This window comes from Castanea sativa, chromosome 4 (assembly GCF_040712315.1).
Source record: "Castanea sativa cultivar Marrone di Chiusa Pesio chromosome 4, ASM4071231v1".
Taxonomy (NCBI): domain Eukaryota; kingdom Viridiplantae; phylum Streptophyta; class Magnoliopsida; order Fagales; family Fagaceae; genus Castanea; species Castanea sativa.
This window is the reverse complement of record NC_134016.1, coordinates 48,277,038-48,541,356: the sequence shown is the minus strand read 5'-3', so window position 1 is coordinate 48,541,356 and position 264,319 is coordinate 48,277,038. Positions and strand designations below refer to the sequence as shown.

The 264,319-nt window shown below is 34.9% G+C and overlaps 13 protein-coding genes and 2 pseudogenes across 16 annotated transcripts; 9 read left to right on the top strand and 6 right to left on the bottom strand.

Annotated features, from left to right (window-relative positions):
- Nucleotides 1-4,478: 4,478 nt before the first annotated feature.
- LOC142631802 (exocyst complex component EXO70C1-like) lies at nucleotides 4,479-6,816 on the top strand (annotated as a pseudogene).
- Nucleotides 6,817-13,749: 6,933 nt separating this feature from the next.
- LOC142630970 (mediator of RNA polymerase II transcription subunit 15a-like) lies at nucleotides 13,750-16,248 on the bottom strand. Its single transcript, XM_075805027.1, has 2 exons — nucleotides 16,015-16,248; nucleotides 13,750-14,570 (listed from the first exon to the last, which is right to left on the bottom strand). The coding sequence occupies exons 1-2, from the start codon at nucleotides 16,129-16,131 to the stop codon at nucleotides 14,310-14,312; spliced, it is 378 nt and encodes a 125-aa protein (XP_075661142.1). The 5' UTR covers nucleotides 16,132-16,248; the 3' UTR covers nucleotides 13,750-14,309.
- Nucleotides 16,249-46,063: 29,815 nt separating this feature from the next.
- On the bottom strand, nucleotides 46,064-47,242 carry LOC142633058 (uncharacterized). Its single transcript, XM_075807337.1, has 2 exons — nucleotides 46,979-47,242; nucleotides 46,064-46,591 (listed from the first exon to the last, which is right to left on the bottom strand). Exons 1-2 carry the CDS (start codon nucleotides 47,240-47,242, stop codon nucleotides 46,064-46,066), a joined length of 792 nt encoding a protein of 263 aa, XP_075663452.1.
- Nucleotides 47,243-51,539: 4,297 nt separating this feature from the next.
- Nucleotides 51,540-53,257, top strand: LOC142633057 (exocyst complex component EXO70B1-like). The gene has a single exon (XM_075807336.1). The coding sequence runs from the start codon at nucleotides 51,540-51,542 to the stop codon at nucleotides 53,214-53,216; it is 1,677 nt and encodes a 558-aa protein (XP_075663451.1). The 3' UTR covers nucleotides 53,217-53,257.
- A 17,150-nt stretch (nucleotides 53,258-70,407) lies between these two features.
- On the bottom strand, nucleotides 70,408-74,514 carry LOC142631205 (SNF1-related protein kinase regulatory subunit gamma-1). Its single transcript, XM_075805314.1, has 6 exons — nucleotides 74,038-74,514; nucleotides 72,872-73,044; nucleotides 72,543-72,707; nucleotides 72,160-72,435; nucleotides 71,398-71,561; nucleotides 70,408-70,906 (listed from the first exon to the last, which is right to left on the bottom strand). The coding sequence occupies exons 1-6, from the start codon at nucleotides 74,216-74,218 to the stop codon at nucleotides 70,609-70,611; spliced, it is 1,257 nt and encodes a 418-aa protein (XP_075661429.1). The 5' UTR covers nucleotides 74,219-74,514; the 3' UTR covers nucleotides 70,408-70,608.
- A 10,604-nt stretch (nucleotides 74,515-85,118) lies between these two features.
- LOC142631845 (protein LOWER TEMPERATURE 1) lies at nucleotides 85,119-90,739 on the top strand. Its single transcript, XM_075806168.1, has 6 exons — nucleotides 85,119-85,340; nucleotides 88,845-88,890; nucleotides 89,472-89,598; nucleotides 89,858-89,928; nucleotides 90,110-90,213; nucleotides 90,397-90,739. Exons 1-6 carry the CDS (start codon nucleotides 85,221-85,223, stop codon nucleotides 90,430-90,432), a joined length of 504 nt encoding a protein of 167 aa, XP_075662283.1. The 5' UTR covers nucleotides 85,119-85,220; the 3' UTR covers nucleotides 90,433-90,739.
- A 34,033-nt stretch (nucleotides 90,740-124,772) lies between these two features.
- LOC142631248 (cytochrome P450 94B3-like) lies at nucleotides 124,773-126,428 on the top strand. The gene has a single exon (XM_075805368.1). It carries the CDS (start codon nucleotides 124,773-124,775, stop codon nucleotides 126,303-126,305), a length of 1,533 nt encoding a protein of 510 aa, XP_075661483.1. The 3' UTR covers nucleotides 126,306-126,428.
- Nucleotides 124,844-177,440, bottom strand: LOC142631249 (UPF0235 protein At5g63440). Of its 3 annotated transcripts, none has more exons than XM_075805371.1 (7): nucleotides 177,276-177,440; nucleotides 177,002-177,116; nucleotides 176,216-176,369; nucleotides 175,912-176,008; nucleotides 175,032-175,120; nucleotides 174,868-174,933; nucleotides 124,844-124,879 (listed from the first exon to the last, which is right to left on the bottom strand). In XM_075805371.1, exons 1-7 carry the CDS (start codon nucleotides 177,388-177,390, stop codon nucleotides 124,859-124,861), a joined length of 657 nt encoding a protein of 218 aa, XP_075661486.1. In that variant the 5' UTR covers nucleotides 177,391-177,440; the 3' UTR covers nucleotides 124,844-124,858. The 3 variants fall into 3 exon arrangements, with proteins under 3 accessions (XP_075661486.1, XP_075661487.1, XP_075661485.1); XM_075805372.1 differs by lacking the exon at nucleotides 124,844-124,879 and adding an exon at nucleotides 173,701-173,935 and having other exon boundaries at nucleotides 174,865-174,933; nucleotides 177,002-177,108; XM_075805370.1 differs by lacking the exon at nucleotides 124,844-124,879 and adding an exon at nucleotides 173,701-173,935 and having other exon boundaries at nucleotides 174,865-174,933; nucleotides 177,276-177,439.
- Nucleotides 136,048-139,626, bottom strand: LOC142631883 (SWI/SNF complex component SNF12 homolog). Its single transcript, XM_075806221.1, has 3 exons — nucleotides 139,487-139,626; nucleotides 137,472-139,251; nucleotides 136,048-136,404 (listed from the first exon to the last, which is right to left on the bottom strand). Exons 2-3 carry the CDS (start codon nucleotides 139,043-139,045, stop codon nucleotides 136,335-136,337), a joined length of 1,644 nt encoding a protein of 547 aa, XP_075662336.1. The 5' UTR covers nucleotides 139,046-139,251; nucleotides 139,487-139,626; the 3' UTR covers nucleotides 136,048-136,334.
- On the top strand, nucleotides 169,789-172,935 carry LOC142630687 (large ribosomal subunit protein uL22y-like). The gene is made up of 7 exons (XM_075804712.1): nucleotides 169,789-169,894; nucleotides 170,120-170,156; nucleotides 170,432-170,472; nucleotides 171,913-172,143; nucleotides 172,236-172,338; nucleotides 172,427-172,494; nucleotides 172,667-172,935. The coding sequence occupies exons 1-7, from the start codon at nucleotides 169,805-169,807 to the stop codon at nucleotides 172,730-172,732; spliced, it is 636 nt and encodes a 211-aa protein (XP_075660827.1). The 5' UTR covers nucleotides 169,789-169,804; the 3' UTR covers nucleotides 172,733-172,935.
- Nucleotides 177,441-179,661: 2,221 nt separating the features above from the next.
- LOC142631247 (elongation factor 1-delta-like) lies at nucleotides 179,662-182,926 on the top strand. 2 transcript variants are annotated; one of them, XM_075805367.1, is made up of 8 exons: nucleotides 179,662-179,796; nucleotides 180,689-180,793; nucleotides 180,961-181,077; nucleotides 181,274-181,367; nucleotides 181,586-181,709; nucleotides 181,837-181,950; nucleotides 182,355-182,516; nucleotides 182,701-182,926. In XM_075805367.1, coding segments are annotated over exons 2-8 (699 nt in total). In that variant the 5' UTR covers nucleotides 179,662-179,796; nucleotides 180,689-180,707; the 3' UTR covers nucleotides 182,703-182,926. The 2 variants fall into 2 exon arrangements, with proteins under 2 accessions (XP_075661482.1, XP_075661481.1); XM_075805366.1 differs by having other exon boundaries at nucleotides 179,670-179,779.
- Nucleotides 182,927-202,179: 19,253 nt separating this feature from the next.
- Nucleotides 202,180-203,391, bottom strand: LOC142633056 (zinc finger BED domain-containing protein RICESLEEPER 3-like). The gene is made up of 2 exons (XM_075807335.1): nucleotides 202,658-203,391; nucleotides 202,180-202,429 (listed from the first exon to the last, which is right to left on the bottom strand). The coding sequence occupies exons 1-2, from the start codon at nucleotides 203,389-203,391 to the stop codon at nucleotides 202,180-202,182; spliced, it is 984 nt and encodes a 327-aa protein (XP_075663450.1).
- Nucleotides 203,392-210,685: 7,294 nt separating this feature from the next.
- LOC142630472 (wax ester synthase/diacylglycerol acyltransferase 4-like) lies at nucleotides 210,686-226,955 on the top strand. The gene is made up of 5 exons (XM_075804472.1): nucleotides 210,686-210,928; nucleotides 211,119-211,691; nucleotides 212,979-213,332; nucleotides 225,836-225,973; nucleotides 226,690-226,955. The coding sequence occupies exons 1-5, from the start codon at nucleotides 210,743-210,745 to the stop codon at nucleotides 226,840-226,842; spliced, it is 1,404 nt and encodes a 467-aa protein (XP_075660587.1). The 5' UTR covers nucleotides 210,686-210,742; the 3' UTR covers nucleotides 226,843-226,955.
- Nucleotides 226,956-239,583: 12,628 nt separating this feature from the next.
- Nucleotides 239,584-248,201, top strand: LOC142630471 (wax ester synthase/diacylglycerol acyltransferase 11-like; annotated as a pseudogene).
- Nucleotides 248,202-250,345: 2,144 nt separating this feature from the next.
- Nucleotides 250,346-251,581, top strand: LOC142630374 (wax ester synthase/diacylglycerol acyltransferase 4-like). Its single transcript, XM_075804362.1, has 2 exons — nucleotides 250,346-250,635; nucleotides 250,955-251,581. The coding sequence occupies exons 1-2, from the start codon at nucleotides 250,579-250,581 to the stop codon at nucleotides 251,573-251,575; spliced, it is 678 nt and encodes a 225-aa protein (XP_075660477.1). The 5' UTR covers nucleotides 250,346-250,578; the 3' UTR covers nucleotides 251,576-251,581.
- Nucleotides 251,582-264,319: the final 12,738 nt, after the last annotated feature.

The following is a 264,319-nucleotide window of genomic DNA, read 5'->3' as shown; positions in this document are numbered from 1 at the left end:
CAGTTGTAGGTTGTAGTTGCATGGCACCGACTAACTAAATTTACATCTCAAAGAAAAAAACCAAATAAATATGTGTAGTGTATTAATTAAACAATAAGAAAGTTGCTACTTTTTTTTCCCAATACACTACACTAAAAAAATAAGAATTAGAGGGATTGGATGAAGAATTTGGATTATAATAAACTACACATAAAAAAATAAGGATTAGATGGATTAAATGAAGAATTTGGATTGTAATCAAATTAAGATTTTTATCAACTTAGAAATAATAGGAGAAGAAAAATATTAAAATCTAAAAAAAAAAATTTGCAATTTGGTAAACCCACTTGGCATAACCACGACTTCTAAGCCCATTTTTTATTATATAGTATATGATATTGATTAACAATTTATTGAATATGATATTAAATCAGTGCTGAAGCAAGAATGCTAGAATAAGAGTTGGATGATTTGTGAATTGTGTAAGGTAGCACTGACAAGATGTGAGGGAGTAGATTAGGAGGGTTTTGTCACGTGCAACAAAAGTGAATGATTGCATCGATATGGAAGTTATCTAACACAAGTTAAGGGCTCTCCTTGAATGAAAGAGAAATGTCAGGGACACACACATTTGAACAATTTTGGCCACAACTTGCCACATGGCGAGTTGTGATTGGTTTGAGTGTGTTAATGGGTCATGTGGGGACACACTCTAACTAATCATAACTCGTCATGTGGCGAGTTTTGGTACAAAATTGTGCAAAAGTGTGTGTCCCTAACATTTCTCTCAATGAAAGAAAGGCCATTAGGTTAAGTTTGAGGGTAAATGTATCCATCTTATTCAAGTATTATAAATTTCCAACAGAAACAGATACAAAGGTTTGTCCATCTGTCTAAAATTTTCAAAGTTGCTGCACAACACCAAGTGCTTATGTTAAAACTTTTTACTAGTCACCTCAGATGCAGAATCAGTCTTGGATTTTGTGGAAGGATAATTTATCTTAAATTTTTGCACTTCTTAAGGCATACTTAGTAAGCTTATTTAAGGCTCAAAAGTACTAATAAGAGGAGCATGAAGCCCTTTTGCATGTTGAGAAGATTTCTCAAGGGGTGTTGATGAATAAGGAAGCTCACAGGACTAACTACATAATTTTATGTGGGTGTGCAGTGTGCCACTACGATTACGTCAATAGGAGATGATTTTTTAGGGATATGGTAATAGAAATTTTAATCTTGTCAGAATTGGACTTCATCTGCAACAAGAAGTTTTTGGAAGGGTTTATGTTTGGGGCTGCATGTGTCGGTCCCAAACGTGGATGGCATTCTCGTTAGAGTGGTGATCACAGGCATTAAGTCCCGTTTGGTTGGGGTGAAAATAGGGAGGATGGAAAAGAATAAGAGGAAAATAAGATGGAAAATTGAATTTTCTCTTATTTGATTCAGGAGAGAAAACAAGAGAGAATGAAAATGGTGTGGAAAATAATCTCTCTAGGCCCACATAATTTTGTCCTTCCAATTTGAGAGGAAAACTAAGAAGAAAAGATTATGTGGGTAATAAATTACACAAATATCCTCACCTTTATTGCACTTATCTACCCTTCACTTTCTCATCTCTTTATACAATAGTCAATTCATATAAAGTACATTTTTATTCTCCCACTTTTCTCTCTAACCAAACAAAAGAGTTTTCCACCCTCTCACTTTTCTATCCCTCCAACCAAACACACATGTGGGAAAACAAAAAAATTTTCTATCCTTCCAAACTTGTGTCCAAACTTGTATTTATAGGCAATTATGCATCCCTTGGGAATGGCTTATCTTTTAGTGAACAAATATGTCTTAGAATTATGACCTTACCCAAAAGCTACATCTCTTTACCGGAACAATACCACACCTATGAAGCAACTCAATCTACCTAGTGGGTGTCATTACATGCATGAGGATGCACCGTATTATGTTTTGATCACCCATCATGTCCGTACATCGACATGTACCATTGGGTTGCCTTTGAATTTGTTGATCGAGATCAAACTGGCTTTTGAAGTTGCTTTCTGTGGCATTTGGATGACACTGGTGATTATGAAAAGGTGGTATTAATTGGTTGCTTCTATCTTGAAGAAGTGATTCTATGTTCTGATCCAGAATATTTGAGATGATTCATGATAGATTTGATGTCGGGCAGTATTTTCAGAAAACTCAACAAAATAAGTATTAGGAGATAACTTCATTCTAATGGAATCCACTTGTTAAATATTCTCATCTGTCCATAAGAGAAATCATTAGAAGTAACAAACATACATAGTTTCATAAACTAGTTTGTAGATGGGAAATTTAGTCAAAGGGGGAAAATGAAGGTAGTCAATACTAGTTGCATGGAGAACACAGCAGTTAGTGAGGAGAACAAGTAATCAATATTTCCCACCTCAACTTGATCTAATTTCCTATTTTTTTCGACCTATAATTACAGAAGAAAAAAATAACTAAATGTGCAGACCTGCTCCTCTTTGTAGTGTGAGTAGTGAGGTGTATTTTTCTTGAGTTTGTGTGTGGGGTGTGTGGGTGTGTGTGTTTCACCTCTACTTACATAAGAAACAAAAAATCTAAATATGCAAAACTGCTCCTGCTTAGTGGTGCAAGTAGTGAGCTATGTGTGTGTGTGTGTGTGTGTGTGTGTGTTCTCCAATCTCCTCTAGCTCAAAAAGAATCTTGTCTTGTAAGATCATTGTGAAGAGTGTGGTTGTTTGTTTATGGGAATGGCTTGAGTCACTGTGAGATATTCAACTGTGCTAACAAAGTGGTTTGGGTTCTGAATGAATTGTACTTGCTCTGCTATTTAAATTATGAAACCTCTCAGGTGTAACAGCAGAAGCTGCTCCAAACACATTTTAGCAGTGGATTGTATATATCAACCTTTTGATCTGATCTACTAGCTATGACCTTTTTGCTAGTTTGTGCGGGAAATTTTCAAAAAATATGTGGGATTGTTGTCGTTTACTAGTTATTCATGGATTCTTATTGTTATGTTTTAGTATGCAGTATCAGTTGAAGGATGTTACTGTAGGACTCAGCCACATTTCCACCTTTGGTTGCGGTTTAAATGCCTATTATGTTTCAGTTATTTAGAGGTAGCTTTGCGAATGTAGTTCCACAACTTGCAAGTAATGCCTTTGTTTTTTGGGTAGATCTTAATTTGGTAATCACCTAGTGGGAGATGGAAGAGTTTTTTCCTGTAACCACTTCCCACCTGACATTGTTCCCGGGTGATTGGAGCAAATAACCCCACATGCTTTTAGACGAGTGTTACACAAAAAGTGCCATATCTGGTCCTGAAACTCAAGGATCTTATCTGAGGGATTGGACTTCAATGCCAGTAATTGTAACTTCGGTATCTTATCTATTCATTCAGCATCGGTCAATACAAGTTACATGGAGAGCAGAGCATTTGGTGAGGAGAACAAGTGATCAATATTTCCCACCTCAACTTGATCTAGTTTCCTATTCTTTTCCACCTCTAATTACAGAAGATATAAAAACTACTAAATGTGAAGACCTGCTCCTACTTTGTAGCATGAGAAGTGAGGTGTAATATTCTTCTTGAGTTTGTGTATGCGTTTCACCTCTACTTACCTAAGAACTGCTCCTGCTTGGTGGTGCAAGTAGTGAGCTATATGTGTGTGTTTTTTCTCCAATCTCCTCTAGCTCAAAAAGAATCTCATCTTGTAAGATCATTGTGTATCTCATGGATCTTATATGAGGGATTGGACTTAAATGACAATAATTGTAACTTATTTCGGTATCTTATGATCTTATCTATACATTTTTCTTTATTAGCCATTAGCTATATGGTAGCCTCCTTATTGCATTTAGTTTTCCATCTATCAATTCTACTTGACACAAAACTTATGATGTGCTTTTAGTATAATAAACAAAAAAAGTTACAAAATAATGGATACAACAAAAACAATACAATGATGCATATTATATTTGAAAAGTTACACGACTTACTTTTACCACCAAAAAAAAGAAAAGAAAGAAGAGGTTAAATGACTTACATCATGTGCAAATGCATCCATACTAGCAGGGCTTCCCTTACAAATAATGGCCAAAAATTTAAATGAAGCGCATACACCATAAAAAACACTAAGAAAGACCACAGAAATTTCTATCTCAATTTTTTACTAAGTGTGCGTTTGGGAAGCGCGTTTTGCGCCCGTGAACAGTGCACATCGTGCACTATTCATGGACCCACAGATTTCATTTTTTAACAATTTTTTCATTAAAAATTGGTCCCACGATACTATTCACATATTAAAAAAGTATTTTGTTACAGTATTTTTCAGTTTTCAGTTTCAATTACATCCAAACAGACCCTAATATGTGCCCAACCCAATCCCATTAAAAAAAATATAATAATAATAAATAAAAAATCATTTTAATACACACTGTATAAGAAAGTTGTTGGGCGTTACTTCCTTATTTCCTTCCTAGAAGGTCACACTTCCCTTCTACTAAGCTTCCTCAAAACCCAAATCACCAATTTTCTCTCTATTCGGAGTTCTAACTATTTCCAAATAAGACTAAAACTATTACTATATTATATAAAATTATCACTATGACCGCGAGGACTAGCACCAACAGTGGTGGCGTCGGTCCTCCCCACGGCTCATTCCTCTTTCTATTTCTTTCTTCCAAACCTTCCTTTCTCTTTCAATTTCTCTCTTTGACTCAAACCCCAAAATCATGTCTATGACCACCATGACTGGCATCAACACTGCTCAGCACATCGTGCAGAGTTTGAACTCATCAGTGAGGGCCGATGAAGACAACGAGGACAATTTGATCGATCCAGAGGCTGTGGATGAGCTCAGAGAAATCGCGACTAGAATGGTTCGCCAAGTGTATAGAGAAAGAAGTGTGTCACTTGTAGCAGGGTCATTTTTTCCATCAGCCAAGTCGGAAGCTGGCTGTGGCAGTTGGGATTGGAATGAAACAAATCCGGACTCCCCTCTTAACATTTCATCAATCTTCCCATCCACCATGTCTGAGACTGACAGTAGTCCAGAATTCTCTCGTTCCAATTCCGATTCCATAATGTCAATCTTCTTACCAGCCATGTCTCCAAAAGACAGTCCTGAAAACTATGAAATAATTGTTCGAAGTCGTTCCATACCCTCATATTCCATAATGTCAATCTTCCCACCCGCCATGTCTGAACTAGACAGCCCCGATAATTATGAAATAATATTTCGAAATCCTTCCATGCCCTCATATTGTCACTTCTTCCCACCAGACATGTCGGACACTGACAGTTATGGATCATCAACTCCTAATCATCAGCTTTCCATACCCTCATATTATCACTGCTTTCCACCCGACAGGTCGGACACTGACAGTTATGGATCATCAACTCCTATGCAGTTTTCCATACCATCGTTACATTTCCCACCCAACAAGTCAGAGACTATATATAGTAGTTTAGTAAGTAATGGAATTTCTTTGGCTGAGCGGATCTTAGGAGGGATCGAGAAGATGGATAAATGTATTCAAGCTGTCGATATTCTCCAAAGCAATCGCGTCGTTGATCTGATGTTCAGATGCACTGATGAAGATGAAGAGATTCGCTTCAACAGAACCTTGTTGAATTTCAGTCGAGCCGTTGCGCTTGGAGGAAGATCGCCTGAGAATCTCTTTATGATACTAGACGCGTATGATGAGATGGCCGAGGCGATGGAGCAACTGGGCAACAACGGTATTGAGTTCAATCAGGCAATATCAATGCGCACCTGGAACAAGACACTTGTCGATCTTTCGAACAAGAAGCAGAATGCGACCTTGAAGAAACCGATGCAGAGTGGTGACATTCACCCACTGACGCAGACCATGATGAATTGTGTGAAATTGATTGTGGATTATAGTGATACTCAGAACTTGTTGGAAATTGGTGAAGATGATGCTCAATTAGATGCTTTACGAAATCATGATAGCAATAGCTTGAAAATGAATCCGCTAGCTAGGCAATTGTTGGTGTTAATAAACTTTTTGGAGTCCAATCTCATGAAGGAATCGAAGCTCTATGGGGATGGTGCATTGCAGTATATTTTTCTGATGAATAATAGTCTTTATATGAAGCAGAAGGTGAAAGATTTGGATCTTGGTGAACTACTAGGTGATAATTGGGTTCGTAAGCAACATGGGCAGATAACGCAATATGCTATGAGTTATCTTAGGGCTTCATGGACCAAGCCGTTGGAATGTTTGAAAGATATCCCTTGGAGCCCGGGTAATATAGCCTTGAGGGTGGTTTTGAAGGAGAGATTTAAGAAATTCAATGTATGTTTTGAGGAAATCGGGTTCAAACTGCTTGGAAAGTCCCCGATGCTCAACTCCGGGAAGAGTTTAGGATATTTATATCAGAAAAGGTGATCCCAGCTTACCGCTCATTTATGGGAAGGTTTGGGAATCAAGTAGAGAGTGGAAGGCATGCTGGGAAATACATAAAGTACACAGCAGATGATTTAGAGAATTATTTGTTGGATTTGTTTGAGGGATCACCGCGAGTACTGAGCCCTGCTGGCTAGTTGGAAAAGAGTGACCCTGTTTAAGAGAGCTTAATTATATGATGTTGATTTTTGTTGCTTTTAATGTTATAAACTTGGGTTTTTATGAATGTTATTTAATTTTCATGCTGTATATTGGAATAATTTATGTACGTGTCAACACTTTATTGGGCGCCCATGGGCTACTTGAATGTATACTTGCTGTTCTGGCATGTTTGTGTTTTTGTATAAAATTTGTTATTGCAGTTCTATTACTGAGTGTGTGCTGGTTAAAAAACCATTCATTATTGTGTAAAGTGGGATTTCATAAATATTTAGTACTGTAGATTAGCTTTTCTTCTTCATTGAATAGGATATCTGGTGTATGTTTGGAGCTAGCCAGGTTATAATAATCAAAATGCTCATTAATTCCATATATTTCTGAGATATTTGAACATTGATAGTAAATAACAATTTATCAAATATGATATTAAATGGATGAATTGATGAGTGCTGAAGCAAGAAGGATACAATAAGAGCTGGATCATTTGTGAATTGTGTAAAGTAGCACTGACAAGATGTGAGGGAGTAGATTAGAAGGCTTTTGTCACTTCCAACAAAAGTCAATGATTGCATCCACATGAAAGTTATCTGACACAAGTTAAGGGCTCTCCCTGAATGAAAGGAAGGCCGTTAGGTTAAGTTCGTGAATTATGCTAAGGACATAATTTTTGGCACAATTTTGTATTACAACTCTTCATATAGCGAGTTGTGATTGGTAAGGATATGTCAATGGGCCATGTGTGGACACACCCTTACCAAGCACAACTCGTCATGTGGTGAGTTGTGACACAAAGTTGTGCTCCTAACATAATTCTAAGTTCGTAGGTAAAGACAAGGACTACTGGTAAAATGTTGTACACTACAATATGTGGGTCATTTTTTTCAATAATAATAAACATCATGTTGATTCTACAATTTTCATTCACATAATAAACGTCATGTTGATACACCTTGTTGTTAGCAGACGGCTTTTCATACATGCTAGACAAAGCCTTCATCAAATCGACTATGGTCTTTTCTTTCACAACATTGTGAATAATTGATCTTGTCAGAGTTAATCGAATAACTCCCAACACCTGTCTATCAAGAGGGTTCCAATCTTCATCCTTCATAGTTTCAGGTTTCGCTCCAAAAGAGGCAGATGCAATTTCTTCTTATAGAGATAATCTTCAATCTGCATCCTCCAATACGTGAAGTTTGTTTCATCAAATTTCTAAATTCCTGAACCCTTGCCATCTTCTCCGGCCATCGCTTCCACTCTAACCTTAGCTCTGATACTACTCGTTGGCTCCCAAATAATATTATAAAAATATATATATCAATTCAAAATAGCAATCACACACAAGAATACAAATATTTACGTGGAAAACCTTTTTTTTTAAGGAAAAAATCACGGGACAAACTCCGAATAATTTCACTATTATCAAATCAATTACAATAATTCTTGTGTATGCCTCACGGCTAAAAAAAAAAAACTCTTGTTTTTCTTTGCTCTCACACACACAAATTATCTTTCTTAAAGGCGGCAATCCTTTTTCTTTTGTTTTTTCACTATGCGACACCCACCTTTTTTCCACTATGTGGCACCTCCTTTTTCTTCTTGTTTTTGTGTTATGCTCTTTAGCACACCACACACATGCCTTTTATATATTCAATTTTGCTGCCTCACACTTCTAGGAACATATGGAGTGTTGACTTTCCAAGTGTCTCCTATTTCAAGTTGAAATAAAAGTCCTCATCAGTTGGGCTTAGCTTATTAAGGAGATTCACGTGGGCTGGACTTTGGTGCCAACTTGCACCCAACAATCTCCCCCTCCAGCCCACTAATAGGAGGATATTTTCAATCTATCTCTTCAATTCAATTCCATGTCGGTCAAGTTGACTCCAAACTTGACCTTCTTCATTATCTTCATTAACACTGAGAACACTTCATCAACGTCAATCCCTTTCATTCTCAAATAATTAATCTCATATTGGATATCCTTAATCCAATCTCTTGGCTCTCCCTCATCAAAAGCCCAATTATTCTTGTAGCTAACAGTTTGATGTTTTCTAGCAATCCTCTTCTCATGAGGTTCAACAATATCTAGTGGAGGATATTGCTCCCCCTGCTCAAGGCCTCTAGGATCTTTCACTTCATCATCATCCCATGTAGCCTTAGCATCTTCATATTCTTCATCACCTACCACTTCCTTTTCTGAAGCACTATTAGGCAATGAGAATTTCACCCTCTTGGTTTCAACACCATTAATTCAAACACTCATCTTTGGAGTCTTTTCAAAATTTTTAATCTCATTGAACTTCTTACAAGTCTTCATATGAGTCTTGTACAAACCATAACATGCATGTCCTCTTGCAACAACTAGTGGCCCTTTATTAAGTTTCCATCTTCCATTACCAAGGTAGTTACAATAACCCGCTCGATCCATAGCCAATGTGGAAAACACTACTTAAATCTGGAACATGTCGCACATCCTTCAACATCATAGTGCTACCAACATTGGTTTCAATGCACACATCACCATTCCCACAATTTTTGAGTAACTAAAATTACCCATTTTCACTGTACCAAAGTCTCCTGCTTTGTACGTGGTAAACAAACCCTTCGTATGGATAATATGGTAGGAGGTTACCGAATCAACAACTCACTCAACATCATTATTAGCAACATGCTCACACTTTTGTTCTTCAATAGAGAACACCACAACATCTTCATCAATCATAACAGCTGTAGTATTTTTCTCACTATCATTCTTTTCATATTTTCCTTTATTTTGTTCGTTATTCCAATGCCAACAATCTCTTCTTAAGTGACCATTTTTCCCACAATGGAAGCATTCTCTAATTTGCTTGAACTGAGATCTATCTCTTGATTGTGACCTATCATTGAATTTCTGATCATTAGGTCCTCTACTTCTACCTCTACTCTTGTTCTCTGTGACAAAAGCTTGATCTTGTGCATTGTCTATATTTGCATCTCTCCTGCGAACCTCTTCACTTAAAATCAAATTTCGAATATCATCATATTTAAGTTTGTTGTAAAATTTTTGTGTAAGTGTTGTGTCAACAACACTACTCTTAAAATATTTAATTTTATAATAAAGAAAAAAATGTTTCAAATTTTTGCTCATTCATTAAAAATAAATAAATAAATAAACCTTCTATCTGGGACTTTGGTTTACTTTTCTATTGAATAGCAAAACAAAGTTGTTTTTCCCTACACTTTTCTTCTTCATTAGCAATAAATTATACTATCATTCCAACCAACATATCTATATTTATATCTGTGATTATTTCCTCATTCTCTCTATCTCTCTTTCTCCCTTCTATATATGTTTTCTTAGCTTTTATCTTTGTTTAATCAAGTAGTTTTCTTAGCTTTTATATCTGTTTGCTCCAATTCCAAGATGGTGACCACGTGTATGGTTAAAAAGTCATATACTTCAAAAGCAAAAATTTATATCAGTTTCTTTTTTCTTAGTTTCACATTTACTCCTAGTCCTACTCCTAGGTTTGTTATGATTCTTATTTGAGAAATGATATGTCCACAACATTTTTACAACATTTTTACAACAAATCCTAAGTGGCAGGATGTTACTGGTTGTTATTGTTGGGGCAAAAAAGTAATCTTAGTGTTAGGTTCAAATTTGAACCAATAACAACTAACCACCTATAATTTGTTGTAAAAATGTTGTAAAAATGTTGTGGACGTAGCACCTCTCTTCTTATTTATCATATATTTTTATTTAATTAATATTACATATAAATGTAATAAGTTATTATGCATTCAATGATTGTTGTCTTACTAATCTTTTAACTATTAATAAATTTTTTAGACTATTATACAATATAGTTGTATTGTATAATAAATTGTATTAATTTTAGATTATTGTATATAATATGGAAATTGTACATATATATTATATATAATTAATCATTTTATTTTTTAATCACCCCCATGACAAATTTCTACCTCCACCACTGCTAACCCCCTAGAAAAAAAATTATAGAACCGCCACTAACCGGGGCTAAGATTGAGGGTTAGTCACTGATCGATTGATAGTGAGGGAAAGAAAGAAGGGAGTGATAATAACTTAATTTTGCATATATATATATATATATATATATATATATATATATATATATATATATCATTATTAGAAAGCATTATTACATTTGTTTTGAGTTAATTCATACATTTTATATTTGGTTTTGGAATAATGTTGAATAATTGATTTAATGCTTAATTGAATTTTAATACATGAATATGTCTTTTATAGGAAAATATTAAATGAACGGATTTGTGCAAAGAAGAAGAAGACTAAAGGACTTTATTTTTACAAGGGCCATGACGAAGTCAAAGAAGGCCAACCCTATTAAATGTGAGTCCAATTGGAGCAAGGAATTAAAGGGAATTTGTGTCAAATACAAGTCCAATTCGAATTAGGATTCCAGCCTGCGCACCTGTTAGTATTTTGGGCATAACTCTTGGCTTAGATGTCCAATTAAGATGATTTGGGTTAAGTTGAAAAGCTAACTTAAAGAGTTACAACTTTGTGTTTAACTAAAAGTCTGAATTCTGAATTTAAATAGGCCAAAAACGTTGGTTAAATAAAGCCTAAAAACCTAAGATTATCTCCAAATGAGAATTCAACTTATAATAGGATTACTTGACCTATTTAAAGGCTCTTTAGGGAAAAATTTAGAAGAATTGTTGTAGAACAAAATTTAGAGCTTTATTAAAATTTCTTTACAGTTTTTAGAGTTTTATTTGATGTTCTGGCTTACTAGAAGCCTTGTTAAGACAATTATTTTTTTTGGTTTTAATGCTTATGATCTTGTGTTATTGATTGATTTACTCATCTAGAAAAGCGTTTAGTTTTGTGTAATTCTTCAATTTATTGTAGACTTTAGGCACGTTAAATGCTTAATATTCCTTGCAAATTAATTCACTAGTTTTGCTTTGCTTAAAATTAATGAATTTCATGAAACTACCTTAAACAATTATTTCTTGAGTTTTTATTGTAAAATCATCCAACTAAGATCCAACTGCCAATAGACGTGTTGTGTGTGGATCCATAAACCTTAATACCTTAATATATTGTTATTTTCTCTCAATCTAAATTACATTTACTAAACCATCAAAATCTCTTCAATTAAACTTTATTGTATTAATTTTATTCTCTTGTGGTTTGCTAAACAATTCCCGAGCAAAAGATGATGGTTCTAGAGAGAGAAAGAGAGATCTCCATAATGAATATTTTTTTCCCCAGTTCCGTGTTGCCACCATGTCCGGGTAGTATTATTGATAGGGGTATTTTCGACAAAAGTAAATTGACTTATAAGCAAAAGGCTAGGAGAGCAGACGACCTCTACAAGACTGATGACTTCACAGAAAGGTGACGAAGGCTCCAGAAAGACTATGATAGAGGTAACATACCCTTAATAAACTGACAACACTTTCAATAGATGACGCCATCAAAACCAACGGATACATCTCCCTAACATACCAATGGGAAAACTTGAAGCGACAAATGACCATAAGACCGACGAGGTGGAGAAGCTGACAGGTCCTACGTGGCTGTGTGTGGTCCTCACGAATACTCATGTATGGAAATATCTTGCACATCACGTACAAAGACCTTATCACACTCACATGGAAAGACACCCTAGAATCACGAAAACCCTAATACCAAATCCCCTTTACAAGGAAAGATCCCTACTTCTAAGGGATCTTGGTTCACTACTCACCACTATATAAGCATCAGACCTCCTCTTTCCTACGTGAAGGCATGTGACAAGTGTCAATACTTCAGCAACATCACACGACAACCAATTGAAGAACTTACTCCAATGAGCGCCCTCTGACCTTTCGCCCAGTGGGGATTGGACATAGTGGGTCCCTTCCCCATCGCCATACGGCAGCTTAAGTTCCTAGTTGTAGGAATTAACTACTTCACCAAATGAGTCGAGGCAGAACCATTGGCCACTATCACAGAGAAAAATGTCTGAAGCTTCAACTGGAAAAGTATCATTTGTCGCTTTGGGATCCCTAAGGTTATCGTCTCTGACAACGGAAAGCAATTCAACAATGACGCATTTAGAGATTTATGCCAAAAATTGGAGATCAAAAACCATTACTCGTCTCCTGCGCAACCCCAAGCCAACAGACAAGTTGAAGTCACAAACCGATCCCTGCTCAAAATGATCAAGACTCGGCTTGAGGGGGCAAATGACATATGGCTAGAAGAGTTACCCGGTGTCTTATGGGCATATAGGACGACGATTCACACACCTACAAGAGAGACACCTTTCCGCCTAGCATACGGGCACGATGCTGTCATCTCGGGGGAAGTAGGACTAACCATCTACCGAGTATCCCACCATGATGAAGGAAGAAACGAAGAAGGGAAGCCCCTACAATTAGATCTTCGTGACGAAGTTAGAGCAATGATAGAACAAAGGATGGCTTGTTATCATGACCTTATGGCAAAGCACTACAACACCAAGATCAGGTCTCGTCATTTTCAAGCCGGGGACCTGGTCCTAAGAAGGTAACAACAGCCACTAGAGATCCCTCACAAGATAAGTTAGGCCCCAATTGGGAGGGACCTTACAAGATTGCCGACTGCCATAGGAAGGGAACTTACTACTTGGAAATCCTCGACGGGTAGAAACTCCATCACCCACAGAACACCGAGCATTTGAGGAAAAACTACCAGTAGTAGTCGAATGCACCTAATTTTATTGCTTTCTTTTCATTCTTTTCGTTTTTCCATTTTCTAAACAATGTTAAGGATGTTGAGTTTCTTTTTAAGCTCTTTTCATTATTAATAAGATTTGGATGCATTATCAGAAACGTTGCTCTACTCTCTGCCCTTGGTGGACTGTCTAAACCACGCTAAGTCCTACAGACGACCACGGACTTGGTCTTAAAAATTATCCTAAGTACTACCTACGAAGTGGACAGACGACCATGGATACCCACAGGTACCTGGTCTTAAAAATTATCCTAAATCCTACCTACGAGATGGACAGACGACCATAAATACCAACGAGTACTAGGTTTGAAACTCTTTTTATTAAGCTCTACCTACAGATAGACTAGGGGATCAAACGATACCAATACAACGAGGACATACACACGAATATAGTAAAAAATATAAGTATAGGCAACGAAGAAAAACAATAGATATAGCCCAAAAAAGGATCAATGTTTCTACAATAAAAGCCTAAAAGAAGGGGGCATTAATTCCTATATTACAAGTGATCTTACATAAAATTCAAATAAATAGAAGAGGGGGGAAATTAGGACAAAGGAGCGTCAGGAGTAGCTAGATCCACGGTAGACGAACCATCACCGGCCGACGGATCCACAACAGACGAGGCTGCCACGACACCATCTCCTCCAGGTGTCGGCAGGATTGTGTAGTTTATAGCAATCTGGGACAAGTCGAGATCAGGATAAGCAGCTCCCACCTGCTCTAAGCAATCGTTGAACCCGTCACCATAATAGACGCCACACGCGTCAAAGAAGGGTTGAGAGACCTAGAACTCCGCCACGGCATCAGCCCTGGCCTTATCCATTTGCTCCCTCAGGGCCTCCAGCTCTGTTGTCATATTAGTCTTTGCTTTTTCCGCCTCCTCCCTTAGACGGGACTCCTCCTTCAGCTTGGCTTGCGTATCCGTCAGCTCTTTGTTAAGTGTACAAACGACCTCCTTGTATTGGTCTCACTCTTTATTCTCATGAGACAGCACAGATTGCATATGAGGCACAGGAAGCTGTCCTTGTTGCAGTGCAGGCATCTTAGGCCGATTAACGTTTATAAAATTTAATATCTGCTTCTCATATGACCCAAACTTCTCCTTGTAACCAAGTGATATATTATTTTTGGAAACCTGTAAGAATGTTATAATACGCTCCAACATAGTCTTAAATACTTTCAACTTCTCAAGTTGATCTGAATTTGATTGTTGTGGAAGAGAATCATGCTGGAGAACAAAAAAAAAAAAAAGCATAAATTTCATTAACTACCCCTGAGGTTTGACAAAATACCAAGGAGATCCAAAAGATTTCAAAACTGGCAATTTGAGTCCTTTAATCCAAACGGATTGTAACACCGTTATTTATTTTAGTTTCTCTCTCTCACCCTCAAACACATCTGTCTCCATCCCATTCCTCTTCCTAACATACTCATGATTCACGAATCTATTTCCCTTGCAAAACCGCCCCAATTTGAGCACAAGCAGTTTACACAAAATTCATCAAGCTCAACTCCACTCACCAATATATCCCTCAAAGCTTAAGAAACCATATTACACTTAACATAACCATTCATAAGAACCCACAAAACCTTTGCTCAAACCAACTCAAAATCTGTGCTAAAAAAAAAAAAAAAAAAAACCACCACCACCGATCCAAACCAAAATCCACAAACCTCCACCGCCGATCCTCAACCGATCTAAACCAAAATCCACAAGCCTCCACCGCACTACTAACCCGCAATCAATCCAAACCAAAATCCACAAACATTTACCACCAACCCACAAATAACCCAAACCCTCCAATGCCGATCCACACCCACGAACCACTCCTAACCCATAGCACAACGCCACCACAAAGACCACGAGAGCCTGCATAGATCCACACCGAAAAAAATTACAATACTACAACAAATTAACTAATCAGATCTCAAAAAAAAAAAAGTAAAATTTAATCGAACCTTGGAGGGGATGCAACCGACATTGAGGCAGGTGCCACCAAGAGCACCATGCTTCTCAATACAAGTGGTCTCGAGACCCAACTGAGCGGCTTTGATGGCGGCGATGTAGACACCAGGGCCACCTCCAATGATGGCGACGTCGTTTTCCTCAGATCTTGAAGCGAATCCTCTGGAGAAGGAAGTCACCGTAGCCATTTCCCCCTTCTTCTTTTTTGGTTCTCTCTTTCTAAGAGAGAGTGAGAAGAAAGAGTGGTCTAAGAGTGGAAAAAGGGATGAGGGAGCTAGAGAAAGAGTGAGGAGAGAGAAGAAAGGTTTGAGGGTGAGAGAGAGAAACTAAAATAAATAACGGCGTTTGGACTAAAGGACTCAAATTGCCAAATTTGAAATCTTTTGGACCTCATTGATATTTTGCCAAACCTCAGGGGTAGTAAGTGAAATTTACCCAAAAAATAATTATAAGAACAAGAATTCTAGTAAAGGACAAAGATCAAGTTACAAAACATAATCAAGTTATTTTTAATTTGCTCCTATATGGTAAAGAGCAGAGTGTTTCTAAGCATTAACAGCCCCATGAGGATAGCTGCCACTACTTTCAACCACATATCCATCTCTCCAAAAGGATGCCATTAATACCAAAACTATGATGTGATATGCTGAATAATGAGTTAACTTAGGCAATGAATTGCACAGGGAATTTTTGAAGCACAACATACCTGCTGCAATTTAGCAGCAATTTTCTGGTACATTTCACTTATTTCAGGCAAGTACAAGTCCTTCATGGTTTTGATCTGCAAAAAGCAATTAGCAAGACAGATTATCAAACTCTTCATTTCTTCAGAAGCCTTTATTTATTTCCTTATTATCAGTGCACTAATGCAGGTTTCCCCTTGGGGCAAGGTTATACATATCCACTAAAGCATGAGTTCGTATATGGTTTTCAACAAGCTTCAGTTAACGTTTCAACCAGTGGAGTTTATAACAATACAAACATGAAGCTGTCATTGTAATGTACAGATATTTTCCAGATGAAATTTAATAAAGAAAAGAAAAGAAAAAAAAGAGGGGGAGAACAAAAGGACCTTAAATTGATAACATCCATCCACCATCCACAAGTACTATTCACTCTTAATTTCAGGAGATAAACATGCCTACTTTTATATTATTTTTGGCTCAGGATAATGGCTGTAGATATTTTTCCTATAATCTATTAAACAACTCATGTGAAACATTTTTTTTTTTTAATTTATAAATCTTAGCACCCAAAAGCAACTTTTATACCATTGCCTAACCCCCACTCTGACCATATTCTCTTCAATGCACAAAAATCACTATTTGTCAAATCAAGTAAGTAGTAAAATAACTCAATCTGCTACAAAACTAAAAAAATTATGAATTAAAAATATCATCTCACGATTAAAATACAGACTCTCCCCCCTATATATATATATAGGCTGTGCAACCCGTGTACAAAATGTTCAGCCAGCAGCTTAAGGGCATCCAAAAAGGTGAAATTCAGAATATGAATAATCAATCTAGGAGATGAAGATAGCCATGAAATGAACTCAAAAGAAACCCATCCCTTTTGTAAAGAGGAAATTTTAATCTCTCAAGCACTGTAGCATATCTTTTCTGCAAAACACCAAATTGAACAAGATGATTTAGATTTTTTTTCCTGCCTAAAACTACTAAGACTAGGTTTCAAATACACAATAAACAACTATTAAAAACACTTCCTTAGCAAGTCTTCATAGGTTCAGTCACCAGTGAAAGTTATACTTACAAAAATATATATGACCAACAATGCTCTACAGTACCAATGTTGGGCTATAAAGAGTCAACATATCTATTAAATGACTGAAGCTGAAACAAGAATGTTAGGATGGATAAGTGAAAATACAAGGAAAGATAGGGTTTGAAATGAGGAAATTCACTTAAAGATAGGGGTGACCTCTATTGATTAAAAGATTAAGGAAAGTCGCTTGAGATGGTTTAGTCATATTCAGAGGAGAGTGATTAATGCACTAGTGAGAAAGAGTGAGTTGATCCAAGTTGAGGGAACAAAAGAAGGTAGAGGAAGACAATTGGTAGTAGAAGTAATAAAAAATAACATGTAAATTAGAGAAATAGTAGAGAGAATGAATTCAAATAGAAAAGAAAAAAAAATGCATGTGGTCGACCCTAACTAATTTGTCAAGGATCTATAGTCCCCCCAAAAGTTTGGGACTAAGGCTTTGTTATTGTTGTATCGAGTTAGGCACACACCAGACAACTAGTAGTAGTACCCGATGCAGATATCCCCATCTAGGTATCATCATGAAGAATAAAACCATAGAAGTGGGCTAACAAGTACTAAGTTTTTGTTTTCCCACTTTGTAAAATATAGAAGTGGTTCTTAATTGGTCATTTTTATTTCCAATATTAGTGTTAATGGTTTCTATAAAAGGATTAAAATGTGATCATGAATCATTTAAACAAACTAATAAAAACAAAAACTTCATTTTTGAAGTAGTTTTTATTTTAGATTTAAGTCAAAACTAAATTGAACTAGTTCTATGTTTGCCAAGCACCACCAAATGTGGAACATAAAATTCATGATACGAAGAACAAACAAGCATAGCATATTAGCATAAGAGAATCTATTGAAGAAAATAGATATCAGTCACTGAAGTTCCAAATCCGAGAAAAATATGGAAGAATAGTCATACACTGATTTATTATGTGGCCCTCATAACACTGGTTTAGCTGATTGTGACTATATATATATAATATGGTATTCTATTTTATCATCTAAGTTCCTATCTTAATGTAAGTTGCATATGGCAACACTATTATCATCAATAACGCATCATAATAATGTCAGTTTTATGAGTATCTAGGCTCTTTTATCTTCACTTTCTTTGTCTTTTTTGAGAAAGTATCATTACGAGACCCTTTCTAGGATTGTAATATTCATGTAAGTTTCAATGATGTATTTGTTTGAAAATAATTTATTCTTTCTTTTAAAAAGAACAAGAAGTTCAAATTCTCTACTGCTAAGATAATTCTTCACATCCTATTGAGTTGGGAAGCTTTGCCCTTTATTCCATATCTACATCGTTCAATTTTTTTTTTTGATAGTTAACATTGTTCAAAATTGTTATTTCTTGTTGGTCAGCAACTATTATTGCAATTAAGACCAAATTTCAAGTCCACCAAAATTCAACAACCCCCATCCCCCCACCCCTCCAACTATTCCTTTGATGTCATACCTGAACTTCATCCAATTAAAAGACTACAAGTTAAGGCACATTACCTTTTGATAGATCTCCTCTTGCCAATCAGCCCTGTTTGCATGCCCTGTCTGAGCTGTGGAATCTAGAGATGCTAAAGATATATAAATATTTGTAAATAAGTTCACATTCTAAGGAAAATAATTTAAAGCATTACTCATTGAACACTATACTAGTAAAAAGGACACTGACCTGTGCAAATGACATACAGCTTACATCAAAGAATCTTCATTCAAAACAATATACCATGACTCTATACACAGCCCTAATATAAGCTCATGCAATGAAATGAAAAAAGGGCCCAAAATTAAAAGCTAATTATTTTACACACCCTCTGCACATTAAATTACTTAAAGACTCATACTATAGTTTCATATCAATCAATATATAGTTTCACATTGATCCACTGTGGATGACTGTCATCCACCATAAAACCCCTTAGAGGCCTCCGCTGCCAGTTTTAGCCATATCATTAAATATAATAACATGTATATATCGTACTAAAGTGACAAAATTAGGTTGGAGGATGGGCATTCGTAATTGGCATGTCCCAATCAACCTAGTTGACTGCATCCTTACTAACCATGTGCACAATTAATTTTTTTCAAATTACTAGATTGATCTGCGTAGTTTAAATCTACGCAATTAGCTTGTCTGGGCATATTTTGAGAATGTAAAATATGCCCAGTTGAAAACATGGATAAGGAATAAAAAGGGAAGGAGGGAAGGGAGGAGAGAGAGAAGAAAGAAAGAATGATGTATGGAAAACTTTTCCTGTTTGATTCAAGGACAAGAAATAAAATTGCATGGATTCAATGACGTATACTTGATGATGTCTCTGCAAGAGCTCTTTGTGATAGATATAACTGTTTTTATTAATCAATTACATCCTGCAATTGAAGTAAGGAACCAGATGCTTGAAAAAGAAAAATTAATGGAAATATACGTGTGTGTGTGTGTGTGTCTGTCAATTGCACTCCTTATATTTGAATCCATGACCTCACCCTGGACCCTACATCTTGCTCTTACAAGGAAAGGGATTGCATTTGAGCTAGAGCTCATTAGCTTTACTCATCACATACTGAGAAACTCAATTCTTTTTGATAACATGCTTAGAGGGTAAAAGCAGTCCAACAGATGCTAAGCAATAACAAATAAATTACAAAGGAAATATTGTAAATATGACATTTTCCTTTCTCCCTTTCAAACTGAAGAAAGTAATAAAACAAATAAAAACTTTTCACTATTTTCCAGGAAAAATAAGTTGATTCCAGAAAAAAGTTTAACTCTTTCACAAACAAGTTTTTTTGCTCTTTCGTTCTTCAAGCCACCGGAATGGAAAACATCTCTAAGAAGAAAGCTAACATGTTCCATAAGTATATTTAATTTTTTTTATAATCTCACGTTTCATTTCCTCAAAGAAAGTGAATATATATATATATATATATATATATATATTTATCATTTTTAAATTGATAAAATTGATATCAAATTTGAAAACCCAATATGCCCAAAAAAAAATTGTTTATATCAATACAAGCTTTCATGATTCTAATTACTGAAGGTGAAATAGAACTAAATGTACAGAATCAAACAAATAAATCACTAAAAAAAAAGGAACAGAAAGAGTCAGAGATAGAGGATGATTACATCTTATTGGCGACTCTGGTGTAATTGGGCTCCATCTAATTCTGTTACCAAATTTATAAATTATCAAATCGCTCAAAATTTTCAGAGAGAGAGAGAGAGAGAGAGAGAGAGAGAAGTAGCCTTGATCCCTTTTTTTGTAGCCGAGTGAGTGATTACTCTGTTCCTTTCGACCCTTTGGTCTCTAGGAAGGGTTGACGAGAAATGAGAGATTATTTTAATATTCCCCGTCTATCCACCTTCCCACAAAAAAAATAATAATAATAATAATTAGTCGCTAACCCGTGCAATGCACGAAAAAGTTCTTAGAAATACTAAAATTTTTCAATTAAGAAGATGTCAATTCAGTAAAGTTCTTAGAAATACTAAAATTTTCAAATTAAGGAGTGGTTAATTCAGTGAGAAAATGAATGTCACAATTAATGTTTTTGGAGGGTTGAGAGAAATTTAGTTAAGATAAATAAACATTTTTGCTACGGATTTTAAGGAATAAGTCACACAAATGGTTAATTGCGACACTAATATTCAAAGGAATACACATAATTCATTAGAGTATAAAGGATTTGAGTTGGTGAGCCAAGGCGCGCGCGTGTGTATAGTGATCTCGTCTCATATTTCTTAGTCTACCGACAAAATTCTGAAAAATAATATGATGTTTTAACATTGGTTATTGCCTGCACAACAAAAAGGGGTAAAAATTCAAATCAAAATGTTACATATCACATCTAAAAAAAACACTAATAAAAAGTAAAAATATACGACATGCACTAATCACAAAAATTTATAATATTTGAAGAGTTTTGCAAATCAACTCAACCAAATCTTATTAAATTGGTCAGGGGCGGCTTCACTAACTACATTTTGTCAATATAAATAACCATCTTCATAAGACTTTTGCTTAAATTATCATACTAAATATGAGAAAACAGATGCAAGCATATTGTTATTGACTCCACACTGTATCCCAAAGAGTTTCTCTTAGATTGCTTCGTTCCTCTCTCTGGCTTTACCGCTAAAACTCCCCCATCATAACATTCCTACCTTGTAAAACTTTGCAGACAAAAGCAGAATCACTCCCACCTTTGTTTATCTCTGAATAATTAAGATAGATAGCTACAGAATTTTCATTTTCTACTTTTGCAGCCCCAAAAAAAAGTTGTCCTGATTTTATTAAAAGCTTGTCTGCCATTAGTATTAAAATTCTTAGTATATACACCATTAGCATAGATACAAATTAATTCAAGAGTAGCCTTGTTTTAAAAAGCCCATAAAGCTCAAATATCACCAGCAACCAAATAAATGAAATCATTGCTTAGTATTAAAGGTAAAATTCTCATTAATCCGGTGCAATATAGAACAAATGTAGATTTTATAAAAATATCCTATAATACATATACATTATATCTTGCTCCCATATTCATGTGCTAAATGGTTTTGCTTTAATATATAACATTATAAGGATTTGTGTCAATACTAATATGCTACAAACTTAATGTAGATTTTGCTCTCAAATATTTTGTGCCTTAGTGACAAAATTCACAAAAGTCCCATCCAGTAGTTTAGGCTATTGTTTCCATGTTTTGAAAAAAAAAACTTGATATTTATTGAAAAAGGAATGAAATAAAAATAATAATTAAAAATCACAAAATGAAGAACCAAAAATCAAGAACATAGAGGGAGGTTGTTGGAAGTAGAATTAACAAACCTAACACGAATTGTGAAGAGTCAATTGGTAAGATTTTAGACTCAATTAGAAATGAAGCAACTCTAAAAGTTGAAGCTCGCCAAGCTCTCTTGCATTGTTTTTGTACCTCTTGAGGTAGGGATACCAAGGGTTTTACTGGATGAGCAACTAATAGACCAAACAAATTGGCCCGAATTTCAACCATCAATTATACACCCAAAATGACAAAAATCTAAATAGATTAAAATGGAAGATGGCAAAAGAACTTAACAATTTATTTATAACTGCTGAAAATGTTATAGGATTTCCAAAATTGCTAAAGTTTGTCAAAGTCAACAAATTTTATGTACCTAATGGAAACGCTTACTTGGTTCTCCATCTCAAACACTAATAAAATTAATCTATTCAACTTACGTAAAGAAATGTTAATGAACAACCCACATTGAATTATGTATTTGTATGATTCTAATTCATATAGTCTATAACTTATCTATAATTTTCAATCCAGTCAAAGAATTAAAAAAAGATGTAAAAAACCAAGGAGAGATAATAGGCACTGGTTGGGCACATCCTCAAAAGCATATACAGTTGAGAGAGAAATCATCACTTCTGAATCAAGCACAATCCTTAATAATGAAAATATCATGAGACCTAAGATGTAAACCGCTTTATTTTTTCCCTTAAGTCCCAAAGTCAACAAATTTATATTAAATATTAAAAAACAAACAAAAAGAAAAGAAAGATATAATACTCGTTTCCAAACTTTTCAAGGGCTTTAGGTAATTGCCTATACTTATACTCCTTCATCTCCACCTCTACCCCTACTTTCTCCACCACTCCTGCACCCTCTAAAATACCAAAATAACCAAAGTCAAATTTTTACTCACCAGGGGCAAAGATAGTAGTAGCAAGAGACACAATCAAATTGTTATGTTTCAGTTCAATGTGTAATGCCATCACTGAGCACTAACTTTGTGAAAAATAATAATAATGAATATGAGTTTGAGGATAATCCAATAAAAGCCTAAACGAAAAGTTTTGTGTACCTAAAAACAATAAGCAAAAATATTCAACCATTATTAGAAAAATTAAAAACCAAAAAAGACAAATTTCTTTCAAACTAAATAATCAGCCTTTTGGAATTGCAATAGCCAAAGAAGTAACAAGAAAAGCCTTCTAGAAACTAATTATAAATCAAAAACTTAATTAAAACCAAATGTATCCCATAAGAAAACAGTAATTAACTGCCACTAACACCCAAAAATCTATAAAATATTTAGAACCTTATTGTTAAGCTTTGACTAAATGAATACAATTTGAAAACCAATGTGCCAAATTGGATCCAAAAACCACAAATTCAAGTTGTAACTTATTTGACCTGAAATTGCAAAGACATTTTGTGTAATCTAGGCATGTAATTGTTCATTAATAATAGCTACATCTTGTGCAGCCCAGGCATCTTAAAAGTACACAACTCACATCTTGTGTTGTTTGCAAAGACATGAGAAATACAAAAGAAGTTGATCAAGAACGCTTAACCCCCAAAAATCAAAAGAATGAAAATTAGACAATCTTAAGCTAAACTATGGTCTTTCAATGAAATGAATGCAATAGTAATAATTATAAAGAAACAGAGGTATACATTGGGTTGTTGTCAGAACAGAAGCTTGTCTTGTAAGTAAACCTATCAAATGTATGTGATGGCAATATACACTTTAACTATTCACCTGATATTCCTAATAAATGAAATATAAATTCTAAACTTAAACTAGCCCTATGACAATTCTTAATTCATGCAATCAAAAAATTTTGTTGGCACCTTAAGTAATCAATAAATTTCTTTTATTCTATTAACATAAACAAATTTTGAGCTCCTTTAAAGCTACATCTTTTGTTCTAAATGAAAATCCAAATCAAAAAGTTTTTATTCCCCTAGAACATGAAATTTATTCCTCCATTGAGTCATTTAATATTCCTCAAAATGGAAAGTCATATTTCTCATATATATTCATAGAAGGAGTTGATAAAAACTCTTTAAACCCAGCATATTATATAGTCTATTGTCAACTGGACAGAGATATATTCTCCTAGAGATCAAGGATATGATGAAAAGGGCAAACTATTATCAAATTTAAGGGAAAAGAAAATGAATTTCATAACCACCCTATGCAAAACTAAAATAAACATTTTTTTTCTTAATGGAAATATAGTGGCATGAACCTAAAAAGGGATAATCATGCATAATTTGCATGATAAGCTACATCTTGAAAATATAGAAAATAACCCTCTTACTAATTAGCCAAAAAGGTCATATCACCAAGTTTTAAGGTACAAAGGTGGTACTACATATGCATAAAGATGAAAATCGTTGTTAGTAAAATCATTTGGAGTACAAATATAATAGCAATACTATTAACCACTATTCAATTGGCAAAACTAAAATTTGTTTTGGGATTTTAATTAGACAATCTGGACTTAAGGAGAATCTACCAATTAGGAACAGCTACCACATCAAATTCAGATCCAAATCCCATTGATGTAAAGTTGTTTTGTTTCATCAAGCTAATTTCTTCTTCATCAACTGCTTTCGTTATATATTTTTTGTAACAGACTTTTATCTATGATGAAAACATACAAACTTTTAAAATACAAAGACAAAGGAAAAGGTGCAATGGAATAAAAAAGTGAAGTTACAGACTTTAGATAAAATACGATAGACATTAGTTATCTTATAATTGGCACACCCTAGAGGATCAATGTTATTAAAAAAGAAATAAATGTTTTTGTTTAAGATGTTTGCCTTAGAACTCAATGCTAGACCATTTCTTTGGTGGATATTGGTGATATCATGGTGCAATTTGTACTATGCTTATATTGAGCCTGCTATGGATAGTAATTAATTTGTTATCCAAAATATCTATTCATTTCTTCATTGTTACTATTATTATTCCTAAAAGTATGCTTCAAACATGGATGGAACTCTTTCCCACAAGAATTCGATATATTTTGAAGAAAAATAGCCTTTTACCTTCCACAGGCTTAGGGTGTTATCTTTAGAAGCAGCAGCCGCAATGATACCTTCAACACCTGTATATAGAGAAAAACTTTAACATTGATAGTGTAAAGAAGTAGAGTCACTGAAACATTTACCATTTAAAAGAAATAGATATTGGTGAACAAAGAATAGATGAAAAAAATATCTTCAGAAACTAAGTAGGATTAAAAAATGAAAATTATTACTTAATTGCTTCAAACATACAAAGTTCTTAAACAAATCAAGCCATATAGGTCCCAAGTTCAAGTGAAATAGTTATTTTTGGAATTTTTGGGAAGCAACAATGGGGCAAAAAAACCCTTTCTTTATCTCAAATTTAGGCTTCTTATAAACTTCCTTTTCCTCTTTTTCTAACAAAGACAGCACCACCTTAACAAAAAACAGTTCCCATGAATCAAAATTCCTAAGCAAATATAAATATCCCCATAAGCAGAGCACTCAACAATAGAAGAATAGGACTGCTATATTAATAGAAAATATTTTTTTCAAAGTGAAAGCTTATCTATAAAAATTCAGTGAACCCTTCACATTGAAGTTAAGATTCAAAATAACTTTCAGTAAGGATGGAAAGTTTTCTATTAGATTTTTTACCTTGTACTTCCTAAGTGATGGAAAGTTTGGTTTAGGCATTTTTACAAACACTTTGGGGAGCAAATAACAGTCACCACTTGTAGTACAACTTTAAAAATTTTTTTTTTTTTTGATAAATAACGTAAGAATATTATTAAAAATAATAAAGAAAAAGCCAAGACGAGTACATTGGGGATGTACTATGGGTACAAAAATCAAGAAACAAAAGAACAACGGTCAAGAAAAATAGAAAAGGAAGAACAAGAAAAATGAAAAAAAACCACACTCCATTCAAAAAGTGTGTGTAAGAAAAATGACTTAATCTCCAGCAAAGATCGTTCACAACCCTCAAAACTTCTAGCATTCCTTTCTCGCCAAATGCACCAAATCAAGCAGTGAGGTACTAATCTCCAAACATCAATGTGACGATGTCGCGCAAACTTTCCTTGCCAAGCCTCAAACACCTCAATAACAGTACGAGGCATAACCCACTGAATGCCAAACAAACAGAAAACCAAAGACCACAACTCCCAAGCTATGGTGCAATGAAGTAGGAGATGATCCACCGACTCCCCACACCTCTTACACATAAAGCACCAGTCAAGAACTATCACTCGTCTTTTACGAAGGTTGTCTGTTGTTAAGATCTTACCTACGGAAGCAGACCAAGAAAAGAAGGCTACCCTTGGAGGCGCCTTCGATTGCCATATCATTTTCCATGGAAAGGAAACAAGATTATTAGGGTAGAGGGGACTGTAATAACTTCTAACCTCAAAACTTGTATTCCTTGTAGACTTCCAACAAACCTTATCTGGACCAAACCCTCTCGGTGACGAGGAATATACTAGCCCCATGAACCAGTCAAAAGCTTCCTCTTCCCAATCTTGTGGTGGACGACGAAATTGCACGTTCCAATGAAACCCCCGTGCCAACCCATAACTTCAGCCACTGAGGAGTCCTTGGACCTACTAAGACAATATAGCTCCGGAAAGGCCTCTTGGAGAGTACAATCTCCACACCATACATGCTTCCAAAATTTTACTCTAGTACCATCCCCCACATCATAAACAAGAAGTTTAGAGAAGTTCAACCAACCACTTCTAATATATCTCCACAAGCTGACCCCATAAGGACTTGTCACCTTTCTTCGTACACCAACCACCCCACATGTTCCCATATTTTGCCTCTATAACCCTCCTCCATAAAGCATCGGTCTCGGTACCATACCTCCACAACCATTTACCTAATAAGGCGTTAATTAAAATTACTCAACCTGTCTTATCCCCAACCCCCCATCCTGCAAAGGCCTACAAACCTTGGCCCAATGAACTAAATGAAATTTAGGTTCACCACCAATCCCATCCCACAAAAAATCTCTCTGTAAATTCTCCATACGCTTAGCCACCTTACCCGGTAAAGGAAGAAGGGAAAGGAAATATGTAGGTAAGGACGAGAGTAAGCTTTTAATGAGTGTCACCTTACCTCCTTTAGATAAATACATTCTCTTCCAACCTGCTAATCTCCTCTCCATTCTCTCAAGAATAGGGTTCCAAACAGATAAGTCCTTGAATTTTGCACCTAAAGGAAGGCCCAAATATTTCAAGGGCAGAGAAGACTATCCACACCCCAACAAACCCACCAAAGCCTTCAAATTGGGTACCCCTCCAACAGGTACCAACTCAGATTTCCCTAAATTAATACGAAGCCCTGACACCTCCTCAAATCTAGCAAGAATCTCCCTCAAATTAGCAATCTGAGAAGGTTCAGCATCACAAAAAATCAATGTGTCATCCGCAAATAAAAGGTGAGATACCATTACTGAAGAACCAGTCATACTGCCCACAGAAAAGCCTGAGAATTGCCCAGTGGATACAGCCACATCCAACATACGACTCAACGCCTCCATCACAATATCAAACAACAATGGAGATAAGGGATCCCCTTGCCGAAGTCCTCTAGAACTTCCAAAGAAATCAGATGGGCTACCATTGATCAAAATGGAAAACTTCACAGTTGAAATGCAATACCTTATCCATTTTCTCCATTTTTCTGAGAAACCACAACGCCGCAACATATACATTAAAAAATCCCAACTCACATGATCATACGCCTTCTCCACATCCAACTTACATAGCACCCCCGGAACTCCCGACTTCAATCTACTATCAATACATTCAGAAGCAATCAAGACGGAATCCAAAATTTGTCTGCCCTTCACAAAAGCATTTTGTGAATCCGAAATAAGTCCATGCGCCACCCTACGAAGCCGATTAGCCAGCACCTTAGAAATAATTTTATACATCCCACCAACTAAGCTAATAGGCCGATAATCCTTGACCTCCACAGCATCCACTTTCTTAGGAATAAGGGCTAGGAATGAAGCATTAAGACTCTTCTCAAACACCGCCTGAGTATGGAAGTTGTGGAATACAGCCATAATTTCATTTTTCAAAACACCCCAACAAGACTGGAAAAATGCCATGGAAAAGCCATCCGGGCCAGGTGCCTTATCACCATTAAAGTCATGGATCACCTGAAACACCTCTTCTTCCTCGAAAGGCCTATCTAACCAACTCGCATCTTCCACCGAGATGCTAGAAAAATCTACATCATCTAAGACAGGTCTGTGAGCCACCTCCTCAAAATAAAGCTGCCTATAAAATTGAGAGATACAAGGTTGCTATCGCAATGTCCGATGACAACACCCCATCCACCATAAGCCTATCAATAGAATTAACCCTCCCGTGAGAATTAGCTATACGATGGAAAAACTTAGTATTCCCCGTCTCCTTCCCTAACACAAAGAACTCTGGATTTCTCTCCAACAAATCTCTTCCAACAGGATAGCTTTCTCTAACTCATCACGACTCGCCATTTCCACCCTATCGCCGATAATCCCCGACTCTCCTCCCTTTTCTCTTAGAACACTAAGATCCTTCCACAATTTTCTAATCCGGACATCAACATGACCAAACACCTCCACATTCCATCTTTTCGCATCATTTTTAAGGAGCTTTAATTTAGTGGCCGAATATAACTCGGTGCACCATGAACCTGGTAGGAATCCCACCATGGACCGAACCCTATCCACAAAACCTTCATCCTTCAACCCACATATTCTCAAATCTAAATGGCATACTCCCTCTCCGAAAAAATCCACCCTCAAGGACAATTGGAAAATGATCTGAACACAATTTAGACAGCCGTTTTTGAGAAATTGTTGGGAATTTATCCTCCCAATCTGCAGAAAACAAAAATCTGTCCAACCTAGCCTTCGAAACAACTTCTCTAGAATTAGACCAAGTGAAAGTACCTCCTTGCAATGGCAGATCAATGAGACCCCGTTTCCGAGATAAAATTGGAGAACTCCCTCATAGCAAACAGTGAAAGAAGTAGACCCCAATCGTTCGGAAAGGGAACCTAACCACATTAAAGTCACCCCCCACACACTATGGGACACTCCACCCTATTCAAGCCACAAAGTTCCTCCCATAATAATCTCCTATCTCGGTATAAATTAGGACCATAAACACCCGTAAATGCCCATACAAACTGATCTGACACACTCGTAAACTTACAGGAAACCGAAAATCTCCCCACTGCCTCCTCTAATTTATTCACTACCCGAGTGTCCCACATCACTAATACCCCACCAGCACCACAAGAGCCTAAGTATGACCAACATGTTGGCCACCCCACAAGCTACGAATCATCGCTCTATTAATCAGCCCCATTTTGGTTTCTTGAAGACAAACCACATCCGGCCCCCATTTCCTAATCAAGTTTCTAACCACAACCTTTTTATCCCGTTCATTCATTCAACCCTCTAACGTTCCAAGAAATAATCTTCAAATTCATTGATAAGACACAACCGCCCGCTCAAAACTTGCACTCCTTGCTTTATTTATATCATACTCGACATTCAGAAGACAAGAAATTTTTCAGCTCCTACGCCCTCTCGTCCGGACTTAACTAACTTCGTCCGATCACCCACCACAAGTTTCGTCTATCTTTCTTCTGGCCTCTATGGCTAATAACAAATTCCTGTGTAATCGCTCCTCAAAACCTTCTAGTGAAGTACCCACAGATTTCTTGAAAGCCCTAATCCTATTTGTTACCCATTGTGAAAGTTGACAACTATCTGCATTCTCCTTACACCCAATCTCCTTCATAGGACTAGACTCCAACTCCAACGGACCTTCAGTGGCCAAAGGTACCACAACTAACGGCTCATCACCTCCCTCAGAAGACCTCAACCTTCCATCAGACTCCCAAGGCTCACTTACTAATCCGGGAACCACAGCCAAGGAGTTAACTAGCCCCTCACTCTCATCTGCCCAAGTAACCCTCTGCCCTCCATTAGTACAAGGAACGCTGCCTGGTACACACTCACCCTCTATACTAGAGCAGACTGACAAACAATCTGGAGAATGATACAGGGACAATGGGAGTACTAATTGCCGGCCATCACGCATTTGTAAAATCCAGTCTTTGGAGTTACCCCAAGTCTTATCCAAATCTCCAACCAATTCCCTATATTTGGGCCAGGGAGATGAACTCCCTCAGAGTCAGAATAATCCAATCCTTCCAAACCCACAAAGTCCTCAACCCCATCCTCCGATGCCACTGAAGACGACAAAGGTACCACCTCCGACACCATCGGGTCATCAAGAGTCATAACTTGTTCCGTTATTGAGTCCGATGACACCACCGGCCCCAACCTCGACCCAAACGGAGCATCTAACAGCGGAACCTGTTCTTAGGAGACTTGGGCCACCACCACGGCTCGTCGGCTCAGGGTGGCTGGACTAGACGAACCGAGCCTGAGCCGACCACCCTCAAGTTCAGCCTCCGTCACAGCCGAAGTCCATCGAGCCGGCTTCGGCGATGTCGAAGTTTGCACCGAGGTGATGGGTGTGACCATCGAGCTGTCGCCGATGTCACCAGGTGCTCCGATGTCGGAAGAGATCGCCGATGCCGACGGCATCGCCGGATGCTCCGATGTGTTGGGTCCGACCATTGAGCGCCGATACACCTTCGTGGCGCAAGTTTGTTTCCACTGGACTTGGCAAAGTGACTCCTTCTGGAAAGAAGACTCCGAACTCATAGATCCACTAAGTGAGCTCTCACGGCCTCAAAATTAGATTGGCTTAAAAATCCCAGGCCCAACGTGGGTTCTTCATTACCCATCGAGGCTTGGGCCTTCAGCTTGGATGGACCCATACCCACTGCCTTAGTAGAAACAGTATTACGTGGAACCCATTTGCCAGCCTGTTGTTCTCCCTTAACAGCATCCCATAATACCCGCCTCTTTCCAAATTCATTCACACTCACAAATGTACCTCTCCCCGGCCAACGTCCCTTCCTATTATCACGCAACTTTCCAAACTCAACCATTTTTTAATTCAAATTAAGTTTCAAAGGAATATTACAATTATTTCCTTCCAAGATTTTCTCATCAAGTTTATTCTTGCCATTAATATCACCTGCTCCACCCTCCCCACCACCCACGGCTGCCTGATGAGAGCTACCATCCTGCGTTTCAAAAGCTACAACCTGTGTATGAGACTTTTCACTAGGAAACTCCACAATATTCTTCACAAAATCAGCCTTAGGCTTATCTTTGTTGAAGGGCTGCTGAACATGCTTCAACCTCGCCTGCACTGGAGCTTTGACAGCTTCCACATAAGACCTGGGAGGATGATGTTTGGGGATCTGCTTAGACCTATACGGTACAACCGCACTCCACCCAACATATTGGGCTGGTTCCAACATCCTTCGTAATTCAACCCCAAAAATTCTCCATCCATGTTGTAATTTACCTGCAGGAATAATGATAGTTCGCCGCCGCCCACCAACCTTAAGCTCTGTCACTGATGCGTACTGCCCAAAAGAATTGGACCCCCGTTGCAAGGTGTACGCCGTAGCACCTTCCCTAAGCGTGAAAAATTGCTTAGGACTAACCCCAATCACAAAGTGTTCCAGATTCCGTACTAACCAAAGGGCTGCTCTCTTGCCCAAAAACACCGATTGCATGTAGAATTTTCCCCGTTCAAAGATCTTAAGAGAAAAAAAATTCCCTCCTTCCTCCACCACCAACTGAAAAAACTTAGATTCAATAAAGAAACTTCGGAATCCCCCCATATTGATCCTAGTACATAATAACTAAGACAGGATTTCTGGCTAATTCGAGGTAGCCGGGCCTCCACTCTCCTAACTCTCCCAGAAAAGAGGACTTAGATATCAACAATGCAATTTTAAAAAAAAATACAAACGTATAAATAGTTACTAAGTATTTAACATCTAACCACTATAATTTATCACACACACAATGAAGTATACAAAAATTTCCAATACCAAGAGGAATATAAACAAAGAGAAAGTAAGAAAAACACAGAAAAGACACTCACAATGTGGTTCATGTGGGCGTGAGAGATGCATTCTGAAGTCTTGCTGTACCGCCTGCTAGGGACAATGACCAATATTGAAAGCCAAATTGAGAGTATGCAAACTTATGCAGGTTTTGTGGCCTGCGATTGACATATCCTTCACCAATAACTTTGTTTTATATTCATAACACTCTTAGCTTCGCGACTCAATCGAGGAGAACAAACCACCATCTAAAAAATACATATAATTTAGTAAATTGACACAAATTAAAATAGAAAGGAAGGAAAAATCCACATTAAACAGAGGCTCAAGAAGGACAGTAAATAAATAAAATTTACTAAAATTAACAACAATTTATAGCTTAATAACATATTACCAGTAAATTTCATTTATTTCAATCAACCTAAACAAATAAAGAGCAATAAAATTATGGTATATAACACCAATAGCCTAGAGATCAGAGGTCAGTTTGTGTTTTGTGTTTTTCTGGAAAAAGATGGAGAGGTTGAGAGAGAGTTGAAGAAGAAGCAGATTTCTTCGGATTTTGCACAGGTTCAAGCTTAATCAAAACTAGTTATCCAAAATCAAACCAAATCCAAACCTAAATCTAAGATAACAAAAATTAAATCATATACAACACAAATACCTGCACTGGTAGCGGCTTTGGCGGTATATGACAGTGGTGGGAGGTTGACACTTTTTTCCACTAAAGGAGTGAGAGAGTGCCCATGGGCTATGGTTTAGGGATTTCGAGAATTGAGAGAGGCAGAGAGAACGGCAAAGAAGAAGAAAGGGTATTTTGTCTCTTTGGAGTGGGTATAAAACCTAAAATAAAAAGAAAAATGGTAGAACGCAGAGCATCAGGTTGGGTTTTAAAAAAGTTTTCTTATGTTTTTAATATTGAGCTGATGTGGAATTGGGTTTTAAAAAAGTTTTATTATATTTTTTTTTAATATTATGCTGACATGGAAAATTGTGGAGCAAGCAGAGTTTCGGTTATATATATATATATATATATATATATATATATATATATATAAAATAATCTTTATTCTTAAAAAATAAGAAAGGGGTTACCGCGCAACATTAGTGCGATAGTCACTCTATAAATATAAATACTTGTGGGAGGTAAGAGCCGGGTTCAAGTTTTCAAGAAAGAGTTTCACACATATATATACACTTAGATTAGGTTAGAGTAAAAATTCTATCTCATATAAAATAAAAAAAATAAAAAAAAAAGGTTCAAATTGTAATTCAACAAAATTCAAAAAAAAAATTATACGAGAAACTTTTTTCCACACTCAAATCCTAGCTGTTTATTTGTACTGTTTCAATCCTGACCGTTTACTTGTGTTTAGAAGTAAACCTATTACTGTTAGAATGGATAGGGTATACAAGCAAAACAAAGCCAAAAAGAAAAAAAAAATAGAGACCGAATGATTGGTAAAAAAAAACTAGCCTTTAAGCACGCGCGTGATAAAAAATTATTTCACCTACTAACGCATAATATTCATCACACTTCTAGGTTTTTTTTTTATGATTGAAAAATGTAATACTCCTAAATTATAATAAATACTCTAAATTAACCCTTACCCAAAAAATAGAAGAGCCTCTGAACATGCGTGTGAGCGTGTGCTCAGAGGCTAGTATTCCGTAATTATTATCCATTTTTGCCAATTTTGTGTATGTAGTAATCACTGTGTTATTAATTGGAAGATGATGCTATAATTTAGTATTAACCTATAGGGGGAGGAAAAAAAGATCCATTGAATAAATCTTATAAATAGTGTATATAATGAAATCGTAACAATAAAACTAGTTACAAAATACATGTGGTGACCTTTACAAAAGCTATTATGAAAAGTTGATGGATCAATGTAAAAAAGTGAAATATTTACATCAGGTACAACTGTGATATAAAATGTGTGTTTGTGTTATTAATAGAGACTTTAAAACGTACACAATAATGATAAACACAATAAACATGAAGCATAAACTTGTGAAATGAAATATTTGAACTGACCTTGTGATGATATTGCATAACTCCATGTATGTGAAATGGTCTACATTTAGAAAAAAATGGGAACAGGGCTCACTCACTCAATCAATTTTTAAATCTCAACTGCATGGTGCAATGCACAAGATCCAAATCCTTCTCCTACCTATGCCCTAAGAAAATAAATAAAAAAATAAATTTCCCATAGCCTTCCAATAACGTGAACCTTGTAAACAAATAAAATAGTTAAGTGCCACGTGAACTTTGGGAAAAAAAGTATATAAGGAGAATGACATGAGTGCATTTAGATACCGCTTATTTTGTTGAAAACTGAAAATTTAAAACTGAAAGTAATAAAAAAATAATTTTTAAATTACTGTTTACACTAATAACATTGTTCATTTACCTATTTGTCCTATTTATGTCCCATAAACAGTGCAATAGGCGTTATTAAAAAAAAAAAAAAAAGAGGCTGAAAGATCCAAACGCAAAACACGAACGTGATCCAAACGTAGTCTTAGATCACACTAATAACTAGGGGTGGCAAAATTTGACACGACCCGCGAACCCGACACGACACGATACAAAATTAGCAGGTTATGGGTTGAGGCTTAACGGGTTCGTGTCATATTCGGGTTGACACGACTAACCCGTTTAATAAATGGGTTGGGTTAGTGTTGAACACATAGAACCTGTTTGACCCGTCTGACCCGTTTAATTAAATGATATTTTACCAATATACCCTTCAAACTCTAGGTATATAAACTTATTAGTTGTTGTGATTTATTTTCTTTGACATATTGTGATTGATTATTTGTGATATTGGGATATGCTTTAATTTTGAATGATTATTTGTGATGCAGTTACTCGTTAGTTCTGAATTTTATATTAAAAATATTTATTTGTTTGTTTTTTCATTAATTTTTATTTTTCATTTTGATAAAATCTGATAAACAGGTCGACACGACTGACCCGTTTAATAAATGGGTCGTGTTAGGGTTGAGAAATCTTGACCCGTTTAATAAACAGGTCGGGTTAGTGTTGACCTATGTAGTCGAATACTCATGACTTGACACGACACGAACCCGACACGCGAACACGAATTGCCACCCCTACCAATAACAAACCAAACCGATGAGTCAAGATTACGCCAATAAACGTCACCGAGGGCCAGGGGCAGCATTATGTGCTAGCCAGGGGTTCAAATGAGCCCCCGACCTGGCAATTTTTGTTTATATATATATATATATATATTTTTATATATATATATATATATATATATAATTTAAAAAAATTGTTTCAACTCCCTTAAAATAAATATTTGAACACCCTTACCCTAATTTTTGTTTAAATCCAGCTAAAATAAACATGAATATAGTCATTTAAATACTACTTTCACAATATTTTCACAAAAATTTCAAAATAGAGGTTAAGTGACAAATTTTAATTAGTTTTTATTTTAACCCACAACTGATATCACTTTTTTACCTTTCTTTTTTTTGCTGATGTATCATTTTTTTTTTACTTACCTTTAACAACTTGTCATCTATATTTTGTTGTGAAATTTTTGTGTAAGTGTTATGTCAACAATGCTACTCTTAAAATATTTAATTTTATAATAAAGAAAAAAATGTTTCAAATTTTTGCTCATTCGTTAAAAAATAAATAAAATAAACCTTCTATCTAAGACTTTGGCTTACTTTTCCGTTGATTAGCAAAACAAACTGTTTTTTCCTACATTTTTCTTCTTTATTAACAATAAATTACACTATCGTTCCAACCAAAATATCTATATTTATATTTGTGATTATTCCCTCATTCTCTCTATCTCTCATTCTCCCTTCTATATATGTTTTTTTAGCTTTTATATCTGTTTGCTTTAATTCCAAGAGGGTGACCACGTGTCTCGTTAAAAAGTCAAACACTTCAAAAGCAAAAATTTATATAAGTTTTTATTTTTTCTTAGTTTCACAATTACTCCCAGTCCTACTCCTAGGCTTGTTATTATTCTTCTTTATCATATATTTTTATTTAATTAATATTACATATAAATATAATAAGTTATTATGCATTCAATGATTGTTGTCTTACTAATCTTTTAACTATTAATAAAATTTTTAGACTATTATACAACATAGTTGTATTGTATACTAAATTGTATTCATTTTAGATTATTGTATATAATATGGAAATTATATATATATATAAAATTATTCATTTTATTTTTAATCGCCCCCATGACAAATTTCAAACTCTACCACTTCTAACTCCCCTAAAGCCACTGACCTAGTCTAAGATTAAGGGTTAGTGACTAATCAATGACAGTGAGGGAAAGAAAGAGGGGAGTGATAATAGCTTAATTTTGCGCGCGCGCGCGCACATACACACACACACACACACACACACACACACACACACACATATATATATTATTAGAAAGCATTATCACACTTGTTTTGAGTTAATTCACACATTTTATATTTAGTTTTGGAATAATGTTGAATAATTAATTTCATGCTTAATTGAATTTTAATGCATGAATATGTCTTTTGTATGAGAATATTAAATGAACAGATTTGTGCAAAGAAGAAGACTAATAGACTTTACTTTTGCAAGGGCTATAATGAAGTTAAATAAGGAAAATCCTATTAAATGTGAGTCCAATTTGAGCAAGAAATCAAAGGAAATTTGCATCAAATCCAAGTTAAATTCGAATTAGGATTCCATCCTAGTATTTTGGGCATAACTCTTGGCTAAGATGTCCAATTGAGATGATTTAAGTTGAACTGAAAAGCCAACTTAAAGAGTTACAACTTTGTGTTTAACTAAAAGTCCGAATTCTGAATTTAAATAGGCCAAAAATGTTGGTTAAATGAAGCCTAAAAACCTAAGATTTCTCCGAATGAGAATTCAACTTAGAATAGAATTACTTGACCTATTTAAAGGCTCTTTAGGAAAAAATTCAGGAGAATTGTTGTAGAACAAAATTTAGAGTTTTATTAACATTTCTTTACAATTTTTAGAGTTTTATTTGATGTTATGGCTTGCTAGAAACCTTGTTAAGACAATTATTTTTTTGGTTTTAATGCTTATGACCTTGTGTTATTGATTGATTTACTCATCTAGAAAAGTGTTTAATTTTGTATAATTTTTTGATGTATTGTAGACTTCAGGCACGTTAAATACTTAAGATTCCTTGCGAACTAATTCACTAGTTTTGTTTTGCTTAAAATTAATGAATTTCATGAAACTACCTTAAACAATTATTTCTTGAGTTTTTATTGTTAAATCATCCGACTAAGATCCGATTGCCAATATATATGTTATATGCATCCCCTATACCTTAATCCTTAATATATTATTATTTTCTATCAATCTAAATTACATTTACTAAATCATCAAAATCTCTTCAATTAAACTTTATTGTTTTAGTTTTATTCTCTTGTGGTTTGCTAATCAATTTCCGAGCAAAAGATGATGGTTCCAGAGAGAGAAAGAGAGATCTCCATAATGAATATTTTTTCCCCAGTTCCATGTTGCCACCATGTCCGGGCATTATTATTATTATTATTATTATTATTATTATTATTATTATTATAAAACTGAAGCCTCTAAAACTCTCACAATTTTCCACGTCAGGATAATATTTAAATAAAATTATTATTTTTTGTCCAAACTTAACAAGGAGTGAAACTCTATCTCTCTAACAAGTCCAACTTAAACTCTAACTCATCATTATCATTTTTTTAAAACAAAATTATTTTTGTTTAATCAAAACTTAACAAGGAGTGAAATTCTATCTCTCTAATAAGTCCAACTTAAATTCAAACACAAACATTGATAATCTATATAAAAACAAAAATTCTGATAGGACTCAAAAAAAAAAAAAAACTTACCTTAGATGAAGAAAAAGAGAGAAAGAGAGAGAGAGAGACTACTATTAGGACTCTCTCTCCCCTTCTCAAAGTCCTAAAAATTACCACCTCAAAACCCTAAATTCAACTTCACTTTAAGATTTTCAAAAAAAAAAAAGAAAAGAAAAGAAAGAAGAGAGACTCACGTAACCAAAAAAAAAAGTTAGGATTAAGGGGGAAAAAAGAGAGAGAGAGAGAAGGACTCCTGTTAGGAGTCTTTTTTTTCTCTTCAAAACCTTAGCAATTACCACCTTAAAACCCTAAACTTAACTTCACTTTAAGATTAAAAACACAAAAAAAAAAAAAACAAAGACTAACGTAAAAATAAATAAATAATAACGCAAGCAATTTGATTCAACTTTCTTCTTTGATTAAAGCATTTTATGTCGAATTTGTTTGTATTGTTATTATTAATAATGTAAGTGCATAGTTGTACCTGGACCCAAAAACACACGTGGGCTCAGGTCCAATGAGCCTTAAACAATTAAATTTGTAGAGTGTGGGTTCGCAATTTAGTTTAGTGGTGTTCGAAGCTTGATGAACAAGCTAGAATGTTACAGTATTTACAAACAATGGACGAATATGGCAAATGAACCTCCTCGGACGTAAGCCGAGGACGATTTATGTATATATTTTTTTTTCTTTCAAGATTATAGTTCTTAGTTCTTCTCTAATTTTTTTTCTCTCCTCTTCTTTAATCTCTTTCCTCTTTAAATACCTGTTCTCCTTCCCTCTTTATCCACGTGTCACACAAATCTCACCCTCAGAGCCTCTCTCCCCCTTTCCACCACCTTCCTGAAGTCCTTAAACAATGGCCAGAAGGTCCCTCTTACTGTTCAGGGGTTACTTCCCCATTAATGCAACCAGGGAGGTAGGTGCAGGGTCTTTAATGTGGAGGTAACAGCCTTTTTCTAAGATATTTCTCTCACTCCATAGCGTCTAAAAGGTATTTAGATCCCCCTCTTAACCAACAGTTCGTCCAGAACACTGCCTATAATCTTCATGACGAATCTCAGGGTCATCGTGGGTCTTTTCGAGGGGAGATTATTCCTCGGACGAATCCTCGGACCTTCGCCCTGTGGGCCGACCTATAATATTAAAAGGCCTTTAGTAAAAAACGGTTTGGAACCCGTCAATGAAGCCCAAGGCCCAAATACTTGCTCAGGTCCCTTTACTCCCCACAAATAAAATTTCAATTCAACATATGCGGATATTTGTTTATATTGTTATTAATGAATTTTATCTTTTATGTCGACTTTTTTAATTGCTTTCATGTGCCTGAGATTTTCTTTCTATCTTATTCTTTTGCTATGTTTAGAATTGATTTTCTTTTAAGTATTGGGTTAATTTTCATATTTATACTGACATTGTTTTCGTGGATTTGGTTTTTGGGTTGAAATTTCTACTATTTTTTTTTATTGTACATGGCAGATAAAGTATTTTTATTTTTTTAGAGAAAAATTAAAATTGCAACTTATGTATTCCAACCGAAGGAACAATAGATTTTTATTTGGTATATTATATATAAATTTGTTGAATTTAGTTTGGTTTTGAAGTAGAATTTGGGAATTCTATAAATTTTGAAGTTTTAAGTCTTAGAGCTTTTAGTATTTGTGTCTCAGTAAGTTGATCTTAATTCTTCACCTTAAATGCTTTTTATTTAAGTTCATATGATTTTTTGTTTTCTTATTAAAAGCTATAATTTTTGGTTGATTGATTATTTGTTTGGATTAATTTCAATTAATCATTTGTTTGGATTCAACATAAAAGATAATGGAATTAGGTATTATAATTTTGATATTGTTTCATGTTTTGAATTGTCTATATTGTTATTACTACGAGAAAGTCATATTGCTACTCAAATTTAAAACTTGGTGTGTCTTCCTCATATCATAGTCTTTGTTTATATATTTGCAGTTTATATTAGTTTTGAGTGTGTGTATGTATGTGTGTGTATATATATATATATATATATATATATAACTATTGGGAGTTTTGCTTTATTAAGTTAAGAATTGTAAATTACTTTATAGATTTTGGCAACTATGCACTTGCAACTCAATAATATTCAATGTTAGACAACACTTCTAAACTATGAAAAAATATAAAAATTAAATATTTCACTATTTTTTTTCAAAGGCAATAATTTTTCCGTACATTGCACAAATTAGCAACTAGTTATTATTATTCCTCAGGTGAGATACGAGACACAGGAGCAGGTGCGTCGGTGCAATATACTTGTTCAAGACAAGTACGTTGCCCAATTTGCTGCCTTTGTGCTTCAACATCCACCACAAGTGCACTTAAGAATTTTGTGTTGGGCCAGTATTTGAAGAACTTCAGCTAGACCAACATTTGATTTTACCTCAATGATTGGACATAAGAATTATGATATACTTAGCGCAAGAAACTAAAAATGCATAAAATAATGATTACAAATAAAACAATAGAAATTTGGACCTAAATAATTCCCTTTCTAAGGACAACACAACGGGATGCTAATAAATTGAGCTACAAGATTTTGATTCCAAAGCAAACAATGCATTAATGCATATTGTTACACTCCAAACCCGAAAGGGTTCAAAGCATGAGAAATATAACTCAAAGGTACCTTTATATTTTTTTTTTCTTTTTGACAAATCAATCCAAATAATTCATATTAAGTACTAACATTAAGAATTTTCATAATAATTTCACTAAAGTTACTCCCAAATTAAGTCAGAACTTTATGCAATAATTTCAAAAATCATAGGCCACAAAAGAATGGAGGTCTAAATAAATATAATTACATATCATTAACTTGTCTCATCAGTGGAAATAAAAGTCATCATCACTATTAAATACAAAAGAATGAGTCAAGCTTATTCTAAGATGTACATCATTTAAAGATCACCATCACAAAAGTCCAGCCTCCATCAGTAGTTAGTCTAACTATTGCTAGCCACCAAAACCTGTCTCACAATGATCATTGTCTACTCTAAAAAAGTTTGTAAAAGAATGAAATGAGACAAAATCCAATAAGTAGCACAATTAATGAGGGTAGGAGAAATGCAAGTTTCGTGATTATGTGCATATTACAAACATAAAACAATTTGAGAATTTCTAGCTAAAAAATGCAAAATCATTTTCAATAATAATATGATAAGAATGATTAAATAATGCCACCCAAAGCTTCTCAAAAAGTGATCATCATAAAACTACATTATATATATATATATATATATATATATATATATATATATATATATATATATATATATATATATTGTGAGCACAACAACATTGTTCCAAAGACCTAAAAAGCCAACCCAAGCCACATGACAAGCCACCACAAAGACGAAAATGTCATGAAGATATTATACCGCCATAGAGACAAGTCAGAACCCACAAACCACTAGCATTTTATGTACCTCTTTTGGTATGTGGTCTATTGGCCCTGCTTAGCATCACCTACACCCTCAAGGATTTACCTATCCCCCCATGAGCAGTAGGAGATAACGCGTCATGTAGTACCTCTTTTGCATGTGGTCTCTTGACCATGCCTAACCTCACCCACACACTCAAGGATTTACCTCTTCCCCCTAGAGGTAGTAGGGAATGACGTGTCACATAGTACTCATTTTGCATGTGGTCTTTTGGCCATATAAGCAACAGCATCACCCACACACTCAAGGATTTACCTGTGTTGTGCAAAGTGGGAGCCTCCAACTTGACCAGTCGTCACAAAGACAAGGTAATCACCAACATCATAGCACAAGGGTAAACCTACATCAAAAGCTCACAAGTTAAATGTATTCAAAATATATAGTTTACTTCTAAGTAGTTTCATAAGATATTTCAATAACTATATATCCACAATATTCTCAAAGTCCTCAAAACCATTTCTTGTAAAAAAATGTTTTGCATCGACTTTCCCAATTATCAAAGCATCTTTAAATTTTGCAAATAATGTAATAAATCCATAAAATTCATCCTTAATAATTTAATCAAAGATGCTCATATCTTCCATGTCAACAATTCATGCATTTTCTCATGTGCAATATTAAATATGAAGCACTTTTCATTTATAATCATATATAATGGGGTCACAACACAACACTTTTTAAGAAAACGTAATCTCATAAATAGTTTTCAAAATGTGTTTGACCCAAAAACATCGTTTATGCAACATGGTTATTTTCCAAAAAGTTACTTATCTTGCAATCCACAAAAAGCTTAACTTCCAAAACTCCAAAAGGAGATTAGCTAAAAGCAGAACCTAAACAATATCAAGAAAACCTATCACGATAAGCATAAAGCTTGACATTGCATCTAGCTACGAAATTAGAGATAGCTAAATAAGCAATTAATTATGCAAGCCTAAGTATTTAACCTCACAAGTAATGTATCCCATTTCCAAAGTTACCCAACAATTTAATTCATAAGACATAGACTCCAATTCATAAAATTAACCCATTCAAGATCATCTCCCTAAGATTAAAATCTTAACAATTTATAAGTAGTTCCCACAAGATTTACACAACATCATCAAGAGACCCATAAAACCAAAATCACAATATCCTCCAATACCAACAATTTAAATCTTTAACTAGCTCCAAATGAATCTAATAGCAATGGAAAAATTAGATTTACCCACTATCACATGATATAACTCAAAACCCCTAAATTTCCACCATAACAAACGTTAGATAGCCACCATTGTAAAAACCACAAACTCACTCATCAAATAAGTCCACCAAATCAAAAACCCATATACTACAACCGTAGAAGAGTTAATGCCATCAATGCTAATACGCTTCCGTGCTCTCAAATTTGGAAATCAGTAAAAAAGGGTAGGGAGACATTTAATAAAGGTAGCATGTGGATGATTGGTAGAGATAGTAATCTAAGCTTATGGTTGGGTAATTGGACAAGTAAAGGGCCTCTTTGTCATTTAATTCATGGACCACTAACCCAAGCAGCAACTTAGTGGGAGGTTAAGGACATGCTGGGATTGGGACCGGATTCCTTTTGATCTCCCCTTAGAAATTAAGTCGATGATTCAAGCTACACCAATATCTCTAACAGAAACAGGCAGTGATAGGATAGCCTGGATAGGCAATCCGAGAGGCATTTTTGATCTTAAGAGTACTTACTCAATTGCTATGGGTACTGATTTTATGCTTCCCGCTAATGCTAGCTGGATTTGGAAATCTGAGAGCTTGCCTAGAATAAAAACACTCTTATGGTGGTGTACCCATAATAGCATAGGTGTTAAGACTTGTCTTGTAAAAAGGGGAATTGTAGATGAGGATTGGTGCTCCATCTACCAAAGGGATTCAGAAACTATTTTGCATGCCCTTAGAGGCTGTCCTATGGTCAAGGAAGTGTGGATTCAACCGAGAGTGAAGGTGTTGAATCGAGTTTTTTGGATGAGCAATCTTCAAGAGTGGCTTAATATTAATGGGAAAGTTAATAGCAGCTACATTCAAGGAAAACCACCTTGGAGAATTATTTTTAGCTTTGTTGCGTGGAGTATTTGGAAGAGCAAGAACTTGTATGTTTTCAACAAGAAAATCAAAATTCATATCTTTCAACAGAGATTGAAAACCAAGCCTTGGAGTTTATGTATTGTGTGACCTCACCAAGAAACCCAATCCATAAAACTAATAGAAGAATCTGGTGGGAGAGGCCTCTAGTGGGATGGAAGAGATTGAATACCAATGGATCTTCCATGGACAGCTTGGAGCGGGCTGGTTGTGGGGGTATCGTTAGAGATGAACATGGTGGGTGGGTAGTAGGCTTCACCAGGCATATTGGATCAACAAACAACTTTGTTTCATAGTTGTCAGGACTTAGGGATAGGCTTGTGCTTTGTTGTAATATGAATATATCTTGCCTTATTGTTGAGCTAGATGCAAAAGTGGTTGTGGATGTCTTTGAAATTCCAGATTATGTAAACCATGTAGGGCTCGTTTGGTTTAGGGCTCACTCAGTTTTCATAACTCGGTGCTCAGTTTTCATAACTCAGACTCAAAACTCAAAACTCATAACCCAAACCCCACTATCACTCAAAAAATCCAACACTTTTGTTTGGTCACAAAACTCAGTCATGTATCTCAGTTTTTAACTCCACTTTTTGCCAAAATGATGGACCCACCTATTGACACTACACAAAAGATTATGGTTGCTACTGTCCCTTTTCTTTTCTGCTCTCCAAACCCAGCTACACCGAAACCTAGCTCCACCACCACCAATGGCAAACCCAGAATCCACCACCATCAACCAAGCTCCACCACCACCAACGACAAACCCAAAAATCCACAACCACACCTCCACCACCAACAGCCCTCAACACAACCACAACCTCCACCAAAAAATCTGAATGAATCAAAAATCCAAACCCACCAACAGCCCTCAACCAAAACTACAACGTCCACCAAAAAATCCAAGCGAACAAGCTCTACCACAACCCAAGCCTCAAACCACCACAACCACAACAAGAAACCCAAACCCAAATCCTTAGATCAGAGACCCAAACTCAGCCATCTCTGCCATCACTACATGAAGAAAAAAAAAAAAAGCAGCTAAGAGAAGAAACCAGAGTGAAGAAGAAAGAAAGAAAAGAAAAAAGAAAAGAGAGAAGAAACTAAGAGCAAAAACCCAACTTGAAGAGGAAAACAAACAAAAGATAAAAAAGGAAAGAAAAATAAAGAAGTAAAAGAAAAAGAAGAAGAAAACATCAAACATCACGTTGGGAGATAAAAAGTGAACTAGATAAAGTGTGGTGGAGCACATGTGTGATCTGACCATGGGTCCCACTAATTGTATTTTATTACCAAACTGTCATTAAATTCATAGCTCTAACATCTAAAAACACCAAAATTGTGTTTTTAGTTTCCATCATCCAAACTCAAAATTTTGAGTTTTTGAGTGATGGAAACAATCATCCAAAACCAAGCCAAACAATCATCTATCTGTGGGACCCACTTGTTTTGGATGATGGATTATAAAAACTGAGTGATATCACTCAATTTTCATGCTATCCAAATAAGCTCGTAATCTCTCCTATCTTGGGTGATTGCAGGTAGCTGGCTTCCCAAATCTAGTGAATTTAGTTTAATCATTGCTATCGTCAAGCTAACTGATGTGTTGATATGCTGGCTAGAATGAGTGCTGGCCAGGAGTTCGATTTTATTATGTTTAATAGTTCGCCTATAGATGTCTTTAATGCTTTTGAGGATGACTTTGTTGGAATGTATTTTAACCGTCTGTGTCCTAAACTTTATATAGCTATTTAGTTTTTAATGTATCGTCCTTTAACCCAAAAAAAATAAACATCATTATCAAAGCTTAGATTAAAATGATTTCAAGCAAAAGTATTAAACCCATAAAAAAGATTAGGAATTTTTACCTCAAATAAATGGGATGAGTGAGCCTCAGCTTTTTCCTATGAAGTTTTTCCAATAAATCTTGCTGGAAAAATGGTGGAGGTGGCTGTGAAATGGGCACCGACGAGAGAGTGAAAGAGAGATGTAGAGAGTAGTGTATGTGGGTGTGTTTGTGCTTGGGTGTGAAATTAAGGCTGCGTTTGGTTGGATGGTAAATCAATTCCAGACGGAAAATCATTTCAAGGGAAAATATTTTCCCGTAAAGAAAATGTACTCAAGCTGTTTGGTTGCACCATGGAAAATAAGGCAGAAAACAAATTCCACTGTTTGGTTGCCTTGAAATTCGTTTTACTGTATTCTTTTTCCCATGTTTGATTTGTTCACACATTTTACGGAAAATACGAAATGCATTTACAAATAAAAACCTGCATTGCCTAGATGAACCTGTAATAGCACAAAAATAATCATCCACTTCAACATTTGCAAAAAGTATCACAAAAATAATCATCAACTTCAACATCAACAAAGAGCATCCGAATATACCCATAATATTTATATCAAAACGCACAAAATGTACTTTCACCATTACCATTACAAGTAAATGGTGTGCAAAATTGATACCTACACGTGGTATCTGAACAGTACACATGTGCCCTACATGCTTAAAGTCACCATACATAACTTGGGCAATTGTATCATCTCAATAATACAAAAGAGTTCACATCCTATAGGTTACAAATACATACATAGGCTGCTTACTGATAATACAATTGTCACATATATAATACAATGTTAGGATCATACTAGTACTACATCACACACAATCCCTAAAGCTACTACCATCACAATCAGCACTAAACAAACAAGTCAAAGTCGAGTGAACAAATAACTATCCATCCAAAGCTTCCTCAGCTTAACATTCTTGGCCAAAAATCCCCTAGCTGCCTTCTTATTTTCACACAGATGGTCAAAGGCAGTTGCGAGCATACCTTCACTATACCCATTCGCCGCCATAGTCATCACCTCAGAGTAAAGACTATTAAAATCAACAAGCCCCCGGTTGATTTCTTTCAAGGCCACAGCAATTTCCTTAAGCTGATTAGACAAATCAGTCAGAGCACTATCATCAGAGAGAGATGCACGGCCTCTTTTGCTGGACTTCGAAAGTGTGGACCCAGTGGTGGATGATTCTACCACATTCTTCCCCTTATCCACCACACCCTCCTCCCCATTATCAGCCACCATCTCAGTGCTCTCTGCATTGTCATGCTCTGTGCCAATATCAACATATGACTTAGCAAAGCTTCCTGTGGCCAAATCCTTACCCACTACAATGGCCAACTCATTATACATCTCTATCTTCTTGTTCAAAAAATTAGCATGCTTACGATGCGCCTGTAAGGGAGAAAGGAACATACAATAACAATGCAATGATCACTTCACTCATAAATTCAATATTCAATTTAATATAAATGTCATTAGATGATTTATGTGAATGATAAACAAAAAAAAAAGCTGTTATTACCACAAGAGACATAATCCATGATTTATGGGATAAGAACAATAGAGAATACAATGCACAAATGCTAACAGTAGATTTTACAACAGATCCTCACATGAAAGTTACATTTGAAAAGCAATGGAATCCTAAAAAGAATGACACTACAATTTTTATATAAAGAGGGTACTAAGTCAGCCTTGTCTTGTTCTCAATTCATAGATTATAAAAGCCAAAAAAATATATTATCATCTATATTAAGAAAATATAGTTGAAAACCATACCATAACTTCCTCTTGATACGTCTTCGCATCGCACGTGATCATTTTTAAGCTATCATCCCAACCGAACCCACTTTTCTTTTGAAGACTTTGAATGGTAGTCCACATTGTCCTCAAAGTACGCATCTGATTCTCAACATACGAGGGGTGGCATTCGACCCCAAACTGTTCAGATATCGCCTTGGCGATAGTAGCGAAGGAACCGGGCTTAAAAGTGTTCGAGGGCTTGTTGCCCTTCGTGGCCTCTTCGGCAAGTACAGTTAGCATCGTTGTGTGCATTGGTGGCAACCATTGGAATTGCTTACTACCCACCTTTTCTTTCCCTTTCGATATTACTACATATGATAATTGTATAGTGAGACTAGCATTTAAACAATCCAAGTAGCATTCACGAATTACTGTGCATATGAACAACAAATCAAACACACATACAACCACGATTATAGATGTGCACAACAGAACGAAACAAATACTGGAAATAACAATGTATTGTTGAAAATAATGATCCTTACACCACCAGAAGTCTACAGTAAATAGATTGAGCATATAGAAAACAAGAATACAGTACATATGACAATCATATAAATCTAAATAAAGTTCTACTCTCCACTCCTGGTATAATCAGACCACATAGCTTGGCATATCTCATCTCTCTTAGCATTCCACACTCCACTGTCTTCAACGGACTCCCGATGTGACTGTGTTTCTTGTTGGGAGCCACTACCCTTTACTTGGTTCATTGCAGCTTCCATAATATAGTCAGCAGGATCAACCCCCATAATGTGATTATGAATCACACAACATGCTAACACTACTTTCACTTGGGTTTCAAAAGACCAAAATGGTTCTGCATCCAACACTCGAAAACATTTCTTCAACACTCCAAACCCTCGCTCAATGGTAGTTCTCAAGGAAGAGTGTCGGAGGTTGAACAATTCTTGTTCATTCTCAGGAGGACGATCACTAAACTCTTTCAAGTAATATCGCACACTCCGATAGGGTGAAAAAATTCCATTTTTATTACCATACCCAGCATCACCAAGATAATTCTTACCTACATATGTTCAAAAATAAAACCAAATCACTACTATGCTTAGAAAAATACACAAAATTTATTAAACTTATAAACTCAAAAGGTGAAGTAATCCTATAATACCTGAGGGAATTGAAAATCCCCTTGGCCTAGCAAATGCATCATTTAACACACGTGAATCATGTGCACTGCCTTTCCATCCAGCCAATACATAAGTGAACTTCAAGTCAAAACGAATGGCAGCTAACACAGTTTGCGTGGTTCCACCTTTGCGACCACGAAACCTTCCTTGTATCTCAGGTGGCACAGATGCACGAACATGTGTACCATCTATCGCTCCAACACAATCCTAATTTTTGACAAACATAATGATTTAGAATTACACAAATCTTCATAATTTACACATACACACAAGTCGCAATATTTACCTTAAAATAGGGGTAGAACCTTCTACTATCCCTTATCTCTAGGGGTGTATCTTCGCTAGGCAATCTTATTAGAGCTCTATATAATTTCAGGACCCCCCTAAGGACGACGTTGAAATATCTATGGACAATTTCAGTCGATCTATGGAACCGACTACCAATTACACGAAATCTCATATTATGACCAATAATGTGTAAAAAAAATTAGCACTTGCTCCATAACGGATATGTGCGTAGTAGGGCATATGTGCTCCCCCTCAGTGAGGATGTGACATAAGTGGTGGAAAACTATAGGCTTCATCCTAATTTGACTAACACAAAGTCTCTCACTTCCATGCAGAATACTATTTATGTAATGCTCTCTTTCGGCTACATGATTAACATAAGGTGCCCTAGGCAGTCATCTACGTCGCAATTTCCTTACCAATGCAACCCCCACAAGGAGGACAGATGCAATTGAGGCAAAAACTGCTGCTTTGGTTTTTTTCTTCATCTAAAACATCACAAACATTGTGGTCTAAGAGGTATGCAAACAAGCATGATATTGAGTACACAGTATATAAAAACAGTCACAACAGTAAAACAGCAGGGCACACCTTGTCAACCAACACAACACCCATGATCTCTAACACAATCAGTATATCCAGGCATGCTCAAAGTTTGTTAAACAATCCAAATTCAGATAAATGTTATAACAAGCCCAGTTCAAGATCAAGGAAAAAAACACAACTATTGTGGTAGGCTGTCCATAGTATTCACAAGGTGCCATATGCATTGATCAGCCAGCTCACAAATCACAGTCATAACAAGTACCAAAATTTATGCACATATATTTCTGTATCACCAAAGCCATCAACAAGGTACACAATATAATACCATCACAATCAATATTTTATTGTATACAAACCAGCCAACTCCCAAACATTCAAGCAATTTGTAGTATTTTTATTTATTTTTTTTTTTTTTGGACAAGTGAGATCAAAACCATTATGAGAAGCCATAAAATGTTTAATTCCCCTTTAAATAATAATCTATTATATTAATCATACCCTTATTTTAAGTGTCTAAACATTTTCTGGCTAAACAGTAGAATATTCATCAACAAAAACATCAAGAGCTTTAACACCAACAAATCACATTGCATTTCTATTTCTGTATAATTGTAAGAGCAGCAAAATTTAATTTCTGAAATCAATAATCAAATAAATAACTAGATAATTAAAACAAGTAAATAAATAATTAAATATGTATTTAATTAAATAATTATATATATATATATATATATAGATCGATTCAACCCTGAGAGTAGCATTTGTAGAGGGTGGGACGGAGGTTTGGATCGGGTTTTGTAGAGGGTGGGTCGGAGGTGGGTGGATTGGGTTTTGTAGAATGGGTTGGAGGTGTGTGGGTCGGAGGTGGGTGGATCGTAGGTGTGGGGATCGGAGGTGTGTGGGTCATTTGGTGTGTGGATCGGCTGTTGTAGAGGCTCGGTCGGACTGTGAAAGGAAGAGAAACAGTGGAGGAAACTCACCGTGGGAGAGTGGCAGCGCTCGTCGGACTGTGGGTGGAGCTCGGACTGGTGTGAGGGAGACGGTTGAGCTCAGACTGGCGTGAGGTAGAGAGTGGAGCTCGACTGGAGTGAGAGAGAATGCGAGAAGCCGAGAGTGCGTGAGAGGCGAAAATGAGAGACGGAAACGAATTGAAGGTAAAATAGAAATGAAAAATGTTTTGCGGGTGAGAAGGGAGTATTTTACGGTCAATGCAAGTGATTTTCAGTTTGACCAAGATTTCAGTTGTTGCCAAACACACGCAAACACGTAAAATATTTTTTGAAACTTATTTACTGTCTAACCAAACGCAACTTAAAGAAAATGAAGGGATCCCCTTCACTAGCCAAGGGAGAGAGTGAGATATTTTGTGAGAATGAGTGGTTGCGGGCCTCACGTGGGTCTCAAAATCAGACCACATCCATTTTTCTTTTTTTTTTAAAGCAGGGACGTTACACATGGGCATCATGTACCCTTTTCTTTTTTTCTTTTCTTTTTTTTGAGAAATTGGGCATCATGTACCTAAAGTATCCCTGTTTATAACATGGACATCTAATATTTTATTTCAAATATTAGTAAACTAGCTTTGTCTTTTACGTCATGATCTTTTAATTAACTGGGTCAAAAGAAGTCGTAACTCTGCTGCTCTACGAGCAGCAAAGTTCTTATTAGATCCTATGACCTATGTTATCTTGTTTTTTCTATTCAAGTAATCTTCCACCTGGCATAGCTGCTGTTTGTTTGGAAGATGCCAACAATTGTACGTATTCCATCGTTTTGATTTTATGCATGGCAGATTATAAAAAAAAACAAACAAACAAAGAGTCTTGGCTGCTGTCGTATTCCCTCGTTTTGATTTTATGCATGGCAGATTATAAAGAAAAGGAGTGAGGAGTGGCTTGTGTCTAATGTCTATTGACAGTTGCCGCTAAAAACGTCAGGGTACACTAGCTGCACCCATTAAAAAAAAAATGGTTTTAGAAGCAGCCTTAATAAATACTAAGAAAGGACACAGAAGTTTACGAAACCTGTTACACTTTGATCTTTGGAAACACCGCTGAGATTCGCAGTGTTAGGCTGTTAGCCAAAGCTCAGTCAAAGTTTTCAGCAAAAAAGAAAAGAAAAAGTCGATGTGTTTGGAGTCTTTGTACGGGGAGTAATTTCTGTATTGGTTCGGAACACAGTCCAGAAATTTCATGCCCAAAAACCTTTTATAAAGTTCCCGCACTTGACGCTCTCATCCACACACCACTTTCCATTCCCTTCAAAAATTTTCTTCTTTTTTGAAAATCACCGCACCACATCTTCCTTCTCTACTCAGCTTCCTCGAAACAAAACCATTAAAAATTGCCTGGCTCTTTCGTTTTCTCTCTCTTTATTTCTCTCTTTGATCCAAATCCTAAAATCGGAAACTTTATGGCTACCACCACGATGACCAGCTTCCTCGACAATAATCGTAGCTTGCAGCTTAACGAGCGTGGCTTAGTTCAGACGACTACACTTCGGCTGATTTGATCGACCCAAAAGTTGAGGATGAGGTCAGAGAAATCGCAACAAGAATGATTCATTCAAGCTACGATGTCAGAGAAAGAAGCGTGTCACTAGTAGGGTCATGTTTTCCATCAGCCAAGTCGGAAGCTGGCAGTGACAGTCGCGTATGGAACAGAACAAATCCAAACTCCCCTCTTAACATTTCATCACTCTTCACAGCCACAATGTCTGAGACTGATGCTAGTTCAGTATTTTATGGAACACCTTCAGTATTTTCTCGTTCCAATTCCATAATGGGAATCTTCCCACCAGCCATGGACAGTCCCGAATATTATGAAATACTTGTTCGAAGTCGTTCCATACCTTCCTCATATTCCATAATGTCAATCTTCCCACCAGCCAGTTCTCAAGTAGACAGTCCCGATTACTATGAAATTATGGATCAAAATCGTTACATACCCTCATATGATCCCTTCTTTCCACAGCCCAACATGTCGGACACAGACAGTTCAGTGTCTAATGGATCAACTCCTAAGCACATTTCCTTTCCATCATTATTATTATCGCCCAACAAGTCAGAGACCGATGATGGAACATCTTTGGGTGAGCACCTCTTGCTCTTAGATATCAAGAAGTTGAGAATCAAAGAGGTTCAGAAAATCAAGTGGAACTCACTAAGGGTGGAGATGGAGAAGTGGATTCAATTGGTGAAGATCGTCGTTAGGTTGATTCTCAACAGCAAGAAGAGTGAAAGCGAAGAGATTCGCTCCAATGAAACCATGAAAAGTTGCGTGATGCAGTTATTAAGCTTCGGTAAAGCCGTTGCAATTGGGAGAAAATCGCCTCAGAAGCTCTTTGGGATACTCGACATGTATGACGCGATGGCTGAGGCATTGGCGCAATTGGAAGGGTTGATTACTGACAATGTAGTGATCAATAAGGTGAAAGATATGCTCAACAGGCTTGGCGAGGCAGACAGGGGGACATTTCCCGAGCTTGAGAATGCGGTTTACAATGGGACCTCTGTGAAATTTACGCAGAGCGGTGAGATTGACCCGCTGTCGCGGTACGTGATGGGTTATGTGCAGTCGCTTCTGGATTATAGTGATACTCTGAACTTGTTGTTGGGAAATATTGATGAGAAAGATGATCAATTAGAAGCATTGACTCCGTTAAGTAGGCAGTTGTTAGTGTTGATAACATGTTTAAAGTTCAATCTTCAAAAGAAATCGAAGCTCTATGAGGATGATGATGGATTGCAGTATATTTTTCTGATGAATAATACTCAGTATATAGTGCAGAAGGTGAAAGATTTGGATCTTGGTGGGTTCTTAGGTGATAATTGGGTTCATAAACATCATGAGCAGGTAAGGCAATACGCAACGAGTTATCATAAGGCTTCTTGGACCAAAGTGTTGCTTTGTTTAAAGGATGAAGGGGTTGGTCAGAGCTTTTCTAATGCCTCGAACAGATTTAAGAATTTCAATGCTAGTTTTGAGGAACTATATAGGGTTCAAACTGCTTGGAAGGTCCCCGATGCTCAGCTCCGGCAAGATCTTAGGATATCTATAATGGAAAACGTGATCTCCGCTTACCGCTCATTTATGGGAATGCTTGGGAATCAAGTAGAAAGTGGAAGGTATGCTGGGAAATACATAAAGTACACAGCAGATGATTTAGAGAGTTATTTGTTGGATTTGTTCGAGGGATCACCGCGAGTATTGCAGAAAAAGTACATACGATGAAGGACTAACTTGTATCAAGTTCTAATAAAGGATTAGTTGGAAAAGAGTGTGTTAAATGTAGCTTGATTATATGATGTTTATTTTTATTGTTGTTAATGTTTTAAACATAGGGTTTTATGAAGATTAATTGTCTCCCTTGCTATATATACTGTAATAATTTATGTACATGCAGGTTCTAGGGAAAAATTCATAGGACAAAGTTTTTTTTTTTGGGTTAATAAACAGTAATACTTATTAGAATACATATAAAAATAGTAATATTAGCGTTTTAAATTAGGTTTATAATATATTATATAATCAAAGTACAACTACAAAAGTTAGACCCTTTTGTAGTTGTAGACTATAACAAACACTAGATACACACAACTAATGTGGGATAAACATCTCTATTTCTTTTTAGTGAACACTAATACTTATTAGAACACATACGAAAATAGTATTATTGTTGTTTTAAACCGAGATTATAATACATTACATAACCAGAGTACAACTTCAAAATGACCTAACCTTTATAGACTGGGATTATAAATAGCGGATATTAAACACACATAACTAATGTGGGATAAAATTTATTAGGAGTGAATTTTGACAAATTCACCATTGAATTATATCTTATTCTTATATTTTCTATGTTTACAAAATTTCTAAAAAATTAAAGATCAATAGTTATATCATCAATAAATTGTTTAAATTGCAAATTTTTGCAGTTTAAAATTATGTATAAAATATAAGCTTATAGATCATGTAGTAAATAATATTCAATTGACAAAAAAATTGTCATGTGTATTAAGGGTGTAAAGAGCATATAATTCAACAGTTAAATTTTCAAAATATGTAGCAATATTTATTTTATTAAATAGAGTTGTAACCTTAATTTACAATCAATTTTGTATTTAACTTTATCCAAATCCATATAATCTTAGTTATCCCAAATCAGCTTATAATCATATTCATGAATTTCAATTAGATCAACAAATAAAATCTCTTATGGTTGATTTGAAACCCACTTACATTATATAAATATATATATATATATATATATATATATATATATATATATATATATATATATATATATATATATATATTGTGCGTACCTAACTTCTACTTAATGGACCAAGCTTAGAATTAGGGTCACAAGTTATTTGTATGGTGGGTTTAGAATTTCTTACTAAGGATAGTTCTTTACCAACTATCCTAATTACACCTCTCAACTCTCACGAACTTCCCTTCTCTTCTTTTTAAGTTCCTCTCTTTAGATAGTATGCTCTTTCTTTTTCTCACTCTCTATTTCTTACCCCGCATCAACAACCCCTTCTCTTTACTCCCTTCTCCTATTTATAGCTTGAAGTTGGTGTGGTGCCCATGATTAACTATTAGTCTCACTCATGTAGGTAGGATCCAATTTGATTATTCCTGATAAGGAAAATGTTCCATTGGAAACAGTGGTAATGACATTGGAACTTATTCCTGCCTTCGAAAGATTGCTCAGCAGCAATACTACCCAAGGCAATACAGAGTTGCCGAGGGCATGGGTTGTTCCGAGCAAACACATCCTCGATCAAGGCATAATTGACCGGTATGGGTTTGCCTATCATGCGCTTGAAACGAAATGGGCTTTACTATGAGGCTTGGACCCAGTTTTGATCCTAGTGAATGTTCGGGCCAAGGCCCGATGGTCCTGGGATCATACCCCGTACATATATGTGTGTGTGTGTGTGTATATATATATATATATATATTCACCTCTAAGACCATAAGCATATAAGTATTCGTTTGGCAAAGATTATTTTTGCCAACTTATTACTATTTAGCTTATTTTTACTAGTATTCATAGATTCTACTGTACTATTTCAACTAACTTTTACATTTATCTACATTACTTTAAGCAATAAATTTTCAGTTTCAACAAAATAATCAGATCCTAAAGAATTCTAAATCTTTGACTATTAAAGGCTACTTATGTTCCTAGAGACTTCCCATACAAATTGAGATTATCCTGCAATTATCATCCCAATAACATATAAAGTTGATAAGATAAAAAAAAGTTAAAAAAAAAATACCCAATCATAAATCTCGCATGGCACTGTACAATAACTCGGGTTATTGCACCGGATCCAACTCTTTCTTGTGCCTATGCCTAATTAGGAAAAAAGAAAACAAGTTCCTAAAGCTTTCCAGTAAAGCAAACCATGTAAACAAATAAAAATACTGAAGTGCTGTGTGGCCAACTCTTTCTTGTCCCTCTGCCTAATTAAGAAAAAGAAAAAAAAGTAAAGTGTTGTGTGCACTCAGAAAAAAAGAGTACATAAGGAGAATGACTCAAATCTCGCTGACAGCAGGTCAGTGATCCATAAGAGATGCAGGAAATCATGTCGGAAACACGTGATCAACATGAATACGTCACCCAATTTGCCGTGTTTGTGCTTCAACATCCATTACTGGGCCAACGAGTTTTTTACGCGCACAACCAAAATAAATTTATTTTATTATTTATACTATACTATTTTACCATATACTTAATATTTTAATTTTAATTTTACCATACTATATATGAAATAATATTAAATAATATAAAAATATTTCTCACTTCTCTCTCTAATCTCTAATACACATTTAAAAAGTATTATTTAGTTTTACAATTGTGCTACAGTACCATCACAAATTTGTAAGGAATTTTTGGAGCTTTGATACTTAAACATGCTAATATATGACATTTGCAAGACCCAATGTGAAGAATTTTGTGTTGGGCCAATGTTTGAACAACTTCAACTAAATTGACATTTGATATTATCTCAATAACTAGACACAAGATTAGTGCAAGAAACAAAAAATGTACAAAATAATGGATACAAATAGGGCTGTAAACAAGCCCACCTTAGTCGAGTAAGAAAAAATCAAGCTTGTTCATTTAAAATTTTTTTTTTTAGACACAAGCTGAGTTTGAGCTCATCATCACCAAACAAAATTTAATATTCAAACTTGACTCATTCTTTTGTCGAACGAGTTTGAATTTATTCACAAGTTACTTGATTAACTTATTATTTTTCTATATATTGTAAAACCATGATTAAACAATGATATGGAGTGATCTGACCCAAGTTAAGGGCTCTCCAAGAACACCCCCTAGGGGTGTGGTGCGTTGGTAGGAGTCCCAGACTAGGTCACACCTGCGGGTCCAAGAATTGCCTATTTGAATCGTGCATTTCACAAAAATGTTGTGTCACGACGTAAATATCCCTAACGCACCCAGGGTGTCTCACGCCATGACTTCTACGAGTTCAAATAGACCGGGTCAATGATTACACATGTGAAGCCCTTTTTTCGTTCATAAAAATAAATAAATAAATAAAAGGGCCCTCCAAGAACAAAATGATTGAGGTTAGAGTTAGAGACAAGGTTCACCTATTTAAGGCAAAATGTTGTACACTATGATATTTAGGTCAATTTTTTTTTAACCGTGGTAGTCACTCATCGTGTTTCCTAAACATGCACAATGAACCGGCCACTATTAATGACAAATGTATCCATCTTCTAGAGTATTAGATTTCCAACAGAAACATCTACAAAGCTTTATCCATGCATCTAAAATTTTCAAAATTGATGTTCAACACCAATTGCTCGTCAAAACTTTATACTCGTTATTGTGTTGAGTAATATTGATTGAAATTATGTGATAAGTTTTGATTATTATGATAATCTCCTTAAAAGAATGAAAATTTTGAATAATAAATTTAAAACTTAAAAATTTTATTTCTATCAAAAGAAATTAGAAAAAATTATAATGAATAATAACCATAGTTAGAAAAATATAGATTACTTCAAAAAAGAATAATATCAATCAAAAAGACTAAAAATTATAAAATTATATATTTGTAAAAATATATAGATAGATAGAAATTACTTTTATAAATTTTTTAATTTTTAGAGAGAGAACAAATTATTTATAATAAAATTTAGAGAATATATAATACATCATACTCCATCTCAAAATAATTATATATTTCTCATGCAGTCGCTTGGGTCTGCTATTAATTAGTAAGTGCTAATAAGTGGAGCATGAAGCCCTTTCGCACGTTGAGAGATTTCTCAAAGGGTGTTGATGAAAAACGAAGCTCATAGGACTAAATGCATAATTTTAAGCGGGTGGAATGGTGTACTGGAATAGTTGGTAGACACTTGAAGAATCAGTAGACGCTAGAAGGATCACTTGATGGTGTGGGGCGTGCCACTATGGTTATGTCTATAGGAAATGATATCAAAAAATTATAACTTGTCAGGACAGGACTTCATCTGCAACATTAAGTTTTTAAAAAGGGTTTGTGTTTGGGGCTGCATGTGTTGATCCCAAACGTGCACTGGCGGTTCTACTCTTGCACGTGAGGGTAGTCCTAGGACCACCTCACTTGTCAAAAAAAAAACTTATATATGCAAAAAAAAAAAATTATATAAAAAATTATTTTAAACTAATATGTTCTGTGATCACCCTGACTTGCAAAAATTGTATGTATGTACTTTATAAAAATATATTATTTACTAAATTAACCTATTTTGACCACCCTAATAAAAATTTTAGACACTTTTACTTAAGACTTATAAAAATTTGAATTCAATAAATATAAGAATAATGTTATTGTGAGGAGTAAACTGGTCCAAATGGGCATATGGGCCTTTGGACTGTAGCATGGAGGGCCGACCTGCTCCAGAATTGAACTCTACGAATTGGCCCATACGCCGAGGGTCCAAGGGTGCAGCCGAGGACGAGCTTCTCCTCGGACAAGCCCAAGAGAATTCAAAGCTTCATTATGAAGGTCAAAACACAACTCTAGAAAGACTAATGGTTAAAGGGGGAAACCCTGAACCTTCTCGATGCACCAGTATTAAAGAAAATATCAAGAGCAAAGGCTGCCACCTCCGCATTAAAGACTTTGCATCTACCTTCTTGGCCGCATTAATGGGGAGGTAACCCCTGAACAGTAGGGCTGAAACTTCTAGTCACTAGCCAAAAGGCATCAAGAAAAAAAGTATTTAAGGGGGGTGAAGGCCAAAAAAGAGAGGGGAGAACAAAAAAGAGAAAAAGAAGAATTGTAACCTTTAAGAAAGAAAGAGAAATAATACAGAAGTAGTCCTCGGCTCACGTCCGAGGAGGTCTATTTGCCGTTATTGTTTATTATCTACAAGTGTTAGTCTGTTATCAAGTTCCCAGTACTTCTAATCTAGATTTTAAGCCCACACTTTACAAATTTCATTGTTTAAGGCTCATTGGGCCTGAGCCCGTGATTGTCTTTGGGTCCAGGTGCAATTGTGTACTTACAATTGGCGCCGTCTGTGGGAAATCTAGTCTAGAAGGAGTTGGGATACTATGGCAGGTCTGGGTTCTCACCATGCAGAGTCACAGGGATCACAACCGGAGGATCTTTTCGAGCGTCTTGAGCGTCGAAGGGATCGTGAGGGAGGTGTCCATACAGAGTACCCCGGGGCTAGCCATGCTCATGGTAGGGGTAGCACCACCCATGAGGATGGTGCTAAAGGCATGCAGAAGGAGATTAATCGTTTGAAGAGAAAGTTACGCCGCGCCAGACGCAGGTCTTCACCATCCTCATCTAATCCTTCCTCAGAGGAGGTACGGGGAGGTAGCTACAGCTCAAGGTCATGCTCACCCCCCAGTGCAATGTCCTCTGGCGAGGAGGATGACCAACCAGCTCGCAGACGCAAGAAGCTTCCTTCTGTGGGCTTAGTGGAACGATGCTATGAGCTCCGGCGTTGCACCAACTCTCCAAATCTCCTTTTCACGGAGGATAGAGAAGGGGGAGGCTTCCCAGGAGTTTTACTCAACCCACCTTTAACATATACAATGGCAGGACTGATCTAGTGGAGCACGTGAGTCACTTTAACCAGAGGATGGCGGTGCACTTTCACAACGAGACCCTGATGTGTAAAGTTTTCCCCTCTAGCTTGGGACCTGTTGCTATGAGGTGGTTCAACGGCCTTAAATCGGGGTCTATAGGTTCGTTTGGGGAGCTTACTAGAGCATTCGCTTCGTGGTTCATTACGTGTAGCAGAGTACCTCGGCCATTGGACTCGCTGTTATCCATGACCATGAGGGAAGGGGAGACGCTGAAAGCATACTCCGACCGTTACTGGGAGATGTTTAATGAAATAGATGGCGACTTTGATGAGGTGGCGCTTAATACCTTTAAGGTAGGTCTTCCTACTGATCACGATCTGAGAAAGTCTTTGACTAAAAAGCCCGTCCGTAGCGTACGTCGCCTCATGGACCGTATTGACGAGTACAAGAGAGTGGAGGAAGACCAATAGCAAGGAAAGGGCAAGGAGAAGGTTATCCCGCAGGAGCGAAGGGATATCAAGTCGGACAGGTACCACAATAACAAGCCGAGGAGAGATTACGTTGGGCAGTCCGGCTCGGCAGCACCTCAGGCCGTGAACACTGTGTTCCGAGAACCAGTACATCAGTTGCTGGAAAAAGTGCGTAAGGAGCCCTTCTTTAGATGACCTGATAAGATGGCAAGAGACCCTTCGAAGAGGAATCAGAACCTCTTTTTCCAGTACCACCAGGATGTGGGCCACACTACCGAGAACCGCCTGACCCTTTGGAACCACTTGAAGCGCCTTGTCGCTGAAGGAAAACTCGAAGCAAAGCACTTATACCAACCTAGCGGGCAGGGTCAACTGGGTTCAAACAATCGAGGAATAATTCATCTCTCGGCCGGCGTTAGGAACAATTAATGTTATTTTTGCTGCACCTGGCAGGACCGGCTCGGCTCCCACCAGGGTGATAACAGTTTCACGTCTTCAGGCCGAAGAGGTTGAAGCTAAATTTGCCTGTCTTGGGATTTTTCGAGGAGGATAAAGTAGGGACTATCCAACCCCATGACGATGCTCTTGTAGTTACGCTTAGGATAGGGAACTATGATGTGAGGAGGGTGATGATAGATCAAGGCAGCGGTGCAGATATCATGTACCCTGATCTATTTAAGGGGTTAAGATTGAAGCTGGAAGATCTTACTCCTTATGACTCGCCACTTATAAGCTTCGAAGGGAGGGCCGTTGTGCCGAAGGGACAGATTCGTTTGCCCGTTCAATCCGGCTCAGAAACGGTTGAAGTGGATTTCATTGTGGTTGACGCGTACTCTCCATACACAGCCATCCTCGCCAGCCTTGGCCGCACGCTCGGGAGCCGTCTCCTCTACTTTGCATGTTAAAGTTAAATTCCCCTGGGGAATATGTTGAGGAAGTTCTCGGCGGCCAATCGGTGGCCAGCAATGCATATCGGCCGCAAGTTGCCGTGCATGGGGCCGAGTTTTCGGCTTTGATCACCAAAGACTTATAGCAAGCGATCAGCTTCGATGCATCTGGAATGATGACAGGAGAGGAGGCTCATTGTGAGGAGTTAGAGAAGTTTTTGGTAGCTGATGATCCAGAGAGGTTCTTCCAAGTCGGCATACGTTTGCCACACTAGGAGAAAGTGGAGTTGTTAGAATTTCTGAAGGACAATATTGATGTTTTTACGTGGGACCCGTATGAGGCTCCAGGTGTAGATCCAAGCTTCATTTGCCATCGTTTGAATGTCAACCCTGCCATTGTTCCGAGAAGGCAGCCACCTCGGCGTTCTTCCAAAGAACATTCTGAGGCTGTAAAGGAAGATGTGCTCAAACTCAAGAGGGCTGGGGCTATTAAAGAAGTTTTCTACCCTGAATGGTTGGCACATACGGTTGTGGTTAAAAAGAAGAATGGAACGTGGAGAGTATGTGTGGACTACACAGATTTGAACAAAGCCTGCCCCAAGGACTCGTTCCCAATGCCGCGTATTGATCAACTGGTGGATGCCTCTGTCGGACATCCTCGAATGAGTTTTTTGGATGCTTTCCAGGGTTACCATCAGATTCCATTAGCATTGGAGGATCAAGAGAAGACTGCTTTCATTACTCCAACGGGGAACTACCACTATAAGGTCATGCCATTTGGGTTGAAAAATGCTGGGGCTACTTACCAAAGAATGATGACCAGGATGTTCGAACAGCAATTGGGAAAGACTATTGAGGTGTATGTTGACGATATGGTGGTAAAGAGCAAAACGATACCTTCACACGTCAAAGATCTAGCCGACACCTTCTAGGTGCTAAGAAAGTACAAGCTGCGCCTTAACACCTCAAAGTGCTCTTTTGGCATAGGGTCCGGAAAGTTTTTGGGATACATGATTACTCACAGAGGCATAGAGGTGAACCCAGCACAGGTCAAGGCTATTCAGGATTTGCAGCCGCCTCGAAACCCAAAAGAGATCCAGAAATTGACCGGAATGATTGCTGCATTGAATAGATTTATCTCTCGGTCAGCTGACCGATGCCGTCCTTTCTTCCAATTGTTGAATAAGTGGAAAGGGTTTCAATGGATCGAGGACTATGTATTAGCTTTCTAGCAGCTTAAGCAATATCTTTCTCGGCCACCCATCTTGTCTCGCCCCGAGGCGGACGAGGTCTTGTTTGCTTATCTGGCAGTGGCCGTCCACGCGATCAACCTGGTCCTTATAAGGAATGACAGCGAGGTGCAAAGACCGGTCTACTATGTTAGTAAGTCTTTGAATGAGGCCGAGGTGCGCTACCTGCTCTTGGAGAAAGCGCTTCTGGCCATAGTTCATGCTACGCGGAAGCTTCCTCATTATTTTTAGTCTCATACTGTAGTGGTTCTGACCCAATTGCCTCTTAAGGCAGTGTTATGCAGCGCCGACTACTCTGGTAGAGTGGCAAAGTGGGGAACCATTTTAGGAGCTTTTGACGTTAAATACAAACCTCGCACCTCGGTGAAGGGCCAGGTCCTCGCTGACTTGGTGGCAGAGTTTACTGAACCATTGCCAGAAGAGACTCTAAAAGAAGCACACATGGATGGAAAATCAGTTGGTGTGATCACGGCCGCAGGGCCTTCGACTTGGAAAATGTATGTGGATGGGGCAGCTAATCAGAAAGGGTCTGGTGTGGGACTTGTTCTAATATCCCCAGAGGGAATTATCTTCGAAAAATCTCTAAGGCTGTCATTCTCGGCTACTAATAATGAAGCCGAGTACGAAGCCGTTCTGGTAGGCATAAACATGTTACGTAAGATGGGTGGAAAGGAAGTCCATGCATTCTCGGACTCTCAGTTGGTGGTCGGCCAGGTCATGGGGACCATGGAGGCCCAAGAATGCAGGAATATTTGGCCCAGGTCAAGCGTCAGCAAGCAGAATTTGACTCCTTTGTCTTAGCTCACATCTCTAGGAGTGGAAACACCCATGCTGATTCTTTGGCTACGTTAGCAACGTCCTCAGCTCAGGATTTGCCCAGGATTATCCTTGTGGAGGATTTGCTAGAGCCAACTCTTACCCCCGCCAAGGCGGCTCGCATCCATCTAATAAGGCTTGGACCTAGTTGGATGGACCCGGTCATATCTTTTTTTAAGAACGACATCCTTCCTGAGGACAAGTCTGAAGCAAAGAAGGTGCGTCGAAAGGCGCCACGTTTTTGGTTATCCGAGGACCAGAAACTGTACAAACAATCCTTCTCAGGACCGTACTTGTTGTGTGTGCACATTGAATCAACGGAAGCACTTCTCGAGGAACTGCATGAAGGGATTTGTGGAAGCCACACTGGGGGAAGGTCCTTAGCCCATAAGGCTCTGACTCAGGGTTATTGGTGGCCCAACATGCAAAGGGAGGCTCAGGACTATGCTAGAAAATGTGATCAATGCCAGAGGTTCGCCCCTAATATTCATCAACCTGGAGGGGTTCTCAACCCTCTCTCCAGTCCTTGGCCTTTTGCGCAGTGGGGATTGGACATAGTGGGGCCATTTCCGAGAGTAGTAGGAAATAAAAGATGGCTTCTTATGGGAACAGACTATTTCACCAAATGGGTTGAGGCCGAGCCCTTAGCAAATATCAAAGATGTTGATTCCAAGAAGTTTGTCTGGAAAAATATTGTCACTAGATTCGGTATACCACACACACTTATCTCCGACAATGGCGTTCAATTTGATAGCAAGGCCTTTAGGCAATATTGTGGTGACATGGGTATCATAAACAGATACTCCACCCCAGCTTATCCTCAGGGAAATGGGCAAGCCGAGGCCGTTAACAAGGTCATAGTCAGTGGGCTTAAGAAAAGGTTGGACGATGCAAAAGACAGATGGGTAGAAGAGCTCCCTCATGTTCTGTGGACGTATCAAACCACACCGCGCAGGTCCACGGGAGAAACGCCATTCTCTATGACTTATGAAGCCGAGGCGGTGATACCTCTGGAATCTGGTTTTCCCACCCTAAAGATGAGCTCTTTTAGCCCCGAGAATAACAATGGACTCCTGGAGAAAGGTCTTGATTTACTTGAGGAACGACGCGAGGCAACGATGGTCCAAATGGCTTACTATCAACAGAAGCTAAAACGGGGATATGATGCTCATGTGAAGCTAAGGCCACTTGCACCTGGTGATCTTGTACTAAGAAAAGTTGTAGGCACTTCTAAGAACCCAGCTTGGGGTAAGCTAGGACCCAACTGGGAAGGCCCCTATCGCATTGTTTTTCGCAGTGCATAGGGTCGTATAGACTAGCAGACCTAGATGAAAGAATTGTACCACGTCCGTGGAATGTAAATAACCTTAGAAGGTATTATTATTAATAAAACGTGCTTTTGTTGGTTAACATTTCAAAGTTATAAGTACCTTTGGCATTTGAAGTTACTGTTCTTAAGAATCAAACAGAAACTTGGTTAAGTGTAGTCCTCGGACCACAAACCTTGTGGAAATTGATGTCTTGTCATTTGTTAAACAGAACCTTAGTTATGCCGGGTCCTCGGATCTCCTACTTTGGAGAAATTAACATTTGAAGTTACTGTTCTTAAGAATCAAACAGAAACTTGGTTAAGTGTAGTCCTCGGACCACAAACCTTGTGAAAATTGATGCCTTGTCATTTGTTAAACAGAACCTTAGTTATGCCGGGTCCTCGGACCTCCTATTTTGGGAAAATTAACATTTGAAGTTACTGTTCTTAAGAATCAAACAGGAACTTGGTTAAGTGTAGTCCTCGGACCACAAACCTTGTGGAAATTGATGCCTTGTCATTTGTTAAACAGAACCTTAGTTATGCCGGGTCCTCGGACCTCCTACTTTAGGGAAATTAACATTTGAAATTACTGTTCTTAAGAATCAAACAGAAACTTGGTTAAATGTAGTCCTCGGACCACAAACCTTGTGGAAATTGATGCCTTGTCATTTGTTAAACAGAACCTTAGTTATGCCGGGTCCTCGGACCTCCTATTTTGGGAAAATTAACATTTGAAGTTACTGTTCTTAAGAATCAAACAGAAACTTGGTTAAGTGTAGTCCTCGGACCACAAAACTTGTGAAAATTGATGTTTGTCATTTGTTAAACGTAACCTTAGTTATGCCGGGTCCTCGGACCTCCTACTTTGGGGAAATTAACATTTGAAGTTACCGTTCCTAAGAATCAAACAGAAACTTGGTTAAGTGTAGTCCTCAGACCACAAACCTTGTGGAAATTGATGTCTTGTTATTTGTTAAACAGAACCTTAGTTATGCCGGGTCCTCGGACCTCCTAATTTGGGGAAATTAACATTTGGAGTTATCGTTCTTAAGAATCAAACAGAAACTTGGTTATGTGTAGTCTTCGGACCACAAACCTTGTGGAAATTGATGTCTTGTCATTTGTTAAACAGAACCTTAGTTATGCCGGGTCTACGGACCTCCTACTTTGGGGAAATTAACATTTGAAGTTACTATTCTTAAGAATCAAACAGAAACTTGGTTAAGTGTAGTCCTCGGACCACAAACCTTGTGGAAATTGATATCTTAGCATCTGTCAACCAGAACTTTAGTTATACTGGGTCCTCGGACCTCCTACTTTGAGAAATTTAACAGTTAAAGTTGTTATTCTTAATATCTTGTCACAATTCTTGTTTCTATTACATGTTTTGTGGATATCAGCATCTTACCATTCATTAATTCGGTTTTTAAATTCTGTGTCCTTAATTGTTAAGTAAATTTATGTAAGGAGAGGTCCTCGGACCTTACATCCTACTAAAGGCAGTGCCACAGATTATAAGACATTGATTAACTAAGGCATTGTTTAACTAAGGCATTGCTTGACATCCAAACTAAGTTACTCTCTATCAGGTTCTTTAGTATTTTACTGTGCCAGGCAAACGTGCGCGTGGATGTATGGGGGTTATAATTGTGCAATCCCTGGTGCTAGATCTGTTTGTTCTGACCTGCCTTTAACTATGTCTTCATAAGAATTCTTACGATAAGCCCAAAAAAAAATAATAATAAAAAATAAATAAAAAATAAAAAATAGAAAATAAAAAATAAAAGAAAGTTGCACAAAAATTGTCTTTCATTAATAATTTTGGCATATACACATTACATGCTAAAGTTATGGCTACAAAGAAAGAGAAGTTCTAGGCTGGTCCCTAAACTCTTGGAGGGGGATTTTGCTGAGAAGTGCTGGTTGCCTCGGTGTTTCTTAGCTCCAACTCAAAGGGAGACAAAACTTGTTTCCCTCTGTCTGCTACATTTGTTGGAGAGACATTGGGCTCCACAGTTTGGCTTAAGCCTTTCTCGGCATCCTCACTCCTTTTCATCTCTTTGTCGGCACCTGAAGGCTCTGTAGGATCTGGAACAAGCTTTGGGGCCGTAGGAGGAAGAACAGGAAGAGTTGCCTCAGGGGCAGGAGCAACAGCAGGAGTCTCTTCTATCTCCTGTATTTCCAGGGGAAGCCAAATGTTCTCGGACTTCCTCAGCTCCGAGGCTGGAGGAACACCTGCTACATTTAGAGCTTCCCCCTAGACTTGCTGACAGTACCGCACAAGGCCGCAAAATCCTCCTGTCACCGTTCCTCCGCGTGCCTACCCCTTCTTCATAACTCGCCTGCTTGGCGGCCTCCAGAGAGCGTCTGAATGCGCCGGCTTCCTCCTTCAGGCGCGCAAGCTCCTTCTCCAATTCTGAGCGCTCCTTCTCGGCTTGGGCTAATTTGTCGTCTTTTTCATGGAGAAGCTTGCGCTGCCCTTCTATTTGAGTCTTTATCGTCTTCAGGCTGGCCTCGGCACCATCTCTTTCTCTTTTGAGATCAGCCACCTGAGAGACAAGTTTCTCATTTTCTGCAAGGGCTTGGCCTAGGGACTTCTCAGTCTCCATTCGAATGTCAAGCTCCAGTCTAGCCTTTTTTCGAGAGTCTTCTACGAACTTCTCGGCTACAAAGACTTCTTGAACGGCCTACACAAAGTGTTAAGAAATTCGATGTAGCAAGACACTTCTCATTAATCCAGTATTATGAAGGAGGAAATGTTCATGAAAAATTAAAACTTACCAGGGCTAACTCCCTTTTTAAGGACAGGAATAGTTGGGGTTGGCTCATTCTCTCCAAGGTCTCCATGTCCTTGGGCAGCAGAAGTGGGCGCTCCAACGCATCGGCCAGATGGTGGGCGTGGCCTTGTTGGATTGCCCTGATACTAGACTGGCAGGAAATTGGTGCACCGTCTAGTTTTAGGTCAGGAGACCATGTGGCCGGTGCTCGGCGCACTTTGGCCACATCCCGGATCTCCCCACTCTCAACTGAACGAGCCCTGCCTTTGCCTTTATCTAGCTTTTGCTGCTGAGTTGGCTGCGGCTGTTATTTCGGTCTTTTTTGTTTTTCGCCAGCAGTCTCCTCGGCCTCCCCCTTTCTTTTCTTTTTTGGCTCTTCAGCTTGAAGTTTAGGTTCGGCTGGAGGAGGGGGAGGTGGCAAGGATGGAAGAGCTTGGGACCCTCCTGTCTTCTTCTGGGCGACTTTTTCGCCTCTCTTGGTCAGAAGGCCGTGAAGTCTGTCCATGTCCTCCTCGGATTTGACTGGGGGGTGGGCAACAACGAACCCTTCAACTCCAGAGGCCTCGGTGGGCTCTTCGTCCTCGTCAGAAAGTATGACGAATAGGTTCCCTTGAGGTCTTTCGATGTCCTCAAGATGGAAGTTATCTATTTCGTTGTCGAGTGTATGTGAAGAGGACACCTGCTCCTCCGGGATAGCAGTTGCTTGGGAGTGTGTTGAGAGGGGGGTTGCCGCGATAGGACGGTTGTACAGAATGGTGTTGGGGTTGTCGAGAAGGTCTTGGTCAGCTAAGAAGTGCGGCCTACTCCAGTGAGTATGTGGCATTCGTACATAAAAACGACATCATGCCAGGTGAGGTTCAGACCCATCTGCTCGTTTGGAGTATCGACGCTTCTTAAAACTCTAAAAACGTTTGGGGCGCACTGATCTGGACACAACCGGTGGTTGCGGAGGTACTCCCTGGTTACGAGTTTCATTGGGAGGGTCATCCCACCTTCTACGAAGGCGACCATGAGAATGATGACCTCTCCGGTTTTCCTAGCACCGGCCACGGCTTCCGCCGGGCAGTATTCTAGACCTACGTCGCTGGGAATATGATACTTGGCTTTAAAACCTTCCATCCCAGCGGCGGTATCAACTAGACATTTAAACTTTCCCATAAGAAAGAAACGAAAAACTAAGTTCTAAGAGTGAGAACTGTTATAAGGGTAGCCGAGGACAGGGTCCGAGAAGAAAGGGTTCAGAGAAAAGAAATGAGGACTTACAAATTTCAAGTTGTACAAACTTCCACGGATTTCTGCAGACAAAAGGTGATTGCTGATGTTTTGATGGGATTAGCCTCTGGAGAAATAAATGAAGGCGCAGGTTTCTGAAGCGTCACGACGTGCAGGAAGCGGCCTCGAAATTACATTTGTCCCGCCCAAATTTTCATGGAGTAACAAGGGCCGTTGGATGCTCATCTCACCGTTGAACGTGGGGGACAAGGTGTAACTTACGGTAATAAATGCGCGCGTTTTTGAAAATCAAACCGCCAAGTGGCATCCTCTGGAACGCGAAACGGTTTCCACACGTGCAACTGTTTACAAAACGTGTGGGATAGGTTCTCGTTGAATCAAAACCCTATTTTTTCCCCTCGGATGATGAAAAATAGAGTTTTGAGGGGCTATTGTGAGGAGTAAACTGGCCCAAATGGGCATATGGGCCTTTGGACTGTAGCATGGAGAGCCGACCTGCTCCAGAATTGAACTCTACGAATTGGCCCATACGCCGAGGGTCCGAGGGTGCAGCTGAGGACGAGTTTCTCCTCGAACAAGCCCAAGAGAATTTAAAACTTCATTATGAAGGTCAAAGCACAACTCTAGAAAGACTAATGGTTAAAGGGGGAAACCCTGAACCTTCTCGATGTACCAGTATTAAAGAAAATATCAAGAGCAAAGGCTGCCACCTCCGCATTAAAGACTCTGCATCTACCTTCCTAGCCGCATTAATGGGGAGGTGACCTCTGAACAGTAGGGCTGAAACTTCTAGTCACTAGCCAAAAGGCATCAAGAAAAAAAGTATTTAAGGGGGTGAAGGCCAAAAAAGAGAGGGGAGAACAAAAAAGAGAAAAAGAAGAATTGTAACCTTTAAGAAAGAAAGAGAAATAATATAGAAGTAGTCATCGGCTCACGTCCGAGGAGGTCTATTTGCCGTTATTGTTTATTATCTACAAGTGTTAGTAACTTTTTAGTCTGTTATCAAGTTCCCAGTACTTCTAATCTAGATTTCAAGCCCACACTCTACAAATTTCATTGTTTAAGGCTCATTGAGCTTGAGCCCGTGATTGTCTTTGGGTCTAGGTGCAATTGTGTACTTACAGTTATATCCATAACATTTTCACAATAAATCTTATGTGGTAAGCTGCTACTAATTCTAATTCAGGTTTAATATTGACATGTTTTACCCACCAATAACAAGCTAACAATTTGTTGCATAAGATTTGTTATAAAATTGTTGTAATCATTTTATTATTCTTATATCAGTATTTTCAATTTGCACTTTATATATTATTAGTTTTTTTTTCTCATTCTCTTTGTTAGTACAAATAAATTATAATATTTCATGTATTTGCGTTTTTTTTTTTTGTGACATTGATATTTTCAAATTGTATATTTATTAAATTTTGTATAATTTAAGTTTCTTATTGACCACCCTAAAAAATATTCCTAGAGCCGCCATTGCAAACATGACCACCCTAAAAAACATTCCTAGAGCCGCCACTGCAAACGTGGATGGGATCTTATGCCTGCAGAGAGATTTAATTGTGTTCAATCTTGTATTTATAGATAATTATGCATCCCTTGGGAATGGGCATATCTGTTAGTGAACAAATTTATCGTATCAAAGAACTAAAACATTACCCAAAAGCCGCATTTCTCTACAGAAACAATACTTTGCATGTGAAGTAACACCATCACTACCAAGTGAGTGTCATAGCATGCATAAGGGTGTACCATATTATGGTATGATCACCCATCATGACCATACATGCATGTACCATTGGGTTGCTTTTGAATCTGTTGATTGATATCTAACTGGCTTTTGAAGTTGGCACAGGTGATTATGAAATGGTAGTATTTATTTGGTTGCTTCCATCTTGAAGACGTTTTTCTATGTTCTGTTTCAGAAATTTTGAGATGATTGATGATAGTATTATCATAAAACTCAACAATAAGTATTAGACAAAAACTTAATTCTAATGGAAACCACTTGTCAAATATTATCATTTGTCTATGTGAGAAATCATTAGAAGAGTTTAATAGACTAGTATGTAGATGGGTAACTAGGAGGGGGAGGAAATGGAAGGCAGTCAATACAAGTTATATAGAGAACAGATCATTTAGAAAAGAAAACAAGTTATAAGTATTCCTCACCTCAACTTGGTCTAGTTTCCTATTCATTTCCTCTTCAAGGAAAAAATTATTAAATAATTGAGCATATACCCATTGAGCTTAGGCCTTTTGGGTTAAATGTCTCTATATGTTATATTAATTGCTTAAGAAAGCTCCCAAGGTGTTTATCCCCCCAACATTTTGATCTTATGATTTTTCTATTAAAATTTTGGATTGGAAAAAAATTATTTCATGGCACAGGGAATTTTGCTTTAACTATGGGGGCAGAGCACAATTAACCCATAATCTTAAATACATAAATATATCAACCAAGTGAGTGAATGCTTGGTTTATCATTGGGATCAGGCTATTGATGATAACCATCAAAGCACAGTGGAATAATCTTTTTAATATAAAACATATCCACTGTCTAACAGAGTATTGAGATTAAATGAACAAATGTAGATGAAGAAGGGATCTCTTTATTAGATTGTAACACTGGGGAAAAATATACAGAAAAGTTAACTCAGTCACACTGGGGTAAAATTAATTACAAGTGCTTGCCTAATCAACCCATCTCCAAGAAACCAAAGGACAAGGAGAGATCATTACTAGAAAACAAAACTAGCGAAAAAAAAGAGTCAATCGATGTTATTCCTGATGTTAAACCCTGCTGTTTTGGGGCAGTGGCAGTACACCATCAAAGAAATCGCCAAAGTAGCCACGGGGCTCATGTACTAGCTTTGAGATAATGTCTCTCAGTGTGATAACTCCCTCCAGATTCCCATCATTATCGACAACATATATCCGGTGAACCTTCTCAGAATCAAGCAGCTGAATCAATTCTTTCATTGTGTGGTCCCTTTTGCACGTGATCATGCCAGTCACTAATGGGCAGTTCTCATGATTTTTCTCTAAGTAGCTTCTAACGGCTGTCAGGAAGTTCTTTGCCGTGATAGATCTGTTATAAATGAGTGCCACAAGAGTCATATTGATTGAACACTGTATGGAACATAGAACTAAGAGCCTAAATTTTTTTTTATGAAATTGCATACTTTCCTAGCCAATTTTTTTTTTTATCAACAACTTCGTATTAATGTTGATTTAAACATGGACTGACAATGAGAATAAGATTTATGATGCACAAAATAGACAATTAGTCAAATTTATAAGCCAATCATGCATGCAAACAAATGAACTAAATCATGCCGCATGTATCAAAGGATCATGGAGGTTGGCTGGTTTTGAGGGTTCCACAATGACCATGAACATGACTAAGTTTTATTGTTGTAATGTCATTAATTCTAGGGATTGCAAGAGGGCAGGTAGAGTTATCCAAGTAACCCATCTTACTGCCATCACCAATTATTTCCTTTAGAACTTCAAGGATCAAACATAAGACATAACAGTAACAAAAGATGCACAATTTTGGAAATTAGCTCGGCAACAAACCTATAATCATGGTAGATTTCTGGAGCAGTTAGCAAGAACTGAACATCTCTTAAGCTTATATTACCCACTGCCCTGCTACTACCCTTTTCAATAACAGGAATCCCTCCAATCCTCTTTTTCCTCATCAGCTTAAATGCCTGGAGCACCGGTTCATCCTCATGGACCTACATTAAAAATTAATCTTATAAGAGAATTTATTAAGATGCAAACATGCGTCTAGGCTAATATTCATCCCAATAATTATCAAGTTTCCTGACCATGAATATTTCTAATAGCTCAAATATCATTAATAAAACATAAAAAGACATTTTCTTAGCAAATGAAGGCAAGCAATCAAACCCTTTTCCACCGTGGAGTGTTTTTGTAGACCAAGTCAGGAAAAAAAAAATTGAAAATCCTCGCAATTTATTTGTTTTATGACAAGTGCAGGTTATGGAACAAGAATGCATATTGAGCTAATACACCATCCCATGAATGCATATTGAGCTAACACACAGCAATTTCTATCTCATCTAGTTACATTGATCTGTTTTTAAAATCCTCACAATTTATATAACTTAAAAGTTTAAATGTATCAACAAATACCTCAAGATAAATGTAACTTCCATATTCCAAATATAGATGTAATGTTTTAAGATTGATCTCTTAATGCATTAAAAAATTGTATAATTATGGCTTTACAAGCACAGGTTAAGCATTATGCAGTGAGAATGAACATAACAAACCTAGTATTACAAACATAAACTGAGAAGAGAAATACACCTTGATAAGACGATTTGGTGTCATCACTGGAAGTCCGAGCTCAGATAATCTCTTGGTTCCCCAACTTTCAAACCACTGAAGTCCAGCACATTCCGCTAGCATATGAATGACAGCAGATTGTGTGATGATGTTTTCAATTTTACCATCACCCAAATCAACCACAGGAACGCTTTTCATTTTGTACTTTGAAAGCAGCAAGAGCATAGTCAGAAATGAGTTGGATGTTTGCAAAGCAAGAAATGGGGCCCAGCGGAATGACCCAGAGATGTCTCGAACCTGTATGCTAAGTAGTTAATAAGCGTTCTGGGATTTTATGCGCAACATGCAAAAAAGGAAAAACAAGTTGGGATGGCCAAAGCTAGTTTCAGTCATAAGAATTAAACCTTTGTGTTCTTATAAAAGTCAGAAGAAGTCAGAGCTTCAAAAAAATTTCCATTAGTTGATGCAGCAGATTCAGGGCCTAGGAACTCAAATTCAGCATTCACTCCATTAGTTGCTGCTGCAAGAGCAGTTGCACTGGATGGACTCCTAGGAGATGGTGGTTCAGACTGTCAAGAACAGAAATTGTCATATTTTTATTTTTGAAACTGTGAAGATAGCCAACTCAGAATTATACATTAATGTTAAAGTCAGTCCAATTAGTTGTTGTAAAAGCCAAGCAATTTTGGCCACAAAAAAAAAAAAAATCATGTAGGTTGGTTGGCATGCTAACCTGACACAGAAGCCAAAAAACAATTCCCGCAAACTCAACAATGCCAATGTATCTATCAATCCAGCTAGCATCCTCAGGGGCATCAACATCCACCACTGGTGCACTAAGAATTTTGTGTTGGGCCAGTATTTGAACAGCTTCACCTAAACTGGCGTCTGATTTTATCTCAATAGCTAGACACAAAAATTATCATATACTTAGCACAAGAAACAAAAAAAGGTACAAAATAATGATACAAAGAGAACACTATATTAAATTAATGCATGTTATATGCATCATATGCAAAGATATTCATAATTTAACATCGACTTGCAATGCAAATATAAACATGGAAACTGTTGATACGAGCCAATTGGAGACCAATTGTCCCAAAGAACTTTGGAAGCGCAACAGCCCTCACAAGTTATGGGCCAAGAATGCATATCAAGCCAACACACCATGATAAATAATAAGAAAGCACACTATAACTTCTACTTCATCTAGTTACATTGATCTGTTTGACTATCCAGAAAAGCTCAATAAATGTAAAAACTTTTTCCATAAGACCCAAAAACACATCCCATCAAATTCAAACAAAAATATTTTCTTTAGTCCTGTTTTTTTTTTTTTTTTCATTTTTCTTTCCTTTTTTCCAATTATTTTTTCCTCCCTAAATAAGAATAAAACATTAAAGTTCAGAAATTTCTTCACTTTACTTCCCCAAAAACTTTAAAATTCTAATCACAGAATTATCAAAGTTACAGTTACCCTTCTTTACTAGCTTTATCAATCTCTCTCTTTCAATTCTTTTGTATTTCCCCATTAACAGAAACCTTGAGAAATTAAAATCCCACCCAAAAAAAGACCCAATTTTTATCAACTGGGGTATTAAAATTTTCTAAGCTGATCATCAAACTCTGCCTAAAATCATTATATCAAACATTAATCGCATGTGAGATTCTCATACATGATTTTCAACATAAACAACTAGCATGATTTTCAATGTTAACAACCACACAACACCACCACTACCAACAACAACAACAACAACAACAACAAACAAGCCATAGTCCCAAAATTTTAAACAAACTAATCAGGGTCGGTCATATGAATTATTTTCCTTCATTTTATTCAATCCAAAATCATACTCTATTTTACATCCATATACCAAGAAACATATAGAATACCTTGATTAGAAGGAGCTGGAGGGAAAGCAGAAACAGGGATGCTCTCAAAGCAAGCATTAAGTTTCTCAGTAGGACTTAGCTGTGGCTCCATTATGTCCCACAAATCCTCCACTCTCATCCCCAACTTAGCTTCTGGACTCGACAACCCACTCCTTGGACTCCCTTCCATCGTTCCCATCATACAAATCTCTCTCTTTCTTTCTCTCACTCTCAAACCCTCTCTTCTGTAATACTCAAAGTCTCAATTATTGTCTCTCTCTCTCTCTCTCTGTCTCTCACTACTCAGACCCGACAAGCGTAGGATCTTTATAACATAAATAAACTACAAAATATAGGAACAAACTGACGTGATCAAACACAGCTATTAATCTGGGCCTTTGAAGCTGTTTACTTTGAAGTTTGAATGAAGTTTTTTTGCTTGATGTGAGTTTCTGTGTACACGTTGGGAGTTGTGAGATTTGGATAGGTACATTGCTTGGCATGGTCAACTGTGTCACGATTTGTTCGCTATGCTTATCCGATTTGTCTTCGTTCGCATTTTTTAATGATTTTATAAAACAAACAAAGAAAGACAAGTCTTATCCGGTTTTTACTGTTGGCCACTGGTGTGCTACTCTAACGTGCACCGCAACGTGTTTTGCGCACTCTTCTCTTCTACTCTCTTCTATTATTTGTGACTCGCGTCTGCCCTTCCCTATGTTATAGGCCTTTGTTTTATTGAGGTGATGATTTTTTTTCCCGAATTGGGATAGCGGTTATATAACTTTTACTTGAATTTACTACTAATATCATTTTTATCATATTCAAAGTCAAATATATTGATTCAACTTTTGCGAGATTTTCTCTTACAAGAAATTATTTCTAAACTGACATATTAATCAAATGTGATTGCTGTTACTTTAACCATCTAATATATAAATGGCAAGATTACTTTTTTGTGATTTGTTTTACATAAGTTTGACTGACTTAGTAAAATCCATATATTCTTAGTATCATTCTTATTATAGAGTTTTGACATTATTGTTAACACTTTCAAGTCTAGATACTCTAAAATTCTTAAAAGGAAATAAGAAGAAAATGTAATCTAACAATAAAAAATATAATCGGTATATATTGTTATAATCAAATAATTACAAGTTTCCAAAAAATAGTAGATTACTTACTTGTTAAAATCAGGACGGCTCATGCTTGTCGTTTGCTCTAGCTTTCACTATCTTAACTAATCTAGTTGCAATTTTTGTTTTTGTTTTTTCAAATGTAGCTGTAGCCTTAAAAGTAAGAAACCACTCTTTTCAATATCCATTCAATTTGTCGTTTGCTCATGCTTGTAATTTATTTAATAAATTAAATTTGTCATTTGATCATGCTTGTAATTTATTTATTAAATTAAATTTGTCGTTAGTTCATGCTTGTAATTTATTTATTAAATTATGTTCTTAGGAACAACACAACATAATGTGTTGGTTAATATATAAGTTATTTTTCAAAAAATCCCGAAATATGATACTTTTTTTTAGGGGGAAGACACGGAAACTGCTTTTATTTAGATGAGCCTAATAAATTGGCTTGAAGTACATCGTGAAACTGTGGAGGAATATCCTCCATCCAAACTAAAAAATCTAGAATGTCAGTGGCATATCTAGCCAGATTATAAGCTAAAGTGTTACATTTCCTCTTTACATGAGAGTAAAGTAATTCATCAAAGCGTTGAGCCAATTGTTTGGCATCCTCAATGAGCAGACCCAGAGGTACCAGCGACCTTTCTTCCTCCATTAGCACTTTAATGACAGTCAATGAGTCACCCTCCAATACAGTCTGTTTCACTCCCACTTCCAGTGCAAAGGAAAGAGCCCAACTTGCAACCATCGCATCAATGTCAGCACATCATAATTCTTGGTGAACCAGCCTTGAGCAGGATGCAATGACTAAGCCTCTGTGATCTCTAATAACAACGCCTATGCCTGATTTGTTATCACGTGGGAAGACAGCTCCATCAGCACATCATAATTCTTGGTGAACCAGCCTTGAGCAGGATGCAATGACTAAGCCTCTGTGATCTCTAATAACAACGCCTATGCCTGATTTGTTATCACGTGGGAAGACAGCTCCATCAAATTTTCTTTTGAAGAGCTCTGATGGTGGTGGCCTCCAATGCTTTTTGGGGTGGCGAGGTTGCTATATTGGTGTAGCTGGATTCACTTGCCTAGCTTGGTAATCAGCTAGCCAAGTCTTTGAGTGGTGAGGAAGCTGATGAAGTGAATCTGCGGATTGATTGAGGCATACTCGATTTCACTGGTTCCAGATAGTCCAAGCTGTGACTGCGAAGAGCTCGAGCTGGTGGTTGTTCTTGATTAACCACGATAATAGCTCTTTAAGTCATGAATTGAACTGAACCACACACACTTCACAGCTCCATATCTAACCACACCAAGTCCAATTCAAGACATGACCATAAGGTGTGCAAGGAGTCTTTTGAGGAGGCATGGCATCTGACACAAAAAGGATCCGCTGAGATGGTAGGACGAAACAGCGCACTCTTCGTAGGCATAGCCTCACGGCAAGCACGCCACATCAGTGTTTTCACCTTGGGACGAACACGCATGGACCACACTCCTCTCCACAGCTCTTTCTCATCGTTAATGGTTATCTATGATTCACTATTCAGATCCTCTTCCATTTTTAAGAACTTGTACCCAATCTTGCAAGTATATTGTCTATTGCTTGAGTGAGGCTAGAATAGTACGTCCTCTGATGCTTCACGGCTTAATGGAATTGACTTGATCAGCTCTGCTTCCTTTGTGTTGAACATCCTTTCTATCATTTCTACATTCCATTGCCTCTTACTTGGGTCGATAAGGATATCAACCATAGCATTTTCAAAATCTGCCATTAGATAGGATGACACATGTGAAGGGTGCTTCTTTGGCAGCCAATGGTCTTGCCAAATTCTAATTTTTTTTCCATCACCAACTCTCCAACGAGCCCCCCTTTGAATAACATCTCTCCCTATAAGTATACTCCTCCAAGCATAAGATCCCATTCTTGAATCCTTGGCCTCCATAATAGTTGTATTTGGAAAAAACCGAGCCTTGAAAACTTTGTAGAATAGGGAGTTTTGATTATGCAACAAGCGCCACGCTTGCTTTGCTAGTAATGATTCATTGAACTTTGCTAAATCTCTAAAGCTCATGTCACCCACTCCTTTGGCCTTGGTCACTTCATTCCATTTAACCCAATGGATCTTCCTTCAATCACCTCGTTGTCCCCACCAAAACTTTTTAATCATGGCTTCAATCTCATTACATAGACCCATTAGAATTTTGAAACATCTCATAGTATATGTAGGGATAGCTTGGATGACTAACTTTATCAACACATCTCTTCCTGCTTGTGAGAGTAATTTTCCTTCCCATCCTTGAATTTTCTGCCACACCTGTTCCGTAATGTAGTTGAAACTAGCTTTTTTTCCTTTCCCCACAAAGGATGGTAGACCCAAGTATTTCTCATATTGCATAATTTCTGGTACACCCCAGGCTTCTTTGATTTGGTCCTTTATTGCACCATTAGTTGCTTTGCTGAAGAATAGTGCAGTTTTGCTCCTGTTTAGTTTTTGGACGGAAGCATCTTCATAGCCATTCAAGATATCTAACACCTTGCCACACTCCTCCATTGTTGCCCTGCAAAAAAGAAGATTATCATCTGCAAAAAACAAATGTGTTAGTTTTAAGCCTCTTCTACATAGGGAGAAGCCATGGATATCCCCATTCCTTTCTACTTTTTTGATCAACCCACTCAACCCTTCAATACAAAGCAAAAACAGGAAAGGGGAAATAGGGTCGCCTTGCCTAATACCCCTTGTTGGGTGAATCATGCCACAGGATTCTCCATTCACCAACATTGAATAAGTAATAGTTTTTACACACAATATAATTAGATGTATCCATCCTTTAGAGAACCCCATTCTCCTCATAATGCCTTCCAAAAAAGGTCATTCCACCCTATCATATGTCTTACTCATATCAAGTTTTACTGCCATATAACCATGGGAACCAAATTTATATCATTGCAAACAATGTAAAGTCTTAAATGCCACCATTATATTATCATAAATAAGTCTATCTTTGGTAAAGGCAGATTGGTGTTCTGTAATGATGGAAGGTAAAACTTTTTTTAAATGGTTGGCTAAAACTTTTGAGAAAATTTTATACAACGCATTACACAAGCTAATAGGGCGAAATTGGTGGGCATGTTCAGGGGAGCTAATTTTAGGGATCAGTGCGATAAAAGTATGATTAAGGGATTGGGGCAATGTACCTGAGTTTAGCCACATGAGGATGGAGGAAGTAGCATTATGATTAACTGTACCACAAAAGTATTGGTAGAATAATGGTGGCATTCCATCCGGACCAAGGGCTTTAAGGGGAGCCATATGTTGCAAGGCCACTTCCACTTCATGTGCTTCAAATTTTTAGCTTAATAAGGCATTCATCTCATCACTAATCACTCTTGGCACACACTCCCACACCCTTGAAGAATTCATTTGACCTGTAGAGGTGAATAGTGATTGATAGTAGCTCACAAGAATTTCTAAAATGTCTTCCAAGTTGGTTTTTCAAAAGCCCTATTCATCTCTTAGGCCCTCTATCAAATTTTTTCGATATCTTTTCGTAGCACAGCTATGAAAGTACTTTGAATTTTTATCCCCTTGCCTTGCCCATAATAGTCTTGATCTCTGTGCCCACATTGTAGCCTCCTTATCACACCACTCTTCAATTTCTTTTTTTAATTGTCAAACTCTAGTATTGTCACCCCTTAGGATCACTTCTTCTTCGGCCTTAGGGAGTAGTTTTCTCAATTTTTCCAACTCCCTTCGCACATTCCCAAACACATTCATATTCCACCAACTCAAATCCCTACCACACTTTTCAACTCTACCCAAAATCCCTTCCACAAGTTCGGTTTCACACCTATTCCACACGGCTTGGGAAATTTCAAAACAACCAGGATTTGACAACTACATTTCTTCAAACCGAAATAATTTTTTCCTTTTAGGAGGGTCCAAACCCGAAAACACAATGAGGATTGGAGAGTGATATGAAGAGTCACACTGTAAATGGAGAACCCTCATGCCAGGAAATTTTAAGAACCAATTATTTGTGGCCAAACCTTGGTCTAATCTCTCCCATATTGAGTTTCCATTATGGAAATGTCTAGCCCATGTGAATTTAGGTCCTAAATAACCCAAATCCATAAATTCGCACTTATCTAAAACTTCTCTGAACATTTGCACTTGATTATGGGGCCTTAGTACTCCTCCCACCTTTTCATCTTATCTAATTATCTCATTAAAATCCCCAACAAATAACCATGGAATTTCATATTGGGAATTGAGATACCTGAGCTTCTCCCACGCTTCTGACCTTCTTGTTGTTTTTGGCTCACCATAAAATCTGGTTAAACGCCATTTGTTTTTTGAACCCTTATCTATGATTGCATCAATGTAATACTTGCACGATCCTACTACCGCCAGTTTTATCGAAGACTTCCAAAACATAGCCAAACCACCACCTCTACCTTCCCTTGGAACCACCCATCGATGATCGTGTTCAATGCTTCTTTGTATAATCTCCAGCCTTGCATCATTTGTAAGTGTCTCAGCCACAAACACTGCAGGAGGATCTTTTGCTCGTGTGATCAACATAAGCTCTCTCCCTATACGTGGGTTCCCAAGCCCACAACAATTCCAAACTACACAACTCATTGCTCCTGGCGGGGCTGATGATTAGCCTCCGCCAATATAATAGATGCTGCCTTACCATTTAGTGAAATCTAAATGCTCTTTGAAAGCAACTCCACACCATCACTTGAATCCACGTGCTCTCTTTTCTTCCCTTTGATTTTTGTTATTGGTTTTTTTTTTTTTTTGACTGGCCAGTCTACACTTGCGTGTCCAAGAAGGAAGGACATGTCTTGCATGCGTTGAAGCCCTAGTAGGCACGTAGGGAATTTTTAAGTTATTCTCCTGAATTGAACTCCCCCAATTAATTCCCTCACGTGACCCAGACTCCTCATCATGTTGTGTTTCCTTTCTTGACACCTCAGATGTGTAAGCTTCCTCAGGTAGCATCGTTTTAGCATTATTGGACTCCTCTACATTATTGGACTCTTCTGGAAAGTCATTAACCACAAAATTATATGCTTGCGTAATATTCGGGATTGCAAATTTAATGGGATTTACTTCGTTGTGACCGTTGCGCATTGATTGTAAAATAACTCTCGTCTTGTAACGGGTATAAACCTGTGATTCCTTCTCTGACACGGTGGCTGGCACTGAGTGTTAGGGCTGAACTGGTCTGTCTTCCTCCATCGGGTTGCCATCTTTGCCGAGGTGAGTTTTCTTCATGGACGAGTAAAAACCTGGCACAGAAACCGTATGTTTTTTTGAAGCCACAAATGGCTGTGCATGCAGGCTAGGCCCGAACTCCCTTTGATCGCTCTTAAGGGTCCCTTCACTTTCAATCCAAAGCTCACAGTCACGATCGTCATGTGTGAGGCAGCCACACCAATAACAAAGATTAGGTAGTCTTTCATACTTAAAAGAAATCCATACTTGCTTTTCATCGTTCAAGGAAAAAAGACGACCCCGACATACTAGTAGCGTTATGTCCACTGCTACTTTCACCCCGAATAAAATTGCCCCTATCATGTAGCTTCGGCTCCGATTGATTGATAACCTCTCCCACAACTCCACATATTTTTTCCACTGCTACAATGGTCATAAACTTAATTGGGAGACTATGGACTTGCACCCATAAGGTGGTCCTTCCAAACTTGATATCTTGAAACGGTAAATCATGATCATAGTGTTGCATGACCACCAAATGCTTGTCGAAGCTCCATGGTTCACTACTTAGGATTTTGTCAACCTCCTCCTTTGTGTCAAAGGAAAAGAGCATCTCATGATCTCCAATCTTTTGAATCTTGAACCCCTTCTTTGCTTGCCACAAGGGAGTGAAGGTCCTTGCTATTAAGTCAACATTGATCGCTCTCTTCGTTGTGAATCTTGCACCTATGGAGAATTGATTGACACTTTCTTCTGTCGTGAGAGAGCAACCCAGCCCTTCCTTTTCTGATAGAGAGCAGGGACGGAGGCATTCATTGACCAAGGGGGCATTGGCCCCCCTAATTTAAAAAAAAAATTATATATATATATGCATTAATTTTAGCAATTTTATTCTATAAAATTACATTTTATCCTATTAACAATATTATTGAATCTTTTTAGAGTAACGTTAAAGATACAAACTTATTTACAATATTTTTATAAACTGTTGAGGTACAAATTCTTATTGGTTCGCATCTGGGTTTATTACTTGCATAACTTTTTTACTTATCAATAATCATTCACTATATCATCAATATACTTCTAGCACTTTTCTCATTTTAAAGGCCATTAAAATTTTATAGATCTAAAATCTAAAACAACATATACTAGCCCAAAAACATTTGTGCAACAACAAAAATCACCAATAGCAAAGCTAAAAAAAATTAAGTCTAATTAACCAATTTTACTCAAATAAATAATTGCCCTTTAAAAAGTTTTAAATAGAATAATTTTGTCTTTACCTAGCAAATGCACACATTAAAAATTTAAAAAAAAAAAACCTCCACAACTAAGAAGCTACCAAACTAGAGGTCAAAGTCGCCCCCCTTAACTTAAAATCCTGGCTCCGTCCCTGATAGAGAGGGACGCTTCCAAGATTGTGTTAGATCCTCCATAGACTTTGTTTGAGCTTCCAACCTCACCACTCGAACAATTGTTTCCCAAACTCCTTAAAATAAACCCCACAAGCCTAGGAGTACACGTGGAACTCCAAGGAACCTAACAGCACCTTCACAAGAAGGGACAAACTATTCTACAATGCAAGAAAGTTAGAGCTCCGAGCCTACACTCTCAAGCAGCAGAGAAACTTTCTGTAAGACAGGACTTAAGAATGGTAAGCATCCACCCATACAAGCAACACTTCGACCATTGCAATGACACATAACATGGGTTGTGATTAGATATTAATGTCAAACCATTAAATTTTTTTTTTAATTATGCCGAATTAAAGATTGTTGGGTTGGGTACATTCTCAAAAAAAAAAGAAAAAAATTGTTGGGTAAATTTCACTTTAAACTCTATAGTTTATAGCCTTAGAGGTAATCTAAATTAAACTCTACAATTTTGAAAGAATTAAATTAAAAGTTGAAATTTTGAAAGGTAACAAATAACATGTTAAAACTTGAAATAACCTAATAGAAATCTGCGCAATCTTATGGACGAAAGTCCAAGTGGTGAGTGACAACCTTCCAATGCAAAGGAAGTAAGGGCTCTATCCTTTTGAGTGGGTGCTATACTTGGTCAACTCCCATAAAATTGAAGCTATGAGTAGGGAAGCAAGGAGATATCCTTGTCCTGATTGCTATTTTTTTTTTGGTATGTTTTAAGCAAGTTTTAATTTGTTGCCGTTCAAAAGTTCAGGTTTTAATTTGATATTTTTAAAACTATAACGTTTAATTTGATTTTAGACTACCCATGTGAGGTTTAGAGTAAAATTTGGTTATAACTCTACCTATGATAGCACTACACATGACATGGAAGGAGTAAAGAAGAAGTCCTCAACTTAAGGCCCAAGCCCATCACACCACATAAAGCCCATTGGGCCAGCGCACTTGGCCTAAAATCCAAATCTTTTTTTTTTTTTTGGGGGTGTTAATCCCACCTTATCCCATCAATTAAACATACATTAGGCATTGACCATGCTCCAAAGTCCAATCAAAATGCCCTAGCGAAAGTGTTTGCATCCATTACAAATGGTGGCATTAAAATTTTAAATATTTATTTGATCATAATTTTGTTGTTGTGAATTTGTGATATACTACGTTCAGCATGTTTGAATCCTTTTAGGGAGGCGTTGATTTTTATTTTTTATTATTTTTTTATTTTATAAGTTTTAGGGGGTGTTTAGTTTACTGTGATGTTACGCTATAATATTACGTTATTCTAATTTTATATTAATGTAATCTTAATACAAAAATACAACATTATATTGTTTAAAAAGGTGATGAGCTTAAGATGATGTGATATATTTTGTAATTTTAAATTATGACAATGTTAGAAAAAAAATAAAATAAACAAAAAACCTTAACGTCACACCAATGTAATGTGCATCATATCAAGACACATCATAGCGAACCAAATGCATCCTTTTATATATATATATATATATATATATATATATATATATATATATATATATATATATATATATATATATATATATATATATATATAAATATGTCATTGTAAACACCCCATTTTCTAACTATCGTTTAACCTAAAATTAAGGATAAATGGGTAACTTACAATGTAAGGGTAAAGTTGTCATTTTTAACATTAGATGGACAAAAGATTAATTAAAACAAAATCATAATGTGTAACAATCAAGAAGATATCTTGAGTGCGAAAATCTAAAAGCTAAAAATAACATAGAAAAATGAAGAAGAAGCTAATAGCTTATCTATCAAGCCACATCAATTTTAACGGATGAAATGAATTCTAGAAATTAAGGTTAACTATATTTGATTTTTTTTTTTTAATTTTAGAGTTTTAACATATAGCGTTCGCTCCTGATAATAAGATTAAATTTTTTTAAAAAAATTGTTAGACATGCAAAATTACTAATTTAAAAACTCTTAAATTTTAGCTAATTAAAAAAAATGTTTAAACCACATTTCTCTCTCATTTCTTTGTCAAATTCAAATTTAAAAATAAAAAACTTTTTTTAAAGAAAATATAGCAACGTTTTTTAAGATAGTTGCAAACAGTTTTTTTTTTGTTTTTTTGTTCTCCCTCTCTCTCTTTCACATTAGTCAAGTATAATACAACTTCTATTTTTTTTAATAAAAATAAAACAAAACTACTTTTTTCCACTCTCTCTTTCTCTCATGTTAGGGTTATAAGGAGGAGGGGAAATTTTTTACTTTTTAGTTATCACCTCTATATAAACGGTTATAATAAATTTTGATGACACATCTTTTTAGCAAAACATTAGCATACATTATCTTTATTTAAAAACTTTTACACATGTTTAACACATTTTTCCTAAAAATCAGTACACGCCATATCTATTTAAATATATCACACACATCTCTTTCCTAAGAATTGGTTTGAAATTGTAAATTTCTCTTCTACATTGACAATTCTAAAGTCAAATGTTGAAGAGAAATCATTACCACCAATGGTATTGTGTTTAAATTTAAGTACATGTGAATTTGGTTTGGAGTATTCGTTTCTTTCATTTTCAAGAACTCAGTATATAAACCTTTATGATTTGAGTGGAACCGTGGAAGACTATTATTTTTTGCAATAAATGGTCAACATGTGAGTGAAAAATCCCCAAAATATTAAATACCTATCAACGTCCAATTGGTCTAAACTTAAAAAACAAGAATGTACACGAGAAACACTATAAAAATTCTATACATAATTAGTTTTTTAAGATAATAAATCAATTATCTTATAGAATAGGATGATTAATTAAAACTAAAATTCATAACTTTAACATGTTTTCAATTTAGACTTGCCCAAAATAAGATTTATACTAAAATTATAATTGCACTCCATAACTTTGACATTCTTTTCAATTTAGTTCTTTATGTTTTTTTTTTAAAAATTTTTATTCATTCAATTTCAATGTAGTCATTTTGACCACCTCAATTCAATCTCCATGATTAAGTTATATACTAAAATGACATTGAATGGAATTATAGATAAAATATATAAATTAAAAATAGATTGAAATTAAACGATTGAAATGGTAAAGAAAAAGATTGAGAATTGGTAATAAATTAAAGTTAGAAGATATAATAAATATATTATAATTTAACCTAATAACTAAAATATCACCATAAAATTTAAAAATTATTATGAAAATATTGTTACGTGAAATTTTTTTTTAAGAAGGAGAGAAAAAAAAAGAAAAAAAAAAGTCCACTCCCGTATAAATAGCGAAGTGGAGAAGGTGTGTGCTCAAATATTTTGTCCCATAATAAGCACTTTGGACACTCCATCTCTCTCTTTGCTATTAGATTTTCTTTTCTTTTTCTTTTTTGGCTTAAATTTCATTTTTCAGGCGCCTATGGAGGGCTCGACCTCACAGCCGTCCGATTCGAATCCAACGGCTCCTGGCGCTTCCAAATTCCTCGCCGGCCTTCCCTCCCGTGGCCTCTTCTCCTCCACCGTCATCTCCTCCAATCCGGTGAACACTCTCTTTAAACCTTCTAAACCCTTAAAAAATTTGTTTTTTTTTGGTCTAAATTTCTGTTTGGCTGCCGAGAAAGTATAACCGAGAAAATTTTATATTTTTTGTAATGTTTGTACTATGGGGCCACCAGAAATTAAAAAAAAAAGGAGACATTTACTACTTAGAGGGTTTTAGGGTTTAGTTTTGATTTAAATTTGTTGGGTTAGTTTTATTTATTTTGTTGCTTGTTAAGAATAAAATCTGTTTGGGAACTTTGTTGGTTAGGTTGTGTGTGAAATTAGTTACTTGGATAGTTATGGGATAATGGGTTTTTTTTTTTTTTTAGTTTGGTTTTGTTTAGCATTTGATTTGGTGAAGTGATTATCTTTTGGGACACTTTAAGGTTGAAAACAATGCAAGTTATTTCAATGTGTGTTGTGCATATTGTGAGAACTGGGTAGTTATGGGTTTGCGAGAATGAGCGAGCATGCGGGCTATGTTTGTGAATTGATGGGGATTGGTTTAAGTAAGATCTGGTTGTGAATTGAATTGGGCTTTGACTTTATAGAATAAGCATTGAACTCTGCTGCCATTGTTGTTGGTATAACTTCACTCAAGATTTTAAAAAGTGTTTTATCTATGGGATATGGTTTTTGAGTAATGGAGATGTTAGAGATTGAATATAGACTTCTTGGTGAATTAGAGAATAGAGAGGGTTATTTTCTCCACTTGTTCTTTTTATGGTTTCTTGAGGCCTTAAGGCCAATTAGTTGATTTTGTTTCTTTTATTGGGCTTGTTATTGAAGAATGCAATTCTTGCACGATTGAACCTCCATCAAGAAAGGTGTAAATATGCTTTTTTTTTTTCCCCCTAAGCATGTTTTGCTGAGATGCGTCTTGCGCAGTCAATCACGGTTCTTTTGCTGCATAGTTGCTTTCCCAGTGTGGCTATATGAGCAGGCTTTCAAGAAGTTGGGGAATTGGTCAGGTCCTAAGACTTCTATGCATTCTTTATCTGGATTTTTTTGGATTTGGTACTTGTAAGAATTTTATTTATTTTTGGTTGTTCTAAGCTTCCAGCTTTATTAGTTGTTCTGCTTAAAAAAGATGGGGCCTGCAGCACCCAGATGTGAAAACATAATTATAGTTTCAATTAAATTTTGCAACCAATATCATAAGAGGTTGGGAAGTAATTTTATAGAATCTTTTATATCACAAAATCTAGAACTTCAGTGTTAGAAGGAAGAGGGGAAATAGAATAAGGGAAGAAGTGGCAGCACCGTGCATTCATGAAAATAAGTAAACTATGCTAATAGAGTCTTGTCCCTTGATAATTCCAACGGTGAAGCTCACAAGTTATATGACTTAAGGACCAGCTTCTCACATCTAAAAGTGGACACTGTATAATCAATACATGTCAATTGAGCTATTTCCAATAGCACTAAAGGGGAGTTGCTTCAGGAATCTGCAAACTTTTGCCCAGCTCTCAATGCACTCCCTACCTTGGTTGTGAAGACTGATTAAGGTAACCTTCAACTAAGTTCATTTTGAGACTGGGCGAGAGAGAGAGAGGCTGCATTTTCTTTTTGCAGGGCCTTGGAGGGGTTGCCACTTGCCTAAAGAGTTTGCTGATCTTTAATGGCCTGTTTGGAAGTTAAAAAAAGGAGGGGGAATAGAGTAAAGGGAGGGAGAGTAATTCAATTACCCTGTTTGGAAGTTTTTTAAGGAAGGAGGGAGAGAGGTTTGGAGGGGATTGGAGGGGTTTCAACTCCCTCTAACCCATCATTTTTAATTCCTCCAAATTGGAGAGATTTGGAGGGAGAGTAGAATACATACATTATTGACCAAATGAAATCTCTAATTTACCCTTTCTAAATTAACAAAATTACAAATAGATTATATAAATAATCTTTGTTTGTTTCCCGAGAAAATTTAAGTTGAATGAAAAAAAAAATCTCACTATTTCAACACTGAAGCTAAACAACCCTTTTTCTATTTCTCTCTCTAGAAAAAGAAGAAGAAAGAAACACATCTCTCTCTCTCTCTCTCTCTCTCTCTCATGGAAGATGACGGCGAGTTCGGAGATCTGTACACGGACATGCTCAGACCTTTTGCTTCTTCGTCGTCGTTATCCTCTGCTTCGCAGCCTCACCAACCGTCGCCTGCGCCACCGTCTCTCCACAGTTCGATCGATCTCAATCTAAAGAGTAGAAACGATGACGATGGGATCGTTTTCGGAGCTCCTCACTCTAATTCCACTGCGCCCTAAGGAGCCTGTTTGCGAAGCCGTCAAGCTCGATTTGGCGCCGAATTCGATTGCTCGCGAGGATTCAGCTGGTGGTGCTAGGGTTTTGGAAGCCGGAGATGTTGAATTACCGAGAAGGATTGGTCCGGAGGTCTCAATCTCTCTCTCTTGGTCTTTGTTTGGTTGCTCAGAAAATTTTGAATTCAACTTTACTTTTTGGATGTCATATGATAGACTGAGGTGGAGCTAGCTTTTTGTTTGATTGATGAGAAGTGTGAGGAAAGTGTAGAAATTTATGAAGGTTTTTCTATTTTTATTATAATTTTTTTTAAGGTAATAAAAATTATTTTATAATAATTAATAGTAGTTTTATTATTTTATTAGTTAGTGGTATTTGATGGAATGAGAATGTTGATTAAATAATTATTTAATTTAACAAATTAATACCAATGTTTTCACAAAAAAAAACAAATCATAGACAAATGTTGTAAGTCCATTTTTAAATAGGGGTAAATTTGTCTATTTAAATCATTTCATCTCATTTGTATCTTATTTTTTAAAATATCCAAACAAAAGGAAGGGTTAATTACTCCCTTTCTCCTTACTAATTTTAAAAACATCCAAACAAGGTGGAGGATAACAATTCCCCTCTACTCTCCTCCCCACTACTCTCCTCCCCTCTACTCTCTTCTACTCCCCTCCCTCTCTAAACTTCCAAACAGGCCATAAGGGATTCTGGGGTGTAGTTATGCATGGACCTGATGTTGCTTATTGGGTATTCTTTTTTATGGAATTAAATATTAGGAGTATATTTTAAATAACGTTATGGTTGAAGTGCTGGGAGAAGAATCTGGCCTTGGTTTTGCCCAATCGTCAAATGTGTGAATTAGTAGAAAGCCTTTTAATGAAGAGTCTTTAAAGTCTACTTTTTGCCACTAGAACTGATCATCTTATAATTATTTTCTCTATCTAGGTCCTGTTTCTGAGTTGATGGTTAGTTCAGAAGCAGAACTTGAACTAGCTTGTTTGTCAAGTAAAATCATGTGTTTTTTAGTACTTCCTGGGCTTAATTATAAAATAAATAAATTTGAATGTTAATGCATTATGATGGTACTTCCAGTTTCTGCAGTTATTCATGTCTTTTTATTTATAACTTCTTGTTGTTCTGGTATGGTTCTTATGTGCGCACATTTTGGTCATTGTTACAATTTTCCTCTTAAATCCATTAGATTCTCACTTCAGGAGCATTGAACTTGTCTTTACATTTTGTGCAGGGAGGGATGAGAGTATATATTTGTGACCATGACACATCACCCCCAGGTCTCTTCTTCCTCCATGTTTCTATTGGTGTGATGAAATTTTAGAAGTTTGAAATAAGAAATCATTAATGGTATTTTGAGGAGATTTCGTTCTACCAAATATTAGAGATAAGAGAAATAAGAAATGGATGCTCTAACTAGAGTTGCTTATATCTATAGCTCCTTGCCAATAAACTCTAGATCAATCAGCAACTCCTCCCATTATAAGAGCAAGGTGGAGGGTGAGGTTGTGAGATCAAAACCCAATGGGTGCTTTAGTAACTTACCATAAAAAATAAAGAAATCGTAATTACAGAAAATTGTAGACAACGCATTACCAAGATGACGTTTGATCTCATATATTATATCTATATCCTTCATGCCTTTTTATTTATTTATTTATTTAAACAAATTAAAAGAAGTGGAAAATAATTTATGCTGAAAATTTATTAGTCCTCTGGATTGTTGTCTCTTGTCTTCATCCACATTTGACGCATCAACATCTAGATTCTCTGAAAGAGAGGCTGCCAATATAATTTTACTTCATTTTGAGATAGATTTTATCATGATGTGAAAGTTCTGACTCTCTTTCTTGACATACAGAGGGTCAACAGATAAAAACAAACCAACAAAACATATTGATTAGATCACTCATGCTTAGGAAACAGAAGGGCGAAGCTAGTTCAAAGGATGTGAAGGGTGTAGCTTCAAGTGAGGCTTCTAGAAAGAGGTATTACTACCACCTCTCTTAGATGAATAATATCTGTTCTGTCTTGATAAAAGTTACTCATGTTGTGTGTGTGTCTCCTATTAAAATTTTCAGATATGTCTGTGCCATTTTTTTGAGGATATTTATTATACTTTACTAATCACTTTTGCCATTAAATGATATTAGTGATTATCACAATGCATCACTTACTCATGCCTGGTTACTGGTGTGCAAATTCGATCGTCTTTAGTGTGATCACCTCTTCATTTTATCATTTCAGGGTTGCTGAAAGACCTTCAGACAGCAGAACTTCAGCTAAGAGAGCCAATAGTCAAGTTGGTTCTCGACAAGGTAAGCTTTGGTGCCTCTTTTATTGGGTCATCTATGTATGATGGATTTGCATATGTGTACCTCTATAACCATAAAAAACACAGTGTGGCTTTAGATATTGGCAAGTTATATGAATTCCATATTAATTTAATGGTCTCATTATTCATTCTTATCATAAATTTTATGTCTATTGGACTTGCAGAAGGATCGAACAGTCAAGCATCTAATAGGGACTTCCAGAACTTCACAGTGGAGAGGCTCCGTGCCCTTCTGAAGTCAAAAGGTCTTTCCACTAAAGGAAAGAAGGTAAGTTTTAATACAATTTAGTCTGAATCCAGCTTAGAATTCTCCCTTGAAATTCCATCTTGATGCAAGAATGGGTTGTTTATAGTTTTTGTTCCATTGGCAGTTGTGAACCCATCATTTGGCATGCCCTGATTGATGGTTATACTACCATGCCTTTATTGATGCATGAAATTACATGTGCAGGATGAGCTGATTGCGCGCCTGAAAGGGGCAAGTTGATAAGCGCATAGTAGGAAGGAGAGAGAAGGGATGAGATTGGGGAGACAAATCTACCCTCTCCATATTTTCACACCCAGAGCAAGTAGCTTGTTTGTTCTATTCAATGTAACATAGGATTAGCGTATGATGGAACTAGTTCTGATCTAAAGGTAAATCAGCAGACATTGCATTTTGAATGGTGGTGTATTTTTGCTTTTATTCCAAATGTTTTTGTATAAACTACCATGTGTGTACTTTTTGTTAAGTTTTTACTAGAAATTTGATACATAGAGATCTTATCTAGACAATTAAACATATTGATAGAAAAGGTGTGCGACTCTTAGCGTTCTAATAATGATTTTCGAGTACTTGGATCATAGCATTTTCAAGTTTATTTATTTTTATGTCAAGTAAGCGCCAAGTCTGATGCCTTTGACCGCTCAACTAGTACCTCTTCCCATTTAAAACGGGATGTTTTTGTTTCAACTCATGGAAGTTAAAATTACATTGAAAATATAAGACCCCAATATGAAGGAATTAAGAAAAGAGGGGCGAATTTGCATATCCAAAGACACAACCAGAAGTCCACAATATCTATAATCGAACAAGGGGAACCATGGTAAAACCCAAGGCCCACATTCATATCTCGAAAACTCACGGCCCGCCCGAAGAAACTTTTTTTAGAGAAAGTATATGTTGTTTGATAATGATTGGTTGCAAGACTGATTTTTTTGAAGGATAAGCAAAGAAGAGACGCTAGATGGATATATATAAAAATTTCATGTTTTAAAGGTGATGAAATACCTTTTTTAGGTGAGATAAAGGGGAAAATTTGTAAAAATGTCTCTTCAACTTAGCTGCGCTTTGAAACTTTCCAAAAAGACAAAAAAGATCAAGTTAGTGGTATAATTTATTTCAAATGTTTAGATCAATATAATAATGTAATATGAGATCAAAATTATGGGACCCTCATCTATATAGAGACTTAGATAATTGCCTCAATTGCCAAAAGGTAGAAGCGACATTGCGTAAATTCAAGGGGCTCCTCTCTTTCTCATTGTGTGTTATGAGTCTTCTCGTCAGATAGTGAGAGATGAGAGATGCATCCATGAGAGAGAGAGAGAGAGAGAGAGAGAGAGAATTGAAATTATAAAATGAGATAATTGATAAGAAAATCTGATAAATAAAGATATGATAATTTGATACATCAAATGGGTAAGGTACACATTTGGATAAGTTGGTCGGTTTGATTAAGCCTTTGCTCACTCTTGACCCAAGTTTGATACTTGATTTTATTTTCATTATATACAAAACTCGTTTATTGCAAGAAAAATAATGCAAATATGAGATGTAACTTTTAAGAGATACATTCTTTGAATTTGTTCACAAACTATATGCATTATGTTTTGTAAGTTGCAATGTTACTTGAATTGCCTTTAGTTCCCGTTCTAATTTCATCTTAAACCACCACCTTCAATACATAGCTGCTTGAGTTTTCAAACTCTTATATTCAAATTTATCCTCTCTCCCTATGTGGATTTGTGGTGGTGTTTTGGGCGATGTCTTCGTTAGGTAGGCTTGAAACCACATTTACATTTATGTCGGTCGCTAGAATACAAAATGATCATGCTCCTTTTCCCCCTTGAAATGGTAACTTACTAACTTGTTTTCCTCTCTAGAAAATGGTTGAGATAGTGAAAATCTTGGAACAGAGCAACTGAAAATGAAGACTTTGGGTGACAAAACAAAATAATACTAGCCGAAAGTCACCATCTAACCCATCATTTACATATGATTAAGTAATAGACAAACATTGGCATGTTCCAATATGAAAAATGACATAATGTTATGTTATATACTTATAGTCATGTGATAGCTAATTAGTAATCGATGAGATTTTTTTTTTCGTCAACAGTACAATTTTGACATTATGTACAATTAAGTACATGTCCTTTAAAAAGAAAAAAAAGGTAATAGATATGTGATAGTTACGAGTATTTTTTATTTGTCTAAATTTTTTCTTTGTAACTCGTAAAATTCTTAAACTGCTTGTGAATAAGTATGCATTTTTAGGTTCTGTTTGGTAGGAGAATTTTTATTTTTGTTTTCAAAATAATATGAAAACAATATTTAAAAAATTGAAATTGAAACTAATTTTCAAATAAAATTTTTTACATTATACATGTTTGGCTCCCACTTTTAAAAACAATTTTAAAAATACTAAAAAATGATATTTGGAAGACCATTTTTATTTTTGATATTTAAAAAAAAAGAAAGTTTACAAAAAGTAACAGGTAGATTAATTTTTTTATTTTTTAATGATGATAAGAGGATAGAACTCATTCATATATATATATATATATATATATTTTTTTTTTTTTTTTTTTTTGGGGATAATGATAAGTTTCAAATTTAGAGCATGAGATTTTTTTTTTTTCTGTGATAAAAATAAACTCCTTAATTTTAGAGATAGAAGAATTTGGACTAATCTGTGGGGTCTTGAAAACACCTTCTCAGTTGTTTACAAAATCCTAGTCTGAATAAGGAAAATAAGATACAATTTTCTGAAAATTGTAATTAGAGAAAATCATCTAAATAATATATTCAAGTCTGAGACCTATGATTTTATAGTTTGCAAAACAAAAAAAACTATACTTAAATCATCTTACCAAAACAGACCTTTAGACTTTCTTTTTCTTCTTCTTTCTCTTTTTTTTTTTAATTTAATTTTTTTAATTTTTTTAAAAAAAATATCCCAATAGATAAGATTTTTTTTGAGAAGAAGGTAAGAAAGAATTAAAATTGAAGAATAACGTGCATTAAACTATTTATACGTTGTTTGAGAAGTGAAGACAAGGTTTGAGATATGCAATCTAGGTTATGGGCCCCAAGCGCAGGACTCCAACTGGCGGACAAGTTGCTAATTCTACGGTAGTAGATAGCAAAATAGACTAAATAGTACAAACATGGTGATGGTGGTACTCGTGTCAGCATTACGAGGCTGTTTCCTTTTCGCCTGTTTATCACATTGTGGAAATGTGATACCACCCAATATATCAAAATTTTCCCTTTAACTCCTTGTTTCTTTTTTAAATCACTTATCATGATTTTTTTTTTCTTTTTTTGGCTCATAATAAGTGGGGCAAGGAATTTGAATTCAAGGTTATCTTGGATTCAAATTCCTTTTCCCACATGCTGTAAGTAACACAAAAATCATGAGAAAAGTGATTGAGAAACGAAATTTATGGAATGAAAGAAATTTTGATATGATGGGTGTCATGATATAGAATGTTTTTGGGTCATAAAACTCAACAATCCTTTTGTCATTATAATGATTCAACAACGATTTAAATTTTTTTTTTTTTTTAATTTTAAATTTGGTGGGTCTGCTCAACCTCATCATTAGAATTTTGTAAGAATGAATTGGAAGCAATAATTATGAAACCAAAAACTCCTTTGTTAATTGTTACAATTAAAAGATTAAGTCTAAAACATTCTCAAAATATAAATTTTTTTAATAAATTAGAAGTAATGTATTCACAGCATTTTCACAATATTTTTATAACAAATCTTAAGTGGTTAGTTATTAACTTATTATTAGTTCTAATTTGAATTTACCACTTAAATTACTTTTTTTCCCACCCGAAACAACCATTAACTACTTGCTACTTATTGTAAAAATGTTATAGATATAATATTTCTTAAGATAAATACATATCTTCTTAACTACAAAGGTAGATATATTTTTTTCTCTCCTTCGGTGTTTTTGCATTTTGTTCACAGGAATACCAAAAAGAAATTTATTGTTATTATTATTATTATTATTGAAACCACAACACTTACTATGAGGATTTAATATATGTCCGTTAGGAGTATGGTGCATTAGAAGAAGTTCCGAACTAGCATCATGTGATGTTGCAGGGGCGTGCTGGTTCAAGTCACACGCTTCAACGAAAAAAAATATTGTGTTATGACATGGATAACTCTAATATACCCAAAGATATTTCACGCCATGTTAATTTCAAGTTTAAGTGAGCAAGGTTAGTGTATATATATATACATATGAGCTAGGAAATGCAATTGATATTAATTTATTAATTCCACCAATAATAGAAGTATAAAATTTTCACAACTGTTTTTTTATTTTTTATATATAGATTCTAGTTAATGCATAATAAAAGAAGTGTTAATACTAAATTAAATGAAAGCAATCAAATTAAAATTTACAACCTTAATAAATTGTAAATTAATATTAACAAAAATAGTTTGTATCAAGATAAAGTAAAGAAAGAAAGGAAAAAAAAAAGACTTTTTTATTTCAATTAATTTATTTGTTTGTTTTTGTGTGGTTGGAAAGATTGATATGATAGATAATTGCAATTAGAGTTATGGCCCAACAACCGCCCAAGTCACCTCAAGGTTTTGGGACTTTTGGGTTGGGATCATCTTGAGGTACCTAGTAGTTATCTTGCTTGAGTTGGTTATGGCTAGAACCTTCTTTTGTCTCTGACTCTGAATAATTTGAAGTTGTCCACAAGTCCTCTCCTTTCTCTACCATAATACGCCATAACTTCGTAAGTAGGCGCCGAAGTGAGACAGAGGAGTCAATGATTGGTAAGGAGGTGTTGGACTTTGATTGGTGGAACTGAATACTCACAGTGGTTTTTTTTTTTTTTTTTTTTTTTTCTCTCTCTTTAAAATAGTCCCACGTGACTGTTAGCTTACACACGGCACATAATTCCGGCTGTAGATCATTTGGACCATGGGACCGAAATTGCATGGCTAGTTTAGCTTCCATCCCCGATACGATACCGGATACAGACATAAACATGGTTTAGATACGGATTCATATTGTATCGTATTGTAAAATTAAACGTGTTTGGCATGACTTTTCATCTTCTGAAAATTGTGAGTTCATAAATTTAGAAAGTTCCGATTTACTTATGTATTGCTTAAAATTTTAGAATAAGAAATAATTTCTATCACTTAAATTGTTGGTTCCATCCTGCTCTTCTAAATATGTATTTTTAGCTCCTTAAAACTGCTATATTTAAAAGAGCAAGATGAAAATTTAAATGTATTTGGCATAATTTTTTGGCTTTTGAAAAACGTATCTTTGATCTTAGAATTTGGGATAAGTTTGTAAATTTAAAAAATTCAAATTTACATATGTATTGCTTAAGATTTTAGAAGAAGAAATAATTTTTATCGCTGAAACTTGCGAAAATTTTTATTTTGATTTCCATAAATATGGGATTGGTTCCATCTTGCTCCATTAAATATAGCATTTTTAGCTCCTTAAAAATGCTAACGTAAAGGAGCAAGATGGAAATTTAAATGTGTTTGACATAAATTTTTTTTTTTCTTTTGAAAAATCATATCTTTGATCATAGAATTTTGAGATAAGTTTGTAAATTTAAAAAGTTTAGATTTACCTATATATTGCTTAAAATTTTAGAAGAAGAAATAATTCCTACCATTGAAACTTACGATAAAATTTTATTTTGATTTCCTAAATATGGGATTGGTTCCATCCTGCTCCTTCAAATATAACATTTTTATCTCCTTAAAAATGCTAATGTAAAGGAGCAAGATGGAAATTTAAATGTGTTTGGCATAATTTTTTTCTTTCAAAAAATCATATATTTGGTCTTAGAATTTGGGATAGATTTGTAAATTTAAAAAGTTCAGATTTATCTATGTATTGCTTAAAATTTTAGAAGAAGAAATCATTTTTGTCACTGAAACTTACAAAAATTTTTATTTTGATTTCCTAAAGATGGGATTGTTTCCATCTTGCTCCTTTAAATATGCATTTTTAGCTCCTTAAAAAAAGTGCTCTATTTAAAGGAGCAAGATGGAAATTTAAATGTGTTTGGCATAATTATTTTTCTTTTGAAAATCATATCTTTGATTTTAGAATTTGGGGTAAATTTAAAAAGTTCAGATTTACCTATGTATTGCTTAAGATTTTAGAAGAAGAAATCATTAATTTCTATCACTGAAACTTACGAAAAAAATTTATTATGATTTCCTAAATATGGGATTGGTTCCATTCTTGCTCCTTTAAATATTGCATTTTTAGTTCCTTAAATTTGTGCTTGATTATTTTTTTAAAATTTTAGGAATTAAAACCTAAAAGGGACCGAAAATGAACTTACACTAAATTTTAAGGACCACAAGAACAATTTACCCTAATATTTTTGTCACCTTCATTTATACGAGAAGAAGGAGATTCAAACTCAGGTTTTCTATATGGAAAGTGACTCTACATCACTAAATTATGAATACTATTTTTTTTTTTTTTCATTTTTAAACGAAAAGATGTTATGGTCCCATATAAGCACATATGGGAATGGTCTCCCATTTGTTTAAGAAAGAAAAAGGTGCTCCATTTTTTGGTAAAAAAAAAAGTTTCTAGTAGCTCTCCTTTCTCAACCATTTATTTAACAAAAATTTAATCCACCGTTTCTTCACACTCATACTGTTTAACCCTTTTGAGGTCATTTTGTCAAACAAAAATTAAGAAAACTCTTCTTTTTTATATATAGTATAATTAAGAAAACCAATATACACTTATTTTTTAATATAAAAAAATGTTATTTGACAAACCACCCATAAATATAATACCTCGCCTCTCCCCACTGTTAGCCAGTGTCCATTGATTTGATTGCCACTTGTGAAGAGCTCGATCTGTCTGAACCGCCATTCCTTATTAGCTGACAACAAGTTGAATTTTCCTCCACCCAATCTAATCGGGATGGGTACGGGTTGAGTACAAACCCAGCTTGACTCAACCCCCTAATGGTGAGATATAAGAAAAATTATTCAACATTTTAGAGGCTATGTTAAATGTTTACTCCCCTCGCATGAATAATGAGTGCCTCACCATAAATTTGAATTAGTGGAATTTATTATTATATGAGATAAGAAAACGCTACTTATGAACAGTAAGAATAATTACTTAATTACCGCGCATCCTTAGTGCAGTGGTCACTTTACAAGTATAAGTGTTTGTGGGGTGTGGGGGGTAAGGGCCAGGGTTCAGGTCTCTAGGAGGGAGCTTCATACATATAACACTGAAGGGTATATGAGTAAATTTATTCAAACCCATTTTTTCCATCCCTCCACTTTTTCACCCCCAACCAAACAAATAGGAGAGAAAATAAAATCTTTTCTATCCTCCCACTTTTCCACTCTCCCACCATTTTCTATCCTCCCACTTTTTCACTCCTCCAACCAAACGGACCCTAGATTAGGTTAGAGTAGAAATTTTATCTTGTATATATATATATATAAATGAATAATTACTTAATTTTGAGATTTTTTTATTGATAAGTTCGTATAAAAGTTGCATAAAAAACTAAAACGGCTGCTGATAAGTGGGAACTGTAATTGGTATTGCTTTGCTGTTAGCATTTAGAATTGTAATAAAGGACTTTGGATCATAGCTCGTATTCAACTTTTTTTTTTTTTCTATTTTGGCTGGGTATCTTCATTGTTGAAATTTAAATTAGTTTATGTGTTACAAGGTAATATTTAATTGCTTTGTGCCATCCACCTTTTAAAATCGGATACCAGATTTACATATATAATTGTTTCCATAGGCAAAAACATCCCAAATAAAGCAAGATGTCAGCGTGGAAAGTGGACCATACATAAGAGCTGGTCATCTAAACCAGCCTGCGTAATTGGACAAACAAACTATATCAAGAGGATGAGGTAGGTCCAGTTGAATGGAATCCATTTTTTTTTTAATGAATGGTGTCCAATTATTCCATATGAGGTAGCTCTATTTTATGATGAGAAAAACGTGTGCTATAAAAACCTTCACATGACGATTGGGATTTACGGACAAGTCATGCGTAGTTGGTCGAATTGTGATGTAAGTGATGTTCTCAGCTTCTAGCTTGGTCCATTATTATGGACATGGCTTGTGTCCAATCCACGTCTAACTTGTTCAGTAAGCATCAATGCACTGATACACGGAACACAATTCCTACTCATAGCTTATAGAAAGCTTAAATTCATATCAAATACTTGACATTTGGAAAACTAATACTTGAATTTTTGGTTGTATTTATTTATTTTTAACTTAAAATTAACACCTATAATGTGGAGTTCAAAATCCACCAACCAATTGGTATTGTCGAACAATCATTAGGAAGACACACCAAAAAAAAACAAAGACCTATCTTTGCTTGAACACATTAATTGTGCGCCTATACCAACTTACAAGCATCTTCAAATTGCTTGTTTCATGTATGATATACTTTTTTTATTCTCTTAAATTGTATGCTACTTTTGAAGCTTTTGAAAAAAAATAAACCAGCACGCTAAAATTAAGCCAATTTCTGAGAGAAATCAAAATGCGTGCAATGATTATGGCAGAAATCAAATAGTAGTACTAGGTTTGATTGATAGCAGAAATCTAGCCCAACGCTAGTAACACCAAGTACTCAAAAACCATATTTGCTTTTTACATTTTTCAGACCCCACAAACTCCATGCTTAAAAGACAATCGTAACGTGACGACTGATCACTATGTATTGCACAAAACATTTTCGTCATTGTTCTTGTGTCAAAACTTTCATTGATCTTTAGTTGGTAAATCATAAATGTGTCAATTGTTGCTGTCAAATACCTACAATAGCTTCTTGAGGTACAATTATGAAGTGACTTGATTTTTACCCCCCTTTCTAGATAGAAAATGGTTCAATTATATGTTGAACTAATCAGTAAATCATGCAATGTAGAAGCAAGTTTAACAAAATATAAAATTTTCATTCTTTTATTTTTTGTATTAAATATTAAAGGTGTTTATGATTGGTTTATATATAAAACTATTGATTCTAGCATTTAAAGAAAATATTGTAATCTTATATATATATATATATATATATATATATATATATATATATATATATATATATATATATATATATATATTATGGAAATATTCTAATGGAATTTAAATAAAGAATAAATTTAAATTCAATTAAAAAATATAAATTGGAATAATGACATGTAAAATTATAAGGTGGTGCCAACAAAATATTATGAAGTCAACAAAAAGTCAAACTCTTCGAGCTTATATTTTTCTTAGAATAAATCTAGGGATACATCATATACCCAAGTTCACAATATATTGAAGTGGTCGACTCTAAGTGGTGGGCCCTTTCTAGCTTTCTACTCACCATTTTTTACATTGACCCACAACTTTTTTCCACCACCTAAAATCGAACACCTCAACAAGTTGTAAATTTGAGTGGTGGTGTGTTTGTAGTATTGTTGACCTAATTAATCTTTAGGTAAGTAGCATGATTGAGGATTGGTTGGTGCTAGGGGTAGGAGAGTTACAAGGCTACATGATAAGAAAACATGAGTTTGAGTAACCATTTGCCCTACCCCTTACCCATTAGAGTTACAATTTATAATGTGTATAAAATTCTTAAAGATTAAATTAAATAAGAATGTGATGTAAAACTCAAATTTTACACCCTCAAATCTCAATATGCCACATCATCATATCACATATTAAATAATTGTTAAAACCATATCCAATCAATTCTAATACTTATCTGAAAATTCAACCCAACTAAGAGTTTATTGAAATATTATTAAGTGTGATAGGATATATAAAGTTTTAAGTAAAAAACTAATGTGATAATCTCTTATTAAATTGTGTAAAATATGGGTTTTACACCCCCCATCCATACCAACTTCGGGCTCTATTTCTTAATATAACACTTTTCACTTTATTTCATTTTCAAATAACCAAAAAAAAAAATGTAAAGTGTCAATTATATCTTCAACTTACAATTAATATGTATAGAATTTTACTTTTTATTTTTTATTTCCTTAAAAAAAATTCTATACTTTTTTATTTAATTTTATAGAATTCTAAAATTATTAAAGTATGAATATATACTACAAACCCTAATCACTATGATGAATATAATGGAAGGTTTTTGTTTTCATTTTTCTGGTTTTTATTCAATACTAAAAACTCCAAAGTGATTAGAATATTCATATCAAGGATCTAAAAAAATATAGCATTTACCAACTCAAAAGCCTATTTTATCAAGTTTATAGTGTGTTTTTGTGTTTGAACTATGTTCCCTCTCTCTTGCGTGTTCGTTTCTCATTGACAAAAAGAAAAGAATAAGTAGAACTTCCACTCTAAACTTATCTTCTCTAATGTTTGGGTTTCTCGAGCACTAGCAAAAAGTATATATTGTACTGCACAATCAATGCTAAACCTGCAATCCCATTATTAATAATACACTATATCATTTATCAAAAAAATAATACACTATATCATGTATAATATTGTTCAAAGTTCATATGAAATCATTTCTTTTAACCGTACGTTGTGGCCGATTTGGCCTCACAATCCAAACAATTAGGACCTTAGCACATTTGTTCCTTTAATATATGGTTCAGATCTCAAAATCCAAATTCATTTCCTAAAAGCTCACATGACCATATGTTGTAATATAATTATCAACATGCTCATCAATATGTTACGCATGAAAAAATATATTAGAATCTTCACAGCGCATATTCTGGTTTTGATGTTTCTCCAAGATACGCAGTCTGCCATAATTTTTTTCTTTCAGTATCTAATTCTTAATCACATTTTTTTGGGACACCCATTCACATGGAAATTGTAGAGTTGCATTCTTCTACTGCTAAAGATACTCCCAGATCAAAGTTTGTGTGGTTCAAAGTTCAATCAGTTGTCAAAAAGATGAGAAAATATGAGTATTATTTGGTTAATAAAAATTAGTTGGATTTGATGTGGTCGATAATTATAGCTGGTTGAACTGACATCCCTTTCATTTTCATACTCATATCACTTTCATGCTTATATGAAATGATGTATCCTCTGCAGTTTGATTTTTTCCGATTTTTGGAGCAGTCACATTTAAGTTGAAGTTCCTGCAAACACAATATAGTAGACTTGTTATTACACAAAAATTTTGGAGTTGTGCCACAACTCGCCCATGTGGCTAGTTGTAAATGGTAGAAAGGTGATGGTGGGTCCATGTGAAGACACCTCTTTACCATTTACAACTCGTCACATGGACAAATTGTGATACAAATTGTGCCACTTTATGTGGCACTAACATAACTCAAAATTTTCACATTTTTTCAACTATTAAAATGACATGTTTTGATTAATATACAATATCTATTATGGTAGTGGTGGGATTACGTGAAAGTCACGTAATTACGAATGAAAGTTAAAGATATTTTATCTAAAAGTTAATGATAAACTAATAACATCTCACTACTTTAATTACTTCAGCAAAACAAACTCTTAAAGACAATTATAAAAAAGTAAAAATCCTTCAATAATCTACGCATCTTTACAACTCTTCATGGAGACAAACCAAACAAAGAGAAATTTCACATCTTATTATATGTACAAACAAAACAACTTCCCTATTAATTTACACATGTATAAAATGGGTAGCTTTAATGGCCCACGTTTTGCATCATCCATGCTAAGTGCACATTCAAAAAGTATAACATGTAGTAGAAAGTAGAAACTGGCTTCTTAATTTAGCAAATTAGCCAAAGCTCTCCCTCCAAAGCATAGCATCTTTATCTTTTTACATAATTGGCCTTGGAAACATTGTTGATGGACAACACAAAGATCAAAATCAAATGTGTTCAAATTGCATTCACAAAGCATTAAAGGAAAGAGCTTCCAAGACCCAAAAATAATCATAAATAGGGGTAGGAGGAAGTTACCATCTTGAAGAAAATGCTAGCTTCTTAGTGATTCCTTGCATGTTTTGGCTTGGTGTAGTTACATAAATTTTTTGGTTTGGTACAAGTTCTTGTATTCCAAGAAAAGCCAAACATGAATTTTGCACCAGATAGATAAACAGAAGGCTACATAGGTCCCCAATTGTGGTATAGTACCGCTTCAAAATTAGCCTTCCCAGTGAGCAAAAATAACTAGACCCAGTTTCCCACATGGCCAAGTGAGATCACAGGGCTGCAATATTATTGCTTGATTTTCCTTGTATGGGCAATGTACAAAAACATGTGCTACCTGTGACAAGTCCTTTTGTAAGAAAACAAAGATGAAGGAAGAAGAAGAAGTACACAGACACACACACACACACACACACACACACACACACACACACACAAGAGAGAGAGAGAGAGAGAGAGAGAGAGAGAGAGAGAGAGAGAGAGAGAGAGAGAGAGAGAGAGAGAATGATTATCAAAAGTGAATGAATCTGTACAGAATTAAGGCTTTATACAATCAGAGTTAAGCCAAAAACTAAAACCCAGAAAATAGAGCATAACTAACTATACCAACTTATACAGAAAACGGTTAATACACATGCAACAAGTAGTTACAACACGTGTGGTACAAAATGAATTAATTAACACCTAAACTGCTTGTAGTTTAGCTTATTGATTATAGCCTCATGTAGTTTTAGTTTGCCTTGTGTCGTCTATCCTTTTTTCCTTCTGTTTTACAACTCTGATCTTTACAAATCTTCTAATACTCCCCCCCAAGATGAGATTCAGAGCTATGTATATTCAAAATACTCATCTTGGAAAGTAAGGACTTCAACTGTTGACTACTAAGAGCTTTGGTAAACAAATCTGCTAGCTGTGAATGTGTAGGAGTAAAGAACAATCGTATTACCTTCTCTTGCACCTTATCTCTAACTAAATGACAGTCTACTTCGATGTGCTTAGTCCTTTCATCAAATACAAGATTCTCACCTATGTAAATTGTTGCCTAATTATCATAGAAAAGCAAACCAAGCCATGGATGATAAACTTCTAAATCTTTCAATAAAGTTAGCAATCAAGTCATCTCACAAACAGTTAAGGCCATGGCTCTATTCTCAACTTCAGCTGAAGATCTAAAAACTATAGATTGTTTCTTAGACTTCCATGAGACTAATGAATCACCCAAGAACACACAAAATCCTGTAGTGGATCTTCTAGTGTCTACACAAGATGCCCAATCTACATCTATGTAAGCTTTCAAATGCAAATCTGACTTAGATGATAGGAGAATGCCTTGACTAGGACACCCTTTATTGTATTGCAATACCTTGTAGGCTGCATCTAAATGAGGTTTTCTTGGCTTTGACATGAACTGGCATAGTTTGTGGACTGAATATGTGATATCAAGTCTAGTAATAGTTAGATATAGTAATCTTCCAACCAGCCTCCTATAAACACCAGGATTAGGCAATAATTCTCCATGATATTTGCTTGGTTTCAGGTTTTGTTCCATTGGAACTTTCCTAGGCTTACAACCTATTATGCCAACATCTTTAAGTACTTCTAATGCATACTTTCTTTGGCTCAATGAAATTCCCTTTTCTGATCTAGCCACTTCAAGACCAAGGAAGTATTTTAGACTGCCAAGATCTTTCAGCTTAAATTCATGATTCAAGGAACTCTTAAGGTCTTCAACTGCTTGAACATCATTACTTGCAATCAGAATGTCATCAACATAAACTAGCAGTGCTATAAAAGACTGATGGAACTTCTTGGTGAATAAAGAATAATCAAATTTAGACTACTTGAACCCATACTTCAAGATAGTTGTTGAAAACTTAGAGTACCATTGCCTTGAGGCTTGCTTAAGGCCATAAAAAGACTTGTTAAGCTTGCAAACCAGGTGCTCCCCCTTGCTGTGAAAACCTTGAGGCAATTGCATATACACCTAATGAAGATCACCATTGAGGAAGGCATTGTTCACATCAAGTTGAACCAAATTCCAACCTCTCACAACAGAAATAGCAAGCAAAGTCTTGACAGTGGTCATCTTGGCAACAGAAGAGAAAGTGTCAGTGAAATCCAGGCCTGCTTGCTGAGTAAAACCATTGGCAACAAGCCTAGCTTTGTATCTGTCCAAAGAGCCATCAGCATTGTATTTTACCCTATAAACCCATTTGCAACCAATAGCCTTTTTATGAGAAGGTAATGGGGTAAGAGTTTAGGTTTGATTTGCTTCCAAAGCAGCAATTTTAGATGCCATAGCATCCTGCCAGTTAGGATCCTTTACTGCCTCATGGTAAGACTTAGGCTCAAGAATGGTAGAAATGAGAGAACAAAAATGGACATAAGTAGAAGACAGTTTAGAGGAATCAAGGTAATGGGATAAGGGATATTGGGTATTTGAAGAACCAGACTTGTTGGCAGGAAAGGAAGAAGCAGGCTTATCACACACAATGGAGCTGCACTTGTAATCTTGCAAGTAGGGAGGTGGTTTAGACACCCTAGAAGACTTTCTCAAAGGAGAATCAGATGGAACAGAATTGGAATGAGGGATATCTGCAGAATTTACAATAGGCTAGTCTGTCACATATGGGGAAGAATTAGAAGAATTAGATAAAGGAACAGACATATTAGATGAGAAGAAGCACCGGGGTTGAGAACTTGAGGTGGTGAATTAGAAGTTGAAGGAGCTTCTAGAAAGGAAGGAAAATGAAGCAATGAATCAGGTGGCTGAGCTATAGGAGGGAAAAGGTGAGGTAAATGGATATTAGAGTGAGGAGAGAATGCATGAGAAGGGTAAAAGGAAATACAGTTTCATGAAAATGGACATCCCTAGATACAAAAATTTTCTTGGTAGCTAAATCAAGTAATTTGTAACCTTAAACACCAAAGGGGTAACCAAGGAAAATACAAGAAATGGATCTAGGATCAAACTTGGACCTATTTTGAGACAAGGTTGATACATAACAAAGACAGCCAAAGACTTTCAAATGAGCATAAGAAGGAGATTTGCCATAAAGCCTCTCAAATGGAGTTTTATGCTTTAAAACCTTGGAAGGCAGCCTATTAATAATGTGAACAGCAGTTAACACACATTCACCCCAATAAGAAATAGGTACATTAGATTGAAATTTTAATACTTTTGCAATACTTAAAATGTGTTGGTGTTTTCTCTCCACAACTGAGTTTTGTTGAGGAGTGGCAACACATGAATGTTGATGAATAATGCCATGTTTAGCATTATCAGTTCTAATGTCCTTGATATTAGTGTGAAACTGTGTGCATGTCATGTTATAAAAGGAAATTAGCAAAGCTCTAGTTTAAAATTTTGATTTCATGAGATATACCCATGTGGATCTTGTGGCATCATCCACAATGGTAAGGAAGTATCTAAAACCATCATAAGTAAGCTTAGCAAATGGTCCCCAAACATCACAATGGATAAGATCAAATGCATCTGATAAATGATTAAAAGAGGGAAAATGGAGTCTTTTCCAGTTTTGCAATTGGACAAAGAACACACTCTTTATTGCTGCGAAAAGTTCTTACATCAGGGAGGGAATGGTGTAAAACATGTAGCTTATTGTCTGATACATGTCCTAATTTGAGATGCCAAATATATGGTGTGAGAGACCTGGAAATTAGGTTGCTCTAAAAAAAAAGAGATTTTTGTGGTGTGCTTTTTAGAGCACCTCCCTTTTTGGGTAAGTGGTGTGGAGTCGCCACTTATTTTTTATGTAAAAAAATAAGAAAAACTAAATACAAAATATATGACTGAATTGTTCCTCTATCATTGATTGAATAAAAATGTACATATTTGATAAATGAAAAATTACATGGCTTTAAGTCCTAGTTACAAACTACCAAAAATACATGGTTTTTTTTCCTAGTTACAATCTACCCAAAAATAAAAACAAAGATAAAGCCTAGGTCTACCTATCTAAAGAAACTAAATTCGGAGGCTAGATTACAGAATGAGAATGTGTTAGACACCCATTCCGCCCAAACAAAGGCTGGTCTTCTAGACTCTTGTGACCAATGTACCATTTTTATGCATGACATGAATGATATGTTATGCACATTTGAAATAAAAATTAAATCACACAAATTTATTATGAATGAAGTTTCTTCTTTTGAAAAGAATCATATCTGTTTTAGTGGGTAAAAAAAATAAATTTTGATTTATCAAAATACCGGATCTGCTTTGTAGTATGTAGAAAAAAGTGGTTTTAGCTTTGTAAAGATCAAATCTGTTTTGTGATGATAAAAAATGATTTTTTGATAAGAAAAAAATTTATAACTGTTTTTATGTTGTAAAAGAATGAATTTTTTTTTTTTAAGAAGAGAGTTTCACTCATAATTTAAATTTATGCAACATGAATAAAATAAAACAAACACAAACACAAACACAATCATATTTTATCTTTTTCTTTATTTCAAAAATCTGCATATGTTAAAGAAAAATCAGATCTACATCTAAGGAAGATACATATCAGTTTTTAATTGAGAAAAATTCAGATCTACATCTAATGAAGATGCAAATCTATTTTTATTTTAAGAAAAAGTCAGATCTATATCTAATGAAGATACATATATGTTTTTATTTTAAGAAAAATTCAGATCTGCATCTAATGAAGATGCAGATCTGTTTTTATTTAAAAAAAAAAAGTCAGATCTACATCTAATGAAGATGCAGATCCATTTTTATTTTAAGAAAAATTCAGATCTATATCTAATAAAGATGCATATCTGTTTTTATTTTAAGAAAAAGTCAGATCTACATCTAATGAAGATGCAGATTCATTTTTATTTTAAGAAAAAGTCAGATCTATATCTAATGAAGATACAGTTCTGTTTTTATATTAAGAAAAAGAGTTGTTCTCATGCAGATTATTGACATTCAAGAAAGAGATTATAATAATTGCATAAAAACAATCATGCTCTAAACAAAACAATGATTAATAATTCAAAGATAAAAAATTTAGGGTTCAAAAAAACTTATTCAGTTATCTTTGAAACCTAAAAACCCTAATTTTTGCAGCAAATCTCAGAGAGGATCAGCAAATATTAGCAATTTGAGAATCTCAAGACGTATGCCTCTCAAAGCGTAAAAAAAAAAGATGCAGAATTATGAGACCCAGCCTCTATTTATAGAGGCTAGAAGACTCTAGAAAATAGGCACGAATGATTAGGACGTAAATCCAGACACATCCTTTTGTGAAAAGATGGAAAATGGTGTGCCTTATCGTCACCCAAAGGCCATTGGGCCAAGGCCCAAAAGATGCCAATTTGGCACTTTCGGCACTCCAAAAGTGTTGAATGGTGCTTTTGGATGTTGAACGCTCTTTCGTGTTTGGGTGCCGTTTGGACTCTCTTTCTAGGGTTTTTTTATCCGATCCTTGCATCTAGACGTGTTTTCATCCTCCGTTCATGATTTTTATCATCTATTTTCTAGATAATTCAGGTTTTTTAAGAACAATTATCTTGTAGATAAATATCTTAAAATAAATCTTGATAAAATTCAGATTATCCACAATTTTATTGTTATCCAATCATCCATTTTATTCCTATGCATGCAATCCTATTTTAGACACTAATTATCAACCAACCAAAAAATTATTCAATTAATTTTAATTGTTCAGTCAATCAGAATTAATTTAAATTACTCATGTGTGGTCGACTCTTCCTAGACACAATGCATATAGACCGTGCAAACTTTATCATGCGATATCTTTCGATCCGATGGTTCAATTGAGAAACTGGACACACCGTTGCGACCGTTAGAATCTCAAGATCATTGTTATGATGTGCAATGAATAGATTGATGCACGCAATGCAAGAACAAATTAATGCATGTGATGCAAGAACAAATTGATGCATGTGATGCAAGAACAAATTTTTAGGTACATGGATGGTCATCCCAGTCATCTTCCTTGATTAAATCAAGGGTGCAAATCGAGTGTCTACATATGACTTAGTAACACTAGGAGTATCTGACACAAAATTAACAAATGATCTAAAAACAGACTCAAGAATTGAGGAAGCTTCTGAAATAGACTTGCAAGAAGCTATAGTGTGCTGCAAGTATAAATTGTTATGTAATTCACCCACTCCAATCGTTCTCCAACAAGAAAGGTCATGTATGAAACATAAATTGGAGAGAAATACAAGACAACATGATAATGATCTTGTTAATTGGCTAACTAAAATCAGGTTGAAAGTGAAAGAAGGAACACAGTACATTTTCAAGAATCAAAGTTGATGTAACTTGAATTGTACCTATTTTTGTAATAACAACCTTTTCACCACTAGGCAGTTGAACAAAAGTAGAAATGGAAGTTGTCCAGTGTCAAGAACCCAAAATTCCAAAGCCATAAGTATTTTTATTGGCAGGATTAACAACAAAAATTGAATGGTGCATGCCTAAAGAAACAGAATTTAACCAAAAATCACAGCATGACCTGAAAGGGCAGAATTGGCTGAGTGCAAGAGATCCATAGAACCACCAGATGTGGAAGCATGAGAGCTTAGCATTGAAAGCAGCTATTGATACTTCTCTGAAGTGAAAGGGAATGAATTGATCTGTTGTGCATCAGATTTGCCTTGATCACCTTTAACAAGGACTTGATTGGCCGTAGCTACTCTTCCTTTCTGCTTATAACCAGGAGGAAAACCAACAAGTTTGTAGCATTTCTCCATAACACGACCAACCTTTCCATAGTGACTACACACAGGTCTTCCTTTTGCATTTTTCCCTTTGACATTCTTGCTATTGTTGGCTGGAAATGAAGTGCCCTGGTTGAATCCTTGGTTCTTGACTGCAAGTGCAGTTGATTCAAATGAATGAGCAACATTAAGGCCCAAACACCTTTGCCTTTCCTCTTGAATCACTAAGGAAAATGTCTTATCAATAGAGGGACTAGGCTCCATCATGAGGATTTGTGTTCTGACTTGAGAATTAGATTCATTCAATCCATTAAGGAATTGCATGAGAGAATCTTGATGCTGAAAAGCTATGATTTTGTCATTCACACCACATGTACATTTACCAATGAACAACATGGTAGAGGTCTAAAATTCAATAATTGATCCCAAGTAGCTTGAAGATCAGTGAAGAAGCTTGTTTTCGTAGAATCACCTTGCATCATAGTTGAGACTTGCTTCTGAAGTTGAGATTCTTGGTCCATTGGCTTGAGAAAAACGTTTCTTGAGTGTATTCCACACCTCAAAGGTTGTGTCTCTGTAAATAACACTAGTAAGGAGATGAGGTGAAACTAAATTCAAGATCCAAGAAGAGATCATTGAATTGCATTTGGACTAAGCTTGTTTCTCGAGTGGTGTGACTGCCATTGAAGCATTGACAGAACCATCAACAAAGCCAAGCTTGTTTTTAGCATCCAAAGCCATCCTCATAGCTCTAGCCCAAGTAGGGTAATTATTCTCTTTTAATGGTTGAGTAACCAAAATTGCACTAGGTGTTTCACCATGATGCAAGAAAAATGGACTTTGTGGATCTTCCATTGGAGAAAGTTCTCGTTGAGAAGAGGAAGATGAATTAGTCTGAGTATTCGACGCTATTGATAAAGGCTCGAGCTCTGATACCATGTAAGAAAACAAAGATGAAGGAAGAAGAAGAAGTACAAACACAGAGAGAGAGAGAGAGAGAGAGAGAGAGAGAGAGAGAGAATGAAGAACTTCTCTAATTGATTATCAAAAGTGAATGAATCTGTATAGAATTAAAGCTTTATACAATCAGAGTTAAGCCAAAAACTAAGACCCAGAAAACAGAGCATAACTAACTGTACCAACTTATACAGAAAACAGTTAATACACGTGCAACAAGTAGTTACAACACGTGTGGTACAAAATGAATTAATTAACACCTAAAATACTTGTAGTTTAGCTAATTGATTACAGCCTCACGTAGTTTTAGTTTGCCTTGTGTCTTTTATCCTTCTTTCCTTCTGTTTTACAACTCTGATCTTTACAAATCTTCTGATACCTTTCAAATTCATTCATCTTGAATCCTTGATATCAAACAACAAACATAGCAGTCCCACTACCTTGCTATCTAATCTAGCCAGTGTAAATGAAAACTGTGATTCAGTCAATTAATAAGTCTGCTGGTATAGAAGTTGGCTGTTAATCGTTTTTGCACATATGTATATAGAGGTGGTGGCCTGGTAAACCTGTTTGGAGCTTTCCACTCAGAGTCGAGATAAATTAAGCCAGAATAATGCTTTAAAAGTTTTCATATATGAAAAAACAATTGGATATAATTTTTCTCCACCCCAACTTAGAAACAAGTTCCTCTAATCTACTAAGCAACGAGTTAAATGACCCTTTACTACTTTGAACCACATGATAGTGTTAATAGTATGTCGTGTAAGTATTTAACTTAGTTGGATGACTTAATTAGCTATGTAATTAAAATACTTGTGAAAAGTCTTATGAACCTTCACATTATCATTTACTACTTGAATCACTTGACAGTGTTAATAGTATGTCGTGTAAGTATGTAACTTAGTTGGATGACTTAATTAGTCATGTAATTAAAATACTTGTGAAAAGTCTTATGAACCTTCACGTGATGTGTTGCAATTTTAAAGGATATTTTTTAAACCGGTTTGAAAGAAAAGTTTGTACAAAACAAAAGTTAGTCTTAATAATAGAGTTGTGCTTGTACACTTTTGATGAGTAAAGTAAATGAATTCCTTGAAGCATGAAATAATTGATGTGAATGACCTTCTTATATATGTAATTAGACAATTCTTCTCATTGTCTATCACGTATAAGATTATTTACCAAATGTAGAACTTGATTGCTACTAGTAGAGACCACAAAGTGTTGTTGAACGTAAAAGATGAGCTCAAAATGTGCCACATTTCCATACCTATGCTAAGTAAAACCTTCTTATATATGGAATTTGGCAATTCCTTTCTTTGCTTGCTACATGTGAGATTCTGCATCAAATGTAGAACTTGATTGCCATTAGCATAGACTACAGCATGTCGTGGAACATGGAAGATGAGCTTGGAAGGTGCCATATTTCCAGACCTAAGCTAAGTAAGACCTTATATATGAAATTTGACAATTCCTCTCTTTGCTTGCTACATGTGAGATTCTGCATCAAACTTAGTACTTGATTGCTACTAGCAGAGACTACAGCCTGTTGTGGAACAGAAAGATTAGCTTGGAAGGTGCCACATTTCCATACTTAAGAAAGACCTTCTTATATATGAAATTTGACAATTCCTCCCTCCCTTGCATGCCACACGTAAGACTCAGTATCAAATGTAGAACTTGATTGCTACTAGCAAAGACTACATGCTGTGGAACATAGAAGATGAGTTAAAAAGGTGCCACGTTTCCAAATCTAAGCTAAAAGTAAATCCTTCTTTATATATGGAATTTGACAATTCTTTTCTTTTCCTACCACATGTAAGATTCTACACCAAATGTAAATCTTGATTGCTACTAACAGAGACTACCTCTAAGCTGTGAAACCTAGAAGATGAGCTCAAAAGGTGCCACCTTTCTTGACCTAAGCTAAGTAAAACCCTATGCTTTAGGATTTGGTGAAATAGGTCCTACTATTTGAGAAGCACATAACGAATATTGCTACAATGACAAAGAAAAGACCAATAACAAATGACAACGGGCTCAAGACATTGCCGACAGTCCTCGAACAATAGGATATAAAATGCAATTATTGCACGAGTCTATAATAAAGTCCCCTCATTCATATAGACCTAATGTTCCGAGAAAGGTTTATGATTTGTGTCCTGTGCTCACAAGGATGCAACCTGACGTGTCATGTCAACTTATGGATATGCATTGCATTCCTAGGTTCTGTCATCTCCACAATGCCACTTGATGTCGGCCCTAAGTATTGGACATATTATGGATAAAGCTCAAGATTGGTCAAGAAGTTCTTGATGCAACCTATGCTACTTTGTAAAGTTTCACTTTTTTTTCTTTTTCTATTTTTTTTAGTACAACTGTACTTTTATGCAGCTTAATTTATTCAGTTTATCTTTTAAACCAAATAAATCAATGAATATAAACTATCCCAAGCCAGCTTAATTTACTCAGTTTATTTTTTAAACCAAATAAACCAATGAAAATAAACTAACTTAATCAAGCATGTGTTTGGCCTGATGATACTACTACATTATAAGAAAATTGCCGTCTCCTTTCAATTTACCATCTTTCCTGGCGCCTTTCCCTCTCTTCTACTCTTCCTTCATCTTCTTCTGTTCTGTTCTAAACATAAATAAAGTTAACTTCGGCTAAGAATTGCCAGCGGCTAGATGTAATGATTTACCAATACTAAAAAAGTACTACTATTTTGGAGGTTGAAAATGGTACTCAGGTCAGGAATTCAAATAAAATAAACTACCTTCAATCACATCCATTATGTCCCACAGATTTCAGGGCAAGTAAATAAATACTACATGTATCCATGTACATACAGTTACTGATTTAAACAGGCCTGTCTATGCATGCATGCACTCATACAACCATTTGATGTACATATAAACGTTCTGGTCCTAGAAAGATCCTAGTATCATCAACCTCACTCCAAACCGATGAATGAGTGTTAGATTTGACTTTAAATCGTAATGGGGGAAAGGATTTGACTGGCCGATAGCAATTACTGCAATAGGGTTTTCTGGAGTTTGAGTATACTCTAAACCCATGAATAATGGGAGAGTACAAGTAACAGATTAGGGTGGGGGCATTGAATTAGATTTCAAAACAAGTAACAGATTCAAAAGTAACCAAGTCACCACCCAACTGTCTAACTCTCCAAAATAGGAATTGAGATATATACTAGCAACCAAATTTCTGCTGCCTTCAGCCGAAAGAACCAAATTTACAAGCAATCCAGGATTTCGGTATTGAGCTGTATAAAGAAGAGGAAACTTTTTTTTCATGGGAAATAATCACCTCCCTTATAAACCCAATACATTTGATAATACTATCTAGCCAAGAAGCCACTGAGAATAGTTTTTACTACATCTAATACATTTCTGATTCCTAGCAGAAAATGAAAAGAATTAAAATGCCACATGATCATGGTCCTTTTCCCCTTGAAATGGTAACTTGTTTTCCTCTCTAGAAAATGGTTGAGATAGTGAAAATCTTGGAAGAGAGAGACTGAGCAAAGAGAGAAAGAGATGGAATAGAATTTTGCTTTTGTTTCAACCAAAGGTCCAAAAAGGTGAACTTAATTCGCAACCTGGTTCCTATAAAATGTGTTTAGTTTCACATATTTTACACAATCAAGTAAAAAATGAAGACTTTGGGTGACAAAACAAAATAATACTAGCCGAAAGTCACCATCTAACCCATCATTCACATATGATTAAGTGATTGACAAACATTGGCATGTTCCAATATGAAAAATGACATAATGTTATGTTATATACTTATAGTCATGTGATAGCTAATTAGTAATCGATGAGATTTTTTTTTTTCTTCATCAACAGTACAATTTTGACATTATGTGCAATGAAGTACATGTCCTTGGAAAAAAAAAAAGATAAGGTAATAGATATGTGATAGTTACGACTATTTATTATTTGTCTAAATTTTTTCTTTGTAACTCGTAAGATTCTTAAACTGCTTGTGAACAAGTATGCATCCCTAAAGTTTATTTGGTAGAAAGATTTTTGTTTTTGTTTTCAAAATAATATGAAAACAATTTTAAAAAAATTGAAATTGAAACTAGTTTTCAGATAATAATTTTTACGTTATATGTGTTTGGCTCCAACTTTAAAATAATTTTCAAAATACTAAAAAAAATGATATTTGGGAGACTATTTCTACTTTTGATATTTTTTTTAAAATAAAGTTTATAAAAAGTAACCTGTAGAATCTGTAGATTATTATTATTATTATTATTATTTTGATGATGATAAGGGGATAGAGCTCTCATATATATATATATATATATATATATATATATATATATATATATATATATATATATTTGATAATGATAAGTTTCAAATTTGGAGAATGAGTATTTTTTTTTTTTTTTGGTGATAAAGATAAACTCCTTAATTTTAGAGATAGAAGAATTTGGGCTAATCTGTGAGGTCCACTACTTTCATTTTATTTGCAATTATGTCATTAAAAATATTTTCTGTATCTTGAAAACACATTCTCAGTTGTTTTCAAAATCTTAGTCTGAACAAGAAAAATAAGATACAGTTTTCTAAAAATTGTATTTAGAGAAAACCATCCAAATAATATATTCAAGTGTGAGACCTACTATTTTATAGTTTGCAAAACAGCAACTTATATTAAAATCCTTTTACCAAAAGGACGCTTGTATTTTTTTTCTTTGTAACTCGTAAAGTTCTTAATCTACTTGTGAATAAGTACACATCAACTTTCTTTTTCTTCTTCTTTCTCTATTTTTTATAATAAAAAAAAATTTTAAAATCCCAATATGTAAGAAAGTTTTTTTTTTTTTTTTTTGAGAAGAAGATAAGCAAGAATTAAAATTGAAGAATAACGTGCATTAAACTATTTATACGATGTTTGAGAAGTGAAGACAAGGTTTGAGATATGCAATCTAGGTTATGGGCCCGCAGCCCAGGACTCCAACTGGCGTACAAGTTGGTAATTCTACCGAGGTAGATAGCAAAATAGACTAAATGGCACAAGCATGGTGATGGTGGTACTCGTGTCAGCATTACGAAGCTGTGTCCTTTTCGCCTGTTTATCACATTGTGGAAACGTGATACCACCCAAAATATCAAAATTTCCCCTTTAATTCCTTGTTTCGTTTTTTAAATCACTTATCTTGATTTTTTTCTTTTCTTTTTTTGGCTCATAATAAGTGGGGCAAGGAATTTGAATCCAAGGTTATCTTGGATTCAAATTCCTTTTCCCACATGTTGTAAGTAACACAAAAATCATGAGAAAAGTGATTGAGAAACGAAATTTATGAAATGAAAGGGAAATTTTGATATAATGGGTGTCATGGTATAGAATGTTATTGAGTCGTAAAACTCGACAATCCTTTTGTCATTATAATGATTCAACAATGATTTAAATTTTTTTAAAAAAAAATTGGTGGGTCTGCTCAACCTCATCGTTAGAATTTTGTAAGAATGAATTGGAAGCAATAATTTTGAAACCAAAAACTCCTTTGTTAATTGTTACAGTTAAAAGATTAAGTCCAAAACATTCTCAAAATATAAATTTTTTAATAAATTAGAAGTAATGCATCAACAGCATTTTCACAATATTTTTATAACAAATCTCAGGTGGTTAGTTGTTATTAGTTCTAATTTGAATGTACCACTTAAATTACTTTTTTGCTCACCCGAAACAACCAATAACTACCTGCCACTTAGAATTTATTGTAAAAATATTGTGGATATAATATTTCTCAAGATAAATACATATCTTCTTAACTAAAAATGTAGATGTGTTTTTTTTCTCTCCTTAAGTGTTTTTGCAGTTTGTTCACAAGAATACCAAAAAGAAATTTATTATTATTATTATTATTATTATTATTGAAACCACAGCACTTACTATGAAGATTTAATATGTCCGTTAGGAGCATGGTGCATTGGAAGAAGTTCCGAACCTGTAGGGGTGTGTTGGTCAATGGCGACTCCAGGAATTTTGTTCAGGGTGTTCCTATTCCACTTTGAAAAAAATTTGGGTCATTTCGGTCTATTTCGGGTGTTTCGGGACATTTCGGTAAATACTGGCCGCAATTCAAAATTTGGCAAGCATGAAGTTTGTACTTAAAAAAAATTCTTAAAACCAAAAAAAATTTGCATTCTGCACACCGAAAAACCTCAAAAGAAAAAAACGAAAAAAAAAAGAAAAGAAATTAATGAACAAAAGTACCGGTACAATAAACTATAAGTTCATTTGAAATATTAATCAAATTATTAATTATTGTTGTTTAGTTGTTTCATAAATTTGTTTGTCTTTTATAAACTATAATTTGTTGTATTGTTGTTTCATTAATTATTAAATTATTAAATTATTAATTTTTGTTTTGCTTAACATAATTTAATTTGTTTGTCTTTTATAATGTATTAGTTAATTAAATTATTAATTATTGGTGTTTAGTTGCTTCATTCATTTTTTTTACTAACTATTAAGAGTCTAGCACACACTCCACTGTGCGTAAACACACACCTCATGTGTGCACACACCCCTGCCTCTGTTTGCTTTTTAGTTCAAAATTTGTTTGGCATAAAAATTTTGAGGGTGTTTCTAATATTGCTTGAGGGTGTTCCCTTTTTTTTTTTTTTAAGGGTAAACAAATAAAAAAATTAAATTATTATATATAAAAAAAAAATTCAAGCCAGGGTGTTCCTGGGAACACCCTGGCTACTGAGTGGCGTCGCCACTGGTGTTGGTTCAAATCACACGCTTCAACGAAAAAAATATTGCATTATGACATGGATAACTCTAATGTACTCAAAGATGCTCCACACCATATTAATTTCAAGTTTAAGTGAGCAGGGTTAGTGACCACGTGCACAAAACCCTTTTTTGTTCATATATGAGCTAGGAAATGCAATTGGTATTAATTTATTAATTCCACCAATAATAGACATATAATATTTTCACAACTGCTTTTTTATTTTTTATATATAGGTTCTAATTAATGCATAATAAAAGAAATGTCAATGCTAAGATAAATGAAAGTGATCAAATTAAAATTTACAACCTTAATGAATTGTAAATCAATATTAAACAAAAAGAGTTTTTATCAAGATAAAGTAAAGAAAGAAAGGAAAAAAAGAAAAGAAAAGACTTTTATATATTTATTTATTTGTTTGTTTTTGTGTGGTTGGAAAGATTGATATGATAGTTAATTGCAATTGGAGTTATGGCCCAAGTCACCTCAAGGTTTTGGGACTTTTGGGTTGGGATCATCTTGAGGTACCTAGTAGTTATCTTGCTTGAGTTGGTTATGGCTAGAACCTTCTTTTGTCTCTGACTCTGAATAATTTGAAGTTGTCCACAAGTCCTCTCCTTTCTCTACCATAATACGCCATAACTTCGTAAGTAGGCGCCGAAGTGAGACAGAGGAGTCAATGATTGGTAAGGAGGTGTTGGACTTTGATTGGTGGAATTGAATACTCGCAGTATTTTTTTTTTTTTTCTCTTTAAAATAGTCCCACGTGACTGTTAGCTTACACACGGCACATAATTCCGGCTGTAGATCAGTTGGACTATGGGACCGACGTTGCATGGCTAGATAAACTTCTGTCCCGAATATGATATGGATACAAACACAGACACGGTTTGAATACGGATTCATATTGTATCGTATTATAAAATTAAACGTGTTTGGCATGACTTTTTTTCTTCTGAAAATCGTAAGTTCGCAAATTTAAAAAGTTCCGATTTACTTATGTATTGCTTAAAATTTTAGAAAAATAAATAATTTGTGTCTTAAATTTATGAAAATTTTTATTTTGATTTCCTAAATATGGGATCTGCTCCATCCTGCTCCTTTAAATATGCTTTTTTAGCTCCTTAAAAATGCTATATTTAAAGGAGCAAGATGGAAATTTAAATGTGTTTGGCATAATTTTTTTTTTCTTTTAAAAATCGTATCTTTGATCTTAGAATTTGGGATAAGTTTGTAAATTTCAAAAATTCAGATTTACATATGTATTGCTTAAGATTTTAGAAGAAGAAATAATTTCTATTGCCGAAACTTGCGAAAATTTTTATTTTAATTTCCTAAATATGGGATTGGTTCCATCTTGCTCCTTTAAATATAGCATTTTTAGCTCCTTAAAAATGCTAATGTAAAGGAGAAAGATGGAAATTTAAATGTGTTTGGCATAATTTTTTTCTTTTGAAAAATCATATCTTTGGTCATAGAATTTTGAGATAACTTTGTAAATTTAAAAAGTTTGGATTTACCTATATATTGCTTAAGATTTTAGAAGAAGAAATAATTCCTACCATTGAAACTTACGATAAAATTATATTTTCATTTCCTAAATATGGGATTGGTTCCATCTTGCTCCTTTAAATATAGCATTTTTATCTCCTTAAAAATGCTAATGTAAAGGAGCAAGATGGAAATTTAAATGTGTTTGGCATAATTTTTTTCTTTCAAAAAATCATATATTTGATCTTAGAATTTGGAATATATTTGTAAATTTAAAAAGTTCAGATTTATCTATGTATTGCTTAAAATTTTAAAAGAAGAAATAATTTTTGTTACTGAATCTTACGAAAAATTTTATTTTGATTTCCTAAAAATGGGATTGGTTCCATCTTGCTCCCTTAAATATGCATTTTTAGCTCCTTAAAAAAATGCTCTATTTAAAGGAGCAAGATGGAAATTTAAATGCGTTTGGCATAATTATTTTTCTTTTGAAAATCATATCTTTGATTTTTGAATTTGGGATAAATTTGTAAATTTAAAAAGTTCGGATGTACCTATGTATTGCTTAAAATTTAGAAGAAATCATTAATTTTTGTCACTCAAACTTACGAAAAAAATTTATTATGATTTCCTAAATATGGGATTGGTTCCATTCTTGCTCCTTTAAATATAGCATTTTTAGTTCCTTAAATATGTGCTTGATTATCTTTTGAAAATTTTAGGAATTAAAACCTAAAAGGAACCGAAAATGAACTTACACTAAATTTTAAGGACCACAAGAACAATTTATCCTAATATTGTTGTCACTCTCATTTATATGAGAAGAAGGAGATTCAAACTCAGATTTTCTATATGGAAAGTGACTCTACATCACTAAATCATAAATACTATATTTTTTTTTTTTCATTTTTAAGCGAAAAGATGCTGTGGTCCCATATAAGCATAGATGCCATTTGTTTAAGAAAGAAAAAAGGTGCTCCATTTTTTGGTAAAAAAAAATGTGTCTAGTAGCTCTCCTTTCTCAATCATTAATTTAACAAAAACTCAGTCTACCGTTTCTTCACACTCATACCAATTAACCCTTTTGAGGTCATTTTGTCAAACAAAAATTAAGAAAACTCTTCTTTTTTTATATATAGTATAGAATAAGAAAACCAATATACACTTATTTTTTAATAAAAAAGAAATGTTATTTGACAAACCACCCATAAAAGTTGCATAAAAAACTAAAACGGCTGCTGATAAGTGAGAACTGAAATTGGTATTGCTTTGCTGTTAGCATCTAGAATTGTAATAAAGACTTTGGATCATAGTTGAAATTTAAATTAGCTTATGTGTTACAAGGTAATATTTAATTGCTTTGTGCCATCCATCTTTAGAAATCGCAATCCAGATTTACATATATAATTGTTTCCATAGACAAAAACATCCCAAATAAAGCAAGATGTCAGAGTGGAAAGTGGACCATATATAAGAGCTGGTCATTTAAACCAGCCTGCGTAATTGGACAAAGAAACTATATAGAGAGGATGAGGTAGGTCCAGTTGAATGGAATCCAATTTTTTTTTTAATGAATGGTGTCCAATTACTCCATTTGCTAGCTCTATTTCATGATGAGAAAAACGTGTGCTATAAAAACCTTCACATGACGATTTGGATTTACGGCGAAACTGACAAGTCACGCGTAATTGGTCAAATTGTGATGTAAGTGATGTTCTCAGCTTCTAGCTCGGTCCATTATTATGGACATGGCTTGTGTCCAATCCACGTCTAACGTGCTCAGTAAGCTCGGTCCATTATACACCGAACACAATTCCTACTCATAGCTTATATAAAGATTAGGGGGTGTTTGGTTTGTGTTTTCAAATAATAATTTTTAGTTTTTAAACAATATTACACATATTTTTATACATTTTTTCATCCACACGTATTTCTATAAGTGTTTTCAAATAACAATTTTCAATTTTTAAACACATATACCAAACAGGCCCTTAAATTCATATCAAATACTTGACATTTGGAAAACTAATACTTGAATTTTTGGTTGTATTTATTTATTTTTTACTTAAAATTAACACCTATTATGTGGAGTTCAAAACCCACCAACACCACAAACCAATTGGTATTGTCGAACAATCATCAAGAAGACACAAACCAAAAAAAAAAAAAAAAAATGACCTATCTTTGCTTCAACACATCAATTGTGCGCCTATACCAACTTACAAGCATCTTCAAATTGCTTGTTTCATGGATGATACTTTTTTGATTCTCTTAAAATGTATGCTACATTTGAAGCTTTTGAAAAAATAAACAAGCACGCTAAAATTAAGCCAATTTCTGGGAGAAATCAAAATGCGTGCAATGATTATGGCAGAAATCAAATAGTAGTACTAGGTTTGATTGATAGCAGAAATCTTGCCATACGCTGGTAACACCAAGTACTCAAAAACCATATTTGCTTTTTACATTTTTCAGACCCCACAAACTCCATCCTTAAAAGACAATCGTAATGTGACTGATCACTATGTATTGCACAAAACATTTTTGTCATTGTTCTTGTGTCAAAACTTTCATTGATCTTTAGTTGGTAAATCATAAATGTGTCAATTGTTGCTGTCAAATACCTACACTAGCTTGTTGAGGTCCAATTATTAAGTGACTTGAATTTTACCCCCCTTAATTTCTAGATAGAAAACGGTTCAATTATATGTTGAACTAATTAGTAAATCATGCAATGTAGGAGCAAGTTTAACAAAATATAAATTTTTCATTCTTTTATTTTTTTGTATTAAATATTAAAGGTGTTTATGATTGGTTTATATATGGAATTATTGATTCTAGCATTTAAAGAAAATATTGTATTCTTTTATATATATATATATATATATATATTATGGAAATGTTCTAATGGAATTTAAATAAAGAATAAATTTAAATTCAATTAAAAAATATATATTGGAATAATGACATGTAAAATTATAAGGTGGTGCCAACAAAATATTATGAAGTCAACAAAATATTATGAAGTCAACAAAAAGTCAAACTCTTCGAACTTATATTTTTCTTAGAATACATCTAAGGATACATCATATACCTAATTTCACAATATATTGAAGTGGTCGACTCTAAGTGGTGGATCATTTTTAGCTTTCTACCCACCATTTTTACATTGACCCGTAACTTTTTTCCCCCACCTAAAATCAAACACCTCAACAAGTTGTAAATTTGAGTGGTGGTGTGTTTGTAGTATTGTTGACCTAATTAATCTTTAGGTAAGTAGCATGATTTAGGATTGGTTGGTGCTAGGGGTAGGAGAGTTACGAACACAAGGCTACATGATAAGAAATCGTGAGTTTGAGTAACCATTTGCCCTACTCGTTACCTGTTAGAGTTACAATTTATAATGTGTATAAAATTCTTAAAGATTAAATTTTATAAGGATGTGATATAAAACTCAAGTTTTACACACTCTAATCCCAACATTCCACATCATCATATCACATATTAAAAAATTGTTAAAACTATATCCAATCAATTCTAATACTCATCTGAAAATTCAACCCAACTAAGAGTTTATTGAAATATTATTAAGTGTGATAAGATATATAGAGTTTTAAGTAAAAAACTAATGTGATAATCTCTTGTTAGATTGTGTAAAATATGGGTTTTACACCCCCACCCCCCCCCCCCCCATCCATACCAAATTCGGGCTCTATTTCTTAATATAACACTTTTCACTTTATTTCATTTTTAAATAACCAAAAAAAAAAAAAATGTAAAGTGTCAATTATATCTTCAACTTACAATTAATATGTACAGAATTTTAATTTTAATTTTTTATTTCCTTACAAAGGTAAAATTATATACTTTTTTATATAATTTTATAGAATTCTAAAATTTTTAAAGTATGAATACATACTACAATCCCTAATTACTATGATGAATATAATGGAAGGTTTTTGTTTTCATTTTTCTGGTTTTTATTCAATACTAAAAAGTCCAAAGTGATTAGAGTATTCATATCAATGATCTAAAAAAATATAGCATTTAACAACTCAAAAACTTATTTTATCAATTTTAATAATCCACTTTACATTTCATCCCACATCAAAGTTTGTATTGTTTTACTATTTCATTTATAATAATATATGCAACTCATTGAAATAATAAAAAAACAATCACCAAAAAAACCAACCACCACAACCAATTACCAGAAAATCATTAAAAAATATTAACAAGTTGCTACAGTGAGCTCTCATTTATGAAAGTTCACTGTAACAAGATGTCAAATTTTTTTAGATATGGCATCTTTGATGAAGCATGATTTTTGTGGTTTAATATGCTAAAAATAGCTTTTTAGTAGGTTTGACACCCTTGTTGTCAATACTTAGAAAGGTATTCGACACCCTCAAATTCAGATTGAAGAGCCTTGCTAGGTATAATTATGTGGTCAAGGATGCCTACAGCAGTAAAAAAAGAAAAAAAAATAAAATCTAAATCATCCACACGATAGTTTTGAATTTTTTTTTATGGGAGACAATTTTGAATTGTGATTAACATACAAAAGCAGTCCATTGCATTATATAAGGTAAGTTAAATTCATATAATTATTCTGTGCTCAACAAATGCATGCTCCCCTTTTAAATAAATAGTGGATCCTATCATAAAAATAATTAGTTGGAGTCAGAACCATTACTATGTGAGATGGAAAACATGCATTTATTGTGCTCTAACACTGAATAATTACTCATTAAAGGTAATAAATTTGCATAATAGTTTCCAATTTCCATGTATAAATTATTTCCATGTGAACACCCCTTTATAAATCTGTCACGTGATGTGATTTGTGGAAAAAAGTTGCACTAACTTCCCCTGATGTTTATTGTTATTACACTCACCTCCTTTGAGGCTTTGTTTGGGAGTTCATAAGGGAATAGAATGGAATGTTCATAAGGGAATGAAAATGAATGGAATGTATTTAAGTAAAGGAAATGAATGGAAAAAAACGAAATGGAATGAAATTGAATTAAGTAACTTTAATTGGATGTTTAAAAATTAAGGAATGGAAAGGAATGAAAAGAAATAGAATTTAAGTAATTTTGTTTGGAAGTAACATGGAGAGAATGAAATAGAATCATTTTATAATAATATTACTATTAGACCCCTATTTTAAAATAGAAGGTTGAATATATAGGAGTATTTTGGAAGTTTTAGTTAAAAAATCATTAAATCTAATTTCATTTCCTCCAATTCCTCTCAATTTCAGGAAGAATGAAAATTTGAGGTTTTAAGGGAATAGAAAGGCATGAATATTCCCCCCCCTCCTACTCATTTCATTCCCTCCTACTTAAACTCTCAAACAAGGGAATGGACTTTCCATTCTTTCCATTAAAACTCCCAAACAAAAGAAGGGAATAATATTTTAAAATTATTCTTTTCATTCTATTTCATTCCCTCCTCCCAAACGAGGCCAATTTAAAATAAGATATTGGTCTCCTCTAAAATGTAAAATATTTACACCAATCTCCAAATAATTGGAAAAAAAAAAAAAGAACTTCTAAATATTTTTTTTGAATTTCTTATTAAAGGGCGTGTGGATGATAGAAAATATTATGATTTTTTTAAAATGTATTTTTAGCCATCTATCGGAGGTTAATATAATTAGTTTGCATTTTATGGGGAGATGAGTGTATTACTCTAAACTAGAGAGGATGTAAGTGCAATAATAAATAATCTCAAAAAAGATTAGTGTGATTTACCTTGTGATTTCTATAAATGAATCCTTTAAAATTTATACTCAATCAATTTATTTGTATTCTAAAAAGAATTTAATTTATTTGCATAAATGTTGTACTTAGAATATTTTAAAACTAATTTCTCAAAAAAAAAATTGTTAAACCCAATTTATTTTTCATCAAAAGAAAAGAATATGTGGAGATATTTTAAAGGTGTGAACTAGAAGCATAATGGCATGTAGTCCTAGTCCTGCTGAAGCTACTTGCATGGCATGCTGCCATAGTTTGGGCTTTGCAACTAGCCAGAGATGAAAATTTTCAAAATATAATTGTTGAGGGTGATTCTAAGATTTGTGTTGATGCTTTAAATAAAAATTTGGGGGAGACATATTGTGAAATTCAGTCTCTTTTGTGGGCTGTTGTTTTTGTTGGATCAAAAGGGATGCTAGATCTGTAGCTCATGAACTAAGCAAATATGTTTTATATTCAAAAATCTCATATTTTTGTAATTGTTTATACAATTATACCTTCCTTTTGTTGTCATGGAGGAATCATTGGGAAAGAGATATATCTCTTTTGCTCTTTTAATTAAAATTTTACTACATTTATAAAAATAATAAAAAACCAAATTAATTTTCCACCACAAAAACAAAAGAAAAAACCAAAAGGATCCCAAGTGTGACAACGAAATTTCAGCCCCTTTTTCTTCTCTTTCTTTTTTCCTTTTAAAGCTCGAGAACCATGTGTCGCAGTCTTTTCCTCCTCAACTAAACCCTAATAAGGCGAAAATATTGCCTAACCGACCCTATTGGTCGGCCTCTCTCTCACATAAACTTACACCAAGCCCCACATTTATATATATATATATATATATATATACCTCTTCAAGCTCCTATTCTTCAACACAAATTCCATCACTCATAACCAAAAAAAAAAAATCCAAATCAAACCAAACCATGTTTCTCTCTCTTCTTGTTTTCATCCCACTAGGGTTTTTGCTTCTCTCATCCTTATTGTCAATCACTTTACAAGTTCATTACCATTACAGCAAATCTTCCACCACTCATGGGCCTCCTTCATACCCAATTCTTGGTTGCCTAATGTCTTTTTACAAGAATCAGAACCGTATTCTAGACTGGTACACAGATCTCTTGTCAATTTCACCCACAAAAACCATCAGTGTCAAAAGACTCGGGGTAAGACGCACTATAGTGACAGCAAATCCAGACAACGTTGAGTATATACTCAAAACCCACTTCAGAAACTTCCCAAAAGGCAAGCCTTTCACTGAACTCCTCGGTGATCTTCTTGGCTTTGGCATATTTAACGCAGATGGTGAATTGTGGTCTACGCAACGCAAACTCGCTAGCCATGAGTTTAGCACGAAGTCCTTAAGAGATTTTGTTGTCAAAACTCTTGAAGATGAAGTTCAAGACAGGCTAATTCCAATTCTTGAATCAGCTGCTGAGAGTAACAAAGTCTTGGACTTGCAAGATGTGTTGAGAAGATTAGCTTTTGATAGTATTTGCAGGGTCGCTTTGGGCATAGACCCTTGTGCTTTGGACCTATCTAGCCCTTTACCAGTCCTTGCAAAAGCCATTGAAACTGCATCGGAGATAAGTGCTAAGCGTGCAACACAGCCCTTGTATTTGGTGTGGAAGATAAAGCGTGCACTGAATCTTGGGTCAGAGAAAAAACTCAAAGAATCAATTGCAACTGTACATGGTCTTGTCTCGGAGATTATACGAACCAAGAGGCAAACCGCATGTGAAAACCGTGATTTATTGTCACGGTTAGTACTCGCGGGGCACGATGAGCAAGTCATAAGAGACATGGTGATAAGCTTTATCATAGCTGGACGTGACACAACATCTTCAGCCTTGACATGGTTGCTTTGGTTGCTCACTAAGCATCGAAACAAAGAGGAACTCATTGTGAAGGAAGTGAATCATGTATTAGAGAATCATAAGGCATTGGATTTTGAAGCTTTGAAAGAGTTGAGGTTTTTACATGCTTGTTTATGTGAGTCCATGAGGTTGTACCCTCCGGTTGCCTGGGATTCCAAGCATGCAGCGACCAATGACGTTTTGCCAGATGGAACTCAGGTAAGGAAGGGGGACAGAGTTACCTATTTTCCTTATGGAATGGGGAAAATGGAAGAGCTTTGGGGTAAGGACCGGTTTGAGTTTAAACCGGACCGGTGGTTTGATGAACCGGGTGGTGCAGATATTGGTGGAGAGTTGAAATATGTGAGTCCATACAAGTATCCGGTTTTTCAAGCCGGTCCAAGGGTCTGCATTGGGAAAGAGATGGCTTTCATACAGATGAAGTATGTGGTGGCTAACATATTGAGGCGGTTCGAGATCAAGCCGGTTCTTGAGGTGGATGAACCGGTTTATATCCCTTTGTTTACTGCAGAAATGGCTGGTGGGTTCAAGGTAATGATCAAGAAAATGAGTGGTTGTTGTGATTCCATGACTAGTGCTTAAGATAGTTTTTTTTTTCTTCTTTTCAAATGCTTGTGTCTAGAGCTCTTCAACCACTTGGCTGAAGCTTAAGATAGGTTATCTTTGAATGGGATTGATAATTTGATATTACATTCCACTCACTTGTGCTTATTTTCTATGATTAGTAATGTTGGAATGTTGGAGTACAAATGTCATATCGTTTTGTAATATATTATGGTTGATTTTTGTATGTAATCTTTATTATGATAAATTATCCTTGACTTTTTAGTATATATAATTTTCATTACAGATATAAATTCAATTGTAATATACTATTTATGAATAGAGTATGAGATTGAAAATCTTGTAATTCAATTAGTTGACATTTTTTATATTTTCAACTAAGACATGCATGGTTTAAATTGTTCATCTGTAATTATATAACTATAGAAATTAATATAAATATTTGACTCTTATTCGGTAAATATAAATCGTCAAATCAACAAAATTAGGTGAACTTTAAATTCTTTTCTCTCAATTTTTCTTTGTTGCTCTATCTCTTAATCCCAAATCACTACAGTTGTAAACTATTAGATCTGCTATATTTTCTTCCAAATAAAAAAAGATCTGCATATGTTCAATTTAAAATTTTTTACGAGGGCCAATGGGTAAATTTCTTAAGATGCACAAAATCCGCTTGGGTAAAATCGCTTTGACTTTCACCTAAAAGATAGCATATATGAGACAAAATAACACTAAAATATGGAGTATAAACTAAATGGTTTTTTATTATTAAAACCAAAGATTTAAAGAAAAATACTGCTTGTCATTACCCGTGGGTAAAAAAATAATTTTAGTATGGGGTTCAAATTAAAATTAGAAATAACTTACTAACTAAAATCTGTTATGAAAAATATGTAAACACCTTTAGGCTAATAAGAAAGCTAACTAATAACTTTAGGACAAAGTTTAGCTCTAAACTTAGTTGTAACTTAAAACTACAACTTCTATTAAAAAAATTAACATAATTACATATTTTGAAAATCTAATCGTTGAATTGCATGTTCTTTTGTTCTTAACACACATATCAAATTCTGTGTCAATCAAATATTATTTATTATTCGATCTATAAATAACTTACTTTTTATGTATAATTTTGGACTATAAAAACTCGAACTTTAAATATTTAATTGATGACATAGTTATTGATCTTTAATCTTCTGAAAATTTGCAAGCATGAAAATTATATATATATATATATATATATATATAAAATTTATTAATGGATTTGTCAAAATTCACATCCAATAAAAAAAATATTATGTAGACCCGTAACCTTAAGTTACAACCTAATTTGTTGCTAAATTTTGTAAAAAAATGTAAATACATTTAGGTTAATAAGAAAGCTAACCAAAATCTTTAAGACAAAGTTTGGTAACAAACTTAATTATAGCCTAAAGTTACAACTCTACTCAATATTTTTTTATTGAATGTAAAAAATCCACCATTAATGGATTCCATTTTCTTCTTATATCATTTATACTTGCAAAATTTCTAGAAGATCAAAGATTAATAACTATATCATCAATCAAATGTTTAAATTTCAAGGTTTTGTAGTTTAAAATTATTTATAAAAAATAATTTTATAGATTGCATAATAAATAATGTTCGATTGATATAAAATTTAACATATGTGTTAAGATCATAAAGAACATGCAATCCAATGGTTAGATTTTCAAAATATGTAATTATGTTAATTTTTTTTATTGGCCTTAGGCTACAACTAAATTTTTTTATTTATATATGGAATCAAGTTACAACTAAGTTTGATTCTCAAAAAAAAAAAGTTACAACTATCTTTGTAACCAAACAATATATATTCTATGTTTATTAAGTGATGAACCAAGTTACAACTAAGTTCGATTCTCAAAAAAAAAAAAAAGTTACAATTATCTTTGTAACCAAACAATATATATTCTATGTTTATTAAGTGATGAACGGTATTATACCATCCTAACCTATGTATTTCTTTAGTTACGAGATTATCATTTTTTTAATTGGAAGTTATAGCCTTAGGTTATAATCAAGTTACAACTTACAACTAAGTTTGTAACAAAACTTTGGTCTATGTTTATTAAGTGATGAACAATGATATACCATCCTAACCTATGTATGTCTTTAGACATGAGATTTTCATATAATTTGAAAACCAGTAAAAAGTTGGACACATCAATAATTTATAGAAATATTGTAAAATAGTTTGTGACGGTAACATTACTCTTGAACTTAATCATTCTTTCACGATGAAAAGATAGTCAAACAATCAAAACTTTCCTCATGGTTCCCAATTGTATTCTTGCTGCCTAATTTTACCAAATTTGGCAACCTGTCAAAATTGGCGCAAAAGAAAATTATACGCTCCTTTTCAAACATATCTTCAAACCATTCTCTGCTAAAATTATAAATAACCACTGCAAATCCAAACCCAGATTAAAATTGTATTCCACATCAATGACCATCTCTTCTTTTCTTAGGGTCCATGAGAAAAATGCTTTTAGGGGTTAAAGAGCTTTTAAATTTGAAATAAACTGATTCTCTAAAAAAAAATTAAAAAAAAAAAAAAAAAAACTGAAAACAGCTGTACCTCTAAAGTTAAAATTTGAAATATAGATATTTAATGCACTATTTAATGTAATTTTACAAGCACGTAAATGCTAAAGAGCTTTTCAATTTCCAAACTCTATATTGGAATTGGAAAACTCTACATTTGATATCTACCACTCGTATAGTATACACAACACTGGAAACGATGAATAGTCCTTTTCTACAACTTAATAAGGCAGATTGAAAACATGGGTCCTTGAATAGTAGCACAATCTTTAATTATTTAGTATGACAATTATTTCATGCTTAATTTGAAAGAGACTAAACCACTTGTTTATATTAATTAGGGGTAATTACACTAAACCCACCTGTGGTTTGGGCGAAAATCACTTTGCCTACCCGTGGTTTAAAAAGTATCACTTTACCCACCTGATGTATATTTCGTTTGTTTTTCGTAACCCACCTTTGTTAAAATCAAGAGTAAATAGGTATTTTTGCTCAAATTTTATGTCTCTCTCCTCTCGAAACAAAAAATAGCACAAAAATGTAAGAGAAATAAGATCAAAAGGGAGAGTTTTGTGAAAATTTATCTCACTCTTTCTTTCCTCTTCTCAGTCAAACTCCCTCTCAATTCTCAGAACTCTTCACCAGAATGGGTCTACCAGCATGGGATGTGGGCGTTTGGCAGATCGTGGTGTTGAGATTGGCATGCATAGGGTGGTGGAAAAGGGAGGGCTTTGTGAAAATTTATCTCACTCTTTCTTTCCTCTTCTTAGTCAAACTCCCTCTCAATTCTCAAAACTCTTCACCAGAGTGGGTCTACCGGCGTGGGACGTGGGCATTTGGCAAATCATGGTGTTGAGATTGGCGTGCGTGGAGTGGTGGAGATGTGGCAGATCAATGTCTCACGATGGCGTTGGTTGCTGGGTTTGGTACAGTGGTGGGTTGTGGTTTGGGTATGCAATCTGTGTTGTGGTGGTTGCTAGGCTTGGTTCATGTGTTTGCTTTAAGTTTCGGTGATTGCTGAGATTTTTTTTTTTCCAGAATTTTGTTTGAGTTTTGGTTGTTAGGATTTTTTTTGCTGGAGAAAGAATTTAAATAAAAACAAAAATAATTCAGCACAAGATCCAACCTATCCGCAGTAAAGTTGAAAAGAAAATTAAAAGCTAAAAGAAAGAAATGGAAGTGAAAAAGAAGAAGAAAACATAACTCAAAACCCAGATCCAACCCAACGTCATGCTCCTCTTCAAAACCCAAACTCAATCCAACACCGTGCTCCTCCTTAAAACCCATACCCAACAAACACAGCCAACACGTGCTCCTCCACAGTCATCACCCAAGCCACCACAACCCAAAGCTGCTGACGATCTGAACTAGAGTGTGAGCGATAAGAAAGACATGGACAGAACACAGAGAGAGAGGGGGTAGAAAGAGCGTGAGGAATAAATTAATGTATAGAGAAGAAAATAAGTTAATGGGTTGAGTAAAATTTTCCTTTTGTGTTATTTTCTTTTGAGTGTGTTACAAAAATATAGTTTGTGATTAATTGGAGTTCTTGAGACAAGTTTCTAAATTCTTACAAATAGCATCTTTTGATCTTATTTTCTCTTGTTTTAGTGTCTTTTTTTTGTTTTGGGAGGAGAGAGACATAAAATTTGAGCAAAAATACCTATTTATCCCTGATTTTAATAGAGATGAGTTACGGAAAACAAACGAAATATACCACAAATGGATTAAGTGACACTTTTCAAACCACGGGTAGGCAAAGTGATTTTCGCCTAAACCATAGATGGATTACATGTAATTACCCCTATCAATTATTAAGGCTTTGAAGTAATAGTATTTTTGCCACTTGTTCATATCAATTTATTTCAGTATCTTGACTAAGTGCGTTATGTTAATATAACTTTTTTTTAATCAAGTTTATAGTGTGTTTTTGTGTTTGAACTATGTTCTCTCTCTTGTGTGTTCATTTCTCAGCGACAAAAAGAAAAGAATAAGTAGAACCACCACTCTAAACTTATCTTCTCTAATGTTTGGGTTTCTCGAGCACTAGCAAAAAGTATTGTACTGCACAATCAATGCTAAACCTGCAATCCCATTATTAATAATACACTATATCATTTATCTAAAAAAATAATACACTATATCATGTATAATATTGTTCAAAGTTCATATGAAATCATTTCTTTTGACCATTGCGTACGTTGTGGCCGATTTGACCACACAATCCAAACAATTAGGACCTTAGCACATTTGTTCCTTTAATATATGGTTCAGATCTCAAAATCCAAATTCATTCCCTAAAAGCTCACATGACCATATGTTGTAATATAATTATCAACATGCTCATCAATATGTTACATGAAAAAATATATTAGAATCTTCACAGCGCATATTCTGGTTTTGATGTTTCTCCAAGATACGCAGAATCTGCCATAATCTTTTTCTTTCAGTATCTAATTCTTAATCACATTTTTTTGGGACACCCATTCACATGGAAATTGTAAATTAAGTTGCATTCTTCTACTGCAAAAGATACTCCCAGATCAAAGTTTGTGTGGTTCAAAGTTAAAACAGTCGTCAAAAAGATGAGAAAATATGAGTATGATTTGGTTAATAAAAATTAGTTGGATTTGATGTGGTCGATAATTAAAGCTGGTTAAACTGACATCCCTTTCATTTTCATACTCATATTACTTTCATGCTTATATGAAATGATGTATCCTTTGCAGTTTTTAGAGCAGTCACGTTTAAGTTTAAGTTCCTGCAAACACAATATAGTAGACTAGTTAAAGTACACAAAAATTTTCCTTATGCCACAGGCGAATGGTAGAGGGGTGTCTCCACATAGACCCATCATCACCTCTCTACTATTTACAATTTGTCATGTGAGTAAATTGTGGCACAAATTATGCCACTTTATGTGGCACTAGCATAACTCAAAATTTTCAAACATTTTTTCATAACTATTGTAATGACATGTTTTGATTAACATACAATAACTATGATGGAAGTAGTGGGATTACGTGAAAGTCACGTAATTACGAATTAAAGGTAAAGATTTTTAGTCTGGAAAATAATAAACTAATATAGTATTGCACTACTTTAATTACTTCAACAAAACAAACTCTTTAAGACAATTATGAAAAGGTAAAAATCCTTCAATAATCTACGCATCTTTACAACTCTTCATGGAGACAAACCAAACAAAGAGAAATTTCACATCTTATTATATATACAAACAAAACAACTTCCCTATTAATTTATGCACATATGTATAAAATGGGTAGCTTTAATGGCCCACGTTTTGCATCATCCATGCTGAGTGCACATTCAAAAAGTATAACACGTGGTAGAAAGTAGAAACTGGCATCTTAATTTAGCAAATTAGCCAGTGCTTTCCCTCCGAAGCATAGCATCTTTATCTTTTTATATAATTGGCCTTGGAAACATTGTTGATGGACAACACAAAGATCAAAATCAAACGTGTTCAAATTGCATTCACAAAGCATTAAAGGAAAGAGGTTCCAAGACCCAAAAATAATCATAAACAGGGGTAGGAGGAAGTTACCATCTTGAAGTAAAAGCTAGCTTCTTAGTGTCTCCTTGCATATTTTGGCTTGATGTGCACACATAAATGTTTTGGTTTGGTACACGTTCTTGTATTCCAAGAAAAGCCAGACATGAATTTCGCACCAGATAAATAAAGAGAAGGCTATATAGGTCCTCAATTGTAGTATCTTACAGCTTCAAAATTAGCCTTCCAAGTGAGCAAAAATAACTAGATCCAGTTTCCCACATGCCCATGTGAGATCAAAGGGCTGCAATATTATTGCTTGATTTTCCTTGTATGGGCAATGTCTACCTGTGACAAGTCCTTTCAAATTCATTCATCTTGAATCCTTGATATCAAACAACAAACATAGCAGTCCCACTACCTGGCTATCTAGCCAGCCAGTGTAAATGAAGACCGTGATTCAGTCAATTAATAAGTCTGCTGGTATAGAAGTTGGCTGTAATCGTTTTTGCACATATGTATATAGAGGTGGTGGCCTGGAAACCTGTTTAAAGAATGCTTCATTTATGAAAAGTGCATTAAATTTCTCTTTCTTCCTACTAAGGATTAGTGCAGTAAAATGCTATACAGCAAAGTTTGCCTATTGTAGAATCCTATAGGACCATTGCTTAGTGACAACAGGGATGGGATAATTTGGAGCTTTCCACTCAGAGTCAGGAGATAAAGCCAGAATAATGCTTTAAAAGAGGCTTCATTGAAAGCTGTTCTATTCTAACTTTTTGGGTCTGATTTGGGAACTCCATTATGCACAACTATGAAGAAAGTTTTCATTTATGAAAAAACAATTGGATATATTTTTTTTCCACTCCAACTTAGAAACAAGTTCCTCTAATCTACTAAGCAACGACTTAAATGATCATTTACTACTTTTAACCACATGATAGTGTTAATAGTATGTCGTATAAGTATGTAACTTAGTTGGATGACTTAATTAGTCATGCAATTAAAATACTTGTGAAAACTGAAAAGTATTATGAACCTTCACATGATGTGTTGCAATTTTAAAGGATATTTCTTACACCGGTTTGAAAGACAAGTTTGTTCAAAACAAATGTTAATCTTAATAATAGAGTTGTGCTTGTACACTTTGGATGAGTAAAGCAATTGAATTCTTTGAAACATGAAATAATTGATGTGAATGAACTTCTTATATATGTAATTTGACAATTCCTCTCTTTGCCTATCACATATAAGATAATGCACCAAATGTAGAGCTTGATTGCTACAAGCAGAGACCACAAAGTGTTGCTGAACATAAAAGATAAGTTCAAAACAAATGTTAGTCTTAATAATAGAGTTATGTTTGTACACTTTTGATGAGTAAAGCAATTGAATTCATTGAAGAATGAAATAGTTGATGTGAATATATGTAATTTGACAATTCCTCTCTTTGTCTGTCACATATAAGATTATGCACCAACTGTAGAACTTAATTGCTACTAGCAGAGACCACAAAGTGTGGTTGAACATAAAAGATGAGCCCAAAATATGCCACATTTCCATACCTATGCTAAGTAAAACCTTCTTATATATGGAATTTGACAATTCCTTTCTTTGCTTGCTACATGTGAGATTCTGCATCAAATTCAGAACTTGATTGCCATTAGCATAGACTACAGTATGTCGTGGAACATAGAAAATGAGCTTGGAAGGTGCCATGTTTCCAGACCTAAGCTAAGAGTCCCTTCTTATATATGAAATTGGACAATTCCTCTCTTTGCTTGCTACATGTGAGATTCTGCATCAAATGTAGAACTTAATTGCTACTAGCAGAGACTACAGCGTGTTGCGGAACATAGAGATTAGCTTGGAAGGTGCCACATTTCCATACTTAAGTAAAACCTTCTTATGTATGAAATTTGACAATTCCTTCCTTCCTTGCATGCCACACGTAAGACTCAGTATCAAATGTAGAACTTGATTGCTACTAGCAAAGACTACATGCTGTGGAACATAAAAGATGAGCTAAAAAGGTGCCACGTTTCCAAATCTAAGCTAAGTAAATCCTTCTTTATATATGGAATTTGACAATTCTTTTCTTTGCCTACCACATGTAAGATTCTATACCAAATGTAAATCTTGATTGCTACTAACAGAGACTACCTCTAAGCTGTGAAACATAGAAGATGAGCTCAAAAGGTGCCACGTTTCTAGACCTAAGCTAAGTAAAACCCTATGCTTTAGGACTTGGGGAAATAGGTCCTACTATTTGAGAAGCATATAACGAATATTGCTGCAATGATAAAGAAAATAACAATGGGCTCAAGACATTGACAACAGTCCTCGAACAATAGGATATAAAATGCAATTATTGCACGAGTCCATAATAAAGTTCCCTCTTCATATAGACCTAATGTTCCAAGAAAGGTTTTTGTTTTGTGTCCTGTGCTCACAAGGATGCAAACTGAGGTGTCATGTCAACTATGGAGATGCATTGCATTCCTAGGTTCTGTCATCTCCACAATGACACAGGATGTCGGCCCATCCAATTTTTCTTGTATTGGACATATTATGGTTAAAGCTCAAGATTGGTCAAGACGTTCTTGATGCAACCTATGCAACTTTGTAAATTTTCACTCTTTTTTCTTTTTCTATTTTTTTTTTTAGTACAACTATACTTTTATGCAGCTTAATTTATTCAATCAATGAAAATAAACTATCCCAATCCAGCTTAATTTACTCAGTTTATTTTTTAAACCAAATAAACCAATGAAAATAAACTATCCCAATCAAGCATGTGTTTGGCCTGAAGAAGACCCTAACTTCCATATTACTTTGTACTGGAGATACTACTACATTTTAAGAAATTGCCGTCTCCTTTCAATTTACTATCTTTCCCGGCACCTTTCCCTCTCTTCTACTCTTCCTTCATCTTCTTCAGTTCTGTTCTAAACATAAATGAAGGTAACTTCTCTTCCACTCTTCCCTTCATCTTCTTCTGCTCTGTTCTAAACATAATTAAAGTTAACTTCGGCTAAGAATTGCCAGCAGCTAGATGTAATGATTTACCAATACTAAAAAAGTACAAATATTCTGGAGGTTGGAAATTGTACTCAGGTCAGGAATTCAAATCAAATAACCCGCCTTTAATCACATCCATTATGTCCCACAGATTTCAGGGCAAGTAAATAAATACTACATGTATCCATGTACATACAGTTACTGATTTACACAGACCTGTCTATGCATGCATGCATGCACTCATACAACCATGTGATGTACATAAAATAGTTCTGGTCCTAGAAAGATCCTAGTATCATCAACCTCACTCCAAATCGACGAATGAGTGTTAGATTTGACCTTAAATCGCAATGGGGGAAAGGATTTGACTGGCCAATAGCAAGTACTGCAATAGGGTTTTCTGGAGTTTGAGCATACTCTAAACCCATGAATAATGGGAGAGTACAAGTAACAGATTAGGGTGGGGGCATTGAATTAGATTTCAAAACAAGTAACAGATTCAAAAGTAACCAAGTCACCACCCAACTGTCTAACTCTCCAAAATAGGAATTGAGAAATATACTAGCAACCAAATTTCTGCAGCCTTCAGCTGAAAGAACCAAATGTACAAGCAATCCAGGATTTCGGTATTGAGCTGTATAAAGAAAAGGAAACTTTTTTTTCATGGGAAATAATCACCTCCCTTATAAACCCAATACATTTGATAATACTATCTAGCCAAGAAACCACTGAGAATAGTTTTGACTACTACATCCAATACATTCCTAGCAGAAAATGAAAAGAATTAAACAGGGAGGGGGGAGAAGAGAGTGAGATAGAGAGAGAGTATTCATTACCCTTCTACAAAAAAAAAAAATATAAGATGAATTATTATGTTAGAAGTATTGACATGCAAACCAGATCTTAACAATTCAACAAATCCTCACTCAAGTGCTACCAGGAGCATCACTAGCAGCAGATTTGCGGTTCAGGTAGCGAATAACAGCATCTTCAACCCTGAAGATTTCACCAAAAACATAAATAGAAATTCAGAAGACTGTTATATAATGCTTTTCATGGAAGAAATACAAAAAAGGAAAGATATCAGGTGGAGACACAAAAAATTACTTATCATTATTTAACCTTATTTCTTTGTGGCTATATCACAAGTCAAAGCAGATTTGATTTGTTTTTGTAGGTAAACTAACACAAGAACATTATCATTTGTTGATTTTATATTTAGAATGAATAAGTAAACATGGAAAACCAAAGGCGTGGAGACCATAAACTGATGAATATCAAGCACTGTAACCAGTTGGCATCTTTTACCTATGAACTATCAACTAGAACTACACAACTACACAAGTTACAGGCACTGCAAACAACACTACAACTTTTTTTAAATGGCAATCGAAATGATTCTTTTCAGCACTACCATCTTACTACAATAGAGTAGGCACAAAAATTATTTTGATAAGTATTCACAACTTCTGTTAAAAAAGACACAGGGCTTGATATTCATAGGAACCTCTCATTCAATGTTTTATCTTGTTGATCAGAGTCTCTAAAATGAAATTTTCAGAACAATTACTTTGCAATTTCTTTTCTTTTTAAGGAAGAGCAAATGCAAATATGATATTAAAATTCATTCAATCAAATATACTTTATGCTGCAAAACTGAAAGGGATATGATTGAGGGTTACAATCCTTTCTCATGTTTTTATCATTTTCTTAAGTTACAATCATTTCTCAAGTTCACATGGAGAATTTTATTTGTAAAAAGAGAATACTAGTATCGTATACACCTGACATAGGGATCAGATTCCAACGGGAAGCTAGGTAAGCCTTTATAATAATCGTCTAAGAGATTTGTAAAAAAACAATGGTCCTTGAATTTGAATGCTTATATCTATTTCAATTTTCATCTCTCTTAGTTGAAACTTTCTTAGTTGTAGGCACACATTAAACCAAAACCAAGCAAAAAAAAACATATTCCATTGGCAGGCTTCATTTTGGGAGAAGAAGCCAGTTTCTAACACATTTATACACACATAGCAATAACAAGAAACAGAACAGAAGCTTACCATGGTTGATTATAGAAATCAGAACGGCGCTCTTTTTCTGCATTACGGCTAGCATCTCCAGCAACAAGCTTTAGATCCTTGCTCTGAGAAGCAATCAAGGCATTAATAAATTCTGCTGGAGACTGACTAAACCCAAGAAAGAAAGCCCGCCTCCTACGATGCTCATGGATCTTCTTTATAGAAGCACAAATCAATTCATCACAGGCATCAATCTCTTTGTGCCTTTCGATGTTTGCCAAGAAGGCAGACATTTCCTTTTCCAATTGAAAAGGCACATCAACCAGCACATCATAACAAGCAGTGCCAGCAGGAGAATTTCCTGAAAGCTTGATTTTATGCTCCAAATGTATAGGCTGTGGAGGCGTCAAATGCACTGATATCTTCTGTGTTACCATGGAAAATTTCATTTTCTCTTCCCCAAACACTTTCTGAAGAGGTGGATCACATGTAAAGAAGGAAGGGTCATTAGGGCTCTGCAACTTCTTAGCCTTCACATAGTGCCAAATTGCTGCGATAATCCTTGGGCGGGTCTCTACCTCAATTCCAAGAATTTCAGTCAGAGCCGGTGAAAGTTTGAATTTTTCTGGTGCATAATTCATTTCCAGTCTTATTATCGCATTGAATTCCTTATCCCCTTTTCTCTTCACTTCAAATCCCTCATGAAGAGCAGGTGAGCGAGCACTCTCCCATAAGATTACATGGTTATCTGGATAGAGGTTCTGGTCCAAGTATATGGTAATTTTCTTGAAAAATGCTGAAAACTTTGGGTAAGAAGAGCTTGGTCTCTGCATCATTCCAGCCACCACAGGATCCCTTCCATCTTCCAATATCCTCCCAATCATCTTAAGAGACCAAGAAGGGGGTTCTGCATTCGTGCTATCAGGACTTGTTTGTATCTGATTTGTGAAGGTGTTGAAGACATAAATCCGGAGTGTTTTCTGAACACGAGGAGGGCTTTTAAGAGACTCCTGAATGTCAGTCTTCTTTCTTGCCAATGCAGCATCAACCCGAGTCTCCAATTCAAGCATTTGAGTATAGAGGGCAGACTCCGGCAGAAGAGCAGCCACTTTATCTGGTATTTGCTTCTCAGGTTGCTTCCGCTTCTTTCTACGAGCAGCCGGTGTCAACTCCATAGTCTTATAAGGCGAACCCGTGTTGGCATTGGATGAACCCGGAGGCCTAGAAGGCGGCTTTTGGGAACTCCTCTTGGCACTCCCAGTAACAGGCGTCACAACAGGAGGCGACGACACACCTACATTACTAGTATTCCCAGCATGTAACTGGGCAACAGTCTGAGCCTGAACTTGTGCTTGAGCTTGTAACTGAGCTTGGAATTGAGCCTGCACAGCCTGAGCCTGTGCTTGTGCTTGTGCTTGTGCTTGTGCTTGCGCATAAGCAAACGCCTGACTTTGAGGCTCAGACAACTGAAAGTGGCCTGGAAAGTGAGACCCACCTTGTGTTTGTGGTTGTGACTGAGAGAGAAGATGTGGGGGCTGTGAAACTGTCCCAGAATTACCAAAAGGGATTGGCCCCCCAACATTCTTAGTTGGGTTATTACTATTATTCATTGCCATCTTTAACTACTAACCCCCAAAATCCTACACCATCAAAAAAAAACCCACAAAAACTTCAAATTTAAGCCTCTACAAGCCCTAATTATTCACACCAAAGCCAAAAAAATCCAAACTTTCGTTCACCCAATTGAACCCTCTTCGATATTTTTCACCAGCTAACAAAAACTCTCACACGGCGTCGTTTTGGCACAAATTTTTCAGGAACCCTAGTTTCAGAAGCAAAACCCAGAAATTAAATCACAAGCTGAACCATTATAAACCCTAAAAAATTTGACTCTTAGAACTAAAATGTAAAATTCAGCTTTGAATTCACACACAAAAACAAAAAATTAAAAAAGCTAATTAATAAAAGGAATAGTAAATGATACACATACAAGTATAATTGAAAATATACATGTTAGAGTAAGAGAAACGAAACAGAATAAAAGAAACGTTTCTTACTAGTCCATTACGTTTCACTTTGCTTCTCGTTTTTCTTTTTTTTTTTTCTTTTTTTTTTTTTTTTCCTCAGAGAGTTTGGAGATTTCCCAACGAGGCCAATCTGGGTTCCTACAGTTCGTTCTTTTTTCTGTGTCTCTCGCACTGGGTGTGGTTTTTTTCAATTGTGAAAGTTACGGAAGTACCCTCGTTTAATATGCTATTTTGGGCTATTCCTTGTATAGTTAGAAATCAAAGGAGGCCCAACCCAAATGAATTTCTTTTGGGCTAGCCCAAATTCCCAAAATCTCTAAATTCTCTTACTTGGATAATGGAGGATAAATTGATTTGAGGGATAATTCATTAAATTGATTTGAGGGATAAATCATTAAAATCCAACAATCCCAAACCCAAAAAATAAGAATAAAAAATTAAACGATAGATCCACATCAAATTAAACATGAACAAGAAATTAAACATGAATATAAAATTAAAACAAAAAAGAAAAAACAAAATTAAAATCTAGTTCATCTTCAACAAGAACTCTAAAGAACACAAATTCAAATTTAAACATAAAAACACATGCCCAGATTTTCTAGCATTTTCTTGCCCTTTCTTGTCAACCAAACACAAACTGATTTCTAGCAAGAACAAAAACAAAAACACAAACCTAGCAACAGATCTTCCTTGTCAACCAAACACAAAGCAACAAGCACAAACCTAGCAACTAACGATGATGAGGACGAAGACGTGGAGAAGCTTCTAGAGCCGTTCACGAAGGACCATCTCGTGGCTCTGATCAAGAAGGGAGTGAGCAAGCACCTAGACTTGATTGAAATCATGCATGAGCTCGCCGATGTGGACCCCGCCCACCACAAGATCTTCATCCACGGCGTCAGTTGGGACACCACCGCTGAAACCCTCACCTCCGTCTTTGGCAAGTACGGCGAGATCAAGGATTGCAAGGAGGTCACAACCGTGTCTCTGGTAAGTCCAAAGGCTATGCCTTTATTCTCTTCAAGCAATGGCACCCGGAAGGCTCTCAAGCAACCCCAAAAGCAGATCGACAATCGCACCACCCCATGGCCAAGACCCATGGCCACACCCATCAGTTGCTAATATCTGAACATAAACACAAGATCACAAATTCAAAATTTGAAAAGAAACAAGCACCAAGAGAGTGAAAGAGAGAGTCATGGATCTGAAAAGAAAGAAGAAAAACAAAGATACAAACACAAATAGAGCAAGTAATGGATCTGGAAAGAACGAAGAAAAAGAAGTATAAAATGAGAGTGAATGAGAGTCGGCCATGGCTAGGATCGCTCTGTTTTCATGTTTAATTTCTTATTCATGTTTAATATGATGTGGATCTATAGTTTAATTTTCTGTTCTTATTTTTTGGATTTGTGGTTTTTGGATTTTAATTTTGTGTTCTTAGATCTGGGTTTGAGTTCTTGTTGTTCTTATTCAAGACACACTTAGATCTCAATTCATGTGATTTTTGGTTTTTATTTCTGTTTTTTATTTTTTTTTATTTAGTTATTTTTTTTTTGATTTAGATGCTAACGTGGCATTTTTTAGTGCCAAAATAAAAATTTTATTATTATTTTAATAGTTCTGTTTGCCACGTGTGCATTTTCTGTCTCTGATGTAATGGTAGGGACAAAAAACGAGACGCATTTTCAGGATAAAGAGTAAAAGTGGTAAAAATAAAATATAGGGACCAAAGTGGAAATCACGTGAAAATATAGGGACGAAAATATGATTTTCTCCTAGGATATAACTGGTTATATATTTTTTATAAACCTTAAATGATCAAATTCGTTGATTTACATTATATTACTTAAGTTAAGGATTTACCCTTCAAAAAATAGGTTTTAGAATTCAAAATACAATTTATAAAAAAAAATAAAAAGATGTGTGTCTCCCACATAAATTAATGTAGATTTAAAAAAAAAATACATATACATAAAAGAGAGGTAAATTATTTTAATACAAAAGCACACTGTAAATCACAAATTTCATTTAAAAGTTATGATAACTTTTAAAGTAACGTGTGAATTGACACTGACAAGTTATACCACATAACAGTGTCTCTTGTGCAAGTACAATTACCCATTTTTATTTCTTGAGAAACAAACGAACACAAATGTAGATGTGAAGGGCCATAGAGGCATGGGAGTGAGTCATAGTTCGGACAGAGATCGTGCTGTAAAATAACGAGAGCTGTCTTTGTGCAAAACCAATACGCGCGTTACGGTCAGTCATGCATGCATGGTTCATTGGTTCATCCATAATTTCATATGCTGTACACGTGGGAGTATAGGACTGTAATTTGCTAACGCGTGTAAATAGAAGATCAATAATTCTAAGACCACAAACTTAGGAAAATAATTAGGTTTAATGATAGTATTAATTAGGTAATGAAATTAATGATTTTTTTTTTCGACCGTTAAATCTTTTATAAATCTATAGTATAAAAAATGTGTAACTTAATTTTTTTTTTTTTTATATACAAGATAGAATTTATACTCTAACATAATCTAAGTGTATATGTGTGTGAAGCTCCTTCCTAGAGACTTGAACCCCAGCTCTTGCCCCCCAAACCCCACAAGCACTTATACTTGTGGAGTGAACAACGCACCAAGGGTGTGCAGTGGTGTGTAACTTAATTTTTTAAGAGTTACATTTGATGTAACTTGAACCCATCTCATAAATGAATTAAAAACATGTGGCTAAAAAATTAAATTATATAATGATATGCAAAAGTTTATCAGACCTGTAACTCATGGTGCGATAGTCACTCCATAAGTATAAGCGCTTATGGGGTGTGGGGGACAAGAGTCGTCGGGGTTCAAGTCTACAGAATGGAGAGTTTCACACATATATACATTTAGGCTAGAGTAGAATTTCTATCTTATATTAAAACAAATATTAAATTCTCTTTCTTCTCGAAAAAATAACTATATACTCTTTCTTCTAAAAAAAAATATAGAATTCTCTTTGTAATTTTTTATGAAAATAAATTATTCAATGATTCAAAAATAGAAAATAGGTATCAAATAATTCAAGTATAAAAATAAAAAAGAAAAAGGCATAGGAACTAAAGATTTGGTTCGAGAATAAACAAATAAACCAAACAGTTAAAAAAAGTTGTTTTTAATAGGAAACAAATCTTCTTAACTGAAATTTGGAACAAATTATACCCGGATTGGTAAATACATGGTTAGTACGAATTCCAGATTAGTATTCTAAAGGTAAACTTGTAAGTGCAAAATTGCCAAACCGGAAACATTCATTGGAAAGATCAATAGACACATAAATTAGACAAAAACAATAGAATTATTATGTTTAACATTTAGAGGAAAAAAAAAAGAAAAGGACCAAAGTCGACTATCTTGGTGTTTTTGCATGCATTAATTGATGGGTCTATGTGAAGACATTAGAAATCAATGTTTTAAAATTAAGCATGCATGTTTTTGGTGTCTTTGCATGCGTTGATGGGTCGGGCAATAAGTATATCGAAGTGCATTTTCCTGGAATTTTAAACATGAATTCATCCCCCCCGGCCTTTGTGGGTGTTATTTTGGATGAGTACAATTTGTAATGCTCTCTCTCTTGGCAATACAAATTTATTGTTTGACGACAATTGAAATAGAAATGACAATTAAGGTCCTTAATAAGGGTAATTAAAGTCTTTTATAAATTTCTAACTTATCCTTAAAAAAAAGAGTCTTTTAGAAAAGGGAAGCAAGCACAGTTAAGAGTTTTTTTTTTTTAATTATATATATATATATATATATATATATATATATATATATATATTATTCATTATCAAATGGTCAAATGTGAATAGTAAATAGAAAAAAATAATAAATAATATATACATGAACCATCACTTTTAAGAGTATTAAATACAAAATAGTGTTTATAAATAATATAACATACCATTAATTTAACCACCGCATACTCTTGGTGCGATGGTCACTCCACAGGTATAAGTGCTTGTAGGATATGGGGGGTAAGGGTTGGGGTTCAAGTCTCCAAGAGGGAACCTCACATACATATACACTTAGATTAAGTTAGAGTAAAAATTCTATCTTGTATAAAAAAAAAATTAAAAAAAACATACCATTAATTTTTTTTTTTTTAATATAAGATAGAATTCTACTATAACCTAATATAAATGTAAATGTGTGTGTCAAGCTCCCTCCTGGAGACTTGAACCCCGGCTCTTAGAGTGACCATCGCATCAAGGGTGTGCGGTGGTCATTAATTTATGATAAAGAATAAATGTGTTCATTTAATTAAAAGTGTTGACACATGTCAATGTTTTTATGTTATGGACAAATTGCTACTTGCCATGCATGTCACTATTTGTTCACATCATTCTAAATAGATAAAAGATTGTGCCACTTGCCATTATAGTGCGCATACATCAGTTGTGGAATTCAACTTTTATAATATATATATATATATATATATATATATATATATATATATATATATATTCTAAATGAGATTAAATTCTGTAAGAATGTATAGTGTGCATACATTAATTGTGAGATTCAACTTTTATAATATATATTCTAAATGAGATTAAATTTTGTAAGAATGTAGTGTAAAACTCATATTTTACCCATCCAATTTCAACACTCCACGTCATCTTATTACATATATATATATATATATATATATATATATATATATATATATAATATATACATGAACCATCACTTTTAAGAGTATTAAATACAAAATAGTGTTTATAAATTATATAACATACCATTAATTTAACCTCCGCATACCCTTGGTGCGATGGTCATTCCACAGGTATAAGTGCTTGTAGGATGTGGGGGGTAAGGGCTAGAGTTCAAGTCTCCAAGAGGGAGTTTCACATACATATACACTTAGATTAAGTTAGAGTAGAAATTTTATCTTGTATAAAAAAAAATTAAAAAAAAAACATACCATTAATTTATGATAAAGAATAATTGTGTTCATTTAATTGAAAGTGTTGACACATGTCAATGTTTTTATGTTATGGACAAATTGCTACTTGCCATGCATGTCACTATTTGTTCACGTCATTCTAAATAGATAAAAGATTGTGCCACTTGCCATTATAGTGTGCATACATCAGTTGTGGGATTCAACTTTTATAATATATATATATATATATATATATATATATATATATATATATATATATATATATATATTCTAAATGAGATTAAATTCTGTAAGAATGTATAGTGTGCATACATCAGTTGTGAGATTCAACTTATATAATATATATTCTAAATGAGATTAAATTTTGTAAAAATGTAATGTAAAACTCATATTTTACCCATCTAATTTCAACACTCTACATCATCTTATTACATATATATATATATATATATATATATATATATATATATATATATATATATTTAAGAATAAGCACAACTACATCTAATCAATTCTAATACTCATATATAAATCTAACCAAATTGGAAGTTTATTGAAATGTTATTAGGTGTAGTAAGATGTATTGAACTTTTTGTAAAATGCTGATGTAACAATCTCTTATGGTGTAAAACTCATGTTTTATACCCCATCCTTGCCAAAATATCTTTATCATTCTTTAGTTAAATAGATACATGCATTATGGGTAGTATTAACACATTTATGTGATAACACCTGGGATTCAACCTCATCCTTTTTTTGAGGTTTGTAAAATTTTCTTCTACACTTGGTATTCAAAAAATCACAAACTTAAAAAAACGGCGAGCTTGAATATAACAATTTGAATAAGAAAGAAAAAATTCGAAAGGATATTACCAGCAAAAATAGAAATGGTTTCAATATATAATTGAGACACAATTAATATGGAGAAAATAAATTGGCAGTGATAGGACCTCACATCAAGCACAATAGCTCCAACCTCCAGGCAATCAGGCACCATAGCTTCAACCTCTAGGCAAATGGCCGCCTACATATAAAGGTTAGACTTTATTCATAAGGAAAAAGGCTTATATGGAGGCTTGTATGGACATTTGATTCAACAACTTGAATAGTTTTGTAGGTTTGGCTTTTGATAAAAAAAAAAAAAAAAAAAAAAAAAAAAAAAAGCCATACATCAATCAACTCTGACCATATTATTAATTTCCCATTCCTGAAGGCTGACATTTTAGGTGCCCAAATAATTATTCAATCAAACAAACGATTAAGCTAAGCTAAATCGGATGTGCTAAAAAAACCTAGATAGCAAAAAAAAGCAAAACTTGAAGGTAAAGCAAAACCTGTAGGATTGTTATCAGATTTTGAGAGTTGGGAGTCTCTTCAATATTATCTCCACTTTCTTACAAAACCTATAGAATTTGATTTTCTATGAGCGTTCCCTGACTTCAACAAAAAAGAATAGAGAGAAAAGGGTTAGGAGTTGAAATCCCTAAATTGACAGGAAAACCTAATTAAAGGCAAAATCCATAAATTGATAGAATAACCTAATTAAGAAAAATAGGAAAAGAGATTAGTCATAGATTAATTGAGAAATACCGAGAAAGAATGGTTTGATATGGAGGCCTGGCCAGAGATTGAAAATGTTGGCACCCATGATCATGCCCTTGCAAGTTTGTGATGGAATGTTTAAATTGAATATTGAGAATAATAAAGCATCCACCAATTCAGTTTATATGTTTTCTTCTATTAATTTTTGGCATGCTCGTTTGTGTCATATAAATAGTAGATATGTGGGAATCATGAGTAGTTTAAGATTAATTCCAAGACTGTCAAAAGATTAATTCAGATTTTAAGTTGATATTTTCTTATAGTTTAAAATATTTTAGTACATTTATATACAACATGAAAATATCTTTAAAATTTCCAATATATTCGTGCAATCAAAAAACAATTATTGTCCTTTAGACATGCACAATTAAAGAACATAGTTAAAGTAGTCCAAATGCCCAATATCATTACTACTTACAATGTTGAAACTCTCTCTCTCTCTCTCTCTCTCTCTCTCTCTCTCTCTCTCTCTCTCTCTCTCTCTCTCTCTCTCTCTCTCTCTCTCTCTCTCTCTCTCTCTCTCTCTCTGTGATTTAGTGATTCCTTATTCCTATAAATCAATAGACATGAGTGTATGATGAATTGATCGACAATTTGAGCTTTAGCGAACAAGATCACCATTAGATTCGAGCAAGCAAAGTCAGTTTTGGCAAGTAAATTGATGCATTTCAACAATTTAGTTTGGCCTCTAAAATTTGGCCCTGTTTAGAGGGCAAAAAATAAAAGGGCAAAAATAAAAACCAAATCCAACAAGTTTCACCTGGGGGGGGGGGGGTTGTTTAAAAAATTGGGGTGGCCGGATGCGTACCCGCAGGCACCCTCAGGTATCTGCTAGAATAGGGCGGAAAAAAAACCCGCCCAAAGCGGAAGTGGGGCGGGGTAGGGAATAGGAAATCTACTTCTTACTCGCCCTGTTACCATTCTTACTTGATGAGCGATTCGAGTGATAGCATTATCAAGGCTTTGGTGGTAAATGTGGTACTATCCATAGTCGTCACATGGCATATGGTAAGTCCACACCAGAAGCCCCTTTCTTTTATTCAGCAAAAAAATAAAAATAAAAATAATGTTGTATACATAGTAAAGTTTTAGAGATTGAGTTCTCTAAAACTAGTTGTAATAACAGTTTTTGTACATAAAGTAGATCGACATGAACGATTCAATTAAGGATTATATATGTTTTGGTTAAGCAAATCAGCCTACTTTATCATAGTATTTTTTTTTTTAAAATAGAAGAAGCCCACTTTAACTGGTTGATATTAATAAAATATTTTTATTGGGTTAAAGTGCAAATTGCTCCTCTAAAATTTGGGGATCTTTAGATTTTACACGCTGAAAATTAATGTTAGACTTTGGATTTTACCTCCAAAAGTTATATTTTGTTTGCATTAGTAGCTTTTTTGTCTATATTTCCCATTAAGTGTCGTATAAGTTTGCCACATGTGTTTACTTAGTCCAATAAAATGATGCAACATTTGTTATTGAATTTTTTTTTTAGAAATTTTTTTTTAACTATTTAATTTTTTATGCTAAAAAAATGATAGGATATCATTTTATCGGACAAACAAAATATGTGTGGTAAGCTTATGTGGCACTTGAATACAAATGGGTGGTGAAAATAACGTTTTTTTCCCCTTTTGTACATGAGATAATATTAATCTTTTAACATTTTTTGCTTTTTTGTAGGAAAAAAATTAAACTAAAGGGCATGTTATTTTAGAATTTGTATAAGGATATTTTGGTACGTCAAAAATTGAAAACAAAACAGGGGAGTCCTTTTATTAGTAGTGTGGGGAGTAAAAGGACCCAAATGGGCATATGGGCCTTTGGGCTGTAGCATGGAGGGCCGACCTGCTCCAGAATTGAACTCTACGAATTGGCCAATACGCCGAGGGTCCGAGGGTGTAGCCGAGGACGAGCTTCTCCTCGGACAAGCCCAAGAGAATTCAAAGTTTCATTATGAAGGTCAAAGCACAATTCTAGAAAGACTAATGGTTAAAGGGGGAAACCCTGAACCTTCTCGATACACCAGTGTTAAGGAAAATATCTAGAGTAAAGGCTGCCACCTCCGCATTAAAGACTCTGCACCTACCTCCCTGGCCGCATTAATGGGGAAGTGACTCCTGAACAGTAGGGCAGAAACTTCTAGTCAGGGTCCCAAAAGGCATCAGAAAAAGGGGTATTTAAGGGGGAGGAAGGCAAAAGAGGGGGGGGATCTCTCTCTCTCTCTCTCTCTCTGGCTCACACACTCTCTCTCTAAAGAAAAAGAAAGGAAATTAAGGATTGTAACCTGTAAGAAAGAAAGAGAAATAATACAGAGTTGGTCCTCGGCTTACATCCGACGAGGCCTATTTGCAATTAACAATTGTTATTCATAAGTGTTTGTAACTCTCAGGCTGTTGTCAAGTTCTCAGTACCTCTAACCTAGATTTCAAGCTCACACTCTACAAATTTTATTGTTTAAGGCTCGTTGGGCCTGAGCCCATAATCTTCTTTGGGTCCAGGTGTAATTGTGCACTTACAATTGGCGTCGTCTGTGGGGAATCTAGTCTAGAAAAGGTTGGGATACCATGACAGGCCTAGGTTCTCACCATGCAGAGTCACAGGGATCGCAACCGGAGGATCTTTTCGAGCGTCTTGAGTGTCGAAGGGATCGTGAGGGAAGTGTCCATACAGAATACCCCGGGGCTAGCCATACTCAGGGCGGGGGTAGCACCACCTATGAGGATGGTGCTAGGGCCATGCAGAGGGAGATTGGTCGTCTGAAAAGAAAGTTACGCCGCGCCAGACGCAGGTGTTCACCATCCTCATCTAATCCTTCCTCAGAGGAGGTACGGGGAGGTAGCTACAGCTCAAGGTCATGCTCACCCCCCAGTGCAATGTCCTCTGGCGAGGAGGACGACCAACCAGCTCGCAGACGCAAGAAGTTTCCTTCTAGGGGCTTAGGGAACGATGCTCTGAGTCGGGCATTGCATCAACTCTCCAAATCTCCGTTTTCACGGAGGATAGAGAAGGGGGGGGATAGAGAAGGGGAGGCTTCCCAGGAGGTTTACTCAACCCACCTTTACCATCTACAATGGCCGGACTGATCCGGTGGAGCACGTAAGTCACTTTAACCAAAGGATGGCGGTGCACTCTCATAATGAGGCTCTGATGTGTAAAGTTTTCCCCTCTAGCTTGGGACCTGTTGCTATGAGGTGGTTCAACGGCCTTAAATCGGGGTCTATAGGTTCGTTTAGGGAGCTCACTAGAGCATTCGCTTCGCGGTTCATCACGTGTAGCAGAGTACCTCGGCCATTGGACTCGCTGTTATCCATGACTATGAGGGATGGAGAGACGTTGAAAGCATACTCTGACCGTTACTGGAAAATGTTTAATGAAATAGATGGCGACTTTGATGAGGTGGCGCTCAATACCTTTAAGGTAGGTCTTCCTACTGATCACGACCTGAGAAAGTCTTTGACTAAAAAGCCCGTCCGCAGCGTACGTCGCCTCATGGACCGAATTGACGAGTACAAGAGAGTGGAGGAAGACCAACAGCAAGGAAAGGGTAAGGAAAAGGTTATCCCGCAGGAGAGAAGAGATTTCAAGTCGGACAGGTACCATAATAACAAGCCGAGGCGAGATTACGTTGGGCAGTCCGGCTCAGCAGCACCTCAGGCAGTGAACACTGTGTTCCGAGAACCAGTACATCAGTTGCTGGAGAAAGTTCGTAAGGAGCCCTTCTTTAGATGGCCTGATAAGATGGCAGGAGACCCTGCGAAGAGGAGTCAGAACCTCTTTTGCAAGTACCACCAGGATGTGGGCCACACTACTGAGAACTGTCGGACCCTTTGGAACCACTTGGAGCAGCAGCAGGTGAAGGAAAATCAAGCGACTGTGCCAACCTAGCGGGCGGGGCGGTCAATCCGGTTCAAACAATCAGGAATAATTCATCTCGGCCGGCGTTAGGAACAATTAATGTTATTTTTGCTGCACACAGCGAGGACCGGCTCGGCTCCCACCAGGATGATGGCAGTTTCACATCCTCAGGCCGAGGAGTCAGGCTGCAGGCCGAAGTGGTTGAAGCTAAATTTGCCCGTCTTGGGATTTTCCGAGGAGGATAAGGTAGGGACTATCCAACCCCATGACGATGCTCTTGTAGTTACGCTTAGGATAGGGAACTATGATGTGAGGAGGGTTATGATAGATCAGGGCAGCGGTGCAGATATCATGTACCCTGATCTATTTAAGGGGTTAAGATTGAAGCAGGAAGATCTTACTCCTTATGACTCGCCACTTATAAGCTTCGAAGGGAGGGCCGTTGTGCCGAAGGGATAGATTCGTTTGCCCGTTCAATCCGGCTCAGAAATGGTTGAAGTGGATTTCATTGTGGTTGATGCGTACTCTCCATACACAGCCATCCTCACTAGGCCTTGGCTGCACGCTCTGAGAGCTGTCTCCTCTACCTTGCATGTTAAAGTTAAATTCCCCTCGGGGGAATATGTTGAGGAAGTTCTCGGCAGCTAATTGGTGGCCAGGCAATGCATATCGGCTGCAGTGCTGCACCAGACAGAAGCCGAATCTTCGGCTCTGGTCACCAAAGACTTATAGCAGTTAACGGCTCTTGATGCATCTGGATTGATGACAGGAGAGGAGGCTCATTGTGAGGAGTTAGAGAAGTTTTTGATAGCCGATGATCCGAAGAGGTTTTTCCAAGTCGGCATACGTTTGCCTTACCAGGAGAAAATGGAGTTGTTGGAATTTCTGAAGGACAATATTGATGTTTTTGCGTGGGACCCGTATGAGGCTCCAGGTGTAGATCCGAGCTTCATTTGCCATCATTTGAACGTCAACCCTACCAGTGTTCTGAGAAGGCAGCTACCTCGGCGTTCTTCCAAAGAACATTTGGAGGCTGTAAAGGAAGAGGTGCTCAAACTCAAGAGGGGTGGGGCTATTAAAGAAGTTTTCTACCCCAAGTGGCTGGCGCACACGGTTGTAGTTAAAAAGAAGAATGGAACGTGGAGAGTATGTGTGGACTTCACGGATTTGAACAAGGCCTGCCCCAAGGATTCGTTCCCAATGCCGCGTATTGATCAACTAATGGACGCCACTGTCGGACATCCTCGGATGAGTTTTTTGGATGCCTTCCAAGGTTACCATCAGATTCCCTTAGCGGTGGAGGATCAAGAGAAGACGGCTTTCATTACTCCAACGGGAAACTACCACTATAAGGTCATGTCATTTGGGTTGAAAAATGTTGGGGCTACTTACCAAAGAATGATGACCAGGATGTTCGAACAGCAATTGGGGAAGACTATTGAGGTGTATGTAGACAATATGGTGGTGAAGAGCAAAACGATACCTTCACACGTCAAAGATCTAGCCGACACCTTCCAGGTGCTAAGAAAGTACAAGCTGCGCCTTAACGCCTCAAAGTGCTCTTTTGGCGTGGGGTCCGGAAAGTTTTTGGGGTACATGATTACTCACAGGGGCATAGAGGTGAACCCAGCACAGGTCAAGGCTATTCAGGATTTGCAGCCGCCTCGGAACCCAAAAGAGATCCAGAAATTGACCGGAATGATTGCTGCATTGAATAGATTTATCTCTCGGTTAGCTGACCGATGCCGTCCTTTCTTCCAATTGTTGAATAAGTGGAAAGGGTTTTAATGGACCGAGGACTACGTATTAGCTTTCCAGCAGCTTAAGCAATATCTTTCTCGGCCACCCATCTTGTCTCGCCCTGAGGCGGATGAGGTCTTGTTTGCTTATCTGGCAGTGGCCGTCCACGCGGTCAGCCTGGTCCTTATAAGGAATGACAGCGGAGTGCAAAGACCGGTCTACTATGTTAGTAAGTCTTTGAATGAGGCCGAGGTGCGCTATCTGCTCTTGGAGAAAGCGCTTCTGGCCATAGTTCACGCCACGCGCAAGCTTCCTCATTATTTTCAGTCTCACACTGTAGTGGTTCTGACCCAATTGCCTCTCAAGGCAGTGTTACGCAACGCGGACTACTCTGGTAGGGTGGCAAAGTGAGGAACCATTTTAGGAGCTTTTGACGTTAAATACAGGCCTCGCACCTCGGTGAAAGGCCAGGTCCTCGCTGACTTGGTGGCAGAGTTTACTGAACCATTGCTAGAAGAAACTCTAAAAGAAGCACACATGGATGAAAAATCAATTGGTGTGATCACAGCCGCAGTGCCTTCGACTTGGAAGCTGTATGTGGATGGGGCAGCTAATCAGAGAGGGTCTGGTGTCGGACTTGTTCTGATATCCCCTGAGGGAATTATCTTCGAAAAATCTCTAAGGCTGTCATTCTTGGCTACTAATAATAAGGCCGAGTATGAAGCAATCTTGGTGGGCATGAACATGTTACATAAGATGGGTGGAAAGGAAGTCCATGCGTTCTCGGACTCTCAGTTAGTGGTCGGCCAGGTCACGGGGACCATGGAGGCTAAGGACCCAAGAATGCAGGAATACTTGGCCCAGTCAAGCGTCGCCAGCGGTGACTCCTTCGTCTTAGCCCACATCTCTAGAAGTGGAAACACCCATGCCGATTCTTTGGCTACGTTAGCAACGTCCCTCGGCCGTGGTTTGCCCGGTGATTATCCTTGTGGAGGATTTGCTAGAGCTAACTCTTACCCCCGCTAAGGTGGCCCGCATCCACCTAATAAGGCCTGGATCTAGTTGGATTGACCTGGTTCTATCTTTTCTTAGGAATGACATCCTTCCTGAAGACAAGTCTGAAGCAGATAAGATACGTCGAAAGGCACCACGTTTTTGGTTGTCCGAGGACCGAGCTCGACAAACGATCCTTCTCAGGACCGTACTTGTTGTGTGTGCACCCTAAATCAACAGAAGCACTTCTGGAGGAACTGCACAAAGGGATTTGTGGAAGCCATACTGGGGGAAGGTCCTTAGCCCATAGGGCCCTGACTCAGGGTTATTGGTGGCCCAATATGCAGAGAGAGGCTCAGGACTACGCCAGAAAATGTGATCAATGCCAGAGGTTCATCCCAAATATTCATCAACCTGGAGGGGTTCTTAACCCTCTCTTCAGTCCTTGGCCTTTTGCGCAGTGGGGATTGGACATAGTGGGGCCATTTTCGAGAGCTGCAGGAAACAAAAGATGGCTTCTTGTGGGAACAGACTATTTCACTAAATGGGTTGAGGCCGAGCCCTTAGCAAATATCAGAGATGTTGATTCCAAGAAGTTTGTCCTGGAAAAATATTGTCACTAGATTCGGTATACCACACACACTTATCTCGTACAATGGTGTTCAATTTGACAAGAAGGCCTTTAGGCAATATTGTGGTGACATACGGGTATCATAAATAGATACTCCACCCCACTTATCCTCAGGGAAATGGGCAAGCCGAGGCCGTTAACAAGGTCATAGTCAGTGGGCTCAAGAAAAGGTTGGACGATGCGAAAGGCAGATGGGTAGAAGAGCTCCCTCATGTTCTATGGACGTATCGGACCACACCGCGCAGGTCCACGGGAGAAACGCCATTCTCTATGACTTATGGAGCCGAGGCGGTGATACCTCTGGAATCTGGTTTTCCTACCCTAAAGACGAGCTCTTTTAGCCCGGAGAATAACAATGGACTCCTGGAGAAAGGTCTTGATTTACTTGAGGAACGACGCGAGGCAGCTATGGTCCAAATGGCTTATTATCAATAGAGGCTAAAACGGGGATATGATGCCCACATGAAGCTAAGGCCACTTGCACCTGGTGATCTTGTACTAAGAAAAGTTGTAGGGACTTCTAAGAACCCAGCTTAGGGTAAGCTAGGACCCAACTAGGAAGGCCCCTATCGCATTGTTTCAGTAGCAGGCATAGGGTCATATCAGCTAGCTGACCTAGATGAAAGAATTGTACCTCGCCCATGGAATGTAAATAATCTTAGAAGGGAAGGGGGGTCTTGAAGGGAGCTGCTGCCAGCCTCAGTACTCTTCAATTCCAGCTCAAATGTGGATAAGACTTGTTTCCCTTTGTCTGTAGAAGGAATGAGGGGCTCCACGCTTTGGATCTGCTCCTTCTCGGCACCACCGCACTCGTCCTTCTCTTTATGGGAACCTTCAGGTTCTGTAGGAGCAGGAACAAGCTCTTGCACCACAGGAGGAAGGGCAGGAGAGGCAGCCACAGGAGGGTCTTCAATTTCCTGAATGTCTAGGGGGAGCCAAATGTTCTCGGGCTTCCTCAGCTCAGAATTTTGAGGAACCCCTGCCGCATTCATGGCCTCTCCCCAGACCAGCTGACAATACTCTCGGCACAAGGCCGCAAAAGCCTCTGTCAGCTCTTCTTGTGTTCTAGTCACCCCCTCTTGATAACTGGCCTTCTTCGCGGCCTCCAGGGTGTGCTTGTGGGCGCGAGCTTCCTCCTTCGCACGCGTAAGCTCCTTTTCTAAGTCAGAGCGTGCCCGTTGGACTTGGGCAAGCTCGTCATCCTTTTGGCGGAGAAGCTTACGCTGCCCCTCCACTTGGCCCTCCATCGTCTTCAGGCTGGCCTTGTCACCATCTCTTTCTCTTTTCAAATCGGCCAGCTCTGACGTGACCTTCTCGTTCTCTGCTAAGGCCTGGCCTAGAGACCTTTCTGCCTCTTGTCTTAGCTCTTGCTCCATCCCAGCGCGTTTCTGAGAATCCTCCACGAACTTCTCGGCCGCAAAAACCTCTTGGATGGACTACAAAAATGTTAGGAGGTTAAATGCAGTGAAGTGTTTACAAATAGATATAGAATATAAGTGTAAGATGAAACTTACCAGAGCTAAGCCCCTTTTTAACGAGAGGAACAGTGCGCGGCCGCCATCTTCTCCAAGGATTCCATATCCCTAGGCAGCGAAGAGGACGCTCCAACACCTCGGCTAAGTGGTGGGCGTGGCCTTGTTGGACTGCCCTAATGCTGGAGTGGCAGGGAATTGGGGCGCCGTCCAGCCTCAAGTCAGGAGACCAGGTGGCTGGTGCTCGGCGCACCTCGGCCACGTCCCTGATCTCCCCACTTTTAACTGAGCGGGCGCACCCTTTGCCCTTGTCCAGCTTCTGCTGCTGGGCCGGCGGTGGCTGCTGTTTCAGCTTTTTTGGCTTCTCGCCACCAACCTCCTCGGCATCAGCTTTTTGTTTCTTCTTAGAATCGTCAGTGGGAGGTTTTGGCTCAGCTGGAGGAGGGGGTGGTGGCAAGGCAGGGGGAGCTTGGGACCCTCTTGTTCCCTTCTTTGCCACTCGAGCGCCTCTATCAGTCATAAGGCCCTTTAGCTTGTCCATATCTTCTTCAACAGAACTGTCGTCCGGACGCGCTATAACCAGACCTGCGATCCCAGAGGCCTCAACTTCTTCTTCTTCCTCGTCGGAAAGAATAACAAACGGGTTTTCGCGAGGTCGTGGAGAGTCCTCGAGCCAAAACTGGTCTATCTCCTCGTCCAACGTGTTCGAAGAGGACACTCGCTCCTCTGGTACAACAATTGCCTAAGGGTGCACAACAAGGGGAATTGCCGCTATGGCCTGTGCGTACAACACTGTGTTTGGGGCGTCAGGGATGTCATGGTCGGCCAGAAAGTGGGGTCTGGCTACGTTAATTTTCCTACGCCTTCGGTCACCCGCGATTATCGCGTTCTCGATCTCCTGGAAGTCCGAGGAGACGGGATTGTACCCCAGAATCAAGTGGGCCGCCCTAAGTTGTAGGTCTCTGCTAACGAACACCTCGGAACATAGCACTCTATTCAAATCTGCAACGTTGCAGTGGCTCAAGCGTGGGCGTACGTTTTGCTTATCTGTAAAGAAAAACATCCAAATAAACAAACATGGTCAGAGGCGCAAAACATATAACAAATTAAAGGTAGACGCTCAAGTAAATGCAAATGTACATTCCTAGATGATTTAGGGAGTTATGGGATGGGAAGTTAAATCCTAAAGGTGTCGCACCTGGATCTCCCCACTCAACTGGGCAGTGGGGGCTGTCGTGCCAGTTGCCAGAGACGATGAGGTAGTCATCCTTCATGCCTTTATTGGACTTGGACAAACAGGAGATCAACCTAACTACGCTGGAGTGGGATTTGATGTAGTAACCTACTCCAGTGAGTTTGTGGCATTCGTACATAAAGACGACATCATGCCAGGTGAGGTTCAGACCCATTTGCTCGTTTAGAGCGTCGACGCTACCCAAAACTCTAAAAACGTTTAGGGTGCACTGATCGGGACACAACCGGTGGTTGCGGAGGTACTCCCTGGTTACAGGCTTCATTGGGAAGGTCATCCCACCTTCTACGAAGGCTACCATTGGGATGATAACCTCTCCAGCCTTCCTAGAACCGGCCACGGCTTCCGCCGGGCAGTATTCTAAACCTACGTCGCTGGGAATATGGTACTTGGCTCTAAAGCCTTCCATCCCAGAGGCGGTATCAACTAGACATTTAAACTTTCCCATCAGCAAGAAATGAAAAACTAAGTTCTAAGAGTGAGAACTGTTATAAGGGTAGCCGAGGATAGGGTCCGAGGAGAAAAGGTTAAGAGAAAAGAAGTAAGGACTTACAAATTTGAAGTTGTGCAAGCTTCCACTTATTTCTGCAGACAAAAGGTGATTGCTGATGTTTTGATGGGATTAGCCTCTGGAGAAATAAATGAAGGCACAGATTTTCGAAGCGTCACGACATGCGGGAAGCGGCCTCAAAATTACATTTGTCCCGCCCAAATTTTCATGGAGTAACAAGGGCCGTTGGATGCTCATCTCATCATTGAACGTGGGGGATAATGTGTAACTTACGGTAATAAATGCGCGCATTTTTGAAAATCAAACCGCCAGGTGGCATCCTCTGGAACGCGAAACGGTCTTCACATGCGTAGTTATTTACGGAATGTGTGGGGAAAGTTGTCGTTGGATCAAAACCTTATTTTTCTCCTCAGATGATGAAAAATAGAGTTTTGAGGGGCTATTGTGAGGAGTAAAAGGATCCAAATGGGCATATGGGCCTTTGGACTGTAGCATGGAGGGCCGACCTGCTCCAGAATTGAACTCTACGAATTGGCCAATACGCCGAGGGTCCGAGGGTGCAGCCGAGGATGAGCTTCTCTTCGGACAATCCCAAGAGAATTCAAAGCTTCATTATGAAGGTCAAAGCACAATTCTAGAAAGACTAATGGTTAAAGGGGGAAACTCTGAACCTTCTCGATACACCAGTGTTAAGGAAAATATCTAGAGTAAAGGCTGCCACCTCCGCATTAAAGACACTACACCTACCTCCCTGGCCGCATTAATGGGGAAGTGACCCCTGAACAATAGGGCAGAAACTTCTAGTCAGGGTCCCAAAAGGCATCAGAAAAAGGGGTATTTAAGGGGGAGGAAGGCAAAATAGGGGGGGATCTCTCTCTCTCTCTTTCTCTCTCTCTCTCTCTCTCTGGCTCACTCTCTCTCTCTAAAGAAAAAGAAAGGAAATTAAGGATTGTAACCTGTAAGAAAGAAAGAGAAATAATACAGAGTTGGTCCTCGGCTTACATCCGAGGAGGTCTATTTGCAATTAACAATTGTTATTCATAAGTGTTTGTAACTCTCAGGCTGTTGTCAAGTTCTCAGTACCTCTAACCTAGATTTCAAGCCCACACTCTACAAATTTTATTGTTTAAGGCTCGTTGGGCCTGAGCCCATAATCTTCTTTGGGTCCAGGTGTAATTGTACACTTACAAGTAATATAGAGAACATTATTTTACTTTAAAGTTAAACTACAAAATATTGTTTTTTTTTTAATATTTTCAAATATCAATTTAACTGTAACAACTACCAAATTTATGGTTTAATATATATATATATATATAATCGAAACCTCTGAAACTCTCACAATTTTCTACGTCAGCACAATATTTAATAAATAAAAAATAAATCATTATCATTTTTCTTAAAATAAATAAATATATATATAAAACCAAAATCTCTGAAACTCTCACAATTTTTCACGTCAGCACAATATTTAAATAAAATTATTTTTGTTTAGTCCAAACTTAATAAGGAGTGAAACTCTATCTCTCTAACAAGTCCAACTTAAACTCAAACTTATCATTTTTTTTAAACAAAATTATTTTTGTTTAATCCAAACTTAACAAGGAGTGAAATTCTATCTCTCTTACAAGTCAAACTTAAACTCAAACTCAAATGTTAATGTTAATGTTATTATTATTATTATTATTATTATTATTATTATTATTATTATTATTATTATTGTCTCTCTACTTCACTAACGTGATATTTTATGATAGGGTGTAAACTATAGCCATGGATTATTCTTTTGAATGTAACCCAATGTTTTTCTTATATTTTTCTGTTTTTTTGTCATATATATTTTGTTTTATTTCAATAATTTCTAAGCCGTGAATAATTTGATTCTTTAATATTTTTTGGTCTTTCAATAGTTTTAATATCTGAATTTTAAGTTATTTTTAAAATATTTTTAATATTGTTTTATATTTTGAATTGTCTATATTGTTATTACTATGACTAAGTAGAATTGAGAAGTATAGAAGTTTAAAATACTAACCAGCAAACTATCTATAATATGCATATTATTAACACAATTTTCTATTTCTAAATTTCTTGATTTTATTATAAATAATTTTTTTGTGCATAAACAACATTCTACCACTGCCATGTCAAAGTTGTGGCAAAAAAGTTGTAAAATAATATGGTCTTAAAACTACTCTTATGACTGTGATGAGATAAATTTAAATTCTTTACTCAGTGTTGGATTTTTTTTCATAGTCAATTTTTTTGTGTATCGCACGGAGTAGCGACTAGTTGAAATATATTTTATTAGCACATAATTTCATTTGAAACTTTTTTATGTTTAATTTGAAATCTCCTTTTACAACATTCAAAATTCAATCCCTCATTCATTCAATTATGTGGGACCCACACCTTTTTATTTTTGAACCATGCATGGCCGCATCTTATGTTGTACAAACTTTTACAAAGTTTCCAAAATTCAATCCCAAGTCATGTCATGTAATCTAAAGCCAAATGAATCAAATTAGTTAGGGGCAATTTGGTTTGCCCTATTAAAAATGTGATGCATATTACACAAAATGTAAATGTAATTTAACGTTCATTGTGTTTAGTTCATTTATTACACAAAATGTAAATGTATTTAACGTTCATTGTGTTTAGTTCTTCTTTTTTTTTTCATTTTTTAATATTACGGTAATCTAAGTTAGGCTAGTCTATGCCCCCAAGTGGTTATTTCAGCACATATGCCTATTATATATAAACATTCTTTCACTCCCAAGTCATACAATGTTGTTTTGTTTAAGCATTTTCTATTAATGGCTTCAAGCATAACAAGTTTGTTATTGAATTAAAACGTTTTTGAAAGTGTGGGATTTAAATTGAAACTTTTGAAAATGTGAAGTTTAACTTAGAAACCCTCTCAAAGCTATGGCTAAGGTTTATTATACTTATTTTCAAAAGAACTAATTATCTAAATACTCCTAGTAAGACACTCTTTTATCTCCCTTAGAGACAAAACCACTCTTCCAACAAGATAGTCCCTTCCCTGAATGCGACAACACCAGATCGCATACTACCTTTGATTCCATGGATGCCCCCATCAGAAAAAAAGAATACAATGGTGCAAAGTAAACATCAAACACACAAATCTAAACAGAGCAATATACCTGATTTGGTTTGGGAAATAACCTACCAAAATATCTAACCTAAGGAAGGCAAGAACGTACAATGGTGAGGAGCTTGATAGATATCATTCTCATGGAGTGATTATCAGCAAAGCTTCCTAGTGCTCATAATTTATTTGATTTTCTACAGATTCCCAAAAATTTGGCACAAAATACTCAAACTCACTTGTGCCAAGTTCATGCTTGGTGCTCTAGACATAGCTACACCTATGAAACTGCCCTATTTTCTAAATGGATTGGAGACAATCAAAAGGTCAAGTCATACTTGAACCAAAGCAATCAACCTCTAGCACATGCTTAAGATGACAAAACGAATTATATGTATTAACCAACATATATGCATGTTGATAGTGTAAACAAATAATTGGGAAATCATCTTTGATATCATAATTAGCCTTACCCATAATAATTTTGGAAACTTTGATTCCTGGATTCAAACCCGTGCTATGTCACTTTAGGTGGAAGGTACTTGTCATTAAACCAAAACCTCACCTCTAATGGTTTATTAATATACAAGCATCCTTAATAATGTTGTACCTTTGAGGAATTTAGCTAATGATACCCAATTGCACAATTGTGATTTTCAAGAAAATTAGGTCCTATTCGTCATAGATACTCAAGATTACCCCAGCTATCTAATGCACATTTTGAATCTTAGTCTACTAGCCATATAAATTTCAGAAAGGGAGATTATTTTTTAAGCCTTCCAGAAATTTTAAGAAAATAGGGAGTACTCCAATGCAAATTGGCACTGAACCGTGAAATCAAATATCATTAAAAATTCAACCAACAACGTCATAAAAGAACAATTCTAAGCAAGAGTAAGACCATCGCTCTCATTCATCTTGTATCTATTCATATTTTGATAATTCAAAAATTGGGGGAGGGGGAACTTGGACCCCGAACATCTAGTTGAAAACATTAGGAGATGACAATTGAGCTATAAAGCTCTTGGCAACTCCTCTCCTATCTATATCAATCGCTTTGAATTTCTATCTACACACAGAAATCATATGCTCAGAATAAAATCAAACACAATTAAATTTCTCATCCAATTCAACAAACATTAGCTGCTAAAAATTGAAAGAGAACGACGAATTTATGAAGCAATTGCAATATAATCAAGTCAGATCAACTCAAAATGAAACAAGAAATGAACCAAGGTTTGCAAAACAGCCCAATTCAAAAACAACCTTATTGAGTTACATACCATCATAATATAACCACGGAAAAATAGTCCCATTAATTCCTTCAAATTCCTAGTCAGCACCATTACCATCATCGAACTCAAAATCGAAGCAAATTCCAATTATGACCTTTGCTGGCCCACAAAAATTGGCAGGGGCTCTTCCTGTGTGTTTTGTTAATGATGGCAACACCATTCCATCCTCTCCTGACAGTTAATTAATAAAAATATTTTTGTTTCGCAGAGGCAATTGGCCTCTACATATTGAGATTAGACTTTCTTCATAAGGAAAAATGCTTGTACTTATTAAAGTGATAATGAATCTATATAGTTATTGTTATTTCCTATATAGTTATTTCCAAAATTATAGAATCTAAATATAATGAATCTATATACTTATTCGGTCTAATTTAAATTTCCTATAAAAACTTTTTTTTTCCCTACGACTATCATGACCTCCTAAGTTCAAGATTAACAGATTAATCGATACTCTATTTACTTCATACAAATAAAAGGTCACACATAAGGGAAACAACTACGTATTTAATTCTTCATATCCAAAACAACAACTTCTCAAACAAAAGAAATGAAACGAAATGAAATGAAATCCTACTAATTATATGATTTTCAAAAAAAAATTCACTAATAAAACTTCATACTGAAATTGTCCACTTGATACCACCAATGTAATCACCCTGCAAGATAAAATTCAGCCACTTTTTTTTTATATATAAAATAGAATTTCTACTCTAGTCTAATCTAAGTGTATATGTGTGTGAAACTCCCTCCTGGAGACTTGAACCCGGCCCTTGCCCCTCACACCCCACAAGTATTTATACTTGTAGAGTGACCACCGCACCAAAGGGGAGCAGTGGTGATAAAATTCAGCTAGTAATTAAGAAAGAAAACTTCCAATTTTCAAAAAAAAAAAAAGTGAAATATATACCTTATTAATTCTCTTCTTCTTAATCTTCCCTATATATACATGGTGTGCAGGGGATTTTTCTTTACCTCCATATTCCTAACCCAGCAAGCCAAGCCTTCCTATTCTCCTTTGCCACCCTCAACGCAACGGTTGTGTCTTCATCAATAACCATGTTGTCCTATAGGTTTAATTAAAAACAGTTGATAATTTAATAAGTTTTTTTTTTTTTTGAAGCCTAATAATTTAATAAGTCAAATACAAATTAAAATAAGTAAAATATATACCTTGAGTGGTTTTACAACTCCTACGTTTTATTGGAAAACTTTACAAAAGAGTTTAACTCTTTCTATGAAATTCAATTGAGGACCGTGAATGTCACTCTACATCTCTATAAGTCTTGCGTCATATACACCAAACATATCTCCGGCATAGAATTATTCATTTCACTGAAAGAATCCCCTAAGTTCATCTCTAACTGTACACACACAAATTAATTAACCCAACAATGAAAAAAATGAACCCTAAACAACTTTATTCAAGAAATGAAAAAAAAAAAAAAACACAAAAAAATTCCTAATATTGTTTCCAACTATATTCACACAAATTAACCAAATAATGAATAAGAAAGACCCTAAGTACTTTATTCAAAAAAAGAAAAAAAAAAACCAAAAAATGAATATGAAAGAACCTAAAGAACTTTATTCAAGAAATGAAAAAAAAAAAAAAAAAAACAAACAAACAAACAAACCCAAAAATGAATATGAAAGAACCTAAAGAACTTTATTCAAGAAATATATATATATCATTGCATCAAGGTTATTATTAAAATACTTTGGAGTTTATTGCAACATCTTGTATCAACTATTGCAATGACTCTAATGTTATTGTAATGGTTTTTTCCATTGCAATAAACATTTTTTCTTGTAGTGACACCAAGTTGCACTTAAAAGTTTTTTTCCTTTCTTGGGAGAGAAGTGAGAAAAAAAGAGAAAAAAACTAGCGAGTGAAAGTTTGAGAGAGATATGGTGCAACCCGTAGCACTTTCTGTGCTTATTCTCCATATGAATGGTTTTGTTATATTTCGATTCTTAGGATTTTCTCAGCACCCTCCCAATACTGATGTTGAGTCTTTGAGAAGCATTTCCCCTAAAATGGATAATTTCGCTGCACGGTTTGAAATGTTGAAAGACCAAACCCAAGTTCCGCATCTTGTTCCTTCCTCTATAGTCAACATTTCCATAGAAACTAATAATTTAAGAGAGGCAAGTCACAGGATAGCAGGTATGTAGATTTCTTGAATAAAGTTCTTTAGGTTCTTTCATATTAATTTTTGGGTTTTTTTTTTTTTTTTTTTTTTTCATTTCTTGAATAAAGTTCTTTAGGTTCTTTCATATTCATTTTTTGGTTTTTTTTTTTTTTTTTTTTTAAATAAAGTACTTAAGGTCTTTCTTATTCATTATTTGGTTAATTTGTGTGAATATAGTTGGAAACAATATTAGGAATTTTTTTGTGCTTTTTATTTTTTTTCATTTCTTGAATAAAGTTGTTTAGGGTTCATTTATTTTCATTGTTGGGTTAATTAATTTGTGTGTGTACAATTAGAGATGAACTTAGGGATTCTTTCAGTGAAATGAACAATTCTATGCTGGAGATATGTTTGGTGTATATGATGCAAGACTTATAGAGATGTGGAGTGACATTCTTGGTCCTCAATTGAATTTCATAGAAAGAGTTAAACTCTTCTGTAAAATTTTCTAATAAAACGTAGGAGTTGTAAAACCACTTAAGGTATATATTTTACTTTTATTTTTTCTAATATTGTAAAACCACTCAAGGTATATATTTTACTATTTCGAATATCTTGTAAGTATAGGCAATTACTTTATGAAACTTATTGTAATAGATTGCAAATAATTTAACAAAATAAGTCGGATTAAATTACTGTAATGATATCTTCATTGTAATAAATAATAAATTCATTTTGTCACTGCGATTGACTATGAAATAATTGATACCAAGTTATTGCAACGATATATTCATTGCAGTTACGTGTTTGTCATTGCAATAGATTGTAAAAGAATTAATATCAAATTATTACAATGGTAACTTTGACGCAATAGTTATTAATTCAAAATTTTTGTTGCAATAGATTTTAAAAACAATTGGTATCAATTTATTGCAATGATTTTTTTCATTTTAAGTTGTTGCAACAATTTGTCCTTATACATTAAAGCTTCTATTGCAGCTGAAAATTATAAGTTATTGCAACTTATTATTGTTGATGCAATAATTTAACACTTTTAAGTTACTATTGCAACCATTTTAACTTGTAGATGCAATATTTTGTTTAAACTACTATATACATATTTTGTGTATTAACACTTGATGTAATAGACATTTTTTGATGTAGTAGACATTTTTTGATGTAGTGAGAACAATAAGTTACAAGAGAAAATCTTATTCTTCTTCCATTAAATCTTCTCTTCCAAATGATTTGTGGACAGAAGTTCTTGGTTATGCTGCCTCAAAATTATTGACTAACTTATTCAATGTCAAATTGAGCTGCAAATATTTTTCGGAGTTGGCAGGGGATTTTAAAAGATTGTAATAGATTGCAAAAGAATTAATATCAAATTATTGCAATGGTAACTTTGTTGCAATAAGCTATTCATTCGAAATTTTCGTTGCAATAGATTGCAAAAAAAATTGGTATCAATTTATTGCAACGGTTCTTTCATTTTAAGTTATTGCAACAATTTTTTCTAATATATTAAAGCTTCTATTGCAGCTGAAAATTATAAGTTATTGCAACTTATTACTGTTGATAAATAATTTAACACTTTTGAGTTACTATTGCAACAATTGTAACTTGTAGTTGTGATATTTTGTCTAAAACTACTATATACATATTTTGTTATAGTAACACTTGATGTAATAGACATTTTTTGATGTAGTGTGTAAGTGTGATCGGTGGAAATAACTAGAGCTGTAATAATTGCATGTATATGTAATGGTAGTTATGCATCTCTCTCTATTTCTCTCTCTAATTAGCTAGTCGGTTTCTCACTCTAATTAGTTAGTGGGCCCCAAAAATTAGTGCTATAGTGTTTGCACAAATTTCACACATGCATGCCCCGTCTATTTCTTTATACTAGCATTATGCCCGTGCGATGTATGGCTTAATCAAAATTTATATGTAAATAATTATTTATTAATTTACTTAAAATAAATAACAAAAGTAAATGAATATTTTACTTTTAAGTTACATAATGAATGCATGTTGTGTGAGATTAAGGTATCATAAAATGCATGTGTATATATATATTCAATAATACATTGAACTTTAAGGCTCAATTAATCACATATATTTAAATAGAAAACCCTTGAATTTAATAGTTAAAAACAATCCAAAACAATAATTGAAAGGCAAAAACAGTTGATAACCATGTTGTCCTATAGGTTTAATTAAAAACAGTTGATAATTTAATAATTTTTTTTTTGAAGCCTGATAATTTAATAAGTTAAATACGAATTAAAATAAGTAAAATATATACCATGAGTGGTTTTTCAACTCCTTCTACGTTTTGTTGGAAAACTTTACAGAAGAGTTTAACTCTTTCTGTGAAATTCAATTGAGGACCGGGAATGTCACTCCATATCTTTATAAGTCTTGGGTCAAATACACCAAACGTATCTCCAGCATAGAATGGTTGATTTCGCCAAAAGAATACCCTAAGTTCATCTCTAACTGTACACACACAAATTAACCAAATAATGAATAAGAAAGAACCTAAGTACTTTATTCAAAAAATGAAAAAAAAAAAAAACCAAAAATGAATATGAAAGAACCTAAAGAGCTTTATTCAAGAAAAAAAAAACCCAAAAGTGAATATGAAAGGACCTAAAGAATTTATTCAAGAAATCTACATACCTTGTACTCTACAACTTTCCTTATTAGTTTTCATGGAAATGTTGACTATAGAGGAAGGAACAAGATCTGGAACTTGGGTTTAGGCTTTCAACATTTCAAACAGTGCAGTGTAATCATCCATTTTAGAGGAAATGCTTCTCAAAGACTCAGCATCAGTATTGGGAGGTTGCTGAGAAAATCCTGGGAATCGAAATATAACAAAACCATTCGTATGGAGAATAAACACAAAAAGTGCTATGGGTTGCGCCATATCTCTCTCAAACTTTCACTCACTAGTTTTTTTTCTCTTCTTTTCTCACTTCTCTCCCAAGAAAGGAAAAAAACTTTTAAGCTATGAAGCACAGGTGTGGATTCGGGTTTGGGTGCGGGTGCAGATGCAGGTATGGGACTCGGCAATTTTTGAAAAAGTAGGGTATGGGTGCAACGAGATATGTTTACTAATAAATTATTAAATATATTTTTATTTACAAATTATTAAATATATTTTCAACATGTATTTTGGCTAGTTTCTTGGCCATTTTCGGCTGTACTTAGTGCGACTCGGCCTAAATTGGCATTGAACTGGCGCGACTCAGCTTGAATCAGCATGAATCAACTCGAACTGGCGCGACTTGGCCTAAATCGGCATGAATTGGCCCGGACTAACGCGAATTAGGAAATGAAAAATAAAAAAAAAAAAAAGAACGCAAATCAGCGCATCTAGTGCGAATCAGCGTGTCGCCAAGTGTTTGGTGCAGGTGCGGCAACCCTAAAGCCACACCCATGCTTTCTTGCTTTTAATTAAGTGCAACTTAGTGGAAGTGTGACCGGTGGAAGTAACTAGAGCTGTAATGATTGCATGTATATGTAATGGCAGTTATGCATCTCTCTCTAATTAGCTAGTGGGTTTTTCACTTTAAGGACCCATTTGAATACCATTTATTTTGCTGAAAACTGAAAACAATAAAAAAATAATAAAAAAATTACTGTTCATACTATGATTACTGTTCATTAGCCTAAATGCACTGTTCATAGGAAGCGCAAAATGCGCTTTCCAAACGCTCACTAATTAGTTAGTGGGTCCCAAAAGATTAGTGCTTTAGTGTTTGCACAAATTTCACACATGCATGCCCCACCTATTTCTTTATATATGCACATATCATTTGGTTTCTCCAATAGTTTCAAGTTTCAACTATTTCTACTCCAAAGTCCAAACCAAAACATGTTTTTTGATTGCTAACAGAACCCTAACAATCTGTCCATACCGCTATTTATTTTGTGTGTAAAATAAACCACAGCTCTCATCACAGGTGGACAAATTGTTAATATCACTAGCAATGTCACCATTTATTTATAATTAATTTGGTCATCATAATATTAAATAAATTAACTTATTGATTTTAAACATTCATCTATTTTAATTTAAAAAGAACTCATTACACACTTTTCTTTTTCTTCGTTACTCATACTCAATTCGTTGCATCTCCCTTTCACAATAATATATGGCCACGACAACCAGATAGAAGAACAAAATAGGCTATAAATGGTTACTTTGGCAATATGGGGTGCTCAAAATATGTTGATATATAAACCCACACAACTTTATTTGTACCATAATTTATGACCTGGCTGAAGTTGTTGACATTCCACAAACAAAACAATTTTGCATGCAAGCCGAAATTTTAATGGAAAGATATTATAGTATTTTCAATGCTTTGTAATGACTACTAAAAAACTGAAAAATTGCATACCAAATTCTTAAAAAAATAGAAAAAAAATAAAATAAAATCTCTACTATAACGCTATATTTTCCATCCTTTATACAATAAATCAATAAATTTATGTCACTTGCTTCCAAAAAAATGTATTTGAACATGTAAATTAAATCTGCTTGTATATAGATTAATGGCTAGGATTGTTACAGATGCATGCCTATAAATTCGATCCACTTCAGTCCATTAGGGTCTAATTCGGTCCATTATATATATTTTGGTCTAAGATGACAAAAAGTAATATTATTTTTCTAATTGTTCAAATTAATAATTTGTAGTATAATCTTTCTTTATTTTTTTTAGTATTTTAGGTTTTGAGTGAATTTTGGTGTTTTTATATTATATAATTTGAATTTGAAGAACAATTTTGGTATTTTGAAATTCCTTTATAAATTACTTTATTGTTTTTTCCATTCACTAACAAGAATGATCATATATAAAACTAATAAAAGTACAAGAATTCAAAATACTTAATATGACAAAACAAGGTCACATGAAACAAATTATATATATATAGACATAAAAAATTGCAATTGACCCATGCATTTCGTGGACTTACAACTAGCTACTCTTGCAGCATACGATTTTATTCAAAATTATATGTAAACAAATTGAAATTATATTAATAATTTGTTAGTTTAACTTTGTTCAAATAACTCATACAAGTCAAATCAGTTTGAAATACTGTGTTATTTTTATTATAGGTAAAATAATTAAATAATAGGATATAGTTAATTATTTTAAAACCTTAACTGATTTGATTAGTTGCATTGCATGACACCACTTAACTTTTTGAAGCTGAAATAAAATAGTCATCAATTTCACAAAACTTTTATGAAAAATTGTAAAATTTGTTACAAATTTAGTTAATTTTCTTACAAAAAGTTTATTTTTTTTTTTTTTAAAAATGATTTACTTTATTAATGAATTTCCTAAGAAAATTTTTGTTAGTAAAACACACCCAAAACAAAAGTGGGTCCCACATATTAAATGAAACTAGTTGGTGTTAATTGAAGAATACTTGAGCCGAGGTTTTGAATTTTGTCAGAGTTCATACAATATGAAAGACGGTTACGCATTTTACCCAAAAGAGGGAGGATGAGTTGGAACCACTAGGCTTATGCCATAAGAGATAGTGAGAGAGAGAATGTCCACCTTGTTGTGGATAGGAATGCCACGGTGAACAAGCAAACAAAGTAGAATTCTTTGTCTGGTAATGCGGGGTAGCACGGCCAGCGCAGGTAAGTGATGGTGGCCGAGTAGCTGACAAACCAGTAAGTGGTTTGTAAGTACACCCACATCCAGACAAAAGTAGTTAAAGGGTAAAATAGTAAAAAATAAGTCATGGGAGGCAGTATATAAAGGGCTCTCACCATGCACAGAATCATAACCACAACAGTAGCAACCAGTAGGAGAGAATCACAACACCACCATCACTATAACACTACACGAGTAAGTACTAAGAAAGAAAGAAAGGAGTGAGAAAGAATCAAAATAACAAAACAGAGAAAGAAAGAGAAAGAGAATCAGGAAGAGAAATAGAGAGTATAGAATGATAGACATGCACTAATAGGCTAAACATTTCTCTCCCTTCAAAGGCCTACCCTCTGTTAAGGATAAAAAATTTGTTTGGGTATAAGCCATTTAGGCCCGTTCCCTCAAAGTGGGTAATTTCTAACAGCAGGATCCTTCTGCGAGGTTACTCACGTTGAGGAAGTGATTCCCTTTTTGGTCTTAGTCCCGTAACACACTAAACACGACAAACTATCCTTTTTTCCTCTTGATTTTTTTATTTATTGTAATTATTTCCTTTCTTGCCATTTGTAATTTCACTCATAATGTGTTTTATATTCCTATATCGTTATTTTTCTTAAAGATTTCTTATTTATTTCATCTAATGGGAAGCATATTGACTTTATTATTGTCATTTTGTACTTGTTTGCCATAACTCTTTTGTAACAGTTTTGCCTGCCATGGACATGTGACTAAAGTTTCAATAAAAGGGGCATAGTTTGTGCACAAACTGGCCCAAGGTGGGTTGCAATTGGACCAGTCTAAACTCTTCTATTTAAAACACTTAAGACTCAATACAACAAAAGGTAGTCCAGCCCAAAATCACAAAAGGTCCACCACAGCATCTAACAACCCGTGAGCCCCAGGCACCAATGGTCACAAAAAGATTAGATGGGTAAATCCACTCCAACAATAAATAAATAAAGCCGAAATATATAGAAGACAGCCCATAACCCAGGTACATAAACTTAGTACTAAAAGAGGCCCATCCCAAAAACAATATTGGGCTGACTCAAGCCCAAAAAAAATCTAAACACGTAAACCCTAGGGTTTCATATGCTCTCTTATATCTCTCAGCGCCTTACCTCATTTTCTCTTTGGCTGGGATTTTGGGAAAGACAGTATTCTACAGAGCCAGCAACCATGGTGAGTTTAGTTTCTCAAGCTAAAATCGATCTGGGTTTTGCTTGGTTTGGCATTTGGAAAGTGATTTTCTTGTTTTTTGAAGTAAATTTTGCTTCTCAAAAGCATTTTGGAAATACTTCCAAAAAAAAAAATTATAACCATAACTTGCAAAGCTTTGCTATTTAAGTGTTTCGTTTTATTTTTTGGTTTTGGTTTCTAATGGGATGTGTTATTTTGACTTTTCAGGTGAAGTATTCGAAGGAGCCAGACAACCCCACCAAGTGTATGTGAATTTTTAGCTTTTTTGCACTTTTTAACTATAGTTTCATTGGATCTTATTGAGGTATTTGATTGGTAGCTGAGAAAATTTAGGATGATGAAGAAAGATTATATTTTGATTATAGATTTTCCATTTTTTATCTTGTACTAGATAAAAAAGTGTGTTTGCTAAGCATAAATATAAAATATGAGATTCAAATTTTTGGGGGTGATGAATCTCTGCAACTAACCTTAATATAATAGAAATTTGATATTGTTATTTGTCTGACCATTTTTCAGCCTGCAAGGCCAGGGGTTCTGATCTCCGAGTTCATTTCAAGGTACCCTTTGGTCAACTTTGTTAAATTTCTCTTTTGATTGTGTGGAGTCTGTTTTAAGTGCTTGTGTTGTATATGTTTGTTTAATTATACCTTTGCTTGATTTATTATTTCAATTTATGGAAATTGTGATGATCTTTCACCATTTTTGCTGTGGAACTTGAACCTTTTGCCCCATAGGCTGTGGTGCCATTTGGCTTAACCCATAGGTTATTGGCAATAGGTTAGATGGTATTATCATAATCGCTTTGCCTTGTGACCTTCGTTCAAAATAAATTATCGTGTATCTTTTAGCACAAGTCACTAGCATTGTTCGGAAAGAAAATTTAATAAAATCCTAACATTTATAAGATGTGGCCTAACATCATTTTTGTCTCTTTTTTTTGTTAAACTGCTGGCAAAAGACAGGGACCTATTGCCCTTCATTAAGGGTTCTTCCTAAACTTTAGGAAACCTACTTGCATGGTTGTTGGGTAAACGTCTGAGTTTTCTAAAAAGTTTCGTAACATATGTTCTACTCATTCCGATTCTGTAGTTAGCAAAAATAATAAATTCTTGGACTTGATTTTAGAGGCTCTCATTCCATTCTCTCGTCTAGTGGGTGGTGAGAAATGTTTCTGTGAATCTTTTCTCAAATATGTCTTGCTTTTCCCCCTATGCAAAAAAGAATATTTTCATACTAAAATGGAGTAACTTCCAGGAAAAGAAGGGGAGATGAAATCTGTTCATTTTAAAAACTAGGACACAAAGGGGAGAGCCAAATGAGAAAAGGAGATGTAAATGTGAAAACTGACATAGCGTCATGGACCAGAAATAACGTTTTTCATTAGAACCTTTTGTGCTAAACTGCTAATGCTGTTATGTATCTCTTAAGTATTCATTTTGATGATATGGAAAGGTAAAATGGCAGTCTTAGGTCCCTTTGATTTCTTCTTTTTGTTGATGAGATGAGCAACTCTCCATAATCTATCTAGAATCTTGTTCATTCATTTTCTCAAAGGTTTTGTGAATGGTTGTCTTCCTTCCTCTTTGAGACATTATAGAAAAATATGTCTAGCATAACACTTGTTTATAATTTTTAAGCACCATTGTCATACCTTTTCTTTTCAATTCTTGACTGTTTTCTTAATTATGCTCACACATAGAAACTGTTGTGTCAATGGTTTTGGTACATGATACAGGCCTTAACTTTCAGACATGATAGGTAGTCATTAATTTAGTTGACTATGAAGTTGAGATAAAGTGTATCAATGTATGTTCTTCATTGCAATGCATCTATTACCTTAAGAAGTTCTAACATCAACATGTTTATATGTGCAAACTATAATTCATATAATTCCATTTTCGGGTACCCTCTTTGCATAATATTCTGTTGTCTTTGTGGTTCATTAGTGTTTTTTTAATGTTTATGTAATTGGATTCATTTCCTCTCTTGATGTTCAGAATACGAGGGAGACTGCCTTTGCAATTAGAAAGTTGCATTTGACCAAGGCCAAAAGATATTTGGAGGATGTTTTGGCCCACAAGCAAGCCATTCCCTTCCGACGGTTTTGTAGAGGAGTTGGGCGAACTGCACAAGCTAAGAATCGCCATTCAAATGGACAAGGACGCTGGCCTGTTAAATCTGCACAGTTTATTCTGGATTTACTTAAGAATGCTGAGAGTAATGCTGAGGTTTGTATTTTTTAGGCGTAAATTTTCCTATCATGGTTCTGTTTCTGTTTCTGTTGGCTAATGACATTTGCATGTTATCAACTATTCTCTAGGTGAAAGGTTTGGATGTGGATTCGCTTTTCATATCTCACATCCAGGTAAATCAAGCCCAGAAGCAAAGGCGTCGCACATACCGTGCTCATGGACGAATCAACCGTGAGTATTTTTTGTCCACTGCTAAATTGTTTATCTTTTCTCTATTAAAGTGTGTCAACTTGATAATTACTTCTAATCTGGCTGGCAGCTTACATGTCATCTCCGTGCCATATTGAGTTGACTTTATCTGAAAAGGAAGAACCAGTCAAGAAGGAGGTAATTCTATATGATATGTTACTTTCTTTTTTCCTCCAGTTCTTGATGAATGAAACCGGTTTAATGTGCTTGTTCTTTTTGAATGTGTGAAAATTTGCTTGTGTAGTTTTTTTTTTAAAATATTGTGTTGCATCTGTATGACATAATTTTCTTTTTTGCAATGATTTTGCAGCCTGAGACTCAGTTGGCTCCTAAGAAACCAAAGGCTAGAGCATTACGTAGCGGCGCTTCTTCTTGAGATGCAGAGTTGTAGTCTGTCAGCAGTCATTTTCTTGGTTGACTACAGTAACATTAGAACCTTTTTTGTCGGCCTTCTTTCATAAAGTGTTAAATTTTCTGAGTCTCTTCGGAGATATTTGTATTGTGTTGTTGGAGCTTACTTCAAACCAGTTGAAATTGTCTTTGTCCCGTTTATCATGAATGCTTGAACTGTTTTGATCCTCTACTGGTTACTAGCTGAGCTGTCCGAATGTTTTTAGAGTTCAAATTCAAGCCAAATTAGTAAGGTTTATTTGATAATTCCAGCAGAAGCTATTTCAAAGCGTGTGGGTCTCATAATCATAGAACCCGCACAACCGCACACTGCATGTATTTAATACATGAGATCATTATTATTATTCTAAATATCCATGGTGTTAAAAAGTTGGGGCTTGTGTTAAAAAGTTGGGGCATTTGACCAATAATTGGTTGTAAAGATAAGGTAGCTGTTTGGCAAGACAATTTATAGGGCCATTGATCAAGCTCTACATGCAAACTACCCATTCAAGAAGGGATTTCTAGATTTTTTACCAAAGCTAAATGTGGAAACTTGTGAAGGCAAAGTCCTGCAATATTGAACCTTAGTTCATTGTCCCAAGCAGTTGCAAATAATGAATTTAATCAAAAACCTTTGGTTAACATTAATAGATTCAAAAATTCATGTTGCAGAACAGATTCAGTGTCCTGATATAGTGAATAAAGATGGCTAATCATATGGGGGAGAAAATACGGTTTGATAGTTTCATCCATTTTTGCCTAGCAATGTGACAATATATAGATCGTATCACTTATAAATCAACGAACGTCTTTGGTATTTTGCTTGAAATAGCTGATCCAAACAATCAATAACTATTTATTTTTAACGTAGTATTTGACCATCTTATTTATAAATTATAATTGGGTGATGTTGAATTTTAAGGGGGTAGCTACCTTCATAAATCTACATCATTTTGGAGGAAAAAAAAAAACGTAACTTAATTTGATCGTAAGCCTACATGGATAGTGAAAATCATTAAAACTGAATGAAGCTGAATAACAACGTTGTATAGTAGAATTACAACACAGGCTCTATACAACAAAGAATGTTGCAAGACTCAAACCCAGTATGCATCCAAAAGGAGCTTCAAGGTTGCACAGCTTCCAGAAGTTTTTCATACACCTGTCTAGCAGACAAATCTTCCACCTGATACAATTTTTCATAAGTTAATGAAAACTTGGTTCAACGTCTCAGATAAGAACCTTAAACATATGGTTTTACTTGAAATGTGACCTATTGCAAGATATACACAAAAGCGGGGGAAGGGGAGGTGTTAAGATACAGAAACTTAAAACAAATCAACTATTGTTATAACGACCCAATGAAAAGCGCTAGCCACATCTGCGCTATACCTCAAAAGGACTAGTCACAATTGAGGCTCCTTGTAGTTGTTAATAAAGCCCATATCTACCCAGTAAATACCTGATGTGGGACTCATCACACACCCATACACATCACACAATCAATCAAATTGGGGCATCACAATTGCAGCCTTTTCTAAACTAGTACTGGCATGAAATGGTCATTATACACCCCAGAATAAGACAGTTTTACTTGTGATATTTCTACATCGTTCAACCACACAAGTAGTTAAGAAGTGTCACTTATAAACATCTACTGCACGTCATTGTCACCTATGCTGCTTTCTAAATAAATGCACTTTGGTTAATTATAAAACATTCGGTTAATTTGGTATGGGGAAAACAACCCCAAAAAAAAGAAAAAAGAAAAAAAGAGGAGGTTAAAAAGGCCAATCTGTCACATTTTTCCTTGAATATTAGAATTTACTACTTGAATTAGAAGCAGAAAAACTTGTAATACTAACTCAGGAGAGTGGGGATGGGCTGGGGTGGGGGCACAAACTGTATGTAGGATAGGAATGCTTGTGGACCAGGGTTATCTTGAAAAGTAGGACATTAATTTAGTATGAAGATGTTAACGTATTGCCATGTGAAAGTAAAATAAGAAAAATAAATAATTCGGTCTCTAGAAAACCCAAAACAGCATATGAGCATTAACACATGAGCATACAGACACCCACACCCTAAACAATAGAGAAAAATGATTTAACTCACCACAAGGAGTTTAGATTTGTTATTCCACCCTCGTTGGAGAGTCATCTGGCTTAATCTTAGACCCAACACCTAGGTCAAAAGCAAACGTGTTTAGGATTAACATGACATTTAAAAGGGTATTAAAATAAGGATCAAGTTCAACTGCCTAAGCTGAAAATGGCTCATACTTTGCCCATGAATTCCAAAAGTTCATTATTGGCTTCCCCGCGGGCTGCAGGTGCAGCTACGGTAACACGAACATCATCAGCATTCACTCCTGGCATGAAGAATGAGAATAACAGGTTAGAGCAATACGTTATTTCTTTCATAAATTAGGCAAATCCTTCAGATTTATTGCAGACGTCAGTGGGTAAGATATGCAAGAGCCAAGAGGTAACACAAGACTAAGTTGCTGATACACTTGCTGACAGAAAAGACAATTATGGGGTTCTTTCTATTACTTGTATATATATGAATGAAGAACAAAGATAAAACATAAACTTGTACATGTACAAGCATACTTAACATAGACACACACAAATGGAGGTATGAATAGTTTGTGCCCGATTAGGCAAAACACATCTGTTGATAAGTTGTCGCACCAAACAGTCAAAAATGTTTATCAAGGCCTCGAAGTTTTAGATAAAAGCCCAGCCATGATGCTTGATGCAGACAAGTGTCCAACAATAGTCTCTAGATCACGGTCTTTTCTTCAGTTTCAACTTCAATAAAAGATCATTCTTGCAAGTTGATTTTGTGAGAAATATTATTAAGGTATTAAACCCAAGGTGTGTCCATACCAGAAGGCACTCATTAAAATATAATTCTCATGAATTGAATGAAAAATTAGAACGTTAGAAACTGCTTGCACAATATTAGTTCTTATTTATCAGCAACTAGATGATTTGATTGAACAATTGCATGCAAGAAGTATGAACGAGTTTTTCCTTCAAAACAGATCAACTCCGCTTTTTTTTTTTTATTTTTTTTTTATAAATTAAATAAATGACTCTATTTAAATTTGTGCTGCAGAAGAAAAGCATGTTAAATAATATAAATTCATGTTACTTGTGATTGCTGAGCGTTGGGCACGATCTTCAACTTCGATAGCAACTTGAACGAGTCCTCCTTCTAACTGTGATATACAAGGTGGAACAGGAGCATCCTACAGCAAGTACCAAAAAGTAAACGATAAACTTTTAGAGTTAAAACTTGAGAGAGAGAGAGAGAGGGGGGAGAGGGAGATCCCTTTTCTTGGCATAATTACATATTCTCAAAGAAATGGTCCAGAGTTCAATTATTTTATACAACTATAGATTTGAGCCTATAGACGATGGTTGATAAAAAGCCTATATACTTCTGTTTCTTATACCTGTGGGTTAGTTTCAGCAGCAACCGTACTAAGGGCACCATCAACAACATAGATGAAAGAAGCAACTTCCAGATCTTCTTCCGAGCGGTAGCATACAAAGAGCCCACAACCCATACAGTTCATACGGAATTGCTTCTCCAGTTTCCCTTCACCCCTGGATTAGAAAGATCCACAATGACATATGTTATAATGCACATATACTTACAACTCCAAAAAACCCGCTAATTACATATATGCTCAATTGATTCAATAACACAAAATGTTCAATAGACATGCTCAAGACAAAAAGATCTATCATAAGAAACTTTAGCAACATGAGTTAAATGAAAAGAAAATCCCATATACTCATATCCACTCCAACCTTATGGTTTGGCACATATTGTAAGAGACCATACCAATGGGCAGCTGTACAATAATTGCAAGTCAATCCTATTTACTTTATACATAGCATTTCTAATTATAAGATTGTGATCAGATATGTCAGTCTAAAGTAACATTAGGCCAAAAATTAACCCCTTTTTTTTTATAATGTCAAGATCTTTTTTTGTTTGTGGATAAATCAATGGTTACAATAAGGGAAGGGGGATTTGAAGCGTCTGTGATGGAAACGTCAAGAGGTGCTAAAGAAGAGTCCTTTGGACTTGCCTCTAGCCATTAAAACCTACAAGCAACTGACCCCACCCGCCATATCTAATAGCTACTAACATTAAAGTTTAGGACTAATACTTGACATGTTCAAAACAACATAAAGGGTACACTAAAATCCTATATAGATGATTCAATTACCGCTTCAAAAGAACTTTTCCGGCATCATTGATGTTCAACCTAGCAAGATGCTTTGTCTTGTCCAACACATACGCTTTGTCTGTCTTCCTTTTGGGCATTTTCTGCAACTGGGTATCTTATAAAAAACAAACTTCAGCAACAATATTAAAAGATAAAGCTTCATTCTTTATTGATTTTGAGCAAATATTGAGGTGTGTGAAGAAGTATTACATGGTAAATTGATGAAATTTAAAACTCTAAAAAGAGGGTTTTAGAGACAGAGAGAGAGGAGAACCTGTGATGAGGACATGAGAGGCACAGTGCTTGCAGTAATAGACGAAGAGATCGGAGTCAGGTCCATCTGGTGCTGCGTCCTCGCTTGAGTACGTGTGCGTTGTTCTCTTTGGCATTCTTTCCAAATCTGAATTCTTCTTTCTCTCTCTCTGTGCACTGTGTAGTAGTATATAAATTAGATATTTTATTTCTTCTATGTCTCGCAGCAGTATTCACTCACAGAAATGCGACGCCGTTTCTATGTGAGAGGAGAGGTGGTGTTTTTCTTATCAAGCATGGCTTTTTTTTTATTATTAATAATAGAGATATTTTAGAACCTAGAACCCTATTCCCTCTTTTAGGTGTGTTTTTGTTTCAAAAAAAAAAAAAAATGACATTAAACGAACCCCAAAGAAAAAAACAAATGCAAATTTTTTCCTCTAAGAAAACCAAGCATTAACTAGAAGGGAGGAATTATTACAACAAAAAATAATTGTTAATATCACATTAACACAGATTATGAGCCACAAGGTTGAGTTATCTTTTTACCCAATAGAAAGAACATCTACGTTCCGTTTGTTTCGATGGAAAATTTCGTATAATGATAGTTTTCCGTATTTTCTAGTGTTTGGTAGTATAAAAAAAATAAGTCAAAAGAAAACTATCTTTGGTTAACATAAAAAGTATGACTTATTTTCAGAATTTTTTTTTTCCCACTAAATTGCTTTGGAAAAAAACTCTATCTCACAGTAAACTAAATATGAAAAGTTAGGAGATTATTTTTCAACTTATTTAAAGTTGTTATCAAACATTGGAAAATGAGATAGTTTTATAGAAAATGCTCATTTGAAAATGACTCAATTTCTAGACTCTGTTTGTTTCTATGAAAAATATTGTGTAAAGATAGTTTTCTGTATTTTCCAGTGTTTGATACAATTAGAATAAATAAGTCAAAGGAAAACTATCTTTAGCCAACATAAAAAGTATGGCTTATTTTAAGAGATTGCTTTCCATTATTTTTTTTTTGAAAACAACTCTATCTCACAGCAAACTATATATAGGAAGTTATGAGATTATTTTTTAACTCATTTAAAATTGTTACCAAAAATAGAAAAATAAGATAGTTTTATGGAAAATGTTTTTTTGGAAAATGACTCATTTTCTAGAAAACATCATTGCTGAAACAAGCAGAGTGCTAGAGAAAAAATATTTTAGCTTTATACGCAGTAGATAATCAAAAGCCAATGGGCAATATTATCATAATTGTTGATGGTTTGAATGCAAAATTGAGATTCTCCTTCAATGAGAATGGACTTATTTTGTGAGAGCAATTTCTCTCTTTGAAAACTTCTTAATTCTATATAACTAAGGTGGGTTCAATGATTCTTCTCCCCCGCATTATTGATACGTAGGTGCAAATTAATTTGATTAACTATGTCATGAAGCACATGATTCCTCAAATGTCATAATTGTATCAATTGTCACTGCCATTTGAGTACTAACTCGAAGCAACTCTTCCATCAATATTTAAGTAAAACCTCGAGGGAATGGATCTAGAATGAATATGATAATATATGGACTACTAGTGAAGGAAAGAGTGTTTATTATGACTTATGAGCCTAACTTTACTGCCAAACCAAATGGCTCGGGCTATATCACACTTAAATAACAAGTGAATAATTTTCAGCAAAAAAAAGAAGAAAAAAAAGTGAATATTTGACTCAAACGAATCATAATATAGAGGACAATTGTATCATCTATTATTATTCTTTTTGCATATAATTATCATTCAATATATCAAATTTATCCCAAAAGTATATGTGAATAATCATTTGAATGTGTAATAGAAATTATAGGGTAAATGAAATTTCAAAATATAAACTCTGTCCTCTTTAAACATCATATCACTTCCACTCCCTTTCTTCTAAGTCTTCTAACAACACAACAAAATCAAGAAATGATCCGAAATTATACGAGAATCACTATATAGAAAACCTAATCTTTTACTAGAGAGTGAATGAGAGACACATGAATTTTTTTAATTATTATAAAAATCTTAGTTTTTTTTAAGATAAAATTATAACATAAAGTTAAGACCAAAAAAAAAAAAAAAATTTAACACATGCTAATATGGCATATTATTGGTAGTAGCTAGTAGGTAAAAAAATGATGTATGTGAGAGACCTAAAAAGCTTGTAAACTCAACTGATGTAAAAAATATTCTCAATTTTTTTTGTGTATATATAGTAGCATTACTCAAAATATTACAAATATTTGAGTAATTTAAATATATAATTCGGTCGGGTTTGACTGTTTAAGTACTTAACCCTCCCAAGCCCAACTCCATTAAAAAGACTTCGAATCCATACAACCATTAGTGTCGGGTCGGGTAAACCCAAATAATCAAGGGAATATTCGAACACATCACTCTATAAATCATCCCCTCCTTTAGCGCTTTACAAACCCTAGAAATTCTTCAATCTTCTCAGCGCCACTCTCATACAGCACCAAGCTCCTCCATCTCCGGTAATCTCAGATCCCATGTATGTGTTTGTGTCTAATATTGATTATAAATCTGATATACTACCTATAAACTTTGATGGGTCAGTTTTTTTTTTTTGGGATCAAAATGCTGTTTTTGTTTGAATTTTTTTGGATCTGTAAACTTATGGGTTTGTTTTTTGTATGTATTCATCAATGCTCACTTTTAAAGCCCATATGGGATATAAAGTTTCGAAATTTAGCTTTCAATTTAGTTTTGCAGATTCAAAATTTGTTGGGTTAATGATTTTTATATAAATGTGGTGAAATTCAGGTACAGTTCTTTGATTCTGTAGTGTTGCATTTAAATAAATTCAACTACATGGTCATTGCAGGAAAAAAAAAAACAATTTTGTATTGAATTCAATTGGGTAATTTGAGGCACAATACCTTAGGAACTGTACCTAAGATTTACCCTTGTCTCTATATATATATATAGCCAATAAGCTTTTAGCTCATAAGGGTCTTTCTTGGCATGTGTTACTTACAAATCAAAAACTATGTGATCTATGACAAAACTTCAGTACTGATTCTTAGTTACACTTAAGGAACTATACCTAAGTTTTATCGTTCTCTCTCGATATGTGCGTGTAAATAGTGCCAATGTTTATTGGCAACGGAACTTACTTATAATAAAATTATATTATATATAATCAGTTAACTAATTTTTGTTGTGTGGAGCATGTGAGCTTGTGGTTGTCAAATTTTCTTGTTAAAAAACACTTCAATTGCTCAGAGCTATGATATGTTATGGAATTCTGTTAGATGGCTTGGTTTTGTGGGGAGGATTAGTTTATTTGACTTTCTAGTTTTTGGTCTGCAAGTTTGTTTTGATGCATTAGGGTGAATATGCACTTACCCTTATTTTGTCATCTGCCTTTAATATGCTTGTAGAACCAAATACTTAGCTAAAATGGCAGTCACATTCTATGATGTCAAATCGCCATCTGGCCTGAAGAAGCTTGACAATTACCTGCTTACGCGCAGTTACATTACAGGGTAAGTTTCATCCTATCATTCTTCTTTTGTTTCCTTTTGTTTTTGGCAATGTTTTCCCTGTACTTATTTTCTCAATTCTTAATTGAGAATGATTAACTAAAGACGATGATTATGGTTGGTTTATGGATTTATTTTGTAGTTTCTAAAATGTCTATTGCTCTTTTCAGCTATCAAGCTTCGAAGGATGATATCACTGTTCATGCAGCACTCTCTGAGGCTCCATCAGCTGAATTCGTTAATGTGTCTCGGTGGTACAATCACATTGATGCACTCTTGAGGATCTCGTAAGTTAATTAATAAGTTTATTGTTGTCTCAAAATCAGCATCGTATTTACCACTTATCAAAAAAAAAAAACAGCATTGTATTTGCCCTGTCCTTTGTTTCCTTGCATTCGTCTTGAATCACTTGGATTTTTTGGGATAATTTATGTAGTAATTTCCATAATGTCTGTTTCTCATTCAATTGATTTTCCGTTCTAGTGGTGTTTCTGAAGAAGGGTGTGGTGTCATTATTGAGGGAGCTGCCCCCATCGAAGAGGAGGCGATTGCAACCCCTCCTGTTGGTGACACAAAGGCAAGTACCTTCTATCATCTTTTGGCTGTTAATACTCACACACATCTGTCCTCGCAATCATATTCTCTTTTGAGTCAATTTGGTCAATACTTATATCCTATTCCTCTATGCTTTCTCGCAATTGTACCAATGCTTGTTATCCTTAATCATTTTCTTTTCACCTTCTAAGATTTTTTAAAGTAGTTTGATCTCATACTTGTCAAAATATTATTTTTCAGGCCGCTGCCGCTGAGGATGATGATGATGATGATGTGGACCTTTTCGGTGAAGAGACTGAAGAGGAGAAGAAGGCTGCTGAGGAACGTGCTGCTGCTGTCAAGGCATCTGGCAAAAAGAAAGAGTGTGAGTTTTCTGGCTTATTTTCATGATACTTATGTTGCTTTTAAATATGTTGAAGTGTCTTCCTCCTTATCTTCATTCCCGCTGGCATTAACTTGACCTATTTTTTAATTATGATTTTCATTATCAGCTGGCAAGTCATCAGTTCTTTTGGATGTGAAGCCATGGGATGATGAAACTGATATGAAAAAGCTTGAGGAAGCAGTAAGAAGTGTTCAGATGGAAGGGTTGCTTTGGGGAGCATGTATGTTTTTTTATCTGTGATTCCTTGCGTAAATTTTGAACATTAAAAAGTAATCAAGCCAAAGGCTTTGTCTTGCTCCCATTTCTTACAAAAACTATCTTAATGGGAGGATTAATTATCAAACTTTTTACTGATGGTTGATAAAAACTTCATTTTCCATAATCACGTCATTCTTACCATTAATTTTATTACTAGTTTCCCTGTTTTTATGTTTATGAAGAAATAGTTTTTTTTTTCCCTCACAGTTCTCTTATTATTTATGTTATTCGTCTGTGATCTTGACAGTGAAGTAACACATTCTATTTCTTTTGATTTTGTCATTTTGTTCCTTGATTTCTTGTCACTGTAGCTAACCAGTTATATCTTTTGTTTCTGTTCTGACTTTGAATTATTGATCGTGACAGCTAAACTTGTACCAGTTGGGTATGGTATCAAGAAAATGACGATAATGCTTACCATTGTGGATGACTTGGTGTCTGTTGACACTCTCATTGAGGAACATCTTACAGTTGAACCAATTAATGAATATGTCCAGAGCTGTGACATTGTAGCCTTCAACAAAATATGTAAGTATTGTTATAATAATTATTTCTATACCAATGAATTTATGCTTGTGCCACTTGTTGGGTCATTTAGTGATCAGCCTATCATTGTATGTACTGCCTGCTTTTGACCACAGAAACATTGTATGCTTCATTGCTCATTTTGGAATATCGATGTCTTATTTGGCACGTCTGATTCTTGTTGCAGAATTGGAGGATGTGCTTTTATGTGTTGGTTCAGGAGATGTTGCAGTCTTTGCAGGGATTGAAGACCTTTATGCATGGCTAATGTTATTTATATCTTTATTTTGAATCTTTATATTCCAAATTTTGTTTGTTGGAATTTAATTTAAGTTTTTAGTTGTGGATTGTGGTCCCAGTGGAGCAAATGGTGTCTATTAGTATATTATATTGATCGTTGCAGTATCTATAAATTACGTGGTATAAACTTCCCCCCCACCCTCTCCCTGTTTCTCTTCCCAATAAGTCTAGGGACTTAGCATTTTCTCAGATGTTGACATGGCCTATTGTAATGGTACAACATTATAAAAGTGGTATGTGAACCTTCCATGTTTAAAGGAGACGTTATCTCCAATCACAACAAGCCATTTTAGTAGTTTTTAAGAGTCTCCTTCTCCTTCTCCTTCTATAGAAAACGTAGGTGCTAAAAAAATTGTGTTCACATAGTGGAAACGCGAAGAACTTGGCAGTCTATCATCTCTATTTTCCAACTTTTTGAAAACTCTTAGGGTAAACTATATGTTTAGTCCTTGGCCTTGTTACCATATATCAATTTGGTTCCTAATAATTCAAATGTGTCAATTTAGCTCATAACCTTTTAATGTTGTGTTAAAAGGGTCCCTGATAAATGACGAATGGAAAATACTGATTGGCTTCCATCTCAAAGAACTTCTCTTTTACACTTTTTTCTTTGCACTTTCTTTGAAAACAAACACTTGCAAAAAGAAACTCAACCAAAAATTAAAGCCTCAGCCACCAAGAAAACATCTCGATTTCTTGGCATTTATACAGAAGACAAACAAACCAAAAGCACTAACACTTCTCTTTGCATTGTCATTTGTGTGAAACCTCGCCAGAGAAGAGAGAAGTCCTCCTAAACTGCTAGCTCCAGGTACAACGGTGCCTCCAAGCTCCTCAATGCGTTCTGGCTCTACGACCCAATTTGGAATGTCCTCATTTCCATGGATGAGATCCACCACGTTCTCAACCGCCTTAGCATGAAGTGCTCCCTCAACTCAATGACGAAAATCCTTTCTCATGAAAGACTGAAAAAGTGTTTGCCCTTTTATATTCTCATCTAATATGAATGAATCTGAAATCTTCACTGTAGCTCTAAAATCTCCATTGTAGCGGGCAATGTGTTCAGACTTTAGACAACAAAGCTTCTTCTTTTTATTTTTTTGATGAACTCAAAATCAGCAAAGCTTCTATTTTGTCTTTTCATTTGTTTGTTTTCTTCATAAAGATTGAATATTACTAGTATATTATAGTGTGTTTTATTGTTAGGCACTATACTCTTACTTTGAAAAATAAAATAAAATAAAATGGCATGTTTTGGGTTCTTAGCTTTTATTTGGATGTCAAGAAAATGAGATTTTTTCTTGGTGGCTGGAGTTTAGTTTTTTATTCTGAATTGTTTTGTTAAGTGATCGTTTCTAGATAAATTTGATTGGGAAAATGAAAAAGTAGCAAGAGAAAATGAGATTGAAGATATGTGTTGATTGAATCTCAAAAAAAAAAAAAAGAAAAATGAAAAGAAAAGAAAAAAGAAGATATGTGTTAATTACTTGTGGATTTTTTTTTTAAAAAAAAAATTTAAGACACGTGATAGTCCACATGGCAATTGAGGTGGCATTAGAATAATTTTTTATTTGAGCCGTTAGTCATGTCAGCATTTTTCATTCGTAACTTAATAGTAGGTGTTATTTTGACGCAACACCAAAATGTTTTGGATTAAATTGACGCATTTAAAATGTTAGTGACTAAATTGACTTTTGACACAACACCAAAATGTTATGGACTAAATTGACACATTTAAAACGTTAGAAACCAAACATGCAAATTTACCCTAACTCTTATCAGACTCCTAATGTTTTTGAGGATGTTGTACTATCATGGAGTATCTGATATATTAGACGTAAAGTTGAGGATGTAGCATATTTGGATGCTTATTTTTGTGAAACGAGGATGTTTTTGAACAAGTGGGTAGTGAGAGTTCTAAGCATATATTAAAGGTCAAAGTGAATCAAGGGAGAGAATTGCAGCAGTTTATCTAGATTAGAAATTGGACTTGGTCGAGGATTACTTCCTTTTTAGATTTGGAGTCAAGGACTATAATAAGGTCCTAATGTGTTGCCCATGGCTTATTGGTATCAGTTGTTGCCGTCAAGGCTAGGGTCCCTGTGCTTAAAGAAATTGGTCCATTTTTTTTTTAATTTAAAATTTGGGTTAAACTGACAATTCATTTATATATATATAGAGTTTACACATCATGTACATCATCATTTCTTCAATGATAAGATCATAAAAATTCTATATACTGCAAGTCTACAAGTATTTATACTAGTTAATCATTTGCGAGTCCAGAGTAACCAAACTAACAACTTGTAAGTTGTAATTATTTTGGCTCCATTTCTTGGTTTATCTTGCAACCTAAACTGAGGTCCTCTTCCTGCAATCTTGGAACTAACTTCTTATGCATTTATTACAATCTTTCAGCTAAGTGTTAACAGTACTTTTTAGTGTTAAATAGCCTTTTGGAGAGGCCCCTAAAATCAATTCCTACAAGAAACAATTATGTAGAAGTGTTTTTAGTACTTTTTATTTTTCTTGGTAACTTCACTATTCAACATACCACTTGAAGGTGAATCATGAATGTAAAAATATAAATTTTTGTGTAGTTAGAACCCAAAAATATCCTCTTTCCCAACTTAAGGGACGAAAATTGTGTTGTTTTGTTTTACCTTTTTGTTCTTATCCTTAACAATACATGTAAGAGTACATAACATGAGGGGGAAATCTATAACCGGTATTGTATATAATTATGGGGTCTACTTGTTGTGAGAGATAAGATACATATATCCAATAGAAAATATACTTTACTTTTTTACATGCAAGGTGCGAGGGACTCATGTTTGATTCCCTCGAAGTCAAACACACTTGGATTCGTATGCCTGTATTTCACTTATTTTTTTAAAATTTTTATATAAGATAAAATTTCTACTCTAGTCTAATCTTAGTGAATCTTAGTGTATATGTGTGTGGAACTCTCTCCAAGAGACTTGAACCCTAGTTCTTGCATTCCACACTCCACAAGTATGCCCATATTTCACTTACTTCACTTAAAACAGGGGATTTTCTATTTACATGTGCTAGTTAGCGGTTTGCACGTGAACCACGCATTGAACATTAAACTTGTATGTTGTGTGTGTGGATCAAGTGTGGAATAGTCCTTAGTCTAGAGTGAAGCTTCAATGATCAACTCAATCAAGTCATATACAACTAGTACTAAGTTAAGTGAACTATCTCAATTATAGAAATGAACATATATGACCTCCCACAAGAAAAATAATTACATATCTTTGAAGCTTTTCACTTAGCTTCTTTACAAGTCATAATATTTGATCATTTTTGAACAAAATACATCTCATTTTGAGATTGATGCTTGAACTTTTTGATATTTCAACATTGTGAGTAAGCCTTTGGCTTTTTGAGGCACCATATATTTTGATACAAGTCGCTTTCACTTTTTCCTGGTCAAATACTAGTATGTGCGACGGTTTTTGCAGCTCAATATCTCTTTTCATTTTGAGATTTACATTTGATGAACTCTTTACGCAAAAAAACATAAAAACGTGGGAAAAGATATAGGCACAAGTCTATGCATGTATCAAGACCAATAAGATTATTGACTAATCATTCATGACAAGCTTGAAGATCGATTTACAACAATCACACATAGATTTCAAGATTTGTCCTACAAAGATAGATGTGCATACAAAGCAAGCTAAGTTCGTAAATGCACTACGCCATTAGTACGAAAGTACTAGGCCAAACTCACATGTGACATGTGCTCAAACATATACGATCAAACCTTTTCAATTATTCACTTTTTATGTGGTTTTGGATTTCTACTCACACAAAACAAAAGCAATAAAGTAAGATAAAAAACAAAAGCAATAAAGTAAGATAAAAAACAAAAGCAATGCATACAAATAAATGCAATATGCACAAATGCATGAATATATAGCATCAAATGCATGAAGAGTCCTACAAAGATCGAAAGAATTAGACCAAGGACCAAAAGAGCAAAAACTCAACCATAGGAACCCTTCCTCATCCAAACGGAACGATTGTTTGGAATGAGGGTCTCATGAGAAGTGAGATGAGGGTTGGAAGAATGAGAACCAGAGATGCACATAGACAAGGAGGTAAGAACATCAAAAAATTTCTTTAACAACTTACCATTTTCCCCTAAAATCGGTTTAGCTTTTATAGCACAACTTCCAAGAAGCTCAAGTTTCTCTTTTTTTGATTTTTTTAAGAGCTTGAAACTTAGAGCAAAGAGGTCTAAGATGACCAAAGGCACCACAATGGTGACAAACAATGGGTTTAGGTCCACTAGGCTTTTTGGGGAGGGATCTAGCAACATGGTTTTGTTCTCTCTTCAACTTGGGACATTGGGGTCTTATATGACCAATCACATTGCAATGGTGATAAGTTGGAACAAACTTAGATCCATTCAAAACCTTAGATTGAAACCTAAATAGAGGCTTTGGCTTATGAGCCTTTCTCTCCAAATTTTGGTTTATTTTGTGTGGAGGAATGTACACCGATTTGCCTTTAGAGGTAGACCTCACATTAGGCACAAAATCGAGTACCACAACATGATTGCAACAAATATTTTCATCCTTTATAGCAATAGGTTTAGCAATCAAACACTTGGCATGCATCTTAAGAGATTCATTTTCACATTTTAGCTCATCAACTAGTTTGTTAGACAAAACAAGTTTAGCATCCAAGTCCATATTCAAACATTCAACTCTTTCAGCTTTTCAAAAGAATTTTCAGCAAGCTTCTTATACTTTTCAACCAATTTATTGGATTCATTGAGCTTGACAATCAAATCATCCTTTTCACAATGAAATTTGCTCAAATTTTTATGAAACTTCTTAGTTTCTTTCTTCAAGAGTTTGATGTTTGAAATTGATAGGCCAAAAACGTATTGACCCCTTATGATGGATTAAGTTGATTAATTAGCCAAGTTTAATTAATTAATTAATTTAACATGCAAATGCATGGTAGCACAAACAAATCACTAATAAACTAAAGTGAAGCGGAAAATAAATTGACACGGTGATTTGTTTACGAATGGGGAAAACCTCCAAGGCAAAAAATTCCACCGGGTGATTTTAAGGTCACCACTCTCGATAATCTACTATTATTAAAACAAGTGGTTACAAGTAAAGGAATCCTAGTACTTTCTACCAACCTACAGTTGAACCCTTACCCCAATACCCAATTGGACTTATTTTGTAGTGAATATCTTTCCTTTTAATGCATGACTCCTAGTACGTGACTAACCAATTACGTGGATCTCAGAACGTGACTTCAATCACCAACTTGAGAAAAATGTTGGCTACAAAGTTCTTCAGTTTATCCACACGATGAAGATAAAGAAGATGCTTGGTTACAAAACCCTATGATGCACAAACACAGCAACTTCTTCAAGAACTAAGGCAAACTAGGTTTTCGGTCACACTTGTGGAATTATGCTTTTATGCAATTGTGCTCTCAGCTGTGTAACCAGATACAGCCCTTAAAATAATCCTTTTATATGTCTAGGATTATGAGAAAAGAAGGCCCAAAGACATATTTATGGATTGTAATCAAAACAGATCTGAAATTCTGTTTTTCTTAAACCTCGATAGATAGATGCTGTTGCGATGCTGTCGAGCAGCTGTTGAGCCACTGGGTTGGAACAGCTTTTTAAGTTTGATAAATGCTAGTTGTCGAACTTTAATGACAGACACTTCTTCAGCTTGTTTTTTGGACAGACTTGCATGGTTTTAACACTTAATCTTGAAACCTTGTATCTTGAAACCTTGTTTCTTGAAATATTAAAAACATCTTAGATTTACCCAAATACAAGCAAAATGTATTTTGTCAAAGGATTAGCCAATTTACATAAAAGAATGACATATGTTCTTAACATGTGAACCATATATGTCCTAACATGAATATCAACAAAACCCATAGATTCATGTGGCATCACAATCATGTGGATAAGCACTCATAGAGACATTTTTACAAACACATGGCATGTTACAATTAACAACATCCATAGAAGTACACAAAACACTATCCATGTCAAAACACACAAAGGGGTCAAGGATCACACTTTGGTAATGAAACCAAAACAAGTGTACCCGCTCTAATACCAATTGAAAGTTCGGATTTTTGTTAAAAACACAAGAGCGGTTTATACCCAAAATTAAAAAATTACGGCTAGATTGCTTTTACTCTTACTTAATAAAAGTGCGAAAATAAGAGTAAATATGTGCAATGAACCGATACTACTCTAGTGCATAAACATGGACAACAAACAATAAAAGTAAAGCACAATAGTAAGGGAAGAGATATGCAAACACAAGAAAACACCGCAATGTGTTATCGAAGAGGAAACTGAAGAACTCGGTGAAAAACCTCTTCGCCGCCCTCCAAGCGGTAAATCGAACCACTAGAGAATAAAGTTGGAGTACACGAATAACAAAAGACCCTCCAAGCCTAGTCTACCCAATGTACTTGAGCCCTCTAAGCTCCTGCTACCAACGTACTTCACGGAGTTATGTCTTCTCTAGCTTTCCGGATCCCGTAATATGCCCGATTGCATCCACCAAGCCTCACTGGCTTCTTTTGGCAAATCTCCAAAGCTTCCCAAGTTCTAAAACACTCTCTACACTCTGAAAAGGTGTGGGTTGTGTTTGGGTACAAATCCCCTCTTAAGGTATGACAATGGGAGAGGCAAGGAGAAGAGGCTAAAATTATCTCTCACTAAGGAAGAGTAGCTCTCTCTCTAAAAGAATGGGTGTGTGTGTTGTTGAAAACCTATCTAGGGTTTCTCTCTCTGAATGACCTCCTTACACATTTGTGGGTAATGAGGGTATATATAGTATAGGTGAATGGTAAGAAAGTCACACTTAAAAATCCTCCAAGCAGAGAGTTTCGCGGGTATCTCGCGGGAAGGCCTTACCCGCGAGACACTCGCAAAGTCCTCCAGGCTGGAACGACTCTTTAGCTTCCAACATGTGCTTCTCACGTGCTCTTTTCGCGGGATACTTTTCTTGCGAGCTACTCACGAGCCAATTGCGAAAATGCACTGATTCTTCATTTCAAGCTTGATTCTTCACCAACTTAATACTAAACCCAATACAATAAAATCTCACAAAATACAAGGAACAAATTTAAAGCAAATACAACACATTTTGTCATGGAATAAAGCCAACATAAAACATAGTTGTAAATCACAACTTTACAGTGTCTTACTGTTTTTTATTGTAATGTTTTGAATAAAAATGGCACTATTGTTTTTGTTGATCTTTTTGAGGCTTGTGAAATGAATTTGCAGGATTTCAGTCTTTCTCAAAAGATTGGTGTAGTCCCTCAAATACACTCTGCTTCACATGGATTTTCACCTACAAAGCAGAAGACTCGTGCTATATGGGTGAGAAAAGATTCTCTAAGGTGAGTGTTGCTTACTTGTCCCTGATTTAATTTTTTCAATATTTTGTGGATATATTTACTTTTAGTTTTTGGTTGTTTTATTTTCTTAGGTTGTTTTGATTATTCAAAAATCCAAAAACATTGAAAATTTTCAAAAAGACAAAAATATTTTATTTTGTGTCTAGTTTTATTTTTCTTGAGGATTACATGAATTATGATATCTTTCTCCTGATTTAGAACATGCTTGACATTGTGGAGAAACTTGAATAGTATGTATTGCTCAACTAAGTGCATGATTATTTTGAGATAAATATGATTTTGTATTAGTATGTACTAGTTTGTACATGTACTTGAGGGTTAATTAAGAAATTGATATTTCTTATTTATGTACTCTCTATAGCTTAGTTAAGCACTATCATGTATTGCTTTTGCATTGATCATTTAGCATAATGTGTGCTTTTAGTTTTGGTTATAATATTTTTTGAAAATCCAAAAACATTTTGTTTTTGTATTACAGATCATAAATGTGTAGTTGAGGTTGATCTATGAAATTTGCACTTCATGATTATGTACCTTGTTTAGCTTGGATGAGCTTATTTTTATGCACTTTGCTAGTGTGTGCTATGTAGTGCCTAGTTGTGTGAGTGTTTATAGTGGTTGTTCAAATGATCTTGATTTTGGAGTCACATTCTTTTGATTGTAAGGACTAAAAAATTCTAAGAGAAAGACATAAATAACCATCTCACCACTGTTTACTAGCCAATCATGAACACCTTAGTGCATATTTTAAGATTTTATGCTCGAAAAAGTGTAACACTTGCACATAAAAAAATCATAAGGTGTTGCCTTTAAAAGAAAAGAAAAATTAGAAAAAGAAAAATATGCATAAAAATATGATAAGGCTAAATATATATATATATATATATATATATATATATATATATATATATACATACACACATGATTACAAGCTTGTTTTTTATGAGATGTGAGAGTTATATGATGTAACTCTTTAGGTGATAGTTGTGAGGACACTAATCGGACTTATTCGCTTTGGGGAGCCAGTCCCTCATGGTTTAATTTCAAGCGACATGGGACGTACGGATCTTCACCCTCTGGGGGCTTTACATGTGTAGTAGTGGTACACTCATGGTCGCTCCAGAAGCTTATAAACCATGAGTGGGAGGGATTTCTTGCCGATGTGGGACTGCGGTGTAAAGCCCTCAGAGGGTGAAGATCCGTACGTTCCCATGTCGCTTGAAATTAAACCGTGAGGGACTGGCTCCCCAAAGCGGATAAGTCCGATTAGTGTCCTCACAATAGTCACTTTCAAATTTATGTAATGAATAATGTAGAAATTTTGGTTAATTACTAACTACATATTACCTTATATGTATCTCATGCTCTTACTAGTTGCACACATCACAAGTAATTCTTTGCTAAGCTTTGTACATGAGATTGTGTGTAAACTAGTGTGGCCATCTAGGATTATACACTTTGTGATGTTTGATGCAAAATTCTTTGAGGGTTGGTTTAAATTTTGAGAAGAAAAATCTAAAACTTTGTTTTTGAAAACTTAAGTGGAAGATTATGTGTTTTGAAAAACTTTGGAATCATTTACATGCATTTCATGTTATGAAAAATCTTTTGAAAAATGATTCTGCAGAAAAATTTCTGGTTTTTTTTTAAAATTTTGTTTTTCAGAGTCTCGATCGATCGAATGTGTTTTTTGATCAGTCAAATTTGATTTTTAAAATTTTTGATCGATCGAATTTATTTTTTGATCAATCGAAATTTTCCATATTTTTGAAGTTTGCTCTCGGGCTGCTTTGATTGATGTTTGATCGATGCTCGATCAATCGAAACTGCAAAGTTTTCAATTTTTAGATTTTTGACCAAATTTTTTTTCATGCATCATTTATGATAGGATTCACATGCATAGCAATGTTTTATGTATCCATCTTGCTCAATTGTTTTCACACAACACACATACACTTTGCTCAATGTTTTATGTATCCATCATGCATCATTTACAATCATATCTCTCATTGTTTTCACACAACACACATACACTTTGCTCAATTGGGTACTTAACTTGATTTAAAAATTGATTGATTAATTTTTGAGTTTTGTATAGTTTAGTATATGCTATTTTTGACGTGTGAACTGTTGAAAATTGAGAATATTTAAAAAAAAGAAGAAGAAGAGATATGATGGATAATAATGTACAAATATTTTCTCTACTCATGTAACTGTTTATAGGTCATATAGTGTCAAGTTTGCATATTTTGAAAGAGAGAATATTTTTTTTCTTCAAGTGTATTCTCAACTTATGTGTGTCTTTAGTTTTCACCACCTCCTAAATTTTCCCAAAACTATTTTTCCTAAAACATGTTTTGTTTTTCTTATTTTTATAGGGGGAGAAATATGTTTTTTAAAACCTATGTTGATCATAGGGGGAGTTGTTTTCTTGATTCTCTATTTCCTCTTATCCTTTGTTGCGTATATTTTCTGTTTACTCTTTGATTGGGTTGTCTTTGTCAATATGTGACAAAAAGGGGTAGAAATAGATGAAATTTAGAAAAAGGTTTTCAAAATGTTTTGTTTAGGGGAAGATGAAATTTTTTTTTGAAAGGGGGAGACAATAAAAGTTTTTGATGTATCTAACTTAGGGGGAGAGTTAGTTTACTTTTGTTTTTATATTGTGTTTCATATTATTTATATGTCTTTCTTTCCACACATGTGTTGATGTGTTCTTTGGAGTGTTTTCAGGAAAGACAGGTACATTCTGATCAAGACCTTCTACCTCTTATTGCAACTTCTAGGTTAAGAGTCTTAAAGTGGGATTTGTGATGTGATTGGGCATTTTATTGTATTGGGTTGTTCTTGTATTTGAGCATTTCATATTGTATGTAAGTTTTGTCATGAATTGCCAAATGGGGAGATTGTTAGGTTCTAAAAGTTTAGGACAATTGGCAAACCGTGAACACAAACTTATCTAGATATAGATCCTAGAGTCTATAGGTATTATTAGACAATACTTAAGGTGATACAAGTCAAGATTCAAGAACATACAAGCTGCAGAAAGAAGAATTTGAAATCTGCCTAGTTCGACCGATTGAAAGACAGGCTCGACCGATCGAAATAGGTATCTGCAGAATTTTAATTAAGCCCAAACAGCAGTTCAAGCCCAAAAAGGATTAGGGTTTCAAATCTACTTCTTCTAGTATATAAAGGGAACTCTAAACACATTTTTATAAGGTTTTTTAGAGAAAGAAGAGTGTGCCTCTTTTGTATTTAGGGTTTTGTATCCAAAAAGCTCTCTCATGTCTTCCATTAGTACGATTCATTGAAGAATCTTAAGATCCGGTGTTGTAGAAGTTGCTACCTTCTCTAGTTATCAAAGGTGCTGATGATCTAAACCTTCAAGGGTGGTCTTGAAGTCACAAACAGGAGAGTTTATGTTGATAAACCTTTGAGTGAAGTCTCAAAGTCACAAGTGTGGGTGCTTGTGTTGTAAAGGCCAAGAAAAGAAGTAGTCTGTGGACTCGGAACTATCATGGGGTCGTGGTAATAAGTTCTATGTGTAGTAGCAATAAGATATTAGTGGTCTAAGTCTTATTGTAAATTTCAATTCTTTTTAGTAAATTTGCTTTTTACCTTGAGGATAGCTAAGTTAAATCCTCCTAGGTTTTTTATCAGTTTGGTTTTCCTGGATGATCATATCATTGTGTTCTTTATTTTCTGCTGCTTTACATGATTTGACTTTATTGTTTTAACCTAGATCTGAATAATAAGCCTAAGTATTCACTTGGTTAATTAATTAGGTTAAACAATCTAGATTATAGAGATCTAAAAACTTAACATTTTGAACGAAGTACTTAAAACTGTCTTATTTAACCCAACCCAATCTCCTTCCCCAAAAAGAAAAGGCAAAACAATATATATATAGACACACACACACAACAAAACAAAAACCAAAACAAAACAAAAACAAACAAACAAAAAGAGAGAGGAAGTCCGAAGACTTTAAAAGGATGTACATAAACAAAAAAGCTTAAAAAGTTAAAGAAAAAGAATGCTTATAGCTTTGTTGATACTTATGTACAACTTGATTAGGTTTCCTAATTGTGACCATGAATATAGAATTGGTAAGGATTAGAGATTCATCTTGATGTAGAACAAACAACACATGCCTTCTTAGAGCAACAGGGGCGTAGGATGTCACAACGCAAGATCAAAGGGGGGGGGGGGTGCAAGTAGAGGCCATTAGGGCAACAATGTTGGAATTGCATGAAATTTGGCAGGTTGAAAGAAAACGGAGTTCTGATCCGGATTCAAATGCCATGAATGTCGCCAAAAGTTCGGCGAATTCCTTCATTAAGGCCCCAAAAACAATGTTTTTTCTATTTATAGTAATATTTGTTTTTTCTTAATAATTTTTAGTTTAAAAGTCAGAATAAGGTTCCGTCTGTTTTGGGACGATCCTTAAAATCAGTAGTTTATGATTCTACATTTAACTCAATTTTGCCATTTTTGGTAAATTTCGGTATTTTGTCACATAATCGTGTAATTAGTGTGAATTAGGGTTTTAGATTTTTTCTTAGTATTCATATGTTTTGTAGCCGTCAGAGGCAAATTAGACTATTATTAATAAACACAAACATTTTGTCAAATTTTCTTCTGGTGGATTCCAGTTTTATCCTCTTTGTAGATTTAGGGAAACCCCTCGTGGATTGGAGGTTTACTACTAAAAACTAACAGTTTAGTTTCTGTTTTATCAAGAGCGTATCGTGTGTGCTCTTTTCAGGCTTCCGTGACATCACATCTAATATTGGGGAAAAAGATGCTATCTGTATAGTCAAGAAATTGAAGATATACAATGCGGTAGTGTCAAAATAATGGCTTCCACTGTTCATAGTTTTAGTTAATTTTATATATTTTCTAGCCACTATAGTATATGTTAATTTTGATGGTTTTGCAGTCTTACAATTACAATGGTAAGCTACATGGGAAATCTGAGGGTTGCCGTTGGCTCAGAGAAAGGGTTCTTAGATCCCCACAAGTTCAAGTCGTGTGTGATCAATGCCTTTGATATGACACTTCAAGCGGCACATGACATTCCCACATGAAAATATATAATTTGAAGTGTCAAATTATATTATTATTGGAGCAAATGAAGTTAAATTTGGTTTTGGATTCTATACGTAAGTTTGTTGTAAAAAATTTCATAAGAAAGTATAAATATGTATCCAAGTGTCTTATTGTGAAAGTATTAGTTAAAGGCGAAGGGAGGGAGGTTAGGGGCAGAATTGTATTTTTCAGATCTCTTTTAAGTTTGAAATGTAATAGTTAATAATTTGTTATTAGGCCAAGAGTTTTGTAACTTCACTGACATTTCCTAGCATTTATAACAAAAATGTTTAGGACCCAAATTCTCCCCTCCCCAACTATTGAAAAGTTAAAAAAAATTAGTAAAAATAAATAAATTTGTCGTTTGAGATTATAGATATTATAATTTTTTTTTATGTCATGTGACTAATAAATTTATATACATACAAAAGCAAAGCCAAGGGTGAGGAAACTCCAAAAGCTTCTTATAGGTATATATTGAACGACAAAATTTGACAACAAACTTGATTGTAACCTAAGGTTATAACTTCATTCAATATCTTTTTAATTAAATGTGAATTTTGACAAATTCACAATTGGATTACATTTTTTTTTTATATCCTTCATACTTGAAAAATTTTAGAAGATCAAAGATCAATAGCTATGTTATCATTTAAATGTTTAAATTTCAATTTTTTTGTAGTCTAAAATTATGCATTAAAAATAAGTTTATAGATCGAATAACAAATTACATTCGATTGACATAAAATTTGATATGTGTGTTAAAAATATGAAAAACATATAATTCAACAATTAGATTTTAAAAATATGTGGCCATTCTAATTTTCATTGTGAAATTATGCTATAATTAAGTTTGTAGCCAAATTTTGCCCTATATTAAAAAGTTTTTTTTTAGTATATCGAATAGGCACTTAATAGTGTACATCCTCTTTTGTTTCAAAAAGAAAGAACAAAATAAAACAAAATGTGAAAAATAAATTGATCGGGCTACAAAAAAGTCGAGCCGAGCTTAGTAGTAAAAGTATAAGTTTGTTCATTTAATTTTATTTTAAACATGAGCCAAGCTCAAATTCAATACCAAACAAGATTGCGTGTTTAAACTTGATTTATTTTCTTGTCGAATAAATTACTTGGTTAATTTATTCTTTTCATACAAATTGTAAAACCACGACTAAAGTTGTTTACCACCTCACAAATCTATGAATTTTTCCTGTGAAAAGACTATTTATATTATCAATAAATTACAAAATAATAATTTGATTCATATGAACCTGTTAAAAACTTATACATGCATAAAATTTAGTCTCAAGTCTATATTAGCATATATTGAGACAAGTATGCAATGAAAAATCTAGTATTATATATAATTAAATCAAGTCTCATGTTTATGAGCTTACTCACAAATACACTATCATATTTGAACTTGGCTTTTTTAAAACGAATGTACATAAGCTTTTTCTCAAATTGAACTCAAGCTATTTATAAATAGCTTAGTTCATTTATAGTTGGGGGGAATGGGACGGCAATCGTCTCCCTAACCAACCAACAAGAGTAAACTAGTGATGTTCTGCGCTGCATGAGTTGTTGGGTTTGGCATTCTAGGAATAAATGTTGTTTCCATTCATTTAGGGAGATGTCTGGTGTCTAGTGCCTTAGTGCATTGGACACAATCCCAACCCTTCATTTTTTTGATAAGCCAATCCCAACCCTTCATAATTCAACTAATAGCCATCCTTTTTCCCCAGTAGCATGTATTTACAGTAAAGTTATGCGGCCGTTTATTGCCGTTAGTAACCATTAGAAATTGATTGCTTTTTCAAATCCTTTTAGCTAAGCCGGTGATGTTTCAATATAAATAGGGAGTTTTGTTTCAGTATTCAACTAATAAATGATCCTAGAGAAATTAATACTATTTCACTTTATTTTTCCTCAGTTATTTTATTTTATAACAACAAATGTATTGTCAACCTTCATTTATTGTTATTCATATTAGGATTTTGTTAACCACTAAAAGCATTTGTTAATAAATCATTTTAGGAAAGTCTTTATGAAAAATAATAAAACTTAAAAGCAACTGATTTTTGACAACTTCCTCTATTTATTATCTTAAAAATAATATCAAAATTGCTTTAAAATAATTAAGTAATAAATGCCTAAGAACACCCGTTAGCTGAACAAGTTGTGATTGTGCCATAGTACAACCACGTTACTTGCTCAACTTTTATTTATTTATTAGTATAATTTTTAACTGTTATCCTTCTTGTTTATAATTAGCTTTAAAGCATATGCAAGGCACATATAAACTCAAAAACCATAACCTGGAAAATTAAACTGTTTGTTGTTCATGTTTTACATAATCACAAAAATAAAATATTTGAGCAATACGTTTTGGTTATATATATATATGGACAAAACTTATGCACAGTACTTAAGTGCTGTTTCTTAAGTTCTCTTCTTAAAATCTAGCCATGTATTTCATGTTCTTTGCACTTTTATTACATATGTTAAATTTTGTGTCAATCAGATGTTATTTACCATGTGATCTATAAATTTATATTTTGTGCATAATTTTAAATTACAAAAAATAGCAATTTAAACAATTTATTGATAACATAGGTATTAATCTTTAATTTTTTAGAAATTTTGTAAGCATGGAGGATATAAGAAGAAGATGTAATCCAATGGTGGACTTGTCAAAATTTCACCTTCAATAAGAAGATATTGAATAAGGTTGTAGTCTTAATTTACAATCAATTTTGTAGCTAAACTTTTTTCAATAAGAATTATGTCAACTAGTTTTTTTTAATAGATATGATAAATTTCAACTTATGGCAATGAGAGATTTTACTAGTTGAACTATGTGAAACTTATAAATCATGTCAATCATAATCCATATAAATATGATGATGCATTAATCACAACTTGCTACATAAGATACTGTGAAAAAAATTATAACATCAAAGTATATGTGATATTGTTAAACTAATATCCCTTTCGGGAGGTTGGAAGTGGTGAGTCCCTACCGGGTAGTCATTGGTGTGTGGTAACTTATTTGTTCTTAACAAGTGAGTCCTAGGCCATGTGTACCATCCTGCTTTAATTAAAAATTTAATACATGGGTCCCTGCTCATTAAAGAGATGTCTCCCCAATATCCATTGAATGTAAAAGACATTTTAGATACCAAGTACCAAGTAGTGGTTGTGGCACTTTTCTATAAAATAAAAAGTTGTGGTTGTGGCATAAGCACACCTATCTTAATGCTATGATCTACTTTGCTTGGTATCAAAAAAAAAAAAAAAAACCACATTACTTCCTCAAACCTTTTTTAGGATGAATTCTCAACTTTTTTTATTATTATTAGTTTTAAAGTATGTGCAAGACATATAAATCATAGCTAGAAAAAATTTATTACAAACAATATTACGACTATATTAGATCCTCCTTTCTATATACCATTCAAAATTAAGATGGATTAAAAGAAAAAATAAGACCAACAATTTATTCACAACAAAATTAATTTTAAAGAAATTTTGCCGAGTGGATACTAAAAGATTTTTTTTTATTTTTTTATTTTATAATATATGCATTTTAAAGTAATTGCTTATCATCATATCTCTACCAAAGCAAATTACGTAACCACAAAGGAACTCAAACAAAACTTATATAGTCGAAAATATAAAATATCACTATTTCTATCCTTTATATTTTATGCTTCGTTTTATTCCTACATTGATATTTTTTAGAAAATGAATTATTCTCTCAAATTTGTGTGTTCATCAATTTTTTGTTTTTAGTTTATTTTATTGAGGAATAAAAAAAAACTTTAAATAAATAAATTAGCATTTTAAAAATAAACTGACTTATTTGTTTAGATTTATTTATTTATTTTTTATCTCAGCTCTCAACATTAATTAAACAAATAGGTTAGATGCAAATATATTAGCCAAATACACAATTTGTTTTTTTTTTTTAAAACTTTTTAGTTCATTCATATAATTATATAATTATATATATATATATTTATAAAAATGATATTGATCAAGATGTCATTAGTTATTGTGATACAATGGTGACAACATATAAGGTGGTGATGACAGTGGTGACAATAATGTCAAGAATGGTGGGAATAATCCATGTTGCATGATGGTTGTGATGCTTAAGGCTTAGGGTGTTCGACCAACCCACCCAACCCAATCGTACACAACTCGCAGCCACCCGATCTAACTGCTCTAGCGGTCGAATGCGGGTCTCAAAATTCAAAAACCCAATGCCAACAGGTTGGTCGTGGGTCTCACACTCCAAAACCTATGAAACCCGAACTGACCAAAAAACATCAAGTCCGGTGACTTTTCCGGCTAGATTCGGCAAATTTTCCAACTAGATCTGGCGAGTTCTCCATACGATTTGGCAGAAATCTCTTCAAATCCGACGAGATCTCTGCTAGATTTGGCTAGATTTCATAGGATCTTGGATGGATCTAGTGAGAACTCGCCGAATCTGAAGAGATTCTACCAATTTTTCACGATTTTCAACTTCACCCGAAACCAACCACCACTCGATATTCACCTGAACCGCCCAACCTAATAGTCTTACTTCTCAACTGTGGGTTCGAGATCTCCCCACCCAATCTAGTCGGGTTGGTTGAGGGTTAGGCACAAGCCCGACCTGAACCAATCCGTGGTCAGCCCTAATTAATGTTGGTTCAAAAAAATGGTTGTTATAAAGTGTTTGTGTGGCTATTTTTCAGTCAAATTTAAAGTAGGGCCTATATGTCTAGTGTGATGGGTCTAAGTTGGAACCTATTTTATTTTTTGAGGAGATTAATGTTATATGGTCATTTGTCAAAGACCATTTTGTAGTGAATAAGCACTCTACAAGTATAAGTGCTCATGGTGTGTGAGAGGGAACAAGGGTCGTGGTTTAAGTATTTAGGAGAGAGTTTCACACACATATATTTAGATTAAGTTAGAGTAGAATTCTATATCAAGTAAAAAAAATGATTTTAGGGGTGAAATCCTTGTGTCTCACATGGGAAATGAATTTAAAATTTTATGAGTTTATATATTCATGGGTTTTACATATTGAAAATGAGAGAGGCTCCTAAATTTTTAAAGTGTCGTGATTAATGGGTTGAAATATATCAGAGTAGATATTTCGATTGTTTGTTCATCCCACTCATTGTTGCGATCATTGTATCAAAGAAGTCAATACTGTACCAGCGGTATATACCATACTAACAATTAAGCCAATATCAATACTCCTCTTAAATGTACCAAATAAAACATAGGGCCATACAATTCCTATATCAATTGTACTGAGGATTTTTAAATGTTTTGGTTGATATTATTTAAGGATGGCAATGGGGCGGGGCGGAGCCGAAGGATGGGGTCTTTACCCCTTCCCCGCATGGATTTTTCTTACCCCGTCCCCGCCTCTTAGGGCCCCGCGAAGCCCCGCCCCACCTCGTAAAACATTATTTCTTGTTAATTTGCCCTACAAATATTACCATTTTTCAAATAAAATGACATGTTTCAATATGCTATATAAATAAATTTGTCCTATCATATCAAACTAATTTTTAGCAAAAACTGAATAATATTATCTAAATGTTTAACAAGACAATATCATAACAAAAATCTCATAGTATGACATAATAAAATAATCCAAACTCCAAATACATAACAAAATAAAAATTGCCTAGTTCTTCAAAAAGAATCTCCAATTTCTTCCATCATTATGACACCACTTTCTTCTTCATCATCATAATCATCCAGGATATTTTGGAATGTATCTTCAATTCCATCTATGGTACATGAAGAGCCTAAAAAAAAGGTAAAATAAATTCAATCAAACAATTGAAAAATATAATAAAGAATGCAATAACATAAATCATTGCATAATTAAACTAGTAAATTTAATTACCATTAATTTCAACCCATAACCAATTTTGAGCACACATTAACGCCTCACAGTTTTTTGATGAAGTTTACTACGATGTGGACTTAACAATCGACCACTTGTGCTAAATGATGACTCTGAGTTAACAGTTGACACTGGAATGACAATGATATCCCTTGCAATACATTGCAAAGTAGGATACTTTGGTCCATTAGATTTCCACCATGCCAAAATATCAAAATCCACAGTTCTTTGCATTAAATCATCCTCAAGGTAATGGTCCAACTCCAATTTCATATTCCCACCCTTTTTTTTTTTACTAAGATATCTTTCAAAGTCCATAAGGGAGTCATCAACTTGCGGATCCTCTCCCACACAAGGGCCACGAGTACCTTCCCTACCCATTCTCCCAGAACTGTAGTCACGAATCATTTCATAACAAATATCTCTAACCCTTTAAATTTCATTATCAGCTTCATCACCATAAATTATTGGAAAATAATATTCTAACAGTTCAATCTTATATCTTGGGTCTAAAATGGTTGCCATGGCCATAACACCATGAATCACATTCCAAAAACAATCAAAATTTTCTAACTTTTTAAATGCCATACTCTTAATCACATCACTTGCACTAGTAAACCAAGAATTCAAGGCTATTTTTATTTCACACACCTTAGGAAAGAAAAGATTAGCTGTAGGGTATCAGGTACCTAAGAATAGCTCTGTAACCTTGTGAAACACTACCAGTCTCTCACATATACTACTTGCTATCTCCCATTCTTCCTCCGTTGGAATGCACTTATAAGATAACTCACATATCTTCAATCGATAAAAGACATTTTGATACTTTATAGCAATTGAAAACATGAAATAGGTAGAGTTCCAACAAGTCTTTCAATCAAGGGCTAGTTATTTGGCACATTCAACATGTGCTTGTCGGGTTGTCTCTTTAAACTTCTGCCTTCTTTTTGTTAATGCAGTCCAAAATCCCACACTTTCTCGAACCCTTTCAATGCATGATCCAATTACATCCAAACCATCTTGAACAATCAAATTAAGAACATGTGCTGCACAACGCATATGCAACATTGATCCACGCATAATAAGTGTATCACGTTGAAGCTTATCTAAGATAATTTTTATAACTGCATCATTGATACTGCAATTGTCCATATTCACAGTAGATAACTTCCTATCAATATTCCACTCCAACAAAGTATCTAGAAGGACACTAGAAAACACTTCTTTTGTATGTGGAGATGGCACATAAATAAACTTTAAATGAGAAATTTAAATAATTAGAACTAACAATGATATAAGTTCATAAAACATTTGAAAAGAATTTAATTAAAACATAAAAAATGAATATATACTTTTAAAAAAGTACCTCATAACTTGGCTTTGTAATCTCCACAAACAATCAATGAAGTGTGCTGTTACAACCATAAACCCTCGCCTTTTGTTTTGTGGAGTCCACATATTAGTGGTAATAGAAATTCTACCCTGATTCTTATCAATTTCATGCTTTGATTTCTCTCTTTTGTTCTCATAGATGCTCAAAATGTCCTTCTTGATTGTGTTCCTAGAAACCATCCTGAACAATGGTTGAAGAGAAGTTGAATATTTTCTAAAACCAATGTGGTCAACTATAGAGAGGGGATACTCATGCAAGATGATCATACAAGCAAGTTCATTTCTTGATACATTTTGATCAAAATTACAAGCATTCACACCCGCCATTGAATCCACTTTATTTTGATCCCTCGCCAAAATTTTTTGATTCATATTACTAATGTCTTGAAACTTTCTTCTTGGACATATTTTCACGTGATCATGGAAATGTTTAGTGCCATAATTGGATCCCCTTACTAGCAATTTCTTACAATAATTGCATTCAGCCTTGTCTTTCTCATCAACTCTCTTTCTCTTAAAATGATTCCAAACAATTGATTTGTATTTCCCCTCTTCTTCAATTATCTCATTGCTAGGTTGGACTGCCTGGACATCTTTTGGCATATTCAACAGAGGTGATGATGGGGTTGCATTATCTTCGTCTACTATCAAAGGAAATTGATTGCTATCAGATGGATTGGAGTTACCAATGTTTTCATGTGAAGTCATTGTTTTCATGATGTTAATTTAGCAACTTAGTAATGGACAAACTATATCTCTCCAACAAAGATAATATAAAATAATGGGAAAGAAAGAAAAAAAAAAAGAATAAAATGAAACAATGAGATTTAACCTAATCTGGAGCTTTTATTTTTATGAAGGAACTTTTATTTGTGATTCATATATATAGCTTCACACCCCTACTTTTATTTGAAACTAATCTGGATTATATATATATATATATATATATATATATATATATATATATATATATATATATATATATATATATATATTATTTTGATCAAATTGGAACAAATTATCGCTCTAAATTAGGTTCATATATATTTGAACAAATCTGGACTATATATATTTTGATCAAATCTGGAGCTATATATTTAAACCTAATCTAGAGCTATATATATATATAGACCCGTACAAGTTGTTCCAATTTGTTCAAATCCCTAAAGCATTGAATTAAATGCCTTACTGTGCCATACCAAAAAAGATTAGATGACCCTTCAAAGTCTATAAGAATGAGACGTTTGGGTCGAATATCGTCGTCAAACCATTAAATATATTATGAATAACATTGACCTGGACCAAAGCTACCTTCTCAAACCTGTACCTCATAACAGCCAAATGTCCACACACACACACAATGACACAAACACAAACATTCAGAGTCTTAGACTCGTACTTTATTAAAAAAAAATATATTATGTTCATGACGAAATCTAAGTTGAGAAAAACGCATGAATGAAATCAATAATTCAATAGTATATAAATTTGTTTCTAATAAAGACAGGAGAAAATGTTAAAATTGGTACCTTATTTCCAACTTTGCTAGAGAGAAAAAAGAGGTAGAGAGCCACGTTAGGTAGAATAAAATAAGCTGATGATATTTTTGTTTAAATAGTAGGGTTTTAGGGTATGAAAGAATTACAATTTAAACCTTATTAATGCGGGGTGGGGCGGGTTGGGTCTAAAAAGTGTAAACCCATCCCTACCCCGCCCAGTGGTGCGGGTCTAAAATCTCGCCCCATTCCCGCCTTACCACCTTTGCAGGGCGGGAAAAACTCACACGGGGCGAAGCGGGGAGGGGCAAAATTGCCATCCCTAGATATTGATGTTTCGGCCAATGCAATTAAAAAATATTTAAAAAGTTAAAAACTTATTATTTAAGCTAATACATTGGGGTAATGTACTTAGGCCAATATTTGGACTCATAAAATATATATGTCTATTTTAAATTATATGTTTATAAATATGAAAATAAATAAATACATACATATATAAATAAAACACAAACATATAGACCCACATGTGAGTATATATATATATATGTGAGTCTCTATACATATGAGTCTTGGAATGGCACACCGGTATCAACCAATACTAAAATATTTCATTCCCTTAACCACATTGAAACAACCTCCAATATGAAATTGAATCCCTTGCATTGTATTTTGCAAGAATAATGCTCGAAAAACACAAAGCACCAGTGAAGAAATAGTGTGATAGACAAAATTTGTCTTAAGGAGATAATGTTAAACATTAGCCTTAATTAAGTTTGCATTTATCATTATGTATTCATCCGTTCTATGAGTATATTTTGCTTTTTGAGAAGAAATCTATGAGTATATTTAATCAATCTCTATTCTTTTTGCATTATACATTACAGTTTTGTTCAGTTTGTTGTTCCTGTTTACAGAATCATAAAAGTAAATTATTTTTGCAATATTTCTTACAATCTTAATTCTTAAGACATATTTCCTTTCTTGAAATTATTTTTGTGACTTTTGTGATAGAATTATATTTATTGTTTAAAATTATGAATAATAATGATATATGGTTTAGTGGCTGCATTGTAAAATTTTCTAGATGTGTTTGATTATGTGTTCGTTTGGGTTAGGTATTTGCAAAAGTGCAGTTTAAAAAAAAAAAAAAAATTGCGTTTTGAAAAGATGAATTTTAAATTCACAATTAAGCATTTGGTAAAACCTATGAAAAACTGTTGTTTCTATCCATTGAGTGTTTGGATAATATTGATCTTTTTTTTAAAAGAAAAATATAATATTGGTCTAAAACTATTGTTTCAAGTGCAAATAACCAAAAGGACTTGATTAATTTTCCTCGTAGATAGTCCTAACTTACTGATTTTACAAGCATCAAATTCAAGTTACCCTTTCCTCAAAAAAATTCAAGTCACCCTTTCTTTACGAGTCAGTGAATGCATACAAAAGGTTAGTGAGATCACTTGAATGAAATAGGTTAATGAATTGTTCTTATATATGCATCTAATATAATGTTGGACAAATCGCAACTGATATCAAACGAGTTTTCAAATTTTACAAGCTAATATCCTTGCGTCAAAACTTGTTCTAGTCCCATTAAATTATGTGTTATCACCAAGCACACAAATTTTTTCGCCTTTTCATTGAGTGAAGGCCACAAGTAAATTGGTAAAAATAAACAATATGGATAATGACTAATCACAACAACATGAAAATCCATTTTGGATAAAAAATTTATGAAAATTAAAATATATGATAAAAAACCACAACCTGGAAATCTATATTGCTTAAACTTTTTTCAATACGTTTTGGTTAAAAATTTTATTGAAAAATTAAAATATATGCTTGTTGTTTATGTTTACTGAATCACAAAAGAAAATTATTTATGCAATGGTGATGATGTGACCCGAAAGAATAAAAGAGATGTGAGTACAAAGGAATATGTGAGAAAATCAAACCTACAATTTGAGAAGTTTAAAATTAAATCATGAACTTTAAAATGGTTTAAAATTAAATCTTATAGTTTTGTTAATTTCAAATTGAACCATGAAATTTTATAGAATAAATTACACCAATCTCGCTTGAGATTTTATAAAATGACACTCCTTCCAAACATTTCAAGAAATGAAACTTCCACCCTTGAGCTTTTTATAAATGCTTTTGACAAATCCATACCCTCTCACACCTCACTTTCCTAAAGAAATATTTCACTTTTTAAAGTAGTATTGTTTGAGAATGCATGAACTTATCTATTACAAATCTCAATAGATGAAATGTCATTTCCTAACTTCTTTTTTGGAGGGGAGGGGGGGGGGGGCGGGAGTGTTATTTCATAAAACTTCAAACAAGGTTATTGTAATTTGACTAATTTTAAATTTTATCAATCAAGCCATTCAATTGAACCAAAAAAAATCAAATCTTGATTTGAAACCCAAAAAATAAAATAATCCAACATTTACGTTCAATTAGGTACACTAGAAAGCTTACACAGATGAGTCTGTTGATGAAACCTAAGTTGACTAGTGCTCTCTTACCATGCTGATGTGAAACATGATAAAGTTCTTGCAACATATGATTGGATATATAAAAATTAAAAAAAAATCATTAAAACATTGATATGTAACACTGATACCAGATGATATTACGTTGATGTCATTGTAAACCACATGATTAGAGCCCATACCTTATAGTTAACATGGAAGAAGTTGTTGTAATATCCTGATATGAAGGCCCTGTCTTGATAAAAGTTTCTTATGTGTGCTATTTTCATTTGTAAATTCAGTCATTCTCTACCCAATTTATTCGTGGTCCACTAATTTTGCTGTTTCCTTTTTAAGTAATAATACTCACTTTGAAACTCATGTCACAAGATGTTAATTTCCTACTATATATGTCTTTATTTTGACTCATATAATAGGATGAAATCCATCATTACATGGTTTTAGAAACTTTTTTTTTTTTTGGCGTATATGCTTTTTTTTAATTCATTTATACACCTAGATTCGTTTGCATGCTTCTCCACTTAACTTTTGGTTTGATTAAGAATCCTTGAGATTGGTTGTAACATGGTGAACATTACATGACAGCTTTATATTTTTTTAATAATGATCCTTTGTGTCCATAGAATCTAAAAGTTAAGACCACCAAAGGACATTAAGCCCGAGTTTCCTGAAAAAGAAGAATATTGTTAACAGGCAATGATAATCTTGGTCAACGGAAAGTTTTTCGTATTCAAAATGATACTTTTTTCGAAGGATAAAGCAAAGGTGACAACTTTGTTTCTTCTTCTTCCTGCTGTTTTTCTTTATATTTTAACTTGACTTCTAACACTTTCCACATAGTACTTTGGGTTTTGGCTATATTGGGTAACCGATCCCTGCGTGAAAGATGAAGGGGTAAGTGCTCCTAAGAGAGGGGGGAGCTTATTTTTATTAGCTTACTGATTTTTAAAAAGGGCATATTTATTGCACATAATGAATGTGTGCACACTACGCAAAATAACTGAAATCATAACTTTAAATCACTTTTTTTGAGTTATACATGAATAAATTGGAAATACGTTTGTTTGATTAGGCGTTTTAGAAGCTTAAAAGAGTATTTTTAAAATCTAAAATTCTGTTTTGCAACAACAATTCTTCATACCTTTTTTACAAATGCTCATTTTAAAATCGAAACACCCTTTTTCCAACCGCCTATACAAACCCACCAAAATTCTAACAGCGTTACTCTACATTGCAGTTAATTGTGTTGCACCCCACTTCTTTGTTTTTTACTTTTTATAGGTTTTTGTTTTTGGTATTTATTTCCTCCCTTTCAGATAGCATTAGGTAGGACTTAATTCTTGTGAGTTATGACTGCATTTCAAGATCCAGAAATAAGAAGACAAAGTTATGTGGGTTGGTAGTAAGAGGTGAACATCATGAGTGCGTACTTTTGTGGACAAAATAATCTCCTTTAATACACTGCCAATGTAGGTATGCCACGAGAACTATGTGTACACGTCATGAGCAAATCGTGAAAGTCTCTACCATGGTCTTAAAAAGATAAGCACCCCTCATCCCAACTTGTTGGAATTTCTTGTTTGTTTCCATGAACTCTGACCTCCCTAGCAAGCACATATTGAATATTGAGAAACTAAAATCATTACTATGAAGAAGAAAAAACGAGAATTATTGAGATATTACGTACGAGAGTGAAGGTTTTTTGTGATGGAAATTGAATTACTGAGCTGAAGATGAAGATAATATCATAATATCTACATTTCTTCATGAACAAACAAGTATAATAATCATGTAAAGCATTTGGACATTTTTATGAATAATATTTTATCTTATATGCTTATGTAAAAAAAATTTTATTTTTATTTTTCTTAGGCATAACTATGCTTTAAGTCATGTCCAAGCACACATGGCTGGATAAAATTACCACTAATATATAATGATATCGAAGAAAAAGAGAAAAAAAAAAGTTGTAAAGAGAGAAAATATGTGAAGAAAGGAAAAGAAAAGTGAATAACAAAGGAAAATAATTTTCTTAAAAAAACAAACAAACTATTTATTTTTCTAAAATAGTTAGACATTGTATTGTAGCTTTGATATGTACTTAGTTTTGTTTTTAAATATTTCTCAAATAAATAAAATTTATTTTTTATATAAAAACAAAGACTGTTTTTTTAATTCAATAGTTAGGGTGGAAAGATTTGAACCATTTACATCTTCATGCAAAACACTAGGAAGTGCTAGTTGAGTTATAGTAATCTTGGCAAAAAATAAAGACATTTAAGATGTGACATCTTAAATTGTAAGGATTGAATTATTTGAGTTTGTCGTGTGGGTATATTGTGAGTTCTATATAGGTAATATTTATTAGGTGGATCTTGGATTTATAAATGAATACAAGGAACCCTAATTGCAATTTGACTAGTTATTTTGGATTATAAACACAAATTTGATTAGCACTTTTCCTTAAATCATTATATAAGACCACTTCTATAATTGTAAAGCTGTTTTTCTCTTTTCTCATTTATCTTCATTATTATTGTCCAAATTGAAATTTCGGTGTATTCAGCAAAAATAAAAAATAAAAAATAAAAGCTGAAATTTCGATGTTATTTAGTCATCTTGAAGGATCACGTCATCAATATCCAGTGGTCCTCCATTCCAATTAATATTCTGCCATCTGCCAAAATTAATTGACAAAGCATCCTAATCATTTGAGAAAAAAAAAAAAAATCTCACAATAACTCCATCATCGGTGATGTCCATTGAAGCCTAAAATTTTATTCGAACCTCAGTGATTGTGGCAGATCCAATAATATGAAGTACCTTGTAAAGATTAAAATAAAACTCTTAAGGTTTTGTAGAAACTTTAAGATGTCAAAATTATTGGGCAACACATCTATGTGACCAAACTCATCAATGATGCAACTCATAATCTTACCTAGTAGATCTTTATCTTCCTATTGAAAATCCATACCAGTATCAGAAACGCCTTTGCGCTCTTTGGCTGTTAAATTTCTTTTACACTAGTGTGGTTTTACCCATGCTACCCAATCCAAAAATCCCAATTGCTAAAAATCCAACCTTCTAAACAGGTCCTTCTCGGTCATGTCCAGATATGAGAAATCTGAATTGGATCTAGTGCTTTCTCTCATGAATCTTGTGAGCATTAATGTCGTGTACTACTTTTCCCTCTTGGATGACTGCGATATTCCTACTGAAAAAATTAATCAGGGCTGTTCATTCTTGATGACTCTGCTACTGTTAACAAAAGGCCTTGATCAAAAAACGATTAAGTAATATCACGAGTGAAGAAACGTTTTTTCAATCAGAATTCAGAACTGCAATGGTTTGCTGTAGATGAACTGTGAGCAAGTACTTGTTTCTATTTTTCTTAGAGCTGTGCTAGTGCCACATAAAGTGACACAATTTGTTCACGTGATGAATTGTAAGTGGTATAGAGATGATGGAAGGTTCACGTGGGCGAGTTGTGTCACATGCATTATTCCTATTCTTAGGTGACTAAGATGCTTAGTAAATTAATTTTGGCACATGACATAACATTATTGGAGCACCACTGAACATTAATGATGTAGTCCTTCAAGAGTACTGACAATTTCTATCAATCAGCTTCTTTTAGCAACAAGGAGGGAGTAGGGTCTAATAATAGGAAGGGGAGACCCACCTCAATAATATTATAACCAATAACCCTATCCGGTGGTTGGATGAAACTTCAATATAAATTTCTTCTGCTCTTTGTTATAATTCTTAAAAATTTTCGGACCACATAAAAAAATCACAACTTTTAATAATTATAGATGTTCACGTGAAAAATTGTGAGTAGTGTAAAAAAAGTGATAGGTCAACCGCATAAGCTTACACAATGTAAAATAAGAATTTTCCTAATTTCAAATATAAGGATTAAATTGTAATTTAGCCCAACACTTTTTCAAATTATTTTCTGTAGGAACTTATCGTCAGTGCTCTAAATTTCTAATATAAATATAACATTCTAGCCAATCTTTTAACGCCACAAATCTGCGACTAAACTGTTGTCAATCTAAAATGGAGCTAAAGGAAGGATTAGAGCCTGCGAGTCCTAATGCACAATACTTCAACAGCTCTGTTCTGTCAGTATCTATTATTGGTGTCATGCAAAGTGAGGTACCAATTGAAACCAACGAAGCGCGTACCATATCATTGCTCAATGATGTGTTCCTGCCCATCAATACACGCTTCTCCTCCATCATGGTGATGTTATCTACTTTTCTCAATATTGTTTTACTTGGAAAATAATATGATTCCGTCTTCTTTTTCCTCTTTTATGAAATACACAAACATCAGTGCATGGAAGGTTAAATGGGTATTCAGATGCTGCTTTTTAAGGTTCTTACATTAATCCCTTTAAAACTAGCACTAAGTAGTGAGAATTTGTGAACAGGTTAAGGATAGAAAAGGTGAGAAACAATGGAAAAGGGTTGAGGTGAAGCTTGAAGAGCACGTTAATATTCCTATTTTCCCAACTGGCTTGTTACCCACATCATATGATGAATATCTTGAAGATTATATATCAAACATTGCAATGGAGCATTTTCCACAAAACAAACCACTATGGGAAATTCACGTGGTTAAATATCCAACAAGCAATGCAGCTGGTACTATCATATTTAAGCTTCACCATGCGCTTGGTGATGGCTACTCTCTCATGAGTGCACTTCTTTCTTGTCTTCAAAGGGCTGATAATCCTTCTCTTCCCCTAACACTTCCTTCTCACCAACGCTCAGATCCAGAAAGTGGCAGAGAAAGTGTTCGTGGAAGAGTGTCTCAACTTTGTTCCTTCATCTTTAACTCTGTATCTGATTTCGGTTGGAGCATGTTAAAGAGTACATTGGTCGAAGATGATCGAACACCGATAAGGTCTGGGGCTGAAGGAGTCGAATATCAGCCAATCATGGTATCAAACATGATATTCTCTATGGATAGTATGAAACACATTAAGGCCAAGCTTGGAGTGGTATGATCAGCATATTTTATTACAAATTAGCTAATGATTTCAATTTCATATCGTTTTTCCGGTAACTAATGACCTAATATGCCTATTAAATGTGATCATAGGATGAAAGCATTTTTGCTAAAACATCGTTAATATGTTTGTTTGTTTATTTTTTTTATTTTTTTTTATATTCAAGATAGAATTTATATTCTAGCCTAATCTAAGTGTATATATTTGTTGAATATATTCTATACTTTTCATCTGAAATTTTATTTAATATTTAAATAATTAAAAAAAGCTTTCTCTTTTTATTAGTGACGTGTGTATATCTCAATATATTAAGAAGTTTTGGAAAGTTAGGTATTACCTTTTTTTTCTTCCGAAAATATCTTTAATTTAATTAATTTATCATTATTCCTAATACATAAGAAATGAGATTAAAATTGTAAATAGACAAAAGTTAAAAGGTTTGGTTTACCTCCAGCATTTTTTAAAAAGGAATCTTCTTTTGTTTTAATAAGAAACTGCCATATCATCCACTAACTAAATAAAATGTGGAGATTAAAATCCACTACCACTTGTCATTGTATATTTAATACTATGGGCCAACTATGAGATCATAGACAAATTAGGGCATTGTGAATTTATGTTGTGTTAGGTCTAGGAATTAGAGGCAACTGATAGGTATCACAATTGCCAAAAATCTTATATCAAATCATCACACTGCTATATCATCCATTAATCCAAATAACATGCCAATGTTCAAATTTCAAATCCTAAGTGAATCATGGAGAAAATCTTTCGCACGAAGAGATTAAATAGATGGCAAACTATGAAAGAAAGGTATGATAACTACTAGTAAGCCTAATCAAAATATACACTGTCTTTCACCAGTTTACTTTTGGTAGCCTTCAAGGTCTTTATACTTTATTTCCTAGGTGTCCGCAGATTGGTGTCAACCTTGTGATCATTTGCATCATTAGGCGCAAAAGTTTGATATTACTTTGTTCCCTTATGAATTAAGTTGACTCAAAAAAAAAAAAAAAAAAAACCTTATGCGGATATCATTTTGTATATATCGTGCAAATTTATTATTCTTGATCTTCATATAGTTTGTTGAAATATTTATAGACTTAGTTTTTTAATGTAATTATTTTTTTGTGATCCAATGAATTTCGTTAATTTTTATGATATTTTTAAATAAGTATGAAGATTAATTTGTTATAAAAATCTATAGAAAATGCACAATTAACTTTCAATATTATAGTAAAATTATTGTTCGACCAAATTATATTTTCTTGAGTGCAGACAGTAAATGATGTAATTGCTGGAATAATTTTCCTCGGCACCCGGTTATACATGCAAGAGATTAACAATAAATCAGCAAAATCACATTCCACAGCATTGGTGTTGCTCAACACTAGAACAATGAGTGGCTACAAGTCAATTGAGGAGATGCTCAAACCTAACTCAAAGGTGCAATGGGGGAACCAATTCGCCTTCTTGCATGTATCAATGCCAGAGCTTAAGGACCATAAATCTCCAAACCCACTTGACTTTGTTTTGGCAGCAAGCAAGATAATCAAGAAGAAGAAAAGTTCATTGGGTGTTTATCTCACTGGTAGGGTTTTGGAGATTGTGAAGAAACTTAGAGGTCCTGAGGTATATTCATGATCTTATTCATCACCAATAGTTCACTATTTCTACCTTCGATCATTTGATAATTTTCAAAACAATTATGATGGTTATTTTTTTTTTTTTTTTTTTTTTTTCTTTTCTCTCTTTTTTTTATATTAAAAAAACCCTACTTTTATATATATATATATATATATATATATATATATATATATATAGAGCAACAAAATTCTTGGCATACTTAATTAGTTTAATAGTTAATAGTTAATACTTGCTATTTATAACATTTGATATTAATATCATACTTTTCTATCACATTACTAAAATTGTCAATTAGTTTTTCTTTTCTTGAATAAAAATGGGTAGAAAAAGGGTGGGAGGGGTGGAAGGGGATTGTATTCGGTATATAGTATATACCTTATAAGCAAGCCACATAATCTTGGATTGGTGCCTGTGGGGGGTAAAAAGATCCTGATAGGAATGTGGGCCTTTTGGGCCGTGTTAAGGAAGGCCGACCTGCTCCTGGGTTTAGAATTTGTTAGTACTATGGGTCGGCCCATACGCCGAGGATCCGAGGATCCAGCCGAGGGTGAACTTACCCTCGGATGAACACCGAAGAACTCGGGGTTTCATAGTAAAGATTAGGGGATGACACGGTTAAGGCCAATGGTTAAGAGGGGTGAACCCTAGAACGCCCCAGAAGCACCGGTGTTGAAGAAATGTCAAAGATAAAGGCTGCCACCTCCACATTAAAGACCCTGCACCTACCACCCTGGCCGCATTTATGGGGAAGTGACACCTGAACAGTGGAAGAGAAACTTCTGGTTACTATTCAAAGGCACTGAGAAAAGAAATATCTAGGCTAAGGGGGAGGTGAGGCAACACGTGTACAAAGTATTCAAAAGAGTAGTATTTAAAGAGCAATCTAAGACAGAAAAAGGGGACGGGCTTTTTGTAACCTAAAAAGAAAAAGAAATAAAAACAAAGATATAATATAAGAACAACTCTCGATTTACATCCGAGGAAGCTGATTTACGATATTCTTTGTTGTTTCCAATTACTTGCAATCTTTAGTTTGTCATTTAATCCTCACACGCTTCTAACCTGGGTTTCAAGCCCACGCTCTACAAATTCATATTGTTTAAGGCATATTGGGCCTGAGCCCATAACTGTTCTTGGGACCAGGTGCAATTGTGCACTTACAATTGGCGCCGTCTGTGGGAAATCTAGTCTGGAAGAGGTAGGAATATTATGGCAGGCTTAGGCTCTCACCATGCAGAGTCACAAGGATCACAACCGGAAGATCATTTCGAACGTCTCGAACATCGTAGGGATCGTGAGGGAAGCGTCCATACAGAATACCCAGGGGCTAGCCATACTCGTGGTGAGGGTAGCACTACCCACGATGAGGGTTCTAGATCCATGCAGAAGGAAATCAATCGTTTGAAGAGGAAGTTGCGTCGCGCTAAACGTAAGGTTTCCCCGTCCTCGTCTAGTTCTTCTTCTGAGAAGGATAGGGGAGTTGGCTACAATTCAAGGTCGTGTTCCCCCACCAGCGCAACATCCTCCGGTGAGGAGGACGACCAGCCAACCCGCAGACGTAGGAAGCTTCGTTCTAGGGGCTTAGGCATCGATACCATGAGTAGGACGTTGCACCAACTCTCCAAATCTCCGTTTTCACGGAGGATTGAGAGGGGGAGGCTTCCCAGGAGGTTCACCCAGCCCACCTTTACCATCTATAATGGCCGGACTGATCCGGTGGAGCACGTGAGTCACTTCAACCAGAGGATGGCAGTGCACTCTCATAATGAGACTCTGATGTGTAAGGTTTTCCCCTCCAGCTTGGGGCCTGTGGCTATGAGATGGTTTAACGGTCTCAAATCGGGGTACGTAGGCTCATTTGGGGAGCTAGCTAGAGCATTTGCTTCGCGGTTCATCACGTGTGAGTCCCTCGGCCATTGGACTCGTTGCTATCCATGGCCATGAAGGAAGGGGAGACACCGAAAGCATACTCCGACCGATATGGGGAGATGTTTAATGAAATAGATGGCGACTTTGATGAGGTGGCGCTTAATACCTTTAAGGTGGGTCTCCCTACTCGATCACGACCTAAGAAAGTCCTTGACGAAAAAGCCCCGTCCGCGGTGTACGCCGCCTTATGGATCGTATTGATGAGTACAAAGGGTAGAGGAAGACCGAGGAGAAGAAAGGGAAAGGAGAAGGTTATCCCGCAGGAGAGAAGGGATTTCGAGGTCGGACGAGATATCACAACAACAAGCCGAGGAGGGATTACTTCGGGCAATCTGGCTCGGCAGCACCTTCACAGTAAATACGTGTGTTCAGAACCGGTGCATCAATTACTAGAGAAAGTTCGTAAAGAGCCTTTCTTCGGATGGCCGAGCAAGATGGCAGGGGACCCGCGAAAAGAAACCAAAATCTCTTTTGTCGGTACCATCGGGATGTAGGTCACACTACCGAGAAGCTGTCGGACACTGTGGAACCATCTAGTACTCGTCGATGAGGGAAAGTTGAAGCGAGCACTTGTGTTAGCCCATGGGAGTCGTCAAGTTGGTTCAAACAACCGGAGGAACAATTCATCTCGGCCCGCGTTGGGAACAATTAATGTTATCTTGTACACCTGTAGGACCGTGCTCAGGTCCCACTAGGGTAATGGCGGTTTCCCATCCTCGAGGTCGAGGATGTGGGTAGCAGGCCGAAGAGGTTGGAAGGGCACCTTGCCCATCCTAGGTTTCTCCGAGGAGGATAAGGTAGGGACTATTCAGCCACTGACGATGCTCTTTGTGGTCACCCTCGGGATAGGGAACTATGATGTGAGAAGGGTGATGATAGATTAGGGCAGCGGTGCGGATATCATGTATTGCCCTGATCTATTCAAGGGGTTTGAGGTTGAAATTGGAAGATCTTACTCCTTATGATTCGCCACTCATAAGTTTTGAGGGGAGGGCCGTTGTGCCGAAGGGACGGATACGTTTGCCCGTTCAATCCGGCTCAGAAACGGTTGAGGTGGACTTTATTGTGGTTGATGCGTTGCTCCGTATACGGCCATCCTCGCCGAGGCCATGGCCGCACGCTCTTGGAGAGCTGTCTCCTACCTTGCATGTTAAGGTTAAATTTCCCTCGGGGAATGTGTTGAAGAGGTCCTCGGCCAATCGGTGGCCGGGGCGTGCATATCGGCCGTCCTCATCAAGCCGAGGCCGATCTTCGGCCCTGGTCACTAAGGAATTATAGCAATTAACTGCTCCTGGTTCATCTGGGATGGTGACAGGGGAGGATACATATTGCGAAGGGTTGGAGAAATTTCCAGTAGCCGATGACCCAGAGAGGTTCTTCCAAGTCGGTGTACTCTTGCTACATCAAGAGAAGAGGGAATTGTTAGAATTTTTGAAGGACAATGTTGATGTTTTTGCGTGGGATCCTTATGAAGCTCCAGGCGTTGATCCGAGCTTTATTTGTCATCACTTAAATGTCAATCCAGCTGTCGTTCCGAGAAGGCAGCCACCTCGGCGGTCCTCCGTGGAACATTCCGAGGCTGTAAAGCAAGAGGTTCTTAAGCTTAAAAAGGCTGGTGCTATCAAGGAGGTTTTCTACCTCGAGTGGTTGGCTCATACGGTTGTTGTGAAAAAGAAGAATGGAACGTGGAGGGTGTGTGTGGACTTCACCGATCTGAATAAGGCCTGTCCTAAAGATTCGTTCCCAATGCCACGTATTGATCAACTGGTGGATGCCACTGTTGGACATCCGCGGATGAGTTTTTTGGACGCCTTCCAGGGTTACCATCAGATCCCCTTAGCATTGGAGGATCAGGAGAAAACTGCCTTCATTACACCGACGGGGAATTATCATTACAAAGTCATGCCATTCGGCTTAAAGAATGCTGGAGCTACCTATCAAAGAATGATGACCAGAATGTTCGAACAACAAATGGGGAAAACCGTTGAGGTATATGTTGACGATATGGTGGTGAAGAGCAAAGCAATACCCTCACACGTGAGAGATCTGGCCGACACTTTTCAGATACTGAGAAAGTACAGATTACGCCTCAATGCCTCAAAGTGCTCTTTCGGCGTGGGGTCTGGAAAGTTCTTGGGATATATGATTACTCATAGAGGCATAGAGGTAAATCCGGTGCAGGTGAAGGCTATTCAGGGCTTGCAGTCTCCTCGGAACCCGAAAGAAATCCAGAGGTTAACGGGAATGATTACTGCCTTGAATAGATTCATATCTCGGTCAGCTGACCGGTGTCGCCCTTTCTTCCAACTGTTGAACAAGTGGAAAGGGTTTCAATGGACCGAGGACTGTGAGTTAGCTTTTCAACGGCTCAAGCAATATCTTTCTTGGCCACCCATTCTGTCTCGTCCGGAGGCACATGAGATTTTGTTTGCTTATCTGGCCGTGGCCGTCCACGCGGTCAGCCTTGTCCTGATAAGAGATGATGACGGGGTGCAAAGACCGGTATATTACGTTAGCAAGTCTTTAGGTGATGCCGAAGTGCGTTATCAACCTTTGGAAAAAGCGCTTTTGGCCGTGGTTCATGCCACGTGAAAGCTTCCCCACTATTTTCAGTCTCACACGGTGGTTGTTCTGACTCAGTTGCCCCTCAAAGCAGTGCTGCGTAGCGCCGACTACACAAGAAGGGTAACGAAGTGGGGTACTATCCTGGGGGCTTTTGATGTTAAATACAAGCCTCGCACCTCGGTGAAGGGCCAGGTCCTCGCTGACCTGGTAGCGGAATTTGCCGAGCCATTGCTGGAAGAAACTCTGAAAGAGGCCCACATTGGTGAAAAATCAATGGGGGCAATCGTAGCTGCGGTGTCTCCAATATAGGAAGTGTATGTGGATGGGGCTGCTAATCAGAGAGGATCTGGTATTGGACTCGTTCTAATGTCCCCTGAAGGAATTGTCTTTGAAAAATCTTTAAGATTGGCCTTCTCGGCTACTAACAACGAGGCCGAATATGAAGCAGTCTTGGTAGGCATGCAGATGGTACTTAAAATGGGTGGTAAGGAAATCCATTTATTTTCGGACTCTCAACTGGTGGTCGGCCAGGTCACGGGGACTATGGAGGCTAGAGACCCCAGAATACAAGAATATTTGGCCCGAATCAAACGCCAGCAAACGAGTTTGGTTCCTTCGCCTTAACCCATATCTCTCGGAGCGGAAACACCCATGCGACTCCTTAGCCACGCTGGCAACTACCTCGGCTCAAGGTTTACCTAGGGTTATCCTCGTTCGGGATTTACTAAAGCCCTGCCATTGTCATTGCCGATGCACCTCCGCGTCCATCTAATAAGGCCTGGACCTAGCTGGATGGACTCGATCATATCCTTTCTTAAGAATGACATCCTTCCCGAGGACAGGGCTGAAGCAGAAAAATACGTCGAAAGGCGCCGCGTTTCTGGTTGTCCGAGGACCAGAAGCTATACAAACGATCCTTTCTAGGACCGTATTTGTTGTGTGTGCACCCTGAATCGACAGACTCATTACTGGAGGAACTGCATGAGGGAATTTGTGGGAGCCACACTGGGGGAAGGTCCTTAGCCCATAGAGCCCTGACCCAGGGTTATTGGTGGCCCAATATGCAGAGGGAGGCTCAGGACTATGCCAGAAAATGTGATCAATGTCAGAGGTTTGCCCCTAATATTCACCAACCTGGAGGGGTCTCAACCCTCTCCTCCACCCTTGGCCTTCGCACAATGGGGCTTGGACATTGTAGGGCCATTTCCGAGGGCTGCTGGAAACAAAAGATGGCTTCTCGTGGGAACAGACTATTTCACTAAGTGGGTTGAGGCTGAGCCCTTGGCAAATATTAGAGATGTTGACTCCAAGAAGTTTGTCTGGAAAAACATCGTCACTAGATTCGGAATACCACACACACTCATCTCTGATAATGGTGTCCAGTTCGACAGTAAGGCTTTTAGGAAGTATTGTGGTGACATGGGTATCATAAATAGATATTCCACCCCAGTCTATCCTCAAGGAAATGGACAAGCCGAGGCCGTTAACAAGGTCATAGTCAACGGGCTCAAGAAGAGGTTGGACGATGCGAAAGGCAGATGGGTAGAAGAGCTCCCTCATGTCCTGTGGACGTATCGGACCACACCGCGCAGGTCCACTGGAGAAACGCCATTCTCTATGACTTATGGTGCCGAGGCAGTGATACCACTGGAATCTGGTTTTCCTACTTTAAAATCGAGTTCTTTCAGCCCAGAGAATAATAAAAGGCTCCTAGAAAAGAATCTTGACTTACTTGAGGAACGGCGTGAGGTAGCTATGGTCCGAATGGCTTATTATCAACAGAAGCTAAAACGAGGGTATGATGCCCACGTGAAACTAAGACCACTCGCGTCAGGTGATCTTGTACTAAGGAAAGTTGTAGGCACTTCTAAGAACCCAGCTTAGGGTAAGTTGGGACCCAACTGGGAAGGCCCCTATCGCATTGTTTCAGTAGCAGGCATAGGGTCGTATAGGTTAGTTGACCTAGACGAAAGAATTGTACCACGTCCATGGAATGTAAATAATCTTAGAAGGTATTATTATTAATAAAATGAGCTTTTGTCAATTAATGGTTCAAAGTTATGAGTAGCTCTGATGCTCGCAGTTATCGTTTTTAAGAATCAAACGGAAACTTGGTCAAGTGCAGTCCTCGGATCACCAACCTTGTGGAAATTGATGTCTTATCATTTGTTAAACAGAACCTTAGTTATGTCGGGTCTTCGGACCTCCTGCTTTGGGAAAATTAACATTTGAAGTTACTGTTCTAAAGAATCAAACAGAAACTTGGTTAAGTGCAGTCCTCGGACCACCAACCTTGTGGAAATTGATGTCTTATCATTTGTTAAACAGAACCTTAGTTATGTCGAGTCTTCGGACCTCCTGCTTTGGGAAAATTAACATTTGAAGTTACTGTTCTAAAGAATCAAACAGAAACTTGGTTAAGTGCAGTCCTCGGACCACCAACCTTGTGGAAATTGATGTCTTATCATTTGTTAAACAGAACCTTAGTTATGTCGGGTCTTCGGACCTCCTGCTTTGGGAAAATTAACATTTGAAGTTACTGTTCTAAAGAATCTATAAGTAACTTGGTTAAGTGCAGTCCTCGGACCGCCAACCTTGTGGAAATTGATGTCTTATCATTTGTTAAACAGAACCTTAGTTATGTCGGGTCTTCGGACCTCCTGCTTTGGGAAAATTAACATTTGAAGTTACAACTTTGATCAAAGTTATCTCCTTATTATGTCTGGGTGTTAATGCGTTACTGTTTATTAAACTCGCATCTTAAGTTTTATATCTTTAAGTGTTAAGCAATCTTGTGTAAGGAATGGTCCTCGGATCTTACATCCTACTAGAAACAGTGTTATGCATTATAAGGGTTTAATTGCTATATAAGGTCCTCTCTTCTTTTTAATCGAGGCATTGTTCAAATATATTGACCATGTCACTTTTTATTAAATCTTTAGTAATATGCGCGTGATTATGTGAAAGTTATGATTGTGCAATCCTTGGAGTTAGATTTATTTACTTAAAGAAACTTCTGCAATAAGTACAAAAAGAATAAAGGAAAAACAGATACAACCCAAGTGAAAAGCAAGTGAAATTGTTCTTCATTAATCAGTCAAATACGCATTACATATATAATTCAAAAATGGAAAAAGAGAAGTCCTAAAGATAGATCCTAAGCTCTGGTAGGGGGGTCTTGCTGAGAGGTACTGGTGCCCTCGGTCTTTCTCAACTCCAGCTCAAAGGGAGTCAAGACTTGCTTTCCCTTATCTGCTGTCTTCGATGGAAGGACGTTGGGTTCCACTGTCTGGCTCAAGTCCTTCTCTGCATCCCCTCCACCTTCCTTCTCCTTGTTGGAACCTGAAGGTTCTGTAGGATCAGGAATTTGCTGTGAGACCACCAGAGGTAGAGCAGGAAGAGTTGTCTCAGGGGTAGGAGTGGCAGCAGGAGCCTCTTCAATCTCCTGTATTTCCAGGGGAAGCCAAACGTTCTCGGACTTCCTCAGATCCGAAGATAGAGGAACTCCTGCTACGTTTAAAGCTTCCCTCCATACTTTTTGACAGTATTCACGGCATAAAGCCGCGAACTCCTCTGTCAGTTGCTCCTCTGTGGTTGCTACCCCTTCTTCGAAACTTGCCTGCTTGGCAGCTTAGAAGAAGAGTTGGAAGGAGCTGGCTTCTTCCTTCATCAACGCCAGTTCCTTTTTCAGATCCGAGCACTCCCTTTGAGCTTGGGAGAGCTCTTCATCTCTTTCTCGAAGGAGCTTGCGCTGTCCTTCTATCTGGGTCTTCATGGTCTTCAAGTTTGACTCGACCCCATTTTTCTCTCTCCTCAGCTCAGCCACCTCTGAGGTAAGCTTTTCGTTCTCAGCAAGGGCTGTGCCCAAGGACTTCTCAGTCTCCATCCTGACTTCGAGCTCAGTTCTGGCTATTTTTCGAGTGTCTTCTATAAACTTCTCGGCTACAAAGATCTCTTGAATGGCCTGCAACAAAGTGTGATAGAATTAGGAATAGCAAACAAACTTATAAATATTGTTAAAGGTGGAATCTTCCCAAAAAAAAAAAGGGAAAAAACTTACCAGCGCTAAGTCTCTTTTTAGTGAGAGGAATAGTTGTGGCTGGCCCATTTTTTCCAAGGTCTCCATGTCCTTGGGCAGCAGGAGAGGGCGTTCCAACACTTCGGCCAAGTGGTGGGCATGGCCTTGTTGAACCGCCACTTATGGACCGGCAGAGATGGGTGCGCCGTCCAGTCTTAGATCGGGGGACCAGGTGGTCGGTGCTCGGCGCACTTCAGCCTCGTCCCTGATTTCCCCGATTTCAACCGAGCGGGCCCTACCCTTGCCTTTGTCCTGCTTCTTCTGCTGAGCCGTTGGGAGTTGTTGCCGTGGTTTCTTGGGGTCCTTGTTGGTCATCCCCTCGGTATCCCCCTTTCTCTTCTTCTGGGGATCCTCGGCTGGAAACTTTGGTTCAGCTGGAGGAGGGGGAGGTGGTAAAGATGGGGGAACTTGGGACGTCCCCATCTTTTTCTCTACAACCTTAGCGGCTCTATTGGTGAGGAGACCTTGCATTCTTCCCATATCTTCTTCGGATCCGTCCTCGGGTAGGGCAACCACAAACCCTACAATTCCAGAGGCCTCGGTGGCTTCTTCCTCCTTGTCGGAAAGTACAACAAACTGATTCCCGCGAGGTCCCTCGGTGTCTTCGAGATAGAATTGGTCTCATCTCGTCGTCAAGTGTGCGAAGAAGACACCTGCTCTTCCTTGGAACAACGGTTGCTTGTGAGTGCACGGCGAGGGGGGACCTGGCCGGAGTTGTACAAAACGGTGTTAGGAGCGTCCCGGGAGGTCGCGGTCGTCCGAAAGTGGGGCCGAGCTACGTTTATCCTCCTTCTTCTTCGGTCACCCGCAACTATGGCGTTTTCTATCTCCTGGAAGTCCGAGGAAATGGGAGTGTACCCCTAGAACGATGAGAGCAGCCGAGTTGTAAGTCTTCGCTAACGAACACCTCGGAGCGAGTACTCGGTTTAGATCCTGACGTTACAGTGACTCAGACGAGGACGCACGTGTTGTTTATCTGCAAAAAAGACATTAAAACAAACAAACCTGGTCAGATTCACACAGATATTTAACAAGTTTAAGTAAGTATGAATATGCATTTCTGTGTGTGTTAGAGGAAGTTGTGGTGTGGGGAGATTAATCCTACGGCATCGCACCTGGATCCGCCCATAAGTAAATAGGAAGCCGTCGTGCCAGTTCCCAGAGACGATCAGGTGGTCGTCCTTCATGCCTTTGTTGAATTTGGACAGTCAGGAGATTAACCTAACGACACTAGAACGAGACTTAATGTAGTAACCTACGTTGGAAAGTTTGTGGGACTCATATAGAAACACGACATCGTGCCATGTGAGGTTTAAACCCATCTGCTCGTTCAGAGCATCTACGCTACCCAAAACTCTAAAAACGTTTGGGAGGCACTGATCGGGACACAACCGGTGGTTGCGAAGGTACTCCCTAGTTACAGGTTTCATTGGAAGGGTCATCCCACCCTCTATAAAGGCTATCATTGGGATGATAACCTCTCCCTCTTTCCTAGAACCGGCCACGGCTTCTGCCGGGCAATATTCTAATCCTACGTCGCTGGGAATACGGTACTTGGCCCTAAAGCCTTCCATCCCAGCGGCGGTATCAACTAGACACTTAAATCTTCCCATTATAGAGGAACGAAAGGCTAAACTCTAAAGGGGAGAATATTCACGAAGACAGCCGAGGACTGTATCCGAGGAGAAAAGGTTGAGAATTGAGAGAGCAAGAACTTACAAAGTTGAAGGTACAGGTTTCCACGGTTTTTCTGCAGGTAAAGTATGATTGTTGATGTCTTGATGGGATTAGTCCCTGAGGAATTAAATGAAGGCGCAGGTTCCCGAAGCGTCACGACGTGCGAAAAGGCGGCTTCGAAATTATATTTGTCCCGCCTAAAATTTCGTGGAGTAACGAGGGCCGTTGGATGCCCATCTCACCGTTGAACGTGAGGGACAAAGTGTAACTGGCAGTAATAAATACGCGCGTTGTTGAAAATAAAACCGCCAAGTGGTATCTTTTGGGACGCGAAACGATTTCCACACGTGCCATCACTCACAAAGTGAGTGGAGTAGGTTCTCATCGGATCAAAACCCTATTTTTCTCCTCGGACGTTGAAAAATAGAGTTTTGAGGGGCTATTGTGGGGGGTAAAAAGATCCTGATAGGAATGTGGGCCTTTTGGGCCGTGTTAAGGAAGGCCGACCTGCTCCTGGGTTTAGAATTTGTTAGTACTATGGGTCGGCCCATACGCCGAGGATCCGAGGATCCAGCCGAGGGTGAACTTACCCTCGGATGAACACCGAAGAACTCGGGGTTTCATAGTAAAGATTAGGGGATGACACGGTTAAGGCCAATGGTTAAGAGGGGTGAACCCTAGAACGCCCCAGAAGCACCGGTGTTGAAGAAATGTCAAAGATAAAGGCTGCCACCTCCACATTAAAGACCCTGCACCTACCACCCTGGCCGCATTTATGGGGAAGTGACACCTGAACAGTGGAAGAGAAACTTCTGGTTACTATTCAAAGGCACTGAGAAAAGAAATATCTAGGCTAAGGGGGAGGTGAGGCAACACGTGTACAAAGTATTCAAAAGAGTAGTATTTAAAGAGCAATCTAAGACAGAAAAAGGGGACGGACTTTTTGTAACCTAAAAAGAAAAAGAAACAAAAACAAAGATATAATATAAGAACAACTCTCGATTTACATCCGAGGAAGCTGATTTACGATATTCTTTGTTGTTTCCAATTACTTGCAATCTTTAGTTTGTCATTTAATCCTCACACGCTTCTAACCTGGGTTTCAAGCCCACGCTCTACAAATTCATATTGTTTAAGGCATATTGGGCCTGAGCCCATAACTGTTCTTGGGACCAGGTGCAATTGTGCACTTACAGTGCCTCTATTTTGATATCCAAAAGTTATTTAATTTTTTTGAAGCAATTTCTTCACATTGCAAAGCCGCCTAATATTAATCAATATTAGAATAATTACAATTTATCACCATGAACTTTCAGAATACATGACTATATCTTAAACTATAACTTGTGTTTCGCTTTGCACTTTATCGTTAATTAATTAGGCTATTAGCTTGGATTGATAAATATGTCACGTGCAACTCATGTAACTCCTGCATATGTGGCACCATGTGAACAAATTGAATTGACCCTCTTTAATCCCTTTAAAACAAAAGTTACGTGGCAAAATAAGAGTTAAATTTGTTAAATAATTTTATTTGAAAGGATTATAGAGGGGAATTTTGGTGTGTTCATGTGATGCCATGTATGCAGAGTTCATGTGAGTCACACTTGACATGTTTTGCGGTCTAATTTAATTGTCCAATAGACGATAGGGTTCAAATTTAACCATTTAGGATGGTAATCATGAATTTTGAAAGTTTAGAGTCATAAATGTAAATAGGGGTATAGTTTATATTGGTAAAGTGTAATTTTATTTTAATGTTATACAATTTTTTTCTTAAAAAATTATTGAAAAAAAAAATCTTATATACATATAGCCAAAATTAAGAAAAAATCCAATTAGAATTTCAATTAGAATTTAATTTTGTGTCATGTGTCTCATCTAAACTTTTTAATTTTTATGTCAAGTTAATTATTTAGGGCAGAATGTAATAAGTTCAATATAAATGAACTTTAATAAACTCAATCACATATCTAAAATTAGAAAAAGAGAGAATTTGAAAAATTATGCTTTCCAATTTCATTTGTTTGTCTAGTTAAAAATAATTCAAAATAATCAACTTTTTACATAATACTATAAACAAGAGTTATTATATATATATATGTGTGTGTGTGTGTGTGAGAGAGAGAGAGTGTTTTTTTCTAATCTTACATTTGCATATACACGATTCTAAAGTAGTTGAATTTATTTTTGAATACGTACTTTATAAGATCTTTTCGGCATTCTTGTACTACTGCAGGCAGCCGCTAGATTCGTCCATGGGACACTAAGGAACTCCAGTTTGACAATTTCGAGTGTGATCGGGCCAGTGGAACAGGCGTCTTTGGATAATCATCCGATTAAAGGTCTATACTACTTGGTGTTAGGTGTACCTCAGGTAAAAATGTAAAATGTAAAATGTAAAATTGTTATTATATAGAGAAATGCTATTTCTATAATATTTTTACAACAAATTTTAGGTGGTGGGTTGCTATTAGTTGTTATGAGTGAGAAAAAAAGTAATTAAGTTGTAGATTTAAATTAGAACTAATAACAGCTTACCACCTATAGTTTTTTGTAAAAATATTATAAAAATAACACTCATCTGTTGTATACCACCTAGTTTGCCTTAAACAAATAAATATCTTTTATAAAGATTTTTTGATAAAAATAAAATTCGAAATTTCACCTTCTTGTAGTTTTTTTATTTTTTTTATTTATAAATTTTTATAATCCATAGATATGGAAGTAAAGAGCATGTGCTTTTTTTTTTTTTTTTTCAAGTCATAAAAATGATTCTGTTTTTCAAAGTCACAGAATGATATTTGTAACTTTCTACTTATTAGAAGAAATCACATAATGATTTTGTTACACTTATTCTCAGATCTTTGGTGTTTCACTCTTTTTTTTTTTTTTTTTTTTTTTTTTTTTTGTGGTCTTTACAGCGGAAAGTATAGAACAAATTGACAAGCATGATTTATGATTTAATGTGAAAAAATTCCTCAAATTCAATCACCTTTACGAATAATTATAGAACACCTTGCTTTCAGTTAGATTCGTCATATTTTATGACCCACTGTAACATTTTTTTTTTTAAAAAAAATGGATTTGCAGAACCTTACTATAACAATGGTAAGTTATATGGGAAACCTGAGGATTAGCGCCGCAATGGAGAAAGGATTCATGGATCCCCAAAGATTCAAGTCATGCGTGGAAAATGCCTTCGAGAAAATTCTCAAAGCTGCTGATGATGAAATTCCTATCTAAACAAAGATGTTTTTTTTTTTAATCAACAAATTGAATTGTTCATTCATAATATTGATTTTCTATTGATAAATAAGTCAGTACAATTTATATATGATTGTTCATCTTTTCTTTCATTCTCCATGTAAAACTAAACGTAGGTAGATGGGTTTTATACTATTAATGCATCCTGCATTATTGGGCTTAATATTTATTATCATGATGCCAAGTCTACTCTTTGATTCATTATTTGGTGTAATATATCAAATATATATATATATATATATATATATATATATATATATATATATATTAAATTGACCCGAAATAACCCCAAATCTTCAGAAATCAAAACCCGAAATAACCGTCATAATCTGGAAGTACCACTGAGAAACCAAGTAATTGTGTTCAATGCCTCACCTGAAAGCACAAACCCATAGCCCCTCCCTCCGCCTCTGGTTGTTTGCCACTTTCTTCTCCTTAGCAAATGGCAACCAAAACATTGTCTGATATATAATTCTTCATCAAACCCACTTTCCGTTATCTCTGGATTTTTGTTGCTTTTTATTTTAGCGTGTTTAAATATTATTTTAAAATAAAAATAAAAATTCTCTAGGATGGGTTAGGGAGATTCGCATGGCTAGTGTGAAAGTGAACAAAAGCCATTCTATTTTTTTTTTTTCCCGCTAATGCTTAACCATCCTTCTCCTTGTTGATGTTGGTCGTTTTTCTAAGTCTCAGTTACTTGGAATTCCTATTTACAAATCTTCAACAACTTCTTGGACTTGGAGTTCCTGTTTTTCTGCAAATTTTGGGTTTAATTTAAAAAAAAAAAAATTTGGTATTTTTGAGGGAGTGGCAGTGTGTGTTAACATTTATTGATTTGTGGGTAAAAAAAATTCAACTTCCACAGTCCACACTTCAATGAAAATCTAAACAAAGTCTCATCTCCGTTCATTGTTTGGTACCCAATAGCCAAGAAAACCAAAAGGAAAATGCTCGTCTTCTTCTCAAAGAATCCCAAAATAAAACCCAATGGCCTCGATTCAACCACATCGGCCAAGGACCTAATCTCCACCACAAAATTGCCATGAACCACCACATCAAACTCCAAATACTCATGTCAGCCAAACCCAAACCCAAACCCAAAATCCAATTAACCCAATTGCCATTAACTCATACAAAATTGCTGACCCATGACCACAAGAACTTCATAACCAAAATAGAAAGATGATCGAGGAAGAGATGGGAGAAATAAGATAAGAGAAAAAAATATATACTGAAAGAAAGAGAGAGATTTATGCGTGAGATTAGATCCAAAGAAAAAGAAATAGAAATGAGAGTGAAAGAAAGAGTCAGTTGAGAAAGAGAAGACATTGACCACGTGAGAGAGAGATGTGTAAAATTTGGGAATAAGAGAAGTTATTAGAAAAATGCTGAAGTGGAGGTTTCTTATTTAAGGTCCTCAATTCCATGTGTTAGGATATATGTGAATTATATTAGAAATATATGTCAATATAGAATTGGCTAATCCTTTGACGAAATATACTTTATTTATAATTGGGTAGATTTAGGATGAGTTTAATGCTCCAAGGAACAAGGTTTTAAGTTCAAGTGTTAAAGCCATGCAAGTTTTTCTAAGAAACAAGTGAAAAAATGCTGGTTTTTAAAACTCGACAGCTTGTATCAATCGAGATTTAAAAGACTGTTTAAGCTCGATGCTCGATAGCTGCTCAATAGATAGGGTATTTATCGAGATTTAAGAAAATCAGTTTTTTAGATATGATTTTCATCCAATTTGTGTATAGATGTTTGGGCTTTCTTTTCTCACAACCTTAAATATATATAAGGATTGTTTTAAGGGCCGTCACAGCTGATGCACCTTAGTGCAAAAGTTTTTCACAAGCATATTGTGAACCGGAGACATATGTTGAACCGGAGACATATGCCTTAATTCATCTTTCTCTTTAAGAAACTGCTGTGTTTGTACACCGTAGGATTTTGTAACCAAGGAGATTCGTGATCTTCATCGTGTTGATTATGAATTGAAGAACTTTGCAGCCAACATCCTTCTCAATTTAGTGTGTAAGCCGCGTACTTGGATCCGCGCATCGAATTGGTTAGTTACGTACTGGAAGCCGTGCATTGAAAGGAAAGATTGTCACTATAGAACAAGTCCAATTGGATATTGGGGTAAGGGTTCAACTATATGTTGGTATAAGGTACTGAGATTCCTTTACTTGTAACCGCTTGTTGTGATAATAGTGGATTCTCGGGAGTGATGACTTTAAAACCACCCAGTGTGATTTTTGTGGTGTAGGTTTTCCCCATTCGTAAACAAATCACCATGTCAATTTATTTTCCGCTGCATATTAACTTAGTTGGTGATTTGTTTGTGCTATCACGCGTATTGCATGCTAATTAAATTAATTAATTAACTTGGCTAATTAATTGGTTAGTTCATCACAATGGGTCAATACATTCTTGGCCTATCACCATGTTTTACACTTCATCCAGACCAAATTCACACTCACTAGTCGCTAATCCGTGCTATGCACGCAAATTTATTTATTCGTGAGGTTAACTAAAATAATTTTATAAAATCCTAAATTAATTAAGAAATTATACCATTACATAATATGTTATTGTATGACTTCAATTTGTGTTACAATTTGATGAAAAAGTCATTACTTGAACATGCAATGGCTTACAAAAAATTTGTCAGTTTCAGATACTGCAAAAAAATAATTCAAAAATTCAGATATTAAAACTTCTAAAAAATCAAAAAATATTAAAGAATCACATGATTTACTGCTTAGAAATTATTGAAAAAAAAATACAAAATATGTATGACTAAACAATAGAGAAATATAAGAGAAAGGTGGGTTACATTCAATATATATGACTATTCAAAAGAGAAATATAAGAAAAAGAAAAAGGTACACGAACTCAAAAGGCAATAAGTTTTCAATTTTAACAGGTCTAAACTTTAAACGAAAACAAAATATATGACTAAACAATAAAGTAATATAAGAGAAAGATGGGTTACATTCAATATATATGACTATTCAAAAGAGAAATATAAGAAAAAAAAAAGTACATGAATCCATAAAGCAATAAGTTTTAAATTTTAACAAGTCTAAACTTCAAACGACGAAAAAAATCATATATAGTCACAAGCATATGGTTTGGTGGTTCAAGTACGAAAATCACTTTTTAAAAAATACATGAAAAACCATAATATATATATATATATATATATATATATATATATATATATATATATATTTCTTAAACAAAGTAGATGAGAAGAAAATAACAAAAGAAGAGCTCATACCTCTACTAAGCTTAAAAAAAAAAAGTTGGGGTTTGCACTGCTTTTATAGTGTTCATGATTAACCTCGCAAATTTGAAGATAAATTATCAACGTTTGAGTTTGAGTTTAAGTTGGATTTGTTAGAAGGATAAAGTTTCATTCCTTGTTAAGTTTGGACTTTGGCTATTGATATTGTTTTAAAAAAATAATTTTATTTTAAAAAAAATGATAATGATGTGGCAAGCATTGGAGAGGTCAATAAAAAGTCAAAAATTTCGGTTTTATATATATATAATATAAAGTGGGGTTTCTTTCAAAACACTATTGACTCAGTCTAGAACTATAGCCCATATTATACATGGCCATTATTATGCCTTGTTCTAGTAGAATAAAGATTCTTGTTTTTCTTCATTAGATTAGGTAGAGACGCAGAGTACATATACTCACAGTTTAAATCATTTTCACGTGTGTAAATCACTTGTTAGATAAATTTTTTTCATTAAATGTCAAACAAAATTTTTTAATATTATTTTATTGGCAACGTCAATAAAACTATTAGAGAGATAAAATTTCACTCCTTGTTAAGTTCGGACTTTGGTTATTGATATTATTTTTAGATAATTTTTTTCATTAAATGTCAAATAAATTATCAACGTTTGATTGAATTTAAATTGGACTTGTTAGAGAAACAGAGTTTCACTATTTATTAAGTTTGGATTAAATAAAAATAATTTTGTTTAAAAAAATGATAATGATGAGTTTGAGTTTAAGTTGGACTTGTTAGAGAGACAGAGTTTTACTCCTTATTAAGTTTGGACTAAACAAAAATAATTTTATTTAAATAAAATGAAAATTTTATTTAAATATTGTGATGATGTGGAAAATTGTGAGAGTTTCAGAGGTTTCAGTTATATATATATATATATATATATATATATATATATATATATATATATATAGAGAGAGAGAGAGAGAGAGAGAGAGAGAGAGAGAGAGAGAGAGAGAGAGAGAGAGAGAGAGCCTGAAATGATGATAGAGAAAAAAAATGGAAAAAGTGAGAAAGAGAATCGAATGATACATGTTGTGATTGCAAATTTTGGAGTTTTTCAAAATCAAGGAGGTTTTTGCAAATTTTTGGGATGGGTTTTGAAGAATTGATCTTAACAACTTCATACATTGCATCTCATGTGCATTATAACTATATTTTCATGCATTTAGATGTGTGTTATATTTGTTATCTGATTGTGTGCTGATAGGATTGGATTGGGCTGAGCCCATGATGCTTTCCCTGTTGCATGTCACATGTTCATGCATTTCCATGCATACGTTCTTTCTTTTCAATATGTTTGGATATATTTAAATTGCTTGGGACTTTTTTGATTGTCTCTTTCTCTCTCTCTCTCTCTCTCTCTCTTCTGTTTGCGTTAGTCTACTTCTATGGCACCTAAACGTAAATTTGTTCTGTCCCGGAACCCTCTACATTCTAGGGCATCGACATCTGCTGATCCTACTCCCTCACATGTCCGGTTCCGTGATGAGAAGGCCAAATCGGACTTCTTTAAGAACTTTTCTAGACGAGGCGTTCATTCGGAATGCCAAGTCATTCCGTCGGACTTCTCCGACACTGACCTACCCACTGTCATTCACAATAGGGGTTGGGAGTCACTGTGTGACGTCCCGATCACATGTCCATCTGTGCCGATCCAAGAGTTTTACTTCAACATGCATGAATTCGATTATTCAGTACCTTAGTTTTCCACTCGCGTTTGAAGTATGCGCATTGTGGTCACTCCGGTTCTGGTATCCGACGTGCTCCACATCCCTAGGGTAGCGCATCCTGACTACCCTGGTTGTGAGCGTCTTAATATTGTGTCTAAAGACGAGCTTATATCAGTTTTTTGTGAGTGTCCTTCTGACTAGGGTGATCGTCAGTTCACCTCTTGTACGACCTTTGCTAAAGGTCTGCGTTTTCTTAACATGGTTATGACTTTTGTCTTGTATCCTCTTTCTCACTATAACTCTATTATAGAGCCCCGTGCTCGGTTTTTGTTATCCCTCATTGAGCATCTTACTATAGACTTCCCTTCTCATTTCATTCTTTCCATCATAGATATGTATAAGGATACGGCGACTCGTGATAAGCTTATCTTCCCTTTTGCTATCACGAGGATTTTATGCCATTTTTCTGTTCCCTTTCCTGTTTCCGATCACTTCCATGTTATATGTGCCATAGACATCGCTACCGTTAAACAAAGCGGGGCGCAGCTACGTTCGAGGCGGTCCAGATCGACTGTTCCTCCAGCTCCTTCTGCTCCATCCACCTCCGCTCCCTTTACTTCTGCGGGTGGTGTGACTCTTGATGCAATCATGGCGCAATTTCAGCGCATGGATGCTCGCCTTGACACTTTCAGTGATGAGTTATGTCAGGTGAACACCCGTGTCGACCGTATTGCCCGACGATAGGCTCGCCTTGGTGGCTGTAGAGTCTCCCTCTCCTCCTCCCAAGGCATCCAAGGACGATGATGACTTCGACGACGACGACGACGATTATGATGGGGATGGCGATACTAGCTCTTCCAATGCTGACGAGATGTTTACTTGATACTCACCTTTGTCACTCGCGACAAAAAGGGGTAGTACTTTTGGATGGATATGAGAGTAGTCATTTTTAGGATTTTAAGGGGAGAGTTAGTATAAGAGATTTTTGTTAGGGGGAGTGTTGATTTTGAGGGATGTAGTGAGGATTTCATGTATCCTTTTATTTCTCTTTTTTTTTAGATACATTGTTCATGTACCTTGGATCTTGTGATCATATTGTAATAACAAACCTTGTACTTGTTGATATATACACATTGTGAGGTTGTTATTACTGTTCTTTCACCTATCTTTCCATGTGTTGTTTCTTTTCTCTCTTTATGCACATGCTTCATATATATTGTATGCAATCTTTAATTTTTGTTTCATACAAAGATACCTTGATGGGTTTTGTTTAAGTGTTTTAGAAATACAGGTTATTAAAGTCTTCCTTGCCATGAACTCTCTTCTTGCAAAATTTTTCAAGAGTTTGTGTTAGGATAGATTTTATTGTACTTAACAAGTAAATATGAATTGAGTGATTTATGATTTCTCTCATATGTTTATTTGTTTGTTGTGGTTTTGTCACGGATTGCCAAATGAGGAAATTGTTAGGACATATGTGATTCAATGTTAGGAACATATGCCACTATTTTATGTAATTGGCTAATCATTTGACAAAGCGCACTTTACTTGTAATTGTGTAGATCTAGGATGTATTTGATACTTTAAGAAACCTTGTTTCAAGTTCAAGTTTTAAAGCCATGCAAGTTTGTTCAAGATTCAAGTGTGAAAAGTGTTTTTCATTAAAACTCGACAGCTAGCATTTAGCGAGCCTTGAAGAGTTGTTCTAGCTCGTGGCTCAACAGCAGCTCGACAGATAGGGAACTTGTCGAGGTTTATGAAACTCATAATTTTTGGTTTGTTTTTCATCCAATTCGTGATTGTATGTTTGAGCTTTCTTTTCTCACAACCCTAGAAATATAAAATGATTATTTTAAGGGCCGTCAAATGTGACACAAGTTGCACAAGTGTTGAGCAAAGTTTGTTCATGCAAATTGTGACTGGAGACAGAATTTGCCCTAGTTCATATTTCTTGTGAAGAAGCTGCTGTGTTTGTGTGTCGTAGGGTTTTGTGACCAAGGAGATTCTTAATCTTCATCATGTGATGAATTGAAGAACTTTGCAGCCAACAACCTTTTCTAGTTGGTGATTGATGTCGCGTACTGGGATCTGTGCAAATTGATTAGTTATGTATTGGGAGCAGTGCATTGAAAGAAGAGATTATCACTACAGAACAAGTCCAATTAGGTATTGGGGTAAGGGTTCAACTGTAGGTTGGTATAAGGTATTGGAATTCCTTTACCTGTAACCGTTTGTTGTGATAATAGTGAATTCTCGGGAGTGGTGACCTTAAAATCATCCGGTGGGGTTTTACTATATATGTTTTCCCCATTCGTAAAGAAATCACTGTGTCAATTTATTTTCCACTGCATACTTTAGTTAATTGGTGATTTGTTTGTGTTACCGCACGTTTGCATGTTAATTTGATTAATTAATAAACCTGGCTAATTAATCAATTAATTCATCATAAGGGGTCGATACATTCTTGGCCTATCAGAAAAGATGAATTTTAAATTCACAATTAAGCATTTGGTAAAACCTATGAAAAACTGTTGTTTCTATCCATTGAGTGTTTGGATAATATTGATCTTTTTTTTTTTAAGAAAAATATAATATTGGTCTAAAACTATTGTTTCAAGTGCAAATAACCAAAAGTACTTGATTAATTTTCCTCGTGGACAGTCCTAACTTACTGATTTTACAAGCATCAAATTCAAGTCACCCTTTCCTCAAATAAATTCAAGTCACCCTTTCTTTACGAGTCAGTGAATGCATACAAAAGGCTAGTGAGATCACTTGAATGAAATAGGTTAATGAATTGTTCTTATATATGCATCTAATATAATGTTGGACAAATCGCAACTGATATCAAACGAGTTTTCAAATTTTACAAGCTAATATCCTTGCGTAAAAACTTGTTCTAGTCCCATTAAATTATGTGTTATCACCAAGCACACAATTTTTTTCGCCTTTTCTTTGAGTGAAGGCCACTGAGCAATGAGATCTCAATGGACGGAGCAGATTCACACGAAGAGCCACCTAGCAATCAGCAATGAAATCTCGTACTCAATGTACGGGGCAGATTTACATATATGCTTATCCTTTTTAATTATTTTTCCTATAAAAATTGTTTTCACAAGTGGTTTATTTTCCTGTTTGGTTTGATATATAGGATGTCACCAACAAGAACTTGACTCTCAAACTGTTTTTCTGTGCGATTCTTGTTTTATTGGTTGTTAATTTCTTATTATTAGAACTTTTTTGGGTTATGATTTATGAACATGAGTTATTGTAATTTGCCTAATTTTAAATTGTATCAATTTAAGCCATTCAATTGAACCAAAAAAATCAAATCTTGATTTCAAACCCAAAAAAATAAAATAATCCAACATTTACGTTCAATTAGGTACACTAGAGTAGAAAGCTTACACAGATGAGTCTGTTGATGAAACCTAAGTTGACTGGTGCTCTCTTTCCATGCTGAAGTGAAACATGATAAAGTTCTTGCAACATATGATTGGATATATATATATATATATAAATGAAAAAAAAAATCATTAAAACATTGATATGTAACATTGATACCAGATGATTTTACGTTGATGTTATTGTAAACAACATATGATTAGAGCCCATACCTTATAGTTAACATGGAAGAAGTTGTTGTAATATCCTGATATGAAGACCCTGTCTTGATAAAAGTTTCTTATGTGTGCTATTTTTCATTTGTAAATTCAGTCATTCTCTACCCAATTTATTCGTGGTCCACTAATTTTGTTGTTTCCTTTTTAAGTAATAATACTCACTTTGAAACTTATGTCACAAGATGTTAATTTCCTACTATGTCTTTATTTTGACTCATATAATAGGATGAAATCCATCATTACATGGTTTTAGAAACTTTTTTTTTTGGCGTATATGCTTTTATTTTTATTCATATGTACACCTAGATTCGTTTGCATGCTTCTCCACTTAACTTTTGGTTTGATTAAGAATCCTTGAGATTGGTTGTAACATGGTGAACATTACATGACTGCTTTATATATTTTTAATAATGATCATTTGCGTCCATAGAATCTAAAAGTTAAGACCACCAAAGGACATTAAGCCCGAGTTTCCTGAAAAGAAGAATATTGTTAACAGGCAATGATAATCTTGGTCAATGGAAAGTTTTTCGTATTCAAAATGATACTTTTTTCGATGGGTAAAGCAAAGGCGACAACTTTGTTTCTTCTTCTTCCTGCTGTTTTTCTTTCTATTTTAACTTGACTTCTAACACTTTCCACAGAGTGCTTTGGGTTTTGGCTATATTGGGTAACCGATCCCTGCGTGAAAGATGAAGGGGTGAGTGCTCCTAAGGGAGGGGGAGCTTATTTTTATTAGCTTACTGGTTTTTAAAGAGGGCATGTTTATTGCACGATGTGAATGTGTGCACACACTACGCAAAATAACTGAAATCATAATTCTAAATCATGTTTTTAAGTTATACATTAACTGAATAAATTAGAAATAAGTTTGTTTGATTAGGCATTTTAGGAGCTTAAAAGAACATTTTTAAAATCTAAAATTCTGTATTGCAACAAAAATTCTTCATAGCTTTTTTACAAATGCTCATTTTAAAATCAAAACACCCTTTTTCCAACCGCCTATACAAACCTACCCAAACTCTAACAGCGTTACTCTACATTGCAGTTAATTGTGTTGCACCCCACCTCTTTGTTTTTACTTTTTATAGGTTTTTGTTTTTGGTATTTGTTTCCTCCCTTTCAGATAGCATTAGGTAGGACTTAATTCTTGTGAATTATGACTGCATTTCAAGATCCAGAAATAAGAAGACAAAGTTATGTGGGTTGGAAGTAAGAGGTGAACATCATGAGTGCGTACTTTTGTGGACAAAATCATCTCCTTTAATACACCGCCAATGTAGGTATGCCACGAAAACATTGTGTACACGTCATGAGCAAATCGTGAAAGTCTCTACCATGGTCTTAAAAAGATAAGCACACCTCATCCCAACTTGTTGGAATTTCTGGTTTGTTTCCATGAACTCTGACCTCCCTAGCATGCACATATTGAATATTGAGAAACGAAAATCATTACTATGAAGAAGATAAAGCGAGAATTATTGAGATATTACGTACGTGAGTGAAGGTTTTTTTGAGATGGAAATTGAATTACTGAGCTGAAGATGAAGATAATGTCATAATATCTGCATTTCTTCATGAACAAACAAGTATAATAATCATGTAAAGCATTTGGACATTTTTATGAATAATATTTTATCTTATATGCTTATGTAAAAAAAATTTTAATTTTAATTTTCTTAGGCATAACCAGTGGCGGAGCCAAGATCTAACTTGAGAGGGGGCAAAAATTACATTTGACAAGAACATCTATACACGTGCAAGCGAATATGTACATATAGTATTTGAGATCAATTTACAAAATAACACAATTCACTCATGTGTATGCTAAGCCGTATTTAAATGCAAGAAAATTTTCAATAAAATAACAAATTCATTATATTATATTTATCTATTTAGGAATTCATTTACATGAATAATCCTTTTAAAATTTTAATTATAAAAAAAGCTATAAATATACTTACGAATTGAAAGATTTTTAGTTGTTAGATAGACATAAAGCTCAACTTAGGTAAATTTCTATTATTTTTGTAAAGCTATATGTTATAGGTCTATTTATTTTAGCTTAACGTGTATACTTATTTTTGAAAAACCATCATATTAATTAACCATTTATTTATTTTGCAATACAAGAAATGCATTTAAAAAGTTACCAAAGAAAGAGAGTAGAAAAATCAAACAATATAAGGTTATAAGTTAAACATGCATCAAGGTAACTGTTTGTTTGTTTTTTTGTTTTTTTTAATTTTAATAATAGAATTGGGTTATGTTAATATAGAATGGGCTTATATTTTAAGATGGTATAAGTGAGCTATGCTCCCAATCATCTCATGCAAGCAGCTGGTTGTATTGTCTACAGTTTTATAACTTTTCATTTGTAATAGTACTATCTTTTTACCTCAAATTCATTTAGGCAAATTAAGTAAATATTAAAACTTTTTTTGTGTGGGGCCAAGGGGGCAAAGTGCCCCCTCTTGACCCCCCCTGGCTCCGCCCCTGGGCATAACTATGCCTTAAGTCATGTCCAAGCACACATTGCTGGATAAAATTACCACTAATATATAATGATATCGAAGAAAAAGAGAAAAAAAAAAAGTGAATAACAAAGGAAAATAATTTTCTTAAAAAAACAAACAAACAATTTATTTTTCTAAAACAGTTAGACATTGTATTGTAGCTTTGATATGTACTTAGTTTTATTTTTAAATAATTCTCAAATAAATAAAATTTATTTTTTATATAAAAACAAAGACTTTTTTTTTTTTTTAATTCAATAGTTAGGGTGGAAAGATTTGAACCATTTACATATTCATGCAAAACACTAGGAAGCGCTAGTTGAGCTATAGTAATCTTGGCAAACAATAATTACATTTGAGATGTGATATCTTAAATTGTAAGGATTGGATTATTTGAGTTTGTTGTGTGGGAATATTCTGTGTTCTATATAGGTAATATTTATTAGGTGGATCTTGGATTTATAAATGAATACAAGGAATCTTAATTGCAATTTGACTAGTTCTTTTGGATTATAAACACAAATTTGATTAGCACTTTTCCTTAAATCATTATATAAGACCACCTTTATAATTGTAAAGCTATTTCTCTCTTTTCTCAATTATCTTCATTATTATTGTCCAAATTGAAATTTCGGTGGATCCAGTGCTTTCTCTCGTGAATCTTTTGAGAATTAATGTTGAGTACTACTTTTCCCTCTTGGATGACTGTGATATTCCTACTTAAAAAATTAATTAGAGCTGTTCATTCTTGATGACTTTGCTATTGTTAACAAAAGGCCTTGATCAAAAAACGATTAAGGAATATCGCGGGTGAAGACACGTTTTTTCAATCAGAATTTAGAATTGCAATGGTTTGCTGTAGGCGAACTGCGAGCAAGTACTTGTTTCTATTTTTCTTAGAACTGTGCTAGTACCACATAAAATAACACAATTTGTGCCATAACTCGTCCATGTGGCAAGTTGGGAGTGGTAAAGAGATAATGATGGGTTCACGTGTACGAGTTGTGGCACAAATTGTGCCACTTTATGTGGCACAAGCATTATTCTTTTTCTTAAGTGACTAGGATGTTTAGTAAATTAATTTTGGCGCAGGGCATAACATTATTGGAATGGAGCACAGCTGAACATTAATGATGTGGTCTTCAGAGTACTGACAATTTCTATCAATCAGCTTCTTTTAGCAACAAGGAGGGAATAGGGTCTAATAATAGGAAGAAGAGAACCACCTCAATAATATTATAACCAATAACCCTATCCGGTGGTTGGATGAAACTTCAATATAAATTTCTTCTGCTCTTTCTTATATTTCTTAAAAATTTTAGGATTACATAAAAAAAATCACAACTTATATTAATTATAGATGTTTAAGTGGGAAATTGTGAGCAGTGTAAAAAAAAATGGTAGGTCTATCCTATAAGTTTACACAATATAAAATAAGAATTTTTCTAATTTCAAATAACTACGTACTGAAATATAAGGATTAAATTGTAATTTAGCCAAACACTTTTTCAAATTATTTTCTGTAGGAACTTATCGTCAGTGCCCTAAATTTCTAATATAAATATAACATTCTAGCTAATCTTTTAACGCCACAAATCTGCGACTAAACTGTTGTCAAATTAAAATGGAGCTAAAGGAAGGATTAGAGCCTGCGAGTCCTAATGCACAATACTTCAACAACTCTGTGCTGTCAGTATCTATTATTTTTGTCATGCAAAGTGAGGTACCAATTGAAATCAACGAAGCGCGTACCATATCATTGCTCAATGATGTGTTCCTGCCCATCAATACACGCTTCTCCTCCATCATGGTGATGTTATCTACTTTTCTCAATATTGTTTTTCTTGGAAAATAACATGATTCTGTCTTCTTTTTCCTCTTTTATGAAATACACAAACATAAATGCATGGAAGATTAAATGGGTATTCAGATGCTGCTTTTTAAGGCTCTTACATTAATCCCTTTAAAACTGGAGCTAAGTAGTAAGAATTTGTGAACAGGTTAAGGATAGAAAAGGTGAGAAACAATGGAAAAGGGTTGAGGTGAAGCTTGACGAGCACGTTAATTTTCCTATTTTCCCTACTGGCTTGTTACCCACATCATATGATGAATATCTTGAAGATTATATATCAAACATTGCAATGGAGCATTTTCCACAAAACAAACCACTATGGGAAATTCACATGGTTAAATATCCAACAAGCAATGCAGCTGGTACTATCATATTCAAGCTTCACCATGCGCTTGGTGATGGCTACTCTCTCATGGGTGCACTTCTTTCTGTTCTTCAAAGGGCTGATAATCCTTCTCTTCCCCTAACATTTCCTTCTCACCAACGCTCAGAGCCAGAAAGTGGCAGAGAAAGTGTTAGTGGAAGAGTGTCTCAATTTTTTTCCTTCATCTTTAACTCTCTATCTGATTTTGGTTGGAGCATGTTAAAGAGTGCATTGGTCAAAGATGATCGAACACCGATTAGGTCTGGGGCTGAAGGAGTCGAATATCAGCCAATCATGGTATCAAACATGATATTCTCTATGGATTGTATCAAACACATTAAGGCCAAGCTTGGAGTGGTATGATCAGCATATTTTATTACAAATTAGCTAATGATTTCAATTTCATATCGTTTTTCTGGTAACTTATGACCTAATATGCCTATTAAATGTGATCATAGGATGAAAGCATTTTTGCTAAAACATTATGAATAATGTTACAGCTACAAACTATTTTACAACATTTTTACAAATTATTAATGTAGCTAACTTTTTATTAATTTTCATCTAGGCTTACCATTAATATCACTTTTTCAATTACTAATAATTACTCATCACATCAGCATTTTGTAAAAAAATTTGTATATCTAGCATTATCCAATCATCATTGATATGTTTGTTGAATGTATTCTATACTTTTCATCTGAAATTTTATTTAATATTTAAATAATTAAAAAAAGATTTCTCTTTTTACTAGTGACGTGTGTATATCTCAATATATTAAAAGGATTTGGAAAGTTGGGTATTACCTTTTTTTTATTTCCAAAAATATTCTTAATTTAATTAATTTATCATTATTCCTAAAACATAAGAAATGAGATTAAAATTGTAAATAGACAAAAATAAAAGGGTTTGGTTTACCTCCAGTACTTTTTAAAAAAGAATCTCTTTTTGTCTTAATAAGAGATTGTCATATCATCTACTAACTAAATAAAAGGTAGAGATTAAAACCCACTACTACTTGTCATTGTATATTTAAAACAAAATAATATGTCCAGTCAAAAAAGTACTGAAGATAAGCCAAACCAAAAATTAAAAATTAAAAACTTACAAAGTAAAAACTCCCCACTAGATAAGTACCCCAAATTCCTAAAAAAAAAAGCTACCCCATGTTACATAAAAAAAAAAATATATATATATATATATAAAATAAAAAAATACCTCACACTCCTATCAATAAAAAAAAAAAAAAACCCTACCCCATGTCCTATAAAAAAAGACCCTATGCTTCTATAAAAAATAACAACTATCTCACATTCTATAAAAAGAAAACTACCCGCATCACTTCAAAAAAAAAAAAAAAAAAAAAAAAAAAAAACCCACCAAGAAACCAATTGCAACTTCCTAAAAAAACTTCCTATTTCATTTGTTCCTGTCTTCCCTTTCTCAACATAGTTGAATGCATAAGGAAAAATTCTAATAACTTTAAATCCCTTTAACTGAAAAATCGCAATATTTCTTCAGTTTCTTCTTTATTCTTTCATCCTATTTCTAATTGACACTATCTTGTTCTGCACTCTCTATTTAATATACTGAACTCTTCTCAATGGTCAAATGTTTTTCTCAAATTTGGTAAGCCTATAAACAAAATTTATATACTACATTCGCAATTGAATTATATTATGTATCGTACTTTATCAACTACATATATTGTGAATTGGTAACTCTATGACGTTTTGTGATGTGTGAACTATATGAAAAGTATTATAGAAAATTCGGTTATACATGGAAAATTATGACACTAAACCAAAAAAAAAAAAAAAACTCACGCGTGTGTGATGAGACTAGTATATATATAAAAGAAATGTTTATTTAAATTTGTCAGCATAATAATAATATGGATAAACTTGCATTTTTTATTTTGTTCCTTTAGTTAAAAATAAACCACATATATGATTATTTTAAGGAAAAAAAAACCACATATGAGATTTATTACATATGTGACTAAACCTACAGCTTTTATATTATTCCTTTAGTTAAAAACAAATCACATATATGAATATTTTAAGGGAAAAAATCACATATGCGATTTATTACATAATATGTGATAAATTACATATAAGACATAAACCTTGGTCTTTGCCCCTCCACCCCAAAGGAACTTTGTACTTGTAGAGTGATTATCATGATAAGCGTGCATAGTGGTTTACATATAACTTAATAATTAAGCATTTGTATGAATATTAATGAATAGGGAAATTTTTCAATCGTAATTCTTATTTTTGCGTATAAAGATTTGAAAGAAAAAAATTAACTAAATAGCTCATAAAAAATTCAAACTTATTCAAGAATTACCAAATCTTAACATACTATAAAGCTTAAATTGCTAATATTGAACTCACCTTAAATTCTTTTAATACTTTTGATAACTTCTTTTTTTCGTTTTATTAAAGAATTTGATGTTCCTGCCCATCTTGTGACCCATTGGTCTGTTTTTTAATTTGACTGGATCAGTACCCATCTCTAGTCTTCCACTCTCTGTGGCCCAAGGTTTAGAGAGAGATTATTTCGGCCCCCTAGCTTATTCTCCTTTGTTGGTCCAAAAACAATAGTACTCTTTCATTAAATAAAATCCCCTTGTTGTCCACCCTAATAAATTATAGTCAAAGCAAATGAGTCAGGTTAATTAGATTCAGGTCAAAACATGTTATCCTTAATGGGTTGTAAGCAGGTTGGGTTGGCCCTTATTTTTTCATAGAAAAAAAATAAAAAAATGAACAAAAATAATAAAATACTTAAAAAAAACATTTAAAAAATAAAATGATTCTTGAATTTAAACAATTGGAAGTTCGCCATTCACTAATGATATCATGATGTCATCACCATAAAAATTAAAATAAAAAATTAATTTCATGATGCATCTCTCATTACTAATAAATGATGTCTCATTTGGAAGATCGCACATGTTATGAGTTAGATATTACAAAATTGGAGAAATTCTTCATTACCTTTTTGCTTCTTTAATATGCACCAAATTTATCAATTAAGATCGCATCACTAATCCTCTTATTTCATGATGCATGTCTCATTACTAATAAATGATGTCTCATTTGGAAGATTGCACATGTTATGAGTTAGATATTACAAAATCGGGAAAAAAAAAATTCATTACCTTTCTGCTTCTTTCACGTGTAATTATTAAGTATTCTAAGAGTACGATAAATGCGTACTCCCCTTCTCATATAATTGTAAATCACACTAATTAAATTTATGGTGGGACTCACAATTAATGTGAGAGGGGAGAGTACACGTTTATGGTACTCCTAGAGTATTTATTAATTTTCCTTTTTTCACATGTACCAAATTTATCAATCAAGATAGCATCACTAATCCTCTTATTTCAGATATGTACCTTGCCTTATATCACTATTTATAGTCTACAAATAACATATATTATATGCACACACACACTTTCAGTAGCATTAAACATTATCAGCTAATAAGCACCCCTTTTTGCTCTACCATGCATGTGTATTCAACAACCAATGGTTTTAAATGCTAGATGTTTAAGGTCACATGATATTAAAAATAATAATAATAAATTTGTTTTAAAAATGGGTCGAACCATAGGTGAAATGGGTTGACCCAAACCAATCTATGAAAAAAGGTCGGGTCACGAGTCAACTTGTTTTTACTTTAGGTCAAAAATTTCAACTTTGAGTTGGGTCCAACTTTTCTATGTCTAATAAATTATGTGAGCAAGGGAGAAAGTTCGTAGGTGGCATTGCCCCAAAAGTAGACTTATCCAAAATTCCTAGGTTTAGTTCTCCTACAACCCTAGTTTTAGCATCCAAAATATTGAAAATAGTAATTACCCTCTTAGCCACCATGCCATCTTCACCTTCATGATAATATGTTGACAATAACGCCTCTAAATCGGAAGCAAGATAAGGGTTAATTGGGAAAATTAGACATGTTAACCCATCTTCACCCACACACAAAGAATAGATAGCTATGGGTAATAGGAACAATAAACTGTTTTAGTCAAATCTATTTCTAACTTTGTACCCAATTTTGACCCGATCTGTTAACAAAGTATTTAATATACTATATATAATAATATAAGCTTTTTCTTACAATTAAGGTCATGCTTCCACATGGGAAAACTGTCCATCTAAAATTCTGCCACGTATAACTTAAAAAGTGAAGCATTATTCTGTTTGGCAATGCTACAACACCGTTTAAAAGACTCTCATTATAAATAAAAAATTTAATATAAATTTAAGAGTCCTTCTAGCGTCACAACAATTTTAGAACACTCTTAAATTTTCCTACCACCTCACACATGGGTTATTAAAAAAAAAAATTGCGGATTATGATGGGCCAACTATGAGATCATAGACAAATTAGGGCATTGTGAATTTATGTTGTGTTAGGTCTAGGAATTAGAGGCAACTGATAGGTATCATGATTGCCAAAATTCTCATATCAAATCATCATAATGCTATATCATCCATTAAGCCAAATAACATGCCAATGTTCAAGTTTCAAATCCTAAGTAAATCAAGGAGAAAATCTTTCACACGAAGAGATTAAATAGAAGGCAAACTATGAAAGAAAGGTATGATAAGTATAACTACTAGTAAGCCTAATCAAAATATACACTGTCTTTCACTAGTTTACTTTTGGTAGCCTTCAAGGTCTTTGTACTTTATTTCTTAGGTGTCCGCAGATTGGTGTCAACCTTGTGATCATTTGCATCATTATGCGCAAAAGTTTGATATTACTTTGTTCCCTTATGAATTTAGTTGACTCAAAAAAAAAAACCTTATGCGGATATCACTTTTTATATATCGTGCAAATTTATTATTCTTGATCTTCATATAGTTTGTTGAAATATTTATAGACTTAGTTTTTTAATGTAATTGTTTTTTGTGGTACAATGAGTTTTGTTAATTTTTATTATATTTTTTAATAAGTATGAAGATTAATTTGTTATAAAAATCTATAGAAAATGCACAATTAATTTTCAAAATTATAGTAAAATCATTGTTCAACTAAATTTTATTTTCTCGAGTGCAGATGGTAAATGATGTAATTACTGGAATAATTTTCTCGGCACCCGGTTTTACATGCAAGAGATTAGCAATGAATCAACTAAATCACATTCCACAACATTGGTATAGCTCAACACTAGAACAATGAGTGGCTACAAGTCAATTGAGGAGATGCTTAAACCTAACTCAAAGGCGCAATGGGGGAACCAATTCGCCTTCTTGCATGTACCAATGCCAGAGCTTAAGGACCATAAATCTCCAAACCCTCTTGACTTTGTTTTGGCAGCAAGCAAGATAATCAAGAAGAAGAAAAGTTTATTGGCTGTTTATCTCACTGGTAGGGTTTTGGAGATTGTGAAGAAACTTAGAGGTCCTGAGGTATATTCATGATCTTATTCATCACCGGTAATTCACTATTCTACCTTCAATCATTTGATAATTTTCAAAACAATTATGTTGGTTTTTTTTTTCTTTTTTTTTTCTCTCTTTCTTTTTTGCTATTTCTACCTTCAATCATTTGATAATTTTTCAAATAAATTATGTTGGTTCTTTTTCTTTTTTTTCTTTTCTCTCTTTTTTTAATTAAAAAACCCTACACACACACACACATATATATTGAGCAACAGAATTCTTGGCATATTTAGTTTAATAGTTAATAGTTAATACTTGCTGCTTATAACATATGATATTAATGTCATACTTTTCTATCACATTACTAAAAATGTCAATTAGTTTTTCTTTTCTTGAATAAAAATGGGTAGAAAAAGGGTGGGAGGGGTGAAAGGGGATTGTATTCGGTATATAGTATATACCTTATAAGCAAGTCACATAATCTTGGATTGGTGCCTCTATTTTGATATCCAAAAGTTATTTAATTTTTTTGAAGCAATTTCTTCACATTGCAAAGCCGCCTAATATTAATCAATATTAGAGTAATTACAATTTATCACCATGAACTTTCAAAATATATGACTATATCTTAAACTATAACTTGTGTTTCACTTTGCACTTTATTGTTAATTAATTAGGCTATTAGCTTGGATTGATAAATATGTCACATGCAACTCATGTAACTCTTGCATACGTGGCACCACGTGAACAAATCAAACTGACCTCTTTAATCCCTTTAAAACAAAAGTTACGTGGCAAAATAAGAGTTAAATTTGTTAAATAATTTTATTTTAAATGATTAAAGAGGGGAAAATTGGTATGTTTATGTGGTGCCATGTATACAGAGTTCACGTGAGTCACACCTGACATATTTTTTGGTCTAATTTAATAGTCCAATAGATGATAGGGTCAAATTTAACCATTTAGGATGGTTATCATGCATTTTGAAAGTTTAGAGTCATAAATGTAAATAGGGGTATAGTTTATATTGGTAAAGTGTAATTTTATTTTAATGTTATACAATTTTGTCTTAAAAAAATATTGGAAAAAAAAAAATCTTATATACATATAGCCAAAATTAAGAGAAAATCCAATTAGAATTTCAATTAGAATTTCAATTTGTGTCATGTGTTTCATCTAAACTTTTTAATTTTTATGTTAAGTAAGTTAATTATTTAGTACAGAATACAATAAGTTCAATATAAATAAACTTTAAGAAACTCAATCACATATCTAAAATTAGAAAAAGAGAGAATTTGAAAAATTATGCTTTCCAAAATCATTTGTTTTTCTAGTTAAAAATAATTCAAATTAATCAACTTTTTACATAATACTATAAAGAACCGTTATTTATTATATATATGTGTGTGTGGGGGAGGGGGGTGGGGGCGGTGTGAGAAAGTTTTTTTTTAATCTTACATTTGCATATACATGATTCTAAAGTAGTTGAATTTATTTTTGAATACGTACTCTATAAGATCTTTTCGGCATTTTTGTACTATTGTAGGTAGTCGCTAGATTCGTCCATGGGACACTAAGGAACTCTAGTTTGTCAATTTCGAATGTGATCAGGCCAGTGGAACAGGTGTCTTTGGATAATCATCCGATTAAAGGTCTATACTTCATGCTTATAGGTGGACCTCAGGTAAAAATGTAAAATGTAAAATTGTTATTATATAGAGAAATGCTATTTCTATAACATTTTCACTATATTTTTACTATAAATTTTAGGTGGTGAGTTTCTATTGGTTGTTATGAGTGGGAAAAAAAATAATTTAAGTTGTAGATTGAAATTAGAACTAATAACAGCTTACCACCTATAATTTTTTGTAAAAATATTATGAAAATAGCACTCATCTATTGTATATACCACCTAGTTTGCCTAATCAAATAAATTATCTTTTATAAAGATTTTCGATAAAAATAAAATTCCAAATTCCACCTTCTTGTAGCTTTTTTTTTTTTAATTTTTTTTATAATTTTATAATCCATCTCTTAAATATCGAAGTATAGATGTGACATATTTGCCTCATAAAACAGAGAGGGCATGTGCTTTTCTTTCATTGGGGTTTTTTTTTTTCAAGTTATAAAAATGATTATGTTTTTTGAAGTCACATAATGATATTTGTAACTTTCTACTTATTAAAAGCAATCACATAATGATTTGGTTACACTTATTCTCAGATCTTTGGTGTTCACTTCTTTTTTTTTTTGGGTCTTTACAGCGGAAAGTATAGAACAAATTAACAAGCATGATTTATGATTTAATGTGAAAAAATTCCTCAAATTCAATCACCTTTACGAATAATTATAGAACACCTTGCTTTCAATTAGATTCATCATATTTTATGACCCACTGTAACATGTTTTTTTTTTTTTTTTAAATGGATTTGCAGAACCTTACTATAACAATGGTAAGTTATATGGGAAACCTAAGGATTAGCGCTGTAATTGAGAAAGGATTTATGGATCCCCAAAGATTCAAGTCATGCGTGGTAAATGCCTTCGAGAAAATTCTCAAAGCTGCTGATGATGAAATTCCTATTTAAAGAAAGATGTTTTTTTTTTAATCAACAAATTGAATTGTTCATTCATAATATTGATTTTCTATCGATAAATAAGTCAGTACAATTTATATATGATTGTTCATCTTTTCTTTCATTCTCCATGTAAAACTGTGTGTAGGTAGATGGGTTTTATATTTTTAGTTTTAATGCATCCTGCATTATTGGGTTTAATATTTATTATCATGATGCCAAGTCTATTTCTCTTTGATTTATTATTTGGTGTAATATATCCATATATATATATATATATATATATATATATATATATATATTATACAAGATAGAATTTCTATTCTAGCCTAATGTAAGTGTATATGTGTGTGAAACTCCCTCCTAGAGACTTGAATATGTTAGATTTATATTTGTTCTACATTTAGGTAATGTCTTCATTATGGATGTAGATGCTTGTAATCAAATAAATGAATTGAATAACTATGCTCGGTTAGAGAAGGAGTAAGAGATCCAATGCCCTGATGGTCCATTTGGATTTAGGGAGAGGGAGAAGAAGGGAGAGTAGAGTAAATTTAGTACAAAATTAGCTTATTTTTAGCCAACTCTACTCTACTCTCCCTCCTTCTCCCCTCCATCCAAACATGCCTTTAATGATTAAATTATTTTGAGAGAGTGAGGGCATTAGAAATTCTAAGGATAGAGGAACTGACAAAACATATAAAACAATTTTTTAGTAAGATTTAATAAAAATAAATTTTTTATTGTATAGTGGTCATGTGCAGTCCACATGAAACCCTTCTGTTACTCATAATGGATGGAAATTTGACAGAGTGGTCAATGTAGTCAAACAGTATTATGAGTCAATAATACAAGCCTCATAACTTAGAGAGTCTATTTGTAATTGATCCAAACTTTAAGGGTCTTTTTATAATTTGGTGTAATCTAAAGTCCTAAATTTGGAATTGTTTAAGTTGAGATTTGTTATTTTTATTTTTAAGAACAGTATTTCAACCAGACCCATAATAAGGTACACGTATAACTTTACCAGGTATTGATAACTCCTTTAATCCTTTTGGGTTCATCTTGTTGCTTAGCCCACTAGAGATGACTTGTAATCTAAGTCATTCCATTCTTAGATTAGAAGTCATTCCAAGCTTTTGGGTAACATAAAGGATTAAGGAAGAAGAAAGGAATCCATATAGAGCATGAAGAAACGGCAAGGGGCTATTCTACATACTGTGGTATATGCATGTGAATTTTTTTTTCTTAGATGCAAAGCATCAGAGAACTCTTACACACTCCTCTGTTAGGAATAGCTCCCTCGCTCAAGTTGGTTGATGTTGATCCAACCTACACTTCCTCTTCAATAATTTTCAGTACGAATTTTTACTATTTGCTCATTGATGTTTGGGATTTTAATTACTGTCTGTTTACAGCTATATAAGTGCATGTCCTGTAATTTTTATTGCTTTGCTTTATTTATTTATTTTTTTTTTTTTGCCAATAAACCGAGCTTCTTAATAAAACAAAGTTGTTATTGCTTTGCTATTTATTTGATATCTTTATTTGTCCTTGTATATCAATTGTATTGTTTTCTTAAAAAAAGAGAATACTTTTTTTTATTTAAAATGTAATTGTTTCTTCTTATTAGCAAAAAATAAAAACAAAAAGGACTTTTTAAATGTAATTGTTCTCATTTCCACCACGCATGCATTATCCCTCTCTGCCCTGTCTAACCTTTCAATGTGGACAATAATGCAAATTAGGTCAAGAAATTTTAGTACCACATAAAAAGTTACAGTTTTTGCTACAATTATCTTATGTGACAAATTATAATCGACTGCTTGTCACTTTTACATAATTTTCATAGAAATGTCTGTTTCACCAATTCTTTCATCTAAATAGTGCTGATCACCACTTTTTCTCCATCACTTATTATTTGGTACGTGATAGTTGTGACAAAAGTTGTAATTTTTCACATAATTTAAAATTTTTTATTATGTACTAGGCAAATTACGATGGCCGAAATCTTTGATGGTCATAAGGGCCCATCTTTGTACCTATGTATGTCAATAATGTTTGCGACTTTCACATCATCTTTGTACGGTTTAATGTCATTAACAGTTTAATACTTTTTTCTTTTCTTTTTTTGGTTGTGTTTTCTGAAGCAGGGGGAATATATGCAACAACTTGTGAAGCTAAAAACTCATAAAAGAAGAAAAGGAACTTGTGAAGCAAAATAGTTTTCTTTTGTGTTGAGTGATCGCATTATAAATAATGGAGTTCGAGGAAGGATTGGAGCCAGTAAGTCCCACTGCACAGTACTTCAACAGCTAGCTCTGTGCTATCAGTATCCATTATTGCTGTTACGGAATTTAAGATTCCAATCAACAACCTGCCCTCCATAATGTCATTTCTCAAAGATGTATTCCTCCCCATCAATCCTCGTTTCTCCTCCATTATGGTGCTCATCTCTCTCTCTCTCTCTCTCTCTCTCTCTCTCTCTCTCTCCTTTTATATTACACTTATAAATTTCTTAATTTCTCAGTTTAATTAGATGAAGTTGTTATACGCGTGCAAAAGCAATATATGGTTAACTAGCTATGAGAAAGTATTAAGCCTATAGCATATTTTCGAAGTTGTTTTAAATCATTATTTTCTAATTAATTACCTTTCTTCCAGAATACTATGTTCTTTAATTTCAATAGTGTTTAAGTAAAAAGAAGAAGTTATTTTAGCCTATTTCGAAAATGACACTAATTAGTAGTGAGAATTGAAAACAGGTTACAGGTAAAAAAGGTGAGAAACAATGGCAAAGAGTAGAAGTGAAGCTTGAAGACCACATTAACGTTCCCATTTTCCCTATTGGATTGTCACCTGATTCATATGACAATTATTTTGATGACTGCATTTCAGAGATAGCGATGAACCAGTTTCCACAAAACAAACCACTATGGGACATTCACATCATTAAATATCCAACAAGCAATGCAGCTGGTACTATCATATTCAATCTTCACCATGCTCTTGGCGATGGTTACTCTCTCATGGGTGCACTTCTTTCTAGTCTGCAAAGAGCTGATAATCCTTCGCTTCCCTTAACATTTCCTTCTAGCCAACGCTCAGAGTCAAAAAGTGATAGATTAAGCAGAGGGGTGTCCCAACTCTTTTCCTCAATCTTTAATACTACTATATATGATTTTGGATGGTGCATGTTAAAGAGCAATTTGATTGAAGCTGATCGAACTCAGATAAGGTCTGGGGAAAAGGAGTGGAGTTTCGACCAATTACAATATCAACTATACATGACATTCTCTCTCGATCATATCAAATTTATTAAGGACAAGCTTGGAGTGGTAAGATCAACATATATATATACACACACACACGTTTACAATAACTAGCATTTAACACGCGCAATGCGCGGGGTCATTTTATGTAATAGAAAACAATCAACACAACATAAAATTTGTCAAATGCATGTTGTACAACCCCTTATTTGTCCTATACTTGCAATAATTCTATCTATAAAATACAATACAAAATATCATTCCCTTCATATGTTACAATAGTTTTCATCTAGAAACAAAATATCAAGCACATGATATATATATCAAGCAAACTAACCACAAACTAAAGGTTTTTTATGTTGGTTTTTTTTTTTTTCTTTTAATAAGCCTTGGGTTTATAGAGACAAAACATAACCTTAATTCACGGCACATACTTTGAAAACATTTTTTTTTTTACTCTTCATTCTCCAATGACAATTGCTCTTTTGGTTTCCACGTTAATATGTGAAGCTTATCACACCAATACTTGTGTGATCCAAGCTCATTTAAGTAAAACAACTTCAAATTGTTAATTACAATGGACAGAGTTAGAACCAATCAATCAATAAATAAACAAAACCAGTAATAAGATTTCTGATGAAAAATATGGAACAATTCTCACAAAATCTAAAGTTATATATTACAATGTCCTCAAATAAATTTTTTAAAAAAAAATAATCATTTCGGCAAACATACACAAAATAAAATAATAGTTGCAAGAAACCATTGTTTGCAAGGGACTAAACTTAATTTTGTGGTGGGTATATATTACAAAGCAATTTGTTGGGAATTTTCTTGCATTCAACTCTACATACCTGCAAATAAAAATACAACCTAAATGTAATCACATATTTTCATGCAACAATAATTGCATAGTTCCAATGCTACTTTTTTTTTCTTATATCTAAAAAAAACACACACCAAATAGAAAGGAGGAAACCAAAAAATTAAAACAATAAAAAAAAAAAATAGACATTCTCTCGCTTCCCCACTCCGTATGTACTGAATCTAATTTAAGGAGATGAGAGACATCATCAACTAATTTGCCACCAACGACAATTGTTTCAAAGGGGAACCCAATCTAGAATTCTTTGAAATTATTTTTAGCATTGCCAGTAATTAGCTAATATCAGTCAATTACTTTCAAACTAACTAAATTCATACATGCACTAAAGAATTAAACCTAGTATGTAAACATTATAAACTTAAAAATCAATGTGTATATAAATAATCTCAACGGGAAATACTTGTGAACTAAAGTGTCTCTTAATTAGGACAGACAATTCAAAGAACTCAAAATTCCATTTATACACTTCTTTGATTATGGGAGTAAACATAGGGCATGAAAAAAAAAAAAAGACACTTGTTTTGAAAATGACAAACTTGGCATCAACACATGATTTAGAAAAAATGACATTTGAAATCTTATAAGTTATAACCAATGCAGATTTGGTTCAAGGTTTTTTTGAAGGTTGTGGTTTGAAAGAATATAGTTATTGATCTTCAAGAAGCTTATATGATAGTAACGATTATATTGTCCTTATTAGCTTTAATATGAATATCAAGATCAACATACTATTGTAAAAGCTCAAGCTTATCAACGTTGAGAAACGACAGCTTGTTTAAAGGCATTGCTTGCGTTGATGTGACATAATAAACCACATTTTGGAATGATCAAAATCATCTAACTCAAAATTAACTTTAACATTCTAGATTATTGATTTTTTCCCCTCAATTTATGACAAAGTTCAATGCTAGGGGATAACCATAAGCACCAGCCCCTTTTAAACCCAAGCAGTTTTTAATAATGTCTGGCCTTTGCTCTACCAGTTGCACTATTTGGACTATAACCACAATAGCCAAGTATCAAAATAATCTGGAAAAATACATTTAGGCACATATCATTCATCCACCAATCTTAGAAAAAAATAACAGATATATACATGCCTGATAAGTCCAGAATGAACGGCTCGTCCTTTGTTTCTGCACAAATAAATAACCCAATTTCTATTATATGAAGTAATAAATTCCGTTTTGCAATCAACCATTGTATAACCTTGGTCTATCCTACGTAAAAATTAGAGAAAGACAACTACAATATAAGCAGCATGTTTCAACAAATAGTAATATAATATAAGAGCTTGTGCCGTTTAAAATAGGCAAACAATGTCTCAAAAAAAAGGCAATCGAAATGCAATACTATTAACCTTTTTTTCCTAGAAGAACACCCACCTTTATTTGTGTGATATACATTACATAATAAAGACAAAATTGGCTATATATTTACTATCTTAGGCATTGCAAATCTGATCAGTGCTTTCAATATAAAAAACATAGCAATCTCAATTTTCAAAAAAAAAACAAATACTAATCGCAATGAATTTCATAAACAATCAGTCAAAACCAAATCTAACTCAAATAACTAAATCTGAATCTAAACCAATCCAACCAATAAATTCAAACCTAAATCATATTCAATCCCCAGATTAGAAAACGAAAAAGAAAAAGAAGACAATAACCAAAACAATAACTTTACCGATTATGGGGTAATGGGTATGCAGCCTATCTCTCTGTGCCTTCTAGACTATATCTTTGCATATGAAGATTTAAACAATTCTTTGCTTCTTTCTCTTTAATTGTACATTAGGATTTCAATCTTAGGAATTCCTATTCTTCATAGGAAATATTACATTAGTAAATGTAAAATATCAATTAAATTAAATTAAAATTAAAATAGAATTCCAATCCTTAACATCTCAGATATCTAATAAATGTTAAAATATCAATTTCTAATAAATGAAAGACATCTGCCTTCAGGTTCTCCATATATCAATATTTGATAGTTCTGCGAAGAAGCATCCAACCTGATAAAACATAAGATCCTAACTTCAGGGACCATTCCAATAAAGAGAAGAAAGAAATTAATAAAATTAAGGACAGAAAAAATCATTAGAATGATAAGAAATGAAATGGAACATCACCCCAGTTCATCAACCACCTAAAAGAACAAAAGATACACCTAAGCCACTCCATATAACTACCTTTTCAAAAGACATAAGAAAGACGTGGAGAATAACATCCCTTAACTGAAATAATTACTTTCTCAACCTCTGAATATTTGGAAAATGGGTTAATCTGCCAGGCTCACCATTTTGTAAAATAAAACCAAGACAATCTTTTCTGTTATTGAGTTTTAGGTCTAGTTCAGGTTATGTCTAAGCAGTAGTCCACCAAAGTACTTGAGTCATACTATTAAATTTTGCAGAACAGAGACATTATCAGCTGCAATAAGTTTTGCTACCTGACATGGACCATTAATTACAGGGGACACACATGATGTAAAGTCCACTTACATGGAAGATCCAGGTTCATGCAATCTCCACAGTAATTGTAGAAAAATATGCACTCTGCAGAGCTAATGTTAAACTGAACTGTTGAACAAACTTTACCTATTTTTTACTTCAAACATTTTGAGTACAGATTTAGTTCTGCCAATTTTAAAGCGATTATACCTTTTGTAGGCACAATCATGGTTGCACATATATATGCATCTTTATGCAGGAATAATAGTAAGATATTCACGTACTCATACATAATATAGTCAAAGAAAATCTTGTACCAGAGACATTCCTTTTCTGAAATCAGTACACATCCCATACTCACGTTAAGGTATTAGATTCACTTAACAACAACAACCAAGCTTGAGTCCTAAAATTTTGGCATCAACTATGGATGCTTGAGTCCATTTAGATTACCATGTTACTTAGAAATAATTAATTGATCAAGAAAAAAAAAATTTACAAAGTTTAATAATGACCCCAGCTATCTAACAATACATTAAAATTCAAAATTTGTCAAGGGCATGTTGTACAGCCCCTCATTTGTCCTACTTTCAGGAATGCTATCTACAAAATGGAATATCACTCCATTTAAAATCAACTCCAATTATCTTTTATAGAATTTAAAAAATATATATCATATGTTACAATGGTGTCCATCTAGAAACAAAATACCAAGCACATAGTGAGCATCATATGTCGTTGAAAACACACAGGCACCAACCCAAAGCAAATTAACCACAAACTAAAGCCCTTTTATGTTGGGGTGATTTTTTTTTAAATGATAAGTTTTGGGTTTATAGAGATAAAACATAGCCTTAACTCACAGCACATTGAAAACAATTTGTTTTTTCACTCTTCAATTTCCAATGACAATTACTCTGTTGGTTTCCCATGTTAATAACTCAAGCTTACCACACCAATGAGCCAAGCTCATCTAAGTAAAAAAACTTCAAATTGTTAACTGCATGCTAGATCCAAACGCAATGGACAGAGTCAGAACTTAGATTTAGTGGAGTCAACGCCAAAAGTGAACTCTAGAACAAATGTAAACTACTTATGCCAATTGAATCAAGATGTAACTAAGCAAATGAATTAATAAGCGGTTTGAAACTGAAGCATTAACAACAATTAACTTTAAAAACCAACCCCAAATAGCAAGCCCACCCAAAAACTGAATGCACAATTCAGTATACTTGTATAAAATTAAAAATACAAAAATAAAAATCTATAAACATTCCTAACACCAGCCTCACCAATTACATCAATTGGCATACCAATCAAAATGTGCATAACCAAGCATTCTAGCCATAACAACTGGGACAATGCACTTCACCTTCATTTCAGGCCTCATCATACCCATCAACACCACACCAATACCATTATTGATTGTCCCATAAGTAGCTCTCATACCTAAAAAGCCCAAAAATTTAACCCAAAACAGGCTAAAAAATAACACAATCCCTTCCAAAAACAAAGCAGCTACTTCTTTTTTCTCTCCCTAACTCTTGCATTTTTGTGGTTCTATTAGTCTAACTTAAACAACCTAAAATTGAAAATTGCATTAAGATTGAAAATAGTATGACGCAAAACATAGAAATTAGCAGAGATCAAAATACTTGCAGCAAGTATGCTATTTAATAGAATTTGCAAATTAAAAAATTTCTCAAATGAGCATTAAAACCAAATTATGCTCAAGTAGAAATTGTCCATCAAAAGAATAATGCCTGCTACAAAAAAGCTTACCATAGATATAGGATGGCAAAATGCAGAGAAATAAGTTTCAAAGAACAAAATGGCCATTGTTCCTAATTTACTTGTCCCTGCAATACAGGAAAATAGAAGAGATTATCAGCATAAGAAAGAAGTAGATTTCAATGATACTAAGCAAGGAGGTAAAGGAAAAAAAAAAAAAAGGCAAGAAGATAGGTAAGCACCATGTTTCTGGATCATTAAACTTGTTATATCAAGAACTTTTTGCTCTTTTGAGATTATATACAGGATAGGGGGGATTATCAAAAATGACGACATACAATAAGTTGTGTAAAGAAGCATCAAAAATAGGGGGGGGGGGGGAAAGAACTAATTAAGCATATTAATAAAAAAAAATTCAAATGGGGTCTACCAAGTACTGCAACTAACCACAAAAATCAGTAACAGCTCGCTAGGTGTCTCTTATGAAAGAAAGAATTTAATTCTGTTTTAGGGGAAAAAATACTGATCAAGCACCAAAAAAGAAAAAAAGAAACTTGAGGAATATTAAGAGGAACAAACTACTTTCTATTCTTCTTAAATAATATTTAAATTTACATATCCATAAATTGGGTTTTATGAAAATACTCCAGAATATGTATAAAAAAAGACACAAATTCAATAATTAATTATTTCACTCAAACAGCAAAATGCAACAATACCCATTTGGGACATACTTATACCTGTTGGAGAATAAGTCATGGGAAACCTAGTAAGCATTCCGTTTCTTTATAGTGAAATCCCAATTTTTTTTTTTTAATTGTAGTAATCTATAAAACATAACAAAAGCAAATATAATTTAATAGACTTATTGTAAATTAAATCGAGAAAGACAGATTTAGAGAGACGAAAAAATCCAATCATATTTCATACCCAAATTTAAGAAAGAAAGGGGAAACAAAATAAAAAATAAAAAACCCTTTACCCGTGGTAGCTCAAATTCACACTCCCTCTCACTTTGTCATCACACCACAAACCAATACTCACACCGAAATGAAAACAACACAGCAATGTCAAATTCCAATGTATAAAATGAAAGGTTTTCATAGAAGCATACACTGATACACAGCTCTAGGAACTATATTAAATCTTTCATGCTATGACTAATTATGTATCTTTAATAAGAAAAAGAAAGAAGAGTAGAATTGATTTTTTTTTTTTGAATACTCATTTGATTTTTCTTCTTTTGTTCCCATACAAATAAATCTTCTGTTGTGGAGCTTTTAATGCTATAAACTAATGAAAGAGAATCGCAAGCAGCTTATGCAGTAAAAAACAAATCAAAAAAACCCAATATGGTTGGTGACAATTATTTTTAAAAGAGAACATACCAGTTTGACAGGTTAGTTGAATACAGTATAAGAATCAATTGAATGCAAATATTTATTTTTTTGAAGAGAAAGCTGGCTAAAATATGCAAATCAAAGCCAATTCAAACACAAATGCACTAATGGACAAAATCTAATACAAAGTATGAGATAGACAAAGAGAAAATCAGGTTGTCCTTACCTATCAGTTTGTTCCAGCAACTCTTCTTGTAAATTACCCAAGTATTGTGCTTGGCAAAGAACTAAGCAAACCTATATTTCAACAAAATGATAGGGTCAGAATTTTTTTCAAATTACAAGAGAGAAAGATGAAAGAGAGACTACAAAAGAAAGGTTTGATCCATCAAAAATTACAATAAATTACACTTGTGAACTAAAGAGACATTGGAATTTCAAGAGCACTCTCAAAGAAAAATCTTGCAAGGATCTTAGTTAAAAACTAAGTTTTGAACTTTACTCTAAAAACTACTTCATAAATTCAATGCCTTGCTTTTAGTAAGTTAGCTCCATACAAAGCACCATGTACCTCAAGCAGCAGATATAAGTTAGTCACAACTTCACCTTATAAAAATTAAGTATAAACATTCCTTCTAAACCAAGCTTGCTAAAGCCATCTATTAGAACCTTTGTCACAATACAGGAGAGAAAGATGAGAGAGAGACAACAGGAGAAGCTAAAGAAAATATTGTAAATAGTATGGATATTGTAAATATGTGAAAGTGTGTTTCCATATAAAAGGTAGTTCAACAATTCAACAAAATCTAAATCTATGAATTAAAGTGTAAACCATACAACCATATTTTGGAATTATCCCTTAATATTCAATAACACAGTAATCCAGGATAATTATTTGTTTATTTCTATTTAAAAAACACAACAAATAATCCAAGAAACCATAAATTCACACTAAAAAAATTATAAATCATCCTTCCACTGTAAATTGTGAAATTTAAAAGCAGCAAAGGTGAACGATGAGTATTAAAATCAAGAATGGAAATCCCTAATGTTACACAAACCAAAATACAGAGACCATAAACTATCAGATTTAAAAGCACCAAAGGTGAAAGTTAACTATTTAAATCTAGAGTGTAAATCCCTAATTCAAAAACATAGCAAATAATCCAGAAAACCATAATTCCACTTAGAAAAAATTATAAATTATCGTACACTGTAAAGTGTCAAATTTAAAAGCAGCAAAGGTGAAAATCCCAAAAGCGAAAATCCCTAAAGTTACCCAAACCAAAATACATAGATGATAATTTGATACAAAACATCCAAAGAAAGAGAATAAACCCATCTATCCTTCAATAGGGATCAAAGGAAAACCCTAGACAATTCAACAAGAGGGAAAATTTTTAAATAAAGAAATTCAAATAGGAAAACACCGGTGAGAATAAATTCAACTGACTCATGACTATTTTTGGAATTCATCATCTTATTCTTTATAGGACCTAGATTAAGGAAATATCAAAGCCTGATCAAAATTTCAAACTGAAAAGCGAAAAGAAAAACTTAATTTGAATACCAAAATCGAAACCAATCCAAACAAACTTAAATCGAAGATAAAAAAAACTCACTGGTAGCGGTTTCGGCCTCTCTATCTTCCCCTGCGTGAGAGAGCAGTGATGGGGTAAGGTTTAGGGGTTTTGATAATTGAGAGAGGTAGAGAAAATGGCTTCAATCGATGCAGAATCGTGTTAGAGTTCATTACCTTTCTCTATTTCTTTCTCCGTGTCCCAGTCTCATCCTCTATTTCATCGTCTCTCTCTTTCTCTGCTTCTCTCCTCGTTTCCTCGTTGCCTCTCTCCGTCTTTCATCGCCTCTCTCTCTTTCATCGCCTCTATTTCTGTTTCTGTGTATTATTTTATTTTAACATGGGGAAAACTGCAAAGCAAATTGGCAAGGAAGGATTTGCTTGTGTTTAACGAATGGAAACAGCGGATCCTTTTTTTGTCTAACGTTTGGTTTGAGCCTTTTATTTTTTTTATTTACAGTGGGATGCTTTCAAACGGTGTTCTAGAAGTAAAAATTAAAATTTTAAGTTTATTGAAACGATGCAACGTGGCAAGGTTTAATAAGTCAAGCATTGTAACGTACGACTATTTTTTTAAAAACTGTATACGTGCCTAAATTTTAAATAGGCAGTTATCCTATTTGTCAACACGTCCTTAAATGCAGGAACCAACTTTCTCTTAGCTTTGTCTATTATATATATATATAGATTATACACTTCATTTCACATATGCCATATTAACATGCTAATGCTAATGATGGGATCAGGTACGCTAGTAGCGGTGAACGAAACCTTACATGCATTTTATTGTTTGTTCAACAATTCCAGGGCACACGTTCGTTCATCTTTTCAACAGAGTTTTTTTTTTTTTTTTTTTTAATTTTTTTTTTAAATATTGAAATATGAATTAATTTCATTGGCATATCAATCTTGGTATGTACTGTCTACATCCAATCGATTTACCCAAGAGATCAGCCGGTGGGTAAAAGGTGGTTCGCTGCATATACTGGCAAAATTTTTTAAATAACTACAAAACTCAAACAATATCATTAGTAAGCAAAGGTTTGAAACAAATTTGGTTTCTAACAAATCGAGTCCTTTGGACTCGATTTTACTGTAGCAAATCGAGTTCTAAAGACTCGATTTCCATGAGATGCGTTGCTGATGTGGAGAAAAAAATCCACGTGGAAATCGAGTCTCTAAGACTCGATTTCCCTCAAAACAAACCCAACGCAGAAAACTGGTTCTCCCTATCTTTCATCCTCGTCAGTTCGCACTCCCTCTCTCACATCTCTCCCTCTCTCGTTCAAAGCATGCCACCGGAGTTGGGTTGGATTCGGCGTGGTCACGGACTCACGGCGTGGGTGCAGCGTTGGAGATCGGCGAGATCGAGCCCTCTTTCCCGGCGGTTATGGCGTTTTTCCGGGTATTTTTTGTGGCGAGATCGGCGAGTTGTCTGCTAATCCACGGCGTGGGTTGTCTAATCGGTGGCGTGGGTTTCGATGGCGGCTTGGGGTTGCCGATCAGCGTGTGGAGATCGGCGAGTGGGCGTGTGGAGTCGGTGGCGTGGTGGGTTTGTAACCCAGTTTTGGTGTCTTTGTGGTTCCTCGTGGTGGGTTCTCACATCTCTCCCTCTCTCGTTCAAAGCATGCCACCGGAGTTGGGTTGGATTCGGCGTGGTCACGGACTCACGGCGTGGGTGCAGCGTTGGAGATCGGCGTGTGTTGTGATCGTGGTGGGTTCTTCGATTTTTTTTTTCTCTTGGTGGTTTTTACGGTGGCCGTGTGTTGTGATTGTGGTGGTATTTGCTGAGGGAAATCGAGTCTTAGAGACTCGATTTCCACGTGGATTTTTTTCTCCACATCAGCAACGCATCTCATGGAAATCGAGTCTTTAGAACTCGATTTGCTACAGTAAAATCGAGTCCAAAGGACTCGATTTGTTAGAAACCAAATTTGTTTCAAACCTTTGCTTACTAATGATATTGTTTGAGTTTTGTAGTTATTTAAAAAATTTTGCCCATATACTCAGAGGTTTATTTATTCCTCACTGATCAGGTTTTATTGCACAATTGTAGGGGATATTGAGTCTTTGCCTTTATTTTTCAAAAATAACTATAATATGTTTTTGTTTTGAAACTATTTAGGTCAGTGTCTTTCTTTTTTAAACTCGATTTTAACAAAATCAAGTTTGGTATAAAATTTAATATTCTCAAAATCGAGTTATTGTAAATTTTTAATTGAAACTCGACTTTGCTAAAGTCGAGTTTCACTTAATTTTTTTTTTTTTTAAATTTAGTGTCAAAATATGCATAGAACTTGAGATTGCTAATGTTGAGTTCCACTTTTAACTTGATTTTGTTAAACTCGAGTACTAAAACATAGACACAGACTTAAATAATTTCAAAATAGAGACATTGTGCTAGATTTTTTACAAAATAAGAACAAAAACCCAATATCCCCCACAACTGTACTTAGTCCTAGAATTCCAAACCAGCTATTAACTAATGGAACTCGGGTTGTCAATGAGTAAGAGCAATGACATTAATATAACTTGAACCCATCTCATATATATATATATATATATATATATATATATATATATATATATATATATATATATATATATTGTTTTGCCTTTTCTTTTTGGGGGGAGGAGATTGGGTTGGGTTAAATAAGACAGTTTTAAGTACTTCGTTCAAAATTAACAACAAAATATAATAACATCAATGTGAGATCTCAAAAAGAAATGAACAAAGCACTGTAATAAGATGGTAGCTAACTTTGAAAAACCGAATGTAGCTATTTCCGAGGACTTTTATATACCTGAGGTACTTTAACGGTCATAAAGTATAAGCCTTTAACTGGATGTTTAACCAGAGCCATTCGTTCCACTGGCCCTATCATATTTGAGATCGACATGCTCGAGTAATTTTATGCTCGATGTATTTAGATGCTGCCTGCCACCACCGCATGCCCATTGCCCATAGCAAAGAAAAATTCAGAATGGTTCTTCAAAATATATATATAGCTTGGTATATATTTTAAACATTCTCTGTTCTTTATAAGACAAAAAGTTTACTAATAATTACTCCTTGTTTAAGTACTTGTCCCCCTCTAAGATAAAGGATATATATACTGAACCTGAAACGTTACACTATCCATGAAAGGACTGATGCCCGTACTACAACCAGCAAGGAGCTAAAGAAGCAAACTTCTTTAAGTACTTTTTATGTTGCTTTCATGATACAACCAGCTAGGATCTAAAGATATTCCCAAAAAAAAAAAAAAAAAAAAAAGAGAAAAAAAAGAAAGAAGCTAGGAGCTAAAGAAGCAAACTTAAACTTCTTTAAGTACTTTTATGTTGCTTTCATAATATAACCAGCAAGGAGCAAATAAAGAGGCAAACTATAGCACCCCACATAAACAAAAGCCAAAAAACAAGGAGCTAAAGAAGCAAAACTTCTTAAGTACTTTTTATGTTGCTTTAAGAGAAAATTTATATGAATTTTGAATGTAATGTTAGAATCACTGACTTTAATTATGTGGCTTGCTTAACTATTTATAAACCATCCTCAAGGTTTAAAAGTGTTGACTTCTTTGGGGGAAAACAATTACAATTTAAAAAGCTTAGTCATGGTAGACAAGTATTAGACTTTCAAATCTAGCAACTTCATATTAAACTATGTAGGGTCTTTTTTGATTTAAAAAATCTAGAGATGTCAAGAGTAAAATTGTGCATGTACCTCAGGGCCTTTTAGTTTCTTCATAATTGACAATAGGAAACCAGTGAAGTATACAGATGAAGAGATTCTCTTCTTCTTGATTATTTAAGTAAACTGATGTCGTTGCTCTTACTCGTAGATAATTCGAGTTCCATTAGTTAAAAGCGGGTTTGGAATTCTAGGACTAAGTACAGTTGTGGAGGATATTAGGCTTTTGCCCTTATTTTGTAAAAAATCTAGTATTATGTCTCAAAAGATTTTTTTTTTCTCACCTTATTTATTACTTTCCACATGATTAGAGGGCACTACCATTTTCAATAACTTGCAAACCTTATGTATACTAGCAGCCCACCGTAGCCAACTTCCCATATCTCCACAAAGAAGCTTTTTTTTTTCCCTCAAAGAAGCTATTGAATGGTACACTAGAAATTTTTGGTTGGACTTTCAGCTTCACATTCCCATTAATAAGGAGCTGGTCGTGGTGCAAATAGTGTTGTAGACAATTTCGTTATTGGATAAATTACGTACCCAATTATTACATTTGTACAACCAGCAAGTTTAGCAGAGACTTCGCATCAAACATACTATAGGAAAAATTGAAACGACATTTTGACTAGCTTTTAAGGAGATTCTGTTAGGATTAGTGCCCTTAAATCCTATTTGTATGATGTTATGTATGACATTATGTATAACTTAATGTTGTGATTAATAAAGTTATTTTATTATTATCTAAAATAATGGTAGCATGAATATTTGAATATTATCATATAGTCCATGAGATGCATAATATGTGATTTAGTCTCAGAAGATATAGATCACAAGTTCTTTGTAAACTCAGAATTTTAGTTCATAGTCGATAATGAAATTGAGCATTTCATTTGTGAAGTCTATAACATATCAACTAAGATGATTTGTCTTGATTATGGAAGTGTTGACTTCTAGTTGATATGTTAATATTTTTTAAGAGTTAAGACAAATTGAACGTTGTGAGATTTATTATTCTCCTAATGACTGTCAAATGAATAATAAATCTTACGACTTCTATTTATATCAACTTTTAATCCTAAGAGAATAATAGACCTGATCATGAAGTGTAGCTTGCTTTGATATATCAGGAGTAAGATCTAAAGTTACGATCAAAACTTCAGTATGTTGGGCAACCAC

Excerpts from the sequence above, each read along its gene's own strand:
- LOC142630970 (XM_075805027.1), bottom strand. The coding sequence starts at position 16,131 with ATGAAGAGTTTGATAATCTGTCTTGCTAATTGCTTTTTGCAGATCAAA. Across the intron at positions 14,571-16,014 it reads TTGCTGCTAAATTGCAGCAG|CATGATTCTCTTCCACAACA; the intron begins GTATGTTGTGCT and ends TTTGTTCTCCAG.
- LOC142633058 (XM_075807337.1), bottom strand. The coding sequence starts at position 47,242 with ATGCTAACTGTACTTGCCGAAGAGGCCACGAAGGGCAACAAGCCCTCG. Across the intron at positions 46,592-46,978 it reads CGTATCAAGAGGAAGTTATG|GCGCATCGTAAGCATGCTAA; the intron begins GTATGGTTTTCA and ends TCTCCCTTACAG.
- LOC142633057 (XM_075807336.1), top strand. The coding sequence starts at position 51,540 with ATGATTCATTCAAGCTACGATGTCAGAGAAAGAAGCGTGTCACTAGTA.
- LOC142631205 (XM_075805314.1), bottom strand. The coding sequence starts at position 74,218 with ATGATGGGAACGATGGAAGGGAGTCCAAGGAGTGGGTTGTCGAGTCCA. Across the intron at positions 73,045-74,037 it reads TCCAGCTCCTTCTAATCAAG|CTATTGAGATAAAATCAGAC; the intron begins GTATTCTATATG and ends TTTTGTGTCTAG. Across the intron at positions 71,562-72,159 it reads CACCAAATCGTCTTATCAAG|GTCCATGAGGATGAACCGGT; the intron begins GTGTATTTCTCT and ends TTTTTAATGTAG.
- LOC142631845 (XM_075806168.1), top strand. The coding sequence starts at position 85,221 with ATGGAGGGCTCGACCTCACAGCCGTCCGATTCGAATCCAACGGCTCCT. Across the intron at positions 89,599-89,857 it reads AGTGAGGCTTCTAGAAAGAG|GGTTGCTGAAAGACCTTCAG; the intron begins GTATTACTACCA and ends TTATCATTTCAG. Across the intron at positions 90,214-90,396 it reads TTTCCACTAAAGGAAAGAAG|GATGAGCTGATTGCGCGCCT; the intron begins GTAAGTTTTAAT and ends TTACATGTGCAG.
- LOC142631248 (XM_075805368.1), top strand. The coding sequence starts at position 124,773 with ATGTTTCTCTCTCTTCTTGTTTTCATCCCACTAGGGTTTTTGCTTCTC.
- LOC142631883 (XM_075806221.1), bottom strand. The coding sequence starts at position 139,045 with ATGGCAATGAATAATAGTAATAACCCAACTAAGAATGTTGGGGGGCCA. Across the intron at positions 136,405-137,471 it reads GATTTCTATAATCAACCATG|GGTTGAAGATGCTGTTATTC; the intron begins GTAAGCTTCTGT and ends TGAAATCTTCAG.
- LOC142630687 (XM_075804712.1), top strand. The coding sequence starts at position 169,805 with ATGCTCTCTTATATCTCTCAGCGCCTTACCTCATTTTCTCTTTGGCTG. Across the intron at positions 169,895-170,119 it reads CTACAGAGCCAGCAACCATG|GTGAAGTATTCGAAGGAGCC; the intron begins GTGAGTTTAGTT and ends TTGACTTTTCAG. Across the intron at positions 172,144-172,235 it reads ATGCTGAGAGTAATGCTGAG|GTGAAAGGTTTGGATGTGGA; the intron begins GTTTGTATTTTT and ends ACTATTCTCTAG.
- LOC142631249 (XM_075805370.1), bottom strand. The coding sequence starts at position 177,390 with ATGCCAAAGAGAACAACGCACACGTACTCAAGCGAGGACGCAGCACCA. Across the intron at positions 176,370-177,001 it reads GGAAAAGTTCTTTTGAAGCG|GGGTGAAGGGAAACTGGAGA; the intron begins GTAATTGAATCA and ends TTTCTAATCCAG. Across the intron at positions 175,121-175,911 it reads CCAACGCTCAGCAATCACAA|GAGTGAATGCTGATGATGTT; the intron begins GTAACATGAATT and ends TCTTCATGCCAG.
- LOC142631247 (XM_075805367.1), top strand. The coding sequence starts at position 180,708 with ATGGCAGTCACATTCTATGATGTCAAATCGCCATCTGGCCTGAAGAAG. Across the intron at positions 181,078-181,273 it reads GATGCACTCTTGAGGATCTC|TGGTGTTTCTGAAGAAGGGT; the intron begins GTAAGTTAATTA and ends TTTCCGTTCTAG. Across the intron at positions 181,710-181,836 it reads ATCTGGCAAAAAGAAAGAGT|CTGGCAAGTCATCAGTTCTT; the intron begins GTGAGTTTTCTG and ends TTTCATTATCAG.
- LOC142633056 (XM_075807335.1), bottom strand. The coding sequence starts at position 203,391 with ATGACTTCACATGAAAACATTGGTAACTCCAATCCATCTGATAGCAAT. Across the intron at positions 202,430-202,657 it reads TTACAAAGCCAAGTTATGAG|TATCAATGATGCAGTTATAA; the intron begins GTACTTTTTTAA and ends GGACAATTGCAG.
- LOC142630472 (XM_075804472.1), top strand. The coding sequence starts at position 210,743 with ATGGAGCTAAAGGAAGGATTAGAGCCTGCGAGTCCTAATGCACAATAC. Across the intron at positions 211,692-212,978 it reads TTAAGGCCAAGCTTGGAGTG|ACAGTAAATGATGTAATTGC; the intron begins GTATGATCAGCA and ends TCTTGAGTGCAG. Across the intron at positions 213,333-225,835 it reads AGAAACTTAGAGGTCCTGAG|GCAGCCGCTAGATTCGTCCA; the intron begins GTATATTCATGA and ends GTACTACTGCAG.
- LOC142630374 (XM_075804362.1), top strand. The coding sequence starts at position 250,579 with ATGTCATTTCTCAAAGATGTATTCCTCCCCATCAATCCTCGTTTCTCC. Across the intron at positions 250,636-250,954 it reads CTCGTTTCTCCTCCATTATG|GTTACAGGTAAAAAAGGTGA; the intron begins GTGCTCATCTCT and ends AATTGAAAACAG.